Raw genomic sequence first — 288,358 nt, 5'->3', positions numbered from 1 at the left:
TAACAAAACAGACTTACTGTATAGCCCAGGGAACTAGGGAACTATATTCAATATCTTGTAATAACTATAATGGAAAAGAATCTGAAAAGAAAAATATATATGTAACTGAATCACTTTGCTGTACACCTGAAACTACTACAACACTGTAAATTAACTATACTTCAATAAAATAATTTATTATTTATAAAAGAAGTAGATGTGTTTCCTCCATGCTCTTTCCTCTTCTACACATTGGGTACAGGCCAAAATGAGAGGGTGGCAAGGCCCCAAGAGGGAAAGGAAGTACATTGACGCTCCCGAATCCCCATGTAAAGGAGAGCCACTCATCGACCAGTGGTACATATGTACTTTCTATTATGTTTGTGCCATTACATGGCTTTGGGGTCTTTTTCTTAGCAATTAGGCTACCCTAACACAGAAATTGGTATCTCAAAGTAGGGAGCTGCTGTTTGAAAAATGTGCTTATGAGAATTGCCTTGTTTGTTTGGTACCAGATAGCAAAGAAACAGATATAGCAGGTTGGAAAGCTAGAAATTCCTCTTATCCCATAGGCAAAATATTTGATAAAACTGTCTTCTGTGTTAATTTATAAGGTTAATCCAATACCTATAAGGTCTGTAGCTCTAGGGCAGGAGTTAGCAAACTAACATTCATGGGCCAAATTCAGCCTGCTGTCTGGCTGTGTAAATAACGTTTTATTGGAACACAGTCATGCCCATTCCTTCAAATATTGTCTATAGTTGCTTTTGCACTATAACGGAAATGTTGAGTAGTTGCAAATCCTAAAATATATACTACTTGGCCCTCTAGGAAGAATTTGTAAACCCATGATATCCTGGCGTTGATAGTGACAGTGATGGGACTTGGGTGACGATGGAGCTAAAGGATGGTAAGTGCCTGGGTCCCTGAATCACTATGTGAGGAGAGTCACCCCCACCCCCCACCCTGCAACTGGGACGTATACTGTTAAATGAATGAGCAATGATCTTCTGTATTTGAATCATTATGTGCTTTGGAAATATATTTGTTTCAGCAGTTTAGATTACCCTATCTGAGGCAGATTGATGGCAAAAATGGCTCCAAATCCTCACTCCTCCCTGGATCTCTTTTCTATATAACTTTGCAGTGCCTGCCCATCACGGGTGGGGTTTCCTGTCCCACCCCTTAACTCTGGGTTCAGCCATGGAATTTCCTATGGTCACTGGGTGTTAGCAAATACAGCACAATCAAATGCTTGAAAAAGCACTTGCACATTTTCACTTTCTCTCGCTTGTTCCTCTGACTCTGCCATGAGAAGAAGCTCAGACTAGCCTGATAGAGGGTGAGACACACAGAACGGAGCTGGGTTGGCACACTTGTCTCAGCCAAGGTCAGCAGAGCCACCCACCCAACTTATTAACTCATAAGCAAAAATAAGTGTTTATTGCTATAGGCCACCGAGATTTTTGTGGTTATTTGTTACACATCATTGTGGTAATGAAACTGAGCAGGGCCCTGTGGGGTCCTCCCGGGTACAAAAGCCCCTCCATGTCCCCCATTTCTTGTTTGTAGAAAAAGAGCTTTAGTTTCCTAGGCTTTCCCCAAATTCCAAACAGCAGACTGGAGCAATTACTAATTAGAGAAGTGATGGAATGCAGAAACAAAGGAAATCAGTCAAGCAAGAAAAGTAATGATAGCTTAAACAATAGTTCAGAGATAAAACTAAGTCACAGGACTCCTCAAGGGATATACATAACATCAGACATGTATCTTTGAGTTGTTCTGCAGAAACTAGACCCCCCACCCTAGTGGAGGATGGTGACTATGTGATGACCACAAGCATATAGGCCCCAGACTGGTTGGAACAAGAAGGTTGGTGATTGAGATTCCCAAAACATCACCTTGTTACCTTACCACTAACCAATCAGAAGAATGTCCATGAGCTGATCACACACCCTGTGACCCTTTAAAAACCCTTTGAAACCCTTGCCCAAAAGCCATCGGGGAGTTTGGGTCTTTTGAGCACTAGCTGTCTGTTCTCCTTGCTTGATGCCCTGCAAATAAACACTGTACTTTCTTTCACAACAGCCCAATGTAAGTAGACTGGTGCGTCGGTTGAGCAGATCCTAGCTCAGTTCGGTAACAGTAATAAATAACTGGATATCTACTAATACATACATATGTGTGGTGCTCAGTCTTGTTTATAAGCTGAGGTCCTTAGCCTATGTAAAACCTCTCCAAAATCTTATGAGACAGTTACCATGTTCTACCTTCCATATGAGAAAAAATATTCAAGAAGGTGAAGTGACTTGGCCAAGTTGCCCCAATGCCAGAGCTGGGGCTTTAGCCCTGATCTTTCCACTCCAGGGCCAGTGGTTTTTGTCACAAAGTCAAAGCAGCCTATCTAACATCCTCAAGCATCGTGAATCTAGTGTACTTAGGAGCCAGGCAGGCCACACAAACAGCACAAGGGACCATTCTCATTGGCAGAGAGCTGTCAGGGAGGGGTGGAGATTGAAGGAATTGAAAACCACACGGTCCATCTAACAAGGCTGCCACAGTTCAACTCAGGCCAATTGTTGCCACACAGAAGCGGGGCCCAGGTCGCCACATGGCTTGGTTTTTCAAGAGAAGCCAGAAGTCTAAAATATTATGTAAATCCTTCTATGTATGAACGTTAGCTCTATTTTTTAAAGTACAGGGCAGGCCAGATAAAATATGTGTGCAGTGCTTGGCCCAAGAGCTGCCAGCATGTGGCTGTGGCCTTATGTTTACACAGCATTTCACAGGTTAACAAGTAGTTTTACATCCATTATGTCATTTCTCCCTTACAAAGCCTTTATAACGACAAGAAAAATAGATATTATATGAACACTTTTAGAGATGTGGAAACTGAGGCTTGCAGAAAGTAAATAATTTGCCCAAGTTCACATAAACAATAAGTAAGAGTCAAGACTAGCGTCCACAGGCCTTCAGGTTTCTGTACCATTTTATTCCTCTTTCACATAAGACGCGCAGGATGACTGAAAGCTCTCCTGTGTCTGAGGCACAAGGGACAGACACGCAGAGGCTCGGTTATTTCAGGAAGGCATGGTCTTGTCAGGTCTCCAACGCTCTGTGCTGTGGGCAGATCTTCGTTTAAATTAGGGAACTGATTATAGTCACTCCCCCAAAGTGTTTACTTTCTCTGATTATTTTCTTCTTTGTCTCTGTAAGTGAACCATATCTACTTATTTAATTTATAAAACTCTGCCTGTGCATCAAATAGCCTTAGACTATAAAAACAAAGAAAAGTCATAATTAAGGTATTATAGAGTTTTAAATGCTAGCAGAAATAATGATAAAAGATATAGGCATCAAATCTATAAATTCAGCATAAAATTACATCAAGAAATAATTTCCTTCCAGTATCCAATCAAGGTAGCTCTGCAGACTGCAAAGGTAATATCCTACACAGCAAAGCATCTAATAAATAAATGGCCCTCCTCAAAACCACCATGTAATTTCTACACAGGAAGCAGTACTGTTTTTACTGATTTACTCTTTACCTGGTTTGTTTGGGTTTTTTAAAAAATTAATTTATTTTTGGCTGCGTTGGGTCTTCATTGCTGCACACAGGCTTTCTCTAGCTGCGGCGAGCAGGGGCTCATTCTTCCTTGCAGTGCACAGGCTTCTCATTGCGGTGGCTTCTCTTTGTTGCCAAGCACGGACTCCAGGCACACGGGCTTCAGTAGTTGTGGCACGTGGGCTCAGTAGTTGTGGCACATGGGCTTAGTTGCTCTGAGGCATGTGGGACCTTCCTGGACCAGGGCTAGTACCCGTGTCCCCTGCATTGGCAGGTGGATTCTTAACCACTGCGCCACTATGGAAGTCCCTCCTCTTTAACCAGTTTAACGATGTTTATATTTCAGAGGGAGGGAGAAGTGTAGGAGGCAGGGAAGATGAGATGTCTTTTCACAGTTCACAGCTGGCCAGGAGTGGCCACAAAGGCTTTAGAAAGTCAGGGCATTCCTGGAGTCATCTGGGTCTCTATTCTGAGGGCTCTGGTTTTTCAAATGGGCCTGAAAGTTTGAAGTGAAAGATAACGTAGGTACACGGAGACAGCAGCAGGGATGCACAAGGACAGCCATCCATACCGGGTAGGTATCCATCTTCAGGAGAAAGACCATTCACAGACAGTTCTATTTCCACAAGTGCTAATGAGACCTTTGACACAACAGCTTATAAACTTACAGCAGCCCACAGATTGCCCAGAAAAGCAAACACAGTTTAGTCAAGCAGAAAATGCGTTTGAGAAATCCCCTTGTTGAAATTTCAGTCTTTTTTCTTTGACATTGAAAAATATATTTGCTTTGGTCTAGCTCTGAAAAACAAAAAACAACCAACCCAAGGTCTTTTTATAGGAGCAAAATAAATAAAGATTCCTCTCTCATCCTGCCAAGCAAATAAAGTGACTACTCGATAAGCAGAAATTATACCTCAAGTCCTTAAATAATCATCCCCAATACAAGCTCTGTTAGCTACCACTGATTGCTTCTTTTTTCTAAGCAACTCACTCAGCAGAAAATATTTCCAAAACATCAGAGTGATAGAATTGAGTCCTGAGGAGACATGACAACTAGAGAAGTGAGCTGAGGAGAAAGACTAGGGGTGTGGGTTCTCCATCACGAGAGTCCCAGAGCGCTCTGCTTTAGAGTTGAAGCTTTTGAAAAGATTCTTTTAGCAGAGCTTTAACCTCTCCCATCAAAGCTATAGCCAGGGTGAATCTCCCCTTTGAAGCAGGCAGCATTTCCCAACTCGCTAAACGTTTGTAGTCTTCAGCCCAGATGCTTGTAGGCGGTTGCTTCCAGGGAGTTTGGGAGCTGCCTACAAGGGCACTTTGCTGAGCCAGGCAGTGCCTCGAGTCCCGGCTGGCTGAACACCCAGATAACGTGCAATGGGGAGACTGTAAGGTCAGCTTCCTCCCTCCACCAGATTTGGCACCAGATAAATCCATTAATATTTCCCCTTGAAAGAATCAGGACTTGTCAAATGCAGAGAGGGTGGAGCTTCCCTCGCATCCCACAATTGCTGTTATAGATATCTTTAGCGAGTGATCAAATACCAGTATTTAGGATTCCCACAATGGACTTTCTTGGTTAAAATATATATGCCAGATTTATTTTTCCATACAGACAACCCCTTCTGGGCTCTTGTCTATAATATTCTCTCTAATGAAAGATTACCAGGGTTTAAAATGAGAGTTTTATTAGAGCCTGCCTAAGTTATATCCAATCACAGCATTTTAGTTCAAATCCATTGTCCTTTTTACTTAATGTCAAACAGACTGAATCTCAGATAAGCGGCATTTGAACACCAAACAGTTGCCTCCTCCAAAATCACCTTCTTTTCACTATAGATTCATCTCTAATTATTCACTCCACAAACACCTGTCAAAGGTCACTCTGGGAAAACTGCTGTGCCAGGCCTGGGGACGTGACAGTGAGCAAAACACTGTTCGAACTCCCAACAGATATTACAGTCAAGTTGGGGAGATCCTGTGCAAACTGCTTTTTCAGATTCCAGAGAAAGTTGCCTTCTCTCTTCATCTTATGTGAGACTGAGTATCCTACTTCTCTTTCTTATTAAAAACTTCTGATTATGAAATGTAAATGTACTCCCTAAAAAGCTGAAAAATATTAAGAGGTAGGAAAGAGAAAAGTAAAATCACACATAATCCTCTCACTAAGGGATAACTGTTAAAACATCAGGGAGGCAACGTTCATGTATATAAATAATGCCATTTGCAGCAACATGGATGGACCTAGAGATTATCACACTAAGTGATGTAAGTCAGACAGAGAAAGACAAATATATGATATCACTTATATGTGGAATCTAAAAATATGACCCGAAGAATTTATCTACAAAACAGAAAGAGACTCACCACATAGAGAACAGACTTGTGGTTGCCAAGGCAGGAGGGTGGAGAGGGATGGATTGGGAGTTTGGGATTAGCAGATGCAAACTATTATATATAGAATGGATAGACAACAAGGTCCTACTGTATAGCACAGGGAACTATATTCAATATCCTGTGATAAACCATAATGGAAAAGAATATAAAAAAGAATGTAAATATATAACTGAGTCACTTTGCTGTACAGCAGAAATTAAACACAACATTGTAAATCAACTATACGCCAATAAAATTTGAAAAATAAAAAACATTAGGGAGCCATATATTTCCAGGCCTTTTTTAGTGTGTGTGTGTGTGTTTCTGCAATTATATACGCTATTTTGTTAGGTTTATTGATAAAAGAAAAGGTACAAGAGAGAACAAAGAAGAGAGGGAGAGAAACAGAGACAGATTTTTAAATTTTTATTTTATATTGGAGTATAGCTGATTTACAATGTGGTGTTAGTTTCAGGCATACAGCAAAGTGATTCAGTTATACATATACATATATCTATTCTTTTTCAGATTCTTTTCACACGTATGTTATTACAGAGTATCGAGTAGAGCTCCCTGTGCTATACAGTACGTCCTTGTTGATTATCTATTTTATGTATAGTAGTATATATATGTTAATTCCAACCTCCTAATTTATCCCCTCCCCTTTTTCCCCTTTGGTAACCATAAGTTTGTTTTCCAAGTTGAAACAGAGACAGATTGACGCAAAGAGAGACAAACAGAGAAAGGGGGAGAGACAGAAAGAAAGAGAGAGCAAGCTGGCAGTTTCCCTTAAATCAATGTAGGTCTCCTTCCTCGCCAGGAAGATTAACCAGTCTCAGGGCCCACGCCAGCTAATTAATGAGCCAAAAGCTTTTATCCTGCTTCTCTTTCCAAGCACACTATATCTATAAACTAACCCAATCCTGCATGTAAGCTCAAGTATAACCCTCCTGCCACTGAAAATTTGCCCTGGGCATATTAATAGTAAAAAGGGATACATTAGGAGTATAGGATTAACAGATACAAGCTACTATATGTAAAATAGATAAGCAACAAGGACTTACTGTATAGCACAGGGAAGTATATTCAATATCTCGTAATAACCTATAAGGGAAAATAATCTGAAAAAATACAAATACATGTAACTGAATCACTTTGCTGTACACCTGAAACAACACAATATTGTACATCAACTATATTTCAGTTAAGAAAAGTTAAAAGCATCACTGTTTCCTGACTACTGGTTTAAACAGTTTTTTTTTCAGTATTTAAAGAATATGGGTTTAGCAGTATATTGAATATTGGTAAAGTATTAATAATTTCTATCATGTATTTTTGATACCACTTTTTTTTTTTGCTTTCTTTATGCTTATATCTTGGTATCTGATTAAACTGTCACACTATCTCCTGTTTTGACATTAGAAGGGTTTATTTGGCAAAAAGGCAAAGAAAATGCTTATTCACAATCCAGCCGAAGATTCTGGCCAAACCCAAGGTCGTTACTGAAGAAAAGCAAACTAAATGTATTCAAAAGCACTAGAGCAAATGCTTTTTGGTTAAAGATACACCCAAGCCATATGTCAAAACCAAGACACAGAAGTCCACGGTCTTGTCCAGGCAAAACTGCCCTATGATAACTGAATTTGTATCTCTACATGGGGGATTGATGTCACATGGAGATGAATGACTGTGATTTCATTCTGGTTAGAAAAGGGGAGCAAAGTCTTTGACGATCCCCATCAAGGGGTCCCCTGCCGTCCGGGATGTCCTCCCAGAAAACATTCTTCGTGTTTCCAGCAGAGGGCTTGAAGACACCAAGTAATTACTCCCAAAGCACAAGAAACCACCACCGGGGGTCTCGGGAGCATGTGGGACCAGTGGAGCCGAGATGACAAAAGCACTTGGAAGCAGCCTAAGTGTCCGTCAACAGATGAATGGATAAAGAAGATGTGGCACATATATACAATGGAATATTACTCAGCCATAAAAAGAAACAAAATTGAGTTATTTGTCGTGAGGTGGATGGACCTACAGTCTGTCATATAGAGTAAGTCAGAAAGAGAAAAACAAATACCGTATGCTAACACATATATATGGAATCTAAGAAAAAAAAAAAAAGGTCATGAAGAACCCAGGAGCAAGACGGGAATAAAGACAGAGACCTACTAGAGCATGGACTTGAGGCTATGGGGAGGGGGAAGGGTAAGCTGGGACAAAGTGAGAGAGTGGCATGGACATATATACACTACCAAACGTAAAATAGATAGCTAGTGGGAAGCAGCCACCTAGCACAGAGAGATCAGCTCAGTGCTTTGTGACCACCTAGAGGGGTGGGATAGGGAGGGTGGGAGGGCTGGAGAAGTAAGAGGGAGGAGATATGGGAACATATGTATATGTATAGCTGATTCACTTTGTTATAAAGCAGAAACTAACACACCATTGTAAAGCAATTATACTCCAATAAAGATGTTAAAAACAAACAAACAAAGCACTTGGGAACAGCCACGCCTGGCAAACTGCCCCAACCCCAGGCACGCTGCAGTTGAGGTCCTAGCTCTCACAAAGCCCATCGCCTCCACAGAAAATGTGCTCACCCAGCCCACTTTTGCCTCATCATGAGGAAGGAAGCGTGGTCCAACTACTAGTTTTTCGGTTAAGCATTACCCAAGGTGAACGCACTGAGCCTTCGACGCACCTGTGGTCACACGCCATGCTCTGTGATCACATGAAAATCTTAATGTAACTCTCAAAAGGCAAACAGTGTCTGTCAGTGGGCTGTGTACACCTTAAAACATTACACTGGGAAGGCGGACAATTTTCTTTAACTGCTTCCTGATGACCAGCTCTTGGATCCCCCTTATCTCTGCCCTCTGAAGACAGCCTGCCAGGGAAGGCACTCCCGACCTGGCTTCCGGGCCAATGAACGGCATAAATCAGTCTGAGAGCAGTGATTGTAGGGAGGGGAGGAAAGTGACATCCCTCTCTGGTCCATCTCCACCACCCTCAGCCCCGTAATCTTATCTTCATCTCCAGATAACACAGGCCTTCCATCAGCTCCTGGAGGCCGGCCCTGGGAGGCTGGGAAGAAGAGAGGGTGCTCAGCCTCTGGTGGGTAGAAAGGGGGATAAGACCCCTTCCTTCCACCACCTACCTGTGCTCAGAACCCTGAAGCTTTCCCAGAACATCAGTGGCTGATGACAGGCTAAAATTTCTGAACTATAGGCATAAAACCTGATAGATTATTTCTGCTAAGTCCTAAGAAAGAGCAAGAAGGTCTGAGCAATTCAGCAGCCTCCTGCCCCCAAAGTTCCCGCTCAGCAGGGACTAGTCTGCATCTGCATCATGGCCTCTTTTTGGATGGGCTACTGTGGGCCACTCTCAGCCTGGGAAGGTCTCCCACAGCCAAGGGCAAAGGGAGGCCAGACAGCTTGACTCCCCAGAGGGAGAGCAGGGGAGGCATGTGAAGAGAACACAGCAAACAGTTGTACCAAAAGACCTCATGAAAAGACAAATTTTTATACTGACTCCGCACAGTTGCACTAAAATTCACAGCTGTTGCTGAATATCTGTCTGACAAGAACACGTTAAAGAAAAATATATGCTGGGAGGGCACGGTGCACAGCCAGTGGCTTTTAATCATATTTTAAACCAAGTTTACTTAAACCTCACAAATTTTAACTCTTGTACTGCAGCTGACAAGCATGATCACGTGATTTGCAGATGTAGCTATCGTACTTTTTAAAAGGGAAGCTCTTCTTTGGGATGAAAACAAATCACGCATGCTGGAAAGATCAAGCCCAGCTTCTTCACATCGGCCAGGCCTACAGACCAGTTCTCCGGGGTGAAGGATGTGGCTTTGGGAATTCTTTCTCTTACCCTTTTGTTTTGTTTCCTTTGGTGCTTTCGCTGCTCACCTCCGATGCTGCTGCAACAAACAAGTGAAAAAGCAGAATCGTGACAGCCACCCAACACCTGCGGCCCTCAGCGTGGGCCAGCCCCAGGTGGCTGCCTGTGACACCGGGGTCCAGGCAGTCTTTTCCACTCCCTCAGCTCCTGGCCAGAGGAGGAAGGGCCTTACCTGACATCGTTCGACCTGACCAAAGGCAAGCCTAACCCCGAGGATGTCCTGCTCCCAAGCTAAGTGACGAGAAGAGACGAGTAATGAATAATTTACTGGAACTCGAAGCGGATGGTAAGTGTGAGGCCAGGGTGAATAAAAGAAAGAAACACTGAACAATAGGCCATGTTTCATTCATCAGGACGCTCAGAGAGGGGATGTTATGTTCAACTGCTGGGAAACAGGGCCTCTGTTTCCACACACTAGTTTTGCACTGAAAGAAACCACACTTGGGTTCCAAAAACTTCCCAGGGGATGCTTGCTAGGGAAATGCCCTCTGGCGCCTGATCACCCAGGTTCCTGCCCCTGGCTTGACAAGCAAGTTGATTCGGAGGAGTCCATCCGCAAGTTCCTCCCTGTTATATTAGTTCCATTCCTAGGAAACTTCATTTTCAAAACAGTTTACTACTACAGGCACGATGACTCAACTAACGCCATTTGCTGATTCTTCTACCCATGTGTCCTTCATTCAGCACATATGTATGAAGCCTTTCCCTGTGCCAAGCTCTGTGCTAAGACCTGGAGTGTCACAGAACAGGCTTACAGGCTGTGGCTCGAAACACCTGTGCGTGTTGGTGAGCTGCAGGTAGTTATCTCCAGCCCACACTTCTCCCCAGAACTCGGAATTCACAGAGCCAAGACCACACTCAGCATCCCTCCTGGATGTCTCATGCCGTCTAACAGACATCTAATTGGAATTTGTCCAGATCCAGACTCTAAACCCACTCCTCCCACAACCTTGTCTATCTCCATTGAGGCACCTCCATTCTTTCTGTTACTCCAATTTCTCTTGGAGTCATCCATGCTTTAGGCATCAGTCTGTTTGGGAACTAGAAATCACAGCACTCTGTGTTTTTTTGTTTTTGGTTTTGGTTTTGTTTGGCCATGCCACGTGCCATGACGGGATCTTAGTTCCCCGACCAGGGATGGTCCTGCCCCCTGCAGTAGAAGCATGGAGTCTTAACCACTGGACCAGCAGGGAAGTCCCATCAGTTATTTTAACAGAGTTTAATATAAATCATTAAGCAGGTACTGGAGAACTGAAAAGGCACAAGGGCGGCATGAAGTAGCACAGAGGTCGGGGCGGGAAGCAGCCACCCGCCCTTGGCTGGGGGCACAGAGAGAAGGGTCAGGCTCACCTGAACCCACAGCCTGTGAGAAGGGGCCCACAGAGCCAGGCCTCCAAGGAGAGAGCCATAGGCAGCATGCGCGGGTACCTCTGGGGGGCCCCGTGAGGCTGGCTCTGGGAGCACGAGGAAAAGCGGGAAATTGGAACCAGCTATCGTTGCAGTGCTACAGACGGGAAGGGAAATCAACGCACAGGATAGACTCCTCCCTCCCCAGCCTTGTGTCACCCTCTGGCACCCCCTTCCAGCAAAGCTTAATGTGGAGCAAGCTGGCCAGGCTGAAAGGTGGTCTGCCGAGAAACTCGCACTAAGAACCAGCACAGTCCATCCACCTCTTTGGCTACTTAGCCTCCATCATCTTTTTTGAGTTTTTTTGTTTTGTTTTTAACATCTTTATTGGAGTATAATTGCTTTACAATGGTGTGTTAGTTTCTGCTTTATAACAAAGTGAATCAGCTATACATATACATATGTTCCCATATCTCCTCCCTCTTACTTCTCCAGCCCTCCCACCCTCCCTATCCCACCCCTCTAGGTGGTCACAAAGCACTGAGCTGATCTCTCTGTGCTAGGTGGCTGCTTCCCACTAGCTATCTATTTTACGTTTGGTAGTGTATATATGTCCATGCCACTCTCTCACTTTGTCCCAGCTTACCCTTTCCCCTCCCTGTGTCCTCAAGTCCATTCTCTACGTCTGCATCTTTATTCCTGTCCTGCCCCTAGGTTCTTCAGAACCATTTTTTTTAGATTCCATATATATATATGTGTGTCTGTGTGTGTGTGTGTGTGTGTGTGTGTGTGTGTGTGTGTTAGCATACGGTATTTGTTTTTGTCTTTCTGACTTACTTCACTCTGTATGACAGACTCTAGGTCCAGCCACCTCACTACAAATAACTCAATTTCATGAAACAACAGAAATTTATTCTCTCACAGTTCGGGAGGCCAGAACTCTGAAATCAAGTGTCAGTGGGGTTCAGACCACTGCAGACCCTTGAGGGAGAATCTGGATGCCCCGTGCCTCTCTCCTAGCTTCTGGGGGTTGCTGGCAATCCTTGGCATTCCTGCGTCTTGTAGATGCATCACCCCAATCTCTGCTTCATCTTCTCACTGCCTTCCTCTCTATGTCTCTGGATTCTTCTGTGTCTATTCCTCTTCTTATAAGGACACCAGTATTGGATTTAGGGCCCATCTTAAATCCAGTATGTCATCTCGAGATCCTTAATTTTACTACATCTACAAAGATTCTATTTCCAAATGAGTTCTCACTCACTGGTACTGGGGATTAAGACTTCAACCCATTACAGTGACCATATTAAGACAAATCAGACCTTGTCACCCTCTGCTCAAAATCCTCCAATGTTCCGTCCTACCCTGAGTAAAATCTGCACTCCTACACAACCTGCACACTCTGCTGCTCTGACCTCCCCTCCTACTTCTCTCACCTTCCTCCCCCCACAGCAGCTGCTCTGTCCCTCAGCCCTCCACTCACAAGCCAGCCTCAGGTCTCTATACGTGCTGCTCCTCCGTGTGGAACATTCTCCCCCCAGATATTCCCAGGGTTCTCTCTGTCTCTTACATCCTTCAGACCTTTATTCAAAAGTCACCTTCTCAGTAAGACTTTCACTAACCATGCTGCATAAAACGGAACCCCCCTCCTCATTTCCTACTTCATTTTTTTTGCCATAGTGCTTAGCAATACAACATACTATAAATTTTAAGGTTTTTCACTTTATGTCTCCTGCCATTAAAATGTAAGCTCCCTGAGGACAAGCTTTTTTTTTTTTTTTTTTTTTTGTCAATCTCATTCACTGCTATACCTGAAGCACTTAGAATAGTGCCTGGTACGTACAGGCCCTCAGTAATTATACTTGAAAATGCAGCATATATAATTGGAATTGCACAAAAGGGAGTATATCGAAATTCCTGTGTTCACAGGGCATGGTCCTAGAGTAGCACCAAAAATAGCAAGCGTATCGGTAGGTGAAAACATGTTTTCATTCCAGCAAATCACATTTTGGTGTATCTGATTCACCTTGTACTGATGATTTCTAATGATACCAAAACAGAATGCATAGTTGCCACCAATGGAGTAAAATAGCTTGAAACTTTTCTAAAATATAAGTAATAAAAACCAGTTTTGATTAACATAGACAGAGGAAAGGCTGAATACGTTCTATTCTCTCTATAGAAAATAATGTTACAAGATTTTTGTCATATAGAAAGGCAATCAAAGAGTATTCAGCAAAAAAAATTTTTTTAGAAAAAAAGCACTTTAGATGTGTGTCAGAAATTAATAAAAATTCATTTTTTCTGGATTATTTTACTTTTGCAGTCTCTGTTAGGTTTTTTTTTTTTTTTTTTTTTTTGGTGGTACACGGGCCTCTCACTGTTGTGGCCTCTCCCGTTGCGGAGCACAGGCTCCAGACGCACAGGCTCAGCGGCCATGGCTCACAGGCCTAGCCGCTCCGCAGCATGTGGGATCTTCCTGGACCAGGGCATGAACCCATGTCCCCTGCATTGGCAGGCGGACTCTCAACCACTGCGCCACCAGGGAAGTCCTCTGTAAGCTTTTTAAAATGACTTTTCATTGACTACTGTATTGAGATATAATTGCCAGGGAATAAACACATATTTAGAGTGTATAGTTTGACAAGTTTTGGCATTGTTATATGCCCATGAAGTTATCACCCACAAGTTAGTGAATCACATCACACATAAGATAGTGAATATAGCCATCAACCCTCAAAACTTTCCTTGGGACCCTTTATAAACCGTCCTTTCCTGATCTTTAATAGGTTGTGGTTTATTTTCATTCAATCTAAAATACTTCCTAATTTTCCTTTTGATTTCTTCTTTGACCCATTTAGAGGTATGCTTTTCAGTTTCCAAAGATATGGAAGTTTTCCAGAGATCTTTCTTTTGTTCGTTTCTTATTTAATTCCATTGTGACGAGAGAACATGCACTGAGCAACTTGAATCCTTTTAAATTTATTGAGACTGCTTTTCCTGCTGTAGAATATGGTCTCTTTTGGCTAATGGACTGTGAAAAGAATGTGAATTCTGCTGATGTTAGGTGGCATGCTCTCTAAATATCTGTTGAGTTGGTTGATGGTGTTGATCAGGTCTTCTAGAGTCTTACTGATTTTCTTATTTTCTCTACTTATTCTATTGATTATTGAGGGAGGGGTAATGAAATATCTAGCTATAACTGAAGATTTGTTTATTTCTCTTTGCAGTTATATTAGTTTCCATGTATTTTAAAGCTTTGTTATTAGGTACATAATACTTAGGATTTTTATGCCCTCTTGATGAACTGGCTCCTTCATCACTAGGAAATGATATTCCGTATTTCTGGTAATACTCTTTTTTTACTTTTTTTTTCTGGTAATACTCTTTACTCTGAAATCTACTTTGTCTGATATTAACACAGCCACTACAGCTTTATTCTGATAGAGATTAACGTGGTAAGCTTTTCCCATCCTTTTACATTTAACTTATTTTGTGTCTTTATATTTAAAGTGTGCTTATTGCAGGCAATGTATAATTAGTTCTTGCTTCTTTATTCAATTTTATAATCTCTGCCTTTTAATTGGAGTTTTAGACTATTTACATTTTATATGATGATTGATAAAGTTAGTTTTAAATCTGTCATATTGTTATTTGTTTTCTATCTGTCCCATCTGTTCTTAATACTTTCCCCCTATTTTCCTGGTTCCTTTTAGATTGTGTACTTTTTAAAATTCATTTTCTCTCCTGTGCTGGCTTATTAATTATAACTCTTTGTTATTTTAGTGGCTGCTTTGGGGGATTATATTATACATCTTTAATATATCATGGTGTACTTTCAAGTCATATTATATCACTTTATGTAGTGTATAAGAGCCTTACAATGGTGTTATTTCTAGTTCTTCCCTCTAGGCCTTTATAACGTATGTTTTCATGCATCCTACTTATATACATATGTTATAAAACTCACAGTTAATTGTTATTATTTTTGTTTAAACAGCCAATTATCTTTTTTTGGTTAGAGTTTCATTGAGATATAAATCACACACTACACAATTCACCCTTTGAAAGTGAACATTTTGATGGTTTTTAGTATATTCACAAAATTGTGCAATTATCACCACTAATTCCAGGACATTTTTATCACCCCCAAAGGAAACCCCATACCCTTTAGCCAATAACTCCTTTAGCCAAAGGAAACCCCATACCCTTTAGCCAATAATCTCCCATCCCTCCAAGCTCAAGGTAATCACTAATCTACTTTCCATCTCTATATTTGACTATTCTAGACATTTCATATAAGTGGAATAGATAATATGTGGTCTTTTGTGACTGGCTTCTTTCACTCACAATAATGTTTTCAAGGTTCATTCAAGTTGTAATATGTATCAATATTTTATTCATTTTTATTCCTGAATAATATTCCATTATATAAATATACCACCTTTTTTATCCAGTCATCAGTTGATGGACATTGGGTTGTTTCTACTTTGGGACTATTACGAATAATGTTGATGTAAACACTCTTATGTATGTCTTTGTGTGGACATGTTTTCATTTCACTTGGTTATGTACCTAGGAGTAAAATTTCTGGGTCATACAGTAACTCTATGTTTAACCATTGGTGGAACTGCCAGACTGCTTTCCAGAAGAGCTGCACTGTTTTACATACCTACCAGCAGTGGTCCAGTTTCCAGTGTATGAAAGTTCCAATTTCTCTACATCCTCATCAATACATGTTATTATTCATCTTTTTTTACAATAGCTACCCTAGTAATATTTAATTGTGGTTTTGATTTGCATTTGCCTGATGACAAATGATCAGTTATCTTTCAAATAGATTTAAATGTAAGATAAACTCATATATTTACCCATGTAATTATCACTTCCAATACTTTTCAATCCTTTTTGTAGATCCATATTTCCATCTAGTATCATTTTTCTTCTGCCTAACAGACTTCCTTTAATATTTCTTGTACTGGAAGCCTGTTAGTGATAAATTCATTCAGCATTTGTATGTCTGTAAAAGGCTTTATTTTGCCTTCATTCTTGAAAGATATCTTTGCTAGGTATAAAATCTTGTGTAAACAGTTTTCTTTTCTTTCAGTTCTTTAAACATGTCACTCTACTGTCTTGTGTTTTGCTTGTGCTTTTTTGTTGTTGTTGTTCTTGCTGGAGTTTTTTGGGTTTTGGTTTTTTTGGTTTTTTTGGTTTGGTTTGTTTTTTCTGATGAGAAACCTGCTGTCATTATTTTCCTTGTTCCTCTGACTATAACTTGTCTTTTTTTTTTTTTTTTTTTTTTTGCGGTACATGGGCCTCTCACTGCTGTGGCCTCTCCCGCCACAGAGCACAGGCTCCGGACGCGCAGGCTCAGCGGCCATGGCTCACAGGTCCAGCCGCTCCACAGCATGCGGGATCCTCCCAGACTGGGGCATGAACCCATGTCCCCTGCATCGGCAGGCGGACTCTCAACCTCTGCACCAGCAGGGAAGCCCTTAACTTGTCATTTTTCCTCTAAGTTGCTTTGAATATTTTCTCAACAATTTGATTATGGTGTGCTTTGGTGTAGTTTTCTCCAATGTTCTTGTGCTTGGGATTCACTACATTTCATGTAGTTTTAATGAGATTTGGAAAATTGGGGACCAATATTTTTCAAATAATTTTTCTTTGCCCACTTCCTTTTCAGGATCTCTAATTGCTCATGTGTAGTCCACTTGAAGATGTCCCTCAATATATGGATACTCTGTTCCATTTTCTTAAATTATTTTTCCCCGTTTGCTTCACTTTAAAATGGCTAAATATTGTTATGTCTTCAAGTTCACTACTCTTCTATGATGTCTAATCTGCCATCAATTCTCTCTAATGTATTGATATTTTTCACTGTAGGTATTGTAGTTTTCATCTCTAGAGATTTAATTTGTATTTTTTATAATTTTCATGTTTCTATTTACCTTAAACATATGTAATACAGTTATAATAGCTGTTCTTATGTCCTTGCCTACCAATTCTAACATCTGTGTGAGTTCTAGTTTGATTGTGATTTATCTTTCTCCTTATTATGGTCATACTTTCCTGCTTATTCGCATACCTGGTAACTTTTTTATTGGATGCCAGTCATGAATTTTTCTTGTTGGCTGTTGGGTATTTTGGTGGTGGTGTAGATATTTTTGTTTTTTTCCTGGGATGCAGTTAATTTACTAGGAAATAGCTTGATTCTTTTTCACCTTGTTTTTAAAAAAATTTTTAGGTGAGAGCAGACCAGTCTTTAGTCTAGAGCTAATCATTTCCTACTACTGAGGCAATTTACTTCTGAGTATTCTACCTTATGTTTCAAGAATCATGAAGGTTTCCAGTCTGGCTGGTGGGAAGAGGTACTATTCTTGACCTTGTACAAACACTAGGTACTGTTCCTTCTAATCCTTTCGTATGATTCTTTCTCCAGCCTTGTGTAGTTTCCTCACACACATGCATTGATTAGTGCTCTGTCAAATACTTAAGGGGAACTCTCTGCAGATCTCTGGAATTCTCTCTCTTTCTACAGCTCTTTCTTCTCTAGGACTCTGTTTATGAATTCTAGCTATCTTTTCCCCAGACTCTCAGCTTAACCTCCCAATTCAGGTAGTCTACCTGGTTCTACCTGGATTTCCCTTCTTTGCACTACAGCCTAGAAGCTATAAATGAAGTAAGGTAGGGAGATTGTAAGGTTTATTTCATTTGTTTCCCATTTCTTAGGGATCATTGTCCTTTGCTTCTTGATATCCAGTGTCTTGAAAAGTCATTGTTTTATATATTTTGTCCACTTTTTCTGATGGTGTTGTTGGTTGTATCAGTAAATGTGGTCCCTGTTACTCTATCTTAGCCAAAAATGGAAGCCTCTGTCAGTTCTTTAAGATTCTCAACTTGTCATGATTTCTTTTCTCATTCTAAATAAGTATTCACTTTTCTACTTAATTTTTATTTGTCATTTTGTATTCTTTTTCTTAAAGAGGGTCCCATACTCAGGTTCTTGAGGTAAACACCTGGGTTGGAATTCTGCCTGCAACACTGACTAGCACTGTGACCTTGACAAGCCTCTGTACTTTAGTTACCTCATCTATAAAACCAGGACAATAATTGAACCTACTTCAGGATGTTGAGTATCAAATAAGTTTTTACATATAAACCACTTATATGCAAAGAACCTAGAAGATAGAAACCACTCAATAAATGTTAGCTATTACTCTTGTTGTTATTTGAGTATCATCAATATATAGGTGGTACTATAATTTATGGAATCACCCATAGAGAGTGTGAAGGCTTAGGATGGAAGACCCCTATATAAGAGGTGAGAGCAGAGAAAGAATAGGTCACAAAAGAAACAGAGTAGTGGCCAGAGAATGGGATAACCAAAATAATATAGTGTCCTAGAAAACAAAGTAGGCAAACTTCCAAAGGAGGAAGAAGTTAATATGGTCTATGCCACTAAAGATGAAGATGAGGACTTAAAAATGACCCCTGGATTTGGTGATCTAGCAGTCATGACTAGTGTTGTAGAATACGGACATGAACAGGACCTACCGTATATGTTAACAATAAGTATTAAATGAGATAATTTGTGCTAATTCCTTAGCACAGTACTTGGCACATATTAAGCATTCAAAGAATATAAGATTTTTTATTACTATTATTACCAACATTATGTTTACTTTTTGTATCACTGGATCCAGGCCATGTCTCACCCTAGTATCAATATGTAAATGTTAGGGCAGACCCAGATTCTTTCTCTGGTACCACTGTTTCCATTTTCCTTGGCTAATCATCACCTATACCCCAAAGTGTGACTCTAGGAGTATTTCTATCACATATACACGTTACATGCACGCGCACTCACGTGCACACACACAAACACACACACACACACACACACATCACAGGCTATCCTACAAAAAAGGCTTGCTTTTTTCCAAGGGCAATCATTTCCCCCACCCTGACACTTTTCCTTATCTTATTAAAATAGTGTAGATTCACCAAAGATTAGCACCCTCTGTGGATTCAAAAGCCAAGGCTAATCCTGGCTGAATCCTGAGTTACATGCTCACATCCTTTTAGGGCTAGGAGAGGTGACTGGGTGTCTCTGGCTTCCATGTGAGAGGTAGAGCCCATCTCTCCATCAGGATTCCCTCCATGTAAGGAGGGGAATGGATTCTTAGCAGCCAAAGACCAGTGGCCAGTGTGCCCTATACCCAGCCAATTCCAGGGATCCAGAACAAACCAACCAAAACAAAAAGTTACTTGGTTCTAGCAGATCAAACACCTCGAATTATATTTCTAAACTTTTTTTTAACTTGGGGAGGCACCACTTCCATTTGGTTCTTTGTAAGCTCATATGGATTCCAAATGAAAAGTTGGTCCTGTGGTTCTGATTCACTGCTGTATGAATCACATTAATTCCATTTGCAAATTACACCTTTCAAGATGGGAAGTATAATTTGTATCAAGAGTCAACTGATTTAAACCCTAAACACACCTGTGTTCAAGATGAAAATTTGCTACCTGGGCTTCTCTGAACCTTGAACCTTAAGTCATTCTAGATGACTAAGTCTTCCAATACTTGAAAATTTATTTAAACAGAAAATTTTAGAATTTTAGTGATATGAGGCAAAAATCTTCCTAACCAAATATATTCCAACTTCCTAAACAAGGTGAAGTGAACATAATTTTATCTTCTCTTAGAGACTTGGGGTCATCCATAAAAATATCAGTATCAGTCTAGAGTAGATTTAAGATTCTAAGGGTTCTTTAACCCTACACTAAATGGGTCTAGATAGTTTTGAGTTCTTGGGACTCTTATAGTAGTTTTTCTGGCTCCTCTCTTGTTGACCCTAATTTCTTGCTGTTATCAGTTTACCTATCTATAGTAGCTTCTTCCACATTTAACTATCTGCTGCTTTTTATACCTGAGAGCTGAGACAGCTTGTGAGAATTACATACAAAGTTCGTGTAAATGGATTCGAAATGGGGTTCTGAGAGATTTCACATGTGAACGATCTAAACGTGCTCTGACACATTTTTTCAAGTAGGTAGGGTATAAATAAATAAAATTAATGGAACATCTTGTGACATCAACTCTGGAGTCTCAGATGTTTTGTTGGCTTATTTTGTTCTTCTTACTTTGTGATTCTTGGTCATGTCCTATATTGGTAAGAGTGACACGTGGTAGGTTTCCACAGTGGAGACTAGGCTTCAGGTGTGCTTCCTTCTCTCTCTCTAGTCACGGTCATCAGCTTGTTGGAAATATAACCAGTCACTTGGACAAGCAAATAATTGAAATACCTCCGGAAAAAGCTTGTCAATGTTTGTAGCTGGAGACAGAAAGGCCAGCCATGGTCAGAAGGTTACTTCACAATGATTTCCTCATTCCTTACAAAGAATTATAAAAGCATGAGGTCTTGCCCCAGCCCTAGGGTTCGAATGGAAGAAGAACCTTTGTTCCCCTAGGTTTGGCTTCGAGTGAGCCAGTTCCCCATGGGGGACATGGGGCTGCCAGACAGCACACTCTCATCCTGCAGAAATGGCTCCCAAGGGGGGCTTCTTTCACAGCACCTCTCTCTGCTGTGCACCATCCAGCCTCAGAATTTCTCGGTACCCAGAGAAACCCCTGCCCAACATGTCAGTATAATCCTGGGGAGCATTTTCAGTGGGTACATGAGCTTCCAACCATTTCATTCCTGAAACAGCAGAAATCTCAACTCTTTCCAGGAGTCTGCGCATTGGCTCAGAAAAGGGCCCTCCCTGCTGCTTCCATTCCCCCCAGATCCCCTGGCACAAGACAGCTAAGGCACCTGGTCATCCCTTAGCACCCTCCTCAGTCTATGGGGGAGTCCCCTGGAGAGGCAGGGACTCATGTCTCCGGAGCTACATCTCAAGTCCCCACCCTCTGCTCCCCAGACAGGCTGGCCCATGAGCTTCTTTCCAGCCTTTTCCCTCTGGGCAGCTTCTGGCTTACTTGACCTATTTTCCAAAAGCTCAAGACAGAGAACATAGAAAAGCACTGCCTCACTAGGGGCTGTGCTGTGTCCCAGTTACAGAGCCGAACTGCAAAGCAAATTACCACCTTTTAGCAGCCCCACACCTCACAGACTTAATGGTTGATTCTAATTAATGACCAGCTTGTGTTTCTTTCTTTTCTTTCCCTAGAGTAAGAGAAAAACAAAGTTCTTTTCTTTCAGTAGATTCTAGATTCTGTATTTATAAATATCATTAGAGGCTCTACGTTTTCTTAATGACAGGAAAAGTCAAGATTTCCTCTATTCACCCAACCAGGACAGAGCTATTTCTCCTTTCATTATTAGGAAGTTTTCTTCCCTCGCAATCTCCAGCTCAGTGCCCTGGGTCTTTAGGTACATGGTAGTTACTCAAGAAATATTCATTGGTTGAAAGAATGGATGGATGGATGGATAGAAAAACGTCTCTGCATCGTTATCCCCCAGGGTGCCTTCCCAGGTTGAGAGAGAGCCTCACAGAGCTTCCTGGCAGCTCTTTTTCTCAGGGGCCCACTAACAAAGGGGCCTCTCCTAAGCCTATTTGGAGATCATACAATAGAATTTAATAATGAAGACACCGTTATTTACTTCTTTGTTTTGCAGAGAGCTGGATGAAAACCTGGCTTCCCTGGGCGCTGGGTAGAATTTCTCCATGAATGGTTGGACAGTTTTGTGTTTCCAGCACAGCTCAGCTCTGTCAGGCACCTTGGCATCCACTTGGTCCTGGAACGGCTGTGCACAGCCGGGGGCCAGATAGGAGTTTAAGTGACTCCTCTGGGGCTCTGCTTTGTTATGAGGTTACTGGATTTTGTGGTCTTTTTAGAAACCTTGGCAGCTGCTAGCTCACTCTAGAAGCTATCCTTCCTCGGACATTGCAGGATGCCTCCCCCCCTTCTGGGAACTCTGCTAAGACAAGGGCCTGGGCTACTGATCCCTCAGAGTGTGGGAGGCCAGGGGCTCAGTTTTACAAAACCAGGCCAAACTTCACTAGCGTGACTCAGTGACTAACTCTCCTGATCTCCCAGTCCCTCCAGTCCATTTTTCCCTTTCCCGGAGCCAAGCCAGGCTTCTGAAGACACTTCCCCCTCTTCACAGATCCTCTAATTAACACTTCATCTTTCCTCTTTTTCTCTGCTCCAGTTCCATCCACAGCTTCCTAATCACTGCATTAAAAACCACAGGTCTGATCCCACTCCCGATACGGCGTACCCGAGAGGGCTTTGAGCCAAGAGGAGATGGGCTTGTGGTCACGAGAAGCAGAAGGAGCCTCCCTGGGATGAAAAGAGGCCATGTCTGTGGCTCGCAGTGTTTGGCTGGGAAAAGTGCCCTCACAATAGTTGCTGCTGGGATATTAATTAAAGTGACTCCCCACACACTGCTTATTAGTGGCAAGGGCAAAAAGACCAAAAGAGCAGCCAGAAGGAAGAAATTGTACAACACCTTGACCAGGTCCAAATTAACATCATCTATGCGGGGCAGATCACGCTGTGTGGCTCCAGATACCCTGGACAGGACTCACCTCACCTGAGATTGTCTAACCTCAGCCTAACCAGGATGAAACGCCAGACAAGCGCACAATGAGGAGCATGCTATCAAAACCAAATGGTGTGTGGTGCTCACTTTGGCAGTAACTATAGTAAAATTGGAACAGTATGAAGAATTGGTCGACCAACATTGGTATTAAATTATGTTATGGAGTATTGCCATTCTTAGGAAATACACACTGAAACATTTAGGGGTAAAGGGCCATGAAGCAGGTAACTTACTCTCAAATTGTTCAGAAAAACATTATATTATACTTATTATAATAGATATAGGGGGGCTTCCCTGGTGGTGCAGTGGTTGAGAGTCTGCCCTGCCAATGCAGGGGACACGGGTTTGTGACCCGGTCCAGGAAGATCCCACATGCCACGGAGCGGCTGGGCCCGTGAGCCATGGCCGCTGGGCCTGCACGTCCGGAGCCTGTGATCTGCAATGGGAGAGGCCACAACAGTGAGAGGCCCGCGTACCGCAAAAAAAAAAAAAAAAAAAAGATATAGAGATGTATATTATATATATGTTATATATAATTTTTTCTTAACCATTATATGTGTGTATGTGTGTTTTTTCTTATATATATATGGAGAGTGGAGAAACATGCAAATAATAAAGTAGAGAAAAATGATGACAATATAGGGGCTCTTGTACTATTTTTATTTTTGCAAGTTTTTTGTAAGTATGAAATTATTCCAAATAAAAAGCTCAAAAATATAGCTGCTGTTCTTCTGATTCTCACATATTCTTAGAGTCTGAACCTTCTGAACCAGAACAAAAAGGACATGAGGCAACATCTCTGTGAAGCCACTCAGGCTTGTAGACGCTCATGAGCTGGGAAGTATTTTGAATTTACCTATAATTCTGAAGCAAGTGTTCTACGATAGCAACCACTCTGGAGGACAGTGGGCCACTGTGAGGGAAAGGCATCAAAATGGACTCAGGAAGCCACAACCTCATGCCAAGTCCAGTTCAGAAAATAAACAACGCCCTGCTGTCATGATCAACAAAAACAGAGACTGATTTTAAATTTCATTTTGGGGGCAAAAAAGTAGAGATGAGCATAGCACAGAGATTAAGTGTGGCCTGGGTGTCCAGTGGACTAGCAGCTGACTCCTGAGGCAAGTTACTGTGCCCCGCTTTGCCATCGCAGCCTCAGTTTCCTTCTCTGGAGAGGCATAGTCCTCAAAGGGTCGCTATGTGGTATAAACGAGGCAGTGCTGGTAAAACGCCAGACATGTATGAAGTTCAGGCGCAGTCAGAACACAGCAACCGCTAGGTCGCATTATTATAAAGACAGGGGCCCATCCCCCAACTCTGTGAAGCTTCCAGATGCAGTCTAAAGTTACAAAGGCTCCACTGGGTCAGAGCTCAGGGCCATCTGGGGGCTGTGGTCCTGGAAACATGGATTCTGCAGGGCAGGAAGGGGTCCTCAGTGGGAGAAAGCCTAATCTAGAAAGCCCCCTGAGCCACGTGGTGTTTGCTCCGAGGGCCTTCCCGGGATTAAAGCCGTGGTTTGCTCAGGCCTCTGTCCACTGTCTGATGAGGACATGATACAGGCGTGCTTTATTCAATCAAAGGGCTGTGCATATTGGACGATTTTACCATCAAAGCCTAATCTCTGCTCGAAGAAGTTACTAATTCCTCCACTTAGGTCAAACTTCTTTGGCCTCCAAAAAATACTTTAAAAAGTGAAAAATGCCTTTAGAGAATGAACTCCCCTCTAAGAGATCTGGAAGGCATGAAGAAACCAGGGGCACAGAGGGGTGGGGTTGTGCCAGGGTGGAGAGGGCAATACCCCTCTTCCTGCAGCCCGCTCATCACCCAGTCTGGCTCTGTCACCCACCTTTCTGGAGGTGCCTGACGGCCTCTCTGTTACAATTTCAGACACACTTACTGAGCCACATGTAGATTCTGATTTGGGCCCTAAATGCTTCTTGCCCGGCCATTGTTTGCCTCTTGGGAGCTGGTTCCCTACGTTGCTAAAATTCTCTTCCCATTGCCTTCTGCCTAAATTCTACTCTCAGCACGTGGGACTTAGGATGGCCCATTGTCAACACAGTGCACCAAGGACAGGAGGATTTTTCAGCCAGTTCTTTAACTTGGTAAAGAACAGTCCACTCACACAGTACCTCTGACTTTTTCATGCCCCAGCCATCTACTGACACCACACCGGGTGCCAGGTCCTGGGCTCGGCACTAAGGTGTAGACGCGAATGAGCCATCATCCCTGCCCATCGGGAGCTTGGCATCCAGCCAGTCCAGTGAACACAGACGGCTCAGGCAGGGTAGCACTGCGGCTCCCACACCACTGTTCATCCACGCAGCTTCTGTGCCAGAATTCCTGAGCAGCTTATTGAAGACACGGCATCCAGGCCCCAGACCCCAGACCTACCAACTCAGTCTCTGGGGGTAAGGCCTTGAAATCAGCATTTTTAACAATGGAGTCTTAGACACTCCAATTCTGAAGGGCCAACAAAAGGCGCAAGCCCCTGGGGGATCTATCTCTACAGGGTTCCTAGGAGCCCACAGGACTGGAGGAGGATCAGTAAAATAGCACAACCCATGAGAACTCTTTAAGAAATGGGAAGCCTGGAACTTTGGGAACACAAGAGAGGGTGAAGGGGATTCACCCCACCCCAACACCGTACAGCTGGGAGACCTCTGGGTGCAGCATGGAAGGAAGTTACAGAGGCCAGTACACACTGGAATGGAGGAGCGGGAGAAGTCAAGTGGGCAACGGCGCCACCTCCTGGTGTCAAGAGAGGGGGAAGCAGCCAAGGTCGGTGCTCTGTGTCCTGCACGAGAGCATGCAAGCTGGGGCCCTCCTAACGCGTCAGAAAGAAACTGCAGGACGAAGAGAACGGACTTGAGGACACAGGGAGGGGGAAGGGTAAGCTGGGACGAAGTGAGAGTGGCATGGACATAGATACACTATCAAATGTAAAACAGACAGCTAGTGGGAAGCAGCCGCGTAGCACAGGGAGATCAGCTCAGTGCTTTGTATCCACCTAGAGGGGTGGGATAGAGAGGGTGGGAGGGAGACGCAAGAGGGAGGAGATATGGGAACATATGTATCTGTATAACTGATTCACTTTGTTATACAGCAGAAACTAACACACCACTGTAAAGCAATTACACCCCAATAAAGATGTTAAATTAAAAAAAAGAAAGAAAGCAACTGCAGGAGGTGGGGTGAACTGTCTGTACCTAAGCTGCCAACGTCTCTGTGAGTTGTCTACTCCGAGAGGAACCTTTCTGGGCATTTCTGAAGTGTCAGGCACCAGAGCTGCTGTGGGCTTCATGACCCAGAGTTCCACTAGAGCCTCCTCCCCCAAGGACTTTGTTACAGGGCCACACGCTGTGTGCTTCCAGATCTGCATCCCAAAAGCGCCATGGTGAGACAAGTCCAAATGCTCAGGTGAGCACATGTTACACCCAAGCCGAGCCATCTACACTGGCTCCAACATCAGCCTCATTGTACACACTTGGTTAATGAATTCTGTCCCTGGGCCAACTAGATCATCCTGGCTCTTGATAGCCAGATAGCCAGCCTCCAACGCCGCCAATTCAATGCTGCTTTTTTCCCGACCTTTACATTGGCTTCTGGAAACCCCACGCACTTCAGTCCACAGAATCCCAGCTCTGCCACGAACTCATTGTATGACTTTGGGAAAGTTATTTACCTTCTTTGAGCTTCAGCTGTTTCTTCTATTAAACTTGGATAATAACATGTATATCACAGTGTTGCTTAATAAATTTCAGCTCCTTTCCACTTCTCTATAGTTGAGTGTCCTCAGTAATAGACCCATGATTTGCCATTTGAAAAGACACATTTATAATCAGCCATTTTGTTCATATTTTCATACGTTGATCTCAGTTTCAACATTTAGTTAATAGAAGACACTGACACAGTATTGTGAAGAAATTATACTCCAATAAAGTTCTATTTTTTTAAAAAAAAAGAAAGAAAAGACTTTAGATACAGCAGGAAATCTTCCAATGATATTTTTCAACGGGTGGTAGGTTTTAAAGTGTCTCTAGGCCTTCCGGAATGGATGGTAGACAATCAGCCTGCCTCTTGCCTGAGAAATCAGACTAATTACTAGTGAGGCTTGGCTAATGGGGTCCTCCGGGAACTCCCTTCCTAAATGAGAAATCTCTAACTTTTCACAAAAACTCAATCTCATCTGTGCTGCTGATTCCTAATATTTCTAAATAAATGCTTGGCCTCTGGGCTTTTGTAGTCAAATAACCCAAATCAAACCAGGCTGCTGTGCCAGGAGAAAATTTTATTTTGTGTGAAAATGCTGGAAGAAATGCTTAGAATCAGTTTGGAATCACCATAGGCAAAGGCTAGCTGTAGCCCGTTCTGAGGCAAGTTTTGTGGACCTGGGCTAAGAAGTGAGTTTACCCCATTTGGGCTGAAATGGCTTGTTGAGATGCTCAAACAGTAAACACTGGCATGTTTCAGAGTCCCCAGTGTGCAAGAGGCTGACTAGTCCTCTGACCCCAAGTCAACTGCCACACATAGGCAGGTTCAGGGTTCTGTGTCTAAGGCAGAGGAGACAAAGTCCAGGAAAGCCAGTTACCTGCCCTGCATCAACCTAGAAAGGAGGCAAAAGAGCCTCAGAAGGTAGAGGAGTTTGAGGCATGAGGCACCTTAATAATGACAGGGCCATCCACCAGTGGGAGGTCATTTGAAGATAGCCAAACTTGAAGCAGAGATACATGAAAACGCTGAGAGGAGAGGGAGAAGCAAGTCAGAGTTCAGCAGAAGTCTGGAGAGGATTCCAAAAGTGACCCGGAGCTGAGAGGTGACCTACATAGCTGGCTGGAGGGACCTGCTCCAGGAGAATCTCCAGTGACGTTGGCGGGGATACTGGAATGGTCTACCTACGAGTCCTCCCTTTGTAGTTCTCCCTCATCAAGGACTCACAACAACAACTCTTGAAATACAGGGTCAGAATATTTATAATATTAAAATACATTAAATTACTTAGATGACCCCACGCTCTTCCTCTGTTAGTTTATTTTATTTTATTTTTCCTCTGTTATATTTTTACCAGCTCCTTTGGCGCTTTCCAGAAACTTTAAGAAGGGATGGTTGTCCACCCATAGCTGCTTGGGATATTCTGCATCTCCAATCTATCCTGACTATGGAATGGAAAACATCCTTCTTTTTGGCTTAATAAAGGTACCATCCCATTTTTTTTTTCAAAGAAAAAAATTGGTAGATTTCAAGAAGATAAAACAAAGAGGGACAGAAATAGTTTCAGGACATAGGTTTTCACTGTAATGCAAGTGTTTGGCCAAAGTGTCCAGTAAACCCCAGTTTCTTTCCCTCTCCTCCACTCCTTCACTTGGCCTAGAACAACCTGACCAAAATCATCTTTAAATCCTTCAGCATCTCCATTCCCCAGTTTCATTCTTAGCGTTATGTACTTCCCCTCTAGGAAATAAGCTTAGGCAGAGGCCTCAGTCACCAATGTAAGACTATAAAGGTCATTAAAGGTCTGTCCCTAGGGAGAGCAAGAAAGACTCTCATTTCTCAGTGACCATGGCTCTCAACCCATAGTATACATATGGACCACTTGGGGAACTTGTTAAAATGCATAATCCAGAAGCTTCTTTCAGATTCAGTCTGGGTGGGTCTCAGGAATCTGCATTTTTAAAATTCTAGTAGTTAAATCTTTCTGAGTAATTCTGATTCAGGTATAAAGAAGACACATCTGAAAGCCTGTTTTAGGGCTACATCAACATGACAGTGAACTTAGAGAACTGGTACCAACTCCTAAGAGAAGTAAAGGATCATTTCCCTCTACTTCTCTAGACCAAAAAAAAGTGATTCCCAGGATCTGGACCCTCAAAAGTCTCCCTGGTTCAATCCTCCCTCTCCTAGATGGCACTCTGTGACCTCCGTTACCCACAACAGCTGCTGCCTCCTTTTAAAGATCACAAAAGAGCGAGATTCCACAGCCTCCCAGGCAAAGTCATTCCAGTGTTTAATTGCCCTTCAGTTCAGTTCTTTACATTTAATCAATTGTCTCATTGCAAGACTTAACAACTCATGCTCTATTCTCTGTGGAGATGGAAAAACAACAAGCTACTGTACAATTTCTAACCCTTCATTGTATCCGAGTGTTGAAGCCAAAAGGGATTGCAGATATTATCTGACACGACCCTTTTATGCTACCTATGAGAATGCTTGTCCAAAGACGTGTATATATTCAGTGGGTTTTAGTTTCCATTGCCCACAGAACATCAAAAGGAAGCTGTCCAGGAAGTAAAGGTAGCTTTACTAGCTCCCAATACTCTGTATTTTCTATTCTATTCTGTTGCCCTAATTTGGGGATGGGAGAATCCTCTTAGCCTTCTCTGTTTCAGAATACACATATAAACTCCTTCATTATTCCTCCAAAAAATGTATATTCCATTCTTGTAATCATTTTAGCTGTTTGTCTTCAGATTTTCCTTTGCTCCAAATAGGGTTGCCTGATATAGCAAATAAAAACTGAGGATACCTAGTTAAATTTGAACTTCAGATAAACAACTAATAATTTTTAGTAAATATTCTCCATGCAATATTTGAGACATGCCTACACTTAAAAAAAATGTTGTTTATCTAAAATTCAGTTTTTGGGCTTCCCTGGTGGCACAGTGGTTGAGAGTCCGCCTGCCGATGCAGGGGACACGGGTTCGTGCCCCGGTCCGGGAAGATCCCACATGCCACGGAGCAGCTGGGCCCGTGAGCCATGGCCGCTGACCCTGCACATCCCGAGCCTGTGCTCTGCAACAGGAGAGGCCACAACAGTGAGAGGCCCGCGTACCGCAAAAATAAATAAATAAATAAAATTCAGTTTTTACAGGGAATCCTGTATTTGATCTGGCAACTCTCATTCAAACATTCTAGAAGTATATCAATTAAAACTAGACACAGAACTCTTCCTATCTTTAGCAATTCGTCATAGTCACTAAGGACACTCCCACCTCATGGTCTTTACATTTGAAGCTCCCTCTGCTAGAGTGTTCTGCCCCCAAATATCTGTGTGGTTTCATCCCCCACTTCAGATCACTGTTCAAATTTCTACTTATCAAAGAGGTATACTCCCTCGCCATCTTATAGAAACCTCAGCATCACTTTTCATCCTTCTTATTCTGATTGACTTTTATCACCTGCCATGTTTATCTGATTTATATAGTTTTTATCTTCTCCCTTAGAGTATGAACTCCGTGACAGCAGGCATTTGGCTTTATTCACTGCTATATCCCTAACATGTAGAACAGTGCCTCACATAAAATAGGTCTATATATTAGTTATTTAATGCTGCATTAAAAAGTACCCCAAAGTTTAGTGGCTTAAACGATGATCTCTTACTGTTTCTGAGGTCAGGAATTCAGGAGTTGCTTGGCTAAGTGATTCTAGCCAAGAGCCTCATGAAGTTGTGATCATGTTGGCTACAGCTACAGACATCTAAAGACTTGATTGGGGCTGGAGGATCCACTGCCAAGGCGGCTCACTCATGTGACTGGAAGATGACGTGGGCTCTTGGCAGGAGGGTTCAATCCCTTTCCATGCCAGCCTCTTCACAGGGCTACTATGGTGCCTGTGTGAGGTTGTCTTCAGTCATACACTGTCACTTCCTTCATATTCTACTGATCACATAGGCCACCTCTGATTCGATGTAGGAATAAACCTATATTACTTTTCTACTGCTGCATAACAAATTACCACAAAAGGAGCAGCTTAAAAGCACACAAATCTGTTATTTGTAAGTCAGAAGCCTATGCAGGACTCTTTAGGCTTTTTGCTTAGGATATCACAAAGCTGAAAACAGAAACATACACTCACAAAGAGAAAACAAATTCTAAAATTATAGACCTAAATCTAAACATAATAATTAAATGTAAGTGGTCTAAATATGCAGTTAAAAGATAGATATTATCAGAATGAATTTTTTAAATGTCCCAACTATATGCTGTACCCAAGAAACTAACTTCACATATGATGATATAGGTAAATTTAAAGTAAAAGGATGAAACAAGATATATCATGCACACATTTTCAAAAAAGAAAAAAACAAAAACAAAAACTGAGTGGTTATGTTAATTGTAGACAAAGCGGACTTCAGAACAAAGAAAATGACCAGGCACAAAGAAGGACATTCTATAATGATACAATGATCACTTCACCAAGAAGACATAACAATTCTAAGTGTGTATGCACCAAACAATAGAGCTTTAAACATAAAGCAAAAACGCAAGAACAGAAAAGAGAAATATCCACAATTATAGTTGGAGACTTGACACTCCTCAGTTATTGATTGAAGTAGTACACAGGAAATTTGCAAGGTTATAGAATTGCTGGTGTGAACAATTACCATTGGCAATTGAACAGCACCATCAGCCCCTGGCATCTAATTGATGTTCATAGAATTCTCAACCCAACAACAGCAGAATATGTATTTTTTTTCAAGTACACAAACACCATTCACCAAGACAGACCACATACTGGGTCATAAAAGAAACCTTAACAAATTTAAAAGAATTGAAATCTTACAATATATGTTCTTTGACAACAATGTCATTAAACTATAAGTCAACAACAGAAAGAAAAACCAGCAAAATCTCCAAACAGTAAACGCTTACTTTCGAAAAAAAATCTCAAGCCAATAATCTAAGCTTCCACCTTAATAAACTAGAAAAATAGGGAAAAATCACAAAATCAAAAGCTAGTTCTTTGAAAATAAGATTGATGGACATCTTCAAAGACTGAAAAGAAAACGAAAATAAAAAACACAAATTCCCAATATCAGGAATGAAAGGACATCATTATAGACTCAATATGCATTAGTAGGATAATGAGTAAATACTATGAACATCTCAATTTTTTTAATTAGATAAAATGAACCAATTTCTTAAAAAATCAAACTACCAAAACCCACCCTAAATGAAATAAATAACCTACATAATCTTAAAACTATTAAATCCATGGTTAAAATGTTCTGAAAAAGAAATTTCCATGCCCAGACTGTTTCACTGGTAAATTCCACCTAACACTTAAAGAAGAAATAGCACACATTCTACACAATGTTCTTCCAGAAAGCAGAAAAAGACGGAATAATTCCCAACTTATTTTATGACACTAGCACTACATTGATACAACAGTAGAAGCAAAGTATAGACTAATATACCTCATAAACATAGATGCAAAAATCTTCAGTGAAATATTAGCTAACCAAATTCAGCAATATAAAAAAATAATAGTATACCACCACCAAGTGGAGTTTATCCTAGAAATGCAAGGCTGGTTTCAATAATCAAAAATCAATCAATGTAATCCACTCCATCAACAGTCTAAAGGCCGCACCAATTGATGCAGAAAAGGAATGTGACAAAATTTTACATCCATTCATGATTAAAACTTTCAGCAGACTAGAAAGAGAAAGGAACTTCTGTTAAAGCAGTGATCCCCAAGCTTTCTGGCACCAGAGACCAGTTTCGTGGAAGACAATTTTTCCACGGATGGGGCGGGGGAGGGGTGATGGTTCAGGAGGTAATGCGAGCGATGGGGAGCGATGGGGAGCGGCAGATGAAGCTTTGCTCGCTCACCCGCTGCTCACCTCCTGCTGTGCGGCCTGGTTCTTAACAGGCCACCAACCAGTAGTGGTCTGTGGCCCAGGGACTGGGGACCCCTGTATTAAAGGACATCTACAGGACTTCCCTGGTAGCTCAGTTGTTGAGAATCCACCTGCCAATGCAGGGGACATGGGTTCGAGCCCTGGTCCGGGAAGATCCCACATGCCTCAGAGCAACAAAGCCCATTCGCCACAACTACTGAGCCTACCCTCTAGAGCCCATGAGCCACAACTACTGAGCCCGCGTGCCACAACTACTAAAGCCCACACTCCTAGAACCAGTGCTCCACAACAAGAGAAGCCACCGCAATGAGAAGCCCACGCACTGCAATGAAGACTAGCCCCTGCTCACTGCAACTAGAGAAAGCCCATGCACGGCAATGAAGACCTAACGCAGCCAAAAATAAAATTAAAATTAAAAAATAAAATTAAGGAGATCTACAAAAAACCTCTGCCTAACATCATACCTAGTGGTGAAAGGCTGAATACTCTCCCCTTAGATCAGGAACAAGGGAAAGATGTCTGCTCTTACCACTCCTATACAGTATCATACCTGACATCCTAGCTACTGCAATGAGGCTATAAAAAGTAATAAAAGGCTTACAAGTTAGAAAGGAAAAAACTGTCCCCATTCACAGACAGTATGATTGTCCTCAAGGAAGAATCTGAGAAAGTTACAAAAAGCTCCTAGAACTAATAAGTGAGTTTGATAAGGTCACAAGATACAAGACCAACACACAAAAATAATTCAACTTCTATATATTAGCAATGAACAATTAGAAACTCAATTTTTAAAAAAAATACTACTTACAAAATGAAATCTTTATCAAGTACAAATATAATATTCAGCCTTAGATTGTTTTTCAAACTCCTACTATACGAAAGCCTTTAAAAGTTCTAAAGTTCAAAAATAGACAAAACTAAGCCATGGTGTTAGAAGACAATAGGTCTTTGATGAGGAGAAAGGATGTAGCATTTGGGGCAGGGCACAGGGGGATTTCTGGTTTCTCTGGTAGTATTCCATTTCTTGACTTGGGTGATGATATTGTTTACTTTGTGACAATTCATTAAAGTAAACAACTATGAATTGTGTACTTTTCTGAATATGCATTCAACATCAACTTTTTAATAGTAATGATAAACATAAAAAGAAAGTATAGAGGACTATCATTTGTTGAAACATTTGTAAAACTGCATTTTGAAGTTACAATTTGCATTTGGCATTAACCAGAATGATCTGAGAAGTATGTTGATTTAATTTAACCTTACCTAATTTACAAAGATCATTAGATCTCCATAAAATCCTTTTGTTTCATAAAATTTTCCTCACCCTCACCCATATTTCCCTCACCATCATTACCTATCAAAGACAGCAACTGTTGTTACAATGGTAACGTTAATCGTCCTCACAAAACTTGACGATGCTTTCATTTGGGGGGTGGTCTTAGGGTCAGAGAGTTGGGATAACCATCTTCCACCTACACAATGTCCACCTTTTGTCTTGTTTGTTTCCAGCATCCCCAATTCTATTTCCCACTCTGTCCTCCCCCTGCCCCCAAACATAAGGACCTAAAGAATGTTTCCTTGAGATTATCTTTGGATGTTAATATATTCTTTAAAATTACAAAGGGTACAAAGTTAGTTACACAGGATGAAGAACTCCTGGAGATCTAATGTACAGCATGATGATTGCAGATAATAAAACTGTATTGTATACTTGAACTTTGCTAAGAGCGTAGATCTTAAATGTTCTCACCACACACACACAAAAACCGATAACTATGTGAGGTGATGAATGTGTTAATTAGCTTGATTGTGGTAATCATTTCACAATGTATACCTGCTTCAAAACATTACATTGTACAAAAAATATATATACATAATTTTCATTATATGTCAATTATACCTCAATAAAACTGGAAAATGATGTTTTTATGTGTATAAATTTTTAATTTACATAAATGGTTTGTGCTATAAATATTATTCTTTTTTCACCCAACACCACGGTTTCGAACAATCATCTCTCCAGCTATGTACGCTTATAGTTCATTATTTCTGACTGCTACAGAGCTTACTCAATGTGTATCTACTACTTCTGTGATGAATAATAAAAAAGCACTGTAAACCTCCTACCCATGTCCTATGCAAAAAGATTCTCTGTAATAAATATCCGGGGTTGGGATAGCTGGGTCATAAATGATGTATATTCATCTTTGCTAGGTACTGCCAGAATACCACACTCTAGTAGAATATCTCATTATGCTTTCAGTTTGTATTTCCCTGTTAGTGAGGTTGAGTATTTCCTTCACAGACATATTAGTCATTTAGGTTACTGGTTTTGTGAATTGCCTATTCATATCTTTTGCCCATTTTTCTACTAGGCTTCTAAGTACTTTTTACTGATTTAAATAAGTCTTCCCAAAAGCACAAAGTAAACAGTTGATAATTCTGACATCAAAATTAAGCATTTCTCTTCCATGAATAACACTATGGGCAAAACTCAAAGTAAACAGACAGTTAACCAAATGGAGGAAGATACTGCAGCATCTAAAACATCAAGGGAGTCTCCATTCTAACTTATTCAGTCCTCCCAATGAGCCCAGAAGTCAGTGCCCTTAAAACTCCCATTTTATAGGTGAGAAAACTGAGACCAGAGACACTGTATAACTTACCCATGATCAGAGAGCTAATCAGATGATTCTTCGATTCAAAGGTCTATGCTCTGGGACTCCTGGTTTCCGTTTCCACAAGCAAGGAGCTTGAGTAGCCACTTGGTCTTAAGAAGTAAAAAGCTGACAGGCTGAAAAGTCAACTCTCTTGGATCCATAAGAGAGGGGAGGACACAAGGCAAACTGCAGCCTCCAAGCCTGGAGAGACAGGCAAATACCGGGAGTTGTAGCTGCTGGAGCAGACTCACAAGCAGAAACAGCTGCGGGAGCCAGGGCTGGGGTAGGAAAACCTGAACTACAATCGATGGCTTGCTGGAGGCTCAGTGCAGACCACAACTCTGAGAGTTAAAACTCCATAAGGACCTGGTCATGGGGGGCCCACAATACTGTGAGATTTACCTCCAGGAGCTTGACCAGTTTCCCACAGTAAATATCAGAGAAAAATCCCTCATCTGTCTGTCAGGGGGAGGGGAAAAGCGCCACGCACTGCAACGCGTCAGAGCACTCTGAAATGCGCCAGAGCACTCTGTTCTCTTTAACAAGGCCTGAACTCGGCGGGGAAAGTAGTTATCAGGGCCTGAACTGCTGGGGTATTTTCAGAGTCTAAGTGACCAGGGGAAGGGAAATACCCAACTCCAGCCAGCTCTAAGCCATCCAGTACTTCAGGGGAGAGAAAAAATAACTGAGAAACAACCAAATACATCACGTCTGGCTATCAAGAAAAAATTACAAGATATACCAAAAGGTAAAAAAACACAACTTAGGGCTTCCCTGGCGGCGCAGTGGTTGAGTCCGCCTGCCGACGCAGGGGACACGGGTTCTTGCCCCGGTCCGGGAAGATTCCACATGCCGCGAAGCGGCTGGGCCCGTGAGCCATGGCCGCTGAGCCTGCGCGTCCGGAGCCTGTGCTCCGCAACGGGAGAGGCCACAACAGTGAGAGGCCCACCTACCGCCAAAACAACAACAACAACAACAACAACCTTAAAGAGACAGAGCAAGCATTTGAACCAGACATAGCAGGGATGTTGGAATTATCAGACCAGGAATTTAAAACAATCGTGATTAATATGCTAAGGCCTCTAATGGATAAAGTAGACAGCATGTAAGAACAGGTGGAGAGGGCTTCCCTGGTGGCACAGTGGTTGAGAGTCCGCCTGCCGATGCAGGGGACACGGGTTCGTGCCCCGGTCCGGGAAGATCCCATATGCCGTGGAGCAGCTGGGCCTGTGAGGCATGGCCGCTGAGCCTGTGCGTCCGGAGCCTGTGCTCCGCAAAGGGAGAGGCCACAACAGTGAGAGGCCCGCGTACCGCTAAAAAAAAAAAACAAAAAAAAAAACAGATGGAGAGTGTAGGTAGAGAGATGGAAATCCTAACAAAGCACCAAAAAGAAATGCTAGAGATAAAAAAACACTGGAACAGCAATGAAGTAGGCCTTTGATAGGCATACGAGTAGACTGGACACAGTTGAGGAAACAATCTCTGAGCTAGAGGATATAGCGAGAGAATCCTCAAAAACCAAAAAGCAAAGAGAACAAAGACTGAGAAGAAGAACAAACTATCCAAGGACTGTGGGACAACTACAAAAGGTGAAACATACACATAGGGGGAGTACAAGAGGGAGAAGGAGAGAAAGGAAGAGAAGAAATATCTGAAACAATAATGACTGAGAATTTCCCCAATTTAGTATCAGACACCAAACCACAAATCCAATAATCTTAAGAACACCAAGCAGGATAAATGTCAAGAACAAACAAAATAAACTACACCTGGGCATATCATCTTCAGAAACTATAGAAAATTAAAGATAAAGGGAAAATCCTGAAAGAAGCCAGAAGGAAGAAACCTTTACCTATACAGAGGAGCAAAGATAAGAATTACCTCTGACTCCTCCTCAGAAACCATTCAAGCAAGAAGAGAATGGAGTGGAAGACCTCAAGTGTTGAAAGAAAAAATCCATCAGCCTAGAATTCTGTACCCTGTCCAATCATCCTTCAAAAATGAAAAAATAAGGGCTTTCTCAGGCAAATAAAAATTGAAGAAATTTGTTGTCTAGTAGATCTGCCTTGCAAGAAATATTAAAAGAAGTTCTTTAGAGAGAAGGAAAATAATATAGGTTGGAAACTTAGATCTGCATAAAGAAAGGATGAACATCAAAGAAAGAATGAAGTAAAACTAAAATTTTTATTTTTCTTATTCTTAATTGATCTAACAGATAACAGTGTTCAAAATAATAATAGCAACAATGTGTATTAGATTTTATACACACACATGCTTTTGTATACTTATATATAAGTGAAATGAATGACAGCAATGGTACAAGGGACTGGAGGAAGGAATTAGTATTATTTTGTTATTATAAGGCACTCATACCACCCATAAAGTGGTATAGTGTTATATGAAAACGGACTTGGGTTAATTGTAAGTGTATATTGCAAACTCTAGGGCAACCATTTTTAAAAGTATTTTAAAAAAGAAGTATAACTGATACACTAAAAAAGAAAGAAAATGGAATCATATAAAATGCTCAATTAAAAGCACAAAAGGCAGGAAGAGTGGCAGACAAAAATAGGAACAAAGAACAAGGTCAACAAATAGAAAACAGTAACAAATATGGTAGATATTAATTCAATTATATCAGTAATCACTTTGAATGTCAATGGTCTAAATGCACCAACTGAAAGACAGAGATTGTCAGAGTGGGTCAAAAAGCAGAACCCACCTGTATGTTCTCTACAAGACACTCACCTTAAATATAAAGACCCATGTAGATTAAACATAAATGGATGAGGAATATGCCATGCTAACGCTAATGAAAAGAAAGCAAGAGTAGCTATACTAATTTCAGACAGAGCAGATTTCAAAGTAAGGAAAGTGATCAGGGATAAAGAAGGGCATTATATGGTGGTAAAGGGGTTAATTCTTTAAGAAGACGTAATAATTCTTAATGTGTATGTGCCTAACAACAGATCATCAAACAGGCAAAAACTAAGAGAACTGCAAGGAGAAATGGATGAATCCACTATCATAGCTGGAAACTTCAACACCCCTCTCTCAGAAATAGACAGATCCAGCAGACAGAAAATCAGTAAGGACACAGTTGAACTCAACAACACCAGTATCAACTGGCTACAGCTGACATCTACAGACTACTTCATCCAACAACAGCAGAAGACACAATTTCCTCAAGTTCTTATGGAACATTTACCAAGCTAGACCACATTCTGGGCCATAAAACACACTTAAACAAATTTAAAAGAGCAGAAATCCTATGAAGTTTCTCTCAGACCACAAGGAATTAAACTAGAAAGCAATAACAAAAAGATAACTGGAAAATCCCAAAATATGTGCAGATTAAATAATACATTTCTAAATAACACCTGGGTCAAAGAAATCTCGAGAAATTTTAAAATATTTTGAACTAAAGAAAATGAAAACACAACTTATCAAAATTTGTGGGATGCAGCAAAAGCAGTGCTCAGAGAGAAATTTATAGCATTGACTGCATTTATTAGAAAAGAAGAAAGATCTAAAATTAGTATTCTAAGTTTCCACCCTAGGAAACTAGAAAAAGAAGAGCAAATTAAGCCCAAAGTAAGCAGAAGAAAAGTCTATGCTTCTAACAGTTGCCTTCTATTTCCTCCTAGTAGATTGAGAACATCAGCCCTCTACTTGCCTATCTTGTATCTCTTGTTCCCTTTCTCCTCCTTCAAGGTCCATACTCCTCAAGAATATCAGTGTCTCCAATCCTAGGAAGTTTTTATAGATTTTTTTTTACTATACTACATTTATAGTTGTTTGTTTGTTTTTACTATACTACTAGCCATTTGTGGTTCATACTATAAATGCATTGCTAATTACTGTTTATAGGTAAATTAATGTTTCACCAACCACAGCATAACCCCCTTGAGTATATGTACATTTTAATTCTTTGTATTCCCAGGAACAACCAACATAGGGTCTTGAATTTAAGGCCCTCAATAAGTACCTGTTGCTTTAAAATAAATAAATACATAAAACACCTCTATATTCCTCTATCCTACTTCTTGTCATCAATTTCCACAGACAATAAAAGATAGAAATGTTTGATATTTCTTTTAGGCACACTGTCTGGTTTTCATTTGGTCCTTGTCATAAGTATTGGTGAGCTTTTTTTTTTAAAGTGGCTAATTTAGTAAACAGTTACAGCTGAAATATTTGAAAGATTTAATTCTGCCTTTGGCCTGACCATTCACTGGTTGAATCATCTTAGGACAGTTACTTCTGTTACTGTTTTTAGTTTTCTTACCAGTAAATGGTGGAAGATTGTCTGCATCAGGGTCTTTAGGACAGAATAACACAAGAACATAGAGCCTACATAAACATGGTGGATGGGTGAGTTAAAAAAGAGCATTGGGTCATTGTTAAACCCCTTAACTGATGAAACTCTGTCCTATAAATCTATATATGTGGACATATGTAGGTATATCTTTTATCATATATCTTTCTTTTTCAAAATAGTAAAATAAGTATAATGGTGGGGGACAGAGTATTATTGGAATTGGAAGCTAGCCAGTTAGATCTGGAGGCAAACGGAACTGAATCCAAGAAATTTAAAAAAAAAAACAAAAAACTTCAAGGTTGATGCTTAAACACAGTTAAGGGGGATTGAGAAAGGCCTCAAATTGGTTGTCAGTCAATAGGTCTAGAACAAAGATATCAAAGAGAGATGGACTGAACAGAATCACCTGCCTTAAAAAATACAGATTTACAGGAAGTTGCAAAGATAGTACAGAGATCACCCTATATCCTGCACCCAGTTTCCCCCAATGCTTACATCTTACATAACAATAGCATGATATCAATACTGGGAAACTAACATTGGTAAAATAGGTGTGGGTGTCACTTTATCACATGTGTGGATCTGTATAATCAAATACAGAACTACAATCAAATACAGATCTATTCGATCACCGTAAGATCTCCCTCTTGCTACTCTACAGTCCGAGTTTGCTTTTAAGGAAGATAACAGTAAATAGAGAGTGAATTAAAAGCCATGTCTGGGAGAACTTCCAGGGAAGCGGGTGTGGAGAAAGTATGTGGAAGAAGACCTACCTGTCGCTAAGCCAGACTCTCCAGTGCGTCATGGAATCTTGGTTGCGGACCTCCCACCTTTGCTGGTCGCTCCTGTGAGAGGCCAAACTCTTAAGTGGGAAGAGATCTGAATTTCCTGCTACATTGTCCCCAGATCTCCTGCACAACCTTCCTCATCTCCTGCCCTGCATCTCCGCCACCCTGGCCTAGTCACTCTCTGGCCTCCTATTCACTAAGAGACAAGTTGCACTCAATCCTCAAGTCCCTTAGTTAGGGACATCGACTTACCTAGTCTAACAAATACCACCACCTACCGTACAGTAACCAGACCCCACAATTACCTGCAAATGGAAGTATTCCTGAGACTCTGCCCTCTTTCACTGGGTCTTATCCTCATGGCCTCACAGGAGTCACCCCAGGTTTGCATCTCACGCTCCAGACAACTTCCTGTGAGAAAACTCCAAGTGTAGGTCATTGGAACCCCAGAACTATCCCAAATTCAATTCTACACTCTAACAAAAAGCTTCCCCCACTGTGCTCTCTGTTGTTGTGACTAGAATCATTACCCACTCGGTAATTTAATAACTTTAAAAAATAAGTAATTTAATTTTAATAAATAAGAGTTTAGAGGGCTCAGTAACTCAATTCCCGTGTCCCTCACCTCCAGTATCCAGTAGATTGGGCTTTTGAGAACCTTTTTGCAGTTCCTTAGTTTTCTCTCCATTTCCCTCAGATCCTGATTATTTCTCACACGGACCACTAAAATAATGACTCAACCCCTCCTTCACAGTGCCACAGCACTCTTCCCTTCAAATCTCAGAACGGAGCACATCACTCCTCTACAACACCTGGGATTGCTCATCGCTTTTAACGTGAAACTCTTTTTGGCATTTAAAGGCCTCCATTCCCCAGGTACAGTGTGTGCTCTACAGCTAACCTGCCTTTGCTTCTGCTGCACTTTACCAGCCCGGAAGGCCCCCATCGCTTTTACCTGTTTAATAAAATCCTATGCATCCTTCAAGGCCACTTTCAAAGCCATCTTCTTGGTTGAGCCTTCTTTGATCTCCCAGATGGAATGAACTCTTCTTGGCATTCCCATGGAACTTCATTCTAACAATTATTTAAGTCTGCCTAGAAATATGGTTCATACACATTTTTAACACTGTGGCCACCTTAATCATTTTTGACATTGCAAAATACTGAAGACAATAAGTTTGAGTTAAACTAGGGTTTGCGTTCCAGCTCCTTTACTGACTGTGTGATGTTGCACCAATTAGCCTCTCAGCCTAATTTCTTCATCAGTAAAATGGGGAAATAATGTCTGTCCAATAGGGTTGCTATAAGAATTAAACAGTATAATGTGGACAAAATGCCAAGCACAATGTCTTCTTACTCACAGTCATTAGCTCACTTCTCTGCTCTGTATACCTGACATCTAAGGCAAGGCTTTACGAACAGCAGGCTGTTAAAATGTTTCTTGAATAAAACTGATAATACTGATGGGAGAAAAGTGTATCAAAAGAGTCCAAGGGATTACAGCTAGAGCCACAAACTGGCCAAAAACTGAGATGAGATCAGGAAGAAAGTATTTTCAAAGAGATAAAAAGGGGGGGGAAGGATGAGCTTTAGGAAGTAAACTGATAAACAAGTATTCCTGTCGGGGGAGGAGGGCAGTGTGTGTGTGTGTGTGTGTGTGTGTGTGTGTGTGTGTGTGTGTGTGTCCTAGTGAACACCAATAGTAATAACACAATCAACCTCACCTTAGAGGCATTTGTTCAAATTGTGCTCATATTTTCAAATGTTCTCCCATCTATCTTGTCAAAAATGCTGACCACTGGGGACACTCCCACTCTTTATTCATCCATTTCAGATTATTTGCAACAGAGCAAGTGCTTTCACAAATGCTTTTCTCAATCACTAGTATAATTAGTTCACAGGCTTCGCTTTCCTCCCTCCAGCAACTCAGGGTCCTGATCTAGCGCTCGCTCTACTGCGCCATCTAGTGGAGTTGGTATGAAGAATTACGGGATAGGGCTTCCCCGGTGGCGCAGTGGTTGAGAGTCCTCCTGCCGATGCAGGGGACACGGGTTCGTGCCCCGGTCCGGGAAGATGCCACATGGCGCAGAGCAGCTGGCCCCGTGAGCCATGGCCGCTGAGCCTGCGCGTCTGGAGCCTGTGCTCCGCAATGGGAGAGGCCAAAACAGTGAGAGGCCCACGTATCGCAAAAAAAAAAAAAAAAAAAAAAAAAAGAATTACGGGATAGCTGAGATACGGGAAGGGTACTCCAATGTTAGGATAAAATACCTTTTTGTTGTAAAAATTTCCCCAACATACCAGACTAAATATCAGTGAGCTTACAAAACAGGGTTGGAAATGCCTAAAAACATGTGTGATAGGAATCAGACCTGCTAGCTACCATGAAGTCTTGTTTATTTCCCTCTATAAAATAAAATCAGTATCCCAAGCACCGAATAGGAGAAAAGACATAGAAGAACCAAGAGTTTAATTTCCCTCACACATCTGAAAGAACCTTACTGCTTAAATCACCTTATGGAGAAGTAAAATTATGTGATGAATTTTTTTAACAGCAGAGTTACTGTATGGTAATATCATAGATGAGAACCATATCATAGATGAGAATGGTAAAATAAACTTTTTATTTTACAGGTAATTAATAGTGGAAGATTAGGGAGAAATTAATTTGTTTGAAGCAGCTATTCCTTTAAATAAACAAGAACATTTAGGAGAAATTGCTTGCCTATAACATCCATTTTAAGGCAAGCAATCAGTATGTGTACACCTGGGTCTACAAGATGATGGAATCATCTCTACATAGTCATTCACCAGGGATATCCCCTTTGGAAAAACTAAAACCAAAGTGAAGGGCATTGATCTGAAGAAACGTAAAGGTCATTGAAAAAAATGACCCGAATGTCACATAAGAAAAGAGATAAAGTTTGGAGATAAAGTTATATAATTTTGATTCCTTTACAGTATCCATATGATACTCAGAAGCCTCAGATGACCGCTGCCCTGGCTGACACCTTGATTGCAGCCTTGTAAGAGACTCTGAGCCAGAGCCACCCAGCTAAGCTACTCCTGGATTTCTGATCCACGGAACTGTGACCTAACGAACACTGTTGTACTGCTTTAATCTTCGGGTAATTTGTTACACAGCAATAGATAACTAACAGTCGGAATCACTTAATCTGCCATTACTAGAATCCAGAAGTGTCTATATTCATTTAATCATGTGTTAGCTATTGTCTCCCCTGCACAGATGAGAAACCGAAGCGTGGCAGGCATTGAATTAGCTATCTAAAAGCCACTCAATCTGTTTTTCCCCTTATATTTCTCTAGCACTGGGGCTCAAAAGCCAAAACACTTACCTTCCCAGATTTCTTTGCATTTAGTAGTGGCCATCTGACAGTACTGACTAATGATATGTAAAAGTGTGCTGGGAAAGGACTTCCCTTGCTAAACAAAGGACAAAACCTTAGGAAGAAGCTTTTGTCCTATTTTCCTGCCTGGAAAACAAGGTTAGCAGTCATCTTGCTTTCATCCTCATAGTAGCCATGAGGTTGAATGATACACTCTAACAATGTAGGAAAGAAAAACAGGAAACCTAGATCCATAATGATTTCCTTGTGCAGATGCCCCTTTCTGGTCTGCCTACCTTCAAATTTCCTTTTACTTGAAACTAATAAACCCCTTCCTTCTTCAAGCCATTGCTTAGCCAGGTTTTTGTTGTTTGAAAAAGGGCATATTCCTAACTATACTGAGATAAAGAGAGGTAATTCAAACCCAGCTCTGTTGACTTTATGCCCTAGACTCAGATGGTAACATACCATCTGAATAAGAATAAAAACCAATTGGAAGTAGATTTTGATGCATACATGACCAGGTGTCCTGCAGACACGGATAAGTCCTGGACACTCTAGGGAGAGTTAGAAAATTGTGTTCTACGCCTCTACTTCATTGTCAATTTTCTACTTTCTCACCTCCAGAAGCTATACCTTGGCTTCTACCGCTACCATTTCATCAAAACTATGCTCATCAAGGATATCACTTAGTCCAAAATACAATGAATTCTTTTGTAGCTTATATGTCACTTAACCTCTCCACAGCACTTAATGTTTACTGCTTTCTCTCTCTTAAAATACCCTTCCTTCTAGGATTTCACTTTTTTTTTTTTTTCTTTTCTTCCTATCGGCCTCTCTTCCCCTTTTCAGTCTGGTCCTAATCATCATGTAGAAGATAATCCATTCTTTACCTGTATACTAGAAACCACACCGTATTGATTTTTTATAAGCCTTTTTACCTCTCTGTAAAAAATATATATACATAAGTGTATGATGTACATTTTACTTAACTCTTTTTTATGGTTTCTACTATGTATGGTTTCTACTATGTATGGCCATTGCCTTAAAATGTACCATGTAAATATAAACAGATATCAGAAAAAAACCCTGTTGATCTCAGGGGCCCTATAAAGTCATAGAACCTTTCTAATTGCTTTCATTTAGATGCTATGGCTTCTAACCCTACTGGGCTCTCAGTATGACTTCTGTGGTACCTCTCTTTATTTCTAGCCTATTCTCTCCTACCATATGTCTAAACATTTAACTCAAGCTCCCACATATACTAGGCCTGTTCCACTATCAACTCTTATCTGCTTCTCTGCACTAAGAGGTAATCAGATATGAATCCTCTTTGCTCTAGACTTTTTTCCTTTCTCTTGTCCCTTTTTCTTCCCCTCAAGCTTTTATTTGTGCTCTTGACTCTACTTCTCTAGCCTGCTCTTGGGTTTGGCTGCATCCATTTTGGTATTGCTGCATTTTACATTGATTTAACTCACACAAAGGCAGCTCTACATAAGGTCCCATTATGCCTTTTCTTGTGTTGCATCAGTTGAAGTTAGCTTCACTCCACTGCTAGTTGATTACTGTACACTAGGATGGTAGGTAATAGCTCTTCCATAGTTAATGTGCCTCATTACCAAGGGAGCTTGAAGTGCCATGAATAGAGAAGTGATCACGTTGCCATTCAGCTCATCCCTGATGAACTAAGCAATGCTTGATATCATCCAGCCAGATCATAACGTTAAAGAAAAGAACTACGTGGTGTGAATGGGACTGAGACAGTCACAAGTCTTCTGCTCTCCCACTAACCATCAAGTGTCAGGCATAACCACCAGTGAATGCACCTTGTCTTTGTGTTTTGATTCTAGTGGTTAAAACCATGTTGTTTTGTTTTGTTTGTTGTTGTTGTTCAACATGACCTCAAATGCAAGCCAACAACAGGAACCTGAGAGCTAGCAGTTACAATCCTGCAGATGTTACAGAAACCCTTGGGCCACACCTCCTCTAATACTGCTGTTACCTCCAAGCCTTCAGTGCTTTCAGTCAGCATCTTTTCTAAGTCACAGAAATCAATATCAAATTACATAAAACAGAAAAAATGGTTTGTGAACACAAATGGATTCCTAGTTGATAACTGGCTGGTGAGCTACAGGATGGAGGGGTAGGGGCAAAGACTGTCAATTCAAACAAGATACAGATCAATCAAAATAAACATTATCATAAAGCCTTCAGATTTCTTAAGTTTAGCTGGGGATTCTCAGAAAGCAGAAAGGACCACAGCAGTGTTCTTCAGATCTGCACATCCATTTCCTTCTCTAAAAACCCATTTCCTCTCCCTTCACCCATTTCCTGATTCTAAAAGAACACTTAGCAAAGGCTTTGCATTAGTTATGAGACAAAGACAGAAGAATCAGGAACTAGCTCTGTAAATAAGTGGTTAAAGGAAAACCAAACCCTTTATATTAACTCCACCTTACAGCAACTATGATGTTACGCTTTGATCTTTTCATCTATGCTCACTTACACATATTATTGTCAATATCTTTGAAAAAAAAGAAAAACATGTAAGAATTAAACATTTTAAGGACCTTTCACAAACCAAATGACAGTAGGTTTTTATTAACATATCTTACAATGTTGATTATTCCTAATTTTGTAATTTCTGCTTGCTTATAAAGATTGATTTAGCTTCTACAGTAATGTACTGTATTTAAATGATCATTCATACAAGGTATCACACCAGTACATTTTTTTGAATAATATACACACATCACTCTAACTTGGACCTGTTATTTTTAAAAGTGAGTTTATAAATGGGACTTATAAAAGTTATGGGGAAAAAATTAAAGTTCTAGTTTAGCAGCATGCATGTATGTAATTCAAGTACAATTTTCAACCAAGTGCTTTTTAAAATTTTACTGGTGACTAATTCACCAATATCAAAATAAACACTATCAAATACCCAAATTTTAATGTTAAGGCTAATATTTTCACTTCACATCCGTATGCACAACCATAAAACATTCCATTTTAAATATGTAGTAACCAAAGTCTGAGTACATTATACCATGTATATATAGCATCAGAGTTTCAAACTGTATAATTATTCAAGTTCATGAATCCTGTAACAGTATTTACTAGAGATGTAAATTAGCATTTTGTTCTTCAACCACACCTGAAGAACAAAAGTATCTGGTCTGGTATCCATAATGACGGATGCAAAAAATAAGACAGGCTGAACTTATGATACAGTATTTAAAAAAGTAGCAACGTGTTGGAAAGAACAGCTGTTTAATTAAACAGAATCATTCTAGTCTTTCAGAAAGTTAACTTAATATTTTGGAAATGTATATAAAAATAGCAAGCTACTTCCATATTGTATTTTTATTGTAGAGCTATAGGTAATTTTTTGACTTTTTGAACATATTTGAATATTTACTCTTCTGTTTTAATGCAAGGCCATCGTTTAATGTCCACTTTTATATCCTGTAATATCATGTCATTCAATAATTTTTAGAACACAGATCTGACTTTATTTTCATAGTTTATCATTAGATGTTTTTTAGTTTATTTTTACATGTAAAAATGTAATTTTATATAACAAGCCATGGAAGTCCAAAGTACCAGGAATTGCTTGATAGCACTATATATTAAATAATCATCAAATTATTGAATCATTTGGAAGAAAAATTTTGGTAGCAATATATCACATGCTTTTCTGTCATCTTCCCTCTGTAAGTACAGAGTGGGTTTTAGCTCAATCATTTTCATTCTTACTGACTTAAAAACCCTACAAACATAAATTGCTTTTCACAGCAGCTTCTAACAAGAATGCAGATGTACAGCTCATTCATGAGGATCATCACCACTGAGCTCTTTTTCTTCCCTTTTAGGAAACCGAGCAGAAATAGCAGTGGTAACACTGCACAGATACAATACAGATGAACCTCTTGAGCTGATAAGGAAAGTTCCAGAACTATGCTTCATTTGTGGGGAAGTCAGAGCATTTTTCCAATCCAATCATTTAAACAAAAACTTGGTTGGTAATAAAAGGTGGGCATGCAGAGAATCAAAATCTGCCATGTATATGTTCTTAAAACTTCTGATTTTATAATAAAATCTGTTTGTTACTACCTCAAGTGATTCATCCAAATGAAATGGCAAATTTTGATTTTTAGGGACTCCCCCAACCACACATGTCCCCCAAAATGTACTGTATTATATTAACAGCAGCTATCTACTTATTTTACAACTATTTCAATTATTTACCTGGGGAGAATATTTATGAAATTCCTGAGAATGAATTAAGTTTCAGCAAAGCCTTAAACTTTTAACAGATTCCTCACAATAAGAAAAAAATGTAAAGTTCTACTATTAGACCAAATTTTACTATACAGTATTTCACATAAATCATGTTTTACATTTTTTTCTAATTACATACAGCAAAAATCTCAAATCAACACAAGAATGGCAGAGGGAAAGGATGCATTACGTTTAGCAGATGCAAATTAAAATACACAGATATAAAGAAGCAGTAAAACTTTAAATAAATCACACCCACTCTAAATATCAATGAATAGCAGATATGCATTGTTGGGAGAATCATTTTTAAATGATTTTGTCAACAAGTTGTGCTTCTTATTAATTGTGGACTTAAACAAAAAAAGGACCACTAAAGAATGGTTTAACTTCTTACTTGTTATGCTCTCCATATACTTAAAAAAAAATTATTATACCATTAATGTGATTACCAAGCACCTAATTTTGGAAAGGCTTTATAATGTATGTTTTCTTTCTTTCCCTCAGCAAAAGCGTTAATCCCCCAAATTAAGTTAAAGCTTATTGTTGATAAATTCTTAATGAAAATGATATAATGCAATGCTAAGGTGGTGAGTCACAGCCCATTGTAATGTGGACCCCATCTTTTATTGATGTGATCAAAAGTATGAGAAATCCACTGTTGTTCAAGAACTTTGTATCTTTCTTTACAAATGTAGAGAGGCTTGCCTCGCCTAGAATAAAAAGGGAAAAAAAAGTATTAAAAGTAATATAATACAATGAAGATTTCACACACATTTTAAAAAATAGATTCTTTATGGCAAAAATCTCATATAGTAATTTGGTTTATTTCATATTTCTTTAACATGATGATGGGGAAAATATCCCCCAAAATAGAAATAGTTCTAAATTAATCACTGCCAGAAATAAAAAAAAAATTATTATTATAATTACAAAGTCAGGAATGGTACATTATTCTTACTGGCCAAACTTCAATAAAACATGTGGATATATCCATGCACATCTAACCTAAGATCTCGGTCTTCCTCTCCATGAGCATCCAAATACACAGAACCCCAGAGACAGAAGCGATGCCCTCGAATGATGATAATCACTGATGCATTGATCAAAAGGAAAATCCCTGTTCCAGCACCACAGTTCTGAGAATGCTAAAAAATTAAAAATATATGACTGAACTTCATAATCAAATGGACTTTATAAGAAAATCAAGAATGTCTTGTCTTCTAAATAATACAGAAATATTTAAACGTTTTAAAATCAGATTTCACCTAAGTTAAATTTATTAACTCATTCTTAATACTTTATTAACAATACATGAGGAGGAATCTGGATAAGGAATACCTAGGAAATCAATTAAGAGCTAACCTAAACCTAATTCAGAGGCTAGTGTCTACAACAGCATATATGACTGCTGTTTCACAGCACAACATCTAAACATATATACCATTAAAGGGCAGCGGGATTAGGGAGAGGAACTGAAGCTGCACTTAGGAAAAGTTTTACCCACTTAAATAAAACCCCAGGTGTTTTTTTGTTGTTGTCATTGTTTTTGTTTTTACCCTTCTAGTGGATAGACCTAGAGTCTGTCATACAGGGTAAGTCAGAAAGAAAAAGACAAATACCGTATGCTAACACATATATATGGAATTCAAGAAGAAAAAAAAAAGGTCATGAAGAACCTAGGGGTAAGACAGGAATAAAGACACAGACCTACTGGAGAACGGACTTGAGGATATGGGGAGGGGGAAGGGTGAGCTGTGACAGGGCGAGAGAGAGTCATGGACATGTACACACTAACAAACGTAAGGTAGATAGCTAGTGGGAAGCAGACGCATGGCACAGGGATATCTGCTCGGTGCTTTGTGACTGCCTGGAGGGGTGGGATAGGGAGGGTGGGAAGGAGGGAGACGCAAGAGGGAAGAGATATGGGAACATATGTATATGTATAACTGATTCACTTTGTTATAAAGCAGAAACTAACACACCATTGTAAAGCAATTATACCCCAATAAAGATGTTAAAAAATAAATAAATAAAACAACAACAACGAAAACAAGATCCTTATATGTATTGTGCATTTAATTCAAAGAGTAGTTAAATTTGAAGAGCTGGCTTGACCATATATACCACATTTCCATGTGATTTGAGTTTTCATAAATTTTATACTATTTACTCTTGCTTACCAATACACATTCACAGTAACTTTGTTGCTTGCAGCAAAGTCCTTTCAGGCATACAAAAGTACCACAAACAAGGCAAACGGCAGGATCTTTAGGAACCTTGGTGCAGACACTACAGGTTTTTCTGTGGTAGTACTGGAAAATGGTGTTATAATTTTCAGGCAACTGTAGTAGGTGTGGCAATTTCCATCTTGACTCTTGGATAAGCAAGGCCTAAAACATTATTCAAACATATTCATTAGTCCTATGTATTTAAGTCACTAACACAAAATATTTATTTTTTAAAAGGCCTTTTTTTTTTAAAGAAAAGAAAATCTGTCTCCAAGAATGTGGCTTATTTTCTTTATTAACACTCTTCCCATTTCCATTTTACAAATGACTAAAATAGTACTTCAACAATTACGATTCTCTATTTTAATGTAATTTTCAATTAAAACATGATGTGAGTTTTTAGACTAAGCACCTAAAACACTGAAATTTGTTATTACTTTAAAAGAAAAATATTAAATATAACTAAGCATGCATGGAAAATATATGTAGATGTACTTGTTTTTAAATATTCTTAATACATAATTTTAAACAGTTATACACATTTTTCAAAACCAAGTTTTTGACCTTTCTTAGATAAACAAACAATTCATTGGCTTTTTCTTTAGGGAAGATCATGGTTGTAATTCATATTTCTATTTCAATACTTTATAATCTTTCGTTCCTAGAAGATGAAAAATCTTACACCTCAAGCTGTTAAGATCTTTTGTATCCATAAGTGCTGGGGCTACAACTCTTTTCATAAATTTTCTCAGTAAGTGTGAAAAAAAAAACAAATTAGTTAAATTTCCCTACAGGGTATTTTGTTCATTTTTTGCAGCTATATAAAAATACTGGAAATAGCATTAATTTTTTTTCTAGATGCTACTTCATTAACACTTAAATCAGATAAAATGCAGTATGAATCTATTATCTTAAGAAACAGTATGGAGGCTGGCAATTCACATGGTGATCATCTCACATTACTTATAGCCATAATCCATCTAAATCAGTCTAATAAATAAGTATCCAGCTTAGTGTTTATCAATATGTTCATGGATAAAGCAGCCATGGAAGCGAGGATAAGGACAATATATGGGCTTACAATATGCTGTTTGCCAATACTCAGTGCCCAACTCCGGACTCCAAAGACTGCATATTCTGTAACGGGTTCATTATATATGGAACCCTTCCATCAGTGGAAGGAACAGCAATTTGTCCTCATTGAACTTGATACTTATCCAGATTAGGTTGTAAATTACCCAGTAGCACACACCACATGGTCTCTAATCAAAGAATTTTCTTCATAAAGAAAGATGTAACACAATAGGTGGATGTCTATGGAATTAACTGATCTTAACATATAGTCAATCATCTGAAAAAAATCACTGGTCTTTTAAATGATGAACTACTTTGCTGATGAATTTTTAGATGGTACCAACTAGAAGGAAACACCTATTGAATGAGGTATATGCTCCTACAGAATGAGGTATACGACCTAAAAAAGCAACTAGTACATAAGGGTGATTGACTGTTCTCTTACAGATGGAGTGCACAGGTTTGGGAACCAGAGGGTGGCATCTCTCATAATTAGACCTAAAAATTCGGTCTTTAATTTCTGTTTCCCTGCTATTCTGGATTCTTCTGTGGTTTCAGTACTATCGTAAGGAGGCTGTGTGCTATCTGCCAACAAGGGACATAATAATAGTTCCACTGAATTAAAAACGAAATGTCACCTGACCACTCTAGCTTCCCTAATACCACTCGGAAAAGAAAGGGAATGGCTTACAGTATTGTCTGGAGGGAGTGACCTCATCAAATAAAATAGAAATACCTCCGGTATCAGTATGTTTGAAACTCAGAGATACACCCCACCCCCACCCCTAGCGCGTTCAGGCTTGAAAGGTAAACATTTCACACAAAACTAGTACAGTCTTATATAAGCATGACAGGACAAATCACTGAGCTCAGACCTCTCAGAATAAAGTTTGGATCACATCTTTGTTCAAATAAATCCAACCAGTTGAGGTGCTGGTCAAAGAAGGTGAAAGAAGAAAGTCATATATTTGACTGTATATTAGCTACAGTTTTATGACTAATTTAAAATTTTCTTGCTTGTTGTGGCATATATTTTTGCAATATTTTTCATTCTCTTTTCCTTTCTCCTACTGCTGAATTCAGGGTGAGTAGGTGCTAATTAAAAATTTCCAGGCCGTTGGGGTGTAAGAACAATAAATCACAGAAGGAATGGACATCTCCCAGAGCCTCTGGATTCAGGGAAGCTTGATGATATAACTATAGGATGTGACTTCAGGTTAGGTATTTGGGAAATGGTGGCTGCCATCTGTGGTTGTAAAGGGAACAGTTACATCATTTTAAACAGGGGAAGAAATGAAACTCTGTGAATGAGAAGAAGGATGTCTATGTGCTGGGGAGGTAAGATGTGAAGGTAGCGGGCCACCAGTGTTCGTTTTTTCCAAGTTGTCTAGCAACCTCATCTGCCTTCCTACATTGACAGCATTATGACTTATTTTGGAAAATAACCTCTTTTCCTGCTCCATACAGATCTGATGGGGTTGCCCCATCACAAGATCCTGCCCCATCACAGGGGTATACATATGATGCAAATTAGGCCAGTCAGATTCTCCCTCCCAGGAATCTGAATTTGGAGCATATATATAGGGAAGGAAAGTAGCTGAGATGGAGTCATCTAGCAGTAGCGCTTCAGAGAAAACAGACCAGAGGTTTGCAACCAAACTGTTTGCAATCAAAGAATCTTAGCTGTTACAAGAAAGGAGAAGCAGTAATTCAGACTATCTTTCAAGGGAAGCTGTTGCACTATTCAGCTCCAATCACTGTTTATATTTATCTAAGTCTCTCTGTTCAAATTTAAAGTTGCTGGTTAAAAAGAAATCTGGTTGACAAATGGACAGAGTTGAGGTTAGAGATAGAACAGAGTGAAGGGACAAGTGTAGGGATGCAGGTCAGATAGGGGTGCATTCAAATAACATAAAAATTCTGCATAAGTATAAATAAATAAATATCTACTGTTCTGACTCTAAAACAAATAGTTATCACTCAATGTTACAAAAAGATGAAATATATTTAAATGGTAAGTTCTTATTTTCTATCAATATTCACAACAATAATCATTCATCTAAAAAGGTAGGCTTATTCTTACACTATCAAGTGATTTCGTTTCTATCTATTGCTTATCCCATGGCACATATGAAGACAAAATAATTTTAAGTATGCTCATCACTTTTTCTCCTGTCCTGGTTCTACAATAATACCCAACTCTTACTCCAAGACATTCCTCATAGGTTTTCAGACATCAAAATATAACTTCAGATTATAGCTATAATTGTGAATAAAGCAATTACTAGATAGGAAAATATTTTTATACATAGTACACAAGGTTCAATTAACTTCTTCAATTTTCCTTTCCTTTTAAAAAAAGTATAAAATGAGATAATATCTCTTTAAGGATTTCAATAGAAAATGAAAATGAACAAAAGCAGAGACATTTATTATTTATGCTTACCTTGCCTTTGTTATTCACTTCAATGTTTTAAGAATTAAGTCTAGTGACAACCTCCATCTGAAATACTAATTTTTCTATTGTTCCTTTGACATTAAATTAAAATTCTCGTTTTTCCTGAAATCGGTTCCCCTTTCATCAGTTCTATTTCTCCCAATGACATTAATCCACCATTTAATTGTTTCACAAATATTTATTAGGTGACTAGTCTATATCAGGCACTTTCCAGGAACTAGGGATTCAAGAATAAACAAGAAACAATTTTTGCCTTGTGGAGTCCCCATTCAGACACATTAAACAAACAGAAGTGATAAACATGGCAACTATTAGAAACAGTGGCAAAAGTACTATCATACATAATAGAGGGAGATGGACTCTCAGATAAAGCTTTATAGAAGAGGTAACATTTATCTTAGCAAAGCCTTCATGGGTGATTAACAGGAAAACAGTAGGAAGATTGCTTTAAATAAAAGTAACAGCAATAAGCAATAGCACAGATGTTTAAAAAATGCATAGCATACTTAAGAAATATTCTTTCGTGGTTTAAGCAAGGTGGTGGCTGGGAAGTGGTATGAAATGAAGTTAGAAAGGCAAGCAAGATGGTGAATGCCATGTAAAGAGTCCTGTCCATAGCCAATGGGACATCCATCGTTAGTGGTTTTTAAGCAGGAGCAGGTTCCTATCGGAACTATGTATACTAGTTACTACTCTTCTGATGACTTGAGTTCAAGATTTTAAAGTCATGTACACTTGGTCACCAAGGACTATATATTTTTCTCAAATGCGTCTCTTGCATTGGTTACATTCTGTCTAATTTCTGCTGGCTATCAAAACAATAATCCAGATTTTCTTCACCACTAAATAATCTCTGGTTTCCCTTTCTCCATGACATCAATTTTACTTACTAAAAAAGCCACAAAAATTACCTCCCTAAAACACTACTTTCATCATATCATTCCATTTCTCAAAAACTGTAATTCTACATAGAAGAAAGTCTGAGCACCAAACCATGGCACTAAGAGCCTCCCACCACTGCCTGCACCCCACCTTTCCAATTCCCTCATCTCCAACACAACACCTTTACCCATCGAGCTGTCAGCATAGAGTCAGCACATTTTATAAAGACATGATGTTTTAGATGTGCAAGTCCAAATCTTTAATTTTTATGTGACAGTCCTCTTTCCAATAAGCTTACAAGTTCCTTGTCTATTTTAAAATTCCTTTGTACCTTCCAAATCTAGTGCTATGACTATTTAAGGTATTCAATAAAAACCTGATGACCTAAAACACACTAAAAGTAACATACTATACCTTAGTTTTGTTAGCTGAAACATTTCTGCTTTTACACTCATAAATAAATATAAGCAAACCATTTTTTCAAAATAATTCATTTAATAAATACTGCCAAGACTAGATTACCTGAAATTTTAAATTCATTATTCTCTTACCTATTAGCATGTCACCACTATAGCAAGTGAGTATTACTCTTTTTACATACCTTTCCTTGTTCGGCATGTCTTTCAGTAAATGAATTTATCTCAAAACACCACTGAGATATAATATCAAATGCTGGAACTGGCCAATCCAGACAGGAGGCACTGATGAATGGATGTTCTGTTTGGTAAAATGTTGGCAGAAGTCCCAGGCAGCTGGAAAGAACTGAAAACTCTTCTTCTTCCTTTTAGATATGAAATAGAAAATTCTCAAGACATTTCATAATGAACATTTCCCATTACAGATATTTTAAGTGTCATTCTCATCAATTACTTGTGGATAGTAAGAAAACTTTCTTAACTGAGTCAACTAAATAAAGTGAGGGGAGTAAGAGGAGCAAAGAAGAGAGAAAAGGTTCCGAGCTGTTATATCCAATATTCCCAGAATGTTTCTCTTTGAAATTTAACTTCCAAGTGCCATAGCATCTGCTTCATTTATACATTTATTTTAAAAATAGTGCTTTCACACATCTGATGAATATAGCCTATAGCACCGAGCTACTCTATGAAAGCAAATGTTAATTTGGGGCAAAGGGAAAGTGACTTTTGGTTAAAAAGACATAGACTGTCAGTGTGGATAAAGAAGAACAATAGCGAAAACATGGAATTCACAACAGACAGTGCTAAATCATTTGCCTAGACCCTGAATGAGTGTGAAACAAAGTCAGTTTTAAAAAGAGGGTGGAGTTTTTGAAAACTTGAGAGCTCTAACTGCCAGGTAATCTGAAGCTCTACTCACTAATAACAGAACCAGTGGAATCAATGATCCTTTCATATCTTGAAAGTTGATTTTTAAAGGAGTTTGTTAGTCTTGTAAACACCAAAATATACCCCCTACCCCTCTTTATTTAACTGAAAATCCATTTAGGAGGCAAGTTAGTCTACTTTCCCCTGTCCACTGGATCAATTAATTCCTAACATCCTTCAAATTCCAGCTCCTCAGGTAAGCCTTTCCTGACCCCACTTAATGACACCTTAGACTACCTAGTTCCACCGAGATAAAATTAGTACGTCTATACTGTGTAAACACTTCAGTTCTTACATTTATACTTTCTACTTTAAAAATAAATTAGCCTGTCCTCTAAGACTGTGGGAGTAGTCCCTAGGAGTAGGGGCTCTGTCCTCCCGGTGCTTGGCACATAGCAGACATTCAACAAACATCTGTTTGCAAAACAACTAATTGTGTGGATTAAGTACAAACTTCTGAAATACGCTATAAAGAAGAAATAAAGGGGAACTCCCTGACGGTCCAGAGGTTAGGTCTCTGGCGCTTTCACTGCTGAGACCCAGGTTCAATCCCTGGTCGGGGTACTAAGATCTCCCAAGCTGTGCAGCACAGCCAAAATAAAAAAAGAAAGAAAGATGGAAAAGCAAAATGATATGCAGGCTGAAAAAGGTGCCAAGGTTTTAAATCACTAGAAATGAGGCCACAAATCCCCCATTTGTATAGATACATTAATAAGGCGTGTTAAAAACTAACTTTACTGAGGTATAATTTACATACCATAAAATTCACCCACTTTAAGTGAAGTCTGATGAATTTTGGAAAATGTATACTCATGCAACCACTGCTACAATAAAGTTGTAGAACAATTCCACCCCCTGAAAAAGTTCCTCGGTGCTCTTCTGCAATCAATTCCAGCCCCTGCTCCTGGCCCCGAACAACCACTTATCTGCTTTCTGCCAACTATAATCTGCCATTACAGTTTGGGGGTTTTAAAAAATTCCATATAAATGGAATCATACAGTATGTAGTCTTTTGTACCTGGCCTCTTTCACTTAGCGCAGTATATTTAGATTCATTCGTGTTATTGCGTGTATCAGCAGTCCATTCCTTTTTAATGCTGAGTAGTATTCCACTGAATGAATGCACCACATTTTGTTCATGCATTTGCTTGTTGATGGAATTCTGGGTTGTTGCCAGTTTTTAACTACTACAAATTAGTCTGCTATGAACATTCATATAAAAGTCTTTATGTGGACATAAGTTTTCATTTATTTTGGTAGACACCTATTTATTTGGGGGTTGTACTGTAAGTATGCTTAACTTTTTAAAGAAGCTGTCAAACTTCTTCCAAATTTGACTATACCATTTTGCATTCCCACCAGCAAATGACTGAAGAGTGTCAGGTACTCCAGATCCTCACCAACACTTGTAACATTAATTTGTACTCTAAACAATAATGATGTTGAACACCTTTTCATGTATTGTTGGTCATTCATATACATTCTGATGAGAAGTGTGCCCTATTCAAATTTTTTGCTCACTTTGTATCTTTTGCTTTTTTATTATTGAGTTCCTGATATATTCTGGATACAATAATTTCTCAATATATTTTTTGAGATATAATTTGTATACCATAAAATTCATCCTTTTAAAATGAACAATTTAGTGAGTTTTAGTAAATTCACAAAATTGTGCAACCATCACCCACTATCTAATTCCAGAATATTTCCATCACCCTATTTTCTTAATTTCATTTTCAAACTGCTCATTGCTAATGCACAGAAACACAACTGACTTTTTTTGTACATTTATCATGTATCCTACAATCCTGCTAAATTCGTTTATTAGCTCTAATAGCTTTTGAGAGATTCCTTACAATTTTCCACAAACAAGATCATCTAATTTGCAAACAGAGATTGTTTTCCCTCTTCCTTTCCAATCTGGATGACTTTTATTTCTTTTTCTTGCCTAACTGCTCTTTCTAGAACCTCCAATATAGTGCTTAAAAGACAGGACGAGGGCAGACATCCTTGCCTTATTTCTTATCTTTGTGGGCAAGCTTTCTATCTTTCACTTTTAAATATGATGTTAGCTATGGGTTTCTCATAGGTGCCCTTTATCAGACTTTCCCTTCTATGAATACTTTTTTTGGTGTTTTTTTTTTTTTTACCATGAAACGGTGTTAGATTTTGTCAAATGGCTACTGAGATGATCATATGCTTTTAAAAAATGTATTCTATTAATATGGTGAATTAAGTTTATTGATCTTTTATTGTCGTTGAGCCAATGTGCATTCCTAGGATAAACCCATTTGGTCATGATGTATTATCCTTTTTACTGGTAATATTTTATTAAGGCTTTTGCTTCTATGTTCATGAGAGATATGGGTTTGTAGTTTTCTTTTCTCATGATGCCTGGACTGGGTATTAGTAAAACTGGCCTCATAAAATGAGTATGCAGTGTCCCTTCTTCCTCTGTTTGCCAAGAGTTTATATAATATTGATAAAATTTCTTCCTTAAATTTTTCATAGAATTCATCATGATGTTATCGTTGTTGTTATAAAGTTGTTGATCTCATTTTCTGGCAGGATAATAATTGTAGACATTTAATAACTAAATCAATTTCCTTACTCAATATAGATCTATTCAAAATTTTCTATTTCTTCTTGAGTCAGTTTTAGTAATTTGTATCTTTCAAAGAATTTGTTCGTTTTATCGATGTTATCAAATTTGTTTGCAAATGTTATTCATAATATTCTCTTATGGTTCTGTAGGAACGTTTCCTCCTTCATTCCTGATATTGGTAATTTGTATCTTCTCTCTCTTTTTTTTTTTTTTCCATATCAATCTAGTGAGGAGTCTGGTTCCTGGTTAAAAACCTATGTGTGCTTCCCTGGTGGTGCAGTGGTTGAGAGTCCGCCTGCCGATGCAGCGAACACGGGTTCGTGCCCCGGTCTGGGAAGATCCCACATGCCGCGGAGCGGCTGGGCCCGTGAGCCATGGCCGCTGAGCCTGAGCGTCCGGAGCCTGTGCTCTGCAACGGGAGAGGCCACAACAGTGAGAGACCCGCGTACCACACACACAAAAAAACAACAAAAAACCTGTATGTGTTTTTTCAGGTCTAACCACAGATAATTACAAAGGTTTTACTTTGCAGGTCTCATGGTGAAAACTGTCCTCCCTCCACCAGACTTGGCACACAGTCAGTGCACTGCAGTCTCTGAAGGGATCTGCAATCATGGTCTCAGGCCCCCTGGCCAGTCATGCTCTTTCACACATTTACATTCCCAGGCCTGGCGCCTTTATTCCTAGGCCCCTCTATCTGAGGCCTTGGGCAGGGGTCACTTTGACACTTCTGCCAAGGCCAGCTTATGAAGGGAAAAAGCTGAAACTAAGAAACTTTTCCCCACTCTGACTCAGTACCCAGGACTTTTCCACTCCTATCCCTACCCCTTCACCCTCCTCTCCACCTCAGAGCTCATAACACTACAAGAACCTTCTGTCTGCGGCTCCCTTAACAGATTCCCACATCTGTGCTGATCCACCTGATCCTTAACCGGTACTTCATTCTATGAAGGTGATGGAACGGGGAATCAGCATTTTCTCTGATTTTAGCCTCTTGATTATACTATCACAGTAAGTGATTAAAGGTTTAACTCTTTCATTTGTGGCTTCCTGCTTTAATCAGCCACTCCAGTACCTAGCAGCTCAGTTCTTTCTCTCCCAGCTCAGCTGAGCTCCTGACATTTAGGTGTATCCATTTTATTGATCTTTGCAAAGAACCAGATTTTGAACTAATTGATTTTCTCTACTGTTTCTCCATTACTATCCACTGACTTCTGCTCTGATTTTTGTAATTTCCTTTCTTTTACTTGTTTTGGGTTTAATTTACTCTTATTCTAGTTTCATAAAGTAACAATTTAGATAAATGATTTTAGACCTGGGCTTCCCTGGTGGCGCAGTGGTTGAGAGTCCGCCTGCCGATGCAGGGGACACGGGTTCGTGCCCGGGTCCGGGAAGATCCCGCGTGCCGTGGAGCGGCTGGGCCCGTGAGCCATGGCCGCTGAGCCTGCGCATCCGGAGCCTGTGCTCCGCAATGGGAGAGGCCACAACAGTGAGAGGCCCACGTACCGCAAAAAAAAAAAAAAATGATTTTAGACCTTTCCTCTGTTTAAATATAAGCATTTGAAGCTGTATGTACCTCTCCAAGAACTATTTTAGGGGCATTTCACAATTTTGCTATGCTGTGTTTTCATTTTCACTCAGTTTACGTGTTTTCTGATTTCCATGTCATTTCTGCTTTGATACATAAGTTATTTAGAAGTGTGCTGCTTAATTCTCACACATTTGGGGATTTATATATTTCTTTCTTTTACTGACTTCTAATTTAATTCTGTGTGGTAAGAAAATATGTTTTGCGATTTCAATTCTTTTAAATTTATTGCTACTTGCTTTATGGTTTGGCATATGGTATACTCTGGTGAATGGGCCATGTGCACTTGTAAAAAATATGCATTCTGATATTGTTTGGTGGAGTATTCTATAGATGTCAATTATATCAAGCTGACTAAGAGTATGGTTCAGGTCTCATTTATCCCTGTTGATTTTCTATCTACTTGTTATTGATTACTAAGAAAAAACACTGACGTTTCCAGGTATAATTGTGGATTGTCTATTTCTTCTTTCAATTCTGTCAATTTCTGCTTTACGTAATTTGGGGTTTTGTTGTCTTGTGCATATATATTTACAGCTGTTATATCTTCCTGCTCTATTGAGAGAGGGCATTTATGTTCTAAGGTAAGGCACAAAAACAACTTGAGACAATGGGAACTACTAATGGTAGGAAAATAGTAATACTTTTTCATCTTCTTTATGACAGGATATCCAACAATGGATAAAAATGAACAAAGATCTACATAAATGTATTTTCCCCCCTGGGATTCACAGACTACTTCAGGATTACTTGGCCTCTCATGAAGCAGATGTTGAATCCAAAAAGTGGGTCACTAAAATGAAAGAAACCTGAGGAAAAATTTATAAAAGAAGAAAAAAATGAAAGAAAAGTTTCTCATTCCTCCCTATCATTTGACTTGGACAAAACAGATGAGAGTGGCAGATTATTCTACACAAAGAAAAAATGATGAGATACTTTTTTAAAGATCAGATACTAAATGATTTTCCCAGTCATTTTCATTTCCTAATTATTTTCAAAAGAAGCATGTAACAAGTAGGTCACAGTAAAGAAAACTAAATGGCTCTGCATAAGGAAAATGCTCAACCTTAGGAAAAATATAAATTGAAACAACCTTAAAAAAAAAAAACTCTACGTTGAGCTATTTTACCTAGACCAAAGATCTAGAGGCAAAGGTTAAATAGTATGATAACACACTAAGTAGACACAAGTACAGGGAAACCTTCACACATCACTGGTGTTAACATAATTGGTACAACTTCAATGAAAGGCACTCTGGCAATAACCATCAAAACTACAAAAGTATGCAAATGCTGAAACAGCAAATCACTTCTAAGGATTTTTGTGTGTGTGTGCATAAACTTTTTTTTTTTTTGGAGTATAACTGCTTTACAAAGTTGTGGTAGTTTCTGCTGTACAACGACGTGAATCAGCTATATGTATACATACATCCCCTCCCTCTTGGACTTCCCTCCCATCGCCCCCCCCCATCCCACCCATCTAGGTCATCACAGAGCACTGAACCGAGCTCCCTGTGCTATACAGCAGCTTCCCAATGTGGTACATATATACAATGGAATATTACTCAGCTACTTCTAAGAATTTATCCTATAATCAAAAATATGCAAAATAACTTGTGCATACTATCATTCATTGCAGTATCATTTGTAAATAGCAAAGGACTAGAAATAACCCAAATGTTTATTAATAGGGGACTAATTAAATACATCCTGGTACATCATACATGAAATATTCTGAAACTGTAAGACAAAATGAGGAAGGTCTTCATGTATTGAATATGAAATGATCTCCAAGATACACTCTTAAGGGAAAAAAAATGCAAGCTGAAGAACAATGTATAAAAAGAGGACTAAAAGAAAAAAAAAATACACCCTCCCCACACACACATATTTCTTGTATATGCATAAAATGTCTTTGGAATAATACAGAGGAAACTGATAGCAACTGGGCAGCAATCAAGTGGCTAGTGAAAGGGGTAAACAGAGATTTTTTTTCCATAGAATATCTTCTTGTACCTCTCGAATTTTAAAAAATGTGAATACATTAACTGTTCAAAAAATACTTTTTTTTCTATAAATTATTGCAGTGGTATATTTACACTATTTAAAATCTAGAAGTATAAAAAGATACTGTTTTTAAAAAAGTCTCTCCACCATTCTTTTTTCCCTTCTATCCAAACCTCAAACTCACTAACCCAACTCCTCGGTAAGAACTGACCATAATTCTTAACGTATTTTTCCAGAGTATCATACATACACACACACAAGCAAATATGAGTACCATTATTTTTCCTCTATTTTCATTTAATATAAGCACACTTTGCTTTGGGATACTTAAAATATTTTTGAGATTTTTCCACATTAGCACATAGAAAACTTTCTATTCTTTTTTCTTCTGCAGAGTATGCCATTGTATGAATAAACCACAATTTATTTAACCTGTTTCTCACTGATGGACACTTGAGATGTTTTCAATTTTGTCTGCTATTCTTGTATGTCTATTCGACTATCAACAAATCAATCATTATATTATTATACTTTAAGAAATATCTATAGAGTATTCATATTGAGATCAAGGAGAGTATAATATGCAATAAGATAGTGGCTTTTACAGACTTAAAACTAGAAGAAAATAACATGTTCGCCTCAAAAACTGATTTGTGTATGAAGCAGCAGCATAGCTCAGATAGTACAGATCCGGCATCTGGACTAAATGTGCCTGAATTCTGGCAGCTTTACTTACTAGCTGTGAATCTTGAGCAAGTCATTCATCTTTCTGTGCCTGTTTTCTTGTCTGTAAAGTGAAGATTATAACAGCTACCTCATAGTTTTGTGAAACTTAAATGAATTTAAATGCAAAGCACTTAAAACAATGCTTAGCATGTAGTCAGTGTACAATAAATGCTAGCTATCATTATTACTCGAAGAGAAACTACTTTTGACAGAAGAAAGACAAAAGAATTAAAGGAGGTATATTAGAGCAGTGGTTTTTCAACTTTGGAGGGTGGGTGGATAATCCACCTATAATAAACTGATAACTATTTTCTTCCAAGAAAAATACACAAACAGTTTACAAACAATGCTATGGAATTCAAAAACTACCTCCAGTCCCTCTGTTAATAATTCCAGAATTAGAGTATAAATAAGAGAAGATGCAATTAAGTTGGAGCAAAGATAAAGAGAACCACATGAGTTACTAAAATCAGCCCCAATATGGTACTAGAAATAGTGTTAGACTAAGATATTTAACTAAATAAGGAAAGTCTAATAGATTTGTGTGGAGAGCAGGCTTCTGTGTCAGAACATGTACCAGGTACCATTCTTGATGATGTCCCATGGATAACAAAATGTTTGTTTAAAAAGTGTATTATTGGGCTTCCCTGGTGGCACAGTGGTTGAGAATCTGCCTGCTAATGCTGGGGACACGGGTTTGAGCCCTGGTCTGGGAGGATCCCACATGCCGCGGAGCAACTAGGCCCGTGAGCCACAACTACTGAGCCTGCGCATCTGGAGCCTGTGCTCCGCAACAAGAGAGGCCGCGTTAGTGAGAAGCCCGCGCACGGCGATGAAGAGTGGCCCCCACTTGCCACAACTAGAGAAAGCCCTCACACGGAAACGAAGACCCAACACAGCAAAAATAAATAAATAAATTAGTAAACTCCTACCCCCAACATCAAAAAAAAAAAAAGCGTATTATTAAACTCAAGAGCGTCCTGGCTATTAGAAATAATCACTGAATTCATTAGCAAGGTGGCTAAATATAGAAGATTAACGTCCAAAAATTCCAACTGGATTTCTCCATTTTAGCAACATATTGGAAAATGTAATTTTAAATGATTCCATTTACAATAAAACAAACAGACATACACAGGAAACGTTAAAAGCATTCTCTTTGGGGTAGGGCACAAAAAAGGATACTGCCTATTACTTTCACTGCTCAAAATAGTACTGGACATGCATTAAGACAACAATAGAGAAATAAAGATTTGAAAGGAAGGGATGATACTGTCATTATTTTCAGATGATATGATACACAGAATACCTAAAAGAATCAACAGGCAAACTACTAGAATTAATAGAGAGTTCAGCAAGTGCTCAGTCACAAGAACATACAAAAATCAATAGTATTATTTTATACCAGCAAGGAGTAATCAGAGAATGTTACAGAAAACAAGATATCATTTAAATAGAAACTAAAACCATAAAGTCTCTAGATTAGCTTTATAAAAAATACCAGACTTTAAGATGACAATTTTAAAATTCTATGAAAATATTAAAAGAAGACCTGAATAAATGGACATAAAAACTATGTTCAATGCCTTAAAACGATAATTCAAAGCGGTTCTCATCTAACAGCTTGTAGGAGTTTGGAAAGATAGTTACGAATTGATATAACATTTATATATAAGAATAAAGGTGCATATATAGCTAACCAGCAAAAAATTTTAGAAAAAAGCATTTGGCAAAAAGATATTAGAAGGAAAAAAAAAAGTGAAACTCACCCTGCCAGATATAATGTCTATAATAAAACCATTGTTAAGAGTGTGCTACTAGTATAGGAACAAATAGGTCAGTAGTATACAACAAAGAACCCAGAAATACAGAAACACGTTAGCATAAGAAATTAGTATGAAAAAGCCAGGTTATTTTATAAATAGATTATTTTGTAAATAGTCTTAGGAAAACTGCCTCATCAAATGGAGAAAAAATTAGATCTTTACTTCATACCTTACTACAAAATAAACTTCAGATTAAATGAAAAATATAAATGTAAAGACAAAACTATAAAAATTAGAGAAGAAAATATAAAATAACTTTATAATCTCAGACTGGAGAAGGATTTTAAAAATAAGATTCCAAAAGCATAAGTCATAAATAAAAAAGTGATAGCTCTGACGACATTAAAATTAAATATTTCTGTTCCACAAAGGGCAATACAAAGTCTGTTAAAAGATATCTGCAGGGCTTCCCTGGTGACGCAGTGGTTGAGAGTCCGCCTGCTGATGCAGGGGACACGGGTTCGTGTCCCGGTCCGGGAAGATCCCACATGCCACGGAGCGGCTGGGCCCGTGAGCCATGGCCACTGAGCCTGCGTGTCCGGAGCCTGTGCTCCGCAACGGGAGAGGCCACAGCAGTGAGAGGCCTGCATACCGCAAAAAAAAAAAAAAAAAAAAAGATATCTGCAAAACTGACAAAGCAATAGCAAGATAGTGACAGAAACCCCAATTTTTTTTTAAATGCTCAAAGAATAGGAATAGGAAATACACAGAGGAAAATTTAAATGTCTAGAAAGTACATGGACTGATGATCAATTGCATTTATATTAGAGAAATGCAAAGTAAATTAACCATAAGCATATACTTTACCCCCATGTGACTGGCAAATATTAGAACACTGGATAATAAAAGTGCTAGCAAGTATAGGGTAGAAAACAAGAACCTTCACACAATGCAAATGGGAATGTGAACCTTGAGCAGCCATGTTAGAAGGCAAGGAGGCAGAATGTATCCCATACATACATAGGCAATCCCATAGCTAGCTAGGTATAGAATCCAGAGAAAGTTTAAAAGTATACAAAACATTAGGTCCATTGCAGCAGTTTATTTTTTTTCATGGTAGCAAAGATTTGAAGGCAGCCTAGATGTTCACCAATGAGGAGTAAGTAAAATATGGAATACACATATATTGGAATACCACTATGAAGAAATAAGAAAGAATTATCTCGAGCTACATGATTAGCTCTAAATGATATAACATTTAGCACGAAGAAAGTAAGAAAGATACAAGATTTATAGCACAATACCAGTTATACAAGTTAAACAAACACAAAATAACACTATATGCAGTTTATATTGACATACACATTACTTCTGAGAAGTAAGGGATAAGATATCATGTGGAGAACAAAGGGAGAATAATATTAGAGGCACTATACTTAGTACGCCAAAGCTGAGGAGTGTGATCAACTGAATTCCGTGCATCTGCACCTCCATCTTTCCTCTCAAAATTGAAAAGATAATTTCAGTTCAAGAAGTGAACAAGGGGAACAATATAAATACTATCAGATGAATGTGATAAATTCTACCTCTAACTGACTTACTAGCTTAGATGTGTCTTCATCCTTCAGTTTCCTCACTGTAAAGTGAAAACCTAGTTTATACGCTAGTTAAGAAACAGCCAGCCATTATAAACTGCTCTGTAAATATCTTTGAACAAATAAATGTTTAGTCCTTTCTCCCCCAAATGAAACAAAGGGCTATGAATGAACAATTCCTGAGTTAACTTCAAGAAATAAGGAAGAAAACATTAAGGGAAAACTGCTGAGTGAGTAGATTTGCAATTAGAATCAAAGGGAGCAAAAGAATAAATTTTAATAAAAATTTTTTGGATAAAAGTATGAGATATGAATGGGTGAAACAAAATACTCCAAATGAAAGAAAGTGACATAAAGAAAAACATGTCAAATCCACAAAAGTTAAAAGTAGGCATATATTATACCCATCTATAGCATACTATCATGATTAATAGAAACAAAAAAGCCAAAGTGAATAAAGTAGAAGAGCAAGCAAATATCTAACTGCATATTTATTTCTATATTATATATTCATTTACTTCTATAATTATATACATTTTTACGTATTACATATATACTTAAAAGCAAAAAAAGATTACACAGATGACAGAACTCTAAACAAAAAGAGCAAATTTCTATCTAAAGTTGTAATCTTACTTTTCTTACTTCAGGTGAATATATCTACTTAACTCAAATAATCCAACCAACCCCTCAAATTGAACATATGCAAAATATTTTCATCTCGGCCCACACAAAACTGCTCCATATTCCTCCTCCATCAACTGTACCATAACGGTTCAAATCTCCCAGGCTCAAAAACCAAGTACAGTATGCTTCCTTCTTCTCCCTTGACTCCTACATGTTCAACTAGCTGTCAAATCCTTACTATTTCATCTCCGAAATCTTTAATTGCTTCCTATCGTCTTCTATTTCTAATATTTCCTTTCCCAACTGGCTTTCCTGTTCCTAGTCCCTCTAATCCTCACAGCTCACAAAATGTCTTATATTGGAATGAGGTTTCATGCTGAAATAAAATTTGAATCATGTCACATTTTTGTCCAAAAACCTTTCAGTGGTCCAAATTCCTTTCATGTGAAATTCAAGATCCACCACAATTTCCGCTTATCCTGTCTTTCTGACACTATGTCACACCATTCCTTTTCATGTCTCCTAATAGATAAATTTCTTCCTTGGTCTAAGTATATTCCCAGTGCTCTACTATAGGCATCGCTGTACACCCAAGCCTTGGACTAATTTTCAGTGCTCAATACAAGAGCTTCTGCTTCCAGGTACTTCTCAATTTATGGGAGAAAAATACCCTCCAATAAAACAAATGACAAAATAAACCAAGAATACAAGAACACAAAGGTAACAAGAACACAAAAAACCACAGCCTTTGGTTTTTAAATGTGAAGAAAGCAAAGCTGACGAAGGAAGTAGTAAATTTTGCTTGATTAACCTTCTCTATGTTTCACATGCCAGAAGGAAACATGCTTTTAAGTTCAAATTTAAAAATAAATAACTATGAAAGAAACTATCTAATGGATGAATATTTTTAATTTGTTCAATATCTTAGAATTCTAAATAGAATGTTTTGGGGACAAATGTGCAGAGTTTATCTTGAATCACTTGATAAAAACCAAGCAATCCAAACTATTTAATGCAATGGTCAATTATTTAAGAGAGAAGGAACCATCAACAGCTTAATTCTGATATACCGCATGCAGGCTTCGAAGACCATACATATAAGTGACTTAACTCTCACATAGAATTCCCTGGAAATGAATGGCAGATAATGTCAGGGACATAATCCTATAAACACAGTTTGGTTTACTTACCTTCTGGTTTCCTACTCTGTCACTTTCTTGCCTACTGACACTGACCCACAGTTTTACAAAATAGATTAAACCAGTGATAATTCATTCATCCAAGTTTTAATTGGCTACAAATTAAATATTTTGCAATTCTAAAATTACATAAATGCCATCAGATATTCAAAGCAACCAGCTTGCTGGCCAACATAACATGACACCCTTTAAAAAGGCTAGTAAAAGCCAATGACAATTAGTGATAAATATATTAATATGAATACTATCTTCTGTTCAAGTACTGGGTGTTTATTACCACAGATCTAATCCAAAACTCCTCTAATGTCAAATATTAGTAATATTACCATAAAAATGGGTAGATGTTAACAAATACAAAAGTAACAATAATAGTAAATATTCTAAATATTAATTCCTTTGAGTTAGACTAACATATACTTGTATGACAGTTCTGGATATATAATAGATATAAGTATTATATGTCAGTATATATTTTTAAATTAGATAATTGTTTAAAAAAAGGCTCCCTACTCTCTACCACAAATTATACCTGGCAGCTAGGTAAATCTTCCCCAAAAAGGTGGTGCTGAAGAAGGCTGGTGATTCTGAGGAAATGTAAGCAGAAGTCCTGTAAGTATTTTTCCGTGGATTCAGGAGACCAAGCAATAGGGCTAATCTAAAGTTAAAAAAGAAAATCAGAACAATTCGTTCTATAATAGACATAACAAACAGTAATATTCATAATGGCAAGAAAATCTAAATTTTTAAATAACCACTACATCTGGTCATAGAGAACATACCGTTGCACACTCCTGCATTCCTTCTTCATGGTATAACTTTCCTTTAGATAGTTCCCTTATCACAAAGCTCAATAAGACTTCATAAGACTTCTCTGCATCACATGTATTCTGGAAAAAAATTAAAAATTAATTCCATTAGTCACTGAAAATTACAAAACTATTTACATTGGAAAGAATACCTTTTAATGAGTAGAGTATAATCATGATTTCATTACTTTTCAAGCATGTAAACTTCACTTTCTCAAAATCTGTGTACAACAGTACACCTCTGGATTCACAATGAATTTGGATAGGTGATGAAAGCTATTCCAATACTTCTTTAAAAGACAGCATATAAGTTACATAATATATGTGTAAATGAACGTATCTATATCATATCTTTTGTCCCAGTAATTCTCACTCCTGGAAATTCTTCCTAAGGAAATAATCTAAAGAGAAAAGAAGAACTTTATACCCATGACATTCACTGAAGCATTATAATAGTGAAAAATTAGAAATGACCAACAGAAGTGAAGCAATTATTGGACTTGTCTGGTTAAGAATCCACCTGCCAATGCAGTGGACATGGGCTTAAGCCCTGGTCTGGGAAGATCCCACATGCTGTGGAGCAACTAAGCCCATGCACCACAACTACTGAGTCTGCACTCTAGAGCCCACAAGCCACAACTACTGAAGCCCACGAGCCTAGAGGCCGTGCTCCGCAACAAGAGGAGCCACTGCGATGAGAAGCCCGCTCACCGCAACAAAGAGTAGCCCCCGCTCACCGCAACTAGAGAGAGCCCACACACAGCAACGAAGACCCAACACAGCCAAAAATAAATACATAAATAGATTTATTTTTTTTAAAAAGGTGAAGCAGTTACCTAAATTATGCAATACCAGAATATTTTATAGGCAGTAAATATGACAAATTTGATCTACAGAAAAAAATGTTTATAGAGTGGTGTGCAAAAAACTAATAGAAGTATATATATACTCGTTACAGTGATAAAATCATACATGCATGAAACATAACATGGACCCCAAATTTTTTTCTTTTATAGTTTTACTCAAATTCCTTGAATAGAATTTGTTAAAACACCTTAATGTAAAAATAAATAGGACCAGGCTTCCCTGGTGGCACAGTGGTTGAGAGTCTGCCTGCCAATGCAGCGGACACGGGTTCGTGCCCTGGTCCGGGAAGATCCCACATGCCGTGGAGTGGTTAGGCCCGTGAGCCATGGCCACTGAGCCTGCGCGTCTGGAGCCTGTGCTCCGCAACGGGAGAGGCCACAACAGTGAGAGGCCCGCGTACCGCAAAAAATAAAAATAAATAAAATAAATAGGACCATATGTTTATTACAGAAAACATTAAATAATCTACAAATTAATTAAGCTTAATGACTATACTTTTTATAAGAAAGGAAAAAAATGGCTATTTATAAATTTAAATTTATTTCAATAATGTTTTTGCACATAAAGAAATATACTTTTTATATTCACTGAGATATTAAAAGTTGTTGCGAATTATAGGGAAGTATAATCTTAAAGTAATAAGTTTGTTGTGATGTTTATTCATTAACTATATTTTTAATTTTTAAATTTGTTATATTATCTTTTATTATTTATTTATTCATTTGTTTGTTTACTTATTTATTTATGGCTGCGCTGGGTCTTCGTTGCTGCGTGTGGGCTTTCTCTAGTTGCAGCAAGTGGGGGCTACTCTTCGTTGCGGTGTGTGGGCTTCTCATCACGGTGGCTTCTCTTGTTGCAGAGCATGGGCTCTAGGTGCGTGGGCTTCAGTAGTTGTGGCTCGCGGGCTCAGTAGTTGTGGCTCGCGGGCTCTAGGGCACAGGCTCAGTAGTTGTGGCGCACGGGCTTAGTTGCTCCGCGGCATGTGGATCTCCCCAGACCAGGGCTCAAACCCATTTCCCCTGCACTGGCAGGAGGATTCTTAACCACTGCACCACCAGGGAAGTCCCTAACTATATTTTTAAAATAGTAAAATATAAGAACTGAGTAAACACTATGGGATATAAGTTTATCCTGAATTTTTAAGGCCCTAATAGTCAGGACCACAGAATTTGTTGTTTGATGATACTGTCTTTCTTTCTCACATGTTATTGTGCTCTCTTCAACTAGACTGTAAATTCCAAAATGTCAGGAACTATGCTTTATATCTTCTGTGTCTCCCTTTGCATAACAAAACTCTGAGCAATAATACCTGGTGGTTAATTGATGGAATTTATTTTGGTAATGGAGTTTTTGACCTTGGAACTTGCCTGGATGTCTCTCTTTTAATAATCAATTCTTTGCATTATTTTTAAATTACTCCTCTGCTTTCTGCCATATCATGCAGCCATGTAGTGTTATCATGTCCTGAATAAACTATAAAAAGTCCCTGACTCAGCAACTGCTATCCTTGTATCATGTGACACACCCCACCCCTGCCTAATTAATCAACAGGATGATCACTTGCCAAATATGACCTGCAGGTTACATATAATTTACAAGAATCAACATCCCACTGAATATCAAAACAGCAACATGTTATGTTTTTAGAATTGATTTAATCAGAGTACTTCTTGAATAGGCAATTCAAAAGAAAATATTACCACAATTTTGCTGCTTATTAATCAATGTGACATATTTAAAGTTGTGAAAATATACAAGACAGCCTAAAAGCCTAATTCAATATACTCTTTTGAGTAAAAGATTTATAGAGCATAACAACAGAAAAGTATTTCAAGTATAATACTTTCCAAATTATGGGGGAAATATCCTCCAATAAGAAACAAATGATACTCAAATCACCCAAGCAAGTTATTGAGCAATAATTATTTTTTAAATTATTATTATCAGATACATTTTAAGTATTTTTTTTTACTTAAAGGAGGTACTATATCAGATCAGAAAGTCAAATATAATGTAGTAGTCACTGTTTTGTATTGAGAACTCTTCCCATTAGAAGAGTATTAGATAAGAAAATAATTTTATTTCATACATAAGAAGTCTTAGAAAACCATATTTTATATAAGCAATATTTAAATACAGCAAAGAGTAGGCTCCTTGGTAAAGCTAAGAAGATAAGCTTTAAGAAGTAAAGCTTTTCTTTTTTTTTAAATAAATAAAGCTTAAGAAGAGGATTTCTGAGACCATGGATGAAAGACCCAGGATCATGATCAGAAGAATCCTGTGGGAGAAGTGGCAGAAGTATGTGAGTTAAATAAAGAAAAGAATTAAGAGTTGAGAGATGCAACAGATGCTGTTTTGGGTAGATGCTTTGTCTAAACTATAGTGCTTCTAGGGACTTCTCTGGTAGCACAGTGGTTAAGAATCCACCTGCTGATGCAGGGGACATGCGTTCGAGCCCTGGTCCGGGAAGATCCCACATGCCACGGAGCAGCTAAGCCCATGTGCCACAACTACTGAGCCTACGCTCTAGAGCCCACAAGCCACAGCTACTGAGCCCGTGTGCCACAACTACTGAAGCCCGCGCACCTAGAGCCTGTGCTCCGCAGCAAGAGAAGCCACCACAGTGAGAAGCCCGTGCACTGCAATGAAGAGTAGTCCCCACTCACCGCAACTAGAGAAAGCCTGCGTGCAGCAACGAAGACCCAACAAAGTCAAAAATAAACAAATAAATTTATTTAAAAAAAGAAAAAATTATAGTGCTTCTTAAACTTTTTGGGGTGACAGGCCCTTTGAGTATATGCTGGATCCTATGGTCCTACTCCCCAAAACAAAACAAAGGGAAAGGACCCCAGATTAAGAAATCCTGGTATCAAAACTCTTAACAGAAATTCCACTCACCGAAAGATCACAATTTATACTAACTATAATGATGATTTTTCCAAACTAAACCTCATTATCAAATTAACTCTAAAATCCCTTTGAAAATAACACAGTACCTATGTATTTTATTTTACCAGATTAGATCTGTTTTCATTGGAATTATCATACCTGAGGATAAGGAATTATAAGGATGAAATGAATGAGACTCAATGAAGAAAGAAAACAAGGAAGGGAGTGAGAGGAGGGAAGAACTAAAGGAAAGAAGAACTAAAGGAAGAAGGAAATTTTTTAAAGGAAGAATGAATGATACAGAATAATTACAGAAATCACAGTGATATTTCATTATTCATAAATATTATTTATTTATTTATTTATTTATTTATTTGCGGTCCGCGGGCCTCTCACTTTTGTGGCCTCTCCCGTTGCGGAGCACAGGCTCCGGACACGCAGGCTCAGCGGCCATGGCTCACGGGCCCAGCCGCTCTGCGCCATGTGGGATCTTCCTGGACCGGGGCACGAACCCGTGTTCCCTGCATCGGCAGGCGGACTCTCAACCACTGTGCCACCAGGGAAGCCCCCATAAATATTATTATTTACAATCCTATATACCTAGATGTTTAGATTTATGGTAGAAAAAGCTAATAATGTGGCAAACCAACCTGCAGAATATCATAATTTTTTGTTTTCATTCACTGAAGCAATTTATATGGCTATAAATTTCTAATTTATGTTCTGATAAGAATCTGCCTTATATTAAATGTTTTATTATTTTTAAAAATAGCTAACAACGATCAAATTGAGAAAGAAAACTGACAGAAGTTACCTAAATTACTTCATGTTCCTTCCATCATAGATTTACAATTGTCTAATTTTCTGTCAGTAGGTGTCATTTTAGTGAACAGTCAGATGAATAGATTTAGACCCAAACTATATCAGAAAATGTTTTAAATGTGTACTTTTTCATGGTTAGACAACTTACTAAAGAAACATTTAAACAATGACACAGCACAGAAACCTGTTACACCTGATTTGAATACAAACAATCCCAATATCAGATTAGAGTGTACTCAGAGAGACTAAAAGAATATTTAGAAAAAAGAAAGATAATTGCAGAAGGCAAAATTATCCACAAAACAACTAGAAACAAGGAGGAAAACAATCACTGAAGGAAAAGACAGAAATTCATTTTGTTATTTCAAATAACAGAATTTTAGAAATAGAGGGGCCTTATAAATCATATGTTCTTAATTTCTCATTTACCTATGACAAGGCTGAGGTTCAGAGAGTTTTTATGTCTTGAACAAAAAAGTAATATCTTTATTTAGTGGCAGGAACTTGGCCTAGTACTCAGGTTCAATGGCCAACAACCAGTATCCCTAAATTAAGATATAACAAACTTCATAACGATACTACATTAAAATTCTGTACACATAATCATGATTTGGGACTAAACTAGTGAAAAAAGTGAAGGTTATATTGAATACATTTCATGTATCAATATCTATAATTGGTTTTCTCTCCTTTAATACAAGTAGATATGATTTTAACAGAAACTTTTCAATGAGGTTTAAAACTTCTTTAAGAGTCTATAAACCAAAGAAAAGGTTCAATTTACACTATACTTATTATTTTTTCTTACCAACTTCCCCAAATAAACAGGGAAGTAATCTTCTTATTTCACCTATCTCTACGCCAAACTATTCACTCAGTTGGTTCCATAGTATACAGTTGGTTCCAAAGTATACTTTGGTATACATAGGATACTTTGGTTCCATAGTATCCCATTTGTTTTCAAGCCACTGAAAATACTTACATTTAACTAAACTTGCAGAATTTTTCTAAATTGTTCATATAATTTTAACTGAAAGAGAATGCCTTTAAATTTACTAAGAACTTATATATCTATATATTTTTAAACATGGGAAAAAAGTAGTTTTTAAAGAGGTATAACTAAGAAAAGGCCAGGATTTTTAAATCTAGAAGTGGTGAGTCAAAAGCGATCTTGGATTGTGATTGGGGATGAGGCAAGGAGAAGATGACAGATAAGTAAAACAGGTAAGTCTACATACATTTTATTACTTGCTAATTATGTTGATACAATTTTTATAACTTCTTTAAGTTTAAGGCTTGCAGCAAAAACAAAACTGTCCAGATACAAAGGGGAAAAGGTCAACATTTAGAGATAGATACAGAAGACCTCATTGGGCAAGGAAAACATTTTTAACTTTTATAGCCTGAAGGTGCTCCATTTCCAATTAAAATACTGTTAATAACTCATTTTGTGGACTTCCCTGATGGTGCAGCGGCTACGAATCCGTCTGCCAATGAAGGGGACACAGGTTCGAGCCCTGGTCCGGGAAGATCCCACATGCCGCAGAGCAACTAAGCCCGTGTGCCACAACTACTGAGCCTGCGCTCTAGAGCCCGAGAGCCACAACTACTGAGCCCACGAGCCACAACTACTGAAGCCTGTGCACCTAGAGCCTGTGCTCCACAACGAGAAGCCACTACAGTGAGAAGCCCACACACTGCAATGAAGAGTAGCCCCCGCTCGCCACAACGAAGACCCAACGCAACCAAAAGTAAATATATCTATTTTTTAAATTATTAAAAATAACTCGTTTTGCCTTTCAAACATCTAATCTCATTCATTCATATCACCAACTTAAATAAATTCACCTAACTACTAAATAACAAATTCAGACAAGACACTAACCTTTTTGAGAGCTCCCGTGTGTTTCCAGGCTGACCTATCTTCCTCATTGCATTTAACTGAAAGTGCCACAAGACCTTGCGTGTACAATAGGGTAAAAAGCACCTTCACAATGCAGGTGAAATGGTCTACAAGAGAAAGAGAAGATCATTATTTCTTTGGAACCTAGAAATTTTGTACTCAAGATAATTTCACAAATACATGACTTTCCTTGCATGTGTAACTGGTTTTTGTTCAACACTTAAGTAATAAAATAACAATATGATATTATATTTTCTGCCCAACAGATCTGAAATTATGAAATCAAATTCCCTTTATTCATCTAAACAATATGCCAATAAGAGGCTTTTAGCAGAATGAGAAGTATGCTCTGTTTCAACCTCAGAATAACTGTGTACCCTTGGCAAATCCCCTTACTGGGCATCATGTGCTTAATAAAAATGTCTGGGAGTCTGAGTGTTTAAAACCAACACTTCATCTGCTTCTAATTTGATATATATCTTATAAAAAATAATACAATACAATATAGAACTTCTAAAGTAAAAAAAAAAAATCCCAATATTTTAAGCACTCTAATTGAATTTTAAAACTCAATGAAAGCTATAACAGTGCAAAAACAGTAGTAACAATATGTAAAATGCCTTGCACATATTAGGTACTTAATAAATGGTAGCTTAGTCATCATAATTAACGTTTATATACAGCTAATAACTTAGAAAATTTCTTCAAATGTCTCCTTTCAATCCTCGTTAACAGGCTCAGTTGGACAATTGAGCTTCAAAAGATGTGCCTGTGACAACAAAGCTAATAAGCACCCACGTCTGAACTTGAATCCACACAGTTCAGTTATCCCTTCTATTATATTATGCTACTCCCCTAGTAAATAGTTGCCACCACTTAATCAGTTGCTAAATTCAGAAACTTGTAGACATCCTTGATACCTTCCTGTCTCTTTCTCCCTACATTAAAACAATCACCAAATCCTATCAATGTTTTTAAAATATCACTCAAGTCAGTTCCAACACCCCGGACCATGCTTCCATCGTTTCTTGCCTAGACCTATAAATTCCAGCCTAAATAGTTGTGTTGGGGGTTCCCAAGACCACTTCCGGATTTGATGATTCACTAGGAAGACTCACAAGACTCAGCATATAGTCCTATGATTTATTACAGCAAAAAAACAAAGTAAAAGAGCAAAAGGAACAGGCATATTGGGTTAAGTCCAGAGGAAACTTTCAAGAGTCCTCTCCCTGCAGAGTCACACAGCATGTGCTTAATTCCCCCAGCAATGTGTTGTGACAGTACATGTTAAATATACACCAGGGAAGCTCGTTAAGAAACTCTGCCCAACGGAGACTGCGGGTGGCAGAGCAGGGGAGCTTCAGAGCAGCAGAGGAGAGCACAGCAACAGGGGTGCAGAGGGCAAAGCGGAGAGATTCCCACACAGAGAATCGGTGCCGACCAGCACTCACCAGCCCGAGAGGCTTGTCTGCTCACCCGCCGGGGCGGGCGGGGCTGGGAGCTGAGGCTCTGACTTCCCGGAGCGCAGGGAGAGGACTGGCGGCGTGAACACAGCCAGAAGGGGTTAGTGCACCACGGCTAGCCGGGAGGGAGTCTGGGAAAAAGTCTGGACCTGACGAAAAGGCAAGAGACTTTTTCTTCCCTCTTAGTTTCCTGGTGCGCGAGGAGAGGGGATTAAGAGTGCTGCTTAAAGGAACTCCAGAGACGGGCGCGAGGCGTGGCTAACACCACGGACCCCAGAGATGGGCATGAGGCTAAGGCTGCTGCTGCCGCCACCAAGAAGCCTGTGTGTGAGCACAGGTCACTCTCCACACCTCCCTTACGGGGAGCCTGTGCAGCCCGACACTGCCAGGGTCCCAGGATCCAGGGACAACTTCCCCGGGAGAACGCATGGCGCGCCTCAGGCTGGCAACGTCATGCCGGCCTCTGCCGCCGCAGGGTCACCCTGCATCCGTACCCCTACCTCCCCCCGGCCTGAGTGAGCCAGAGCCCCCAGATAAGGGGATCCTTTAACCCCGTTCTGTCTGAGCGAAGAACAGATGCCCTCCAGTGACCTACACGCAGAGGCGGGGCCAAATCCAAAGCTGAGCCCCCGGGGGCTGTGAGAACAAAGAAGAGAAAGGGAAATCTCTCCCAGCAGCCTCAGGAGCAGCGGATTAAATCTCCACAATCAACTTGATGTACCCTGCATCTGTGGAATACCTGAATAGACAACGAATCTTCCCAAATTGAAGAGGTGGATTTTGAGAGCAAGATTTATTATTTTTTCCCCTTTTCCTCTTTTTGTGAGTGTGTATGTGTATGCTTCTGTGTGAGATTTTGTCTGTATAGCTTTGTTTTCACCATTTGTCCTAGGGTTCTATCTGTCCGTTTTTTGTTTAATTTTTTTCTTAATAATTATTTTTTTATTTTAATAACTTTATTTTCTTCTATCCTCTTTCTTTCTTTCTACTTTTTCTCCCTTTTATTCTGAGCCGTGTGGATGAAAGGCTCTTGGTGCTGCAGCCAGGAGTCAGTGCTGTGCCTCTGAGGTGGGAGAGCCAACTTCAGAACACTGGTCCACAAGAGACCTCCCAGCTCCACGTAATATCAAACGGCGAAAATCTCCCAGAGATCTCCATCTCAACACCAGCACCCAGCTTCACTCAATGAGCAGCAAGCAACAGTGCTAGACAACCCCACCCATTAGCAGAGAGGCTGCCTAAAATCATAATAAGTCCACAGACATCCCAAAACACAACACCAGACGTGGACCTGCCCACCAGAAAGACAAGATCCAGCCTCATCCACCAGAACACACGTACTAGTCCTCTCCACCAGGAAGCCTACACAACCCACTAAACCAACTTTAGCCACTGGGGACAGACACCAAAAACAATGGGAACTATGAACCTGCAGCCTGCAAAAAGGAGACCCCAAACACAGTAAGATAAGCAAAATGAGAAGACAGAAAAACACACAGCAGATGAAGGAGCAAGATAAAAACCCACCAGACCTAACAAATGAAGAGGAAATAGGCAGTCTACCTGAAAAAGAATTCAGAATAATGATAGTAAAGATATCCAAAATCTTGGAAATAGAATAGAGAAAATGCAAGAAACATTTAACAAGGACCTAGAAGAACTAAAGATGAAACAGGCAACAATGAACACAATAAATGAAATTAAAAATACTCTAGAAGGGATCAATAGCAGAATAACTGAGGCAGAAGAACAGATAAGTGACCTGGAAGATAAAATAGTGGAAATAACTACTGCAGAGCAGAATAAAGAAAAAAATATAAAAAGAATTGAGGACAGTCTCAGAGACCTCTGGGACAACATTAAACACACCAACATTCGAATTATAGGGATTCCAGAATTAGAAGAGAAAAAGAAAGGGACTGAGAAAATATTAGAAGAGATTATAGTTGAAAACTTCCCTAATATGGGAAAGGAAATAGTTAATCAAGTCCAGGAAGCACAGAGTCCCATACAGGATAAATCCAAGGAGAAACACGCCAAGACACATACTAATCAAACTGTCAAAAATTAAATAAAAAGAAAACATATTAAAAGCAGCAAGGGAAAAACAAATAACACACAAGGGAATCCCCATAAGGTTAACAGCTGATCTTTCAGCAGAAACTCTGCAAGCCAGAAGGGACTGGCAGGACATATTTAAAGTGGTGAAAGGGAAAAACCTACAACCAAGATTACTCTGCCCAGCAAGGATCTCATTCAGATTGGATGGAGAAATTAAAACCTTTACAGACAAGCAAAAGCTGAGAGAGTTCAGCACCACCAAACCAGCTTTATACAACAAATGCTAAAGGATCTTCTCTAGGCAAGAAACACAAGAGAAGGAAAAGACCTATAATAACAAACCCAAAACAATTAAGAAAATGGGAATAGGAACATACATATCGATAATTACCTTACATGTAAATGGATTAAATGCTCCCACCAAAAGACACAGACTGGCTGAATGGATACAAAAACAAGACCCATATATATGCTGTCTACAAGAGACCCACTTCAGACCTAGAGACACATACAGACCGAAAGTGAGGGGATGGAAAAAGATATTCCATGCAAATGGAAACCAAAACAAAGTTGGAGTAGCAATTCTCATATCAGACAAAATTGACTTTAAAATAAAGACTATTAGAAGAGACAAAGAAGGACACTACATAATGATCAGGGGATCAATCCAAGAAGAAGATATAACAACTGTAAATATTTATGCACCCAACATAGGAGCACCTCAATACATAAGGCAAATACTAACAGCCATAAAAGGGGAAATCAACACTAACACATTCATAGTAGGGGACTTTAACACCCCACTTTCACCAATGGACAGATCATCCAAAATGAAAATAAATAAGGAAACACAAGCTTTAAATGATACATTACACAAGATGCACTTAATTGATATTTATAGGACATTCCATCCAAAAATAACAGAATACAAATTTTTCTAAAGTGCTCATGGAACATTCTCCAGGATAGATCACATCTTGGGTCACAAATCAAGCCTTGGTAAATTTAAGAAAACTGAAATTGTATCAAGTAACTTTTCCGACCACAACGCTATGAGACTAGATATCAATTACAGGAAAAGATATGTAAAAAATACAAACACATGGAGGCTAAACAATACACTACTTAATAACGAAGTGGGGTTTCCCTGGTGGTGGAGTGGTTGAGAGTCAGCCTGCCAAGGCAGGAGACACGGGTTCATGCCACAGTCCGGGAAGATCCCACATGCCGCAGAGTGGCTGAGTCTGTGAGCCACGGTGGCTGAGCCTGCGCATCTGGAGCCTGTGCTCCACAACATGAGAGGCCAAAACAATGAGAGGCCCGTGTATCGCAAAAAAAAAAAAAAAAAAAAAAACAACGAAATGATCACTGAAGAAATCAAAGAGGAAATCAAAAATACCCAGAAACAAATGACAATGGAGACATGACGACCCAAAACCTATGGGATGCAGCAAAAGCAGTTCTAAGAGGGAAGTTTATAGCAATACAATCCTACCTTAAGAAACAGGAAACATCTCAAATAAACAACCTAACCTTACACCTAAAGCAATTAGAGAAAGGAGAACAAAAAAAATCCAAAGTTAGCAGAAGGAAAGAAATCATAAAGATCAGATCAGAAATCAATGAAAAAGAAATGAAGGAAATGATAGCAAAGATCAATAAAACTAAAAGCTGGTTCTTTGAGAAGATAAACAAAATTGATAAACCATTAGCCAGACTCATCAAGAAAAAAAGGGAGAAGACTCAAATCAATAGAATTAGAAATGAAAAAGGAGAAGTAACAACTGACACTGCAGAAATACAAAAGATCATGAGAGATTACTACAAGCAACTCTATGCCAATAAAATGGACAACCTGGAAGAAATGGACAAATTCTTAGAAATGCACCACCTGCCAAGACTGAATCAGGAAGAAATAGAAAATATGAACAGAGCAATCACAAGCACTGAAATTGAAACTGTGATTAAAAATCTTCCAATGAACAAAAGCCCAGGACCAGATGGCTTCACAGGCAAATTCTATCAAACATTTAGAGAAGAGCTAACACCTATCCTTCTCAATCTCTTCCAAAATATAGTAGAGGGAGGAACACTCCCAAACTCATTCTATGAGGCCACCATCACCCTGATACCAAAACCAGACAAAGATGTCACAAAGAAAGAAAACTACAGGCCAATATCACTAAAGAACATAGATGCAAAAATCCTCAACAAAATACTAGCAAACAGAATCCAACAGCACATTAAAAGGATCATACACCATGATCAAGTGGGGTTTATCCCAGGAATGCAAGGATTCTTCAATATACACAAATCAATCAATGTGATACACCATATTAACAATTTGAAGGATGAAAACCATATGATAATCGCAATAGATGCAGGAAAATCTTTCAACAAAATTCCACACCCATTTATGATAAAAATCTCCAGAAAGTAGGCACAGAGGGAACCTACCTCAACATAAGAAAGGCCATATATGACAAACCCACAGCCAATATCGTCCTCAATGGTGAAAAACTGAAAGCATTTCCACTAAGATCAGGAACAAGATAAGGTTGCCCACTCTCACCACTCTTATTCAACATAGTTCTGGACGTTTTAGCCACAGCAATCAGAGAAGAAAAGGAAATAAAAGGAATCCAAATCGGAAAAGAAGTACAGCTGTCACTGTTTGCAGATGACATGATACTATACATAGAGAATCCTACAGAAGCTACCAGTAAACTACTAGAGCTAATCAATGAATTTGGTACAGTAGCAGGATACAAAATTAATGCACAGAAATCTCTGGCATTCCTATACACTAATGATGAAAAATCTGAAAGTGCAATCAAGAAAACACTCCCATTTACCATTGCAACAAAAAGAATAAAATATCTAGGAATAAACCTACCTAAGGAGACAAAAGAACTGTATGCAGAAAATGATAAGACACTGATGAAAGAAATTAAAGATGATACAAATAGATGGAGAGATATACCATGTTCTTGGATTGGAAGAATCAACATTGTGAAAATGACTCTACTACCCAAAGCAATCTACAGATTCAATGCAATCCCTATCAAACTGCCAATAGCATTTTTCACAGAACTAGAACAAAAAATTTCACAATTTGTATGGAAACACAAAAGACCCTGAATAGCCAAAGCAATCTTGAGAACGAAAAACGGAGCTGGAGGAATCAGGCTCCATGACTTCAGACTATACTACAAAGCTACAGTAATCAAGACAGTATGGTACTGACACAAAAACAGAAATACAGATTAATGGAACAGGATAGAAAGCCCAGAGATAAACCAATGCACATATGGTCACCTTATCTTTGATAAAGGAGGCAGGAATGTACAGTGGAGAAAGGACAGCCCCTTCAATAAGTGGTGCTGGGAAAACTAAACAGGTACATGTAAAAGTATGAGATTAGATCACTCCCTAACACCATACACAAAAATAAGCTCAAAATGGATTAAAGACCTAAATGTAAGGCCAGAAACTATCAAACTCTTAGAGGAAAACATAGGCAGAACACTCTATGACATAAATCACAGCATGATCCTTTTTGACCCACCTCCTAGAGAAATGGAAATAAAAACAAAAATAAACAAATGGGAACTAATGAAACTTCAAAGCTTTTGCACAGCAAAGGAAACCATAAACAAGACGAAAAGACAACCCTCAGAATGGGAGAAAATATTTGCAAGTGAAGCAACTGACAAAGGATTCATCTCCAATATTTACAAGCAGCTCATGCAGCTCAATACCAAAAAAACAAACAACCCAATCCAAAAATGGGCAGAAGACCTAAACAGACATTTCTCCAGAGAAGATATACAGACTACCAACAAATACATGAAAGAATGCTCAACATCATTAATCATTAGAGAAACGCAAATCAAAACTACAATGAGATATCATCTCACACCAGTCAGAATGGCCGTCATCAAAAAATCTCGAAACAGAGAAACTGGTAAGAACAAAACAAAAAAAACCCGAAACAATAAATGCTGGAGAGGGTGTGGAGAAAAGGGAACCCTCTTGCACTGTTGGTGGGAATATGAATTGGTACAGCCACTATGGAGAACAGTATGCAGGTTCCTTAAAATACTACAAATAGAAATACCATACGACCCAGCAATCCCACTACTGGGCATATACCCTGAGAAAACCATAATTCAAAAAGGGTCATGTACCAAAACGTTCACTGCAGCTTTATTTACAATAGCCAGGACATGGAAACAACCTAAGTGTCCATCATCGGATGAATGGATAAAGAAGATGTGGCACATATATACAATGGAATATTACTCAGCCATAAAAAGAAACGAAATTGAGCTATTTGTAATGAGGTGGATGGACCTAGAGTCTGTCATACAGAGTGAAGTAAGTCAGAAAGAGAAAGACAAATACCATATGCTAACACATATATATGGAATTTAAGGGAAAAAAATGTCATGAAGAACTTAGGGGAAAGACAGGAATAAAGGCACAGACCTACTAGAGAATGGACTTGAGGATATGGGGAGGGGGAAGGGTAAGCTGGGAAAAAGTGAGAGAGTGGCATGGACATATATATACACTACCAAACGTAAAATAGCTAGCTAGTGGGAAGCAGCCACATGGCACAGGGAGATCAGCTTGGTGCTTTGGTATCACCTAGAGGGGTGGGATAGTGAGGGTGGGAGGGAGGGAGACGCAAGAGGGAAGAGATATGGGGATATATGTATATGTATAACTGATTCACTTTGTTATAAAGCAGAAACTAACACACCATTGTAAAGCAGTTATACTCCAATAAAGATGTAAAAAAAAAAAAAAAAAAGAAAAAAGAAGAAACTCTGCCCAAGATTTTTATTGGGAGCAGGTCACATAGGTACCCACTGCCTAGCACATTCCAAAGTTCTAGATTCCCAGAAAGAAAGCAGGTATGTTCAGCATAAACCACATTGTTTGTACAGTTTAGGCACAGAGAGCCATTCTTATCAGTGGGATGGTGGAAACTCTCCCAAAATCAAAGTTCCCAGATACCAGTCAAGGGCCAACCTTGGAAGCAGGCCTTTCAAAGGATAGCACTCAGGCCTTCTTTATTAACTCTTTTCTGCACAGTGGTTTATCAGCATTACCTGCCCCCTGCAATCTTTTTTGTCTGTTTATTACAGCAAGACTCACCTTTTTAAAAGAAGTATTTGGCATCCTTCTACTGGGTCTCTGTTCAAGTGGAAACACTCCCTCCTTGTAACCTGGCTAACTCTTAAATTAGTCAGATGACACCTTAAAAATCATGCCCTAAGGAAAATCTTGCCTAATTTTAAATTTGTGTGTTTGTGTGTGTGTGTAGTGTGCCTGTGCACACATGCATACACACACACATGCTTTCTCTTACTAATGTTTATGGGTTGGGGTGGGAACTTGATATAAGCTGAGCCAGTCAGAGTACCTATCTGGGATTTCTCTAACTGGAGGCAAAGGGAAGATGTAAAGATGTGAGTCTGGAAATATCAGAGGTCATGCTCCTAGTCTATGGCAGAGACTGTCTAAGGCAAGGCTGAATGAAGCAGATCCACAGAGAGAGGGATAGACCCAAGATGGCAAGAACCCTGCTAGCATCTGAAGCCATGGTTCTGGTCATCCCTACAGTTTGGTTCTGTGAGTCCATCAGTGCTCTTTCTTTGTGCTTATAAGCTAGTTCTAAATGGATTTCTAAATATCTTAACACCTAACGCATGCCAGGTTATAGACAATAAGGACTTGGAGTCTGGATAGTAAGAGAGACAGATGGCTGTATGTATGTACAGGGTGTGATGGGAGCAAACAGGAGGAGGAACTATAGACTAAGGGCAGGGAACAGAAAAAAATTCAAGCCTCCTGCCCCAACGAGGAGAGTTAGTCTTGAGTGATGAAGAGAAATAAGCCATAATAAGGAAGGCAAAGATGGAATGAGGCAAGGAAAGGGGGATTCCAGACAGAGGAAGCTGTTTGTACAAGGGTCACAAAAAGAGCCCAAGACTTACAAGAATTGTAAATTGTCCAATGTATCTAGACTTATAAGTAGCAATCTACGAGAGATGAAGCTAGAAAAGTAATCTTTATGCCGAAGACCAAAGGTTGCAAACTGAGGGTTATCTGTCTGAATGCAGCCTGGAGAGATGTTTGGTTTGTCTTTATCCTGTTTTGTCTTTAGTTACTGACATTTAAAACTCGGATATTTCTTGTAAAAGTCCAGATTTCCACTTTTAAAAAACAGGAAGATCTGACAATACTGGGTCCACATTCTTACATGACGACAGGTATCTGGAGCTGAACAGTAAGTGTCCTCTTCGGCCAAGCATGCATTCTCTAACTTGTCACAGTCCCCAACTCCCATTTATATCAAACCAAAGACATTATTGTTAAGAATGAGTTTAGGCTATGAAGCCAAATTGTCTAGATTTAAATTGACTCTTCTGACCTTAGGCAAGTTAGTTAAACACTCTGTTTCTATTTTTTCATCTGTTAAATGAGGGTAATATCACCTGCTTTAAAGGGATTAAGTTAAATGCTTAAAATAGTGATTGGCAATGGCAATCAGTAAATATCTGTTGTTATTAATATTACTATTTACGTTACTTATTTGATATCTATAAGCATTTGATTTATAGAATCTAGACTGGGCAATGAGAAGTAATTTTAAGCAGGATAGGGATAATATTAGATTTGAATTTTAAAATATTCACTGCTGCTTCTTAGGAGAAAGGGACTAAAACAAGACTAGAGGCAAGAACACCTATTAGCAGAGAGCAAAAGTACTCTAGCATATGTCAAATTAGATGGCCTGATGGAAAGAATGGGTCGAATTAGAGAAGTATTTAGATGACAGAAATTACAGCATTTGGTAGAGCTTTGGAGGTAGAAAATAATGGTAGACTCTCATTCTACAAAGAGTAACTAGTAGTAGTATTGACTAAAATGGAAAACAGAGGAAGAGAGCAAGTTTGGATGGGAAGAAAATGAATTAATGTTATATATGTTGAGTTTGAGGCATGTGTAGAAATCTGCAGCTCACCACGGAGCTGTAGACTGGAGCTGGAATATGTGGGAATCATCAAAGAATAGGTACAGATGATGCTATAGGAAAGAAGGTAAAATTGAGAAGGGGTCAGGAACCAAGCAACAACTCAAAGAATGGGAAGAGGAAGAGGTGAATGAAAAGGAGCCTTGAAAATGAGCAGAAAAAGAGATACAAGGAAAACCAAGAAAGGACGGTATCAAAATTAAAAATAGAGTATTTCATGACGATTAAATGTTTTAATAGAATGCTAAAAATTAGAGAATTTGTCTACTAAGCACAAAACAAAATGATTTTAACCAGTAAGTCATTTACATGACCTAGAAATACCACTCACATTTAGTTTCTTCTCATTATAAACTACATAAATTAATTTTTAATTAAAAAGAAATGATGCATTAAAAAATGACAATGACTTTTTAAGCATAATTTTAGCTTTTTGTTGTAGCAAACTACTAATTTTTTTTTGTTACTTTGCCTTGATTATCATCATTTTAAAAATATTTAAACTGGAAGTTTAAAGTCACAGATTAAGCTTAAGTTCTCACATTCACTCATTCATTTAAGAAATATTTATTTACTGAATACTTGCCATGTGTGAAATCAATGCATTTTAGGGACTTAGGGAAAAAACAAGGAATCACTCATTTGAGGTGTATACTAAGTCAACAGGTTGCTGTCTTCCAAGGTTACAACAGAGAGCAAATCCCTTCACATGTAATTATCAAAATTTAAAAAGGAGAAAAAGGAATTGGATATCTACTCTCAATCTGTTTTTTAAAAAAACCAAAAATCACAATCAACCTACCTGAGGGTAAACAAAGGAAGATCAATATTTATTTTAAATGCCTTAAAAGCACACAGACTTTAAACAATGGTACAGATTTTAAGTTTTATAGTGCTACTGCATGACAGGAAAAAGGAAGGGTGTAGGGAGACAAGGCACTTTCAAGGGCCCTATAATAAAAGCTTGCCCCTACGGATCACATATGATAAAGAGTCTGGTAAGGTAGAAATGTTGGCCTGAGGCTCTTTATTTATTTTTTTTTTTTTTAACATCTTTATTGAGGTATAATTGCTTTACAATAGTGTGTCAGCTTCTGCTTTATAACAAAGTGAATCAGCTATACATATACATATGCTCCCATGTGTCTTCCCTCTTGCGTCTCCCTCCCTCCCACTCTGAGGCTCTTTAAAATGTGAATTTCTCCTCAGAATCACAAATGAAAATTATTACTTCATATTCTAAATTGCTGTGAGGACTGAACTAGGTAGATGCCACATCTATCCCATCACACTATTTCAGAAGATGAAGTCATCATTTTGTTGTTAGCATGCAATTCAACATTGTTAAAAATTTGCAACATTATAACTCATGAAATTAAACAACTTTTTAAATAGATATCACATGTAAATCTTTATCCATATTTCTGATTTTTCATCAAAATAAAGATCCTAAAACAGGAATATAGTTCAAAGGATACTGATGCCAAGCTGAGACAACAGCTTGACTCTGGAATGATATAAACAAAATCTAAGTAAACCAGATTTTCTTCAGTGGGTAAGGCATGAAAACACAAGAAATTTTCAAAAATCAGACAATTAAATATTTAGTGAGTACGCACTCTATGCAACAGTATTTGTGCTGTGTTTTGCAAAAGTAATCCAGGGAATCTATAATCTCCTGCAGAGATACAGTTATTCAACATCCATTTATTTACTGGCTTGCCTACAAGTACCAGGCTTAGTGCAGGTGATAAACAAGAAGACAAAGAGGATTGAGATGTCTGCAAAAGTATCTTTTCCATAAACTGTTTTAGAGTTAAGGTGACATAAAATGCTCCAAGTTTCTTTTAGGACAAGATAGAGTACATATAAAATAATAAAACCCAAATGTGAAAAATCATACAAGTAAATAGGACATAATCTGAAGGCACTTTATTCTTTTCCTAAAATTACCATGAAAAATTAACAAAACAAAAAAGGTAGCCTACTGAATGGAAGAAGATATTTGCAAACAATGTATCCAATAAGAGGTTAATATCCAAAATATACAAAGAACTCACAGAACTCATACAACTGTGGAACAATAGTTAAAGTGTTTCTAATATAATATTAATTCTGTTAATATCATACTGGTATGATACTAACACTAATTAAAAATAATGGGTCATCACATTTTGAACAACTCTATGATACTACTATATCAAAATATGTATGTATGCATGTAGATAACGTAGAGGCATTAAGGCTGACAGTTTGCTCTATTTTTCACATTTTGTATCATTTTAATTTTTTAAAAACAAAGAGTGATTTCCCCATGTCTTTATCTTATTATTGACTAAAAATCTAAAAATAGACCTACAAGGGAAAAAAACTATTTCACTGTCATCTTCTTTAGATATATATGATTACAATGCTATTTACCTCAGAACATTTCCATCAGACTGAATGCTATACTTATGCCTATAATTTTTAGAATATTCATTATATATACAATATAATCTAAGAATCTAAATTATAAAGACATACCTTTGCGTAAGGGTTGTGGCATCATTAAGATCTGGATAAGCAAAAGGGATGTAACATCATGATAAAGAATTGGAACCTCAGGCTGTTGCTCCTCATTTCCCAGCCTAAAAGAAAAGTGCATACACTTTAGACAGTATTGTATCTTCCTTCTAATTCATTTTATATTTCACATATATGTCTATGGAACAGAAATCAACTTTCATAAGCAACTGAGAAATCTCAGAAGAAAAAGTTAGAGCCATATTTTTGGCCTAAAAATAAAACCTTTTAGGTTCACATATTTCCTTGACTCCGCCTAATATGAAAAAAATTACATAGAAAATTTATTAGGTCTTAGGATATATTAACTTATGATTAACTTTCTGATCTCTTAGATTACAGAAATCAAACAAAGCATTAAACGGAGCTTAAGAGAATTAGTTTCACTACAAATAGGGTGGCACTTAGGACACTTGCTATGACAAACTTCATACTAAAGAAGAAATATTCATGTTATAAAAAAACAATTCACAAATAAGTTACATTGAAAAGGCATGGTCAATATCTCTTGTTAAAAGTTGTTTCAACTTTATGACTAATATAAAATTCAAATAAAATCTTTTAACAGTTTCAAAGTTTCAAAGAAAAATAATAACCAAAGCAGAACTTAAAATACACTATAAAAGATAAAATAGTAAATCTAAGGAATGTATAGTACTATAAAACACATAGGATATATTATAAAGCAGCTCTTTTCACGCTAAAAGAATTTTTAAAACTCCTTTGGAAGCTTCAATTTTTGGTCATAGGTTTAATTTTTAATGTCAGAAAAAAGTTAATCTTAAGCTTCCAGAATTGGTTAAATTCTGAAGCTACACTTCAGACTAGACTTGGGATAAACAAGAATTGCTCAAATCTTTTATTAGGCTTCATCACTCAACAAATATACAGTGATTACTTAACTGTATGCCAGGCACTGGACACATATGTGAGTAAACCAACCTCTGCTGCTGTGAAGCTTAAATAACTGGCAGAGGGTGACAGCTCTTTGAATGGCTCTATTCTCTACAAATATCTCTTCAATATACTTGTCTTTCTCTCCAAAGGTAACCTTCCATTAATGCCATGAATCCTAGCATTTCTTGTCTCTTAAGTCTCTCTGGCATCTCTTCTTTACATGACCAAAGTTCTTAAAAAGAAAAAAATCGAGGGGACACCATTTCTTCACCTATTATTCAAATTCCCACAGAAATGGTTTTCCACTGATTACACGAGTGGTAGCTTTTGTACATCTGTAAATTAAATTGGGAGTAAATAAATAAATTAGGTGTATCGTTTAAAGAATTTTTAATGATGTGGGAATTTGGTTGGTGTTATTTTTAAAAAGCAGATTCTAAAACTGATACAATATGATTCAAACAGCTTTTTTTCCCATTTTTATTTATGTATTTATGTATGTATTTATTTACTACTGGAGTGTTAACTGCTTTACAATGCTGTGTTAGTTTCTGCTGTACAGTGAAGTGAATCAGCTCCATGTACACCCATATCCCCTCCCTCTTGGACCTCCCTCCCACCTCTCCCCCACATCCCACCCATCTAGGATGTCACAGAGCACTGAGGCGAGCTTCCTGTGCTTTACAGCATGTTCCACTAGCTATCTATTTTACACATGGCATTTCTGCGTGTGTGTGTGTATATATATACACACACACACAGAGAAAAAAAGAGACTGCAAAGAAATGTCTCTCATTTTTATGAGACATTATGTTTCATTTTTATGGTTCATGAGTTCATTAAATTGTAATAAACTATATATAGCAGGTAGGTTATGAGATTTTGGATTGTTTCATTTTCTTTCTCAACATTTTTGTACATTTTAAACATTGTACAATAACTACAATTTCATAATCAGGAAAAATTTACAAAAACAATAACCTGGAGCTTGTTGGCTACTAGATAATAAAAATCATCTCAGGACACAGGAATGGATCTTTCCTGGCACACAGTAAGCACATATTCTGAATGAATGAATGAATGAATGGATACACCCCACTGTAGAGAAGTCAACCACAGTTTCGGTGTTTTTTTAAAAATAAATTTATTTATTTATTTATTTTTGGCTGTGTGTTGGATCTTCATTGCTGCACACGGGCTTTCTCTAGGTGTGGCAAGCAGGGGCTACTTTGAAGTGTGCAGGCTTCTCACTGTGTTGGCTTCTCTTGTTGCAGAGCATGGGCTCTAGGCACGTGGGCTTCAGTAGCTGTGGCTCACGGGCTCTAGAGCGCAGGCTCAGTAGTTGTGGCGCATGGGCTTAGCTGCTCTGCGGCATGTGGGATTGTCCTGGACCAGGGCTCAAACCCGTGTCCCCTGCATTCTTTTTTTTTTTTTTGGCGGTATGCGGGCCTCTCACTGTTGTGGCCTCTCCTGTTGCGGAGCACAGGCTCCGGACACACAGGCTCAGCGGCCATGGCTCACGGGCCCAGCCGCTCCACGGCATGTGGGATCTTCCCGGACCGGGGCACGAACCCGTGTCCCCTGCATCAGCAGGCGGACTCTCAACCACTGCGCCACCAGGGAAGCCCCCCCTGCATTCTTAACCACTGTGTCACCAGGGAAGTCCCAACCACAGTTTTTTAATGTGGGGTTTAATATCATCATTGTGATAAGTATCTGTTAAATGCTTAATATTTTAAAATACATAATTATCTCTATCTCAAAGTTTTTAGGTAATCTTTAAAATCCAGATTATAAAAACTGTACACTACTATTAATTCCATGGATAATACGGGGAAATGGGTGGGTTAGACTTAATAGGCCTAATTTTCCCATTTTTTTTTAAACCAAAGTGACTATCAACACAGTGAAATTTAAAGAAAATAAGGAAATAATTTTCATGAGGATTAGACAAAAGTGTATATGAGAAACCTATATCATTAGACATAGAATTTTATGTTGTAAAAGGATTAAAAGTGAGAATACAGAAAAAGATATTTCCATTTTTAAAACTCTTATACAGAAATGAAACACAGATGACATAATCAACTGTAATATTACAAGTTAGCGAACTAATGAACCATAAAAATGAGAGCAAATAAGAAGGGGAAAAAAATCAACCAGATTTTCCAGAAATTCCTCAGATCTCTCCAAATCTTTCTGATTCTAAAGCCTAAGTTTTTAGCTATTACTCTATGCTTCCTTAGGTTTTGGATTCAGATCAGCTCTACTCCTTCACAGCTGTGTGCCCCTAAAGAACATGTTAATTAACTTTTCTAAGCCTCATGTTCCTCGTATGTAAAAATTGAGACAACAATGGTACCTAGTTTATACAGTTATGGTGATGATTAAATGAGATTATATATGCAAAGCACAAAAATGTGTAGCATGATGTAAACACTGGATAACTGTTCGCAGCATTTAGTACTATCCTACTAATCCTAGGGCTATAAAAGAACACAACCCAGCAATCAGTAATATGGAAAGCAGAGTACCTCTGTCTGGTCTTTAAAACTTCTAATTCACCAATACTACACTTAAGAAACCTCTTGTTTGCTGAGTATCCTTAGACTCAGAGTTAGGCATTCTAATACTTCATCTGCACACCATCCCTGTCCTTGAGTATGCAAGTCTAGCCAGGAAAGAAAATTACTAGCTACTATCGAGAAAAGTGATTTATTTTCCTTAGCCAGAACATACAAAATACTCACAGCTTACTAATTTTGTCTACAAACACAAACACACACACATACAATTTTTTTTTTTCTGAGAAGTAGCGGTATTTATTCATAGCCTCAAAGTATACCCCCACCAGATAATTAGTAATTACAAAGGATGAAATAATAACTTTACGGTGGAAAAACTTGGCAGATACCACATTAGCCAAATGATCAGAGTTATTAACATTAATAAGAAGACAAATCAATAGCATGTGCCTCCTGATGTGACACACGAAAAAGAACACAATATTACTTATGCGATATTTCTGCCAAAAGTTGATCACCTGAATCTAACCACAAGGAAATATTGGACAAAAATAAACTGAGGGGTTCTACAAAATAATTGGCCTGAGCTCTTAAAAAAAAAGTCAATGTCATGGAATACAAAGTCAGGAAAGATTTCACACTGAAGGAAATTAAAGAGACATGACACTAAACACAAACACGATCTTGAATTTTCTTTGCACTGCATTTGCATTTCCCAGGATATTACTGAAATAACTGGCAAAATCCGAATAGGTTCTGCATGAGGTAGGAGTCAATATTAATTATTTCTCATATAAATATCCAACTAACCCAGCTCCATTCACTATAAAGACTGTGCTTCCCCAACTGCTCCACAGTTCCATCTATGCTATAAATCCAATATCCACATATGTATGGATCTGGTTTGTTTTGTTTTATTTTAACAAGCAAATACAAATTTATTTCTCATCTCCCCTTGATTATACAAGTGGTAGCATAAAGTACAGATTTAGTGCTCCTGAATTTGTTTTTCTTTTAATATTGTATCTGAATGGAGCTCTTTCCATATCAGTAAGCAAAGCACTTTCTCAACTTTTCTTCCATCTCTCTCTCTCTCTCTCTCCTCTCTCTTCGCATACATGTCTTAATTTACTTATGTAGGGAAGGCAAAGCAGTAGGATATTTGATCACTATATGGCAAAAAATAAGACTGAATCTCTTCCTTATACCATACATTTTGAAACACTCCAAATAGATTAGAGTTCTAACTGTAAAAACTGAAGCCACAGAAATAGAAGAATCATATATCTGATAAAAGGTTAATATCCAAACTACATAAAGAACTCATACAACTCAATAGCAAAAAACAATCCAATTAAAAAATGGGCAGAGAATCTGAGTAGATACTTTACTAAAGACATACAGATGATGACCAAGTGCATGAAAAGGTGCTCAACATCACTAATCACCAGGGAAATGCAAATCAAAACAACGAGATACCACCTCACACCTGTCAGAATGGCTATCATCGAAATGAAAACAAACAAGTGCTGGTAAGGATGGGGAGAAAAGGAAAGAAACCCTGGTGCACTGCTGGTGGGATTGTAAATTGGTGAAGGCACTATGAAAAACAATATGGAGGTTCCTCAAAAAATTAAAAAAACAGAACTACTGTATGATCTATCAATTCCACTTCTGGGTGTTTATCTGAAGGAAAGGAGAACACTAACTCAGAAAGATACACGCACCCCCATGTTCACTGCAGCATTATTTACAATAGCCAAGACATGGAAACAACTTAAATGTCCATTAATGAGTGAATGGATAAAGAAATTGTGGCATATATATACCATGGAATATTATTCAGCCATAAAAAAGGAAATCCTGCCATTGGTGACAACATGGATGAACGCTGAGGGCGTTATGTTAAGTGAAGTAAGTCAGACAGAGAAAAACAAATACCATAAGATCTCACTTATATGTGGAATCTTAGAAACAAACAAAGAAACTCCTCATAGATACAAAAAACAGACTGGTGATTGCATAGACAGGGGTGGGGGATGGAGGATGGGGATGGGTGAAGATGTTCAAAAGGTACAAACTTCCAGTTATGTAATGTACATATAGGGATGTGATGAGCAGCATGGTGACTATAGTTAGTAACACTGTATTGTATATCTGAAAGTTGCTAAGAGAGTAAATCTTAAAAGTTCTCATCACAAGAAAAAATAAATGAATCAATCCTTTTATAACCAGAAAAAGACCTGAGTCAAAATGCATCAAGTTCCAGAATTAATTAAAAAAAAAAGATTAATAAATATGACTACATTAAAAATAAAATTTTGCATGGCAAAAAAAATCATACACACACAAAAAAGACATTAGACAATCTGGTGAAATATATTTGTAACTTATCACACAAAGGACTAATATCCACAATCCATAAACATATTTTTTAAATGAAGAAGAAAAAGACCAACAACTAGATTTAGGGAGTTCACAAAAAGAAATGCAAATGGACAGAAATGAAAGACATATATCTCTGAATTTACTTTATAATATAATATTTACTTTGGAAAAAATACGTTTTACATAATTAAAATTTAAAAATCAAGGTAAAAAAGGCAATCTTTTCAGAGTTAATAACATTCCATAGTTTGTTTTATTATTATTAAACAAAAATAGAATTATAACAATGATTTTGAAAATTTTGCTTTATTAATATATCTTTTTTTTGCCTTTTAAAAAACTTTTAATTTTATATTGGAGTATAGTTCAATGTTGTGTTAGTTTCAGGTGTACAGCAAAGTGATTCAGTTATACATATATCTATTCTTTTTCAGATTCTTTTCCCATATAGGTTATTACAGAATACTGAGTAGAGTTCCCTGTGCTATACAGTAGGTCCTTGTTGATTATCTATTTTATATACAGTAATGTGTATATGTTAATCCCAAACTTCTAATTTATCCTCCCCCCCTTTTTAAATGTATCTTATTGATCTTTCCAGCATATACAAACCTACATTCTATCCTACAGCTGGGCACTATTGCTTTAAATATTGAGGAGGAAAAAAGAAAACAATAAATCTATAAAATATATAGATAAATAAAATAAAATATATAGATAAATTAAAACTATAAATCAAGCTGATAGCATAACCACACAAGAAAAAGTTACTTCAAATGACTTAGAAATTAGTATTTTGTCTGTACATCCCTAGTGGTATATATTCTAAGGACAAAAAGAAATTATAATTAGTACTAGTATTGGTATTTAAAAAAAAGAATTGTAGTTATACTGTAGGTTATGCAAATAGTAATGCTGTCATTAATATCACTAGGAACCAAGATTTCCAGAATAAGAGAAAAAAGATGTAAATAACAAAAAAGTTAAGAAACAAAATATAACCTTACAATCTTACGTGTAAATTCCAAACACCAGTAAGAACTCAAGATCTTTCTCCTTAAAAAAATATTTCCTAATCCTGTCCACTGGAATGGCCTATAAGCAATAATAGCACAGTAGCTATGGATACCCCTTAGCACCCAGATTGTGATGTCTAAATACCACTTCCCATTAAAAGGAACTACATGGAGAAATGGCTGATTCCAGGTACAGAGTGGAAAATGTACAAAATAAACCCAGGTCAACTTACTGTGTCAGAAAGCAAAGGCATTATCAAAGACTACTTTGATCATGTTGAAGTACAATAGCCAACCTAAAGGGATTCTCACTAACCTAAAAGGAAGCAACTTGCATTGAAAAGAATGTCTGAAATGGGGCTTCGCTGGTGGCACAGTGGTTAAGAATCTGCCTGCCAATGCAGGGGACACGGGTTCGAGCCCTGGTCCGGGAAGATCCCACACTTAGTTGCTCCACACTTAGTTGTGGTGGAGCAACTAAGCCTGTGTGCCACAACTACTGAGCCTGCACTCTAGAGCCCATGAGCCACAACTACCGAGCCCACACACCACAGCTACTAAAGCCCGCGTGCCCTAGAGCCCATGCTTCGCAACAAGAGGAGCCACCGCGATGAGAAGCCTGTGCACTGCAACAAAGAGTAGCCCCTGCTCACCACAACTAGAGAAAGCCCGCGCACAGCAACGAAGACCCAACGCAGCCAAAAATAAAGAAAAAGAAAAAAAATTTTAAAAAAAGAATGTCTGAAATGGAGTGAAACGCATCAAGTATATAAAAATCCATGAGCTCATAATAACCACAACTTATCGGTCACCACTGGAAGTTGCTAGGGTATCAACTCATTTCTTTGAAGATTTATAAATAGGGAAGAATTAAGCATTCATCTTGCCAAACTATGTTTCAGGGTAACTAAACAGCTGATACTGGGAAAGTTTTTCTTTATAAAAACAACCTAGCTAATAAATCATAAGGAAAATTTTTGTGGTTTTTTAAAATCACTATTTCTCAGTACCTAATGAAATACTGGATTTAGGCAAGAATAATCACAGGTTTCAAAAATCATTAGGTGAAAGGCTATGGGGGAACTTTACAATGACGGGATCAGTCTACGGTTACCTGAACCCACTGATCAATTCTGACATAAAAAGAAAGACTACCAGCCATTTTGTGCCTCTATCTGAATGTTTTGTCTGCATAAAAACCAATGACATTCTTTAAAAGACTTTCTCACTTAGTAGGAATTTTTAGGCAATTTGTACAGAAAGTATAATAGTAAACTGTTTTCAATTTTTATTTCTGAGTTTCATAAGGAAAATTCACATATTTATAAAGAACTTCAATCCTATTTTTATACTTAACTATTTTTCAAAAACAGTTTTAGTTGATTTTAATCTTTCAATAATACTTACTGTGAATTCATCTCTTCTAGTAACTGTGTGAGCTTTCTCCAAGGATTATACTCAGAATCAATGCTGTAAAGCCGCATGTGCAAGGCTAATACATGGAACAGTTGATCTAAAAAAATTGAAGAAAAGGTAATTAGAAGGTTCACAAAATTTGTCCAGATCAATATTCAGGCAAAATTTCTAGCTAATTTATAAGGAAATGTTTCTTATCCTTATAATTATAATTCACCAAGTTTAAGTACCAACTACTTCATGCTCTCTTTTAAGGTAAACTCTGAAATATATATCCAAATAAATTGTACTAGAATTTGGACTGTCCTTACGCTCAATCTTAATACAGGAATGGTTTGTTTTCTTCTCCTGTCAGAGACCTACTTTTCCTTGGCTTTATGCTTCAGGCTTGGTAACTTGTACTTCTCACTATTGTGATCTCCTAACCAAAATTCACTATTATCTTCAATACCCTACTCTGAGTAATATGGACAATAACTTCCATATAAACCACTGTTAGGTGAATATCTTTCTTTACCTAATATTTTCTCCTAAATATTCATTAGATTTAATTGTGACTTCATCATCTTTTGATTCAACATGAAGAAAAAATAATGGGAATAAGATTATTTAAGAGGATTATTCTGGCTATTTTCATTTCTTCTACCTAAACCATGACAATAATCTACCAGTCTTAGCTTTCAACAAAATTCTGCTATGACATTTAGAAAGAAAATTTTGTTTAAAATTTTTTAATTATTTGGGGAAAAAAATCCTAAATTTTGCTTTCATATCACATGTGCATTTTCTGGTATAAATGACAAGGATCGGACTAAATTATTCTGCCACTAATTCTCAAAATATTTTAATTAAAATGAATCAAAATTCACTTTCTAGAATGTTAGATAATACCTTTTTTGACATGTGATTAAAACTAATTCTTAAAACCAGAAAGAAAAAAGCCAAATGACACAAACATATTGTTGTCACTCTCTAAATTAAAATATTCAAAACTAAACAATGTTTTGTTTCTCTGAGCAACTGACTTAGAAATTAACTATACTTTAGAATAACCTGAGATCCATCACTATGAGGAGGAGGAGTAATATTAGTGGTGGGAGTAGTTTGGGGAAGTTATTTGTAAGACATGAGAGCTATAAGATGAACAAAATAAATGTTCCACTCTGTGGGGCAGGGTAGAGGAAATGGGACTAACGCTCTGTACCTACAACTGTTTCAATCTGGTGTCTCTATAACAAACAGGAGAATCTAAATACCTGATCCTGCTTCACCTTCTGTCTATAAGTCAATGTATAGTCTAAATCCTCTTAAAATTTCTTCATCCTATTAATGGTTAACACTAGCTGAGTATTTATTAGTGCCAAGCACTGCTTAATAATCACTTTATATGGATTATCTCAATTTATTTTCACAAAAATTCTACCAGGTAGGTAATACTGTTATCCCCAGTTTTGAGACAAGTTTCCCAAATTTTCAGTTTTTCTAGTAATCTGGTTCCATTGGTAACACTAAGAACAAGAGACATTTTTAGCAGAGAAATAACATGATGAAAAATATATTGGTCATTTTAATTTTATTTCAATTCAATTACACATAAGAGACTTTTTTTATGAAGTATATAATTTATAACTTTTAAAAAAGTGTCTAAAACCTAAAAGTATTTTAAAAAAAATAAATTCCTCTAGCAGAAAATATTAAGATTAATGCAAGTTGAGAAGTTTTGCATTCTTCGTATATAGGTTTTAAGTGAATCAAAGGGCTCTCTTTAATATCTCCTTTCAAGATGGTCAATTAACTTGAAGTTTTGATTTAATCAAAAGCATAGTCATTGCAATTTTACTAACCTGTTTTGCACTGAAACCATGGCCAGCATAAAAGTAATGTTATAATCTGCCTACTTTCGAAGGCTTTACCATAATTAAAGAAATACAAATGCTGAAGAAAACTTTTTTATCTTCTTATATTCCCTCATTCTACACATAAGAAAATAGGTCCAGAGAAAGGAAGTACCTTGCCAGGTCACCCTAATATTTACTGGAAAAGCTAAGAACAGAATTCAAGATTTCCTACTTGTTAGTTATTTCTACCACTCCAGTTCTCCTTGGGGTTTTTATGATGAAAAGAAAAGTATAAAATTCCTTTTGTAACACACACACCCCTTTCCATTCCTATGAAAAGCTGAGATTGTAACCCTGCAGCATCTTCTAAAGCTATAAATACAATAAATAACAAGAGTCTTTGGTATTGGTTTTAACTAGAACTGAAGGATGATAACATATCTAATGAGGTACATCCACCTTTCAAAAACGATGCTGGAAACTGCAGATAACTTCAACAGGAAAAAGAATAGGCCAAATAACAATCAATACTTTTCACTATGTTTATATAATTCACTGTGTTTTAAAAATTTAGTCTGAGACCTATCAGTAAGAATGAACTCTAATATTTATTTAGCAACAAAAATATCTTTGAGGGAATTCCCTGGTGGTCCAGTAGTTAGGACACTGCGCTCTCACTGCCAAGGGCCCGGGTTTGATCCCTGGTTGGGGAACCAAGATCCTGCAAGACGCGTGGGATGGTCAAAAAAATAAAAAATGATAATAATAAAATAAATACCATTCTCTAATAAAGGAATCAGGGCTTTAAAAAAAATCTTGTATACTAAACACATACTGACAGTAGCAGACATAGGATGAAGAGAACCTTTGATCATATCAAAAAGTTAAAGACTAAAAAATAATAGAAAAATGTATTAAACACCAACTATGTTCATGACATTTTAAAAGCTGAAAAGCAATTATACCAAGAAAGCACATTATTAAAATTCTGAATAATAACAGCAAAAGGAATAGATAACTTTTTTTCGAATGACACATTTTAAAGTTCTAAAGTTTAGACCTACATTTATAAAAGGGTTTAGAAATGAGAAACACCATTAACTTATAGGTGTGCTGTGATTTCAATAAACAGGCACCACTGCCTAGCAGGACCCAGGAAGTCCTGGATTTGAATCCAAGCTCTGTACTAGCCATGTGTCCTTGGGCAAATTACCTTAGTTTTATTATCTGCAAAACGGGGATAATACCAACTTTCTGGGCTGTTTTAAGTGATAGTAGTTATGGTAATAGCATACATCTGTAGTATGTAGACAGTGTGTTTATATACATGTATATACATATATGGTTTCTAAGGATAAATTCCAAATAATAAATTTAATATTTATAAATGAGATAATACAGCTAAATTAGAGATTATGACTACATTAGACACATTAGGTCTCCACATAAAACTACCACTCTATACAAAATATTAACATATATTTTTAACCTCTTCTCTCTCCTCCCCTGAACTTTTGGTACCACTCTTCCTTGGTTCTCCCTCAGCTTCTTCTCAATTACTTGTAAGTGTTCTTCTTCCTCTACTGAACTCTAAAAGGTGGCATTCTCCATAAGAAAGGAAAAGGGATCCCTTTGAGCCCTCTTTCCCTCTCATTCTGCACACGCTACTTCACATAAGCTCAACTTCCACTTCTACCTGTAAGTTTACAATTCACAAATTTTTCTAGCACTTCAGATGTTTGACAGGCACCACAAAGATCAATATATCCAAAACTAAATTGATTATATAGCCCAGCCTAGCTCCAATATTCATTTCCTCTTATAATTCCATCTGAGTGAATGACATCACTGCCCATGCAAACATCCAAGGAAAAACTTGGGAGTCATCTCCCACATTCTTGCCCTCCATAGCCAGTTGGTTACCAATCCTATTGGTTCTGCCTCCTATGACCCCTCTTCTACTCTACTCCACCCCTACATCATTTCTCAATTAGATTACTCAACAATGTCCTCATTCAGTTCTATGTCTTTTGTTTCACCCCCTTCCAATTCCTGTAAACAATAAATCTATTCATATTATCTCATAAATGGTTGGTGAACCACTGAAAGAACAGGCATAGAAAGTGCTTCATGAGATAACCCCTATCTTCTTTTTCTGGTTTATTACTTAACCTTCTTTCCTCCCTTTACTTTATTTAGCAACTATTCACTCATGTGTCATATTGTCTCACTCTGCCTTTGCAAGATGTTCTCTCAGCCTAGAATAGCATCTTGTTGTTCTCCAGGCAAACCTGATTCATCTTTCAAGAGCCAGTTCAAGTGCTCCTCTGTAAATTTTTCTCTAATACCGCACCTGAGACAGATGTGATCATCCCTTGCTTTACACATTCTCTACACTTGAGTTACCTTTATTTTAGCACTTCTAATACAGCCCTGCAATTATTTTTCACATTTTCCTCTCCTATGAGATGGTGAAATCTCTCTGAAAAAGACAACTGTTTCTTTTCCTCTTTGTAATTCCCAGGCTAGCACAGTGCTTGACATTTAATAGGATTTTTTTTAAGCATGCTGAATACTGTATGAATATGTCAACAATCCTAGTTTTTTAAATCATATAATATAAGCCTAAAATTCATGATGGATTTATATTCTTCCTTTTCTGCTGTAATGACATATTGGCTTAGTAACCAAGAAAGAGGCCAATTAACTAGCCCTAATTTCACTGCCCCAAAGACAGTGACCTCTCAACTCTAACTACTAAAGGAGTGCTTGACTTACTTGCTCCCACTATCTTCTTCCCCATGTTGGTTGCCGTGACAAGTCATCTGGGACAATGAACTCTATTTTCTGCAATACCTAATCAAATTCTTTACAGCTGGGACAAGTCTAAGGTATTATAATGTACTTAATCACAAGAGAAACATATCATTACTAAAACAGAAAACACCATTGAAAGACTGATTTGTCGTTGAAAAAAACCAAAGATTTAAATATAAGAACTCTCAGCTGGAACAAAAAGGTAAGATTTAGCAACCTCTTCTACCTGTATCAATATTAAAGTAAGACTATTATACCAAAAAAATCTATAAAATAAAAACATAACTCCAACTTCATTGTAAAATTAAGAGTTTTACACGTATGGCTATGAATACCATACACACACACGAAACACCGTTATGCCAATTTTTATGACTTGGGGAGTATCCACTTAAGGAAATTGAACACAAAGTTGTTACATATGTTTTTGTTATATGTTTTTCATAACATATTTTTCAAAAATGCTTTTGAAACAGATGTTTACTGAGCTCAGTACCAGGTTGGAAATTCTGCATCTCTGTCAGTCATTTCTAAACATGTAAGAGTTCTAAACAGGCAGATTATTCCTTAGTATAACACTCATACTGGTTATTAAGACAGAAATACATATTAAAGGAAAGACTTATCCTAAAGACTTTTATAAACTGGTTCTGTCTAAAATTGTACCACTGTTAAAATTTACCTAAGGTAAACTTAACTGGGTCTGCATTTCCAGATCATTCAAAATTTTAGTTCTATCAGTGCAGTTATCACTGATTAAATACTTGTCAATGAAAAAAATTTCAACTAGCCAAATGACTCTCTAAATTACCATGAAAAAACATTTTCAATTTCTCTATAACTTATTAACAATCAAAGTAAGGAAATGGTTCTGACCCATTTATCCTAGGGTTAATATAATTGGTGTGGATATACACCTCTCACAGCAGAGTCAGCTTCCCCGGTTCCTCTACACAGTCCTGAGAAATTACCTGTGGAAAGATGGAGGGAACTCCCAAGTGAGAACCTGAAAACTTTTTTCAGCTCCTGCTGGAAAAAGGAGCTGCCCTGCCCTAAGCCAAGCAAGATCTCAGGACCCCTACGCCCTGACAGTGGAAATTATTATCTGTGGAACTTAGTTCCTAGAATAACCACACCATTAACACAGGAAGGCCTAGCTACCTGGGCCACAGGACCTGCAGAAAAACTTTAAAGAATAGCTGAAGCCACTCTTCTTAGCTCAAAATCTTAAACCACACCTCTAACCCAGGCCACCCCAAATTAACAGTGTATTTTGTTCCCAATAAATAAGCTATATCAGTCTTCAGGAATAAATCCCATTCTGTCCTTCTAACCCCATCTTTTAACAGGTCAAACTTAAGGTTTGTTAAGCGCCTTTTTCAAAAAAAGACTAGGCTGAAAATAAACTTTTATCTTGCTTCTGGTCTCCTCACCCACCCCCAATTTGATGATGGTAGTATTGAAGTAGTAGAAACAGTAATGTTGAGATTTACAGTCTATGAAGACTTGAACATACATTGTAAAACTGAGTTCTTACAACAATCCTCTGGTTGGATACTATGAAAAACAGAATCCATGAGATTAAATAAGCTTGCCATTAAACTATCTGCCCACTCATGAAGAGTTGAGTCTGAAGGCAATTTCTACATTTTTATATTAATTTATGTACTTTGACCACTATAATAATTAGTGGCCAAATTTTCTTCTTGTTATGGGGTAACAAAAAGAATAGAACAAAAGTTGTGATCCAACCTATTTGTAGAATTCATAGTTTTTTAAATCTGAAAAGACCTTACTAAGCCATGGATATCAGAATTTTACCACTGTTAAAGAATAAGATTAGACTACTTAATAGCAATTTTGTGATATTAAACAGTATCTTGATGAAGCCTTACTGCAGGGTGAAATTTTAACATCAAAATAATTTTCTCTAACTCTGAATTCTCCAAAAATTCATTCTTTGAGCAACTAAAACTACTTTGAGCTGCATGCTGCATGCACACATCTAAGCTGGATTGCTTTCTATGAATAACAAACACAGGGGGCAGTTTTCCACTGTGTGCATCATTTCTTGAAAAGATCATATATCATGTCAAAATTAAGTTAAAGCACCTCAAATGAAAATGTCAAAGCAAGGGTTTGCCTCAACCTTTCTTGACTAAAGTTTAATTTTTATCTCAATAAAATCATGAAATCCATTTGTGATATGAACTTTGGCTCCTTAGTTAAACTACAGTAATAAGCAGAAAGCTCAGACTCAAAGATATAGAAAGATGTTGATCTAACTAAAGATAAGTTTTTAAAAATTATCCTCCAATATTAATAATTTATCAATGACACCTCTTCCTCCCACCCCCACCCCAGCCACTGGTTTCAACAATTTCTGCTTGAGAAATACACTAAGAATATCATGGCAAAAAGTGCTGAAAGCCTGTGAACTTCACTGGCATCTATGGCATTCCATGTCTATTTTCAAATCACTTGAATGAAGAAACTGAGTAACTTTAATAAAACATTCTTAATAAAAAGTTATGCCTTCAATTTTTGCATCTGCTTTGTCCTACATATGTTGCTAACCAAGTTGGTGGTACTTATCAGTACATATACCAATTTGTAACAAAAACTCCAAATTCACTCATCTTTCAAAACCCTGTTCAAATGCCATGTCCGCCAAAAGCTTCACTGATTTTACAAGCTAGATATGATCCCAAACCTCCAAATTTTCTAGAACTTTATCCATACCCCACTTTAGAACTTAACACTTTCTATCTTACAATAAATTATCTAGAATCAGTCTTATCTGCTGAATACAAGGTCCTTAATGCCTGACCTTCCAGCGAATAAAGAAGAGGTCTACAGCTCGGACCTAGGAATCAGGAGCAGAGCTGCATGTGCAAGCTGATGAGATGGCTCACGCCAGGGGCAAGGGGGAACCAGCCAGCAAACTGGTGAAAAATAAAGGAGAACCAACTGGTATCCAAGGAAGAAGGAATGAGGACTTGAGAAAATGTCTGAAGGAGTGGCCCAAAACAAAAATAGAATTCACAGTGAAAGGCTGGCAAAAGAGAATAGGCAAGATAACAGGAAGGATAGCATGGGAGATCCTGGAAATATTCCAAGGCAATAGTGTGCAGTAGGATATCCTTGACTAAGCCCAGGGGTGAAAGTTTTTAAAGGTTCTGCATCTTTTGGGACACTTAAGGGCAAGAGATATGTCTTACATAACTGAATTTAATGTCACAGAACTGGGTTCAATTGCAAGCTTTGACATTTTCCAACTATATGACTTGGCAATGCAATCACTCTGAACTCCAGCTTCCTTTTCTAAGAAAAAGAGATAACACCTATTTAACATGGTCATTCTAAAGACTAAATAATTTATGTGAAAGTACTTTATAAACTTTAAAACTACAAACGTAAGGTATTATTAAAATACCATAGTATGCTGCTATGTGAATCAATTTTGCTCATTTTTACTGTGGAAAATTTCCCAGACATATATTTAGGAATGAACTTTTACTCTGATTGGATACTGGTCGGTTTATCTCAATACTTCAAAAATTTGTTTGAATATGGAAGTGCTGAATGGCATTATTCCACGACAATTTGATTTCTCAGTATAAATTTGGCCAGTAATATTTTCTGCTTTTATTGTTGTTAATAGGTCAATCTTGTGCCCTGCCCCACCCCCACTGTGTGTGTGTGTGTGTGTGTGTGTGTGTGTGTGTGTCCATCCATAATTATCTATCTGGCATTACGCAAGCCATTCAAGACAAAATTTATTAAATTTTTTCTCAACTAAACTTCAATTTCATCAGGAATTTGTGATGGAACATTACTCCAGAAGTGTAACTTCCATTATCATTCGCTTAATTAGTGGAGCATTTTCTCATTCTCTTTCACCAAAATATTATGAAAAAGAGAAAAGACATTTTTAAAATGATATATTTAAGAGGCTGTAGAAAGTAATGAATGGGAAAAGGAAAATACTGACTTATGAATAGGCTCTAGAGAAAAAGAGAAATTTTTGTTTACTAATACCATTAGAGTTCTACTGGAAAATGAAAAAAATGAGATATTTGATCTAAGATTCTATGAAACACCTTCAATATGCTCTTGCATTAAACTTAAATTAGGTCTGAGTTAGGCTTGAGTAAATAACAAATACATTAAGTTTATACACTTGCAAAATAGTGGGATTTCATAGAATATATAACATTCTGCATACATGATTTATAGAGCTCTTTTATAAATAATTAGGATAAATAATGTGTAAGTAACTGAACAATACAGCATATGAAAACTAAAATCAAAAAAATAATGTACAACCTAAATATATAAAATTTTTTATTTGTCAATCATACCTCAATAAAGCTGGGGGAAAAAAGAACTAACATAACTGATAAGGAAAAAAAGAAAATGAAAAACAGTATTAACTTATATTTAGGATAAGCTTCATTACAATCTCTTCTATACTGGCACATTGAAACCTCTTATTCACTAAAGGGGAAAATAAACAGAAACAAAAGTCTGGAAGTAACTATCAATTTAATAACTTAAATTAAAATTGAGGGTGATAACTGAAGTGGCTGCTGCTAGACTTTTATTACTATTTTTAGCATTCTGGTTAAGTTCATCATTTACAAGCCTCTGTATAAATTTAAATTTACCTTAGAGGGAGGAAAAAGTAGCTTTCTAGCATAAAATTAAAATTCCTTTACTAAACACTTTCTAACATAACACTTTCTGGAATATTATCAGCCAATGCCAAACAACAAATTAACAAGAAAGAATAATTTATCTAAGTGAAATTATAGTTTCTGCCAATTCAAACAGACTACAAGCTAAAACTCCTATTTATCAACAACTTCTATAAAACATACTATATCACTGGGTACAAATAGGGTTTAAGTACATACATCAAGGGGTCAGTAAATACTGAATACTCAGTAAAAAATTAATTCCAAAACCTTAAATTTCCAAGAACAAAGTGATAACACAAAATAAAATATCAAAATCTAGTACAACTAGTAAGAATTTTAAAAGTAACTTGGTTAAAGTTTCACATAAGTTCGTATCTTTATGTTAGAAATTTCAAGGTGTTTTTGATCAGTCCTTTGCTCTGAAATCATTCCAAAATTACATATATATCTTCTTAAAATAACACATATTTTTGAAAAACTAATATATATTGATAATTTTAAATAATTACTAATATTTTTAGCATTTAAGAAAATATATTCATTTTTCAAAAAATACATTATGTTTTAAACAATTTTTATTTCCCATATCAATCACATTAGGAAATATTTTAACTCCATTAATTTGGGACCAATAATTAACTGTACATGACATTAAATAATATTACCCCTAGTAGTCACATTAATTCTCTAAACAATGACTACACAGTGATAGCATCAAAACCATGCTCATGAAAAATCTACTTTAAGTTCCAAATGATACTTCTCAGAAATATACTCTTACAAAAAGTACTGAAGAATCATGCTCAGTTTACAATATAAAGCATATTCGTAAATAAAAGTAAACATCTACAATTTTAATACATTTGTGCACATCAAAATACAGTACAAATGCCTTCACTGATTAATAGCAGCTATTTATATAGAAATCTGTAGGTGACATGAATTGTCTTTATAAAAATTTTCTTAAGTCCAGACAACATAAAAATTCTTTAAAAGAATTTAAGTTTGAGAAAAATTTTTTATCATTGAGAATAATATACTGTTTTAATTTTGAACCAACGTAATTCTTATTAATTACTATGACATTTATTTACTGACTAATCATAGTATAGAAAGAGCTAAATGTTCATGATTCTTCTAAAATTAACCATTTAAAGCATATAATCACTATTAAAATTGATTATACAAAACATAAAAAGAATTCGAAAATACAACAAAAGACCACTTTGCCTATATATGCTTTCAAAATGAAATAATCAGAAATTTTTTAAAATTTAGCACTGCTTAAGACTTACTTAAACAAGACCTTTTACCAGCTGTGCTTGCACCACCTGAACATAAATTCCCTCCTCGATGAATTAATTCAAGTTCCAAATTGGTTCTGTAAGCAAAGCATTAAAAAATATCTCAGTCATTAGATTGAAGTAATACTTTTTGTTTTATTGATATGTCTGAATAAACCTAAAGTTCTTCAACTTTATTATTTGAAAAATTATAGTTTATGCAATATCAGTAATAATCATATTTTATCTGATATATAGAAAGTTAAAAGGGGAACAGTTTATCTATCCTTACTTATATGTTCATATTTATACCTGCAAAACTGCACACGTCACAGTGTAATTGTTGCAAAATCCTAGATGTTGGCAAATACTAAAAACTAGGCCTTAAGGAAAAAAACTGCAACACATTTCAAAAACCCGCATATGAATCTGATGAAAGAATCTGTACTCTGGCAGCCACTGATTAGATGGTTACTGGCATATAACACACAAGGGCATACCAATTTTTCTATCAGAGAAATGGTTATCACTCACTGGAGCTTAGATGGCATCTAGAAACCAATATTAAGAAACAAAATCACTAACATCAAAGTGGCTATAAACAACACATATAATTAAACAGCAGTCTCCTTTATAGACTTCTAAAATTACAGTTTTATTAAAATACATTGTATAACTATTAACACTGCTAAACAACAATATTGTTCATATAGATTTGAAATTATATTTAGCGATTATTACTTTACAGAGTAGCAATAATTAGTAAATTGACATTTCAAAAATCAAATTGATGCAGAATCTAAAGATTTACTCAAAAGCAGTAACAGTAAAATAGCCAATCAAGTTTGACAAAATAATAAATGAAAATTGAGTGTGTGTATTTTTATTTCAACAGTATTAATAAACTTAAACACACCTTTATTTGCCACAACTAAAACTGAATAAACTAGTTTATATCCAAGATATGTATATATGACACTAATAGTGAGATATCCCCCATCTTAAAAATAAATAAATAAAAGGCAACATTTCAAGCTTACACTTTGCAAGTGAATTCAGGAAAGAATAGAACCCTATTTTATTTAAAACAAAACATTTTGAGCTGGTTTTGCTTGTATTTTGAACACAGAATGTTTTGAAATGTTATTTTCATATATTTACTTATAAATGCAAACTGTTAAAAATATTAATATTTCTAAATCTGTATATTTGCCACCCATTTCTAAAGGAATGCTTTAATCCTCTCTACTCAGGAGGGAGAAAAAGCAATTTAACATTGATAATGTTCCTGCTCAGAGCTCCATCTGGTTGCTGCTGATAAGGGCATCTGTGTGACAAGGGAATTTTCCACCCTTCAGGTGATTTGCATTGCTCACTGAACTTCTAAAAACCTACCAGCAAGGAAGCAGGGACAAGGATTTCATATTAGTGGACAGAAAGCGAGCGGAGACCAGCATGTGTTCCTTCATCAAGGGAATATAAATGAGATCAATACATTTTGTTTTCACAAATCTTCTGTTGCCTAATCTGTAGAAAAAAATTAATGGCTATATTCTCTTATAAAAACTAAGATTTCCTAGATAGTACTTTTAAAAGAGCTAACCAGAAACGCGAATAATTCTTACAAATGAACGTCAGAACCAGAATGTCAACTTTTATTTCAGCATAATTTGCAAAAATATTCATTAAAATATAAATACAATAACAAGTCTATTTATTTAATCATCAAATAAGATACTTTAAAGGATGATAAACATGTTACCAGAAATTTGATTTTAAAGAATACTTGAAAGAAAACTACCAAATGTAATTCATTACTTCAGATTATGGTTGGAAGATCTCCTGTACAACATTCCTTCTGAGTTAAAAAAACAAATCTACCTATCCGAAGGGTTCGTATAATATCTAGGATTTAAAAAATCAATATGTCAGAAGCCCTAGTCATCAGCTTCTCCTTATTTAATTTATAACAAAATTGGCCCTTTAAGTCTTGCTAGAGAAAAGAACACACAAATGTGTCACATGCCCCATGTCTGCTTTTCCCTCACTGTTGAAAATCGTAACACAATATTCTGTTTCTGCCCTCCTGAATGGATGATATAAAAATTAAGACGTATTGGGAGCAGAAGTTTTCCAAGCCTTTTTGTTCTTGGAGAAAAGTAGACTCAACTTTCTATATTTTCTAACACAAACACATTCAAATTAGTTTGGACGGGGAATAAAAGAGAAGAGAAAATCTCTACATTTGAAAGAAAGATTGCTTAAAGCCTATCATGGTGGCCACTTAGATATACCCATATAAAAACTCCTCCAACTATGCTCCAGTTTCTTTTTGCTTGACCAAGTATGCCTTCTACCCCTTGTTTGGCACTAACTTATATTTTTAGAGCTATAATTTGAAAAACAAACGTGTATAAACACACACACACAGAGACTCAAACACATACTCGTATAGTGTGGGTTCAAGGCCTGAGCCTACCCCTACTAGATGACCAATTAATTTAATTTCTCAGAGAAGAAAAGATCTTCATCCATACCATGGCCTGGCCTATATTATCGAATACTCAGCTAAAGCTCTAACTCCTCCCAGAGTTAGGGAGAACTAACTCCCTTTTCTTGGAAAAGGAAAGAAGTGCTTCTACACACTTTCTATTTCAATTTGCTCATCTTCCCTTTTGAAGTTCTATAGCACTTTCTCAATATGATATATCTATTTAAAATATATGTATTTTTTAAATATTTATATTTTTATATATTTAGAAAAATTATATTGTTTTATACAGATTGATATATATTAGTTTTGTCTCTCCAACTAAACTGTAAATTCCTGAAGACCAGGGACCATTTCAGATGCAGCTTCTATATCCCTGATGGTACCTAGGAAAGTGTTCAAACAATTCCCAGGACCTGAACACCTCTTTGTTTTGATATGTAGCCCGTGATAAGATTCTCTAATCCCTGCAGTTTATTATCATTATCTTGTTGACCCTTCCTTTAGTTTTAAAAAGGATTCATTATTTGGTGTTTTAGCAAGCATTCTTCTTATTTCAAACATAATTAGTTTATAAAGTTTAAACTTATAATGCAACTAATGTATAAAGCAAGCTGCATTCACTCTACTGAACAGTTTACCCACTTATGACTTAAAGATGTCTCTCCATCTACGTCTCAGTTACTCACATTTCAACTTCTTTCCATTTCCATGTTTCTCACATATACAGGCTAAGTGCTACTTACTAATAACTCTAGGCTATATATAACTTGGGTCCAAAATCTTTGGAGAAATCAATTACTCAAATTAGTGTGATTCATTGTTTCAATAATGAAATAATGAATTGGCATTGAAGTGAAAAAAGCTTTCTTCTCCAAAATTAATTTTCCATAATCCATGTGAATGACTGATATTTGCAATAGAATGTTTTTTGGAAATACATTAAAACTTGAATATAGTAATTTTGATTAATTTTAATGCAACAAAAAGATCATTCCAACAATTTCTTCTTTGCTGCCCTCAGAAAATCCTCCAAGGCTTCACCTTGCAAATAAAATTAAAAACAAAGAGATACATATTGTCCTACCAAAAACTAAAAAATAGCTCAAAATCAATTATTAAAGGACACAGCTAGTTACCCACTAAAAATATTTTGTTTCTAAACATCAAAAAATTTAAGCTCCCCAAAGAGCAAACAAAATTACTTATCCAGCTGGGAAAAATTCAGTCCTGGGAAACTAGGGTTGTAGCCCATTCAAATTACTAATGTCAAATACAAATACATTTGCATGTTCTAAGGGACTATACATTTAAGAATCACAGCATTTAATTCAAAAGTTAAATAACTGAAATTAATTTTATTTCTAAATATTTTACTTACTTAACCATTTTAAATACTGCTAAATACTTCAATGACTACCTTTTAGGCATAAAAATGATCATAATCTGTAATCATAAGTATTTAATGAAACAAGGTTATATGCCAGGCAGAAGATAACTGTAAAGACCTGGTTTCCTACCTTGAAAAAGTTACATCTTATTCAAATAGAATACACATGCTTTTTTCCTTTAACTCATGTTTTTGTTAATTTTTGAGTCAATTTGTTTTTTGTGTTTCTTTTTAATGATTAAGTAAAACTTAGAGAAGGCATGCAATCTCACTGTGAGAACACTGCAATGGCCTGGGTAATTTTAACCAAGGATAAGGTTTTTAAAGGTTATATACTTTCACTTTTGGAATCATTATATTGTTGCTTTAGAGTTTACCACTAAGGATCAGAGAAGGATGGGAGAGCATATTTTCTCCACTTCTCTATATACACCCTTAGTAAATAACATTTGACATCTGTCCCTGCTTCTATATAAAAGAGAAAAACAAAAATATGTTGATTCAAAAAGTTTCCCATTATCACAGCAAGCTTTCTATAAATATTTCTATTAAAAATTATATATATATTCTATAAATTATTTATATATTTAAACAAAGAAATAGGAATCCAAAACGTCTACCAAACTAAATTTAAATCAAATTATTTGATTTATCATACTACAGCAAAATTCCATGTACAGATCATTCCCATTCAACCAGGATTTTCTTATAAGGTCAATCCTAATAAAATCAAAGGCATAAATGCACAAGTGACATAAATGTGAGTGTGTATATACATGCATTGAGTTGGTCTACATCCATGTCACTTTTCTACATTATTACCATAATATTGTACAGAACTTTATGAAACCTTGAAACCTGGCAAAATTAAATTATATTCAATTTAGTTTTCACATAAAGTATATTTTATTGCAAGTATGTAATTGGTAACTCTTCAGAAACAAAATGTTAAATTAACTGTTATATCTTCCCCCAAAGCATTCTAGATAAATAACAATAGCCTAGGAATACACAGACTAGATAGTTACTTCCCAACCCATTAGATCCTTTTACATCAATCCACGTCCAGCACTTGCATTCCTAGACCAAAAACTAATGTTTCCTTATCTTGAGGTCTAACTTGCTTGCTGCAATTTTCTTAAGTCTGGTTCCATTTTTCCTGGGTTCAAAAGAGTACATAGTTCATTCACTCTTTTGTTACCCTCTGTTCCAGGAATGGGGCAGAGAGAATGGTCATGATGAACTTCATGTATATATGACTTATAAAAGCTGAACTAAGGAGAGGAAAAAGGAGAACAGTAATTGAAAGAACACTATACCTCAGCTCAGGAAATCTGAGTTCTAGTCCTACTCTACCACTAATTTGTTGCATGACTTCAAGTCACGTTATTTCTCTAAATCTTACCTATTACAATACTACTTGAACAAAATACGAAGTATGCTTCTAGAGATATCCAGGGGTCTACAATATCAGATCTGGCAGAATGTGTTTACAATTGTGCCTGCTTCTCTCCTATTTTTTTTTCTTACAGTTCTCCATTTTCCTTCAATTAAGTTTTCTAAAATTCCTATTTGGAATTATTTCTTAGGTATTGAACACCTACTCAGTAGATTAGACTATTCCTACCTAATCTGAAAGATGAGAAGCATTTACCTCTGTTTTCTTGAGACCGGTAGCTACTCACAGAAGTTTAGAACATGCCTGATCTCGTTTCCTCTCCTTTATCTGATTTTCTAAACCACCTATAGTCTTCTAGGACATTACTAGATCTTGCATGAGCTTAAAACAAAGTAAGTTCTTCTTACTGTTCTTATTTTTTTTATAAATTAGAAGTATTTAACATATTACAATGTTTTAGTTCTTAGTATTATCACTTTTTTGACAGGGCTTAGACAGTGATTTCTTAACAACACCCTTCATATATAATACTCACATGCTTTGAGGTAGACATCTGTCCCAAATGTTAATAATATACTTTTCCTCATATATCCTATAATGCTTAATAATACCTAAACCAGTATTCCATTAAAATAAAAACTCCTCAGAAAAATGAAGGAAAACTCTACTTTTATAGACCTTTTAGGAGGTTCTAAAACTAGCCATAATTTCAACCAACATTAAAAATATGCAACTTTTTTCAAATAAATATGAATGAGAAATAAAATAAACTATTAACATTAAGTAAATATAAAAGTATATACTATGTATACCTACCTAGCAACAGAATACATAAAGAGAAAATCATTATCTGGTGAGCCTGGAGTCTTGCTATAGTCTCTATATTTCTTCTGAGTGGTATTTTTGATATCTTTCATTACAGATTCCATTTCTTTACTTAAGTTGGTTTCTGACTGTAAAAAACACAAACATACATATAAAGTTTACGTATATTCATTTTCTCTAATAACAGTCTAACACTACATTGTTTATCATATGAGCACACTAGGAAGTTAAGGTTTAAAAGTCAAAACAGATGTACATTAGCTATGCACTATAAATATATTGAGTGCACAAAGATAAAACAGATCAAGAGGTATTTTCTCTTATTTTAGGGACCTTTTATTCTAATTTTATATTGTGATCCAACCATGAATTAACCACACAAACTATATTCTAAACAAATGAGTATATGTCATTAAAATATCTTAGAACAGTTTCCATGCTTATAAAAAATCTTTCATTTAAGCTCATTTTTTCAAGATTAATATTGATATCCCTTACTTTAAGCATATTTTAATCACATAAAAATCTGGATTTCGAAAAGAAAAAAAATAACACATAGACTCAAAAATTAGTCTTCAATTCAGAAAAGGAGATGAATCTTTCTGATTAGCTTTAAACTATGAATTTCTGTTGAAAAAGTCAGATATTCATAGTTTTCATAAATTTACTGCATATACTGGGCATTGCTGTCACTCCTCTCAGGGACCATAACATAAATCTATAATGAAGGTGAAATATTTAAGAATTTAAATCAAATAAATCCTACTGGATGGGATAAAAGATGGGTTCACTTAGACCAAATCTCACAGTAAAATAGACTGACTTATGGTTCGATCATATATACAATATTTTATCTCTCTAATACACACACACATACACACAAATGTATGTGTAAGTCTTTAATTACACACACAGAAAGTTTGCATGTGTGTGTGTAAATACATCATCTTAATATACCTAATGGCATATTTTTAAATGATTAGATTATGCTTTACATTGCAAGATACATCTATATAATGCTGGACTTTGTTTTTAAATATTTCAACATAACCATATCTAAGCTTATAGGATATTTCATGATCTGGAAGATGTATATTAAAACTATAACAATTTAGACTAAGGAAAAGCATAGCCTTTAGTAATAATTTGTTCTGTTACTCTCATTTTTGTTTTTAATAACCACCAACATTAAAAACATTAAAATATGTTTTTAATGTTTTAATGTTGTTTTTAGAGTAAAACCTCTAAAAGCAATTTCTACTAAATATATAAGGTCCAGAGTAATTTAGAAGTAGAACAAAAATTAAAGCTGAAAAGCAGAGCTGAGTTAACCAGGATATTTCTGCCTTACACTGATGCTTACTGGGAAAGCTCCCGGACGTCCCTGCAGCTCCTCCACTTCCTTTATGAGATCTTGTATGCTTTTGTTACTAGGACGTTGCCAAAGGTTGTTTTCGACATTGCTTCCAGGATAACAAGGAAGAACACTGTTAGCAAACTGCCTGCAGAGAGGACATGTGAATTCTCCTTTGTCCACTGAGAAGCCCTGAAGAACCTGGTCATTCTAAAAGATGAAACAAACATACAGCTATATGATGCACACGTTTACAGAAAACAAAATTAACACCACTACATTTTATAGTAAATAAATGAACCATACAAAAAAGGACCTCTAATACATGTCATAAAAGCATAAAATCATTTAACTGTTGAAGATTATCAAATCACTTCTTACATCATGGCAATCATGCAACACTAGCCATCACCAATGAACTGCTTAAGTATCCTACTCTTCTCTCAGCATGAAACATTCAAATAATGATGCAATCAATCTGAAATGTGGATGTAAGATACAGAATAACTCAAAAAGCAGGCCACATTAAAGTGAATCACCTTCCTCTTCCCATGCCCCTGTTTTCTTCACCTATAAGTGACTACTGGGAAGATTCTCCCAGTGCTCATGTTATTTGATGTAGGATAGACAGCTTTTGAGAGCATTTAAGCCTAAAAAATTGTAATGTGTCTTCCAAGGTGTCTAATGGCCGAACACAATTGATTGGACTTGATGCAGTGGGTTTGTTTAGGTTTAACGGATAGGGGCAAGATTTAGTTAGAATACTCAGAACATAAGGGTGATAAGGAGGGGAATTAATTTAACATCCTCTCCTCCAGATGTTCCTGATAGGAGAAGGAAGAAATATGAGAATTTTTGAAACAGAGACACATAAAGCACATATGCCTAGGAGGAAACTCTTGCTCATGAGAGATTGTAATTCATGCTAACTAACCAGGATTTAAGGCAGGAATCCAGGCTGCTATATTTGTTCCTTTCTTTTGTCTGACACCACCCATATCTATTTTGCTCTTTCAGGCTACTGCTATTGTGTAGTCCTAACCAGTGTCTTACTCTTTTTTCCAGCGGTCTCTCTTATTCTGCCACTAACCTAATGCTTTATCTCAAAATATGTTTTTAATGTACTAATATATGTATGAATGCTACAATATGACCATTATTACTAATAAGACAAAAATAATGAGAAAAAAGGATACAAAGAAGAAAAAATGAATTTATTTGCCCATGGTTACAAAGGTAGTTAATGACAATGTCAGAATGAACTTAGGTTTCCCAACTCTTTAATTTAGTGTTCATTTCACTGTATCTTGGATTTCAAGTACTTTGGCCAAAAGAACTGAATTCTTTTTTTTTTTAACTCTGTGACACTTATTTTTTCAATTCCTTAAAAATCTAACACCATGTCTTATTAAATCCAATTCTATAAACAAATGCTAAGCTCCTAACGTGTCAAATGCTGCACCATGTGACACCAAAAAGAGTTAAGAGACATCTTCATTTAAGGTACTGACAATTTAAAAGCAAATAGAAACAAATTATAACAATAGTGTGATAAATGCAACAGAGAAGGCTTCCCAAAGAAGACTTGTGAAGTAAGTTTTAAAGATATACAAGAGGAGTGTACTAAGAGGTTGGGGCAAGGGTCCTGGCTGTTGAAGGACATTCTATGATAAGCTTCCCTGTAGCCATAATTTTAAAGAATGCTAGGTCCTCATCCTACCCTTGATGGAACTAGGTTCTTTCCTGAAGCATCACCAGAAGCCCTCTCAACTAGACACTGCTCATTTTCCCACATCTCTCAAACCTCAGTATCCTTCTCATCTCCAGTGCTGGCTCAAGATCATTACTCTTGCATTCCCAGTGTGGCTCATGCCATTTAGTGAGATCACCCCTTTTCCTTCCTTTTTACTGTCATTCATTGCCCTTAATATCTGAAGACTTTGGTACCTACATCAGTTTTCCTCATCACTCCAAGTCCTGCCATCCTCATACACAATTTCAATGTATGTAGACAACCAATCTTATACCTTAGTCCCTTAGCTCCTTGACCTCATCAACTCCAATGGCTTTGACCTCCACTCTACCCTAGCACCTCGTACCATGACCACACCCTTATCTTGTAATGACCAAAAATTGTCCATATCTGAAAATATTAAATTCAAACATCTTATATTCTGTCAACTCCTATCTCTTTTAGTCCCTCCCTTTTTCCTCAGTTTATACGGTCTTTCCTATCCTACCATACACCATGATATATCATTTTAAAAACTCTCAAGTCAACACTTCTCGTTCTCCCTCCATATGTCCTTCTATGATACACACCTAAACAAAATCTTCATACAAAATTAATCCAGTGTATGACTTCCAATTCGGCATTCAAACTGAGTGCTGTTAGAGAAAACTGAAGTAGCTTCTTGCTACAAACTGCTTCCCACCTCAACTTAGCCCTGAATACTTCCTGGCAATCTTTCTCCAACATCCTATGAAGCATTCTTTCACCCAATTCCAAAGTGGTTTTTCTAAACCGTCTCCTCACTCGTCAAGTCCCTTTACCTACCCCAGCTTTGCCCCCTCTACTCTAGGAACATAAAGCTACACCTCCTACTTCAGAAAGAGGAGGGTCATGGCAGTGAGACAGGAGGAAAGGGGGCAGGGCACAACCTTTAAAAGAATGACACAGCTGTTGAGGATACGACAAACTGGTTAGAACCAACTAGGTCCAAGATGGTGTAAGATTCGACTTCCAGTAGACCTTGAGCCTCATTATATGCTCACTGTAATACATTAGCATATGCTAAATGACACACCCACCAGTGCACCAGACAATTCCAAGGCTAACCATAAAAGGCCAAAAAGTGGGCGATGGTCCAATTCCTGGAAATCCCCACCCCTTCCCCAAAGTAGTTGGAATAATTCTCCCACTTGCTAGCCTATGAAATTCCCAGTCCATGAAAACTAACCACCCCTATACCCCAGGGTGCTCTCACCCTCTGAGAAGGACTGCATTCTGCCTATGGAATGTGTACTTCCCTGAATAAATCCCTTTCACTTTATTACGGCTGACTCTTGAATTCTTTCCTGAACAAAGCCAAGGACCCTCACTTGGCAGTCTGCCCCAGGGACATGCCCGAGACCTGGGACACTGACCATCCTCTCGTGCCTGCCCCATTCGCCTGCAAGAGCAACTCCTTCAGCTTGCTGCCTTCTCCCACCCCAAATATCTGATTAATAAATCCCATCAGTCCTTCCACCCACTTTCTTCCTTCTACTCCCTTTGCTAATATCTCTTAATAGTCTCCCAACCATATCATTGCCAGTATGATCTACCTAATGTGAGATACTTATTCCCAATCAAAATCTTTCAGTGATCACCAATACCTCTTACCTTAATTCTTTCCTCCCTCTTACGCTCCACATGCAATCTCTCACCAAGTCTAGAAAATCCTTCTCTAAATATATTTCAAGCAACCTAAGTGTCCATCGACAGATGAATGAAGAAGATGTGGCACATATATACAATGGAATATTACTCAGCCATAAAAAGAAACAAAACTGAGTTATTTGTAGTGAGGTGAATGGACCTAGAGACTGTCATACAGAGTGAAGTAAGTCAGAAAGAGAAAAACAAATACTGTATGCTAACACATATATATGGAATCTAAAAAAAAAAAAAAGGTTATGAAGAACCTAGGGGCAGGACGGGAATAAAGACGCAGACCTACTAGAGAATGGACTTGAGGACACGGGGAGGGGGAAGGGTAAGCTGTGACAAAGTGAGACAGTGGCATGGACACTACCAAATGTAAAATAGATAGCTAGTGGGAAGCGGCCGCATAGCACAGGGAGATCAGCTCTGTGCTTTGTGACCACCTAGAGGGGTGGGATAGGGAGGGTGGGAGGGAGATGCAAGAGGGAGGGGATATGGTGATATATGTATATGTATAGCTGATTCACTTTGTTATAAAACAGAAACTAACACAGCATTGTAAAGCGATTATACTCCAATAAAGATGTTAAAAAAAGAAATTCGAATCTCCATCTTCACTGCCATGACTAAGCCCAAGCCACCATCATCTCTTACCTCCTAAATAATATATGCTATCACCATATTCTTTCTTATTCTCCTGCAATCTCACACCTTAAAATCTACAGAACCACCACAATAACCTTTCTGAATGTCATCTCTCTGCTTAAGAGTCTTAAATGGCTTTAATGGCTCTCTGTACGCAATCTGTCTAAAGTACAAATTCCTTACATGGACCACAAGACCCTTTACAATATAACCCCTAATTACTTCTCCAGTCTTCTCTCTTATCACTCAAGCACCTTACTTCATCAAATTCTGGAACTTGCAGATGTCCCAATAAGACCCTGTGCATACCTCATAACTCTTAGCACCTATACCACAACTATTTGTTTATTTCTGTTTCACGCAATGCATAGTAAATTCCTCGAGGGAAGAAACTGTCTTACTCATTGGGATGTATCCCCAATGTCTATCACAGTGCCTGGAACACTGTAGGCACTGAATAAATATTTGTTGAATGACTGACTGAATACAGAAGTATGAAAAATGCATAATGTGCTTAAGGAACTATTAATTAGCTTATTAATGCTGAATTGATGGAAGACAAAGCTAAAGTAACATGCAAGCCCAGATCATGGAATGCCTTGAATGCCATTCAAGGAAGAGTGAACTTTATCCCAACAGGAAGAGATCAGTAAAGAATTTTTAAGCCAACAACATGCCACCAGATTTACATTTTAGAAAGATCAATATAATGAGTAAATCAGACTTGGAGTAAGGAAACTGATAAGCAATTGCAATAGTCAAGATGAAAGATGAAGGCATATGCAAAAAAGTAGAAGTGGGAATAATGTAGGCAGAATGTAGTCAAGTGAGATTTAGGAAATGGAATCAATAGAATTTGTTATGTGACTTAATGTGCGAGGTAAGGAGTAGGAAGGGAAAAAGAGAACTCTTCTGCTTCCGAGTCAGGAATCTGGGAATAGGGCAGGCCATGCTTTTAAGAAGCTGAGCTGAGAGAAAAAGAAAGACTGCAGCTACATGGGAATGCAAGATCAAGGGAAGGAATTTTGAATGCCAGAGACGTGAGCATCTTTATGAACTGAAATGAAGAGACAGAATGGGCAGAAGAACTGAAGACACAGAAGAAAAAGAGGTTACTTACTGATAGACCAAGGCCCCTGAGGTGATGGGGAGAAAGGAAAACTAGAGCATAAACAGAAAATTATTCTTGAACAGAAAAAGGAATACTACCCTCAAAAGTAAAAAAGAGGGGACTTCCCTGGTGGTGCAGTTGTTAAGAATCCACCTGCCAATGCAGGGGACACAGGTTCAAGCCCTGGTCCAGGAAGATCCCACATGCCGCAGAGCAACTAAGCCCATGCACCACGACTACTGAGCCTGTGCTCTAGAGCCCACGAGCCACAACTACTGAGCCCACGTGCCACAACTACTGAAGCCTGTGCACCCTAGAGACCATGCTCCGCAACAAGAGAAGCCACCGCAACGAGAAGCCGCGCACTGCAATTAAGAGTAGCCCCTGCTCGCCGCAACTAGAGAAAGCCCGCACACAGCAACGAAGACCCAATGCAGCCAAAAAAAAAATTAATTAATTAACTTTTTTTGAAAAGTGAAAAAGAAAGGATTGGCTGGGATGCAGTCACTTATTGAGGAACAGAAAAGCAAGGTAGGAAGCTAAGGTAGTATGTGACAGACAGCCACTGTTGTCTTGGTGCCACAGGAAGAGACAGATCTGATGAGAGGAAAGGCATCTTGGGATTTAGGCAAAGAGTCTGGGATAGAGGAGGCAAAGGTCTGGAATAGCTGCTAAGGAGACTAGGAGAGGAAACTGATCAAAGACAGGTAAATGAATCGGTAAGTAATATCTACAGTCCATGACCCCAATCTCAGCCACTATTCTAAGAAACCACAGATTTGTGGAGGTACCAGTTCACCTAGTTTTATGATTTTTCTAACAGTGCTAGCTGACTGGGTATAAAATCAAAGGAGGTGGATTAAATGACTGGTATTAAGAGCAGAATGGGCACAGTACAAAAAAGTGAGGCAAGGAAAGAGCTAGCGTACTAGGAAAATGCAAGGGGCTAAAGGACTAGAGATCTTGAGGTCAGAAGTAAAACACACTAATAAGAGTAAAAATAAGAGACTTTGAAGAATAATCACATAATGATATGGTAGGATATTAAAGCTTACTATTTTTGAGCTGGAGTAGCAAAGTCTAAAATTATAGCCGTGGAAGTTAGTTGCTAACGTGAAGTAAAAACATGAAATCCCGGGCTTCCCTGGTGGCACAGTGGTTGAGAATCTGCCTGCCAATGCAGGGGACACGGGTTCGAGCCCTGGTCTGGGAAGATCCCACGTGCCGCGTAGCAACTAGGCCCGTGAACCACTACTGAGCCTGCGCGTCTGGAGCCTGTGCTCTGCAACAAGAGAGGCCGCGAGAGTGAGAGGCCCACACACCGCGATGAAGAGTGGCCCCCGCTTGCCACAACTAGAGAAAGCCCTCGCACAGAAACGAAGACCCAACACGGCCAAAAATAAATAAATAAACAAATGTGGGGTTTAAAAAAAAAAAAAATGAAATCCCTAAAGTTGAAGAGGTCAACAACTGTGAGGCTGAACAGTCCGAATGGCAATCACAATCACCCAAGATGAATTAGGATGTATATACTGTAAAAATACTTAATACCTGGAAAGACACATACACCTTTAAAATGCTTCAATTGACTTACCCGTAATGATTCCATATAAGATTTATGACAATCTATATGTAACGTGTGGCCACAGGTTTGTACATAAACACCTCCTTCCCAGCCAATGGATACTGCCAAGAGACAAGAACTCTTAAAAAAGAAAGAAAAGGACAAAATACAATTAATTTTAAAGAAGTAAAAACATATCTAAACAAATCCACATAAACCTCTCAAAGATTTCATATTGTTATACTAATGTGAGCTTTGTATTTTTGTGATGTAAAGAAACACCTGACTTGACAGCCCTGAGGCAATATCTTTAAACTTGGAACAGAGTTTTAGCTTCCAGATAACTATACTCACAATGAAACAGAATAATTATTAATTAGCCTTTCTCTACCCCATAAGATATAATAGACTATACTGCTACTGAGTATTTTACCTGTTCGACATGGTACTTGATCTGTCTGTGATATCTAACCTTAACAACTGCCTCCTTAAAGCACCTACTTCCCTCTAGCTTCCACAATGCTACTCTCTTTTGGTTTTTCTCCAATCTCTTTAACCATTTGGTTTAGGCCTCCTTTTAAGACTTTTCTTTCTTCGTCTGCCCCTTCAAATGTTTAAATTCCTTAAGGTTCTGTTCTTAGTGCTATTTTCTTATTAAAACTATTCTCCCTGAGTGACTTAATCAGTAAATTCAACTACCCTCCACGCCTGAGTCTCTTGCCTGAGTGCCAGATAAAAATGTTCAGCTGCCAACCAGAAATCTCCAATTTGAGGTGCCTGAGATAACATAAAACCAATGTGTCAAAAACTCATTTTCTCTATGAATCTTTCTCTTCCTCTTGGTTTAAAAACTCCACATCTGTTTAGTCACCAAATCAGAAAGCTAAAAGTTATTGTACATCACCCCCTTTCCTTCACACCACAGAATTGGTTCCCAAACCATATGAAATCCATCTCCTAAATAATTCATGATTTTGGTCTGTCCTCGCAAGCCTGTGTCATCTGCTGTGGGGACACGGTTCTTAAATAAAGTTTCTTGTCTCCATGATGCATCCTGCACACATCTTTCTAAAGTACACAAATGTGGTTATGAGAATAACCCCAAAAAGTGACTAAACATTTACAAGGATTTAATATAATAAACAATAAAAAAGGGACCCAGATTATATAAGCAAACTACATACCCTTTAAAAATTTGTTTTAAAAGTTAATTGCTTTCATCTCTTTCTATTTTAAATTCTTCTCTGCTAATTCCTTCCCTTCTACCTATACACAGGCTTATTGGATTTTTCCTCCTAAAGTAATTTTCTTTGAATTTCATTTGGCCTCTGTCAAACAGCATTTCAGCCTGAACTTGAATTCACCCTCTAGAGTCTGCAGCAAATAGATGGCCAAGTCAGGGCAATATTACACACGAGGTCTAACATGACAGCATATGATGAAAGATTTGAGAGCCATCAAAACTGAGTGAACAATTAAATTTTATTTCTATGTTGGAAAAAAATTTATACATTATAATGTAAGATGACCAAATCATCTTTAAACAATAGTAAACAGAGTTCTAATATTAAATCAAGACTCTTCATGAGCATCTGAAAGTTAAAAATATTACACAGTGTAAAATGCCTTCCCAGACAATTCAAAGATGTGCAACAGCACAAATCAAATACTCACAGCAGGTGAGCTAGCTTCCACTGTTCCACGTCAGAAAAACAACAAGAGACCTGCTCATCTCTGTTTTATGTTTTGGAGCCATTTGAAGCAGAAGCAGATTTGGGTGTTAGATCTAAAATGAATGGTTGGTAGGCAGCTAATAAACAAGCTGCTCTCTTTGGCAATGTATTATAAAAATGTAATTAATCTTTCTTTTCAATGAAAGCAGTTAGCTTTTAAAACTGAAAATAGTAGGTCATTTGTCTATGTAACTGTTAGATGTCTTATTTTAATCTGCTAGAGTCAAAAAAAGCAGGAAATCATTTACTAATATGAGACCTATATTTTAGGAAGACCTATATTCAACAATGTGCTCACCACTGTGCTGTGTTTAACACTGAATCTTCACAACCTCAATATTTATTAAAACTTCATACAGTAAGTGGTCTTATCCCTTTTTATAAAAAGGGAGTGAAAAGCTGACCAAGATCACTCAGTTAAAAGTGGCAGAGACCAAGTTCAACCCTAAGTCTATCTGACTCCAAAGCTCAGGCTCCGTCCCTACTGTGTCATATCTCTCATATATAACACTTCCAATTTCACTAGTAAACAGACCATGTTACATGACTGAAATTCTACACACCAACTCTATAAAACGCATGCATTTGCTATGAAGAGAGCAGGATTTATGCAGTTTAATTCTATTATCAGTATCAGTGTCCACTGATAACTCTTCTGCTCTATATGGTCTGTCTGGTTACAAAACTGAAATACAGTAAGCATCCACAATACACAAGCATGTGCGAGTCCCTGAGGGGACTACAACCAATAGAATAAATGGCCCTAGACCTCCAGAGGTATACAGTCCAGGGAGCACACCATTTATAAACAAAATAACCATTATGAAAGCACACAAAAGTATTAATGTAGAAATAAAATCTCACAATCACTCACAAAAACAAAACAGAGATTCAGTCCAGTTCAGATATCAGTTCAGAGCTTTTTTACAAAAAAGACTTTTTTTCTAGAAATGAATCGCTATTCTGACTGTAAGAAAGAGATACCCTACTTTTTCTCTCCTTTATTAGATCTCCCCTTCAAAATTATTATGCTCTTAGGTCTGAGTTATATTTTGACTGAATAAGTTGAAGAAAAGATATAAAACTCTGGAGAGAAATAACCATCAATTTTGCAGACAAAAATACCATTTAATAAAAAAGGGTACTTACATCCTTAAAATAACGCTGTAATAATGAGAGCCTCACGTCATGAACTGCTGCACATGTATCCCAAGGGTAAATCTGCTCCTCTTCAGTGATAGGCAACTTTTTCGGCTCAATGTTGTCACGGCACTGCCCCAAAACTACATTAACAACAGAGATAAGAGCTCATTAAAAAACCAACATGTAGACTTTATAAAACCAAGAAAAGCGGAGTTATACCATAAGCTTCACTCAGTTTTTCACCATTACAATATTTTTAAAGACCTAAAAAAAAAGTGATATTCTAGTTTGCTTCTACAGAATAAATAAAGCTTTACAAATGGCAATACTTATTTTCTAAAATAATACCAAAATATGAGTATGAACCCTGGATGGTTTCCAAAATCTATCCAGAGAAAAAGCCTAGAAGTTATGACGCACCAGTACAAATAAACTTCATTTCTAAATATACTATTTTTCACCAAAAGGAAATAGATATCACTGGAGGAAAAGCTAAGTCCAGGCTTGGGGAGAAGTGCAAGGTGAGCCTGGAGTTGTGTGTAATAAAGAGTAAGGAGGTATTCAAACACTGAGGGGGCAGGTCATGAGGACCTAAAGGAGGTTTGACTAGCGAAATTTGAGAAAACTTGAGAATCAAAAAGAATGATGACAGTAACAGATAACACATTCATTGATTTGGGCAGGGAACATCAAGTAAAAGGGTATGATGTTAGACTCTCAATGTATCATCCTATAGAATACCAGCCAAGTGATTAAACTTGGTTAGCATCACCAATAATGGAACAAACCGCCACTATGAGCCTCCTAATGTGATGCAACGGAAGGGAACATCATCATAATAGTGCCCTTGCCAAAAATGTTTAACTCGAATCTAATAATAGGGAAACAATCATAAATCTAGAAAATGACACAGTCTGCAGAACTGACCCGAACTCTTCAAAATTTTTTAAAAGGTCCGGAGAAACTGTTCTGGAGAAGAGACTAACAAGAAATGGCACCCTAGAAAAAAATGCTCTGGAGAAATATGTAAGTCTTTTATTTCTCTTTGCTCCACACATACTCCTGTGGAAAAAGGATTACATCCATTAGGACTGGAGTGTCACAGTTATCACTACCTCAAAATACTTCGATATGGCAGAGGATAGAGAGCATTCAGACAAATCCTTCAATTTTTTTTTAATTGTTCTAACTATAGATTGGCAAACATATCAATCTGCAGGCTGTTTCAAGAACGAATGCTTTGGGCTCCCCTGGTGGTGCAGTGGTTGAGAGTCTGCCTGCCGATGCAGGGGACGCGGGTTCGTGCCCCGGTCCGGGAAGATCCCACATGCCGCAGAGCGGCTGGGCCAGTGAGCCATGGCCGCTGAGCCTGCACGTCTGGAGCCTGTGCTCCGCAACAGGAGAGACCGCAACAGTGAGAGGCCCGTGTACCACAAAAAAAAAAAAGAACGAATGCTTCTAAGCTCAAGAAATAAGGGCAAAGCTACCTGAATATGCCTTATATAATTAAAATATTTAAATTGACAATATTTATGAGCTTAAAATGCTTCTAGATTCTAGATCAATTAAATTGCCAAGAAAGCTGAACTCAGGTTTTGGCCACCTGGCATTGGTTATATTGCATCACACTTTAAAGAAAAAGATTGTGTAACACATTCTCTTAAAGGCTTCTTCCAACACTCATGTCCAGGAAAGTGAGATAAAACCAGATTAAGAATCTCTGCTAAACAGATCTAAATAGATCCTTGCTATAGATCTATAATTATTATGTAAACAAAAATATAGCTTTTAGTTAACAGAGATACTTATTAATTTACTGTAAATACTTCATCTCTAAAATGGTCCTACTAAAAAATTACTTTGATTTTACCTGAGGATGCTTGTAACAGTACAACCAATCCTGTAGGTCTGTCTTCAGAGGAGGGGCCACTCTGTCCACAAATAACACAATCATACACTGCCTCAGAAACTTGTGGTTCTGCTGTGGTGATCTCCATAGGAATATCACTCTCTGGAGAATCTGAGGGGAAAAAGTTGCAGCTCTTAATTCCTGAAAAGAAAAATCTCTCTTCGATGAAATTATGGGGAAAAAAAATCAAGCTAAAATAATTTTGAACTTCAATATCAACAAATGTATATAGTAATAAAACTATGGGGAAATTATCTGCTAAAATACTCAGGAAAAGACAAAAAATGCAAAGAATTGATATAATGAAAGACTTTAAATAATATATGGTTAAATACACTTCTGATGTTGTATCATTCACACATAAAATTAAATCTTAAAACACAGACGCAAAGATATTTGTATCCAAAAAATTCTTTTTCATACTATAATTTAAGGAAATAAGGGGGAGATCATTTGCTTTAATTTTCTTTGAGGCACCTCAGAGGGGAAATTTATAATAACATGGCAGCCCTTGGAAAGAAATGGCAATATTTATTAGGAGATAAAAGAGCAACGAACTATTTCTCCTTTCTTTTAATTGTAGTTATCATGATTATATCTTGGTGATAATAATTATCAATATATATTTATTTATGTAGGGAAAACATTTATATATGACCATATATATTAATAAAGGAGAACTATTATAGAAAATAACAGTAATCTTTTGGTGATATGTCATTAACAGCAAGAAATAAAATATTGAGTCAATAATCATTTCCAGATAAAAATTCTTAAATTCATGAAGATCAGTGACATCCATAGTGGCAAAGAAAGGGGTCGGAGTAGAGGGGACTAGGAAGATCAGGGAAGCAGAAATGATTTATGACATGTTTAAAAGATGGAAGCATATTTAAATAAATATGCTTAAAAATGACAGAAATCGAAAAAGAAAGATGTCAAGTTAGGATATGTTTTAATAAGAATTCATGCAGATAAACATATATCTGATATTTATTAAGACTGAGAGGAAAAGGGGAAGACACCTAAAACTTTGGATAATGCTCAAAATTAATGGAAATTTAAAAAGAAGCCAATGAAAAAATCAGAGAAAAAACATTCAACAATATTTGAACAGAATCAAAACCAGAAAGCTCAACGTCTATGAAAACAAGATTAATGGGTCAAAATGAAAAGAAGATTTCAAACGAAGTACCAGGGGCCATTAAGATTTGACATGTGATTACTTTGTTTTTTAGGGGAAAATTTTTAGTACAGAAAAGAGGGGATGTGTCTGACTGATCTCAAGTTTCAAAGACGGGATGTATCTGATCGCTCTCAAGTTCAAATACAGAAATACCTGATTAAAGTGACATGAAATAATTCAGTCTCACGTTAAGTGCCAAAGAACTAGAATTTCATTAATTCTATCTGACACACAAAGATATTTTTCCTTCTTTTATATCTTGGTACAATTAACTTGAAAACTTCAAGGAAATCCTAATACCAAAATGCGTTATCAAAGAGACTGCTAAGTTACCTTTTCTAGAGTTTTTAAAAGTAAGGCTTTACAATCTTCTACACGCACAGTATTTTTAATTCTAACTTTAATAATTACAGACACTAATGTCCCTTTTTTCCTTCAAGAAACTAAAAAGATTATAGTTTACTTCTTAAAAGAGGAAAATTACTGCTTTATAGAACTCATTAATCCTACAATGAATTAAAATATATTATTGGTAATTTATGATTGATTCTATCATTCCAGTACCCAATTTCAAATTTTTAGTTAAGATTTTAAAAGGACCTATGACCGGGGCTTCCCTGTTGGCACAGTGGTTGAGAATCTGCCTGCCAATGCAGGGGACACAGGTTCGAGCCCTAGTCTGGGAAGATCCCACATGCCGCAGAGCAACTAGGCCCGTGAGCCACAACTACTGAGCCTGCGCGCCTGGAGCCTGTGCTCCGCAAAAAGAGAGGCTGCGATAGTGAGAGGCCCGCGCACCGCGATGAAGAGTGGCCCCCACTTGCCGCAAGTAGAGAAAGCCCTCACACAGAAACGAAGACCCAACACAGCAATCAATCAATCAATCAATCAATAAATCAATCAATCAATCAATAAATAAATAAATAAATAAAAATAAAGGAACTATGACCAAATGTAATTACTGTTTCTCACCTATAGATAAAGACATGAAAAAATATCAAGAGCACCCTATTCTGAAGAAGTCAGGCTCAAAAGAATGCATATTAGATATAAATGGCTACATAAAGAACAAAAACAGGCAAAACTAATGTATAGGATTAGGAGTAAGGATACTGGCTACTCTTGGAAAAGACAGTGACAGAGAACAAGAAGAGGGTTTGTGGGATGCTGCTAATGTTCTGTTTCTCAATCTGGAGGCTGGTTACACAGTGATATTCAGTTTTTAAAAGCTCAAAGAGCTCTATACTCGTGACACATGCACACTTATATGTGTAATAGCTCTATACTCATGATAAATGAGCATTTCTATGTATATGCTATATTTCAATAAAAAGGTTTTATGCCCAACTAAATGAACAGCATAACTGGGTATATTCTGTAATAAGTATTAAAATAAAGATAGTTAATTCTGCCAAGTACATGTATACATCAACATCTGCACATATTTTCCACACAAAATAAAATCTAAAAGGATGTGTCCTACAAATTGACACAATGAAGAGATTACAATGATTTTCTCTAGGTAAACTAAATGGAGGCAGATGCAAAACTGAGAGACTAACAGTCAAAGATGATAAATGTAAGTGCTACCAGAGGCCATTCTAATAATGAAAGCATTCTTGCTACTAATAACCCTTTCAATTCTTAAAATTCTACTTTGACTTCCAATACAATTAAAATTTTAAATGTGTTTCGGTGTAAAATTGACTTTCCCTTTTAAAACAAAAGTGCCTGTTTTAAATTACCGTGATTAATATTATTACAATAAAGGCAAAAAAATTAATGAAGTGATAGTTACCTCACCTGTTTGGTTTAACATGAACAGACAAGAATCTATCTGAATTAAGTAGGTGATTCTTCTGAATGTTATTTCAATTTGCCAAGTTCTACTTACAATCACTCTGTTAGAATGACTGCAAAATGGCCCCAATTCTCCACTCCTCCCTGTATCTAAGATCTTTGCAAGGTTAACTCTGCAACTTCTCCCAAGAGGTAGAATTTATTCCCCAATCTTTGTATATGGGCTGCCTTGATTTGCTTTAGACAAAGAGAATTGTGGCAGAAATAACATGCCTTTCCAAGACTAGGCCTAAAGTGGTCTTGTATATTCTCTTTCAATAGCTCTCCCTCAAAATCTCTCCCCCAACATCTCTCTCCCTCTCCCTCTCGACCATACCACTTACGTGAGAGTAAGTCTGGGGAAGCCTGCTGGAGAAGGAGAGAGCCCACCTGGAACACAGCCAAGTTGTCCCACCAGCTCAGGCCAGTCCCAACTATCAGATCGTTCTTGGCACATGTTTTGTTTTTGTGTTTATGGAGTTTTGTGGATGAATAGAGAAAAGAATAGGAAAATGATGGAAGGATGATATATTTAGTGCCCTCAGAATCATGGGAAATACATTTTTGTTTGAAAACATTATGCCTCCCTGAGGAATAGTCAACTGCCATACATAATTACCACAGGGCAAAGTGTGGTCTGCAGCCCAGTGGTAGGCACAGAGAAGTTTCTTTATTGCATAAATTGATGCTTGGTTTTAAGAACACACAATACACTTTAATTTTTAACTACAACTATTTGCTAGTAACCTACCAGGTGAGTTACTATTTATAAACTAAGCACACTACTAGAGTTTACTGTTTTCTACTAAGAAGCCTGTGACAACTGCCACTATTGCAAAACTCCTGCTGTGCAGTATCATTAATTCTGGTAAAGATGTACAGTGCTGTCCTGAACTGATCGTCATTTTTATTACCGACATTCTTGCTTTCCTCTTCTTTTTTTTTACTTGGTACAGAGAGGAACTTCTCATTCCCTTTTTAAAAATAATACCATTTTAAAATAATTTTAGATTTGCAGAAAAGTTTTGAAGCTACTACAGAGTTCTCATATGCCTCACACCCAGTTTCCCCTTAAATCTTATATTAGCATGATATGACTGTCACAGTGAACTAATATTGATATATTATTGAGCAATTTTTATTGATATAATATTGATAGATTAAAGTCCATATTTTCTTCAGATTTTGTTAGTTTCTACCTAGTATCATTCTTCTTTTCCAGGATCCCATCCGGGATACCGTATTACATTTTGCTGTCATGTCTTTTCTAGGATCCCATCCGGGATACCGTATTACATTTTGCTGTCATGTCTTTTCCAGGATCCCATCCAGGATACCATATTACATTTAGTTGTCATGTCTCCTTAGGCTACTCTTAGCTGTGACGGTTTCTCGGACTTCCCTTGTTTTTGATGACCTTGACAGTTTTGAGGAATACTGGTCAGGTATTTTGTATAACATTCCTCAATTGTAATTTGTCTGATGTTTTTCTCAAGGTTAGTCTGAGGTTATGGTTTTGAGGGAGGAGGACCACTGAGGTAAAGTACCATTCTCATCAACATCCTATCAAGGGTGCATAATATCAGCATGATTTATTACTGTTGATATTGACCTTGATCATCTGCTTTAGGCAGTATTTGCCAACTTTCTCTCCTGTAAAGTTACTTTTTCCCCTTTTCCACACTGTACTTTTGAGAAGGAAGTCGCTAAGCACAGCCCACACTTAAATAGTACAGAGTTAGGGACTTTACTGGTGGTCCAGTGGGTAAGACTCCATGCTCCCAAGGCAGGGGGCCTGGGTTCGATCTCTGGTCAGGGAGCTAGATCCCGCATGCATGCGGCAACAAAGAGTCCAATGCCACAACTAAGAAGTCCGCATGCCGCAATTAAGAGCTGGCATGCTGCAGTGAAGGTCTTGCGTGCCACAACTAAGACCCAGAGCAGCCTAAATAAATAATTTTTTTTTTTTTTAAGAGTAGGGAGTTATGTTCCACCTCCTTGAGGGTGAAAATCTACATAAATTATTTGGAATTCTTCAGCATGGGAAATTTGTCTATTCTCCCTCATTCATTTATTTATTCAATCCTTTACTTACGGTAGTATGAACTCATAGGTATTCATTTTATACTTAGGGTTATAATCCAATACTACTTTATTTTCTTGTTCAAATTGGTCCAACTTGGCCTTTGGAAGTACTTTCAGTCGGCTTCTGAGTCCCTCTGACATACTGCCCCACCTCCCACCCACCAATGTGTGTGTGTGTGTGTGTTTAGTACTTCCTAACTGCCTAGAGCTATGAGATGCTCCAGGCTCATCTTGCATATTCCCTGCCCCAGTTCTAGAAGTAACCATTTCTCCAAGGAGATCTGCTTCCTTTTTATTTTAATTTTTCATATATTTTTGGAGAACTGTATTAGAAACCAAGATCTGGGGCACTGGGTGTGCTTGTTTCTACTGGAGTATCTTTACTTCTAGGCCCTCTCCACTGACACAGGAAGGAAAACTATGTCTGCATACTAACTTGTGTATATGCACGTACCCATAAATATTTATACATATGTAATTTCACCTGTATCTATATTAACCTAAATGTGAGTTCATACTGATGTCTCCAACTCTAATCCATTAAAACATGGACATTCTAGCATCTTCCCTTGCTTAGCTGTAACCTCCCTCTCCAACAGTGAGAAATCAAGTTCCAATCATCTGCCATCTATTTACAGGCATACCTCAGAGATATTGTGGGTTCGGGTCCAGACCATGACAATATAGCAAGTATGGCAATAAAGTGAGTCACATGAATATTTTTGGTTTCCTGGTGCATATAAAAGTTATATGTAGACTATATTGTAGTCTATGAAGTGTGCAATAGCATTATGTCTAAAAAAAACAACGTACACACCTTAATTAAAAAGTACTTTATTGGTAAAAAATGCTAACCATCATATGAGCCTTCAGCAAGTCTAATCTTTTTGCTGGCAGAAGGCCTTGTCTCAAGGCTGACAGCTGATGACTGAGCAGGGTGGTGGCTGCTACAGGCTGGGGTGGCTGTGGCAGTTTCTTAAAATAAGACACCAGTGAAGTCTGTCATATTGACTGACTCATCCTTTCATGAATGATTTCTCTGTAGCACGCAATACTGTTTGATAGTATTTTACCCAGAGTAGAACTTCTTTCATAATTGGAGTCAATCCTCTCAAACCCTACCACTGCTTTATCAACTAAGTGTATGTAATATTCTAAATCCTTTCTTGCCATTTCAACAATCTTCACAGCATCTTCACCAGGAGTAGATTCCACATCAAGAAAGCACCTTCTTTGCTCATTTGTAAGGAGCAACTCCTCATCTGTTCAAGTTTTATTGTGAGATTGCAGCAATTCAGTCACATCCTCAGACTCCACTTCTAATTCTAGTTCTCTTGCTATTTCCACCACATTGTAGTTACTTCCTCCACTGTAGTCTTGAACCCCTCAAAGTCATCCATGAGGGCTGGAATGAACCTATTCCAAACTCCTATGTATGTTGATATTTGACCTCTTCCCATGAATCATGAATGTTCTAAATGGCATCTGAATCCTTTACAGAAGTTTTCAATTTACTTTGCCCAGCTCCATCAGAGGAATCACTATCTATGGCACCTATAGCCTTGTGAAATGTATTTCTTGGGACTTCCCTGGTTGCACAGCAGTTAAGACTCCGTGCTCCCAATGCAGGGGGCCTGGATTTGATCCCTGATCAGGGAACTAGATCCCACATGCGTGCCACAATTAAGGAGCACACATGCCACAACTAAAGAAGCTAGCAAGCTGCAACTAAGGAGCCTGCCTGATGCAACTAAGACCCGGCACAACCAAATAAATAAATATATATTTTTTTAAAAAGACACTGCTTTAAAAAGAAAAAAAGAAACGTATTTCTTAAATAATAAGACTTGAAAGTCGAAATTACTCCTTGATCCATGGGCTGCAGAATGGATACTACAGGCTTGAAAAACAATATAATCTCATTCATCTTCATCAGAGCTCTTGGGTGACCAGGTGCATTGCCAGTGAGCAGTGATATTTTGACAGGAATATTTTTTTTCTGAGCAGTAGGTCTCAACAATGGACTTAAAATAGTCAGTAAGCCATGTTGTCAACAGATGTGCTGTCATTCAGACTTTGTTGTTCCACCTATAGATTAGATTTAGAATGACTCTTAAGGGCCCTAGGATTTTTGGAATGGTAAATGAGCACTGGCTTCAACTTAAAGTCACCAGCTGCATCAGCCTCTAACAGAAGAGTCAGCTTGTTCTTTGAAGCTATGAAGCTAGGCATTGACTTCTCTCTAGCTATGAAAATCCTGGATGGCATCTTCTTCCAATATGAGGCTATTTCACCTACACTGAGACTCTGTCATTTAGTGTAGCCACCTTCATTAATCATTTTAGCTAGATCCTCTGATTAATTTGTTGCAGCTTCTACATCAGCACTTGCTGCTTCGCCCTGCATTTTTGTGTTACAGAGATGGCTTCTTTTCTTAAACCTCATGAACAACCTCTGCTAGCTTCAAACTTTTCTTCTGCAGCTTCCTCACCTCTCTCAGCTTTCACAGAATTAAAAAGACTTAAGGGCTTGCTCTGGCTCAGGCTTTGGCTTACGGGAATGTTGTGGCTGGTTTGATCTTATATCCAGACCACTGAAACTTTCTCCATATCAGCAATAAGGCAGTTTTGCTTTCCTATCATTCGTGTGTTCACTGCAGTAGCACTTTTTTTTTTTTTTTTGCAGTACACGGGCCTCTCACTGTTGTGGCCTCTCCCATTGTGGAGCACAGGCTCCGGACGTGCAGGCCCAGCGGCCATGGCTCACGGGCCCAGCCGCTCCGTGGCATGTGGGATCTTCCTGGACCGGGGCACAAACCCGTGTCCCCTGCATCGGCAGGCGGACTCTCAACCACTGCGCCACCAGGGAAGCCCTGCAGTAGCGCTTTTAATTTCCTTCAAGAACTTTTCCTTTGCATTCACAACCTGGCTAACTGTTTGGCACAAGAGGCTTATCTAGGCTTTCGACATGCCTTCCTCACTAAGCTTAATCATTTCTAGCTTTTGATTATAAATGAGAGACGTGCAGTTCATCCTTTCACTTGAACACTTAGAGTCCACTGTAGGATTATTAATCGGCCTAATTTCAATATTGTTGCACCTCAGGGAATAGGGAGGCTCAAGGAAAGGAAGAGAGACGGGGATAGCTAGTCAGTGGAGCAGTCAGAACACACAAAACATTTACTGATTCAGATCACCATCTTATATGGGTGAATTTGTGGCACCCCAAAACAATTACAATAGTAACATCAAAGATCACTGATCACAGATCACCATAACAAATATTATAATAGTGAAAAAGTTTGAAATATTGTGAGAATTACCAAAATGTGACACAGAGACACAGAGTAAGCAAATGCTGTTGGAAAAATGGCACCAACAGACTTGCTCAACGCAGGGTTGCCACAAACTTTCAATCTGTAAAAAAACACAGTATCTACAAAGTGCAATAAAGCAAAGCACAATAAAATGAGGTATGCCTGTATGTAAGTGCTCAATTTCAGTATACATGTACAGTGGTTTCAGAACAGTTAACCCATTCACCATGGCAGAAACTTTATCAACTACAGTACAACGCTTATGTGCAGTTCCTTTTGCCTTCAGTCTTAAGCAATTCCACTCATTTCCAAGTTAAGCACCTTTTTCCCATCCCCTTCAATGAAGTTGTTTCATACATTTGTAATATACAGTTAGATTCTCTTGATACATTCTGTATTCCATCCTGAAACCTCCAACCTCCTAAATGACTTTTTAATTTGCATACTTAAGATTCACTCTGTTACAAAGTCCTATGGGTCTTGACAAAAGCATAGTGCTATGTACCTAACTTTATAGTATCATACAGAATAATTTCACTGCTCTAAAAAAATCCCCTATGCTTCACCTATTTAGCCCATTATCACTCCCAAACCCTGGCAACCACTGATTTGTTTACTGGCTCTATAGTCTTGCCTTTTCCAAAATGTCATGTAACTGGAAACATACAGTATGTAGCCTTTTCAGACAGGCTTCTTTCAGTAAGCATACACATTTACGATTCACCTACATCTTTGCACAGCTTGATACCGCATTCCCTTTTATTGTTGAACAGTATTCTATAGTATGGATGTACCAGAGTTTGTTTATCCCTTCATCTATTGAAGGACTTCTTCACTATTTCCAGTTTTGAGCAATTATGAATAAAGCTGCTATGAACATTCATACACAGATTTCTGTGTAGACATAAGTTTTTATACCAGTTGGGTAAATACCTCAGAACATGATGGCTGTATCATATGGTAAAACTAAGTTTAGCTTTATAGGAAAATGTTTCATTCCTAAACGAAAAAATTTCAGGAGAAAGAACTTTTTGTATCTTTAATTGACAATACATGGAAAAAAACCCTGAGTTAATGTCAGATTTACATCACTGTAACTGGTTCTTTAAAATTATTAGTTAATAGTATTAAAACTATATAAACACTTATCTCCATCTAGTGGCTACCAAAGAGTAGATATATAAAGTGAAATACCAATTTCAGAAACTTATGTTGACTGTTTACCACAGCACTGTTAGTTATAGCAAAATCAAAAACAAACTGAAAACAAAGTGAATATCCAATAATAGAGAGGTAGCTGAGTAAAGTACTTCATTATGGGCTATTATGAGCTTTCCCTCCCTCCCCTCAAATAAAGAAACGGAAGGAAAAGAAACAAATTAGAGCAGTGGTTCTCAACTCTGGCTGCACATTAAGAATCAGCTGGGAACTTTCAAAAGGTTCGTATGTCTGAGCCCCACTCCCAGAGACTCTTCTTTAGTCTATAGTGGATCCCAGGCACAGATATTATTTTAAGGGGGATACAATGATTCTAATGTGCAAAGTTGAGTACTACTGAATCAGAACTACTAGAGAGCACCTGGAGGTATTACTGAGGTAGAGAGCAGCAAAAAGTGATCCCATTTGGTAAAGCAAACAATGATCAAAATCAAGGAAGAAAGAAAGGGGGAGAGGGGAGAAGGAGGGGAAACCTGATATGAACATATAATTGTAGTATGTTTGTATATGATTATATAAATACAGAGGAAAGCACAAGAATATACCAAGCAAGCTGTAAGCATGGGTCATGGAAGGAGAAAAAAATAATATGGATTAAAAATATTTATATTAATCCCGTGTACATAACATTGCATACATATGCAAGCACATGTGTGCATAATGATATCTGGGATAAAAAGAGATCCCAGATACTAATTTGCAGGGATATTCATGATACATTGTTAAGTGTTTTAAAAAGGAAGCTGTACCCCAATGTTCATAGCAGCATTTATAACAGCCAAGATACAGAAGCAACCTAAGTGTCCACTGACAGATGAAATGGATAAAGAAGTATACATACACACACACACACAGAATAATATTCAGCCATAAAAAAATGAAATCTTGACATATGCAACAATATGGATGGATCTAGAAGGTACTGTGTTAAAGTGAAGTAAGTCAGAGAAAGACAAATAACTGTATGACCTCATAAGTGGAATGTAAAAAAACAAAACAAAATGAAACAGAATCATAGATACAGAGAACAAATGGGTGGTTGCCAGAGGGAAGGGGAGTGGGGAGTGGGAGGTAAAATAGCTGAAGGGGATTAAGAGGCACAAACCTTCAGTTATAAAATAAATAAGGCAGTGGGATGTTATATATAGCATAAGGAATCTGGTCAATAATATTGTAGTAACTTTGTATGGGGGCAGATGGTTACTAGACTTAAAATGATCATTTCATAATTTATGCAAATATCAAATTACTATGTAGTACACCTAAAACTAACATAATATTGTACACTAACTATATTTCAATTTTCTTAAAAAAGGAAGCATGGGACTGCCCTGGCAGTCCAGTGGTTAAGGCTCCGTGCTTCCAATGCAGGGGGCACAGGTTCGATCTCTGGTCGGAGAACTAAGATCCCACATGCCGCGCTGGGCAGGCCAAAAGTTAAAAAAAAAAAAAAAAAAAAAAAAAGGAAGCAAACTGTACAGTATTATATACAGTAAAATTTTATTTCAGGAAAAACAAATAGAAACAAAATGTATTCATGTGAAACAAGAAAGCCTGTTTATAATGGTTTATCCTGGAGGGGTGAGATTTAAATGGGAAGGTAGGAAGAGATGACAAGCTTTGCTTTCATACAGTTTTGTATGATATGTTAAGCATATTTTTCTTAATGTCTTGGATTGGTATCAGTGGGTCTTATTTATGGAACAAATAACCAAAACATAACATACATTTATGGGCTGTATTTTTTTTTTTTTTTGAAATATACCACATCACAGATGACTGACTTGAATGACAGATGCAGCACCATCCCTCAAAAATGAACAAATTTACAATCAGAGCAACCAACATAAAAAGTATTCTATCCATGAGATCTGCTTTCTAATTTAAGTGAAAAGAAATTCAATTAGTTTCTATTTAGTTGAGAGAATAAGAATTTCACAAGTTAACACAGCAAAATTTACATAATTTATAAAATAATAACAGATGCAACAGCCATAAATACATAGGACTAATGCACTATACGCATTCCAATGTCACAAGTAGATCGGTCCTACCTAAAACAGAGCAAGTCTACAGCTGTGCCTGATTCCAAGCAAATGTAAGAATATAAAAGAGGCTAATTTATGATAGAATCAAACCCTAAAGCAGCAAAAAGATGTGTCAGGGAATAAGAAGCAGTTAAAGATATAAACAGCATCCTTTTCCATAATAAGAGAAATGCTCATTAAAATTAGACCAGATACCACTTCTTTTCACCTACCAGATAAGCAAAAATACAAAAGTTTGACAACATATTCTAATGACAAGTACGCAGGGAAATTGATACTATGACACATTGTTGATGGGAATGCAAAATGGTACAACCCCGTAAGGGTAATTTGCCAATATCTAGCAAAATTACACGTGTTTACCCTTTGACCCAGCAATCCCACATCTAGAAATCTATCTTACAGATACATTATCAAAATACAAAAAGATACATGCACAAAGATATTCATTGCAGTACAACTTATATAACAAAAGACTGGATATTACCCAAATGTCCAATAATAGAAGACCATCTGAAGAAACTATGGGGGGGTGGTATTGTGGGGAATCTACTATACAGGTAGAAAAAAGAATAAAGAACATCTCTATACACTGCATGATGGGTTCTCCAGGATATAATGTTAAGTGAAAAAAGCAAGGTAGAAGAATTATACATAGTATGTTATCATTTACCTAAGAAGGGGACACTGGGGATGTAACTATTTTTATGTCTCAATATATATATATCCCCAACCCCCTTTCTTATGTAAATTATTAAAAAAATAAAAGGATAAACCTCAAATTAAACTGTACTATTAAATAGCAAAATAAACAGCTCCCTCCACAACTAACAACAATAAGAGGTCAACCAAATCCTGATCTATGCCAGCTCCTGCTTGGACTACCCCACTTTCCAAACGAAATCTTAAAGGATGGGTACTGTGGACAGCTACTATTTCTATCTACCTAGTATCTACTGTCCCATCTGCTAACAGCAGGACTCAATTTTTGCTTAGAGAATCATACCATCACCCCCACTTTTGATTCATATGACTGGAGTGGGGCTGACCTTATAACTAGGCTAGACTAATAGAGACACACCAAGGATTTTTGTTTCAGCTACTGGAAAAGAAGTATTCTTTTCATTCTGGTTTAAAAATAAATAAATAACACTTTCCAAACACATTGAATATCCCTTCTATCTTGTACCTTGTACCTCAATCAATCAATCATCAGTCTATTAATTCTTATTTTGCAACTATCCTCATAACTGTCCCTTTCTATCTCCAGGCTACCAACTTGGGGGAGTAGGGGACGGGAGGGACTTAACTCTGCTCAATTTGCTTCAAATATGAAGAAATAGTAAAGAGCTTGTTGATTAACAGCCCATACTCCACCATTTACTACTGTATAATCTCAGACAAATTTCTTAACCTAAATTTAGGCATCTTTATCTGGAATACTACCATCTATCTCATGGGTCTATCAGGACAGATAAGTCAATATACAGAATGTGTTTAGCATAGTTTTGGTTACACAGTTAACATACAAAAATATATATCATCATCATCATCATCATCATCATCCCCCAAAATTCATACCTTTAGACCCAGACCCAAAATACAGACAAGGTTTTGTATATACAATATTCATAATAATTTTTAAAAACTGTAAAACTTAAGTCCAATTATGATGGGATGATTAAATTATAGAATAAAAGTAGTAATAGCCAATGCTTATAAACACTTATTATGTGCCAAGCACTCTAAGTGTTTTAAATGTACTAATACATTCAATCTTCACAACAACCCTATGAGGTAGGCAGTACAATAATCCCTTTTTAACTATGTGGAAACCAATGTAGAGAGAAGTTCAGTAAACTACTCCAGGCAATGGAGTGGCTGCAATATGAACTTGGCAGTAAGGCTCCAGAGTCCATGATGATAACCACTACCTGCTACCTCTCCAACGAAGTAAAGCCTTTAAAAATCATAGTTACCAGGAGTTTTAATAATAATATAGGGATATGTTTATGCTAAAATGTTGAGCAAGAAGACATGAAACCAAATTGTACTACGCAGTATCATCTGTAATGTACGTGTCTTTTGGATGGTGGGATTAGGGATAAAATTCATCCTTCTTTATGTTTTTCTGTACCATATAACTTCTACGATTAAATGTAGTATATTTAAGATAAGAAAATAATTTCCAAAATAAATTTGCTCTATATTAAGCATCTAAACTCTCACTTGAAACAATTATGCTGGATTTCAGTCATATCTATCTGATAAGCCTTAATGAATCAAGGTCTAACATCCTGACTTCTATACCTAGATGGCTAGTAAAAACAAATAATGGGGTATAGTAATCAGGAGACAAAGATAGAAGGAATTGCAGAGGGAGTCTTTTCATATAGAAAATTTGATAACTACAAAAAGGCATTATCAACATATAAATAAGAGTACTAATCACAGAGTAGAAATCTGTTGCATTCAGAGAGAAAAGCGTTTGTCCTTAAATTTTTACCTAATGATGTAAAATATTTGATTAGAGGACTTGTAAAGTACTGTATGTTATAAATTCAAAATACTCTACATGTTATGTTACTAGACTAGAAATCTTGGGAGAACATCCCTCATACACAAAGATAAAGGCAAAATAAGAAAGAAGCAACTATAGAATGCTTACATTTACAACACAGATGGGAAATAATGCAAGAAGACAAAAGGTATCTGACAAATAAAGCAGAGGACTGGACTGAGATTAAATTGTGTCTGTATTATTGCTAAATAGTACCTCAGGTGTGGGCCCTGCTTTATGTGTTAATAATATTATAATACATAATATCAGATGTAAATGAGCAGAGTAATCAGAGGCAGTGAGACATATGACTCTGTAATTTTTATCTTGAGTGATGTATGAAAATGGGATCTCAAACAGGTTCTAGGGGTCAAACAGATCTCTTTGGGAAGGGAGTGAGTTATAAATAAAAGGAATATGCAAATCTGAATGGTCCAGAATCCCACTGGCATGGCCATAACCAACATAAATAAACCAAACGCTCATGAATCTATTATTACCTCACCTGTCACCACTGCAGCATGCAAGAACCGGGACTAGGAGAGAGCGGAGCCCATTATCCTGATGGCTTCTGGGAATTGCCTCTGTTTGCTAGCAATCATGTCTGCCTGATCCCTCAATTGTTGTTCCTGTGCCCTGGCTACTACCAAAAAAGATCAAACCTTCCAAAAAGTAGTAAGATTTAGGACAGTGAGTCAATAACTTTGCACACTACTGACATTCAAATATATGATTGTGAACATAACTGGTTCCTAAGCATTGCTTATCAAATTTTATACTTAGCCTGGGTGAGCAACATCTCCCACTCTCATTAGCAACTATTCCAAACCTCAGGTGGCATTCTTTTCACTCAGCAGAACTCACGTTTTACTTAGCCCTGAAAACTGAAGCAACTGAGTGATCACCTGAACTTCCCACTTCCCCTGTGCCTAATGGAACTCACCTCTATCTCCATCCACTCTTTCCCTCTTCCCTCCAGTCTCCTCAGGGAAGGAGGTGGCCATTCTCCTATTCAAGACAATACTACCTAACCTCCTCTGGATACTTTGCTTAATCAATTCCTTAGAAAACTGTTTTTGTTCTATCTCACTTGGGAGTGGGAGGCAACAGATAAAAACAATTTCTGAAAGCAGTATTAACTAAGCTTTTTTTCTTAGTTCCTAAGGTTGCCAACAAACAAACAAACCGAACTGTACATCAAACTGGTTACACTACCTCCCCCAAAAAGACTGCTCTCAAGTGACTTCAGAACACAGAGCTTTTGACTATACAGCCTTAGTAGAATTACCGAAGCACAAAATGATCTGTAAACAATTTTAAATTTTTTAAACTTAATTCAATGATTTCATTGTTTAACATAATATCTAGGTTGGTATTTGAAGCTATTTACTTTGAAAGAAAAAGTAATTTTCTTACATATGATGTATTGTGCTTGAGTAGGAGAATATTCTCAATCCTAGGACACGTATATTGAAGTATTTAGGAGTAAAGTGTCATGATGTCTATAACTTACTTCATTTAGTAGAGACAGACAGAGAGGGAAAGAACAAATAAAGAAAAATGTTAACTAGGGGAGGATTATAGTGGTACATGGGAATTTATAATACTATTCCTTTAGCTTTTCTGTATGTTTGAAATTTTTCATAAGAATAAACAGCATGTGTGAAATTAACTCATTTTGGTTTAAAAAAAAAGCATTTATATACATATATACTCAGAAAAAGATTTGTAAGGATACAGCCTAGGTTAGGAAATCTGATAGTAAAAATATAATATTATTTTCATATTTTTGATTATATGTGCTTTCTAAGTTTCTATAATAAAAATTTAATGTTTCTGTAATAACAGAAATTTTAACTTTATATATTATAATAACAAATATAAGTAAGTATCTAATCAAGATTGCAGACTGAGCACACAGGCTTTTGTCTCCATTCCTTCTAAAAAACCACTGAAATAAAAGTAGAGAAATACATAAAGAAATATTTCCCCAAGAATATAGAAAAAGGATGGAGTTGTGGAAGAGAGTTTCACCAACCAACAAATAAGAAATGTCAATAAAATTTCCAAAAGATTGGAGGAGATGGAGACATGCTGAAAATGAAAGAAAGTCATAAAAGCTGCAACCACTTATGTATTATGAGAAAGTTTACAGAAAGGAAGAATTGATCTCTCCGTTAGAAGAATGTCAACTCTGGGCTCAGAATCAGTCAGTGAGGCACAGGATAGGAGTCATAAGTATTAAGTGACTCTGAAAACAGAGTAATTAATCAAAAGTCTATATACAGAACTTCACTACTCAGCACCCCAATTCCCTCCCCAACTTTGACTGACAGAGCACTCAGATAATTTGACATTTACCTCACAGAGGAAAAACAGACTATCTTTCTCCAGAGGAACTGAACAAGTCAGTCGGAGAGCACTGGGGTTTCTAACTGAGTGTTAACATCTGGGGGCCCAAACAGAGTAGTCTGCAGTCCTCCCACCAAAATCTAAGTCTGACAGTCGACACACCTCATCCATACTCACGCTAAAGAGAATTACTAGCATCAAACCTACTTAGACCTCAGCAGGGTAAACCCAAATTAACTACCCAGACCACCTTTCCAGGAGAGTCAAGGATTATCAGGCAAATGAGGAAAACTAACAACATGAAAGACTAACTTAAATTTCTAATTCAGAAGGATAAAGGATAATTGAGAAAGAGAGACATTCAGAAAGATTTGAGAAAAAATTCTACAGACAAAGTAAGACCAAGATATTGAAGAGAAGAAACCTCTAAGCATGTAAAGCAAAAAGAATACATGATATAAAAAGACATAACTGATGAACCTAGTGGTAGGGCAGGAATAAAGATGCAGACGTTGAGAATGGACTTGAGAACACAGGGGGAAGGGGAGGTTGGGACGTAGTGAGAGAGTAGCATTGACATATATATACTACCAAATATAAAATAGATAGCTAGTGGGAGGCAGCCACATAGCACAGGGAGATCAGTTCAGGGCTTTGTGTCCACTTAGAGGGGTGGGATACGGAGGGTGGGAGGGAGACGCAAGAGGGACGGGATATGGGGATGTATGTATGCATATAGCTGATTCACTTTGCTGTACAGCAGAAACTAACACAACATTGCAAAGCAATTATACTCCAATAAAGATGTATAAAAAACAAGACATAAAAGATTAAAAGATCAATCCAAGAGATCCAATATCCAAGTAGTGAGAGTCCCACCAAAAGAGAATAAAGAAAATATAAGGAGAAAAGTATTATAATAGTTTTCTATTGCTGTTTCACAAATTACCAAAAATTCAGTGGCTTAAAACAACATTTATTATCTCACACAGTTTCTGAGGGTCAGGAACCTGGGAGCAGCTTAGCTGATGGTTCTGGCTCAGCATCTCTCATGAGATCGCTATCAAACTAACAGCTGGGCAGTATTCATCTGAAAACTTGAATGGGGCTGGCAGTTTCACATCCAAGTTCACTCACATGACTGTTGGCCAGAGGCCTCAGTCCCTAACCACATAGGCCTTTCCATAGGGCTGCTCACAACATGGCAGTTGGCTTTCCCCAGAATGAGCAATCCAAGAGAAAGAAAAGCCGTCAAGAGAGAAGCCATAGTATCTTTCATAACCTAATCTCAGAAATGACACACTATCACTTCTGCCATATCCCAGTGATCATGTCTACCAATTCTGGCACAATGTCAGAGAAGACTACACAGGGCATAGATACTAAGAGGTATGGATCATTGAGGATCATCTTGGAAGATGGCTATACCAGTTATCAAGAAAAATCATAGGAAAAAATTTCCTCAGAGCTTCTGATACATGAATCTTCAGACCGAAAAGGTCCATTAAGTACTAAGGAGAATGAAAAAAGATCCACCTAGATACATATCATAAAACTTCAGATCTCTAAAGATCAAACAATTATAAAAGTGTCACAGGAAAGGGGAAAAAATGCTCACCCACAAATGAATAAGAATCAAACTACCACCATACTTCTTATCAAATTAATGGCAAAAGACAAGGGAGTATTGCTTTAACAGTTGTAACAGAAAATGTGTATCAACGGGGAATTTTATGTTCATCCAAATTAACAATCAAGCATGAGAGCAAACCAGAGTTCCATCTGGAAATTTAAAGAATCAGAAAGTTTAGCTTCCAGCACAAGCATTATTGGGAATACACTTGAGGCTGCACTCCAATAAACAAGACTCCCAGAAAGACATAAGATGCAGGAAACCCCAGATAAACATGATAAGAGGAAAATCCTAAGGTAATGGCTGCAGAGCATGCCTACAGAGCAAATGGACCAGACTGGAATAGAATTCCATGCAAAGGACAGTATGATTGAGTGGGCAGAATAATAGGGATATCATAAAGGCATATTAGTTCGAAAAAAAGGCAGTTGGAAACTTCAGGAGAAACAAAAGACAATATAACAAAGTAATGGCTCAAACAGAAATGAATAAAGGATGGTATGGTTTTAGCAATTGCAAGACTGTGAGAAAAGAGGCTATATACTAAATACAATCTCCTTAAAGTGCACTAGGAGTCAGGCCAGTGGACTCAAAAAAAAAAAAAGTAAATGAATACTAGGTTATTTTTTAGCCCTGTATTCAACAACATTCAAACAGTTATCTTAACTGTTTTTCAACATATAGAATAAACCTTTGGATGGAAGACTTGACTGCAACTGCAAAACAAAATGTTGGCAACCTTAATTTAAAAGAAAAGAAGTAACTAATAAAATGCAGAGGGTAGAGATAAGGAAAAGAAAAATGAAAACTAAGGGTGGTTACTAGTTCATTTTATATGAAGAGATATGAAAAACTGGCTATAGATAGAACACTTAATAGAACACTTAATTGTAACACTTATTACAATTATCTTTAATCTGTAAAAACCAAAAAATATAAATAATTATTAATTTTTGGAAAGAAGGAAAAGAAAACACAATGGAAAAAGTGAAAGCAGTGTCAATGAACTAAATCCTCATATTTCTTATCAGAAAGTCAACTGAACCAAACGTAAAATAGATAGCTAGTGGGAAGCAGCCGCATAACACAGGGAGATCAGCTCGGTGCTTTATGACCACCTAGAGGGGTGGGATAGGGAGGGTGGGAGGGAGGGAGACGCAAGAGGGAAGAGATATGGAGACATATGTATATGTATAACTGATTCACTTTGTTATAAGGCAGAAACTAAAACACTATTGTAAAGCAATTATACTCCAATAAAGATGTTAAAAAAAAAAAGTCAACTGATAGCAAGTTAATCCAATAAGCAGAATTTAGTATACTTTACATCAAAGTTATGTCTTGAACATAAACTCTACTGTTGATGGTTTAGAACACATTATGCTAAATCTGGACTGACCCTCCTCTTCACACCTCTTGTGAACATTAGTTATATATTGAACAGTAGTTAATATATATATATAACTCTAGTTACATGTGCTTATGTGCATGAGACTGTATTTGCATGTCTGAATGCACATATGTGTATATATTTTAACTAAAGGCACAACTTCAGTGTATTTTCTTTCAGCATTTTTGTCTAAAAGTTAAAAGAGAGAGAGAGAGAAATCAATGAAATGCAAGTAATAGTCAGGGAAGGGAGTATCCTGGTTAACTGAAGCCTGAGATTAATTAAGATTTAATCTATTTTTCCTATGTGTGTAAAAGATTACTCATAGCAATCTACCATCACACAGGAAAATAGCATCCTCTCTCATTGTACAAATGCTAATGCTAACCCTAATGGAAGTGAGAAGTGCATCTGATTTTAAGAAACAGTGAAGGGGTGGGCAGCAGGAAGAGACACGGAAAGTATCTGAAAACTATTTTAAGGATCTTAGAATAATTTCTCAGGAAAAAATCAGAATAAGTAAATTCACAATGATGAACCTCACAAATCTAAAGGACAGTTTAACAGAAGAAAGCAGCAGGAGAATACTGTATTACTACCATCAGGAAGAACTTTCTAACAACTGTAGCTACTCAACAACAGAATGGACTGTCTATAATAAAGGTCTGATCTTCCATCACTCTATTGTTTAAATAAAGACCAGAAATCATCTGTTTGCAATGTTAAAAACTGGTGGATGATTGGACTAGATAATCCCTAAGGTAATTGTAACTGTAAGTATGAGAGTTCTAAACTAATAAATTTTGACTTACCAACATCCATTGCAGTTTCCATGAAGCTTTTCTGTCGTGAAGCAAATTCTGCAAGCAATTTCTGCTGCCTCTCTCTGGCCTTTTGTCGTCTAGATTAAACAGAAATAAAGTGATAAGTACCAGACGTGCTTAAGACATACCTACTATCTTTCAGGGGTATATAATGTACGAAAGGCCCCCCCGCACACAGTTAAGAACAACCAATTTTCTGTACTATGTATTAAATTTCAGGTAAAATTTTATTGTCCTTAAAAGGATTCTGCTGCTTTAAAATAGTTTGACAATCATTGGGCTTAAATAGGTAAAAATAAAAGCCACGATTTACTTTAAAATGTGAAATAATAATTAAAGTAGATAGAAAATTTGGATGTCCAACAACACAATTTCCTAAATATATCTCAGTTCATAGCAAGAGCAAGAAGAGTTTTAGCTAGGAATCCACAATTTAACCCCAGGTACAAATAACAGCAAACTCATTGCTAGAAGAAATTATTATGTTAAGCTATGAACAGAATCTAAAAGATAAGAATAGTCAGATTTAGGGGACCTCCCTGGTGGTCCAGTGGTTAAGAATCCACCTTCCAGTGCAGGGGACGCGGGTTCGATCCCTGGTTGGGGAACTAAGATCCCACATGCTGCGGGACCTTAGCATGTGGGAGCAACTGAGCCCACGCGTTCTGGAACCCACACGCCACAACTAGCGAGAAGCCCGCACACCACAACAAAAGATCCAATGTGCCGAAACTAAGACCTGATGCAGCAAAAATTAATTTATTAATTAATTATTTTTAAAAAGAATAGTCAGATTTACTGTTACCTTAAAAACAGGTCTCTTCCTAAAATAGAAATAGCAATAAGCCAGGAAGTTTTCCAGTTTCTACCAGGAAATATTCCAAGTTTGGTTTATTTTGTTTAAAGTAAAAGAATATGAAAGAGTCTCAAATACAAGATAAAGATAAAACTATATTCCAAATCTAAGCATAAATATTCCTTTGGATTAGTTCACTTTATTCTATTTATTAATTATCCCTTATCTACTTCCAAAGAGCATTTTAATTTGAGGCTAGTTGAAAAAGAAAAAAAATGACTATAACATAAGTATAAGAAAATAAAAGTAAACTAATAAAGACAGGAGATAGGCTTCCCTACATTTAAAGATGCTAGAAATACTAATAAGCATAAAATTCTACCCCCAGCAAGGTAAGGTTCATATAGTAATTCAAAACAAGAGAGGAGGGAGAGGAAGAAGAAAAAGGTTAAAAGGTAAGTTATACATTAACTCATTGGGAGAGACAAACTTTTTACTTGAACTAAACTCAAAAAGGGATTTATCATAGCCCATGATACAAAGGACATTAAAAACATAATGGATGAAAAAAAAACCCATAATGGATGGAGTATACTACAGCAGTTTCTTTTAGTGACCATTTATTATATCTATATACTACAAAAGAATTTTATTAAACTGAGACTCTACGTAGTAATTTCTATGGGAAACATAAAAGAATTCTGCTATTAATCTGAAATGATTCAAGGATATAGAATTTAGAAGAATGGAATGCTGATGGTAATTTTTAGATTATTCACACATCCACTCTGACCCATTTAGTGGAGACAATCACAAACATCTATAAAATCAAGTACTGTGGTCCAGCTTACCATAAAAAGTTACATATTTTTGCCAATAAAGTTCAAGAGATTTTTAACACTCCTTTTCTAACATTTATTTTAAATGTAAGTTAGGGCCCACTTAAGAAAACTCACTGTATTACCTATTTTATAAATATAACTCTTATTTTTTATATTATATTTTATATTTTAAGCCAATATATTATTATCCAGGTTGATCACTCACCCTACTCATCAAAGTGGACTCCCAATGACATTAGCCATTTCAAAAAATTAAAAACCACTCCTGGGCTTCCCTGGTGGTGCAGTGGTTGAGAGTCCGCCTGCCAATGCAGGGTACGCAGGTTCGTGACCCGGTCCAGGAAGATCCCACATGCCGCGAAGCAGCTGGGTCCGTGAGCCGTGGCCGCTGGGCCTGCGCATCCGGAGCCTGTGCTCCGCAACGGGAGAGGCCACAACAGTGAGAGGCCGGCGTACAGCAAAAAAAAAAAAAAAAACCACTCCTGCACTCTCTTTCCTTCCTGAACGTGGAAGGTGGCACAGTGGCCTAGGACAGGGTGTCAAGACCCAACGGCCCGGCACAGGAAGGCATTCGTGTGGGGGAAAGTTACAAGAAATTGGTTACATACAAGGGAAGTAATCAAAAATTAATACATATTAAGGATTATAGGGGCCAGGTTTCTCACTATGGGAGGAGAGAGTTACAATTATGAAAAGAAGGAAAAGAAGAATAAATCCTATGGTGCTGGATTAGAATTGGGATTATCAGGTTGAACTCACATAGTTTTTAATAACTCTCTCTCCCCTCCCTTTATCTGCCTCCCATACACACACATTTTTGCCCACTAAGAGGGTCTGTGAATGAGCTCATTAGAATGAGCACATGGACTGTAGTTTCTAAAGAAGATTCTTTACTAAAAGGAACTCTTTGGAGAAATGGCTAATACCAAACACAAGATGAACCTGGGCTATCTTCTTGGCCCAGAAAATAATTGAAAATGCTCAAAGAATGGTGGGGAGAAATCCAAAGAACACAGAAACCAGCTTGAAGGGACTCCCACTGGTCAAATCTAGAACAATTTGAGCATCAAAATGATTAATGAGCATGAAATTATAACCCATAAAATAAAATAGGAATCCATAACTCCAAACTGATATAAGTAAATAAATGAATAAACTGAAAGTTGATGGAGAACAGGATATTGCAACATCTCAAAGTATCTCCCCACAAATTACATATTAATTACAAAGGGGGAAAAAAAAAAGAGAGGAAAGTTACTAAGGGTAACTTGACAGTGAAGAAGTCTAACAGACACCCTCATAATCAAGTGATCAAAGTTAATCACCAGTAATTAAACAAATTAAAATCATGTGACACCTGATAGGATGCAGTCAAAAGAAAACAGCAACACTTCCTTTTTTTTTTTTTTGGCCAGGCCACCGCAACTTGCAGGATCTTAGTTCCCCAACCAGGGATTGAACCCGGGTCATGGCAGTGAAAGCCCGGAATACTAACCACTAGGCCACCAGGCAACTCCCCAGCAACACTTCCTTGATATTCCTCTCAAAGGTGCATCATCGGAATCCAATAGGAATCGGAATCCTCTCAATAGGAAAGGAGACAAGCCCAAGTTGAGGGACATTCTACAGTGTCTATTGCTCTATAATCTTCAAAAGTGCCAAGGTCAAGAAAATAAAGGAAAAACTGAGGAAACTATTCCATGCTGAAGGAGACCAAAGAGACATGACAACAAAATGCAATGAGTGATTCTGGACTGGATCTTTTTGCTCTGAGACACGTTACTGGGACAACTGTCAAAACTTGGGATCTAAGGATTTTATCGTACTAAATAAAATGTTGATTCCCTTATTTTGAAAGGTGTATTCTGATTAGGTAAGAAAACGACCTTATTCCTAAAAAACACACACTAAAGTATTCCAGGGTAAAGCAACTTACTCTGAAATGATCCAGGAAGTTCTTTGTATTATCCTTGAAACATTTCTGTAAGTTTGAGATTTCTTCAAAATAAAAAGGTTTTAAAAATTAAACCCATCCTCAAAGGACAAAAATTTGTCATCAAGGAAGAAATGGAAACAAACAAAAATGTGCCGTAGATGCTCAAAGACGTATGAGACCTCCAAAAATGTTTAATAATAATAGCACTGATAGAATATGTGTTTGGTCTCCTATACTACTCCTTTGTAAACTTATAATAAACTTATAAGTTTCAGTATGTTTCTTTAATTAAAACAATGAGCTACGCACTCTACAGCTCACCTTTAAATACATACATGTACATTTACATTTAGAATACATATGGCTGTCACCATATGTATTCTAAATGTAAATGATAACTCAAGCATGCTAAATGCACAAGCACTGACTATCTTTGATTCCATTTACCTTACAAACTAATCAGCTATGATTATAGCTGATAAACATCCAGGTGATTAGCCTCAGATGGCCAAAAGTGGGGATGGGGGGGTGGTAATATAAAATCTTCAACTGTACCATACATTAGTTTAAAGCATTAAAAATAAAAATTACCTTTCTTCTTTGTCCAGTGTTTTCTTCTCTGCAGCAGTGATCTTTTTGGGTGGTACAGGAGGGGTCACTTTTCTACATATCTCTTCAATGATGCGTTTGTTCATTCTGCTTTGCAATGCAGCTTTTAGTAAAATTCTTTCTACTGCAGTTATACCATCTCCATGACTATACTTAGGTATATCTGGTTGGATTAAAATTTCTATGTCATCAAGCCAGGGAGGATAGTAGGAGTTTTGTTTTCCTGAGAGTTTGTGGTGAAGTTTAATTAACAAAGACAATATGCTTTCTTTAATTTCCAAAATGGCTGTAGTTAACTGTGGAGCTGAACCAGGTGCAGACCATTTATTTGAAGTTTTAGGACGAACCACCTGATTTGCTTCACTGCTATTGCGATTGATGATCTCCTGAAACTTCTTTCTACGCTCTGCTACTAAGCTGAAAACTTGAGCTGTACCAGAATTCTACCATTCAAAAGAGAAAGAAAAAGAAAAATCAAGAGAAGTTATTCAAGTGTCAAGTTCAAAACCATATTAGTACTACATTTTCAAAAGGGAATGTTCAAAGTTTCATCCAAAGATTTATTTATTTAATAGATTTGCTCTTTAAGTAAATCTGTCTCTTCACTTCTCTCAAATATACTTAGTCCCCCTCAACCTGGAAACGATCGAGGAGAAAGGCAATTAGCCACAGTAACACCTGTTTTACAACCTCCTGGGCCTACCTACCAGGGAAAATAGACAAAGCTTGAGTAGTTTCTACAGCCATATTAAAGAGGAATCATAAACAAAGTCCTTCATCAGATTAAAAGAATAAAAGCTATTCTATCCAACATTCATCAAGAATACTATACTCTTTACCAACTTCTAGAAGACCATGATATCTTCCACTTAAGAAAATTATAAATTAATTTTTTACCAAATTAATGAATCTGAACTGCTAATTAATTTCATTTTTAAGGAACTTCAAAAGTTTGAAAATTAATTCTAACACAAATGCTTTAAGTTACTAAAGTGAAATATAAAGATGAAAAATCAAACTAATCTCTTTCATATTTAAATATCACTACAATTTGTTATTTGAACAGATTTTTTAAAACTATTTCTCTCAATAATTTATCTTCAAACTAGCCTTTTCTGCTAAAGCAGTCAAACTGCATTAGGGCTCTTAGAAATCATCTTTTAATTAAGATACAAGCTAGTTTAATGGATTTCATTAATTTTTTTTAAGCAAGCATAGAAAGGATACTTCAATCAGTTGAGCTTTTTATGAGCTAAATTATAACATACATTATTTTTTTTTTTAACATCCAAGCTGTTTTTCAATGTACTCTGTATCAGCATTAGAGGCAAAGGCTGCTGCTTATAGATTCCAATATTTTAATCAAAATTCTTTATGGTGTTCACAGCAAAAACATATTGTCAAAGACAAAGAAAGTTCCTATAAATGGACTCTTCAAGAAATGTCTGAGTCAATGTTCTTTACTTGCAAAAATCTGTATTGTAGGAATTAGAGGTATTTAAATTTAGTTACTTGCCCTGTCATATCAAGATTTTTCATTTCTGCTTTCTATAAATTAATTAAGCTACATGCAATGAGAGAGCTGACTTTCAAAATGCGTCCAAATACACAATATATGGAGTTTAAGATTTTTGTGGGCTTATTTTATCAAAGTTAATTAACTGCCATAGGAGAAAAAAAAAAAAGTTGTGAATGGGCATGCCACCAGCAACTAAAGATTAAATTTATTTTGATTTAGGGAACATTCACTTTTAAGATGTTAGTAACAATGCTAAATGTAAACAGACTGAAATGTGCCGCTTATAATTGGCCCAAAATACTAACACTACTAAGAAAAACCCACTATTAAATATGCAGTATTATTTTTTAAGTTCAATAATATGAATTTTCTTTAAAATTAAGCCGAAATTACTGCGTTTAAAAAACACACACACATTGAACATTTTTTAATCTAATCATATTAATTAAACACACACATATACACACAAATACTTCAGCATTTGTCCCCATTTCCAGTTAAAGCCATATTGCTAGTTAATGCAAATATTATATACTTCTACCTCTCTTTGAAGAACTTTAGGCCGACGTGAACTCTGGCAGATTAAAGGAAAAAGATGGGTGAGGCAAAAGTTGCTTAGATATATCAGAGGAAATAAAAGACAATTTAAAATTATCTACAACCACATTTATTTTTCTTTTGGATATGATAGGATGATCTAAATGACACAACCCAACATAATAAAGTCTTTCTTTTTTTTTGTTCTCTCTTTTACACTTACTTGTAAGGAACCCAAGCTATCAGAGCTGGTACTTGCAGGTGAGTCTCTCTTCACTTCTGGAGCAGTCTCTGGAACTCTCACTCTAACATAATTTATAAAGTGTCGCATATTTGATACTAAGTTACTACCAGGAAACCAACTGTCATGACAACGTTCTGGTCCACCTGCTGATGCCTAAAACATAAACATAATGAATATCAAACCTTGCCAATCTGGTCTAAGGTACAATGGAAATGTAACAAGCCCAAATAATAGTCTATTGCCTGTCATATTCCTGAATCCCTTATAGTCTCATTCACAAATCACAAAGTGCTAATAAAACCAATACAAACACAAAATTTTAGAACAAATTTCTCCGTACTAATATAGGTAAGTCCAATGGAAGTCAGCTAAACTTCTCCAGAAAAAAATACACTTTTCAATTTGGAAATACTTAGTACAGAATATTATTCATCAACCATTAGGAATAACTCATAATACAGTCAAATAATGCTAATTTGGACTAACTGTAGAAGAAAGTCTGAAAAATCAACCAAAAGTCTGACTTAGTCTTAGAGGAATCGTAATGACCTTTTAATATCTATTATGAAAGAATATATGTTGACTCAACTTAGAATATAAAGTACAGCCTAGTCTTTTTACTTGTCTGGTTTTTTCTTGTTTGTTTGTTTTTTTGCTGTTATTATGTTGTGTTGTATTCTGTCTTTTTGGAGGGAGGGGATGAGGAAAATATCAATTAATTATAAAATCAATTTGTAGTGACAATTACTTTTATGGAAGTGATACTTATAAAATCCTGAAACAGATTAACAACTTGTATTCTTAAGTAAACATTCTCCCTTAAAACAATACTTACTCCATTAACTTAAAACCTTTACAGAAACAATTTGCTATTCAAAATTAATCCCTAATCAAATTATTAGAATTTCTAGACTGAATTCCTAACATAACAATTATTTACCAGTAATCAATGCTATTAGTATAACACCAAAAGTGCACTAACCATGTTTCTTACATCTACATATTATGAATTACGAATTTCAAATTCAATAATTCTACAAATGGAGTTTAATGTATTAGTGAAACCTCTCAAAGAACATATGTACGTGAAAATTAAAAAGGGCCTTTTCCAATAGTTCTTAGGAAGATTTTCATCTGAGTACGATGAATCCATAAATACCTTTCAAGATGACATACAACCTTTTATTAAGGCATGTCATAACTTCAACATTTAAAAATACAAGAAACTACTTACCTCTTCATCTGATTCCTCTTCAGCTGAATTTTCAAGTCCTAATTCAATCAGATATAAAACCATGCAGAGTACATGTTCTGACAGATTTTGATGATCCATCAAAATCTTTAAAAAGGGAAAAGATGCCCTGTAATTACTTTTTTTCCACAAAACATATTTCACTTAAATATCAAAAAATATTTTAATGCTATAGATGAAAGTAACATAAAATACATATACACATATATACGTGTATGTATGCATATGTACATATATATACATATATATAGAAAATTCATAATCAGATACATGAATAAAGCCATACCTTGGTGAAAAGACAAAAATAAAACCCGTAAAACAGGTTCCTTCTCAAGATCACACAGTATTTTAGGCAATATCCAGAGATATTAGTTCACTGATTTCCTAAAGGTTAAGACATTAAATAATCCACTAAAACCATTATTATAAAAATACTAGTATCTAATAAAGTAATTTAACAAGACTATTTTACATTCTAAGTTGCTGACACTCTTCTCCTGATGACAAAGATATCAGATAAATAAGTTTGTTAAATAGGATAATTCATGCAAATGTGTTTGGCATAGCACCTGGCATATAACTGGGAGCAAAATAATTGTTTATGGAACATTAATATTCTTAAAATCTGTCTCTAAAATTAAAGCTCTGAACCTGAGTGTTTTGTGTTGTTGTGTAAATGTGTATGCAATGTGTGGTTTATATGAGTGAGAAAGGAAAAAGAAATGCAAGTGGTTAGGAGAGAGGCTTCTCTGAGGAAATACTGATAAATCTGACCTTATACACGGAATACACAATGCAAGCCTTACACATTTTATGCAGGACTTTGGGGCTAACCTACACCAATCACTCATTCAATATGATGCAACAAACTATTAACCAGAAGACACATAAAATACCATAAGAAAAAAACAGCCTGGCAACTATCATGTTGTCTTCATTATTTAAAAAAAAAAAGCCATCTGGTCAAACTATGGAAGGGGTAAGAGGAAGAGCTTCTGCGGGGAGTGGCATTGTCAGCTGCAGATGAGACTACAGAGAACAAAAAAAGAGGCCAGTCTAGGCTGAGCCTAGCAGAAACTGCCCAAACGGCAGAGGGAGCTTGGAAAGGACTTAGTCACTTAGGAGCTAATCTATTGTGACTAAAAAATAAAGACTTTCAGTTCACTGACTTTCTAATGCTTATTCTGACTACTGAGAAGGCTTTTCCATTCATATTTTGTGTGGCACAGTGGTGAGGAGAATAGACTTTCAAAATCTTTTAAAAACCTGTTTTTTAATACAAATTCTGTATATACTTAGCTATTTGACCTTGAGCAACATCTGGCCTTAAGTTTTCTCATCTTTAAAACTGGAATAGTAGTCCAGAATTATTGCAAGGATTACATGATCACTATCTGTAACTTGCTTCATACAGTATCTAGCAATTGGTGTTCAATAAATAGTAGATAGGTGGTATGGATAGTGGGAGGAGCAAGAACAGTAAGAGGGGACTGAAGGCTGGGAGGCAACAAAGGTCATGTTTTCTAATCCAGTACTTTACAGGGAGGAAACCAAGGCTCAGCCACACACTCAGCTAGCACAAGCAATACTAGAACAGTTTCAAACTCCCAAGGACTGCCTATCATTACTACTCTGCCTCCTCTTAATAAATAGAGCATTACTAGCTAAAATTAAATAAATTTTGGCTTGAAATCCTATGGCATTACATCTTACAGCTTCAAATGAGTAACTTAAGGGCTAAGAAAAGAAAAAACTTTATTAGGTACTACAAAAAAAAAATAAAAATGGTTTCTGGGGATTTTTATCAACATGTTCTATATTAAAGTTTTTTAATATTAAACATGGCAGGAGATGAAATGGTTTACTGACACTGATTTTTAGAAAGTTGACCTGCCAATGCAATGTCAATTAAAGGTTCTTCTATTATCATAAAAGTCATGAAAACTATTACAAAGTTGAGATTTTAAAAAATTTGTTCATAATAATCTTATAACAATATTGCCTTTCTATTTTTGATGAAATATTATTTTTACAGTAAGCAAATAAAAAGGTTGAAAAAATTTAACTTGAAAGGACACAAATCATTTGCAGTAGGCTTCTTTAATTTTTAAATCAAGAATTACTGACATTTATTATCTGTAAGATGTTACGGAAAAACCCAAAGAAACTTTTTGCCCAACCCAATATATGTACTTAGCTTCACTATCTGAACTAGTTATTTAATCTCTAAAACTTAAAAATCATATCTGAAAAATGAGAACAACAACAGAACTTTCACTCATAAGGAAGTTTCCTAGAATTAAACAAAGTAATGTATATAAGTGTATAAAGTATTTGAAACAAAATCTGGCACTAAGTAGACATTCAAAAAAAAATCTATTTGTAAAAAATCAAAACCACAAATATCTTTTTAGTAAGAAAAAATATTCTACTTTTTTTAATGAAAAAAGAACATTTTAAATCATTTTACTGAATAATTCTCTTAGAAATTAATGAAAATAAACCATTCAAGATGTTTTTTTGAGGCGCATGTCTAAAATTTTAACAGGAGTAATTTTTACAAGTAAAACAAAAAACTGGTCATGGGGTAGAGTTAAAAAGAATAGGGGGTACAGAAATCTAAAAGTTATATTTGTTTACACAGCAAACAAGAAAAAAACTAAAGTGTCTACTTAACTAAATTTAATTTAAATAATGCATATGTAGTCATTGTAAATTTGCCTAACAAATAGGCTTACTTTTTTAATTTGATTTTTAATTTTTCAAATTCTAATTAGAAAGAAGAAACAATAGTTTTTTTATATCTAACTGTATAATGTTTATCGTGTCTAGTTACTTTATAAATGTCTATAGTTATTTTACCTATATAACATGAGTATAGTTTGTCTTTCATTTCTTATCCAGGTTAGAACATAAATATGCCTGTTATATATATATACACATACTCCATGACATTATGTATACAATTTTTGAGTACACAACTAATGTTAGCCAAATAAGTAAGTCCATTCTGTGTGAGAAGACCCAAGGATAAAACAAATTCTAGGTAACAAAAAAGTAAAAGCATCACCTTTTGAGTTTCTAAGGTATTTAACGAAAGAAAATCCTTAATGGTGTCACTTAGGAGCCCATTCAAATCCCTCCATGTCACATTCCTGATCAGAGGAAGAAAGCCAAGAGAACAAGCCTAAACACAGGGTCACTGGCTCCTATGGCTGCCATGTTAGTTTTGTCATTTTAGTGGATTCTGGTGGTTGTTTGGTCCCTACTGTTCATTTCATTCTTCCTGTACTCACACAATATTTCACTTCTTGTGGCACAGAAACCATAAAAAAATTCCTATCTGAAACTGATAATATGAATAGTTTCCCCCAAAAAGTGGTATAGCTGTTATTTTCAACTTAGATTTGAAATTACATAAAGAATACAATTCATATATATGTGATTATGACATATCCTCACACATCTTAAACATATAAATACATTTTACTTTATAAATATTTTTATGTAAATATTATCCTTTAGCACTTTTATTTACAAATTATGGTAATAAATTCTAATCTGAGTCTTTCTATTTGAATTACTACTGTACCTTGTAAAGCAGAGTGAATAGCACAATGTGTAAAGTTTTACAGTGCAAAAGTCTCATGAGACCTTTATAGCTGGGATGGAGTGGCGTCCTTTTCTTATAGGGAGGCCAGGGATTTCCAGGGAATTTTCCACTCTGTTTTAAACTGTAAAAATAAAACAATACTAAAATTAGATGATAGACTCAAGATTAAAATGTAATTTAAATAGTGATTCCATAGCTTCATCACACACTATATATGTTACTTCAGCACTTTTTGGAATAGCCTTAGGTACAGATCATAACTTCCTCTACCTTTTTCTGGATGTATCATATTATTGATTCATTACCATTGAACTCACAGCTAACAGCACTATAACAGCCTGAACAAAGCTTATCTGACAACAAATTTTCTCTGTAAGGCACATCAAAGCCTTCCTGCTCTCCGGAACACTAAACAGCACTGTGGCACTACTCTTGGGGACCATTTTAAACAACAAAATCACCAAAGGACAAAAATGCAAAAACATAGCACTAAATTGACCATGAAAAGGACACGTTTACAGTATGAGCTGAAACAAGAGGGTAGAGTTTTGCTTTGTTCCACTTCAACCTAGGTGCCCTCTGCATATCCACCGAGATCTGTGACTAACCAAGGAATTGCTCTGAGTATTGATTTCGGGCATAAACACAAATTTTACCAAGTAGCCAAATTTGCAAAATAGAATTTGCAAGTAATGAGGATCAATTGTATATGACAGAATTAGCATTACAAATCAGTGAGAAAAGAATGGATTGTTCAATAAATAGTCCTGGAGCTGGTTTTCTGTAGGGGAAAAAAAAAAAATAAATCACTACTTCACTGTACATATAAAAATCAACTCCAGGTGGATTAAAAATCCAAATATAAAAGTAAAACTTTAGAACTGATAAACTTTAGGCAATCTAACAGAAAAATCATCGAAGAATAATCCATACACCAATCTCACACCAAGAATCATAAAGGGAAATTAATAAGTTTTTTTTAAAGGCTCAACCTCACCCAGTAATCCAGAGAATGCAAGTGAGTTATATATTCAGCACTTGAAGTTAAAATGACAGAATGAACATAAATATTTAATTTTACTTTCACTCAAAACTCCAATAAAAATATAGTAATGGTATTTCTTAAAGGATGAAAAGCACCAGGATGAAGAAAATCCAAAAAAAAAAAAAATGCAAACTTTTGTCAATTGGAAAGCAAATGGATACATGTTGACTCTAGTAAACCTAAGAAAGCCAAATCACAGGAAGGCAATGCGGACAGCTGAGAATCAACCCCAATTACACTGCAGAATCCTCAAAAGGCTCAGAAACTGGAAACATCTGGTTCTTCAATAACTGGAGTTGGGGAGATAGGAGGCTAAAATGAGGATTGGATGAAAACTGCTTCTCCCCCACCCGAACAGAATTCTGGCTAGAGAATTCATCTCTGGAGAAGGTAAAACGCAAGCACAGTTAAGGGTAGGAGGATAGGCGATTAAAATCATCGTATGCCTAGAAAGTCCAGGTGTCCTTTGAGAGCCACTGAGATTTCACCCTCTTTATGCAAATTCCTTCTTAGAAATCTTTGTCTCTGAAGTTTTCTTAAGCTATGGTATTGATCTAAAACAATAGAAGGAGGTATGGCCAAGACCAAACTGCTTGAGTCCCATTATTCTTGCATTTGGAACACTCTCTATGGCAGACTGTATTGTTGTTACCAACTGTTGGATCACTTCCTTAAAAGAGGAGGACATCCCTGCTCATTGCCATATGACATGAGGTGCCTCACTGCTGGTACATTACATATTTCCACCCCATCACCAGGCTTAACGTGAGCCAGTAGAATGTGAGAAAAATGACAGAGGAAAAAAAGAAAGTCATCATATGCATTTTGACTCAGAGCACTTAGGCTCTGACTCCATTCAGTTTACAAAATAATGGCAGCCAGACCATTACCTTCTAGGCAATATTTGAAAATACTTCTCTGAGGAATCTGACAAAACCAAAAAGGAAGTTCTAAAGAGACTAACATAAGGGCTTCTCAACAAACCTGCCGGCCCAAATCACACCATGTTAAAGCTCAGAATCTACAAAGATCCACCAAGGCATGGAGAGCTCTTCACCACAAGCAGCCAGAATTATCAGACATCCAAAGAATGCACGAACATAAAAGCTACAGACTGAACAGTAGAAAACTCAACTTAGAGGAAACAAATATCATGTAGGGAGGGGGAAAAATCTTAAAAATAATAAATTACAAGGAGAGGCAACATGGTTTCCTGTTACATGGGTTTGGAAGGGGAAAGTCAGTACAGCCCACATACCCCGTGTTAGCAGAATTTCCTGACATCTATATGAGGTGAGAACACCTAGAAACAGGAAAGAATGAATTCATAGTTTGGTCTCCCTATAGGAGATGATTTTTCCTGAATATCTTCTGAGACAAGGACAGGAAAAGTTGACCTTTTCAGCATTTCAAGATCCTTCTGCCTGTGGGTATGTTAGGAGCAAAGGCATATCCTCAAGATGCTGATGTGATTCCTCAACGTAATATCGATGAGAAAATGACCCAGACAAGATGAAGAAGAGGAGGAAATGGCAGCTTCTCAGGGACTGTTGACATTCCAGGATGTAGTCATAGAATTTTCTCAGGATAAGTGGGAATTTCTGGACAGCACTCAATGGGAATTGTACAGGGATGCGATGTTAGAGAACTATAAAAACCTGGTCTCCTTGGGTCCTGTCTCTAAGCCAGACCTGGTCACCTTTATGGAGCAAAAGAAGGGTCCCTGGGACGTGAAGGGAATGGAGACAATAGCCATACACCCAGGAACTGGGGACCCCACCCAGGTGGAGGATGGTGACTTCAGGCTGAGCATAAGATTCCTGTGGCACCACCCTGTTTCCTCACCACCAACCAACCAGAAGAAAGTCACACACCCTGCAGCCCTCAGCCCAAATTTTGCCTATAAAAACTTCTCCCTGAAAACCATGGGGGTATTTGGGGTTTTTTACAGCACAAGCCACCTGTTCTCTTTGCTTAGCCCTGCAATAAACCTTTCTCTGCTCAAAAAAAAAAAAAAAATTACCATCAACATACCAAAGAAATGAATTGCATCTATGATTCAAGAAGAGGATGCCATTAAGTTTGATTTAAAAAAAAAAAACTGGTTTCTATATAAAACTATAGTGGCTACATATAAGCATAATCTTCAAAGCAATCTCAATAGCCTATGATTAAATGTTTCAATTATTCTATTTCATTTAACATAGAAAAGCAATTTTTAGTTTTTATTTTATTTCTTTGTTTGCTTTAAGCACTAGGTCCCTAAATATGCAGCACCTAGATTAATAAAGTGTTCTGAAATAAAGGTTATATATTTGTTCAAGGCAGCAAGTAATACCATTCTGACTGCTCTTTTCAAAATCATTAATGAAATAATGCAAATGAAAAGCTACATGACAACAAAAAAAATTTTTAAGTGACTCAAACCAACAATTATTGACTAGCTTGAGACATAAATGACATATATAAACTCATACATCATACTTTAAAACACGGGCCAGCAGCCATTAACCTTCAAGATGGGAGATGGGAAGCAACAGAAATATCAGAAATTACAGTTCAAAGATTTGCTTTCCAGCTGAATTTAAAGTAACCACTATATAAAAATCACATTTGTCTTTTGGAAATGGTCTAGACAACAGTTCCAACACTGCCATTAACAAACGTATTTCACTGAACTTCTCTGGACCACAATGTCCCCATATGTAAAATATAACAATGAATTGAATAGATGGTTTTCCAACTGTTGGTTTGTTTTTTGTTCTTGTTGTTTTTTGTTTTTGTTTTTCTCATTTTAAAAGCTGAATTGCCCATTAAGGGGTATTTGGAAGGGAGTGAGGAAAACGGGATGAGCCACCTCCACTCTCTTAGGCCTTCTGTTGCTGTTGCCCAATCCCCTCTTCCAGTGATGGCTCCAAAGACATTTCTACAGAAGCTGGAGAGATCTTGAAGGGCTTTTCCAGCAATAAGATCCTAAAATTCTAAAGGTCTAAACATCACACAATGAAAATGGCTTATTTTCACTTAAACTCTCAGCACAAAAAAATTTTAAGAATCTTACTTTTCATTCATTTAGCAATTACTGATTATCTACAGAGTGCCCTGCATCAAGGTAGATTCTGAAGACATAATAGCAGGACTTCCCTGGTGGTGAAGTGGTTAAGAATCCACCTGCCAAAGCAGGGGATAAGGGTTTGAGCCCTAGTCCGGGAAGATCCCACATGCTGTGGAGAAACTAAGCCCATGCGCCACAACTACTGAGCCTATGCTCTAGAGCCCAAGAGCCACAACTACTGAGGCTGTGTGCCACAACTACTGAAGCCCACGCACTTAGAGTGCGTGCTCTGCAAAAAGAGAAGCCACTGCAATGAGAAGCCTGTACACTGCAACGAAGAGTAGCCCGCTTGCCACAAGAAGAAAACACCTGCACGCAGCAACAAAGACCCAGCACAGCCAAAATAAATAAATAAATAGAGAGGGACCTTCGAGATGGCGGAAGAGTAAGACGTGGAGATCACCTTCCTCCCTACAAACACATCAGAAATACATCTACATGTGGAACAGCTCCTACAGAACACCTACTGAACGCTGGCAAAAGACCTCAGAATTCCCCAAAGGCAAGAAACTCCCCACGTACCTGGGTAGGGAAAAAGAGAAAAGAAAAAAACAGAGACAAAAGAATAGGGACGGGGGCTTCCCTGGTGGCGCAGTGGTTGAGAGTCCGCCTGCCGATGCAGGGGACACGGGTTCGTGCCCCGGTCCGGGAAGATTCCACATGCTGCGGAGAGGCTAGGCCCGTGAGCCATGGCCGCTGAGCCTGCGCGTCCAGAGCATGTGCTCCACAATGGGAGAGGCCACAACAGTAAGAGGCCCGCGTAATGCAAAACAACAAAACAACAACAACAAAAAGAATAGGGACGGGACCTGCATCTAGGGGAGGGAGCTGTGAAGGAGGAAAAGTTTCCACACACTAGGAAGCTCCTTCACTGGCCGAGACGGGGAGTGCGTAGGCGGGGGAAGCGTCAGAGTCACAGAGGAGTGCAATAACAGAGGTGCAGAGGGCAAAGCAGAGAGATTCCCGCACAGAGGATCGGTGCCAACCAGCACTCACCAGCCTGAGAGGCTGGTCTGCTCACCAGCGGGGACAGGTTGGGGGCTGGGAGTTGAGGCTCCTGCTTCAGAGGTCAGATCCCAGGGAGAGGACTGGGGTTGGCTGTGTGAACACAGCATGAAGGGGGCTAGTGTGCCACAGCTAGCCAGGAGGGAGTCCAGGAAAAAGTCTGGACCTGCCTAAGAGGCAAGAGACCATTGTTTCGGGGTGCGTGAGGAGAGGGGATTCAGAGCACCACCTAAATGAGCTCCAGAGACGGATGCAAGCCACGGCTATTGGCGTGGACACAAGAGACGAGCATGAAACGCTAAGGCTGCTGCTGTAGCCACCAAGAAGCCTGAGGGCAAGCACAGGTCACTAACCACACCTCCCCTCCCGGGAGCCTGTGCAGCCCGCCACTGCCAGGGTCCCCAAGATCCAGCGATAACTTCTCCAGGAGAACACACTGTGCGCCTCAGGCTGTTGTAACATCACGCCTGCCTCTGCTGCCACAGGCTCACCCCGCATTCCGTACCACTCCCTCCCCGTGGCCTGAGTGAGCCAGAGCCCCCTAATCAGCTGCTATTTCAACCCCATCCTGTCAGGGTGGGGGAATAGACACCCTCAGGCAACCTACATGCAGAGACAAGGCCAAATCCAAAGCTGAACCCCAGGAGCTGTGCAAACAAAGAAGAGAAAGGAAAATTTCTCCCAGCAGCCTCGGGAGCAGCAGATTAAATCTCCACAATCAACTTCAAGTACCCTGCATCTGTGGAATACCTGGATAGACAACAAATCATCCCAAACTTGAGGTGGTGGAATTTGGGAGCAACTGTAGACTTGGGTTTGCTTTCTGCAGCTAATTTGGTTCTGATTTTATGTTTATCTTAATTTAGTATTTAGGGCTTATTATCACTGGTAGGTTTTTTTAATTGAGTTGGTTGCTCTCTTTTTTTATATATATATAGATAGATAGATATTGTTTCCTTTTTCTCTTTTTGTGAGTGTGTATGTGTATGCTTCTTTGTGTGATTTTGTTTGTATAGCTTTGCTTTTACCATTTGTCCTAGGGTTCTGTCTGCCCGTTATTTTTTTGTTTCTGTTTTTATTTTTTAGTATAGTTTTTAGTGCTTGATATCATTGGTGGATTTGTTTTTTGGTTTGGTTGCTCTCTTCTTTCTTTCTTTTTTTTAAAAATTACTCTTGTATTTTTTTAATTTTTAATCATATTTTTTTATTTTAATAATTTTATTATTTTTTCTTTCTTTCTTTTTTTTTCTCCCTTTTCTTCTGAGCCACGTGGCTGACAGGGTCTTGGTGCTCTGGCCGGGTGTCAGGTCTGAGCCTCTAAGGTGAGATAGCGCAGTTCAGGACACTGGACCACCAGAGACCTCCCGGCTCCACGTAAATTCAAATGGAGACAGCTCTCCCAGAGATCTCCATCTCAACGCTAAGACCAGCTCCACTTAATGATTAGCAAGCTACAGTGCTGGACACCCTATGCCAAACAGCTAGCAAGACAGAAACACAACCCCACCCATCAGCAGAGAGGTTGCCTAAAATTATAATAAGGTCAAAGACACCCCAAAACACACCACCAGACACAGTCCTGCCCACCAGAAAGACAAGATCCAGCCTCATCCACCAGAACACACGCACTAGTCCCCTCCACCAGGAAGCCTACACAACCCACTGAACCAACCTTAGCCACTGGGGGCAGCCACTAAAAACAATGGGAACTATGAACCTGTAGCCTGCAAAAAGGAGACCCCAAACACAGTAAGTTAAGCAAAATGAGAAGACACAGAAACACACAGCTGATGAAGGAGCAAGGTAAAAACCTATCAGACAAAACGAATGAAGAGGATATAGGCAGTCTACCTGAAAAAGAATTCAGAGTAATGATAGTAAAGATGATCCAAAATCTTGGAAACAGAATGGAGAAAATACAAGAAACGTTTAACAAGGACATAGAAGAACTAAAGAGCAAACAATGATGAACAACACAATAAATGAAATTTAAAATTCTCTAGAAGGAATCAACAGCAGAATAACTGAGGCAGAAGAATAGATAAGTGACCTGGAAGATAAAATAGTGGAAACAACTACTGCAGAGCAGAATAAAGAATGAAAAGTATTGAGAACAGTCTCAGAGACCTCTGGGACAACAATAAACGCACCAACATTCGAATTATAGGGGTCCCAGAAGTAGAAGAGAAAAATAAAGGGACTGAGAAAATATTTGAAGAGATTATAGTTGAAAACTTCCCTAATATGGGAAAGGAAATAGTCAATCAAGCACAGGAAGCACAGAGAGTCCCATACAGGATAAATCCAAGGAGAAACATGCCAAGACACATATTAATCAAACTATCAAAAATTAAATATAAAGAAAAAATACTAAAAGCAGCAAGGGAAAAACAACAAATAACATACAAGGGAATCCCCATAAGGTTAACAGCTGATCTTTCCGCAGAAATTCTGCAAGCCATAAGGGAGTGGAAGGACATATTTAAAGTGGTGAAAAGGAAAAACTTACAACCAAGATTACTCTACCCAGCAAGGATCTCATTCAGATTCGATGGAGAAATTAAAACCTTTGCAGACAAGCAAAAGCTAAGAGAATTCAGCACCACCAACCCAGTTTTACAACAAATGCTAAATGAACTTCTCTAGGCAGGAAACACAAGAGAAGAGAAAGACCTACAATAACAAAACCAAAACAATTAAGAAAATGGTAATACGAACATACATATCGATAACTACCTTAAATGTAAATGGATTAAATGCTCCCACCAAAAGACACACACAGACTGGCTGAAGGGATACAAAAACAAGACCTGTATATATGCTGTCTACAAGAGACCCACTTCAGACCCAGGGACACATACACACTGAAAGTGAGTGCATGGAAGAAGATATTCCATGCAAATGGAAATCAAAAGAAAGCTGCAGTAGCAATTCTCATATCAGACAAAATAGACTTTAAAATAAAGACTATTCCAAGAGACAAAGAAGGACTCTACATAATGATCAAGGGATCAATCCAAGAAGAAGATATAACAACTGTAAATATTTATGCCTCCAACATAGGAGCACCTCAATACATAAGGCAAATGCTAACAGCCATAAAAGGGGAAATTGACAGTAACACAATCATAGGGGACATTAACACCCCACTTTTACCAATGAACAGATCATCCAAAATGAAAATAAATAAGGAAACATAAGCTTTAAATAATATTTTAAACAAGATGGACATAATTGATATTTATAGGACATTCCATCCAAAAACAACAGAATACACTTTCTTCTCAAGTGCGCACAGAACATTCTCCAGGATAGACCATATCTTGGGTCACAAATCAAGCCTTGGTAAATTTAAGAAAATTGAAATCGTATCAAGTATCTTATCCAAACACAACACTATGAGACTAGATATCAATTACAGGAAAAAACCACAAACACATGGACAGTAAACAATACACTACTAAGTAACCAAGAAATCACTGAAGAAATCAAAGAGGAAATCAAAAAATACCTAGAAACAAATGACAATGAAAACATGACGACCCAAAACTGATGGGATGCAGCAAAAGCAGTCCTAAGAGCAAAGTTTATAGCAATACAATCCTACCTCAAGAAACAAGAAACATCTCAAATAAACAACCTAACCTTACACCTAAAGCAATCAGAGAAAGAACAACAAAAAAACCCCAAAAGTTAGCAGAAGGAAAGAAATCATAAAGATCAGATCAGAAATCAATGAAAAAGAAATAAAGGAAACAATAGCAAAGGCCAATAAAACTAAAAGCTGGTTCTTTGAGAAGATAAACAAAATTGATAAGCCATTAGCCAGACTCATCAAGAAAAAAAGGGAGAAGACGCAAATCAACAGAATTAGAAATGAAAAAGGAAAAGTAATAACTGACACTGCAAAAATACAAAAGATCATGAGAGATTACTACAAGCAACTCTATGCCAATAAAATGGACAACCTGGAAGAAATGGACAAATTCTTAGAAATGCACAACCTGCCAAGACTGAATCAGGAAGAAATAGAAAATATGAACAAACCAATCACAAGCACTGAAATTGAAACTGTGATTAAAAATCTTCTAACAAACAAAAGCCCAGGACCAGATGGCTTCCCAGGCGAATTCTATCACACATTTAGGGAAGAACTAACACCTATCCTTCTCAAACTCTTCCAAAATACAGCAAAGGGAGGAACACTCCCAAACTCATTCTACGAGGCCATCACCCTAATACCAATACCAGACAAAGATGTAACAAAAAAAGAAAACGACAGGCCAATATCACTGACGAACATAGATGCAAAAATCCTCAACAAAATACTAGCAAACAGAATCCAACAGCACACTAAAAGGATCATACAACATGATCAAGTGGGGTTTATCCCAGGAATGCAAGGATTCTTCAATATATGCAAATCAATCAATGTGATACACCAAATTAACAAATTGGAGGAGAAAAACCGTATGATCATCTCAATAGCTGCAGTAAAAGCTTTCGACAAAATTCAACACCCATTTACGATAAAGGCCCTCCAGAAAGTAGGCACAGAGGGAACTTACATCAACATAATAAAAGGCCATATATGACAAACCCACAGCCAACATCATTCTCAATGGTGAAAAACTGATACCATTTCCACTTAGACCAGGAACAAGACAAGGTTGCCCACTCTCACCACTATTACTTAACATAGTTTTGGAAGTTTTAGCCACAGCAATCAGAGAAGAAAAAGAAATAAAAGGAATCCAAATGGGAAAAGAAGAAGTAAAGCTGTCACTGTTTGCAGATGACATGATACTATACATAGAAAATCCTAAAGAGGCTACCAGAAAACTACTAGAGCTAATCAATGAATTTGGTAAAGTAGCAGGATACAAAATTAATGCACAGAAATCTCTTACATTCCTATACACTAATGATGAAAAATCTCAAAGAGATATTAAGGAAACACTCCCATTTACCACAGCAACAAAAAGAATAAAATACCTAGGAATAAACCTACCTAAGGAGAAAAAAGAACTGGATGCAGAAAACTATAATACACTGAGGAATGAAATTAAAGATGATAGAAATAGATGGAGAGATATACCATATTCTTGGATTGGAAGAATCAACTTTGTGAAAATGACTCTACTGCCCAAAGCAATCTACAGATTCAATGCAATCTCTATCAAACTGCCAATGGTATTTTTCACAGAACTAGAACAAAAAAATTCACAATTTGTATGGAAACACAAAAGACCCCGAATAGCCAAAGCAATCTTGAGAAAGAAAAACGGAGTTGGACGAATCAGGCTGCCAGACTTCAGACTATACTACAAAGCTGCAGTAATAAGGACAGTATGGTACTGGCACAAAAAAAGAAATATAGATCAATGGAACAGGACAGAAAGCCCAGAGATAAACCACACACATATGGTCACCTTATTTTTGATAAAGGAGGCCAAGAATGTACAATGGAGAAAAGACAGCCTCTTCAATAAGTGGTGCTGGGAAAACTGGACAGCTATACGTAAAAGAATGAAATTAGAACACTCCCTAATATGATACACAAAAATAAACTCAAAATGGATTAAAGACCTAAATGTAAGGCCAGAGACTATAAAACTCTTAGAGGAAAACATAGACAGAACACTCTATGACAAATTACAGCAAGATCCTTCTTGACCCTCCTCCTAGAGAAATGGAAATAAAAACAAAAATAAACAAATGGGACCTAATGAAACTTAAAATCTTTTGCACAGCAAAGGAAACCATAAACAAGATGTAAAGAAAACCCTCAGAATGGGAGAAAATATTTGCAAATCAAGCAACTGACAAAGGATTAATCTCTAAAATTTACAAGCAGCTCATGCAGCTCAATACTGAAAAAACAAACAACCCAATCCAAAAACGGGCAGAAGACCTAAATAGACATTTCTCCAAAGAAGATATACAGATTGCCAACACACACACGAAAGGATGCTCAACACCACTAATCATTAGAGAAATGCAAATTGAAACTACAATGAGGCATCACCTCACACCAGTCAGAATGGCCATCATCAACAAGTCTACAAACAATAAATGCTGGAGAGGGTGTGAAGAAAAGGGAACCCTCTTGCACTGTTGGTGGGAATGTAAATTGATACAGCCACTGTGGAGAACAGTATGGAGGGTCCTTAAAATACTAAAAATACGGCTTCCCTGGTGGCGCAGTGGTTGAGATTCTGCCTGCCGATGCAGGGGACACGGGTTTGTGCCCCGGTCCGGGAAGATCCCACATGCTGTGGAGTGGCTGGGCCCATGAGTCATGGCCGCTGAGCCTGCGCATCTGGAGCCTGTGCTCCACAACGGGAGAGGCCACAACGAGAGGCCCGCGTACAGCAAAAAAAAAAAAAACTAAAAATGGAACTACCATACGACCCAGCAATCCCACTACTGGGCATATACCCTGAGAAAACCATAATTCAAAGAGTCATGTACCACAATGTTCACTGCAGCTCAATTTACAATAGCCAGGACACGGAAGCAACCTAAGTGTCCATCGACAGATGAATGGGTAAAAAAGATGTGGCACATATATACAATGGAATATTACTCAGCCATAAAAAGAAACGAAATTGAGTTATTTGTACTGAGGTGGATGGACCTAGAATCTGTCATACAGAGTGAAGTAAGTCAGAAAGAGAAAAACAAATACCGTTTACTAACACATATATATGGAATCTAAAAAACAAAACAAGAAAACAAAATGTTTTTGAAGAACCTAGGGGGAAGACAGGAATAAAGACGCAGACGTAGAGAATGGACCTGAGGACACAGGGAGGGGGAAGGGTAAGCTCGGACAAAGTGAGAGAGTGGCATGGACATATATACACTACCAAATGTAAAACAGATAGCTAGTAGGAAGCAGCCACATAGCACAGGGAGATCAGCTCGGTGCTTTGTGTCCACCTAGAGGGGTGGGATAGGGAGGGTGGGAGGGAGATGCAAGAGGAGTGGATATGGGGATATATGTATACGTATAGCTGATTCACTTTGTTATAAAGCAGAAACACACCATTGTAAAGCAGTTATACTCCGACAAAGATGTTAAAAAATAAACAAGATTTTTTTAATGCTAAAAATAAAGACACAATACCTTTAATTTACCTAATTATTTTTCTCTATAATTTTTCAAAGCGCCTTTCTATTACCTTCTTGAAATAAAAAAGGATCACACTAAGTAAATCAGTTTTGCCACTTTTGTTCCTTAAAACTAAAATAAAATGCAAATGACCAATAGCCAATAAGCCCTACACTTTAGGCTTATTTCCCAGTTGTGTTATATTAAGAACGGAAACGGTCAATTATACAGTCATATAAGTGATATCACATAAAGGAAAAAGATATTATATTTCATATACAAAATAAATTTCAAAAAAATTTAAGTTTTACATAGAAACAAACACATTCTTCACGGATATATTTACCTTAAATATACAAAATGTATTAATATAATATTGCATATAAAATTTCAGAGATTATTTTATAAGAAAATGATTTTAATCTGAAGTTAAAGTGTATTTGTTATGTTATTATTCTTTTATTTAAATACACATTTCTTTAAACAAAGATTTTTAAACTGCCAAGAAACATCACAGCAATTCAGACATATTTCTAAGAAACTATACAGACATTGTACAGGAACTCAAAAGCCAAATGAGGAGAATGAGATTATGAGAAAAAATAGCAAAATAGGAAAGAGGAAAATTTAATAAAAATAGCTCTACAGATATGGTTTTCATTTTTCGGCATGAACTACTCAAATGTGTTTACTCAACAAATATATGCTGAATGTCTTTTTATATGCCAGCACTGAGATAGATTCTGAAGATATAAAAGAGACACAGAGACAAAAATATCTTCCCTCAAGGAACTAAGAATCTAGTAAAAACCTACAAAGCAAACAAATAGTTACAAAGCTACACGAAAAGCAAAAAAAGAGGTTGCTAAGAAAGCAGAGAAAGGAGAATCTCAGACTATGTTCCCACGGGTTTTAGAGAAAGGTAGAGAGAAATGCTGAACTAAGTTTTGTTTTTCGTTTTTGTCTTTCTTGGGGTGGGGTGAGGGGAGGGGAGAATATGCTAAACTTCTACACTATAAACTTTCTTCAGAGATATCTATGATGGTTCTTAAATTCAGCATATATCCATTACTGCAAAGTCTTGGCAAAAGAAGTTTCAATTACACCCAATATCTGTATTTACACTTTGATGGTTATACGAACAAATATTTTCTCAAGATCAAAGACATTTATATCATCTTAAACTTGTTTTCAAAATGTTTAAGCACAAATAAAAGGCGATATCCTATAATGTTCAGCAATAGATTAACTATTTAATGTTTAAAAATAGGAGGAAATAATACATTAAAAAATAGTCTACGACAATAATATATAAAACTGAATTCTCCATTAAAAAGATATCCTTCAAAATTTTTTGGCAATTATCAACGTTTTAACTACTTTGTTAAATATTTACAAATAAAATTCATTTTACTTTGGCTGTTTTCCCAGTTGTCAAGAACACAGCAATATTACCACATTTTTTGTACCTACCCATCATCTCTGACATCAGACAATTTTAGTCTCTTAACTTGTGCCTCCTCTACTGCTTTAAAAGTAGAACAACACAAAACCAAGCTTTGAATTCTCCTGGTCAAAGAGCAACTAAATAAGTTTGTTATTTTTTTACATTTATTTGTGATGTTTTATAAAATTTATTTTTATCAGATTAATGTCAGGTTCTTGGATCAAGATCTTGAGAACATAAATCTCAGCCAGATTATTTTTTTAATCTTAAAATATTTTCTCCTCTAAAGATTGAGTATATTTTAATGAGAACATATCACATTTGTGTTAAAACTGAAATTTTTCTCTATAAACACAAGATATCCATTATTTTACTGACTAACATAACGTACTTACAATGCTGTGTATCTGTCCATTGCAGACTGCACGTCTCTACGGTAAACTGTTCGAAGAATGACCATGACGGGGTCAAACTCATGATCCCAGACTTCAGCTATTATTCAAAAGAGAGTAGAAACAAAACACTGACTTCTTAGGAATAAAGTCAATCTCTAATGACTAATTACATTTAAGTATATCTTATATTTAAAAGATGGGAAAGTTTAATTTGATTATATATTTGCCTTAATAAGCTTGATGCAATGACCACTTTTCTAAATCAAAAAACATTATTTCGTCACTATAATGTTCTCTTAAGTTCAGCAAGAACTAGTGAGCAAGAAGCTTTATAATGTGATAACGCCTCACCATAAAAGTTTAGCTCACTTTTTTTTGTAAAGTGCCGATGAGAAAGTAAGAAACACAATGCATTAGCATTTTTGAAAGTATTCGAAGATAAAAATGTGAAAGCTGGATTAAAAAATTAATGAGCCATTGATTTTCAAGAGCTTAGTTTATAAACACTTTTTGGTTTATAAAACATTTGTTCTTTTGCTATAATTGATCTCCTTACCTTCTCCACAATTAGGAACCATTATCCCATGTGTGGTATATGTACAATTGGTGGTACACAAGATGATTTTAAGTATTAAGTGCACAAAGCTTATGTTAATAGCTATATAATTACATTAACGTGTACTAGAAAATTGCACATTGCAAATAAAACCTGTGATCTCACTAATAATCATGCTTAGGATGAGAATTCTTAACATTTCTTAACATTTGAACCTTAAGCATCTCTCTACACATCTACTATAATTTCAACTTTCTGGCATTAAAAAAAAAATGTTAACAACTGTCCCTATTTCGTGTAACAGGCCATCTTAAATTATCTTAAGTATGATTTAAGATCCTTAAGATAGGCCTTCAAAAAGCCACAGAACCTTTGTTATTAATTCTATTATCTGTTTTTGTCAGAATTATAAAACCACTGAAATGGAAGAAAACTTCAGTGATTAACTAACTGGTCCAGGAGGCTTCAGTGTTCCAAGAAGTTGGATTTCAACAGAGATTTACCAGGGGCCACTTTAGGAGCAAGGAGATGGTAAAACAGATGAGAAGCTATGTCCACTAACCACACTCACTTTAACAAGAGTAGGTTTGCTTTTACTGCTTTTGTATAACAGATTCACTTAAGGCTTAGTTCCCCCAAACTAAAGGCTTATCTTAAACACTTTTTTAAAAAGCTTAAAAAACACTCATCTATTCCAACTCACTCATTTTACAAATAAGAAGTTAAATCCAAAGATAAAACACTGACTTTCTCAATATCGCACAACTGACTAATACAACTCAGTACTGCATCTGAATATGACACCCAATTTCTTGATTCTAATCTTCGAATGTCCAGTGCTCTGTCTCAGTGTCTCAAACTTAACTGTGTGTGACAATCATCCTTTAGAGCTTGGTAAAAAAGCAGATTTCCAGAATTAATCCCCAGAGATCTGGATAAGAGCAGATTGGGGTTGAGGCATAGGAACCTGTATTTTAATAAGGACCGCGAATGGGTGACACAGATTATGCTCACATCACACTTTATTAATAAGCACTGCATTATACAAGCACATCACTCTACTTCTAAGCTCATCTAAGTTTTAGATACAAAGTGTTCTCTACAATAAAGAAATACTGTGCTTTCTCTTTAATGGAATACATTCCAACCAGAGACTCTGGATTATTCTTGCTACCTTTGTGAACTCTCTGAAAAAAATCACACATGATAAGGTTTATTTTCGTGTGTTTTACCAAACATGGTACATGCTATTTACAACTACAAAGTGGGCATCAGTTTTTCACTTAGACAGTGAGTGCTGAAGGGGGCAAGAAGCATGTAACTGCTACTTCCTTCAAAATTTTAATTTAGATTAATGAAAATGTGAAAGAGAAGAAGAAAAGACCATGAATCAGGATTCCACCTACTTCTGGCTTTTGTCAAGCATGTCATCTACAAATCCAGGGGGAAAACTTTAGAAAACCAACCACTTACAGAAAAGGTTTCTATGTATTTACACAGGTTCAAAATGTATGAGAATGTTATCAGTATTCCACATAGATTTTAACTGTTTCAAGTTAAAATTTGGGTACTGAGAACTATTTCAAAATCAAATTTAAAGGGCAAATACATTCAGAATGTTTGTAAGTATATATTTTGCTTCATAATTTCTGGTTCATTTACAGTTCATTCACTTACAAAAATAAACTGGAGTTCATATATAAAGTTCCTTTTATAATTTAGAGTCATCTAAGAAGTCTTATTGTAATATAAACCATAGGTTTGTAAATAAATGGAACCAGTATCACTGTACACCATAAAAGACAAACATACATCTATAAGAAAGTTGAGGGGAAAAACCAAAGCTGAACAAATAAAAGGCAAACATTTTGTTTCAATATACACAATGAACCTTCAGAAAACTGATATTTGAAAAAACACATTTATATAAACATACCTTTAGGAGTATACATGCCTTGTTGCATAGAACCTCCAGGTTCAAAAACAGGAGCCTTAAAATCAGCTACAGCTGATAAAACTGATTCAAAGCTATAGCTTCCTGGAATAATGCCACTTTTGGGATTTGGATTTTCTGGAATATGATGTATGTGTCAAGAAAAAAATTAATAACTAAAAGTCAGATACTTAATCTTACCAAGGTATTCTAGTTTCTAACTTCCTTTGCTAAAATATGCAGTAATTGGCTGTAATACATAAAGTCGGCCACAAGAGGGCTATATAATACAACAGTTCAATAATAACTTTTTATCAACTGTGAATTAAGATAGCTTAATCTAGAAGCCTACTAATAAATTACATGCTGAAGTAGCTCTGAAGTATATTTCCCCCAAAACAAATTAATACAGTTTCATGAAATGAAAAAATAACTTTTAAAATTAATCTCTATTTTCATCCTTTTGCAAATAAAGTTGTAATTTCCCTTAGAAAATCAAACACAGTATACTAAAAATCAGCCCAGATTTTTATGAGCAAAGATCATTTTTCCAAAAACACAAAATGTCATCCTCAAAATAAGAAGGAAAAAGATACTAAGCAAATTTTTTAAAAAGAAAACCACAAAGATTCTTTTCTCTTGGTTTCACATTAAAGCTACATAATTCTTCTAAAAATTCAAAGTTACAGAGAATGCTTTTGCTCTTTTGCAGCACTAATACACAGTATATAATGGCTGAATGAAATCATCAAACAGTATCAAATTGTTGGCTGCTTAAGAAAATCTTCAAGGTTATCAAATAGGCATTTCTAATAGGAGCTATTTCACAAAATTTAGCCAATTATTTCAAACATAATCATAATGTACAAATTAAATTTAGTCCAAAATTCACAAATAAATTTTATCACAAAATAACATGATGATCTTTGTCTAAAATTTTATAAACAATAAATCAAAAAATAATAAAGTGTCCATTGTATGCTCAGTCTTATACAGAGAACCATAAGTTTTTAAAGTTTGTAGACAACAGTCTTTGCCTTTAAAAACCTCTTGGTTTAAAACTGAATTCTAAGAAAAAAAATCCTCAGAATGTTTAAAGCTCTGGTAATAATAATGATAAGATATACCTCTAAATTTTAACCATGAATTCCAGCCTGGCTATAGAGATAAAGTAGACCTAGCTGCCTTTCACCAAGTGTCCAGCTCCCTTTCACTATTGCTGTCCTTAAAGGTCAGATCCTGGGGTGCCCAGAGCCACCAGTCCTGATGCCTAACCAAGGTCTAATAAGAGTACCCTGAGGGCTTCCCTGGTGGCGCAGTGGTTGAGAGTCCGCCTGCCGATGCAGGGGACACAGGTTCGTGCCCCAGTCCAGGAAGATCCCACATGCCATGGAGTGGCTGGGCCCGAGGGCCATGGCCGTTGAGCCTGCACGTCCGGAGCCTGTGCTCCACAACGGGAGAGGCCACAACAGTGAGAGGCCCGTGTACCGGAAAAAAAAAAAAAAAAAAGAGTACCCTGAGAGACGACAGAGGCAAAAAAATCTACCAGTGGTCTTGAACACAGAATTGAACAAACAGTTGGAGTTTTTCTCCATATTATTTTTCAACTTCAAAAAAAACCATTTTAATCAAAAAGTGATATATCTCTAATCCATGAATATTACTTACAACTTAGATCCTGCAACTAACAGAAAATTAAACTTTTAAAAGGATATGAGGTCCAGCAATGAACTATGTGTTCTGTCATTCATACACAGCTGGGCTACCATCTCTGCTCTGAGAATCTCATCATCAGACATTCCTAAAATTAAAAATAGAATTAATAAATCTGAATATCTATATATTATAAAGAAACAACTTACCACACAATTTATTAAGCGTAAATACCAAAAATGAGATGCTTCCAAATTTAAAGAGCAAAGAATACAATGCCCCAATATAACCTGCAGTTTAACTACCCTGATATTTGCAGTTCCCTTAAGGGGTTTTTTAAAGGATATTCTAAAAGGAGTGTCAACGGTAATACATCCTTTCCTTTTTTTCCATAAGCCAGTTACTACCACAAGGAGAGGGGAGGAAACGGAGGTTAATAGTTAATACGCAAGTATTTGTATTAGTGCTTTTTACCTAAATGCAAACGAAGACTCAAAAGAATCACAAGAAATGTAAGAGCGCCTTCTAACATGGATCTCTCATGCTCTGCATCAAGTACTGTGTTTTGATGTTGTGAAGCCATTGTCAACAAATCCACTACCTTAAATCTATTAAAAAAATATTTGAGACAGATTTTTTAAAGTTAAAACAAAATTAGTTTAAATTCCAAATACTTCCTAATACCTGTCTTAATAAAATTATGCTTACCTTTCAAAGACAGATGAAATAAAATAATCTGGATCAAGTCTAGATGCACAAACCTTTAAAAGACAAAAAATAAAACCCACAATCTTTATTTCTCAATATTCAGTTTTACTTCTTTTTTTCTTTTTCCAGCCACGCCACGCGGCTTGCAGGATCTTAGTCCCCCAACCAGGGATTGAACCAGGGCCACAGCAGGGAAAACACCAAGTCTTAACCACTGGACTGCCAGGGATTTCCCCAGTTTTACTTCTTGTGTTAATCATGTTTTTTATTTTCTGTATCTTCTGATGTTCTGGCATCTAGGGGGGCCCTACAGACCCGGAGAGAAACTACCCTTCTAAAGGCTAGCTAATTCTAAAAGATAGTAAACAGCTTACCTGGGAGCAAGTCTCTCATATGCAAGTCCCTCATGCCCTTTATTTAACTCACATACCAAGCCAATATTCCCACTGGCCCCCTGCCCAAGGCAGGTACCAGATAGCCTTTATGCCCCAGAGCCCACCAAAATTATTCAAACTAGCCAATCCTAAACTACTTCCCCTGCCCTGCCTTGTCGTTCCTATGGAAACCCCAATAAAGCTTCTGGTCTAGGATTTCCCCTCACTCCTCCTTCTGCCTCCTGACCAAAATCTAACACTTCCCCTCTGGTCCTGCGTAGTGTGGCATGCCCCCTTCCTTTGGAAATTATAAGTAATAAAATTCTTCTTTCAATAGCACTGACCTCTCCATGTCATCATTTAGTCACCTCTATAAATTAAAACCCCACAGGTACAAATGAGATACTTCTAAAGTACAACATCTGCACCATCAAGTTGGCTTACCTGTAATAGGTAAATGTCAGGATCAATCATGGAATTACAGAAATGAGACTGGACATAGGTCATGGCTTGTCCTTTGATTTGCAGACCATTTCTTACCCACATATTGCTATGGATTTCAGCAAGACTTGCCTAGTAAAACAAAAATTAAGTAAATTGGACAAAGAAGTCATCTAAAGTCAACCTTTATAAAATCATGTTACAATAAACAATCATTTCAAAATATTTTATAACTTAATCACAGCATAAGCCTGACATTCTGTCCAATGTTTAAGATATTCAATTCAAATATATAATTTTAAATTTTATGATGATCATTATATTTTATACAGTCCCTTCTTCTGGAGTTTATACATGAGTTAGTTTTCCATGATGACTCCTGGATACATTTATAACAATATTCACTGAAATCTTTAATGAGGAATCACTGACGATTACATTTAACTCTTTCCTCTTCAAAAAAAAAAATACATAATGCTTAAGGAAACACAGGAATAAGCATCAAACAAGCTAACTGTTCACTGTTCAACATCAATGAATATAATCTATGTCTTTAATTCACCCTAACTCAACCTTCAATCTAGTCATTTTCTAAAGTTTGGCAAGAGCAGATCAGATTAGAATAAATTTTCTTACTATATTAATATTTAATTCTTCATGTATTTATGTCCTGTATCAACTAAAACTAAGCACAGTCATAACTTCATCTCTTATTTGTTCCTAACTCCCAGAGGTAAAGTTCAATAATGGTTAACAAATCTAAAATTTCCAGGAAAAATAAACTGAAGTGCAAATCCCTCTAATGTATATAAAAGGTGGTCCACAAAATCAGTGTTAGAAATGAAAGAAACCACAGTGCATATGTAGGCTAAATCTTCTCTCTTTTCTCTCCTCTCACTTTATAGATGGGGAAACTAAGAATCAAGTAGGTAAATCACTCCAAACAACATAGATAATAAAATAGTGGTGGCACCAAGGCTAGAATTTGCTGGGTCTCCTGACTCCCAAAACAGTGCTGTAGTATGTTAAACCCCCCCATAAATAAATATAGTGAAAAGAATTCCTGGGGAAATTATAACTAAATGTAAATCTCATTTAAAAAAAAAAAAACAAAATATAATCTGGCAAAAATACAAAAAACTAAATTTTTTTAAAAATTTCAAACATTTTGGCTATAATAACAATGATAAAGGCATACAAATAAAATAAAGGAAGAATCACTTAACCAAGGAATTCAAAACCTTTTAAAAGCCTTAAAACATACCTGAATTTGGAGTGGATGAATCATTAGTTTCATTAACATTTCCTGATCTGGTAAAACAGAATCCAAATCTAGTTCTTGACATTTCACAGCCTAAAAATTATGATAAAAAATGTTACTAATTCAATACATAATTCGCAATATTCAAAAAACAAACAAAGTTGTTTAATGACACTCTTACCTTACTCAAAAACATAGCATAATAACGATGTAGTGGCAGATGAAAAGTGACTTGGTTAGGTGCTGGCTGGAAATAAACAAACAAAATCCACAAATCAAAGAATCCTTTACCGCATTCAAAGAAGGTTTTAAAATGCTAAAACCACACTTTCACCTTGATTTATTCCCCTATACTTTCTAATAAAAAAGTACAATTTTAAGGGCTTCCCTGGTGGCGCAGTGGTTGAGAGTCCACCTGCCGATGCAGGGGACACAGGTTCGTGCCCCGGTCTAGGAAGATCCCACATGCCGCGGAGCGGCTAGGCCTGTGACCCATGGTCGCTGAGCCTGCGCGTCCGGAGCCTGTGCTCCGCAACGGGAGAGGCCGCAACAGTGAGAGGCCCGCGTACCGCAAAAAAAAAAAAAAAAAAAGCACAATTTTAGAAGTTATAGCCTTAAAAACCCACTGTAGATAAAATTATTCCATTTTAAATGTAAGTTACTTAAAGACAGAAACTGTATACTCCTCAACGTTGAATCCTCTGAAGCATCTAGCCCAGAGCAAGGGACGGAATAGATTTCCCTTTACAGCAGGCCACTTGGGAATCTTCAAATGCATGCATACCAAACATGACGATAGTAACAAGAACAATAATTACAGCTAACATTCACCGAGCACTTACTATGTGCCGGTCACTGTGCTAATAAGCACTTTATTCAGACTTAATTTAATCCTAGGAGAACCCAACGGGGTAGAAACTGAATATTCCATTTTATAAATAGGGAAATTCAAGTTTAAAAAACTTAAGTAACTTCCTAAAGTTAACAAGTAGTGAACTGAAAAGCTAGCCTGAACTCCGCTGTTATATTCAGAACGGTAAGAGGCTCTGACTACAGCCCTAAACTGAGGTGCAGTTAAAAGGCTTACCTAGTTGGGTGAGATGCTCCCCATATCAGTGGTGAACACACAGTTTCTGTAGGAAAGCTTAGTACAGTGTATATCAAAGACCTTTGGTATCCTTGTGAATATTATAAAAACTGTATTTTAAATCTGTGACTCCCATGGGTCACGCTATCACTACAGGGAAAAAGTACAACACAGTTGTCCTTCTCAAACAGACAAGAAAAATTAAAAGGTATTATTTGTTTTTAATGCTTCTATAAGTTTTTAGTAAAGTTTTCTCCTGTTAAAAAGTTTTACCCCAAACACTCAAATACCAGTATAGAGTTATAAAGATGTGCAATATGTCCCCATCCCTGAAACAGTTTTTTCCAAAACCGATATGAGAAAAAGATCTTCCTCAACATGTGAATAAATGTCTAAAGGAAGTTGTTCTAATAAATAAACGTTTGGCTTCCATAAAAAGGAAGGAATTTCTGACACATGCTGCAATAGGGATGAACCTTCAAGACATTATGCTAAGTGAAATACGCCAGTCACAAAAATAGATATACTGGATGATTCCACTTATATGAGGTACTTACAGTACCTTATAGAGACACGAAGTATAATGATGTTGTCAGAGGCTGGGGGGAAGGGAAAATGGAGAGTTTATTTGGTATAGAGTTTCAGTTTTGCAAAACAAAAAGTTCTGGAGGTTGGGTGCACAACAATGTGAATATACTACTGAACTGTATACTTTAAAAAAGGTTAATAAGATAGTAAATTTTATTTTATGTGCGTTTTACCACAATCAAAAATAAAATAAGTTTGCCCTCCATTACTATAATCATTTTAGTAACATAAACTATACTAACTAGCTAAATCAGAATCTCCTTCCATTTCTTTTGAAGGCAGGCATCAAGAACAGTGGTTAAGAGCAGACTCTTAAAAGCTGGATTTGTAGGAGTTCAAATCCTGATTCTGCCACCTACAGCTGTAAAACTGTGAGCAAGTTACTTAACTTCTCTGTGTCTAAGTTGCCTGACCTGTAAAGTGGAGATAATAAGCAGCTGGATGGCTGTGAGGATCAAGTAAGAGAACATGGTACCCAACACACATTTCTATTAATTACTAAGCCATAGACTCTATCTTGTCTTTTAAGGCTTGAGCATATGCTAAACACACATTCTTCTACAGTGTTATATTCCATAATCCCCTCTTGTCCAACGTCACAAATTAGTCACTTGAAAAACTCTTCTTCCACTCCTTCCATATATACTGAGGTGGTCCTCAGATTCCATTCTCAGCTTTCTACTCTTCTCATTCTAGGTGACTTTATCCAGTTCATAGCTTCAATTGCCAACCCAAGATGACTCCCAAATCTCAGCAGAAATCTCACTCCTGAACTCCAAACCCTACATTCAAGCGTTTAAGTCCCGTGGGGACCACAAATACACTGTGTCCAAACCAAACTCAGCATCTCTGCCCTAAAACTCAGTCCTCCTCAATGTTTCTTCTCCAAATTCCCAGTAATACAAATCTGAAATGTAGACTCCTTCCTTCTCTCAAACCTCCTACCTTTCATAAGGCACCAAAGTGTGTCTGATTTTCTAAATACCTCTTAACTTTACTTCCTCCTCTCTTTCCACACTGCCCCTAACTAACCTTAGCTCAGGCCCTCAACCTTTAGTGCCTAGATTTCAGTGCTAGCCTTTGCTTCTATTCTTACCCTCTGTAAGAAACTTTCTGTGGTATCTGCCTAGTTCACTACCTTCCCCATTTCTCAGAATGTCCCTTCCTATACCACCTTCCAAATGCACACACACAGGGACTGGAGCCTGACAATCAAGGTACAGTAGCCACATCTGACTGGATCAGGGCAGGAGATACCTAACCCATCGTGGGCAATGAGGTTCTCTCTTCACTTGAAAACTGAACTAGATTTAAAGACATCTGCAGAGAGTCTTGCAGTATGGCTGAAACTGCAATATTAGGCAACTGTAGGAAGGTAATATTTAACCACATAGGCAAAAAAGCACAGAAAACCAATCTACAGAAAGGGAAGAAGAAATGAGGCAGAAAGGCCAAAGCAAAAGCAAGAGACAGGAGTTCCTGTTCAGCTTTCCACTCAGTTCCTGAAGTCCAGGTGCCATAAGATCCCTGAAAGATCTCTCTGTACTCATAATAAATCATTCCTCCTTTAAATTAGGCTGCCTCAAAAATGTTTTTTTCCTTGTATTCAAAAGAACCTTAATTAATACATCTATTTAAACCTTGATATATTGCCAGGAGGTGGTCTTACGAAAATATTAATTTAACCTTGTACTTCTCCATTCATCATCTTTTAATGGCACCCTATAGTTTTAACTTCCTTTAACCTTTTGACTCTTGAGAGACAGGACTTACCTCTCCAGCCCATCTCCTGTCATATAAACTCATGTACCATAGGTACTGCCTTTGTATATGCCTTTCCCTCTGCCTCAAATACTATATACATCCTTGCTCCCACTGGATTAACATACCTTTAAGACTTTGCTGAAGTGACATTTCTGCTAGGAAGCTTTTCCTGAGTCCCTCAGGGTAAATCAGATGCTCCACTCTATTCTCCTCCATAGCACCCTGGTCACAACTTTACAGAAGCCCTCTGATCAAATTAGCCATTTATTTGTCTTCCATTTCCTTAAATTAAGCACCATTTCATCCCTGTATCCCCAGTGTTTAGAACACAGTAAACATTTGATAAATATTTGCTGAATGAACACATGTTCTACTTCCATCTTACAAGAGACGACTCTAAACAAACCACTCTGCTATATACTCATATATGTTGCTATATACTCATAAATGTTGCTCTGCTACATACTCATAAATGATATTCAGTATTTGAGGATTCTTAAATGGCCTGTACTTTGGGAAAATTTATTCCATCCTGTGTCTCTAAGTGACTGACTGATTTGGCTTAATCCAGTTCAAAAAAATATTATTTGCTTATTCTGTGCTGGATTACTGCAATAACTTCTGACCTCCACTCTCAAGGCTGAAAGAAGAACAAATATTTATCACACATGAAATATGTCCTCTTAGTCAATCCTCATTGGCTAATATTATTATCTTAAATAAATAGATGAGAAGATGGACTCGGCAATGCTTTAAAAAAAACCAAAAACTGTCCAAGACCAAGATCACATAGTGTCCACTCAGGTATGCCTGACTCTAAAGCTCCTTCCACTGCCAAAGCCAGTACAGTTGAAATACGACCAGACAAGAAGTTGAGAGACATGGGATCTGGACCCAGAAATACCAGGAGTTTGCTATACAACTAGAGGCAAGTCATTTAATATCTCTGCATCTCCATTTTACATCTGAAAAAAAGGGAGTGACAATAACATCTTCCCTACTTCACAGGGTTGTTTTGAGAAACAAATATATCAAAGCACTTTAAGAAAGAAGAAACTTTTAAACATCGTGAAAGATATATTGGTTGATTCCTTAAATTCTATACTTATTGTCTTTTCTATTAAAAATCTATATAAATTTTTGCAACATTCGGGACTTCCCTGGTGGTCCAGTGGTTAAGACTCCACACTCACAATGCAGGGGGCCCAGGTTTGATTCCTGGTCAGGGAACTAGATCCCACATGACACAACTAAAGATCCCACATGTCACGACGAAGATCCCACATGATGCAACTAAGACCCAGTGCAGCCAAATAAATATTTTTTAAAATTTTGTTTACAACATTCAATATCTTCCTAAAATATTTCTGTGTAAAAAACAAATATACTGGGGCTTCCCTGGTGGCACAGTGGTTAAGAATCCACCTGCCAGGCTCCCTGACTTCAGACTATACTACAAAGCTACAGTAATCAAGACAGTATGGTACTGGCACAAAAACAGAAATATAGATCAACTGAACAGGATAGAAAGCCCAGAGATAAACCCACGCACATATGGTCACCTTATCTTTGATAAAGGAGGCAGGAATGTACAGTGGAGAAAGGACAGCCTCTTCAATAAGTGGTGCTGGGAAAACTGGACAGGTACATGTAAAAGTGTGAGATTAGATCACTCCCTAACACCATACACAAAAATAAGCTCAAAATGGATTAAAGACCTAAATGTAAAGCCAGAAACTATCAAACTCTTAGAGGAAAACATAGGCAGAACACTCTATGACATAAATCACAGCACGATCCTTTTTGACCCACCTCCTAGACAAATGGAAATAAAAACAAAAATAAACAAATGAGACCTAATGAAACTTCAAAGCTTTTGCACAGCAAAGGAAACCATAAACAAGACCAAAAGACAACCCTCAGAATGGGAGAAAATATTTGCAAATGAAGCAACTGACAAAGGATTCATCTCCAAAATTTACAACCAGCTCATGCAGCTCAATAACAAAAAAACAAACAACCCAATCCAAAAATGGGCAGAAGACCTAAATAGACATTTCTCCAAAGAAGATATACAGACTGCCAACAAACACATGAAAGAATGCTCAACATCATTAATCATTAGAGAAATGCAAATCAAAACTACAATGAGGGCTTCCCTGGTGGCGCAGTGGTTGAGAGTCCGCCTGCCGATGCAGGGGACGCGGGTTTGTGCCGTGAGCTGTGGTCACTGGGCCTGCACGTCCGGAGCCTGTGCTCCGCAACAGGAGAGGCCGCAACAGTGAGAGGCCCACGTACCGCAAAAAAGAAAAAAAAAAAATTACAATGAGATATCATCTCACACCAGTCAGAATGGCCATCATCAAAAAATCTAGAAACAATAAGTGCTGGAGAGGGTGTGGAAAAACGGGAACACTCTTGCACTGTTGGTGGGAATGTGAATTGGTACAGCCACTATGGAGAAGAGTATGCAGGTTCCTTAAAAACCTACAAATAGAACTACCATATGACCCAGCAATCCCACTACTGGGCATATACCCTAAGAAAACCATAATTCAGAAAGAGTCATGTACCACAATGTTCATTGCAGCTCTATTTACAATAGCCAGCAGATGGAAACAACCTAAGTGTCCATCATTGGATGAATGGATAAAGAAGATGTAGCACATATATACAATGGAATATTACTCAGCCATAAAAAGAAATGAAATTGAGCTATTTGTAATGAGGTGGATGGACCTAGCGTCTGTCATACAGAGTAAAGTAAGTCAGAAAGAGAAAGACAAATACCGTATGCTAACACATATATATGGAATTTAAGAAAAAAAAATGTCATGAAGAACCTAGGGGTAAGACAGGAATAAAGACACAGACCTACTAGAGCATGGACTTGAGGATATGGGGAGGGGGAAGGGTAAGCTGTGACAAAGCGAGAGAGTGGCATGGACATATATACACTACCAAACATAAAATAGATAGCTAGTGGGAAGCAGCCGCATAGCACAGGGAGATCAGCTTGGTGCTTTGTGACTACCTAGAGGGGTGGGATATGGAGGGTGGGAGGGAGGGAGACACAAGAGGGAAGAGATATGGGAACGTGTATATGTATAACTGATTCACTTTGTTATAAGGCAGAAACTAACACACCATTGTGAAGCAATTATACTCCAATAAAGATGTAAAAAAAAAAAAAAAAATCTGCCTGCCTATGCAGAGGACACGGGTTCAAGCCCTGGTCCGGGAAGATTCCCACATGCCGTGGAGCAACTAAGCCCGTGCACCACAACTACTGAGCCTGCGTTCTAGAGCCCACGAGCCACAACTACTGAGCCCACACACCAGAACTACAGAAGCCCATGCACCTAGAGCCCATGCTCCGCAATGAGAGAAGCCACCACAATGAGAAGCCCATGCAACACAATGAAGAGTAGCCCCCGCTCACCACAACCAGAGAAAGCCTGCGCGCAGCAATGAAGACCCAACACAATTAATTAATTAAAAAATATATGTGTGTGTATATATATACACACACACACTATTTCCTTGAATTAAGGTGATCCGTATACCTTACTTGATTCTAACTATCCGTAAATCCACCCCAAGTTCAACCGTGGATTAATTTCATGTCAAATATTACCTAACCCTCTGTGTGTAATGATAATTTTCCCCTAGTTCAATCTTCCTGTTGTCTTAGTGATGCCACCATTTCAACAATAACTCCTAAAGTTTCAAATACTAATGAGAATTGGACTGAGAGAAGCTCCAGCTGAAGCCCCAGCTGACGGACTAATCCTTGACAGGGTGAAGAAATAGTGAAGCAGGTTAAAAGCAGGATGGAGCTCTGTGGAGAATGGAGAATGTTTTCTTTAAAGACTGACTCATTACCATTTATATAAATAAAGCTTAAGCTTAAGTACCAACATTTAGACAAGATAAGAATCGGTGATTTGGTGGAGGCAGAATCAGAATCCAAATGGACACAATGGCCAGGTTGAAGGCTAAAGACAGGCACAAATATTGGAGGAGGAGTCATCAGGGATGGAAGATAAATTAGTTTGAGGCAGGAAGGATGAAAGTTAAAGACAGTAGGAGGCTCTTCCCTTCATAAATAATTCAGTCCTAAAGCCACTGGGGGGGGGGGAGGTGTTAAGAGGCAAAATAAACCAAAATAGGCATCTATAGGTGAGGAGCCTGAAAAGGGATATCAGAGCCCAGGGTGAGGAGGACAACTGTGTGTGCTGGGGCGGGGTGGGGGGAAATGTCAGTGGTTTTCCAGGGTGAAGAGCATCTACACAGAAGTGGGCTGTGGCCCGGCATACGGAGTCAGGGCATCCACACAGCAGGGCAGCCCAGTATACTATGTCAGAGCCAATCAGGGTGAGGAGAGTGGGGACTGACCAGGGATGAGAAGCCAGAACCTGATAGAGGTAAAGAGGGCAATGACACAGGGCGCCAGCCTGGAATAAGGAATCAAAATTCAAGCAAGGTGAGGAGATTACCCACGGGTGGAAAAGACCCAGTATGGGGCATCAGAGCCAAAGCAGGATGAGGAGGGCAGCCAGAATGAAGACATGCCTGGTGTGGGAATTCAAAGCACACAAAGGGCAAGAAGGATTCTTCACAGAAGGGTAGTCCAAGGTGGGGAGTTGGAGCCCAAGTGGGACGACGAGGGTGTCCATATGTAGGGCAGGGTGGGGGACAGAATGCAGGGAGAAGAGGGCATCCATGCAGGGGAAAGGGAGGTAACTGATATGAGAAATTGGTTCTATATAAGAGGATTGGTCAAAGAAATAAATATATTAAGGATAATGGAAGCCAGGTTTCTCACTGTTAGAGAAAACTAGAATAAGTCCTGTGCTATACTGGAATATAAAGTATCAGTTTGAACTCACAGCTTTCAATATATATAATAGAGAAATAAATATAGATGCAGATATGTACATCTATATACATAAATGCATACATATATTCTGAACCTCTGTTCACTGAGAAGGCCGGGGAGCAGTTAATACCTCGATAGCAGTGAGCCCACCAAGCATCCAGATCCCGCTTTCTCAATACTGTTCTCTACTAAAAGTAACAAAAGATCCTTAAAAAAATGACTGATTCCAGGGGTAGAATAGGGAAAATATAAGGTGAGCCTGAAATATCTTGTTGAGCCACTAAGAAGAGAAGCGCTCAAAGAATAACGGGACAAGTCAAAAGGACACAGAAACCTGCTTGAAGGGGCTCTCACTGGCCACATCTGAAACAATTTGAGCATCAAATAATAGTAGTGTTGGATTATAACCCAGTGAATAAAAGAAACTATGAATCTCCACAGCAGAAAATTAGTGAATGAACTAAAAATTAGATGAGAAAACAGATGTATTTAAATAGCTTTAAAGCAAGTCCTCACAAAATACTTTATTAATTACGATGAGAAAAAGGGTAACTTTATGGTGAAGAAGTCTGGCTGGTACCACCCTAATCAAATGAACAAAGAGATCACCAGTAATAGGACAAACAAAGATCATAAACCACTGAAGAGGGTGCAATGAAAAGACTGCAACATCACTTCTGTAATATTCCTGCAAAAGATGCATAATCTGAACCTACTCATAAGAAAACCCAAATTGAGGGGTGTTGTACAAAAATAACTGAGCTGTATTCTTCACAACGTTATTGCCCTGAAAGGCAAAGAATGAGAAATCATTCCAGGAGACTAGAGCCATGATAACTAAACGCAACATGTGACTCTAAATAGGATCCTTTTGCTATAAAGGGCAATCAATGGACAATTTGTAAAACATGAATGCGTTTTAAGATTTGCATAGTAATAGTACAATAAAGTTAATTCCCTAACTTTTATGGTTGTCTCTGTTTATATGAGAGAGAGAATGTCCTGGCTTATAGGAAATGGATACTAAAGTATTTGGGAGTTATGGGCATCAAGTTAACATCTTAACTCTCAAATAGTTCAAGAGAAAGTTCTTTGTACTCCACTTCCAACTTTTCAATAAGTTTATGATTGTGTAAAAGAAAAATTTTTTAAGGAAAAGAAATAAATAAAAGCCCCTCCCCTCCACGCCCCGGCCTAAGACACCAGGAGTTGCATCTGCCCAGAGTTCAGAAATCAGATAAGGAGTGCTCCTCCTTCCACATCTGGCAAATTTTTACCCTACTTCATAAGAGGAATAAAAAGGGCTTCTGATAGGAAACTTGGCTGACTAATTAACAGCAAGCCCTTATTTAATTCTTCTCAGTTCATTATCAGCAACAATCATCCTTACTCAGCCATAAAAGGAAACGAAACTGAGTTACTGTGGATGGACCTAGAGTCTGTCATATAGAGTGAAGTAAGTCAGAAAGAGGAAAACAAATACCATATGCTAACACATATAAATGGAGTCTAAAAAAAAAAAATGGTTCTGAAGAACCTAGGGGTAGGACAGGAATAAAGACACAGACATAGAGAATGGACTTGAGGACACAGGGAGGGGGAAGGGTAAGCTGGGACGAAGTGAGAGAGTGGCATGGACATATATACACTACCAAATGTAAAACAGATAGCTAGTGGGAAGCAGCCGTATAGCACAGGGAGATCAGCTCCGTGCTTTGTGACCACCTAGAGGGGTGGGATAGGGAGGGTGGGAGGGAGACACAAGAGGGAGGGGATATAGGGATATATGTATATGTATAGCCAATTTACTTTGTTATACAGCAGAAACTAACACACCATTGTAAAGCAATTATACTCCAATAAAGATGTTAAAAAAAAAATCATCTTTATTCATGCCCAGAGGAGAACACTGACCAATTAATAAAGTTGTGATACCCTTTCCATCAATCTCCCCTATTCTGTTCACATTTGCACTGTCACTTTTATCTCTCTGAATGAAGTCCTGAGAAATATACATTTAATAACATTAAAAAAATTATGCCCTTCTCTAGGAAATAAGCAAATACAGTTAATGCACTGTAGAATCTCCTAAGTGTCAAACAACTGGTCTCTTACTTCTCCTTTTTTAAAGCCTAGTGATTTTATGTTTATTCCAACACCTTTCCCTTATCCCATGAAAAGATAGTCATTATTTTCAATGTTAAATGAGATCTAACACTTTTCTTAAATGCTTTTACATATATCAAAAACATACATACCTCATCTACGAAGTTAATAGCATCAAACCAGTCTTGAAGAGCTTCAAGGCAGTATCTCACAACATTTCGGGTATATTCTTGAGTTTCCTAAAATAATAACTTATATAAATTTACAGTATATAAACACGTATATGTTCAACTTCGACATAAAAAGTTATGTGCATTGTATATATAATGGTAAAATATACATATTTTCAAAATAACCACATTTGTCATTTCAAGGAATCATCCTCTCACAAACTAATAGTAACAACTAGAGACAGTTATGAAAATGAACTAACCTGAAATGAGTCAAAGGTGAAATAAATTTATGTGATGTAAATTGGGTTCCACATGGCCGCTGAGCCTGCGCATCCGGAGCCTGTGCTCCACAACGGGAGAGGCCACGGCAGTGAGAGGCCCGCGTACCGCAAAAAAAAACAAAAAACTACAAGCCTCACATCCATATCTAAAAATAGCATCTCTAGGGACTTCCCTGGTGGTCCAGCAGTTAAGACTCTGTGCTTTCACTGCCAAGGGTGTGGATTTGATCCCTAGTGGGGAAACTAAGATCCTGCAAGCCAAGGGATGTGGCCCAAAATTAATTAGTTAATTAATTAATATAGCATCTCTTATAAAGTAGATATTATCATCCCTTTCTTTCAGAGATTTACTTCTCCTTCACCCAGCTCAGTCTCCATATCCTGTTAATTCTTCCTCAATACTGTCATGTAGGTTCACTTACATTTCCTCCTATTTCTGATATCATTCAGACAAAATATCACTTAACTAGTTTCCCTGCCAACAGTCTCACCCTGTTTTAATCTATCCTATATGAGATTTATCCTTCTCAAAATATTATTTTATACATTCTGTTCCCTATCTCTTACTGAAAAAAATGTAATGACACTTTAAGTTACCATAAATAATGTGTCATAACCAAACTAAAGTTGCAGATAATTCATGTATAAAGAAATATTTAAAACCAAATGTTTTCCTATTTAATCAAAGGTTTGAGTAAAGGGACACCACTATATCCTCTTTACACAAGTGTAAACTGATAAACTCTTCTGGAGAACAATTTGAAAAGTAGGTATATCAAGAGTCTTCAAAACGGTGACCAATTAATTCCATTCCTAAATACAGCATACTTAATAATCATGTTCAGATCATCTCTCCCACCTCCCCATCACTATCATACCCACCCCCAAAAATTCAGTATGCATGACTTACTAGTTTTATGACCTTGAGAAAATTACTTGAATTTTATGAGTTTCAGTCTCTCCATACGTAAAAATGGGCATAATACTACCTACCTCCTAGTACTGCTATGAAGAAGCAAATGAAATAATGTACATAAAATGCTCTATGCCACAGTCTAGCACTATATCTGACAAGTACTACTTAAGTGCTCCAAAGATTCATGGCCAGACTTAACTTCTGTCAAGCCTGCAGTAACGTATAGTTGCCACTAGATGGAGATTTTTACAGCTTATTTGTTCTGTTCAGAAAGCAAAAATTAGTAAAATTCTAGAAATGTGCCATCCCTTTATCCAAGCTATTTGTTATTAATCTAGTATAACTTGTTTAACTATCCCTTAGCATTTTCAAGAACCAAACAGCATACGGGGCAATCAGACAAAGAAAGTAAGCTATCAGGTGAAGTTCCTTTTTTCTATTGCTAATCCTTTAGTTTTATATTTTATAATTAGAGGACATAAACATAAAGCAATAGCTTTGTTTTACTTAAAATAATAGTCTTTCTTCTAGTTTACATTTCTAAAACCTGACAACATTGCTGCTAAAAAGCTCCAGACAGTCTTGCTTAAGAGACAATTATAGCAAAGTGATAAAGAGCACTGGTTCTGAAATCAGATGGATTTGTTTTCAAACTCAAGCTTCCACTTGCAGCTGTGTAAATGTGGGCAAATTATTTAACCTCTGAAAGAAAGGGATGATACTATCTACTTTATAAGAGATGTTATGAAGATTAGATACGAACATAATGTAAGCAATATAACGTGAAGAATAATGTCTGGCATAGTGTAGGCTCTCATCAAGAGAACGTCTTATCTAGGAACTAGATGCTCCTTTAGCTAAGAAACTACTCTCAGATATTACCAGAACAACATGAGCTCGTTTTCTCTCTGTTGTCTTCGCTTCTTAGATTAAGAAAACCATAACACATTGGAATCCTGGCCTTCAAAACTGAAAAATAATCTACTGCCTGAAAACAATGATTTCTCATTATCACATAAACATAGCCCTGGCCTTATAATCCAAAATCATCCTAACCACAGTTGTCAGAATAATCCTCCTAAAATACTGACCTTTTCATATCAACATCGTATCAGTCCTCCCTCCTACATCACCATCTGTTCTGTTGTTGGCTTATATGATGTTGCATTCTTCTGGTTTTTCTCCTCTCCCTCTCTGATGTCTAAATGTTCGTTTTTTCTTCAAGGTCCATTTCTCTTCTCCCCCTATTTGACGTGACCCCATCCCCTGGCAATAAATGCCATTTTTATTCCCAAGGGTCTAAAATTTATAACCCTAGTTCAGATTTCTCTTTTGAGCACAAAACTCATATATCCAACTGACTATTCACTATTTCCACTTGGATGTTTCAGAGGCATCTCAAACGTAACATATCTAAAACTAACTCTGATCTCTCTAAACCTTTTCTATTGATCCTTTTCACCTCTGTAAAATTATCTCCATACATAGTTACCCAAAAATCTATTTCACTCATCAATAACATACAATCCATCACCAAGGCTTTTGGTTCTACCTTCAAAATACATCTTCAATATCCAAAATGCACCTTGAATTTCAAACCTGGATTTCCTAGATTATTATCACAGCATCTTAATTGGTCTATTTGCTACTAGTCATGATGTTCCCCACGCTCCCCTCAATCCAGTCTTTCCAGAAAACAGAATGATCTTTTAAATGTAAATCTGATCCCATTAAACCCCTACTTTAAAATATTCACTGGCTTCTCCTTAAAATTAAATCTAAGACTCATTAACATGTTCTATAAAAACCTGCATTAATAATACAATCCCTGCCTATCTCTCCAACTCCATCTTGTTCTGTGGCTCCAGCCACAAACTCCTTAAAATGACTAATCACTTTCCTACTGGAGGTAGGTTACTCCATACTATCTCCCCTATTCCCACCACTAACCCCACTTTTATACTTCATATAGCTGGCTTTTTCATTCTTCAGAAAGGCCTTCCCCTGATCCTTAAACGTAACCAGCCTCCACACTCATTACTCTCATAGCAATCTGATATTTTCCTGTAGAACACTTACAAAACTTACAAAATAAACCTGTGTGCTTACTTGCTTAATGTCTATCTCTCCTATTAGACTGCTCCATGAGAGCAAAAACCACATCTATTTGGTTTGACACCAAAAACCCGAGCATCTAGATAGCATCTGGCATAGAACAGCATTCAATAGATACTTTTTTGAATGAATGGACAAACGACTCTCATATTAGATGACAGTTTTTTTGATAAATGCTACAATGGAGATTAAACGAGGTACTATAAAAACAGAGACTGGAATCATAAATATGAAAGAATTTAAATGAGCAGATTACATATCAGCTGAGTCTTATGAGTACAATTTTTGAAGAGCTCAACTAATTGTTCTTCATTCCAGTTAGAATCGCTGCCAAAGTCCTACTGCACATCAAACAAACCAAAATCTCTGACAGTGAGACTCACGCACATGTATTTTGCAAGCTTCCCAGATGATTCTCATATAAGAGAAGCACTGGACTAAGCAGAAAGAATGAGCTCATTTGTCAAAAAAGGGACTAACTTGAACAAAACCACTGGAATCAAGAAAGGAATTGCATGTTGAGGAATGGTAATCAATCCAATGAAGGCATGGAGGTAGAGGGCAGTATAGGAAGGTGAATTATGATAAACAAGTTGAGGGCAAATTGTGGAAGGTCTTAAATGCCTCTATAGGAAATATGGACATTATCCTGTAGACATAAGAACTTGAATGATTTTTAAGCAAAGGAGAGATAAGCACAGAGCTTAGCAGTAACTTTGGTATTAGGAAAAATTACAGTAGGAAGAATCTAGAGGCAGGAAAACCAATTAAGAAACAACCCAGATTTTAAAAATAAAAAGAAATAAATTAAGACAGTGGAAAGAAGTGGTAGAGAGACATTTCTGGTATGAGAGAAAATTCATGGTATCTGATTATAGCTTGAACACAGCTGGTACAGCAAGGGGAGGTTTCTATATTGGATAACTGCATCATTTAAAACACCATACCTAAAATGACATAAAGAACACAGCACAGACAAATGTTTTTAAATAGTTTAGGAACCTGAGAAAATTCATGTACCTATAAGGAGATCTACATGAATAACCAGAGCTGTTGTGAATTTCAATCTGGCCAGACTGTAACAGAGTTGTGAGGCATCTGCATTTAGAGAAAGCTGGAGTCATGAGAGAAAACAGAAATCCTCGGACACCAAGAGGGGAAAGTGGCAGGGGGTGGTGGTGGTGGGATGAACTGGGAGATTGGGATTGACATATATACAAGGATATGTATAAAATAGATAACTAATAAGAACCTGCTGTAAGAAAAAATAAATAAAATTCAAAAACAAAAAAAGAAAACAGAAACCCACTTAAAGTAACACATACATTTAAAGAATATATGTAAGAGAGTCTCATAATAACCCTGTGAGGAAGAGCAGGCTTTGCTGTCCCATTTCTATTTTGTTTCCTTTAGTTTTTTAAAAGAAAAGGAGAAAGACTGAGAAGTTCAAATAGTTTAAAATGAGTTGACCAAGTCACCTAAGTCAAAAGAGGCAGAGCCAAGACCACTCTAAAATCTTGTGCAACACGCTCATTGGTACAGGCTAGCAGGTTGGACTTCATGGGATCCATACAGCAAAATCTTAGTCAAGTCCTTAGTTTAGTAGGGTCAGGAGATAACAAACTGTCCAAGGATTCTGGAGACCCATCAAACGAATACTTTAAAATGCAAAGGTAAAATATATATTTGTACAGAAAGACATAAATGCATGCAATTATAAGCAAGCATTTCTTAACCAATTATAAGAATTTATGTTGTTGCTATGTACCTGTAGGTTCTTTTTATAAACAATTGTAAGTTGTATGAAATGTATACTGATTTTGTGCTTGGAATCTTAAAAGTGTAAACTTTATTGAGGACTATCCTCATCCCTTGAGAGACAAGAAACATTAGGCAACTAACTGATAATGGGTAAAATGAAACAATAAAGATGAGTGTGGAGACTTATAAAGCTCCAAAGACTATTCACAATAAGGGAAGGCTGGAATGATATTATAACTCATTTATATAAATGAATTCTAACCTGCCTAAGAATAACAATTAACTGTCTCAGGTCAACTTTCACAAAGGTGAATTCAGAATTAAACACTGCATATTATTACACACAAGTAAACAAATCAATGTTTTCACAAAAAATTTTCTTAAATAATTATTTTAAAGGTAAACACAGAAATTAACAAAACATACCCTAACTTTACAATGTGATAAGAGTCCCCACATTGGCTGTGCACAGGCCTCAAGTTCAGCAGCAAAGGCAGCATAGTAGGTCTGAGATTCAAATTCCACGTGCTCATTTAGTTCTCGCTTATTTAAGTTCATACCTTGCAAAAATTAAAACAGATATAAACCTTGCCAAATGGAAATACACACCCATGTTAAAAATCAAGTAAAATACTTCCAAGTACCAAACACATTTTAATGCACACAAATGGCATAATGACACAATATGTATAGAAATTAATAAATTATTAAAAATAAAATAATCTGGTCCTTTTGGAATTCTTTATAAACTACGTTTTCTTAGAAACATTTTGTGAACTGTCTCTTTCTTATATAATTGAATATATTAAATAAAGTCAAAACAATTTTAATTGATGCCGGTTGACATTTTTACAGAAGTATTGAGTCTTTCTTGGAGAATAGATTAGAAATTTCTAGATTAATGCTTTCAAATGCTTTTAAAAATTACACTCCTATTTCCTATGTAATAGTTTGACCTTCTTCATAACTCTGATATGTTTTCATGAACACTTTATCAAAATACTTACAAATATCAATTAATTAAAATGAGACATTTCACATGTAACTGAATGATGTGCTATGACCTCTTAATTAGTGTTTGACAGTTTAACATTAGGCATTTTGTAAACTAAAGAAAAAAAAATTAAGAAAAAATCTGAAATTGATACCTTGAAAGAAAGATACAAAGTTCATCCATGTCACTAACAAACCGTGGTCCTCCAAAAATCTCTTAGCCACACTTTGATGAGAAAGGATATTAATAAAATCACTGACAAGAGGCCAGTAAGTGTTATTCTTCAGTAATGCTTCTCCACAATTCACTACCACATGTAAACTGTTTTCTTCATCTAAAATAGACACACACACACACACAAAAAATTAGTTTAAAAAAATAGTTTTACCAATGATACAGATTATACATTTTAGAATCAGTCACCTAAATTCAAACCCCAGCCTGCCATTTAATAACTATATGGCTTTAGGTATATTACATAGCTCTGAATCAATTTCCTCATCTGTAAAACAGAAAAAGACACATATCTTAAGGGAATTAAATGAAATGTTAACGTAACACCTAGCACATCATTATAATAATTATTACCACGTCTAACATATTACATGATATTTAGTTACATGTTTATAAAACCTTATTATTTTCTTGATTTTAATGATATAATGCAATATTTTCAGTTCTAATCAATAAAATGTTTTTATCCCTAGATTAATCTCATTCTATCTTTTCAATAAAATCTGTATGACTTAAACAATATATATTTAATTGCTTTCTTCTATTCAAAGGACATGTAAAAACAATTTTTAACACGGTATTTCAAAAATGAAACAACAAAAGACACACATAAATTTCTTAAGCTTTAAAAAAAAATCCTCAAAGTTTAAATACATTGCTGGAAGGAGGAGATGGGGAGGATTAGGTTTGTACAAAAACTTTACTATTAGAAGTTATAGCATGTATGCATTAGCTCTGTTGACCTATTCCAGCTTAACTGATTCACTGGACAAACAAGCCCCCCATTCCCACTGTAAAACACACTAATACCCATAATACACAGAATGCTCAAAGCTTGTAGCCTATTCCCTAGTACACAAGCCCCAAGGTATAAGCTTATCCAGAGTCTGTTTTTGCTTCTGTTCATACTAATTGTTCTTTTTACTGTAATTATAAAATTTAAGTTACAAATACATAATCTGATAAAATATGAATGCATAAATAGAGGTATAACAAAAACTGGATCATAAGCTTTTGAAAGACAGTAAAAGTGCCTAAGAAAATCTTGGAGGAGAAAAATCACAAAAGTCTAGAAGGATTTTACACTCAGACTGCTTCATGAAAATCTTTATGTTCTTACTCTACTTTAAAGAAAATGAAAATCACAGATGCTGCTTTACAGATGTGGTATATACAAGAAGGACGAGGGAGAACTCCAGTAAAGAAAACCATACCTTACAACTGCTTTGCCCAAAATTAAAAGGTTGGAGAACAAACATACATTCCTGTGGTTTAAGTTAAAATCCACTGTTAAGATACGTATGTATCACTTTTTAACAATGCCTCACTTTAACCAACTTTTCAAATAACCACCTCGTAGTCAAACTCATCAGTGAAGAGGGCTTCTACTGCACTTCTTATTTCCATAAATTAAATTTAGGTTTCAGCCCATGAAATTACTTTACCCAACTCAAATTTAACAAGACATAAGAACAGGACCCACAACAGGTATAACTGAATGAGGAAGTGGGGGTAAGGGAGCTTTTATAAATTACCCACATCTGAGATTCAGAAACGCCCTCTCTGACAACTACTGCCACTGTGAGTTGGTGAGCAGCTGATACTGATGGGACAGTGCCTAGGGATGCCGGGATTTTTTAATTTTTTAAAACATTGAGAATCACTGTTCTATTTAATTGAAATCAGAGGATGAATAAGCAGAAAATAATTAATCAAAATCACTATTTTCCTGACACTGCTTTAAGTACTACTGTTCTTGCGAAAAATACCTTGGAATCTTTTATGAAATAACATGATTAGAGCTTCTATTTTTATCCAACTGATACTTTTCCAAATATAGATACAGAGAGAGCAATGATTCAGTGTTAAATGATATTCACTCATCCACAAATATTTACTGAGCTCCTACTGAGGGTCAGGTAATCTAGTAAGCTCTGAAAATAAAGCAGTAAAAAAATCAAGATTTATACATTCTCTCTCTCCACTGAGGTTAATATCTAAGAAGACAGAGTGTGGTAAGGTCTGTAATAGGAAAAGTACAAGAAGTCCTAAGAACATATATAAGCTGGTCTACAATTAAGGAAAAGAGTTTCCTGAGGAAGTGATGTTTAACTGAGATTTACAGAAGGAAGCAGAAATTGGGATTAACCAAATAAACTAGGGATGGAGAGGAAATGATGTTCTAAGTAGAGGAAGCACTATAAAAAAGGATGGAATTACTGGGACAAAGAATGCAGAGAATAGGTGGCACAAATGAGTCTAGATGGCCTCATAAATCAGCTTCAGGAGTCTGCAGTTCATGTGAAGAGAATGGCAAGCCACAGAGGGGGTTTTAAGAGAGAGGACATGACTAGATGTTTAGTGTTGAGACTGATTATATAGGAGGGTGCTGATGACTAGCAGTAGAAGGCCTAAAGATGGCAATGGCTTGAACTATGGTGTTGGCATGAAGATGCAGAGATGAAAAGAACTGGCTATTCTAAGATATTCAGAAGGATTTAAATGACAGACCTGGTGATGTTCACTACCTCTACAAAGAGTAAGAAGTCAAAAATTACTCCTAGGTTTTCAGGTTGGGCAACTCTGTAGATGGTTAGAGTGGTACCAACACACCGACTTGAGTGCTAATACACACATACATATATACACATACACACATATGCACAAATGCAATAGAAAAGAAGCAGGCTTGATAGAGACAGAATGGGTTTTTGGTGCTGACACTGAGTGTCTGAGGTGCTTGTAGACATCCAAAGGATATAGTTTAATAAACAATTTGATATGCAGGACAGAAGATCAATCTGGCATTATTAGCAACTACAGACATTCCTATAGTTATGCAACACATAGTTTGGTTTGTTTGTTTTTTTTAAACTTTATTCCTTTTTTTTTTTTTAAGTTAACCATTTTTTAAAAATTTATTTATTTTTGCTGTGTTGGGTCTTCATTGCTGTGTGGGCTTTCTGTAGTTGCAGTGAGCGGGGGCTACTCTTCGTTGCGGTGCACAGGCTTCTCTCTGCAGTGGCTTCTCTTGTTGCAGAGCATGGGCTCTAGGTGCGCAGGCTTCAGTAGTTGTGGCACAAGGGCTCGGCAGTTGTGGCTCACAGGCTCTAGAGTGCAGGCTCAGTAGTTGCGGCACACGGGCTTAGTTGCTCTGTGGCATGTGGGATCTTCCCTGACCAGGGCTCAAACCCGTGTCCCCTGCACTGGCAGACGGACTCTTAACCACTGCGCCACCAGGGAAGTCCCACAACACATGGTTTTAAGTTCCATTTTAAACAGACAGTTGCATAAGACAAACTGTAAAATTTCAGAGATATGGGAAGTTATAAGTTATATTTGGAATCACAAAGTAGTATGGTGCAGAAATGAATTCAACAAAGTAAAAGTATAAGGAAGGGAGCATGTACTACTAGAGGCTTTTTCCTATTAATCTTTAGCTGTGCTGTGGCCATGTGAATTCTCATTGTATCAGCTCCTACATTTACTAACAGTGTAGACAAAATTTTCAAATATTGTCTAATGGCAATGTATACAAAGGCTAGATAGGGGCTATTACAAAGTAAGAAGTATAAAGAACTTGCGTAATATCTGTAGCTAGTTCAATATATTTAAAGCTCATTCCAATACTCTTCATGTAAAAACAGGGAAAACATATGGTGCTTTTAGAAAACCAGTAAGTATGTAACATGAAATGTTATGCTACTTTTGAAAGAGGAAAAAAACAGAACAGGAACTAAAGATAGTTTTAGACTTGGCTTAGAAATAATGTAATTTATTGCTAGAAAAAATACATTTATATTTAAAGATCTTAGCAATGCTACTTATAGCTATTTAGCTTTTGGAAAATTCAATTCGTGTAAGAATTTCCAGGACAGACTAACTGCATAAGAAGGAAGTATGTGTAGAAAGCAACTAAGACCATGTAATACGATTTCAGAAAATATGGGAAAAGTGAGAAGCACAGAGACAGCAAGACCAAGTGCCAAGAAACACCAACACTGATAGAACAAGTAGAAAATAGTTTCATGCCACACAAAGAACAGAGAATCAACAGTGTAAAATGATAATGAAAATCAAGCAAGATAAGGTCCAAAGTGTTGCCGCTGGCTTCCTTATCATGTAGTCATAGAAAGGGTGACCATATAATTTATCATATAAACAGGGACACTTTTGAGAGTAAAAAGGACTGTATGAAAAATGATGTCAAAATAACAGGCAGGGCTTCCCTGGTGGCGCAGTGGTTGAGAGTCCGCCTGCCGATGCAGGGGACGCAGGTTCGTGCCGCGGTCTGGGAAGATGCCACATGCCACGGAGCGGCTGGGCCCATGAGCCATGGCTGCTAAGCCTGCACATCCGGAGCCTGTGCTCCGCAATGGGAGCAGCCACAACAGTGAGAGGCCCACGTACCACAAAAAAAATAAAAATAAAAAAAATAACAGGCATAACTTGGAGCTGTTCTGGGGAAAGTAGGACATGTGGCTACCGGAGTCATGGACAATTTTGGAGACAGCAACAGAATGACGGAAGCAGACACTAGATTGAGGTGGGTTAATGAGTGACCGGAAGATAAGGAAATGAACATAAAAACTCTCTCAGGAAAGATGCCTATAGCAAAAAGTGGGAGGCAGACTCATATACATCTTCCTCCCAAACATTCTCCTCTGAAATGCAAACCATATAAAAGAAGCATAGCTAAACCACTTAGTCAGGAAAATAGACTCAAGATTCTTTTCAAAAGAGTAAATACTTCTAACTTTTTTTAAGTTTTCCAGTTTATAAATTAAAAATACTGTACTTGTGAAAAGTCCTTTTCTAGTTATATAATTCTACACATAAGAACATCACTGATAGGGCTTCCCTGGTGGCGCAGTGGTTGAGAGTCTGCCTGCCGATGCAGGGGACGCGGGTTCGTGCCCCGGTCCGGGAAGATCCCACATGCCGCAGAGCAGCTGGGCCCATGAGCCATGGCCACTGAGCCTGCGCATCCGGAGCCTGTGCTCCACAATGGGAGAGGCCGCAACAGTGAGAGGCCCGCGTACCGCAAAAAAAAAAAAAAGAACATCACTGATATAGCTGAATGATGATAGACACTATTTCAAAAAAGAAAAGAGAAAGTAATAATACGTAGCCAAATCTCTAAGAAAGAAAAGGTCATCCTACACAAAGACAGAAATAGTACAATACAAAGCAGCTCTTAATTTTTCTTTTAAAAAGGTAAAGAGGTATACTGTTCAATGTAAATAATATATTATTCTCCCACTATACCTACAATGGGAAGGCAGAGTTACGCAGTGGGTCAGAGTATGGGTTAGACACCTAGCTTTACCACTTACAGCTATAAAACCATAGATCACTGACTTTTCAACTTCCTAAACCAGAAATGTCTCATCTATAAAATGGAAAAAACAACATCTCCTCTCCAGATTTACTGATAAATTAGATAATACATATAAAGTACTGAAAAAAAAAGCATGGTATACAGTAAGTGCTCAAAAGATGGTAGCCATCATCATTATTAGCAAGCTATTATCATATATAAGGCATCATGCCCTGCACTGAGTCCTGTATAAATTTTCAGGCTATGGTATTGCATCTGAGAATAGGCAGACTATCAGTATAAAGAGAAAATAGAAGCTGATATGCAAAAGGAGACAACAGTAGAAGGCAAGTCTCAAGTATAAGATCTCCCATCCACAGAGAATGGAAAGGTCCTAAGATTTAATTTGAGGCATTATTTGTTGTTACTTTTTAAGTTTAGCTCCAAGTGCCAACAAGTGAAGACACAGTCCTATTAATGTTGGCCTGGCTGTATTGTGGCTAAGAACAAAGATTTGACATCAGGAGATATAAAGTCCTTCTTGGCTCTGTCATCTACTAACTACATAATCTACAGCAAATGACTTAATTTCTTTAAACTTCAATTTATTCATCTTGAAAGTGGAAATAATAATAACGCCAATCTAGAGAGTTGTTCAGAAGCTTAATTGAGACAACATATAAATAGTATTAACACAGCGCCTAGTACAGAGCAAATACTCAAATAATATAAATTATTACAAGGAGGTGAAGTCAAGATGAAAGACCACAAAGAAATAAGAATGGGAGGAATTCCTAGAAATGTTATGGAAATTTGAGGAGGCATAAAGGAAGAAAATTAAAGATCACACTAAAGGAACATATAAAAGGCAAGATTTATTCCAACTTTTAAATTATAAAAGTATATGCATATAAAATGTCTAAAGCTGACAGTAACAAATTCATGATTAAAAAAACAGAAACATATCTAATTAATAAGAAAATGGTTAAATAATGGTCAAGTCGTATGATATTACTACCCGCAATCATGAAAGAACATGTTCTTGATGTGTACACTTGATAGCATATTTTAAAGTACATATTCTCATCTATAAATATACTCACATCACACAAAAAGACAGAAAATATCCCAAAATATTTGTTAATATTATTTGTGAATAACAAAACTATAGGTGATTTTAAAGTTTTTCTTTAAATTTTGCTGAAATTTTAAAAAATGTTTCTTTAACAAACGTATTATTTTATAATATTTTTAAAAGCTATTTTTAAGCATAAAGGAAGTTTTTAAGATTAGTTATACAAAGTATACTTATAAAACTAGTGAAAATAATTCTGAGTTTACCTTGTAGCTCACTTTTAATAAGGCAACTTTCCATCATGTATAACAGCACAGTGACCATAATATCCAGCAGCTGACATTCTTCTGTTACCTGTCTGGCTAGCTCCTCATTGCTGAACAACTGAACACTAATATGCACAATTCTGTTAGACATTGTGTCTGATTCATGACTTTTCTTCAGTGTTTTCATAATGAAAGCATAATGCTGAACAAAAGTTTTTGTAAAAGCAACCTGTAAAATGTTTTAAATAGGAAGAAAAAAAACACAGTTTAAGTTTTACAACACATTTTCCAACATATTATACTAGCATTTTTAAGTTATGATTAGCTTGTGATGATATCCAAGATAAATGGAAAAATAATTTCAGTGATGATGGTAGTCTTACATTTGTCCTTTTTTTGGAAAATTAGCAAAATACTTTGGTGGTTAAAAAAATGTTCAATATGTATTTTAAATTATTAAAGTTTTAAAGCAATTACAAAGATAGTCTAAAAATACAAATCTTCACTTTGCTCACAAATATACCAATTCACTAATGTCGAAGTATGTGTCTTTGTTCTGTGCTACCAACTTTAACAACAAAATCTAAAGCCTCACCTGAAAACCATCACAGAGTTGTTTATATAACTAAACAATAAGTGAGTCAATGTGACTACTCCAAAAGAAATAATATCTTTTCCTATTTGATCTGAAAGCCAACCACTATTCTGACTAAATATTGTCTTCTGTATACCATATACACTTCCTCTATTGTTTTCTTAAGCAGGTATAAAGACACAAAACAACAGCATTATTAAAGTGTCACTCCTAAAGAGGCTTTACTACCTAAACCATAAGAACTATAGCATGATTTACTGTCTTTTCAGACACTAGGTTATATAACTTTGCCATAACCATATGGTAGTAACAGGTGAGTCCACACCCTCTGAAACTAGAGACTTCACCTATGTACATGTGTACATGAGTCAATACCATTATGTCTGTAACAGTTATGGCCAGCAGCTACAAACTCCATGCTTTTCCCATGCCTAACCATACAATCTGAATTCAGTTGCCCCCATTAAACATTCTCATAGCACCTTGTACCTTTCTCCTTTAGAGAACTTACTACAATTTGTAACTACATATTTATTTGTGCAACTGTGTTTTTGTTTGTCCCCCAGCAATCCCTTTGGACCAAGTTTCATGCACAAAGGCAACCCTTAGGAATCCTGCTCTGTAATGGTGCTCTGACTCAGATCTACAATACTGTGCTTTTTGTGCAGGCCCTCTTTTGGCAACAGAGCTGAGAAATATATCAAAAAGATTTAATATTGAAAAGGCGAAGAAAGAGGAGCAAAGTTCAGAAAGGAAGGAAAAAATGTAGATACCTTATACTCTTGATCTGGAAGCATGTTGAGTAAGAAAGTCACCATCTTCTGGGGAAATTCATACTTTATGGTCCAAAACAATAGTTCTTCTAAGAAACTTTTATGCTTCAAAACATCCATTATGGATTGATCTACATAATAAAAATAAAATTTATCACCCTAATGATTTAAGTTGCTCATCTCACTAAACCTTACCATGATTAATAACCCATCAACCTCAAACTTCTGAACATACCTAAAAATTAAGGCTATCCTTTCAATAATTCAAATGATAATGCGAACAATATCAAGCTAAATTTCTACAATGTCCACAGTATATAAATAATAAAATACTTAATCCTTATAATTTAATATAAAGCAGTTACTAGAAAAATACGTAATTACTTGACCTTAAACATAAGCCATTTATCTAAAATTTCTACTAAGATTTAAAACAATTATCTTACAAGAACAATATTCATGGCACTTAATTTAAAATAGTAATAATAATTTTAACCTAAAAACATACTATTAAGGACATAAACTCCAAAGTTATCTAAATTTTTTATTTTTGAAAAAAATCTTTATGGATGAATAATTTATTTCTCTAAAATTATCCTTCATAAATGAAATATTAACTTCACTAGAGAAGATAATCACTAGTACATTGCTTACTCTAGTATACAGAAGCATTTACTTTCTTCTGGTAGGAACATACCGGGAAACACATAGAACATTAGATATGCTTACTTGTACTGGACTCAAGATGCCCTCTTCATGCATGGAGGAAACAGGAAATGCATGCCCCTTTTGAATAAAGGTATTCAAAGGGGGGGATAAAATTATTTACTGGAAAGTTTATTTTCTAAAGCCAAGTACCACTCCTTGAGGGTTAGGCTGTCTCTTGCTTATCTCTGCCTCCTTGCCATGCTTAATCAACAGAAAGGTCTCAACTGGTATATGATGAATTGAAATGTTTTAAATTTTTATTTTACATTGGAGTATAGTTGTTTAACAATGTTGTGTTAGTTTCAAGGTGTACAGCAAAGTGTGAACTGAATATTTTTAATACTTTGGCTATCTCTTTCTCTCACTTTCTCTAATTTTTTCCCCTCAAAATGAACTAGAAAATTCTATTAATCTTTATTGGAGCAAATTATCTTGGGATACTGCTCTGGATCATCAGCTCACATAAGGGCATCAAGAAGGTAAGGGCATCAAGTGTCAACTATCAATGGACTGTTTCAGTGACAGTGCTTAAGCAGAGACTAGAGTTAGATGAGATATTTGAAAAACCAGTATCACATGAACCAAAATACTCAGGTACAGCCCTAATTATATCACAGTTGAAGTAGTCTTGCAGGGTAAACCTGCAGAGTTTTTTCAATTAACCTTACCCCAATCCTACCCCAGTGTCACAGTTCTTCTATTATTGAGTAATGTGTTCATACCACATCTCCTCAGGTAACGGGTCTAAATGAGTAACAACTCAGTATTTAATCACTCTCTTGATTCTCTTGTAAAACACTGAGTTTAATAAGACTTGAATCAGCTTTAAAGTTAGATGTAACTTTAACCCCATGTTAGATTAATAATTAATAATCCATTATTTTCAGAATAATAATTTCATTAATCTAGAGACACTATGATTTAGATTACAGAGAGACCAAAGTATCTGCTAATCCCCTACCTAACTCCCTTTCAGTGGTGCCTTTAGTATAAACCGTATATAGTAGGAGTAAAAGTATAAATACAATTACACTACACATCCCTTTATTGGAAACAATAATTCTTTATTTTCCAAATCTCAGAATTTTCTACTTGTAAAACAGAAATCTCTTCCTCCTGAAATAGATCATTCCCAGGATATGGCAATGATTTAAAAAGAAACATAAACCAGTCCTGCAAGAAATGAGGTAAAATATATTCAAAGGCACAAGCTGACAGATTCAAAGCCAAAGAAGTAATAAAATTAGGGACCAAATGAATCAGGTGACAGGAATATAAGGATTACAATTAAAACTTAGAATATAATCCACAGCACACATTGCTGAAGCCAATTTAATTCTCAAAATTCACTTGGTACTAACATGACTGAAAATTTCACAGACTACCAAAAAAATAAAACCCTCACAGAGAAGAGCTTCTGAAAATAATTACAAAGTTGAACAAAACTAGCAGTATTTATCCTAAAATTCAGTTATAACTCTCTGCAAGCTTGTATTAGCCAAAGAAAAGCCTGAAGCTACCATAATTATTATATGTCAAGCATTAAAAAAGATACATTAACTTTGTTTTAAATAAATAAAACAATCTGAACGCACCAGAAAAGCTATGGCTTCTACTAAAATGCTGCAGTTATGTACAATCCAATTTTTCTAACTTCAGACATTTTAAAGAAGGGAGAAAAACCCACAATGTCTTCACTGTTATTCTTAAAATAAATGATATCAGTTTCCCAAGATATTTAAAGCATGTGTTATATGTATTACGTGTTATGTTATGGAAATGTGGTTAGAAATGCTTCCATTAGTTATGTATGATTATTTACCTTTAAAATCTTCATAAAATTGCCATGACCTTTACAACGCCTAAACAACTCAAGCCAAATTGTAAAAAGAGATTTTTGAAGAATCAGTATGTGGTACAAATGTATAACAGCATTTAATTTAGACAGCAGAGTCCAGCCTCTGCAACTCACAAGCTCAATAATCTTGGCCATGTTAGCTGAAGCCCTCTAGGCCTAGGCTTTTCACCCTTAAAATTGCAGTTTTGAGAATAGACAGTGATGTGTTTGTTAGCACAGTGCCTCTCCTCTTGCCTATCATTACATGTTTTATTTTCAGCTCACTTTCAAACTGTTGAATCAAATTCTTACAAAAACTAAACCACTCCCTGAACTTCAGACATTTTCAAAAGCAACAATTACTTTTTGAAAACAGAGGTTCTACTAATTCAAAAAGCCTCACTTTCAACTTTTTCAAAAAGCCACTTCTTCCACATACATACTTAAACCAAACATGATAACTGATCAAGTCTTAAATCTCTATACCACTTCTTACCAGTAGAGGAAGGAAGAGAAAACAATCAATCTCAAATGCAAAAGAATTCATATAATAGAAAATCAACTTCAACATAAAGGCTGCATAAAAAGTAACTTCAGCCAGAGTTTGACCAGGCTGAAGGAAAACAATGACCTCTTATGCCATAACAGGTATTTTCTGAACATCCCTGAAGCGTAAACTCAAGTATATGCCTAACAATCTCCTCCAACTCAGATGTGTCTCAAGAACTCAGGTAAACACACGGACAACTCTGGTAAGTCAAGGGGGCAGTTAGCCATATGGACTTCTAATTTCTTTCAGGCATTACAGGTTCTCTGCTGGGCCACGAAGAAAGGGAAGATGTGCATGTTGGCCAGCAAATCAAATTTCATGCCCTTTGCTAACAGTCTGTAAGTTAAAGGTGACAACATGAGTAACTAAGTAAAGACTTGCAGACTTACAAAATGAGCCTCAACGGAAACTGCCTGCTTGCTCCACCTTCCAAGCAGTCCTAAACTTTCCACAAGACACACTTAGCACCAGAAGTAAGAATCTTTTCATCAAAATAATATTTTAACCTCTGGAGACTTTCTAACAGACCATACTAACCCAGAAAATAGACTATGTTAAGATTTGGAAATCCATGGCAAAAATCCAGAGCACAGGCTGCCAACTAATAACAAGTACTCTAGAAAAGCTTTTAGGAAGGGTCAAGAAAATATAGTGATAAAGCATTTAAACTCTGGGATTTGAATTAAGGACCTACTTCTCATTAGCTGTTAAACCTAACATGCCTCCATTTCCTCATTCATAAAATAATAATAATAAAACCTGCTTCATATGGTTACTTGGAGAATTAAATGACACAATGCATGTGATGTGATTAGCACTATGTCTAGCATATATAAAAAGTTCAATAAATATTACTCATTACTACTCTATTCCCTCACTACAGGCATATCTACTTCTTCCTTTGCAACAATATGTATTGAGTCCTTTCTGAGCCCTTAATATGTGGTAAGTGCCATTCATTCTCATTCTCACTCTCTTTCACTCTTGTTACTTTTTCTCACACACACCCCCAAAATCTCCCTCTTGCTCATCCTTTAAATCAAATTAAAGCTTTACACCAAATATGCTGCATCCAAATCAAAGATTCAATGAAGAGACTATTTTTCTGGCTCAAATATGATGTTGCTCATTTTATAAAGAAAACAAATGAACAAAATCCCAACAGTAATGGTTTTACTTGCTTTCGAGGTCCCCCCACAATCACGCTCTAACAACACTTTCTCCATATTAGACAAATCTAATAACATTACTCTCCAAGTGCTCTTAATGATTAAGCATTTTTTTATACAAGGAAAAAACAAAATATAAATACCTTTGGTGTTACTGCTTAGTTTGACCCTCTTTCTCTTGCCCAGACCTTGACTCCCATCCTGATCCTCCTGGAGAAAAACAAAATTAGCATTATCTATAGTCCTATTCATGAATTTATACATTTTATGTAAATATAAATATGCTTATAAATTATGTTAAATATACAATACAGGCATGCTTACATATTATTAACCAACGATTTTATGTATTTGCTGTCATAAAATATATGTTAATGCTGCTAACTTTAAATTTCAAATTAGCATTATAATTAAAATATATCATGAAAATCCTTAGGATTAAAATATAAGAGTTCTTAAACTTAATCTGTGCTTCTAATGAAAGACTCTTAAATACCCCAAAATGCCAAAATAAAAATTTTCCTAACCTTATAAATATAATATCAAAGAAGCTAAAGGCAAGGAGGGAGCAGATTAGCATAGGAAGGGGAGAAGGAGAAGAGGGTTAAAACAATGAATAGAGAAAAGGCTTTGAAGAGTCTAACACAAACAAAATGAGTTCAAGAGATCAAGTTCTGAAAAATAAGCATAGAATATTAGAAGCTGGAGTTGACAGTCAAAAAAATAATATAAAAACAAATTAAAATGTGCTTAGGAAAAAAATCCAAGAAGAAAATACATGCATTTCTGCTCACATGTAATATATCCATTCCTGAAAAAAACCTCATATGAAAAACAACAAGGCAGACTTCCCTGGTGGTGCAGTGGTTAAGAATCTGCCTGCCAATGCAGGGGACATGGGTTTGAGCCATGTCCAGGAAGATCCCACATGCTGTGGAGCAACTAAGCCCACGAGCCACAACTACTGAGCCCACATGCCAAACCACTGAAGCCTGCGTGCCTAGAGCCCGTGCTCCGCAACAAGAGAAGCCACCGCAATGAGAAGCCTGTGCACCACAAATAAGAGTAGCCCCCACTCGCTGCAACTAGAGAAAGCCCGCACACAACAACGAAGACCCAAAGCAACCAAAACTTAATTAATTTTAAAGAGAGAATATGTAAATATAGAAAACACTTTAAAGATGTTAAAAAAAAAAAAAAAAGCTGGGTCTTCCTTGGTGGCACAGTGGTTAAGAATCCGCCTGCCAATGCAGGGGACACAGGTTCATGCCCTGGTCCGGGAAGATCCCACATGCCACGGAGCAACTAAGCCCATGCACCACAACTACTGAGCCTGCCCTCTAGAGCCCACGAGCCACAACTACTGAGCCTGTGTGCCACAACTACTGAAGTCCGTGCGCCTAGAGCCCATGCTCTGCAACAAGAGAAGCCACCGCAATGAGAAGCCTGCACACCGCAATGAAGAGTAGCCCCCGCTCGCCTCAACTAGAGAAAGCCCGCACACAGCAACGAAGACCCAACAGCCAGAAATAAATAAATAAAATTAAAAATTTTTTAATTAAAAAAAAAAGTCTTACAGGAAATAAAAGGGTGAGGGGCAGACCACTCACAACCTATTTTGTAACCTAGAAAGTTTGTAACTAAAGAAGTAACAGAAGCAATAATCAGTACCTGGGGAGATCATTAGGATGCCCAGGCAAACATCTTGGAGTGATTTGAGGCTGTCTCAGGGGATGTTAACAACCTACCACAACAAAAAGGTGGGAAGCTAGCTGGCTGAGACAACACAGAGGGAAGAGGAGCAGAGGAAGCAGCCTGCTACTAGAGAAACCAACAGTGAGGATAGCGATGTGCCTCTTAGGGAGGGAGCGATGGGTACAGATGCTCATTTCTGATTTACTTTGAATGTTGCTAAAAAGGTTCCTGCTGCCTTCATAGCTCATGGTTTTTTCCCCTCCAGCTAAAGGATATGATTCTACCCCACTATCCCAGCTCTCCTGAGCTAGGAAAGATTGCATAGGAATCCAAAACTTCCATGTTATACTGACACCTTTTTCCTATTATTTCCAAACATATATGAGCCAACTGGTATTATAAAGACATGTGGTAGCATTTTGGCACACAGTCTGTTGTGCTAACCAATTATGTTGGTGGCAGGTTAGAAGCATGGTACAAATTCCCAGACACTTGCTCAATTAAATCAAATCTCCAAAGCAGAAAAGCCTCAGCTTTAAGCTGCTGCTCTACCCACTGGTGTAGTCTCCTTGGCCTGCTCACCACAGACTTAACTCCAGGTTTCTGCCAAGTCCAGCATCAGTCCTCAGGACCAGTCTGGGGTTACCCAAAGACACTACTTAGCTCAGTCATTCAGCATTTACTAAGCACTTCAATATGCTCTCCCTGTTAATTCCTACCAAAGCCAGGCCTCTATGGTCTACCTTGCAGTAATACTGACAGTCAAACTACACTCTCCTCTTCCTCTGCCACCCTCACCTTGCTCTTAGAGAAACTCAACCAGTATGAAATTTGGAGCCATAAAAGACAGACATAAGAATGTAAAACTATGCCACAGGACCCAGAAGGTTCTAAAATTTGAGATTTTAGCTAACAGCCATTTATGAAACTGCTCTCCCAGCCCTGAGAGAAAAAAAAAAAAAAACTTTTAATGTTATATTCCAGGTTAGGTTTACTTCATAATTTCAAATACAAACTTCCTATGAAAAGAGTGTCCTTGATCAAGCAATAGTCATGGCAATACAAAGTTTTATAAATTTCCCAACCTTACACTTTAAAAGAACAAGTAAAATTAGCCAAGCAAAGGAAAGTCATTCCAAGAAGACACCATGAATAAAGGCACAATGACAAAAGTCTAGAAACAAAGATCAGCTTGACATCACCATAGATATCAAACTCAGCTAGGAAGGGAGTTTATCTCCATCTAAACTGGTGGGAAAATGTGTACTCTTGTACATCGCTTGAGAGAGTATATAATAAAACTATTGTCCTGAATGGCAATTTGTCAATACACATGTCAGAAGTCGTTAAAGTATATCTATCACTGGAACAGAAATTCCAGTTCTAGGAATTTATCCTGAAGAAATAATCAGACAAGTGAATAGGAACTATATGCATAGATACTCATCACAATGTTATTTATAATAGAAAAAAAAAATCTTTGGTTTCCAACAGCAGAGCAGGGGATTAGGTAAATAAATTATAGCACACATATATCCTATGAAGAAAAACAATACTAGAGGTCTAATATTCACTGTGACCAGATAGACGTTCAAAACCTATTACTATAAATGAGAAAAAAATGGCATGCTATGAAGAATAGCATATGGAGTATGAAACCATTTAAGTACTGATAATACACACAAATAAAATCTCTTAAAATATACCCCTTGCTACAGATGTTCAAAACTACCATTAGTAAGAACACCAGGTTACCGAACAGCATATATATAGCACGGAGCCATTAAAATATACAATATATAAAATCTGTTAGAATATATTTGTTTACAGTAAGTCACCTCTAAGTGATAGAGTAATAGGTAATTTCATCATCTTTTTGCTAATATTAATTTTCTATTTATTCAACGATGACAATGAATTATAGCTTTAAGCTAATAAATATGTTTTTAATACTAATTCTGATTGCCAGTCCTAACTACAACAATCTGCTCAAGATAATGGATTACTGTGTTATCTATTACAAGTCCCATTTTTTTTATTTTGAGAAAGAACAAAACTTTTAACAAACAGGAATAACTTCCAGTGGTGGGATATTCAGGCATTAAGGAAGATGAAAACAATTCCGTTATCATGACAAGACCCCACCCACCCCAAATTCATGATAGGGAGTTATAGTTCTTTCCCATTTATCCATGAGAAAACAGTACAGAACCCCTGGGAGAAAATGATGGTCCAGCGGACAAAAGAGGAAATAAATAACCTCAACCCAGACAGCATTTGTACAGCCCTCAGAAACACTTTCCAAACCTTAACTAGTTCCTGGGCACAGAAGTAGACAATATTGCTATGTGTGTTTCAGGCATAAAATACATATACAAATCCAAAATGAGAGAAGAAGACCCCCCCCAAAAAAAAATCAGATTCAAACTCCTACCCTGCAAAATTTACAGATGGTTTTTCAATCCAAATTAACCTTTCTTTCTTTCTTTGATGAATTTACTGGACAGATGAAAAAAAAATGTGAGCTCCATAAAAAGAAGTCAAGTAAATTCACAGCTGGTTAAAACAATACTCAGAGAATGTTAATACAGAATACACAAAGCTAAAAGGAACATTTAACATATAAGGTTATAAAAATAAAATCCAAAGGAGATCTTGAGAGACTAGAATGAAATGGAAACAACATTTATGTAAGCCACTGTAATATGAGACTGTTTGCTTTAAATCAATTCTACAAATACAAAGCTGAGAGGGAGCTCTCAAACTTGTCTGAGAGCTGAAGGGGTGGGTGGGGTGGGGGATCTGGGCATTTCATTTGACCACTGGGGCTCTCGCGACAGTCTAGCATAGCTGCTAAAAGGCTAACAAAAAACCTTGGGCCACAACATGCTTCATGACAAGATGTCCTTATGACTCTATACCAAATCAGATCATAGATTTTAAAAGGGAATAAACAGATGAAAGAGCTATGAGCAGCAGAGAATACTAAATAACTAAAGCTAAAAATTTAAAGGGGTGTCTTATGGGAGTAAAAATTAAAATATTTCTACAGGGGAAAACAAGAAGAAATGTGTGAAAATTGTAATATTTAACACAGTATTGAGAAGAGATTCCTAATAATTAGAGCTATCAGACAAAGGAACAAGTTGCTCATAAACTCAGTAAAGCTCCCAACCACTGGAAGTGTTTATGGAGAGGGTTACCAATTGTCAGGAATGTTGTAAAATCAATTCCTAAACTGGAAAAGAAATATATTAGATATTTCTAAGGCCTTCTCACCAAAAGTTTCTGTGATTCCCCACCCCACCCTTTACCTTTAATGTAATTTATGATAACTAACTAATTAAAACCAAATCTTATACCTCAAAATAAAACAGTATTTTTCTTTTACCTATTCATTTATGAAAAGCTACTCTGGCTTTCAATTTCAATAATCCTGCTTTTGCTGCAAGTTTTGACCAAATTAGTTTTAACTTTTCATTGCATTCTATCTTGAATAAAGGCAAGAATATTGAGAGCACATCTACATAGTAACTTATTTTATTTTGTTAAGTATTTATTTTTCAGTTATGTAAGAGTATGCAAAACAGAAGACTAGAGGTAAACAAACAAAATAAACAATGGTTATCTCTGGATAGCACAGCTGAAGGTAAATGTTTTTATTTTTTTATTCTGTTTTTCAATTTTTCCACAATGAACATTCATATTTTTATAGTTACACAGGGGGGAAAGTGTTTTAAATGATTTCATACAGAGATTAATGATCTGGTCATTGCACAGAGAAAAATGGACATTGCTACAGTAATGGCCACAGTGAATATAATCTTTCCTTGAAAAGTTATCTTGATCTAAGAGGTCCTATTTTCTCTAAGAAACTCTCTATTATACCCATGTACATATAATTCTAGAGATAATTTTCTTCTGAACTGAATTATGTGATGGTTATAAATAAATCTAAACAAAAAATGAATAAACACAAATTTACATTTAAAAATACTTAATGAAGTTATAATGTGCTCCTATTTTCTTTTCTTTTTGGTTCCATACAACACAAAGAACATTTTCTACTCTTATTACATATTAGCTACACAAAAAAAGAGTAAGAAATAGTAGTATGAAGAATGTCATGTGTATAAATAGCCCTGCTGAGTACATAATGTTCTCTTACTCTAGGGACAGCAGGGACAAATACCTGACACAACTTGTGTGAATAAAATTAAGTAGAGAGCAATAGTATACACATTCGAGTAAAACTTTACAAATAGGAAAAATCTTGCTGCTGTTAAGAGTTTCAAACCTGGTTCTTCATTTTTAAAACAAAGTGGTAGGACTAGATTACCCCTAGGATCTCTTCCAATTCTAACTTACAACATTTTTTAAATTGTTACAAGTCCCTCTCTATAGTAGTTTTTGAGATGTCACTGCCCTCTTCTCATCCTGTCTTCCTTTTTATACAATTTGTTAAATTTTAAGAATGAAATCACAAAAAGGGTTTGTTCAATAATCCCATGGGCCTGTAAGGTAAGGGTGTAGAAATTCCAATCCTTAAGACATATTCAGCTCTTCATTAAATTTCAAATATAAATACTAAAAGCAAACAATCATTTGTGCCTGCAGTTGCAAATGGCTTTAAAAGCTTTAACGAAATTTTTAAATGGCATAAAATAGGTATTTGTTCAAGAACATCTGTATCTGGATACTCTTCTTCTATCATACTCTTTCCATCTACCTTATCCTTTCATCTACTTTCTCCTTTATCTATTTCATCCTTTATTAAATTTAATTTGCTTGCATTTTCATCATTTATATATGTAAAAAGTGCTTTGAAAAGAAGTACAATACAAATTTAAGATATTAATGTCATTAGTTTTTTTAAATATCATTAGTTTTTAAGTGAGTGGGTGGAAATTCTTATATTTTCCCTCTAAATATATCACACTAAAACTCAATTAACTTAGTTCTTATTTATGATATCTAGGCACAAAAGGAAGCTTTTTCCATGTAGGTCACTGGTCCTATTAAAATAATGTTTCTCATTTAAAAAATAAAAGCAGAACAGAAGACCCCGAGATTAGCAGAAGAGTTACACTAATTTTATAATTTCAGTATAAATTAAATGCAAATTTATAATTTCAGTATAAATTAAATTCAATAATTTCAGTATTAATTAAATTCAAAACTATATTTTGTTCCTTAAACTGCAATGAATGCTGTAAAATTTTATTATATCTCCTTTTGTTTTACAAAGGTAAAGATCAACTTTTTTAAAACTCTTACAACTTCAAATATAAGCTTTCACTCTCTTGAGGTACAATAATAACTACTATACTTGAGGAAAACTTTGTGATCTTAGTTAAAACCCTACAGTAGCCATTTCTAGCTACAGTGGTATTTCATTACCATGTTATAGTTTTTCCCAACAGACAAGTACGACTGAAATAGATGGAAAAATACATACTCAATTATTGGTATGTCACGAGTCATTTCTAGGATATCAACAGAATCCAGGCAAAAGAATGGCAAATGGCACTTGTGGAAGTTTTGAAACGTGTTTACAAATTCTTTGACACTCCTCCCTTCAAGAGACAGGATCTACCTCCTTTGCCATTAAATCTGAGCCCATCTTAGCAACTCACAAGGAACAGGATGCAGTGGAAGTGATACTATGTAACTTCCAAGGCTAGCTCAGAAAAGGCTCCACAGCTTCTGCTCTTGAGCTACTCATCCTGGGAGAAGCCATAACTATATGAGAAGTCCCAACAACTTGAGACCACCATACTGGAAAAGCCACATGCAGGCTGAGCTCCCTGTGCACAGTCGGCATCAGCTGCCAGCTCTGTCCATCAGCCATCTTAAATCTCCATCTCAGCTGAGCCTTCAGATGACTGCAGTTGCAGCCAACAACTAACAGGAATCGCATGAGATAAGCAAGTGAGAACTGCCTGGCTGCCATTCCCAAATTCCTGAGTCAAAGAATTGTGAGCAAAACAAAAAATGGTAATTTTAAGCCACAAAGTTTAGGACAAATTTGCTGTATAGAAATAATAAGAAGAACAGTGGCTTATATACTTTACATAAAAAACTAAAGACCAGCAGGGAGGAGACCTAGCGACCATTTGCAACTCCACTACTAACTGGACAAAATTCACTTGCCTGGGTGAATCAGTTAATTCTTTGGAATTCAGCTTCCTCATCTATAAGAGAGTTAGGCAAGATGAACTTTAAGGTCTCCTTTAGCTCTAGCATTCATTAAATTTTTAAACCTGCAAATTGCCTCCTCCTGATTCCCATTTTTGTTTTGTTATATACAACTTTTCGATTTCTAACTCAAGATTTGACTTTGTAGTACATAAGTCAATAAAACATAAATGAATTTTTTGTATAAAAATTATGATCACAATCTTAAATAGAAAATTTCCTATCACTAAAACCCTTTTATGATCGGCCCTGGGTAATGGTCTTATCTTTGTACTTTTCCACACTTCTCATTTTAAATATGTGTGTGAGACTTTTATAATCAGAAAAATAAATCTAATAAAATTTAAGATATGCCTACCCTGTAATCTAGCAATTCCATATCTCAGAGAACTATTTGCACATCTGCACAAAAAGAAATATAAGCACTGTATCTTTAATTAAAAATTGGAAATTATAAAAATGATTGGATAAACTGTAGTTTATTCATATTTCAGAATACTGGCAAAACAACTACAATGTATTTGTGTGATATTTGGGTAAATTTTTAATTTAAATTTTAAAGATAAACTTCATCACTCTTAAACCATGCTTTAATAAACTATTTCCTCTGGAAAGATGAGCAGAAATGTCTATCATATGACCTATGATAGCTCAAAACTTCAGTATTTGAATCCCTTCTACATATAAAGCACTAGGACAGAAAACATTTATCAGGAGCCTAATTTGTATCTGGTTCATAATAGGTAATCCATATGTTATCCCATTTAATCCTAACATTAGAATTATCACCATTTTTTCATGAGGAAACTGATGTTCAGAAGTTTAAAACCTGGCAGAAAGCACAGCAATATTATGAGGCAATATTCAAACTCAGATCTGCCTAACTCTGAAACTCAAATTTCTCTTAAAGAAAAACCAAAATAGGGCTTCCCTGGTGGCGCAGTGGTTGGGAGTCCACCTGCCGATGCAGGGGACAGGGGTTCGTGCCCCGGTCCGGAAGGATCCCACATGCTGTGGAGCGGCCGGGCCCGTGAGCCATGGCCACTGAGCCTGCGTGTCCGGAGCCTGTACTCCACAATGGAAGAGGCCACAGCAGTGAGAGGCCCACGTACCGCAAAAAAAAAAAAAGAAAAAAAAGAAAAAACAAAATAGATATCCCTTCAATCCACTTCCAGCTAAACAACTCTACTTCAAATTCTTAAGATTTCAGATGTCCAAATGACCCCATTTTCAATCCAATTGGAAAATGTGATAAATATATAAACTATAAAAAGTAATTTTAAATAGACTAAAAGTTTAATTATAAAGTATGATTTAAAGATCAGAAAGTCTTACTGTTTTTAAATATATAAGTTAAATATAATTCACATACTCTAAAAGTGTTCTCAGCTACTATTATAAAAAGTGTTTTATGAGAAAACATACTGAAATGAAGTATTTTTTTAAATGAAGTATTTTGAAGTTGTCACCATCAAAAAGCATTTACTACGATATTTACACTGAGACATAACCATAATTAAGAAACAAATGATTATATAAATTATATTACACACAGAAGTTGCTGAAAGAAAGAATCTAAAAGAAGTGAACAGAAGAGAGGACCTAAAAAGAACAGAGTAAAAATAAAAGCAATGGTAATGACCAAAGAAAGGCCCTATTTCAAATCCTCTGATATCCCTCGAGAAATTATTTCTAGAAGAAATTCAAAAGCCATCCCCCAGCCCCTCCCCCCACTACGCACAGCCTGTGCTCCGCAGCGGGAGGCCACGGCAGTGAGAGGCCCGTGTACCGAAAAAAAAAAAAAAAAAAAGAAAAAGAAAGCAGAACAACCAATTTAAAATCGTATGTCTATCTATTACCTAATCACTTCCCTCTTCGACATGTGAAAAATTAGCATTCTTACCCCCATTACTCGCTTCCCCTAGCTTCAAAACAAAATTATTACTGTTTTAGTCAATAGTGTATATATTTTTGAAAGTCTATTTTAAATATCAGCAAGTTTTCCCCATTTGTCATTATGGCAGCAGTGTTCTTAGAAGTAACTCTTTAAAGCTAAAAAAAACAAAAAAGCAAAAATTATAGCTAACCATTTATACAATTTTTTAAATGATTTTATTTTAATTTATTTATTTAACAAACATACATATAGTGTTACAATATGCCAAGCACTACTGCTCTGAGTGCTTCCATATATTAACTCATTCAATCATCATCATAACCCCAGGCATTAAGTACTATTATTACCTCCATTTTACAGGTGAGGAAATTCAGGCATGGAGAAATTGGTACCTATCCAAAGTCACACTACTAATTGGTACAGAAGCCAGATTCAAACCCAGACACTCTACTTCCAGAGTAAAACTCAGAAGCAGTATACTAAACTACCTAGGGACTTCCCTGGTGGCCCAGTGGTAAAGAGTCCTCCTTCCAATGCAGGGGACACAGGTTTGATCCCTGGTTGGGGAACTAAGATCTCTCATGCCACGGGGCAATTAAGCCTGCATGCCACAACTACTGAGCCCACACACCGCAACTACAGAGCCTGCGCTCTCTAGGGCCCACACGCCAAAACTAGAGACAAGCCCAGGCCACAATGAAAGATCCTACATGCCACAACAAAGATCCCACGTGCCAGAACTAAGACCCAAGGCAACCAAATAAATATTTCAAATAAATAAATAAACTGCCTATCCAATTTGTTGAAAACTCTTTAAAATTGTTAGTCCAGGGACTTCCCTGGCGGTCCAGTGGTTGGTTAAGACTTCGCCTTCCGATGCAGGGGGTGTGGGTTCAATCCCTGGTTGGGGAACTAAGATCCTACACGCCTTGCGGCCAAAAACCAAAACATAAAACAGAAGCAATATTGTAACAAATTCAATAAAGACTTTAAAAATAAATAAATAAATAAAATTTTTTTAAAATAATAAATGAAATAAAATTGTTAGACCAAAATGAGACTCCACAAAATGTTGCATTTTGTGGGAGCCTTCTTAGAGGGGAAATATACTACTACAAAGTTTAAATTATAAGGCATTAGATCAATTATAAGACTTCCATAAAAGAAATCATGTTTTCAAAAGAAGGATATTTGGCTTAGTTCATATGATATTATCAAATCAAAATGGGTTTTCAAAGGAAAAACATGTAAATGTTTAACAACGATTTAGTTTTTAAAATGTCAATCATTAAATATATAAATCAATAAAAATATGAAATTTAGGTTTTATAGAAACCAAGATTATAAACAGATATAAGTCAAAAAACAATTATTTGCTTACAAATTGTATACTAACAAAATACAGGAATGTTATAAGGAATTTATTAGAAACATTTATTATTAATAAACACTATAAAAGTTGAAATTTCAAATTAACAATCTATTGCCCAGTACATTGCTTTTTTTGATAACCTTTGACATATAAGATATAACCTTATTATGAGATTAGAAAAGAAGCTACATTTCACATTCTTCTAGCAAATTATTCTAGACTTAGCTAAATTTTTTAACAACAATTTCATTGTGCATATGACAACTTGGATAAATTTGGGGATATTTTCATAGGAGAAATATCTCTATGTCTTTCTATCTCCCATTTCTAAACTGTGAAAAGAGAAATGAATTTACAAACAAGAAGTAAAAATCTAGTTGTAGTTCTCGTCCTGTCACTAAGTAACTGTGTGACCTTGACTAAGTTATTCCACTCTGGGGTTCAGCGTCCATGTCTATAAAATGAGGAATTCCAACTAGATAATACCCACAAATCTGTACGGTAGTTCTTAAACTTTTAAAATTCTACTTTTAAAAAGTTTCAAATGTTGAATCTCACCTCATCTGAAGAATCTAGTTGTCCCAATGTTCCTGTTGCACCTGCAAAACCTTTGGAAAGGAGAAAAAAGACTGCCCTTCATAATTGTTATATATTGCTTTACTTTAAAATTATTTTGAGACATAACAATATCAAAAAACTAAGTTTTGTTAAGACAACTCATTCTAACAGTTATTTTGGCAGAAATCAACATTTATCTTCAATAAATTTGAGCCTAACAGGCTTATACTTCAATAGGAAATCTCCAGTGAAAACCCAGATTTAATAATTACACATGGTATTTCAGAAGGATTGCTTTCTTTTACTTTTAAACCATGGTTTACTAAAATATTGAACTACTAAACTTTGGGGCTACTCTTAAATAGCAACTGCTACATTTTTCATGAGTTAGAACCAGAACCTCTGATAAACTAACCAAATTTCGCTTAAGAAAAATGAAATATCTTCTTTGATGACTCTATCCTTTCTTGCTTCCAAATTTTTACTACTTTCACTACTTTCTTACAAAGAATGACACAGCACTTAAATTTCTTCAATAATGAGTAATGTTTGAAGGGTTTTTTGTTTTAGTACAGAAAAGTTATCATTGTTCAAATTAAATATTTAAACAAACCTTGAACTGCCAGAGTGCTAGTGCCAGCAGATGGTTCTTGTATACCATATACAAGTTTATCCTCAGGATATGTAAGTCCAGAGCTCTTCAAAGCTATAAGGTATTTTTCATGACTTTTCCTTGCATAAGCATTTTCTCCAAGACCTAATATTTAAAATAAATTTAAAATCAGAAAAAATATTCCATTCAAAACATAAGTACAGCCATCTCAATAACTAATGTATACACATATAAAATAGATGAATATTCTAATGGAGGGGAAACCCTAGAATGAATAATATAAGATAGCTTCAGACAACATTTTTGTGCTCATGTTTGGCATTAACAATCTCAGAATGCACAGCATGTTTATAACAAATAATGAAATCCACTAACTGGGTATCTAGAATATGCCAGAGATTACATACAAAATACAGGGGGTGCAAAGATTAATAAGACATGATTCCTGCCTTCAAGGAACTTAAAATTACTATAAAGAAAGGCAGATAATACGGTAAATGACAATTACGTAGCAGACTTCACCATCTGGTTTAACAACCTGTGCTCTCATAATACCATGCAGCCAGACTTAACCCAAAGCAGTTTTTGGAAAGGCTTACTAGAGAAGATAATGCCTGAGTAGAATTTTCAAACAGTAACTGAGATTACTAATTTCTGTTTTACCAAGCATAAAATGTTTTTATAATCACATTTAAGGATAAAAGTATAATTTCTACAGAAGCAGCAGTTAAAACAAATTTATTCCAAAATTTTGAGAAGTTTAGGTCCTAGAATTAAACAATCCTAGGTCTTTCACTTTAGCATTTGAGCATATTAATGCCAATTTTGTCTTTTGTTTTTTAATATATTATGGAGAACAGAATAACAACAAAATAAAAATACTGACATTTGAAAGTTCTTTAAAAGGAAAAATTATTCTCTGTCTGAAAGCCAAGTTACCATGTCATTTGCCACCTCTTAAGCAGATTATATATCTTTAATTAAGGTTTCAATCTCTCTGATTATAAAAATATATAGTAAATGAGTTTCTTTAGTATTTGCTGAGCTTTTCTCAATTTCCTCTCTTTGCTAGCCTCAATAATTGCAACAGATTAGTTTTGCTTTTTAAATCTCTGCCCAATGTCTGTCTGGGATAGTTTAAAAAAAAACAAAAAACAGGGCTTCCCTGGTGGCGCAGTGGTTGAGAGTCCGCCTGCCGATACACAGGACACGGGTTCGTGCCCCGGTCCGGGAAGATACCACATGCCGCGGCGCAGCTAGGCCCGTGAGCCATGGCCGCTGAGCCTGTGCGTCCGGAGCCTGTGCTCCGCAATGGGAGAGGCCACAACAGTGAGAGGCCCGCGTACCGCAAAAAAAAAAAAAAAACAAACAAAAACCTTCAGCACAGATTAAACAGATAGGAATACATCTATCCTTCAATTCAAGTCCAAAACTAAAAACAACCAGTTAGTCTATAAAGAATAAAGGACTTCTAGGGGTCCTATGTAAGAAATGACTAAATGTCTCCTGAATAATAAAAGCCATGTATTATCTCAATAATAATAGATGAAATTTTTGTAATACTTTTAACTAACAAAATACACTTCATCAACCCCTCACAACAAGCCTGAGAAAAATGAACATATTATCACCATTTTTATAAGTGAGGAAACTGAGGCTTACAAAGATAACATAATAACCAGTGAGTAAGCAAGCAGTGATTAGAAATGAACCTAGACTACAAATTTTAAACTTCTGAATCAAACCTAATGTAATTTCCATCACTACAAGTTAGCTAAAGATTTTTGTTGTTTTGTTTTTTAATTTCAAGAAATAAGAATTTAAAAGAATTGTAGAACTAAAAGAAGACAATTACCATAAATCATTCTCAAGGAATACATTCTTACAATGATTAAGAACAACTTGCTGTTCTTTTTCCCAACAGTTGATAGTTTCTGTTTACAGAACCATTTTCTAGGCTGAAGAAATAACAGACCTTCAGGTATAATTCTGATCTCTCTCTAGCATCATCACCAAAACTCAAACACAAGTTACCATCATTTTATCCTAGGCTGCTGCACTTGAGCTTCTGTTCTTGCCCCTTCCCATCTATTCTTGGCAAAATAACAAGCCATCTTTTTAAAGCACATATCTGATCATGTCACTCTTCAGATTAAAATATACCCATGACTTCCCACTACATTCAGGATAAGATATAAAACCTTAAATAGCTAACAAGGGCCTACCTAATCTGGATCTAGCCTAATGTGGTAGCCTTATTTGGGCCACTATCCCCCTACATTCATTTCATTTCAACCACAATAGCCTTTTTTAGTCCCTTTTAAAAAAGTAAGCTCACTCTCACCCTAAATATTTCCACATGCTGGTCCCTCTGCATGGAATCTAGGAGGTGCCTAAGTGTTATGTTCTTTATAAATATTTATCATGTTTGGGGTTCAGTAAGCATCTTGAATCTATAAATCAATGTTTTTCATCCAATTTGGGGAATTTTAGTCATGATTTTTTCAAATTTTTTTTCTGCCCCATTCCCACTCTCCTGTCCTCCTGGGAGTCCAATTACATGTACATTAGGTCATCTGATTCTATCTAACAGGTCCCTGAGGCTCTGTTGTGTTTTCTCTCTGTTCTCTAGATTGAATAATGTATTAATCTGTCTTCAAATTCACTAAGTCTTTCTTCTATCCTCTCCAAACTGCTGCTAAGTCCATCCAGTGAACTTGTCAATTGCATTCTACAGTAATTGTCAGTTCTAGAATTTTTTTGTTATTGTTTACATTTCTTCACTAAGATTCCTGATCTCTTCACTCATTAACACCATATTTTCCTTTACTTATTTGAACATATTTTCCTTTAATTTCTTCAACATATTTATAATAGTTGCTTTAATGTCTTTATCTGCTAAATCTAATATCTAGGCCATTTCAAGGTCAATTTCTATTACTGTCCTTTTTCTTGGACATTCTAACGACATGTTATCAAAGATTCTGGATTCTGTTACCTTCCTTTGAAGAGTATTAATTTTAATTCTACAAGACATTCAATAAACAGTCTGATCACCTAGAACTCATAAATACTTGGTTTTATACTTTGTAAGGGGCAGATTTATAGAAAGCCTGAGATTCTTAAAAAAGCCCTGTAAATTGACAGGAATAATCTCCAAACTCTGTCAGGGTTCTAGGCTCCATTAAGGCTGATCTAGAGTAGAACCTACTCTCAGGTGTAGTCTTCTGGTGTGTCAACTTGATGCCTAGGGTATTGGTAAGGTCTCTCTAGTCTGGTTGCACTGATACTCCAATGTCTCCCAACACTGCCTAACCTTTATCTTTAAAAGCTGTTTTTAACCCCATAGCAGTAACCCCACAGCACTCTCTAATAAGCCTTAGGTAGTCTCATCCTGTACATGTGTATCTCAGTTCTCAGCCAAGCACTTCTAGGGGTCCCTCATACATCTACCCCACAAACTCTTGCTATTCTGCCCCAAAGATTCCAGTTTCCAACTGCTTCAGCTGCCCTAAACTGTGACCTCTGCCTCCTTAACTCAGCTGGACCACCACGCCCTGCTTCAATGCCAGCCCTCTATACTACAGTCAGGAAGTTATCCCCAGACAGAGATTCAGAGAATTGTGAGGCTCATCTCATGCTTTTCCTTTCTCCCAAAGGTTTACAGTCTTGTGCTGCCTGCTGTCTAATGTCTGAAAACAACTGCCTCACAATTTTTCCAGTTTTATGTTATTGACATAAGGGCTAGTCCAGTAGTCAGAAGCAGAAAACGTTCTCTACCCAGAATCTAATTCCACCCCATTACCACCCAACTCGCCACATCCTCTAGCTAAATGACTTTCTCTCAATGTTTTACTTCAAATGTCACTTCCTCAGTGAAGCTCTCCCACCTCCTCCATCAGTGAAATCAGGTCTCCCTTTTATACACACTTGTCCTATCCCTTCACAGTTATTTACTACAGTTTATACTTACACAATATTTTGGTTTGGAGACTTTGTTAATGTCATCTCACTCACTAGACCATAAGCTTTATAAGGGCAGAGATAGGAGTACCTGGCTTACTACGTACCTTCCCTACTCCAAGCTCTAATACCTAGCCCAAAGCCAAGCACACAGTGGGTGCTTAATGAGTACTCACTAAAGAAATAAATACATCAGATAAGACTATCTCTAAATAATACATGGTTAACAGTACACATAAAAACTTCACCACTCTAAAGAAAGAAGGTATACTTCAATTTTCAAAACATGCTGCTCATGAGCCAGCATAAAGAACACTATTTAAACTATTTATAAGATTTTTAAATAACTGATATATTTACCATACTATAAATTTGAACTAAAGGTTTAAAAACGAAATTATTTTATATAACAGTACAAATATACTTAATAATTCCAAGTTTAATAACTTAAATTCTACATCACTATAAAATCCTAGGGCACACGACACAAACGTTTAGAATAACAAAAATGAAGACACAAAAGTGGTTGCTGTTATTGTTTGGAAAAGGGGAAGTGGAATATAATTACGAATATGTCACACCAAATTTAGGAAACCTGGGTTCTAGTCTCAACTCTAAAATCAGGTAGTTGTGAGGTCTTAAACTGGTCATTTAATTTTTCTGGGGTTCAATTTCTTCATCCATAAACTAAGAAGTATTCTTAATAACTTCCAGCTTTAGCATTCTATTAAAAAAATCTACATTTTACTTTTAAGTTCTAAAATACACAACTTTTAAATTATTTTAGTAATATAAGTAAATTTTAACTTTCTTCTCTTCTAAATTTTACTCACCAGAAGTCAGATCTTTGTAGCTTTGTTGGTTTGTCAAAACCTGAGTAAGAACAGACCGCATTGCTCCTCCCATTTTAGTTAGATCTTCTAAAAAGGAAATTTGAGGTTCCAAAAGCTGAAGGACTTTGTTAAGGTCTTTTTCTGATGGTACATCAGCTGCTAAAAAAAATATAATCAACTTTAAAATATTTTGCTAAGAACAATATTTTATTCTTTAAAATTACGATGACTTAGATGAAAGTATTTTATAATCAAAAAGTTAATATAAGAACTCTCTTTAGAAAGCAGGAGCCCACCAAGCACCCAGCCTAGGATAGACTTGTTTAGGAAGTCAGTCCTCTGAGAAAAGACTGATGGGGAAAAGAGATGACTTCATAAGGTATTAAGCACTTAATTTGTGTAAGAAGCATTCAATTTAGGGTCCTAAACTTCCAGATATATATGTAATCATAAGATCATCTCAAAATTAAATAAACAGTGTTTAAGAAAAAAGTTAAGATCACTCTCTAAAATAAAACAGGACAAATGAAATATATCGAGATAGTATAAGAATATTAGGACAAAATTATGTCAGCTCTAAATTTAAACCTTTGTAGCAAATAACCCATCCATTATCATATTCCAAAAATACAGATTCATATTAGCTAGAGGTCAAAGCAACTAAAATGAAAAATATGGATTTTTTACTAAAACAATTTTAAAATACCAGGCAAGATATGCTGGTAGAGGGGGAGAGAAGAAACCTGGACAGCAACTAAAAAAGAATATTTAAGAGGAAAAGAAAAAAAGATGTTTTAGAGAAACTGAGGTCTAAAAGGAAGAAGTGAATAGAGAGATTTAGAGCTTAGCCATAACTGGTTAAAAGAAGAATACATATAACGAAGCTAACAGGGGGCCTGTGTGCCCAGGAAAGGGGTCATCAAGTTCATTCAATATTTATTCAGTATCTACTACATGACAGGCACTGAGAAGCAGAACTAAATAAGACATAGTTCCTACCCCCAAGGAACTCACAACCTAGTTCAAAGATAACCTGTGAATGAAATTCTAGATAACTCTGAGTCATGGAATCCAAGCCAAAAAACCTTACTTTTTCAGTAGAAAACCGATACCATATATTATTCTTCTTTATATTCTCCCCAATGACTTATGTAGTAACATAGTAGATATTTAATTAGCATTTGTTCTTGATTTCCAAGGGCTCAAACACAAGCTCTGACACTGGTCTAAGGATGGTAGGGTGAAATGGCAAATGGAATTCAAGGCAACTGTCAAACCACAAGATTATCTGAGCTTCCATATCTCAGATTAGATGATTTCAAGTCCTTTCTTTAATTTTAAACAGTGATCTCTGCAGAAAGTAATGCAGAGATTTTGCATACACAGAAGAAATTAATGCTGAGCACAAGTGGTAATATACAGAGGGAAACTTCATGAACCTAAGTTCATGAAACTCATCTTAAGACAAAAAAAGTACTTCCATTCATTCCTTTATGTTTTCAGATAATGGTAACATAATTATCAAAGCTATGTATGTATGTCATCTACCACTTAGAACTGCTAAATGTCACCAAGGAAAAAATAAATATAATACACTCGTATGAATTACTCTTTGATTAAACTAACTGTAAGCTTTATGGTTCTCATAATAAATGATTTCTACCTATTACTTTTCTAAAATAGGACACTTGTAGTACAAAATGTAAACATCCAAAAAATCTGTTAACTAGCATATGAGAAATAAAATGGAAGGCAATTTCAATAACCCAGCTGGTCTCCACTTCCTTCATTCCAAAGAGAAAGCAGTTTGGGACTAAATCAAAATAATATTTCTTTCTATATTTTAAGACATACTCTGAGAGGAACAGAAGTACTTGACAAAAGATTGTATATTTTGCTTAAAATGTAAAAGTGAAGAACTATAAGTATTCGCTCACAATGCAAATAACATGATAGTTCTAGAAATGATGAAGATACATATTTCTTCACACTTTTAGGATGGAAAATAGAAGATAAACATGTGTGCCATAGTTTCAAATTGGATTTAAGATTTATAGAATTAAATAATTTAAAAGCTCTAAAAGTAATGCAAATGCAGTCCCTTAAATGATAAAAATCCAAGTATCACTAAAAAGGTAAAAGACATCATAAAAAGTTAATAAATTTGTTTCATACCACTAATTGATATCTGTAATTCACAATGTCAGACTGAGAACTTTAATAAATGTTATCTAAATACAAATATTTAACTAATGCATATTAATCAAGATTGTGACTAAATCTTAAAAGGTAAGAAGAATATCTGTAATTTGCATGTTTCTTTTCTCTTTTCAATACTATTAGGATCCTTACGCCCATGCATTCTACCGGTAATATGGGAGTGAGCAATTTGACCCTCTCATAAGTTATTATATATGGAGGGGAATAAAAATGTATAGACCTCTACAAAAAAGAGGGGGAGAGAGGGGGAGAGAAAGATACTGGTGAAATTTTTATCTTCTAAAAATCTAAGTTAAAGTCAAACATTTCCAGGACTTCTTAATTATGCTCTATTATAACAGAATCACAAATAAAGTCACTTTAACCCCATAAAATAATTATTTCCTCATCTGCAAAAGGCCAAATAAGTTTGATCAGAAACATTTACGATCCCAGCAGCAGAGACTGCCAAACTGTGCCTACTACAAGTATCAATGAGGTTATATAATTGATATTTAGTGTGTTTTTATTTAGTCTCTGTATTTCATAGTCATCACATAAAAAATGTTAAGCAAAAAAATGGTATCTGAAAAAACTCACTTCATTATTAGTGCTAAACTTTGCTGAGAACTTAAAAAGAGTACTAATGAAAAATGGATTAAACATACCTGGTTCATTATAGCCTTCTCTTAAGTACTGAATAAGACAAAAAATAAATCTTGGAAGAACAAATTCAGACATCATCAGTAAGTCTTTGGGGACACAGGGAATATTTGAACTTGATTTAATTTGATGCCTTTTGCAAAACCTGTAATATGAAAAAGAAAAGAATTAATGGCGATGTCGAATCTGCTAAGAATCTATTACTTCTATTTACAATATCCATAAACAGAATGTGGGCCAATATCAAAGCCAATGTATTACTCTTTTATGATTTTTAAGGCACCAAGTTAAAAGAATATAGTTTTAATTGGTCTTTAAATAAAAGTTGGCACTTAGGAAGATTTCTTCCTAATAAAAGACCATTCTAGTTAGATTCCAATTAGAATACAAAAACAAAATCTCATTACAGAGTTTATATTTTTTAACTACAATTTATTACTTGCAAGTATTACTTTATTACTTTTACCCTTTATAAACCATTAAGTACAAACTGATCATTCCCAAGAATTTGCATTTTCTATTCCTTAACTGTTTCGAACTTATTGCATTAATGAATAGATAAGTAATATCAATACTTAAAGTTTATTTGAAAAGTTTATACACTTAAGTATGCACATTCCTTCTAATCTTATTTATACTTATTTTAAAGTATGGTTGGAATATTTGAGCAAAAATGAAATAAACTATCCTATGTTCACAATCCAAATAGTCACAAATAAGGTATTTTGTGACCAAACACAAAATAACCACACTAAACATACAACATACCTAGAAGAAACTTATTACGATGGGTGGAGAAACTATTTTAGCTGAAAAACGTAAGAGATCTGAATAGAGAAAAACTACATTCCCAAATGGAAAAAACTTTTATTTTTCTAAAAAATGTCACTTCCACCAAACTTAATGACATTAGATTTAAATCCCAATGGGACTAATCACAAACTAATTCTAAAGTTCAAATGGAAGAATATATATGTTAAAAATAAATAAATAAAACTTTAAAAAAAATTAATGACAATGACCTAGACTTTAAAACATAGTATAAAGCTAACATAATTTAAGATCTGTAGTAATCTCTCTATAATGACCTATATGGGAAGATAATCTAAAAAAGAGTAGATATATGTATATGTATAACTGATTCACTTTGCTGTACAGCAGAAACTAACACAGCATTGTAAATCAACTATACTCCAATAAAGATTTTTTTAAATTAAAGTAAAATCTGTGGTAATGTGATAACATCAATGGACCACAATGGAGTCTAGAAATAGACTATGTAATGACTATGTTAATCAATGTGGGGGGCGGGGGGGGGGTAGAAGACTTTCAATAAATTGCTATAGGACAATTGATTCCATGCAGGAGACAAATTTGATCCTTATCTTACACCATATACAAACTATTATATATTCCATACAGATCAAAAAACAAATGTGAAAAAAATTACTAGGAAGAAAATAAACTATTCCCCTATATTATCTCAAAGAACAGAAGTCTAATAAGTAAGATTTGAAACCAAAAGTCATAAAAGAAAGATAAAAATTGGCTACATAAATCAAAAGTTTCTATGCAGAAAACAATTATTGTATTACCAAAAAATATTTACAATAGATAAAACAGATGAAAGATTAATATCTATGATTTTTGACTCTAGAAAAATGGATTAAAAAAGAAAATAATTCAATAGAAAAATCAGCCAAAGTCATAAACAATTCACCAAAAAAGTGAATGGCTAAGAAACATATGAAAAGATGCTCAAGTTCTCTAATAATCAAATCAAAGAAATGAAGTTTATTAAAATAAAAAATGAATAAATAGAGAATCACCATTTTGTGATACCTACTAAAATAACTGACCCATGCAATGGAGCCATTAAAGGAAGGCTTGAGGGGAAATTTTCCACTTAGAGATCAGACTGTTACATCCTTATCAATCTCAGTTTAATTAGAAGTGAGAAAAAATCAGATGCTATGATGCTTGTGAAGTACAGAGCACCATTTACAAAGAGTTTTTACCAAACAAGTTGACCTTGAATGACACCAAGTCTCTAGAGCTAACTTCCATTTATAGGAAACATAAGAGATAAAGGAACAAGTTAAATGACACCACAAAAATAAATAAATAGACAAATCATGAATGTAGACCATTATACAGGACAACTGACTCCGTTTCTGCAAACTGTCAGTGGCAGGGAGAAAAAGGAGGTAGAAGGATCACTTATTAAAGAGGCCTGAGAAACCCAATAACTATGTGTTCACTGATTCTAACAAACCAACTTGAAACAGGCATTTTTTAGACAATAGGGGAAGTCCAATTAAGAACTGGGTACTAGTTCGTTAGATGATTTTATTAGGTAAGATAATGGCACTGTGATTACGTAAGAAAGTGTGGATATTTGATAATATTAAGGAATTATCTTGTGTAGGTATGATAACAACATTGTGGTTATCACTGAATAGGAAAGTCTTGTCTTTTACATGTATCTATATAAATATTTATGAATAAAATGCTACAATGTATGGGACTTGCTTCAGAATAACCTGGTTGGGTGAAGGAAGTAACTGGGAGTATACCAAGCCCAGCTTGAGTTGTTAATTGTAGAAACTGGGAGACTGATAAGGGGTTTTCTTATATTACACTCATTAAGCAGAATGTGGGGCAATATCAAAGCCAGAAAAATACCACTCCCTTCAGATTTTTAAGGCACCAAATCAAAAGAATATAGTTTTAATTGGTCCTTAAAAAACATCACCAAACGGGACTTCCCTGGTGGCGCAGTGGTTAAGAACCCGCCTGCCAATGCAGGTGACATAGGTTCGAGCCCTGGTCCAGGAAGATCCTACATGCCATGGAGCAACTAAGCCCATGTGCCACAACTACTGAGCCTGCACTCTAGAGCCCGCGAGCTACAACTACTGAGCCCATGTGCCACAACTACTGAAGCCCACGAGCCTAGAGCCCGTGCTCTGCAACAAGAGAAACCACCACAATGAGAAGCCCACGCCCCGCAACAAAGAGTAGCCCCTGCTCACTACACTAGAGAAGACCCAACACAGCCAAGAAAATAAATAAATAAATAGCACCAAAGGAGTTTTTTCCTAATAAAATGTCGTATCAGTTGGGTTATACTCACTGCTTTTATATCTGTCTGAAATCTTCTGTACTAAAAAATTAAAAATTTTTTGAAAGAAAGGAAATATTCATATTGTCACACATTGTTCTATTTCATTGTCACACAATGTTTGGGATTTGTTTGAAAATACTTTAGCAAAAGAGAAAAAAGGGCAAATGTGGCAAAAATCTTGATAAACATTGAGTCCAATGATGGGTATATGGAGGTTGAATGTTCTGCTGTCTCTACCTTTGTGCAGGGTTGAAATTTTTGGTAACACAAACATGTTTTTTCATCTTGCAGGTTAGGGAAAATTCACTTTACTAATTCATTGTTGGAAAGCATGTTCAGAAATTTGTTATCATACCCATGGAAGCGTAAATAGATCCAGTTTTGGGTGTCATTTTGACAATATCTACTAAAACTTAATGTGTTCATAACCCTAGCTTAGCATTTCTATTTCTAGTAATTTATTATACAGAAATAATCCTAAATTTGCAAGATATATCTACAGATATATTCACTGTACCACAGTTTGCAATGCAAAAAAGTTAGAAACAACTCAAGTGTTCAGTAACAGAATAAAGATTAACCAAATTAGAGTAGATCAATAAAATACTTTGCATTTATTAAAAAGAATGAGGGAGATCAACAAGTACTGAAATAGAATTATATCCAAAATAAGTGAGAAAAGAATTACATAGCATATATATATATATATATATATATATATATATACACACACACACACACACACATATATATACACACACACATATATTTTGGAGAAAGAATAGAAAAAAATATTAATATATGTAAGGAGAAAAATATTTAGAGAAATGTACACCAAATTTTGTGGAAATTAACTGAAAGCGGGTTATAGCATACTTTTACTTTCTACATTAATTCTACCTACAATGTTTGAATTTTGCATGGCAAATATATGTAAAACTGTGTAATCAAAACAAAATAATTTACTCCAAAAACAATAAGTTATGCCATTCATGTGACTTTAGTTCCACAGTTTGAACATTAACTCTTAACCTTTTTTGACTCATGGACACCTTTGAGAATCTAATGAAAGTTATAACTCTTTCTTTTTAAGAAAAATATACACAGACGGTCCAGTGGGTACGACTCTGCACTTCCAATGCAGGGGGCCCAGGTTCGATACCTGGTCAGGGAACTAGATCCTGCATGCATGCCACAACTAAGAAGTCCGCATGCCCCGAGTAAGAAGTCCGCATGCCTCAACTAAGAGTCTGCATGCCACAACTAAGAAGGCTGCATGCTGCAATGAAGATCCCAAGTGCCACCACCAAGACCTGGTGCAGAACGAATGAATGAATAAATAAATAAATTTTTAAAAAAAGAAAAATATACACAACCAAAAAAAAATAAAACCAAGTGTTCACATACTACTGAAGTCTATCTACTCTTTAGACAGAGCTTCCAAACATCATGAGGTCAATAGATTACAGTGTAGAGACATGGATTTCATCAGTCCTCAGGCTGACAGACCAGGAGGGTCTGGGCAGCCTCCTCAGTTGTATGTGTGTCCCATCCAAATATCATTTTCATATTTATCATATAATGAAAAAAATTAGAAAGTATTACACCTTAAAGTCCAAATCTCTATTTAAAAGGGAAATAGAAACTTAAGAACTTCTTTCAGATGGGGTACACAAAATCTAAGTAAAATCAAAGAAATGTTTAAAATCCTACTCTATTTTAAAAACCTTTAAAGATTAAAAAAAAAAGAATCGGCTCTGTGAAACCTGTGGTGATCTAAGATAATTTAACTGAAGTGCTTACAAGCATGAATGTGAAGGAAAGAAAAAGGATAAAAGGAATGCCAAAAGAGAAGAAAGGGAAAACATACTGGGGCACAAAGACTAAAGGATACAATGAAAAAGCAGGAAGAGAGAAAAGATTAGATAAAGGAGGGCACAGAAAGCTCTCTTAGACACTTTCTGTGTAGGAAAGAAATTAATTCAAAAAGAGCTACTGGACAGAGAGTGAAGAACATTTGAACAATGTGTAGTGGGTTCAAGGAGTGACAATTCAACCTGGAACTAAGCTGAAGGAGCAGCAAGAATGGTCTAGGGCTTCCCTGGTGGCGCAGTGGTTGAGAGTCCGCCTGCCGATGCAGGGGACACGGGTTCGGGCCCCGGTCCGGGAAGATCCCACATGCCACGGAGTGGCTGGGCCCGTGAGCCATGGCCGCTGAGCCTGCGCGTCCGGAGCCTGTGCTTCGCAATGGAAGGGGCCACAACAGTGAGAGGCCCGCGTACCCCCCCCAAAAGAAGGGTAGCCCCTACTCACTGCAACTAGAGAAAGCCCGTGCACAGCAACGAAGACCCAATGCAGCCAAAAATAAATAAATAAATTTAAAAAAAAAAAAAAAAAAAAAAGAATGGTCTAAGCAACCTAGGGACTGAGTTTACAAGAGTAACTATAAGATACTATAAGATCGACAAACAAAACTGGTTTTTGTATTTCACGCTGAGAAAATAGTGTGGGGAACTAAAGCATCTTACATATTACATAGCAAGTGCTCAATAAAGGCTTGGTGAAACAAAGATTTAATCTAATAGTAGAACTCCAAAAATGATTTCAAGGGCGTCCAATTAAAGGAAAAACAGAAACCCATTTAATAATCCCAGATTTTCAAATATGTTTTTAAGAACCACTATATGCCTGGCACTTAGGCCTTAGGAATAGAGGCCTTGCTCTCATGGAGGTAACTTTCTACTGGAGGAGGGGGGAGGGGGGAGGGAAAGAGGGCAGGGCAGAGGAGAAACAAAAATATAAATATGAAAAATACGCTCTACAAAAATAATATCACAGCATGATTTATAGAACGCAGCCATTAGGTGCCTTTAAATTCGGTTTGTCAGGGAAAGCCTTTCTGAAGAGGTGATATTTGGGCTACAGACCAAATGAAATGAAGAAGCTATGCTAGGCATGCAAAGCTCTGTGGGTAGAACATATTGTCAAGAGGTATGACAAATGCAACCGCATATAATCAGGTACTAAAGATCTCTCCCCAAGCGAACAGAAAAAGGGCTTTTTAGACAACTGGTATGGTTCCAAAGGAAAAATGGCAGGAAGTAATGTGTTTGCATTTGCAGTTCACAGGTCACAGATATTTTCTTCAAGGAATCCAATGGTTTTGAATGAGTAAGAAGGCTAAATATTTCTTAAAGAAACAGGATGTTATGGAAATAAATAGAATGGTCAAATAGAAGTATAGAAACAGTTGATAAAATAATCTCTCCAAATTTAATTTTACCTCAACTTTTTAAAAATTTTTCATTGACATATAACTGACAGAAGATTGCTCAAAAGGTAAGCCTGCAGCTCAATGAAGTGTCACAAACTGAACACACCCATGTAGGCACCAATCAGACCAAGCCACACAATATTACCAGCATTCCAGAAACCCTCCTTGTTGATTCCACTGATACCAAATTTAAATGACTAAAAGCAGAGTTCTTGTATGCTGAGAAAAAGAGAGCAGGCAGAATAGGACAGGTGGGAAAGGGATAGGATGAGAAGAACAGAGAAGGGAGGAAAGAAAAACGACCAGAGCATTCTGGTCATCCATTTCCAAATTACTGAGACTTGGTTGGGGGCAGAAAGGCAAGGAGAAGCCAACTCAAATAACTCAACCACACATTTCAAAAATTAGAGAATCATCTGAAATAAGCTCCCCTAAAAATTAGACTGTGGCATGTACATTACATTCCCAACTTAGCACAAATTACATACAAATACATGATTTTGCATACAATTTAAGGTAATTCATAGAGATCTCTGGAGAGTTATGCGTCCCAAATTAAAAGCCCCTGAAACAGTGGCTTCCCTGGTGGCGCAGTGGTTAAGAATCCACCTGCCAATGCAGGGGATGTGGGTTCGATCCCTGGCCTGGGAAGATCCCACATGCCGCGGAGCGACTAAGACCATGCACCACAACTACTGAGCCTGCACTCTACAACTCATGCTCTGCAATGAGAAGCCCATGCACCGCAACGAATAGTAGCCCCTGCTTGCCTCAACTAGAGAAAGCCCATGTGCAGCAACGAAGACCCAACACAGCCAAAAATAAAAACAAATAAATAAATTTATATTAAACAAAAAAAGCCTCTGAAATATTCTCTTCTCTTCATTTTACAGATAGGGAAGTATCAGAAACACTAAATGACACACCTAACCAATAAAATTGTTAAAAGACTCCTGAAGATCACAAAAGGCATATTGTAAAGATATACTGTATCTAACTAATCTATGTATTTAATATGACCTCAGAAAAAATATCAGTAAGGAACAAACAAGATGATTCTGAAGTTCCAACAGAAAATTAAGAATAGCTAAGAAAATTCTGTAAAATAAGTGTAATGAAAGTAGAATAGTTTTATCAGGTATTAACTTATTTTGAAGTTAAAATAATCAAAACAGTGTTGTTGGAACTTCCCTGGTGGTCCGGTGGGTAAGACTCCACGCTCCCAATGCAGGGGGCCCGGGGTTCAATCCCTGGTCAGGGAACTAGATCCCACATGCATGCTACAACTAAGAGTCCACATGCTGCAACTAAGAAGCCCACATGCCACAACTAAGAAGTCCGCATGCCACAACTAAGATCCCACGTGCCACAACTAAGACCTGGCACAGAATGAATGAATGAATAAATAAATAAATTTTTTTTTAAAAAAGAAAAAAGTGTTTAAAAAAAAGTCTTGTTATCTAGCTTTTAGGGAGCTTACATTCTAGAGAGTAGACATTAATGATAAATGCAATTAAATAAACTATAAAGTAAACCAAGTGGAAGTTGGGACAGAAATTCACCTATATGTGTACTTACACCATTTCTCTAGATATACATTTCTACATCTTTAATATGTATGGCTTAATTAAGGTACAGATTCATCTCATGTCTAAAATTGTTAGATTACATGAATAGTTAAGAAACAAAAGGAAACATTTTAAATTCCATCTATGTAAGTTTAATATTACTTATTGGGGCCTAAAGTACTAGAAAAGTAAAAGTAAAATATTTATGAAAACTAAAAGTTCTAAATTCAATTAGAGAAGGCATATAAGATCAGAAGATTTGAAAGCAAAATTAAAGATGTCAATGTATTTAACTTTTAAGATAATAAATAAATTATAAATTGAATGCTTGAAGGCAGAAAGAAAACAATGTGGTAATGGTACATGAAAAGATGTTATCAATGGACAGATTAATTACTGTGAGTCCACAAACAGAATCAAATATATGTGGAATTTAATTTATGACAAAGGCAGATTTCAAATCTATGAGGAAACATGGCTCATTCAGAGAAATGGTACTGAGATAAATGAATAACCAGCCAGTTTGGGGGTGGCAGGGGAGAATCTCCTCACACCTTACACCATGATAATAAATAAATAAGACCCATATCAAACTTCTACAGATGAAAAATACAACATTAGAAACAAAAAATATATACCTGATGGGATAACAGTAGATTAGACACAAGAAAGAAAAGATCAGTAGTTTACTGACAAAGCAATAAGAAACTATACAAAATAAAGCATGGAGACTGAGAAAAAGAACAGAGTCTTTGTGAGGTGTGGGATAATAACAAGCAATATTGCATTATATTGGAATCCCAAAAAGGGGAGAAGATGAGACAGAACAAACATGTGAAGAATGTTTTTTCCAAATTTTTTTGAAAAATTGAAATTTTTCCAAATTTGTTGAAAACCATAAAATCACACATGTAAGAACTTATCAAACCCCAAGCATAAGACACTTTTTTTTAAGCCATACCAAGTCATATCATAATCAAATTGCTGAAACCAGTGACAACAAGAAAATCTTCAAAGCAACCAGAAAACGATCCATTATGTACAGAGCAACCAAGATACAAAAGATAGCAGACTTTTCATCAGAAATCACACAATCCAGAACACAACAGAGAGACACATTTAAAGTGCTAAAAGAAAACAAATCTGCAAATCCAGAATTCTTAACACAAAATAACTTTCTAAACTGAGAAGAAATAAAAACTTTTCAGAAAAAATTTAGGAAAATTCATTGTCATCACACCTGCACAAAAAATGAAAGTAAGTCTAATAAGCAGCCCTATGATAAGCCCACATTTTGAGAAACTGACCCTCCTATTAACAGCCATGTGGGTGACCCATCTTAGAAGTGGATCCTCCCATCCCAAGAAGCCTTCAGAAGACTGTAACCCCCGCCAAGATCTTGACTACAACCTCTTAAGAGACACTATGCCATAACCACACACCTAAGCCACTTCAGAATCCTTGGCATACAGAAAGTATAAAATAATGTTTGTCATTTTAAGCTGCTCAGTTTGGGAGTGATTCGTTACACAGAAATAGATAACTACTAAAAATACTATCAACCAATTAGACCTAACAGAACACTACGCCCTACAACAGCTGGACGCTCATTCCACTGCTCATAAAATATCTCATTTCATTTTAGATTTTTAAGAAGGAAACATATTATCGAATCAGAATTATATAATTAACTTAAACATACAGATAGTATTTCCAAATAATCATTGTATACATTTATCAACATATACATTGACTACATTGCATAGGATTAGCACAAGACAAATATTTCCAACGCATATACCCACTCTCCATGCCCCTCCTGTTATTAAGAACTCAGTTGAGGCCTCCTAACATTCATACATTTAAGTCCTAATTCCCAGTGTGACTGTATTTGGAAACAGGACCTTTGAGAAGGTAATTAAATGAAATCACAGGGTGGGGCCGTAGTCCAATAGGACTGGTGTCCTTATAAGAAGAGAAAGAGACACCAGGTATACAGAGAGAAGGTGGTCATCTGCAGGCCAAGGAGAGAGGCCTCGGGAGAAACCAAACCCGCTAGCACCTTGATCCAGCCTCCAGAAATAAATTTCTGTTGTTTAAGCCCCCAAGGCTGTGGTAATATGTTATGGCAGTGAGTAGACTACTACACTCCCTCAATAAGACATGACTGCCTAAACACACAATGGATCCAGTCTTATCACTGGAACTGAAATTAGACCAGACCAGAGATTTACGGCAATACCGACAAGCAGAAAATATCAAAAAAAAGGATATATGGATCTTATCAACTTTGTGGAATTGAAGCATTTTAAACTGACATTACATAAAGTATGCTCTCAGACCACACATTAAACTGGAAATCAGTAACGGACATACCTAAAAAAGTTCCCCAAATTTGGAAATTAAATAACACACCTGTGAATAACACATGGACCAAAAATGAAAAAAAACTACATTGGGACAACTTTTTTGAACCTATCATATTTGCAAAGACCAAAAGTTTGATGATATATTGTCCTGACCAGGTAATAAAGTGACGGATATTCTGATTGTACTGTTGGAAAGAGTGCAAATTAACATACCAAATATGAGGACTACCAAAAGTATAAATGCACATCCATTTGACCCAATAATCCATGGGAGATTAGAGTCAGGACTGCCTAATTTCTAATCTGGAACTCTTTTCCACCATATCTATGAAGACATTTTCTCAAACCACAGTCAAAGAAAGAATTCTCATATGGTGTCCAGATAAAAGAGATAAGCTGGAAGATGTAGGCTAGCCAAAATAATGAAATATTGTAATTCCCTTAGCTTTCAATGGTTTGAAGAAACCATCAAAGAGAATATCAAAATCAGGGCTAATTCAAAAAATCTGACCCAACGACCGACATCTGGCCAGGGAGCACAGCCTTGGGACCCACCCAACCAGCGGTGATTAAGAACCCAGCCTGCGACCCCACCCAATCACAGAGTCCAAACAGCTACACCACCCAGCCAGGGAACCCTGTGTGTGACCCTGCACAACCAGAGGTGATTATGGAGCCTGGACAGTGGCCCCACTTGACCATGGATCCAAGCCAGCAGCCCCACCCACCCAGGGAGCCTAACCAGTAGATTCATCCAACTATGGAACCAAGCCAGCAGGCCACTCCAACCTCAAAGCATGGGCAGTGGCCCCACCTCACTAGACATGCTGAAAGCAAATGCTGCCTGCTAGTGTACACTACCAGTTGGCCCATTCAGAATCCCAAACTGGGCTGACTGGAGGTCTCTCCCTGACAAAGTGAACCTAAGAAGACCACTTCCTCAAATGCACAGATGCCAACACAAGGACAGAAGGATCACAAAGAAATCAACTAAACCTGAAACCACCAAAAAAAATTAATAAAGCTCCAATAACTGACCCTGAAGAAATGGAGATCTATGAATTGAACAACAAAGAGTTCAAAATAATACTCCTAAAGAAGTTTTGTGAACTATAAGAAAACACAGAGGGGCTTCCCTGGTGGTGCAGTGGTTGGGAGTCCGCCTGCCGATGCAGGGGACACGGGTTCGTGCCCCGGTCCGGGAGGATCCCACATGCCGCGGAGCGGCTGGGCCCGTGAGCCATGGCCGCTGAGCCTGCGCGTCCGGAGCCTGTGCTCCGCGGTGGGAGAGGCCACAACAGTGAGAGGCCCGCATACCGCAAAAAAAAAAAAAAAAAAAAAGAAAACACAGATAACTGAAAATAGGGTGAAAATACATGAATAAAACAAGTGTAAAAGATATGGAAACCACTTTAAAAAATAAACAGAAATCCTAGAGCTGACGAATATAATGACTGAACTAAAAAATTTAACACAAAACTTCAACAGGAGACTTCAACCAAGCAGAAGAAAGAATCAGTGAACTCAAAGACAAGTAAATTGAAATTATCCAGTCAGATAAGCAAAAAGAAAAAGAAATGAGAACGAATGAGGAAAGCCAAAAGGACTTACGGGAAAACAAAGAATCAGTACGTGGGGACTTCCTGGTGGTTGAGTTACAGGTAGGACTCTGCACTCACAGTGCAGGAGGCCCGGGCTCAATCCCTGGTTGGGGAACTAGATCCTGCATGCATGTAACAATTAAGATTTCACGTGCCACAACTAAGAAGTCCACATGCCACGCCTAAGAACCCACATGCTGCAACTAAAAATCCCACATGCCACAACGAATATCCTGTACACCGCAACTAAGACCTGGCACAGCCATAAATTAAAAAATAAATTAAAAAGTTTTTTAAAGAATCAATATATGGATTATGGGAATCACAAAAAGAGAAGAGAGAAGGGGATCAAAAGTTTCCTCAAAGATAAAATGGCTGAAAACTTCCCCAATTGGGGAAATAAATGGACATCAAGATTCCTGAGGCCCTGAAGTCCCTAAACAGGTTTAGTCCAAAAAGGGCTCATTGACACACATTATAACTAAGTTATCAAAAGTCAAAGACAGAGAGAGAAATTTGAAAGCTGCAAGAGGAAAGTGAATCATCACACAAGGGAGCCCCCATAAATCTACAAGTGGATTTCTCAACAGAAATCTCACAAGCCAGGAAAAAGTGGGCTGAAATATTCCCCCAGTTCCTTTTTTCTTTCTCAGGATTGGTTTGATTATTTGGGGTCTTTTGTGCTTCCATACAAACTGCAAAATTTTTTTGTTCTAATTCTGTGAAAAATGCCATTGGTAGTCTGATAGGGATTGCACTGAATCTGTAATTGCTTTGGGTAGTATAGTCATTTTCACAATATTGATTCTTCCAATCCAAGAACATGGTATATTTCTCTTTTTGTCATCTTTGATTTCTTTCATCAGTGTTTTATAGTTTTCTGAGTACAAGCCTTTCACCTCCTTAGGTAGGTTTATTCCTAGGTATTTTATTCTCTTTGTTGCAATGGTAAAAGGGATTGTTTCCTTAATTTCTCGTTCTGATCTTTCGTTGTTAGTGTATAGAAATGCAAGAGATTTCTGTGCATTAATTTTGTATCCTGCAACATTCCAAATTCATTGATTAGCTCTAGTAGTTTTCTGGTAGCACCTTTAGAATTTTCTATGTACAGTATCATGTCTTCTGAAAACAATAACAGTTTTACTTCTTCTTTTCCAATTTTATTCCTTTTATTTCTTTTTCTTCTCTGATTGCTGTGGCTAGGACTTCCAAAACTATGTTGAATAAGAGTGGTGAGAGTGGACATCCTTGTCTTGTTCCTCCTGATCTTGGTGGAAATGCTTTCAGCTCTTTACCACTGAGTATGATGTTTGCTGTGGGTTGGTCATATATGGCCTTTATTATGTTGAGGTAGGTTCCCTTTATGCTGATTTTCTGGAGAGTTTTTATCATAAATGGGTGTTGAATTTTGTCAAAAGCTTTTCCTACATCTATTGAGATGATCATATACTTTTTATTCCTTAATTTATTAACACGGTGTATCACAATGATTGATTTGGGTATACTGAAGAATCCTTGCATCCCTGGGATAAATCCCACTTGATCATGGTGTATGACCTTTTTAATATGTTGTTGGATTCTGTTTGCTAGTATTTTGTTCAGGATTTTTACATCTATGTTCATCAATGATATTGGTCTATAATTTTCTTTTTTTGTGATATCTTTTTCTGGTTTTGGTATCAGGGTGATGGTGGCTTCATAGAATGAATTTGGAAGTATTCCTCCCTCTGCAATTTTTTGGAAGAGTTTGAGAAGGTCTGGTGTTAGCCCTTCTCTAAAGGTTTGATAGAATTCGCCTATGAAGCCATCTAGTCCTGGACTTTTGTTTCTTGGAAGATTTTTAATTACAGTTCTACGTTCATTACTTGTGAGAGCACTACGTAACACCATACACAAAATTAAACCCCAAATGGATTAAAGACTTAATGTAAGACCAGACACTACAAAACTCTTAAAGGAAAACACAGAAAAAACACTCTTTGACATAAACCACAGCAAGATCTTTTTTGACCCACCTCCTAGAGTAATGAAAATAAAAACAAAAATAAACAAATGGGACCTAATGAAACTTAAAAGCTTTTGCACAGCAAAGGAAACCATAAACAAGATGAAAAGACAACCTTCAGAATGGAAAAAAATATTTGCAAATGAAACAACAGACAAAGGATTAATCTCCAAAATATACAAACAGCTCATACAGCTCAATACCAAAAAACCAAACAACCCAATTAGAAAATGGGCGGGGGTTCCCTGGTGGCGCAGTGGTTGAGAGTCCGCCTGCCGATGCACGGGATACAGGTTTGTGCCCGGGTCCGGGAAGATTCCACATGCCACGGAGCAGCTGGGCCTGTGAGACATGGCCGCTGAGCCTGCGCATCCAGAGCCTGTGCTCCGCAACGGGAGAGGCCATAATAGTGAGAGGCCCACATACCGCAAAAAAAAAAAAAAAAACAGCAAGGGAAAAACAAATAACATAGAAGGGAATCCCCATAAGGTTAACAACTAATATTTCCACAGAAACTCTGAAAGCCAGAAGCAAGTGCTGGACATATTCAAAGTGATGAAAGGGAAAAACCTACAACCAAGATTACTCTACCCAGCAAGGTTATCATTCAGATTCGATAACCTTTACAGATAAGCAAAAGCTACAGGAATTCAGCACCACCAAACCAGCTTTAAAACAAATGCTAAAGGAATTTCTCTAGGCAGGAAACACAAGAGAAGGAAAAGAACTACAATAACAAACCCAAAACAATTAAGAAAATGGTAATACAAACATACATATCGATAACTACCTTAAATGTAAATGGATTAAATGCTCCCACCTAAAGACACAGACTGGCTGAAGGGATACAAAAACAAGACCTGTATATATGCTGTATACAAGAGACCCACTTCAGACCTAGGGACACATACAGACTGAAAGTGAGGGGATAAAAGAAGATATTCCATGCAAATGGAAATCAAAAGAAAGCTGGAGTAGCAATTCTCATAACATACGAAATACACTTTAAAATAAAGACTATTACTAGAGACAAACAAGGACACTACATAATGATCAAGGGATCGATCCAAAAAGAAGATATAACAATTGTAAATATTTATGCACTCAACATACGAGCACCTCAATACATAAGGCAAATGCTAACAGCCATAAAAGGGGAAATCAACAGTAACACAATCATAGTAGGTGACTTAAACACCCTACTTCCACCAATGGACAGATCATACAAAATGAAAATAAATAAGGAAACAGAAGTTTTAAATGATACATTAAACAAGATGGACTTAATTGATATTTATAGGACATTCCATCCAGAAACAACAAAATACACTTTCTTCTCAAGTGCTCATGGAACATTTTCCAGGATAGATCATATCTTGTGGTGCAATTCAACCCTTGGTAAATTTAAGAAAATTGAAATCATATCAAGTATCTTTTCTTGACCACAACGCTATGAGACTAGATAATATTCACTGGAAAAAAATCTGTAAAAAATACAAACACGTGGATGCCACACAATACACTACTAAATAACCAAGAGATCACTGAAGAAATCAAAGAGGAAATCAAAAAATACCTAGAAACAAATGACAATGAAAACACAACGACCCAAAATTGATGGGATGGAGCAAAAGCAGTTCTAAGAGGGAAGTTTATAGCAATACAATCCTACCTCAAGAAACAAGAAACATCTCAAACAAACAACCTAACCTTACACCTAAAGCAATCAGAGAAAGAACAAAAAAAAAAAAACCAAAGTTAGCAGAAGGAAAGAAATCTTAAAGATCAGATCAGCAATCAATGAAAAAGAAATAAAGGAAACAATAGCAAAGATCAATAAAACTAAAAGCTGGTTCTTTGAGAAGATAAACAAAATTGATAAACCATTAGCCAGACTCATCAAGAAGAAAAGGGAGAAGACTCAAATCAATAGAATTAGAAATGAAAAAGGAGAAGTAACAACTGACACTACAGAAATACAAAGGATCATGAGACATTACTACAAGCAATTCTATGCCAATAAAGTAGACAACCTGGAAGAAATGGACAAATTCTTAGAAAAGCACAACCTTCTGAGACTGAACCAGGAAGAAACAGAAAATATAAACAGACCAATCACAAGCACTGAAATTGAGACTGTGATTAAAAATCTTCCAACAAACAAAAGCCCAGGACCAGATGGCTTCACAGGTGAATTCTATCAAACGTTTAGAGAAGAACTAACACCTATCCTTCTCAAACTCTTCCAAAATATAGCAGAGGGAGGAACACTCCCAAAAACATTCTACGAAGTCACCATCACCCTGACACCAAAACCAGACAAAGATGTCACAAAGAAAGGAAACAACAGGCCAATATCACTGATGAACATAGATGTAAAAATCCTCAACAAAATACTATCAAACAGAATCCAACAGCACACTAAAAGGATCATACACCATGATGAAGTGGGGTTTATCCTAGGAATGCAAGGATTCTTCAATATATGCAAATCAATCAATGTGATACACCATATTAACAAACTGAAGAATAAAAACCATATGATCATCTCAATAGATGCAGAAAAAGCTTTCAATTAAATTCAATACCCATTTATGATAAAAACCCTCCAGAAAGTAGGCACAGAGGGAACTTGCCTCAACGTAATAAAGCCCATACATGAAAAACCCACAGCCAACATCGTTCTCAATGGTGAAAAACTGAAACCATTTCCTCTAAGATCATGAAGAAGACAAGATTGTCCACTCTCACCACTATTATTTAACATAGTTTTGGAAGTTTTAACCACAGCAATCAGAGAAGAAAAAGCAAAACAAGGAATCCAAATCAGAAAAGAAGAAGTAAAGCTGTCACTGTTTGCAGATGACACAATACTATACATAGAGAAGCCTAAAGAGGCTACCAGAAAACTACTAGAGCTAATCAATGAATTTGGTAAAGCAGCAGGATACAAAATTAATGCACAGAAATCTCTTGCATTCCTATACACTAATGATGAAAAATCTGAAAGAGAAATTAAGGAAATGCTCCCATTTATCACAGCAACAAAAAGAATAAAATACCTAGGAGTAAACCTACCTAAGGAGAAAAAAGACCTGTATGCAGAAAACTATAAGGCACTGAAGAAAGAAATTAAAGATGATAGAAACAGATGGAGAGATATACCATGTTCTTGGATTAGAAGAATCAACACTGTGAAAATGACTATACTACCCAAAGCAATCTGCAGATTCAATGCAATACCCATCAAACTGCCAATGGCATTTTTCACAGAACTAGAACAAAAAAATTCACAATTTGTATGGAAACACAAAAGACCCCGAATAGCCAAAGCAACCTTGAGAAGGAAAAACGGACCTGGACGAATCAGGCTGCCAGACTTCAGACTATACTACAAAGATGCAGTAATCAACACAGTATGGTACTGGCACAAAAACAGAAATATAGATCAATGGAACAGGATAGAAAGCCCAGAGATAAACCCACACACATATGGTCACCTTATTTTTGATAAAGGAGGCAAGAGTATATAATGGAGAAAAGACAGCCTCTTCAATAAGTGGTGCTGGGAAAACTGGACATCTACAGGCATAAGAATGAAATTAGAACACTCCCTAACACCATACACAAAAATAAACTCAAAATGGATTAAAGACCTAAATGTAAGGCCAGACACTATGAAACTCTTAGAGGAAAACATAGGCAGAACACTCCATGACATAAATCACAGCAAGCTCCTTTTGCACCCACCTCCTAGAGAAATGGAAATAAAAACAAAAATAAACAAATGGGACCCAATGAACCTTAAAAGCTTTTGCACAGCAAAGGAAACCATGAACAAGATGAAAAGACAGCCCTCAGAATGGGAGAAAATATTTGCAAATGAAGCAACTGACAAAGGATTAATCTCCAAAATTTACAAGTAGCTTGTGCAGCTCAATATCAAAACAAACAACCCAACCAAAAATGGGCAGAAGACCTAAACAGACATTTCTCCAAAGAAGATATACAGATTGCCAACAAACACATGAAAGGATGCTCAACACCACTAATCTTTAGAGAAATGTAAATCAGAACTACAATGAGGTTATCACCTCACACCTGTCAGAATGGCCATCATCAAAAAACCTACAAACAATAAAGGCTGGAGAGGGTGTGGAGAAAAGGGAACCCTCTTGCACTGTTGGTGGGAATGTAAATTGATACAGCCACTATGGAGAACAGTATAGAGGGTCCTTAAAAAACTAAAACTAGAACTACCATACGACCCAGCAATCCCACTACTGGGCATATACCCTGAGAAAACCATAATTCAAAGAGTCATGTATCACAATGTTCATTGCAGCTCTATTTACAATAGCCAGGACATGGAAGCAACCTAAGTGTCCACTGACAACTAAATGAATAAAGAAGATGTGACACATACATACAATGGAATATTAGCCATAAAAAGAAATGAAATTGGGGCTTCCTTAGTGGCACAGTGGTTGAGAATCTGCCTGCTAATGCAGGGGACACGGGTTCGAGCCCTGATCTGGGAGGATCCCACATGCCGCAGAGCAACTAGGCCCGTGAGCCACAACTACTGAGCCTGCGCGTCTGGAGTCTATGCTCCTCAACAAGAGAGGCCATGATAGGGAGAGGCCCGCGCACCGCAATGAAGAGTGGCCCCTGCTTGCCACAGCTAGAGAAAGCCCTCGCACAGAAACGAAGACCCAACACAGCAAAAATAAATTTAAATAAAAAAGAAATGAAATTGAGTTATTTGTAGTGAGGTGGACCTAGAGTCTGTCAAACAGAGTGAAGTAAGTCAGAAAGAGGAAAACAAATACCGTATGCTAACACATATACATGGAATCTAAAAAAAAAAAAAATGGTTCTGAAGAATCTACGGGCAGGATACAAATAAAGATGCAGACATAGAGAATGGATTTGAGGACACAGAGAATGGGAAGCTGGGATGAAGTGAGAGAGTGGCATGGACATATATACACTACCAAATGTAAAACAGATAGCCAGTGGGAAGCAGCCGCATAGCACAGGGAGATCAGCTCGGTGCTTTGTGACCACCTACAGGGGTGGGATAGGGAGGGTGGGAGGGAGATGCAAGAGGGAGGAGATATGGGGATATATGTATATGCACAGCTGATTCACTTCGTTATACAGCAGAAACTAACACAACATTGTAAAGCAATTATACTCCAATAAAGATGTTGAAAAAAGAAAAAAATGACAATGAGGCATCACCTCACATCTGGTAGTATGGCTTTTATTCAAAAAGACATGAAAGAACTAGTATTGAAGAAGATGTGGAGAAGGGAGGACTCTTGTTCACTGTTAGTGGGAATGTAAATTGGTACAGCATTGTGGAAAACAGTATGAGGTTCCTCAAAAAATTAAAAATAGAACTAGCATATGATCCAGCAATCCTCACTTTTCAATCTATTTGAAGGAAATTAAATCACTATCTCAAAAAGCATCTGCATCCCCATGTCCACTGTAGCACTGTCACAACAGCCACGACATGGAAACAACTCAGTGTCAGCTAAAAGATGATGGATAAAGAAAATGTGATACACATACAATGGAAAAAATTATTCTGCCATAAAAGAGGGAAATCCTGCCATTTGTGACAATATGGATGAACTTAAGGGGCATTATGCTAAGTGAAATAAGTCAGAGAAAGACAAATATTGTATGATCTCACTTGTAAGTGCAATCTAAAAAAAGGTGAACTCAGAGAAACAGAGTAGAATGGTGGTTGTCAGGGGCTTGGGATGGGGGAAATGGATTGTTGGTCACAGTGTACAAACTTCCAGTTGTAAGATAAATAATCTCTGGCGATCTAATGTACAGCATGGTGACTACAGTTAACAATACTGTATTATAACTTGAAATTTGCTAAGAAAGTAGATCTTAGTTCTTACCACGAAAAAAAGGTAACCATATGAGGTGATGAATGTGTTAACTAAACCTTACTGTGGTAATCATTTTGTAACATATACATCATGTTACATGTATATAACAATCATCATGTTATATACTTTAAATGTATATAACTTTGTCAATTATACCTCAATAAAGCTAGAGAGGAAAATCTAGGTTGCATGGCCCTTCTAATTAAATGACAATGAGAAATTCTCTTGCTTTAAGAATCTATTATATATAGTATTTTAATACCAGCATTAAGGCTAACCCTTTCTAACCTCTTCCTAATCTCAATGTTTAATCCCTTAATACTCTCTAGAGCTTTTTTTGGTCTTAAGGAAAAAAAAAAAAAAAAAAACTTTCATCACCTTGAAGTTTCAGATTAACTTGAATTCATTTTCTATTAGAAATAAGGTAATATAAAATATCTATCAATAATCTATTTCTTAATGTAGATAGTGGTACATGAGTGTTCCTTCTACTAAAATTCTTTATACTGTATACATACATTTTATACATACTTTCCTGTGTATGTAAATTTGATAACATAAAAAACACTGACTTACTTATACAGATACTCAGAATCTGAGTTAAAACCCCTATTCAGTATTACTCCAAATAAACCTAAGGCAAGGCATCACTTCCCTCTTTCTCAATGAGAAGGGTTAACCTTAATTGCCAGTGTTAAATTTCAGTGTTATAAAAACCTAAACTTCTTTTCTTTTAGAGTACCTAACTGCAAGATGGATAATTGAGCAGATGATAAGAAATATAATTACCAAAACTATGGTAAAACATTAAGTTAATAATCTCAGAGATAAAGAAGAACACCTACCTTAAAGGATTTTTTCTATTACTGTTTAAAAAATAAACTATATCTCAGGGGATCTTTTGACCAGAATTATTTAATAGGTTCCTCTTTTTCTTTCTTCCTTACTTCGTCCTCTGCACATATATATACACACAAACAACACACATAAATTCATGCGGAGTTCAAAGAAACTAAGTTCCGTTATAGAGAAAAAAGAAAAAAGTATACTTACATTTTAAGAACCAGCACATCTTTGTAACCTACCTGACAAAAATACTGTGCTCGTAGCTTACAATAAACCCTGATCAATGATAGTGAGTCATTTGCTAGACAAAATGGAACGTCGTCAAAAATTGTCTGCCTCTTGCCCAGCTCCAGTCCTCTATGATCTCTGTTCACCAAAACTGTTCCCCTCTCCTGGGTTCCTTATCTCAGCTTCTGGCAGCAACATTTTCTCAGGGATCCATAAGTAGTTCCTCCCTCTCACCTTTCAAACCAGAATTCAAGTGACTAAGTGATTTTTAGTTATGCTTACACTAGTGTATGATAAGAAAAAAGAAAATATTAAAGCCAAACACACATCTCTTGAAAATTTACATTCTTTCATAGTATTTTGGTTTGGATGAGATCTCAAGTTACTTATTTAAGTTAATAGTTATTCACAGGCTTGCTTATAATTTTAATTAGTTGGTTTAAAGTAGGCATTTTTAGATCCACAAAAATCCACAGCTCTATTATAGAAGCCAACGTTTTTTTCTTAAAGGGCCAGATAGTAATATTTTAGGCTTTGAGAGTCATACAGTTTCTGTCAGTACTCAACTCTGCCTTTGTGAAGTGAAAGCAGCCATAAACAATATAACTAAATGAATGCGGTGTGTTCAAAAAAACTTTTTTACAAAAACAAGCAGCCAATTCCTGGGAAGTAGTTCACCAAGTCCATATACTAGAGGAATCCAAAGGATATATAGCCATGGAATAGAAAAATGCAAGTCTACCTATTCATTAATCAAATTAATCCATAATCCACTGATCTGTTAGTCAATGAGGCCAGTGCTCTTAGATTATGAAAGTATTTAAAATACAGTGATCTCAATCACTGCTTAAAAAGTCTAAGATACATCTCAACTACAAAATGAATGGCTGATAGTAAATGATCTCTAGGGTACATTCTAGCATTAAAATACAACATGTGCATTTAAAAACAGGCAGCCTGGGGACTTCCCTGGTGGTCCAGTGGGTGAGACTCTGCACTCCCAATGCAGGGGAACTGGGTTTGATCCCTGGTCAGGGAACTAGACCCCGCATGCATGCCGCAAATAAGAGTCTGCATGCCACAACTAAAAAATTCCCACATGCCACAACAAAGATCCCGAGGGCCGCAACTAAGACCTGGTGCAGCCAAAATAAACAAACAAATAAATATATAAATAAATATTTTTAAAAATAATAATAATATAAAAAAATAGGCAGTCTAGCCTCTTCAATAAGTGGTGCTGGGAAAACTGGACAACTACATGTAAAAGAATGAAATTAGAACACTCCCTAACACCATACACAAAAATAAACTCAAAATGGATTAAAGACCTAAATGTAAGACCAGACACTATCAAACTCTTAGAGGAAAACACAGGCAGAACACTCCATGACATAAATCACAGCAAGATCCTTTTTGACTCACCTCCTAGAGAAATGTAAATAAAACCAAAAATAAACAAATGGGACCTAATGAAACTTAAAAGCTTTTGCACAGCAAAGGAAACCATAAACAAGACAAAAAGACAACCCTCAGAATGGGAGAAAATATTTGCAAACCAAGCAACTGACAAAGGATTAATCTCGAAAATATACAAGCAGCTCATGCAGCTAACTATCAAAAAAACAAACAACCTAATCCAAAAATGGGCAGAAGACCTAAATAGACATTTCTCCAAAGAAGATATACAGATTGCCAAAAAACACATGAAAGAATGCTCAACATCACTAATCATTAGAGAAATGCAACTCAAAACTACAACGAGGTATCACCTCACACCGGTCAGAATGGCCATCAACAAAAAATCTACAAACAATAAATGCTGGAGAGGGTGTGGAGAAAAGGGAGCCCTCTTGCACTGTTGGTGGGAATGTAAATTAATAAGCCACTATGGAGAACAGTATAGAGGGTCCTTAAAAAACTAAAAATAGAACTACCATACGACCCAGCAATCCCACTACTGGGCATATACCCTGAGAAAACCATAATTCAAAAAGAGTCATGTATCACAATGTTCATTGCAGCTCTATTTACAATAGCCAGGACATGGAAGCAACCTAAGTGTCCATCGACAGATGAATGGATAAAGAAAATGTGGCACATATATACAATGTCATATTACTCAGACATAAAAAGAAATGGAATTGAGCTATTTGTAGTGAGGTGCATGGACCCAGAGACTGTCATACAGAGTGAAGTCAGAAAGAGAAAAACAAATACCATATGCTAACACATATGTATAGAATCTAAAAAAAATGGTTCTGAAGAACCTAGGGGCAGGACATGAATAGACACAGACATAGAGAATGGACTTGAGGACATGGGGAGGGGGAAGGGTAAGCTGGGATGAAGTGAGAGAGTGGCATGGACATATATACACTACCAAATGTAAGAGATAGCTAGTGGGAAGCAGCCGCCTAGCACAGGGAGATCAGTTCGGTGCTTTGTGACCACCTACAGGGGTGGGATAGGGAGGGTGGGAGGGAGACGCAAGAGGTAGGGGATATGGGGCTATATATATATGCATAGCTGATTCACTTTGTTATACAGCAGAAACTAAAACACCATTGTAAAGCAATTATACTCCAATAGATATTAAAAAATAATAATAAAAAAATTTTTAATTAAAAAAATAGGCAGTCTAAGGCCTAAAGAGATTAAAACACATTGCCCTCTAACTATAAATAATTACCAGGAAAAAAATAACTATGGAAGGCAAATTATAGGGAATAGGAGCACCTCTGAAAAGGTGTTTTTTAATTTATTTATTTGTTTGTTTGTTTTTGGCTGCATTGGGTCTTCATTGCTGCACTCAGATTTCTCTAGTTGCAGTGAGTGGGGGCTACTCTTCATTGCAGTGCACGGGCCTCTCATTGCGGTGGCTTCTCTTGTTGTGGAGCACAGGCTCTAGGTGCGTGGGCTTCAGTAGTTGTGGCACGCGGTCTCTAGAGCACAGGCTCAGTAGTTGTGGCACACAGGCTTAGTTGCTCTGCGGCATGTGGGATCTTCCTGGACCAGGGCTCAAACCCACATTCCCCGCATTGGCAGGAGGATTCTTAACCGCTGCGCCACCAGGGAAGTCCCTGAAAAGATGTTTTAACGCAGATGGTTAATCAGTAAGCAAAAGAGTGGTTCACATTTCAAACCAAGATTTATTCAACAGACTCCAACTCAAAAGACCTGGATCCCAGCTATGCCAATTACTATTCATTGAGTAAGACTCACTCTTACCCCAATTAATTACTCCCCCGTGAAATGAGGACAATAATATCTACCTCAGAAATTATCATGAGGAGGAGAAGGGTAAAAAAAATCTAATAAAAATAGAGAACAACAAAGCTGGTGTATGTTAATAAAACCATATCAAGAATTAAAATAAATGTGAAGTGTAAGCATGCCAATTAAAAGACAGAGATTATCGTAGTGATTTGCAAAAAGCAAAATCCAAATATATCGTCTATACAAGAAATGCACTTTCTTTGAGATATTACTGACATATAACATTATATTAGTTTCAGGAGTTCAGTATAACGATTAGGTATTTGTGTATATTGTGAAATGATCACCAATAAGCTACTTAACGAAATGCACTTTAAATATAAATATACAAAGATATATTTAAGTTAAAAGTAAAGGGAAGGAAAGATATATACCATGCAAATTCTATCTAACTTATGAACGTCAGACCAACCTTATAAATGACAAGCTCAAAGTGCCTAACTTAACTATTAAGAAATCTGACATTACATGTCTTCAGGAAAATCCAGCAGTGAACACAGATGAGGGTAAACGTCTAACAGGTTGTGGGCCCTCTTCTCTAAAAGCAAAAGGTACTCTTCCAAAGTTAGAGCAAAATCCAACAGATTTTCTGAGAGCACATATACAGAAAAAAGTCCACTTAGGTGACTGGTAAATATAGCTATGAGAATACCGCATATAATACTGTACTATAAATATGTGCATAATTAGAGATAAGCATCCCATTTAAAAACATATTCTCTAAAAAAGATGGGTAATATCATTTTTTCCTCAGTTTTTTACAAGCAAAGTACTATTTAACTCAAAAGTAAAAAAACATTATAATGATACTATTCTTTACTCTAAAAGTATACTTTAATAATAAGAGTTAATTAAATAAAACCTGTTATCAGAATAAAGGCTTTTTAAAATTTTGCATGTCAGTGTTTTTGTACCTCAGCCCAAGATAGAGTAACAAATACTGGATTTATCCCCTCATCCAAAAACAACCAGAAAAGCAGATAAAATACATAAATAGTGGTTTTTCAGACACTGAACATCAGGCAGTGAACGACAATGATCTCTAACAGATGGGAAGCAAATGAAATGAGCCCCTTCAAATGTCAAATCTTACTGCCTTGAGGGTTTCAAGGCCACAACCCGAGGAAGGAGAACCAAATGGAGCCAGGCAAGCTTCCTGAGTTAAGGGAGGAGGCAGAACTGAGAGTCTAGGAAAATCAATGCCACTAAAGTGAACAGGACAGAGTTCCAGACAGAAAAGAATTCCACAGAGAAATAATTCCAGAAATCTATACAGGGAATCCCTGAGTATTCACCAGAATATAGATCAGCACATAAATATGAGAAAACTACCCAAGGCCAGGAAAAAAAAAAATTTTTTTTTAATTGAAAAAATTAGAACACAGCATATGTTCACATATAGAACCTAGAACAGTCATTTCCATCAGCCAGCCTGCAAAAACTCATAATTCATGAGATATTAGGTACTTTCCTTGGTAATGGGGAAGGTGTTTCCTTGGTAATGGGAAATAATTAGACCTAGACTGAGCAATTCTCCTGACCCACCTAACAAACGATAAAGCAAAACTTGAAAGAATCAAACTGTTTCCAAAAAGTTAACTACATGCCAAAACAAAGTTCAAAAATATTCGTAAATAGAAAAAATATCAAGCACCTAAAAAGGTAAAATTCACAGTGACAGGCATCCAATGTCTGGAGTATAAAGAAGCAGAAAAAAACAATCTATGATGAGGAGAACAATCAATCAGAAATGATCCAAAATTAACACAGATGTTAGATTCGCAGAAATAAACATATATACACTACCATATGTTCAAAAGTTAAGTAAAGATATGGAAGATATTAAAAAGTTGAACTTCTAGGGATTAAACTACAATGTCTGAGATAAAAAATACAATGGATTGGATTAACAGATTTGACAGGGAAGAAGAAAAGATTAGTGAACCTAAAGACATAGAAAGAGAAACTAGCAAAAACAAAAGACAAGAAAAAAGCAGACTGCCAAAAATGAAAAGAACAGTAGTGAGCTATGCTTCAGGCAGCTTAATATGCATATAACTTGAGTCCCCAAAAGTAGAGGAAGGTAGAAAAACATATAAAGAAATAATGTTCAGGGACTTCCCTGGCAGTCCAGTGGTGAAGACTCCACGTTTCCACTGCAGGGGGCACAGTTTCGATCCCTGGTTGGGGAACTAAGGTCCCACATGCTGCGCAGCATGGCCAAATAAATAAATAAATAAAATAATGTTCAAATTTTTTTCCAAATTTGATTAAAATCATAAACCCAAAGTCCAAGAAGCTCAACAAGCCCAAGCACAAAAAACATGAACAAAAAAAAAGAAAACAAAAAAAACCCTACACTGAGACATCATAATCAAACTACTCAAAAGCAGGGATAAAGAGAAAACGTGAAAAGCAGCCACAGAAGAAGACAGGTCAGAGAAGACAAAAAAGAAAAAAAAAAGGATGACAGCAGATTTCTCCTTGGAAACAATGCAAGTAAGAAGACACTAGTGGGCTTCCCTGGTGGCGCAGTGGTTAAGAATCCGCTTGCCAATGCAGGGGACACAGGTTGGAGCCCTGGTCCAGGAAGATCCCACGTGCTGTGGAGCAACTAAGCCCGTGAGTCACAACTACTGAGCCCACGTGCCACAACTACTGAGCCTGTGAGCCGAGAGCCCATGCTCTGCAAAAAGAGGAAGCCACCGCCGTGAGAAGCCCGCAACCGCAATCAAGAGTAGCCCCCACTCGCCGCAACTAGAGAAAGCCTGCGTGCAGCAACGAAGACCCAATGCAGCCAAAAATAAATAAAAAATTTTTTTAAAAAGACACTAGTATATCATAAAGTACTAGAATCCTTAGAATCTTTCAAAAACAAAGGCAAAAATAAAGACATTTCCAGACATACCAAAAAAAAAAGAAAGAATCCATCACTAGCAAACCTGCACTATAAGATATATTAAAGGAAGTCACTGACGCATAAGGTGGAAACATGGACCTACACAAAGGAACAAAACACTGGAAATTGTAACTAGATGAGTATGATTGTTTTATTATCATTTAAATCATTATTAGAAATTAGAATAGATTTTTTAATTTTTTTTTTTTTTTTTTTTTTTTTGCGGTACACGGGCCTCTCACTGCTGTGGCCTCTCCCATTGCGGAGCACAGGCTCTGGACACGCAGGCTCAGCGGCCATGGCTCACGGGCCTAGCCACTCCGCAGCATGTGGGATCTTCCCGGACCAGGGCACGAACCCGTGTCCCCTGCATCGGCAGGCGGACTCTCAACCACTGTGCCACCAGGGAAGCCCAGAAATTGATTGTTTAAATAAAAATAACAACAATGTATTCATGAGTTTAGGATATATGTGGAAATAAAATGTATGACAACAGTAAGATAAAAACTGGGAGAGGAAAAACAGAAACAAACTATTAGAAGATTCTTATACTATACATAAAGTAGTATAATGTAACTGAAGGTAGACTGTGATAAGTTAAAGATACACTGTACACTATAAACCGTAAGGCAATCAATAAAATAACAATGACAAGCTAATCAACAAAGGAGATAAATGGAAACATAAAAAATAATTTAAAAGAAGGCAAAAAGGAGGAAAAAAGCAAACAAAGGGTAGATGGGATAAATAGGAAATAAACAGCAAGATGATACACTTAAATCTAACCATATCAATAAGCATATCAAATGTAGTCGAAATACCACTGTCAGAGATTATCATATTGGATAAAAAAAGATAGGCCCAACAAGATCAACTGCCTACAAGAAAAGGACTTTAAATAAAAAGACACAAATAGTTTAAAAGAAAAACATTCTTTGTTTTTTGGGTTTTGGTTTTTGAGTTTTTTTGGCGACGCCACACAGTTTGCGGCATCTTAGTCTCCTGACCAGGATCGAACCCATGTCCCTGCAGTGGAAGCTCAGAGTCCTAACCACTGGAGCACCAGGGAACTCCCAAGAAAAAATATTTTTAAAAATAGATACCGTCCGTGGAGAAACTGTCTTCCACAAAACTATCCCTAGTGCCAAAAAGGTTGGGGACCGGTGATACAGAGGACATATCACTGAAATTGAGAACCACAAGGGAAAAGAAACAGAAAAATCAATAAAATCAAAAGCTGGTTGCTTAAAAAGAGCAACAAAAGTGACACAGGAATGAAAAAGATGATATCATTATATATTCTACAGACACTAATAGAACAATAAAATATTACAATCAACCTTTTGCCCCTAAATTCAACAACTTAAATGAAATGGTCAAATTCCTTGAAAGATTGGAACTGCCAAAGCTCACACAAAAACATAACCTGAATAAGTAGTACATCATTAAAGGAATTGAATTTGTACTTAAAAACCTTCCAACAATAAATACTCCAAACTTAGATTGCTTCACTGCCAGTCTCTGCCCAACATTTAAGGGAGAAATATATTATATTCTACACAAAATCTTAAAAAAATTCAGAAGAGGTGGGAACCCTTCCAAACTCATTTTAGGAAACTAGCTTTACCCTAATACCAAAATAAGACAAAGATATTAAAAAAGAAAACTATAGTTCAATATCCCTCTTGAACATAGATACAAAAATCCTCATATCAAAAATCCTCATATAAAAAGGGTAATACATCATGACCAAGTAGAGTTTACCCCAGGATGCAAGACTGGTTCAATACTCAAAAAATTACTTAATGTAATTCACCATATGTACAGATTAAAAAGAAAAATCACATAATTACCTCAGTAGATGCAGAAAAAACATTTGACGAAATCCAGCAACCCACTGCTGATAATTGGGGGGAAAAAAAACAAAATCTCTCAGCAAACTAGGAATAGAAATTACTCAATTGGATAAATAGCATCTACAAAAAACCTACAGCTAATATCAGACTTAATGATAAAAGACTTATTTTCCCCTAGCATCAGGAACACGACAAGGATATACACATTCACCACTTCTGCTCAACACTCTACTGGAAGTTGTGCCCCATGCAATCAGGAAGGGAGGGAGGAAGTAGAGAGAGAGAGAGAGAAAGAGAGAAAGAAAGAGAGAAAAGAAAGAAAGAAAAAGAAAGAAAGAAAGGAAGGAAGGAAGGAAGGGGGAGAGAGAGAAAGAGAAAAAGAAAGAAAGAGAGAGAGGAGGGAGGGAGGAAGAAATACAGAGACAGAGAAAGAGAGGGAGGGAGGGAGAAAGGAAAGGCACTAAGATTTGAAAGGAAGAAGTAAAACAATCTTTATTCACAGTCAACATGCTCATCTACATAGAAAACCTAGTGGAATCCATCAAAAGCTACTAGACCAAATAAGTTTAGTGAGGTTGCAAGATGTAAGATCAATACAGAAACCTCAACTTGAATATGAATGTTCATAACAGCTAAATTTGTAATAGCCAAAAACTGGAAGCTACTCAAATGTTCATCACCAGATGAACAGATATACAAATTGTGTTATATCCTTACAGTGGAATATTACTTAGCAATAAAGGAATGAACTACTGACACAAAACAACATGAATGAATCTAAAATAGTTACACTGAGTGAAGGACACCAGATCAAATATATGTGTGTGTATATATATCCACACCAGACTGACTTAATTTGTCCTGCCTTTGAGGATGATTTGTATTATCAATAATAAAATGTTTTGGGTGCTCTGATAAACATGAAAACAAAGTAAGAAAAATGGAAATGGGAAAAGGTGTTTTCCTCCTATAATTGAAGCAATAATGCATTAATTTTTGAATAATTCAGGGTTAAAAGGTAAAAACAAGATGCTGAAGTTCTCACTGAGAAAGGCTAGAATTCCTATGCACTGTTATTTTCCTGATGACTATGTAAAAATGGTGCCCTGATTTAGGTTTTGGGAAACATTTTAAAAAAAAAAAAAAAAGCCACCATAAGAGAGTGTTATTTGGTGAACTATTTTTTTACATTTATAAATGTGGTGTTAGCATCACAAAATATAAATATACGCACATACACACACACACACACACACACATATTCCACTTACATAAAGCTCTAGAAATGCAAACTAATCTACAGCAACAGAATATAGATCAGTGGTTGCTGGGGGAAGAGGCAAAGAAAAAAGGCAGAAGGTAGGGATTACCTTGCAGGTGGTTGCTATGTTTACCATCTTGATTGTGGTGATAGTTTTACAAGTGTGTGTGTGTGTGTGTGTGTGTGTGTGTGTGTGTATACATACATATATATGTGTATATATATATATATATATATATATAGAAACTTAATGTACTTTAAATGTGTGCAACTTATTATAAATCAATTATGCCTCAATCAAGCTATTCCAAAAAATGCCTTCAAAATCATATGCAATTGCCTTGGTCAAGCATTCCAATCCAATGCTTGGATAAAAGGCTTTGCTTTTTAACAGTTCTATCACCAGTATAATGGAATATTAATATAGCATGCCAATGTTTCATAGTCCTGGGCAATCAATTACATAAAATTGGAATAATACCATTCTATTTATGTGTTTCTAGTCTCATTTAGTTAAAAGAAAAATTGAAGTAGGCAGGTCAAATACTGTCCCCATTTTACATGTGAGAAAAACTACAGCCTAGGAAAATTAAGTGATTTACCCAAGGACTAAAAGATAACAAATGTTGGGAAGTGAGACCAAAACATGGCCTCATAGACAGTTATGTTCTCACAAATTCTAAACTGAAAATTAGCAAGACCAACTTCAAAGGTCCCTGGTCAAAAAATGAGTGTTCTCTAGAGATGACTGATAAGCTACATGGAGTTCTGTGATAATGAAAATATCACTGTGAATAAATCAGAACTATAATATTCTTGCCAACCAGCATTCTAGGAAATTATTTCCACTATTACAGGTTAGATTTCCTGAGATTCTTTAAAGAATATATTCCAGGACTTCCCTGGTGGTGCAGTGGTTAAGAATCCGCCTGCCAGTGCAGGGAACATGGGTTCAAGCCCTGGTCCAGGAAAACTCCTCATGCCACGGAGCAACTAAGCCCATATGCCACAACTACTGAGCCTGCACTCTAGAGCCCAGGAGCCACAACTACTGAGCCCACATGCCATAACTACTGAAACCCGTGTGCCTACAGCCTGTGCTCCACAACAAAAGAAGCCACCGCAACGAGAAGCCCATGCACCGCAATGAACAGTAGCCCCCGCTTGCCGCAACTAGAGAAAAGCCCATGTGCAGCAACAAAGACCCAATGCAGCCAAAAACAAATAAATAAATAAATGTATTTTTTTTAAAGCTTAAAAAAAAAGAATATATTCCATTAAATTGTCCCCATCTCTCCCAATAAAATCACCTACAAGCAGGATTATCTCTACCTGAGCAATGGGCACAGCTTAAAATTCCCTTAAGAAATCAAAACCCCAAATCTAGGCTTCATGCAAGTTTGGGGTTCAAATTTACATTACTCATGTGGCACTGGAACTCCCCAAACTAAAAATTAATTTTTAAAACTGGCACTGGGCCAATGATGTCTGTGATGGTTTAGAAAACAGCTCGCAATCTCCTTCCAGGTAAAATTCAAATTTCTTGTAAATTTTTCCTTAAAGATTTTTTCTAGAAATGTAAATTAAAAACTTAATAGACAAACTGGACAGCAGATTAGACAGAACTGAAGAAGGAATTACCTAGAAGACAGATCTGAGGAAATCACCCCCAATTCAGGGAAAGAAAAAAAAAAGATAAATGGATAGAAAATGAGTGAGCTCTATTTAGAAAACAGAATGAGAAGATCCAACAAATACGTTATAGTAGCATAGTATCCAAAACAGAACATAAAGAATGGGAGAGAGTTGAAATTCAAAGAGACAATGGCTGAGAATTTTCAGAACTGATGAGAGACACAAATCCTCACCTAGAATCAGCTCAACAATGAAGCCACACCTAGACATATCAAACTGAAAGTACAGATCACCAAAAAGTAAACCTTAAAAGTAATTAACAAAGGCAGATTACTTACAAAAGAACAATTAGATGGAATATAACTTCTCAACAACAGAGACTGGAAGACAACAGAAAAGTACCTTCAAAGTGTAAGGGAAAACAAATGTCAACTAAAATTCTTAACCCAGTTAAAATATTATTTGAGAGTGAGGCTGAAAACTACTCTAGTACCTGATTACATCATGTTCTTTCAAGCCTGTGAAGCTTTATGTTTTCTGTTCCTTCTATCCATAATGTCCTCCTTTAACTCCCAATCTCCTTCCAAATCAAATTCAAGCTCTTTGTAAAGTTTTCTTCAGCTTTCACTAGTAGGTAGTATCAACAGAGGCCACAGAGGCTAAGAACACAAGATTCGGAATATGCACAGAAATCGGTGTGAATAACAGCTGTGTGACTTTGGTCATGTTGCCTCCCTGAGACTATATTTTACTTATGTAGATGATAATATCAACCCCTAAGGCTTGTTCAGAATGTTAAATTAGATATATGTAAATTCCTGACCTACAATAAAACTCATAAGAAAATGTACAGATTAGCTATTAGAAGAGACTTCAGAATATTGCTTGATCAATATTAAAAAAAAAAGCATTTGGAAATTTTTATAATATAAAATATTGAGAAAAAGCAATAAACAAGGAATTAGAAAAAGTAATTTTTTAAATGGTATTTATAGTAGAAACAAAAAGAAGGTATCAGGGAACAAATTTAACAAAAGATACACAATTTATGGAGGAAATTACTTTATTGATAGAGAAAACAATTTACACTACTCTCACGGTTAGGAAGATTTAATACTACAAAGATGACAACATGTGTATTCTACTGAAAAGAATTCCACTGCATGATTAAACAACAGTTTAATTGTTTCTATATTTTCTATATTTTCTCATTATTTCTATATTTTTCCTATTTCAAATAGTATTATAATGAATATCCTTGTAGAGACTCCTTCTGCAATGTCCTCAAATTTAGCATGATTCCAAAAAATAACTAACAGAATTTTCCACAGAACTTGACAAGCTGACCCTGAAATTCAAATGAAAAAGCTAGGGACCAAGTATAGCCAAGATTCTTTTGAAGAATTATAAGGGAAATCCTGCCATATTGAGATATATTCTAATGTTATAATAATTAAAGTAGTATGATATTGTTGCAAGAGACATATCAATACAACAGAGAGCTTAGGACATATACAGGAAACTGATACATGACAGAGATGGCACAAAAATCAATGAAGAAAAAAATGGCTGTTTAATAAACGGTGCTAGATGTTTACAGTACCCAAGACATGGAAGCAACCTAAACATACATTGACAGATGAATGGATAAAGAAGATGTGGTACATATATACAAATGGAATATAACTCAGCCATTAAAAAGAATGAAATAATGAAATAATTCCATTAGCAGCAACATGGATGGACCTGGAGATTATCATACTAAGTTAAGTAAGTCAGACAGAGAAAGACAAATATCATGTGATATCACTTATATACAGAACCTAAAAAAAAAAACATGGTACAGATGAACTTATTAACAAAACAGAAACAGACTCACAGACTTGGAGAATGAATTTATGGTTACCGGGGGAAAGGCTCGGGGGGAGGGCCAGACTGAGAGTTTAGGATTAAAATGTACACACTGCTATATTTAAAATAGATAACCAAGAAGGACCTACTGTAAAAAAAATTTTTTTAATTAAAAAAAATTTTTTTAATAAATAAACAGTGCTAGAATAACTGGATCCTCATATTGAAAAAGATAAAATTAGATCTCGATCTCACATTATATGTAAAAATAAATTCCAAATGGACTAAAGACCTAAAGATGAAATACAAAATGTTAAATCTTTCAGAAGAAAATTTATAAGCATTTTTTTAAACCAAGGTAAAGAGGATTGCTTTAAAAAGACAAATAGGACTTCCCTGGTGGCGGAGTGGTTAAGAATCCGCCTGCCAATGCAGGGTACATGGGTTCAATCCCTGGTCCGGGAAGATCCCACATGTCGCGGAGCAATTAAGCCTGTGCACCACAACTACTGAGCCTGCGCTCTAGAGTCCGTGAGCCACAACTACTGAGCCCACACACCACAACTACTGAGCCCGCGTGCTGCAACTACTGAAGCCTGCATCCCTAGAGCCCATGCTCTGCAACAAGAGAAGCCTGCACACCACTACGAAGAGTAGCCCCCACTCGCCACAACCAGAGAAAGCCCACATGCAGCAACGAAGACCCAACGCAGCCAAAAAATATATAAATATTTTTTAAAAACACAACTAATATAAACTACAGTAGTAAAACTAGATTTTTAATTTCAAGCTTTTTACAACACTATTATATATTACAAGGTGAAAAGACAAGCCACAGGCTAAAACAATGAAGTGAGGAATCCAAAGATCAGTATCTAGCACACATTAAGACTCAGTAAAATAAAATTTAAAAACCCAGTAGAAAACAGGCAAAGAATATGAACCAGCAGTTCACAAAAGAAGAAACTAAATGGCCTAAAAACAAATGAAAAGATGTTCAACTTTACCTAGCAGTCAGGAAATGCAAAATTTTTAAATATGTTTATAACCAACAGACTGGCAAAATATTATATATATAGAGAGAGAGAGACAGAGAGATACATATATATATATCACCAGTTTTGGTAAGTAGAAAAACAGGAACTCAAATTCCTGGTGGAAGTGTAATTGGGAGTAAACTGGATAAACCAACAGAAGGCAACTCTTAACTATCTAGTAATGCCAAAGAATAGAATGCACACTCTATGATCCAATGATTCCTCTCCTAAAAACATTCTGGTATATCTATACAAGGAGACACATGCAAAGATGTTCACTACAGCCCTTTTAGAAACAATGAAAAATGTAAAGCATCTAACTGTCCTTCAGCAAAGAAGTAGGTAAGCAAACTATGGTTTAATCATACTATAGAATGTTTAATAGTAGTTAGAAATGAATGAACTAGTCTATTTTAGCAACATGGCAAATAAAAAAGGCAAGCTGCAAAAGGATTCATATAATGTAAAATAATTTATGTAAAATTTTCACATAAATATTGTTTAAATGTAGTACATTTAAGTAAATGTAAAAAGTAAATATAAAAGTAAAACATAGGGCTTCCCTGGTGGTGCAGTGGTTGAGAGTCCGCCTGCCGATGCAGGGGATGCGGGTTCGTGCCCCGGTCTGGGAGGATCCCACATGCCGTGAAGCGGCTTGGCCCGTGAGCCATGGCCGCTGAGCCTGCACGTCCGGAGCCTGTGCTCCGCAACAGGAGCGGCCACAACAGTGAGAGGCCCGCGTACCGAAAAAAAAAAAAAAGTAAAACATGCATGGATATGACACAGGAATTTCAGGAGAATGGTTACCCCTAGGGAGGGAAAGAGGAAGGAAGGGAGAAGAGGATGATCTTTGCTTTTCTGACATGAAAAAAGCTCTAAGGAAAATATGACGAAAGGTTGACCTCTATTAATCTCAGTGGTGAGTACAAAGGTATTTGTTATATTATTTTTATACTTTTATGTATACTGAAAATGTTTCATAGTTGAAAATAGTTTTAAAGAATTTAATATGAAATAAAAATGATTAGAAAAAAATTACTATTTAACAACACTTCTAAATCGCTCTGTTGTAGTTAAACCTCATAACTATGAAGATGACTAGAAACTACACTTCCAGCTCAAGGAGAATCTTCTCCACTAAGTAGAATCTGTCTACATTATTTCTAGTAAATTAGCAATGACAAAAAGTACAACGAACACAGAAAAGAGAACACAGATTTCTTTAACTCTTCTTCCTCCAAGCTCTCAGAACAGGAGTGTTGTGCTCTTTTGTTTGAATTTGTGACTTGAGTTAGATGGATACTGCTGTAGAGAAAATTCCAGATTCATAGGAAAGAAAATTTCACAAGTAATGCATGTAAACACATAGATAACATACTAAAACTCTGAATATGTGCAAAGAGAATATAAATAAAAGAGATAAATATGGCACAGGTCTTCATCATCAAATCTTTATTGAAAGTTTGTTACTTGTAGCGATATAAACTAGAAATGAAAAAAAACTGTTAATTCAGAAAATCAAATCCTGCAGTATGGTTTCACACTGTACTTATGCTATAGAAGTGTTGTCCCTACACATGAGCTCCACAGTGAAGATAAAACTCACCACTGGACTTTGCAACATGAGACTTTGAGGACAAGAATACATACAGTGAGCTAAAAAAAATAACAAGAGAGGATGCCACTGCAAAGGAGATGATAAGGTTGGCAACATAGGTAGAGGCCACGCTGTGGAAAACACTGACGCCAGGCTAAGGACGCCAGACTCTAGCTTACAAAAAATGGGAAGCCTTTTTTTTTTTTTTTTTTTGGCTGCGCCAGGTCTCAGTTGCAGCCCGCGGACTGTTAGTTGCGGCATGCAGGATCTTTTTAGTTGCAGCATGGGGGCTTCTTAGTTGTGGCATGCTTGTGGGATCCAGTTCCCTGACCAGGGATCTAACCCGGGCCCCCTGCATTGGGAGCACAGAGACTTACCCACTGGACCACAAGGAAGCTATTTTAAGCAAAGTAGTCACATATGTAAAGCAGAATTTTATATGAGTGAAGGTTAGACTGAACTGTGAGATTATTACAGGCAGGAAAACAGTAAATTATCATGGAATAGGTTATGATGTGATGAAGGCTTGACCTAAGGTAACAGCAGAGAATGAAAAGAACAAATCTAAGAGAAAACAAAAGAACAGGTCTTGGTACCAAGCATGCAAGGAGAGGGAAAGGGAAGAATCAATAATGACACAAGGAGACACTATTAGATATCTACCCAAAATCCATTCCTCTGTTTTTCCCCAGACATGAGACAACAAAGACCAAATGTAAACAAACTAAGTGATGGAACAAAAGTTTATAAAAAGCCTGGGTCCCCAATAACACTAATAAGCTGCTGAACTAGTCCTGAGATGCAAAACAGTAAATCTCTTCAAGGTTTAAGCCACTAGTAGCTGGGATTTCTGACTGGGGGAAAAATGATACTAATTTTAAAAGAAACAAAGGGAATTCTCCAGCAGTCCAATGGTTAGGACTGTGCTTTCATGGCCAAAGGCCCAGGTTCAATCCCTTGTCAGGGAACTAAGATCCCACAAGCCTCACAGCACGGCCAAAAAAACTAAAATAAAAAATAAATAAATAGGAAAATAAAAAAGGAAAATCTACATGGAAGTATTTTAGAGAGCGATATAATTGATTCAATTTTAGACATGCTGACATTAAGGTAATGGGAGTGTATTCAAGTGGCCAAAAGTTCCCAAACTGGTATGACTCAAAATAACAGCTTCCTAGATTTAACCAATGAAACTTAGATTATTCAAAGTTACAGATTTCTTTACTACAGGATTTCTTTAAGATGTTACACATTTCAGACAGTCAAGAAGATACGACGTGAAGTGTTTCCCAAATTTGCTTGGCCACGGTACACCCCTCTGTAGTAGAAAATCTCTGTAAAACATGTCTAGAGAAATAGATAAAGTATAGCTGATCCTTGAAACTTTAAGAATAGCGTATTCTAGGGACTTCCCTGGTGGTCCAGTGGTAAAGAATCTGCCTTCCAATGTGGGGGACATGGGTTCGATCCCTGGTCCGGGAACTAGGCCCGCACACCACAACTACTGAGCTCGCGCACTGCAACAAGAGTGCCCGCATGCCACAAACTACAGAGCGCCACAACTAGAGAGAGAAAATCCACATGCCACAACTAGAGAGAAGCCCGCACGTCAACAAAGAGCCCGGGCCACAACGAAGGATCCCACGTGCCGCAGCTGAGACCAGACTCAGCCAAATTAATTAATTAATTAAAAATAATAGAGTATTCTACAAAGAACTCACTAATACATGAAAAGATAATACAATTAGAATATCACCATTTTGCAGCCCCTAATAAAATAATAGATCTAGACAATGATAATCGATAGCTGCAAAAATCTTTAACATGATAGGGAACTTCATGACAAATGGATTGGGCTGACAAACCTGAACCCACTGATCAACCTAACATTTACTAAAGAATAGACAAGGAGACATTCTGTGGCTCCAGCTATTATTCAACAGGAAGTATAAAACACCATGATAAAGTTTTCTTGCCCCCCTCCCCAAAAAAAGAGAACCTAAAATTTGATCAAGACTCTAGATCCAACTACTAGTATACAAGAAATAATGGGCAGAGGAACAAGTTACATATCACAGAGATGCAATCAGTAAAACCCAGAATGTCGGTTTCTTTAACTAATAAATTGCAAAGAAGGAAAAAAGAAGGGGGAGGGGGAGACTATAAATTAAGATTCTTAAGAGAAATAAAAACCAAATAGAACATTAGGACATTGTTTGCATCCTACTCCTAAATTAACCCTAAGAAATCATTTATGAGACAAGTGGGAAAATCTGAATACTCACTTGCTATTTGAAGATATTAAAAAATCATTGTGAGTATTTTAGGTACTATAATTGTGGTAGCAGTACTGTAATTCTTTTGTGATAAAATACATGTAACATAAAATTTATTATTTAACCATTTTTAAGTGGTATTAAGAACATTCACATTGTTGTGCAACCATCACCACCATCCAACTCAAGAACAGTTTTATCTTCCCAAACTGAAACTCTACCCATTAAACAATAACTCTCCATTCCCCCTTGCCCCCAGCCCCGGACAACCACCATTCTACTTTCTGTCTCTGTGAATGAGACTATTGCAGGTACTTCATATAAACAGAATCATACAACATTTGTCTTATTGTGTCAGGCTTATTTCACTTAGCATAAGGTTTTTAAGGTTCATCCATTTTGTAGCATGTGTCTGAATTTCATTTCTTGTAAAGGCTGAATAATATTCCATCTTATGAATATGCCACATTTTGTTTATCCATTCATCTGTCAGTGGACATTTGGGTTCAGTTTTATTTTTCAGGGTTTGTATCTCTTTACTGAGATACATACTTAAACATTTATAAACTGAATTATAAGATACCTGAGATTTGCTTCAAAATAGATAAAAAAGATATCACTTTTCACTTATCAGGTAAACAAAGATCAGAAAAACTGGTAACACCATATACATTGGCCAAGATGTGTGGAAACATGCTCATTCAAATACTGTTGGTGGGAGTGTAAATTAATCTCTTTGGAGGGCTCTATCAAAGTTTAAAATGCACATTTCCATTAACCAAGATATAATATAACTTCTGATAATTTATCCTCACAGATATACTCACACATACACAAAGAAATGTATACAAGAATACTGACTACAATAAAGCTTATATTAGGCCCAAGACTGGAAACAATTTACATGTCTATCAGTAGGGAACTGACTGAATAAATTACAGTAAAATACAAAAATACGAAAATGCAATAGAATACAATTTAACTTTAAAAAAGAAAATAAAATGGTTCTATGTGTACTAGTAAGAGACAGAATCCAATAAGTACGTTCACAGGAAAAAAGCAAGATTCAGAAGAGTATAACACTGTTCAACCAGACATTCACTGCTTTGATTTCTGGCATTGTCACACATCAAATAACCTAAAAACTTCCTACAACACAACATCTAGAAATGCTGAGTAAATTATAACTAAAATCTTTTAAATGTATAACTAAGCTCAAAAGTAAGGGAAATCTCTCACTGAGGTGTGGGATGGAGGAAAGAGGAACTTTTACTTTTTACTTTTCCACCTACTTTTATGTTATAACCAATAAGTATTACTTTTGAAATTAAAAAAGAAATCAGTCCTGAAGTACGCTGAAAAAAGATGCTATAAATTTAATAATCCATGCCACTCCCTGAATAACTAAAGCAATGTAATCTCAGGGCAAATTTTCAGGTATAACAGCTACTATTTTATCCAATTTAATTCAACATTTACTACTAAGTACAAGAGCCTTTGAAAAATAATAGCAAGATGAGGTTCCTATTTTTTAAGGAGTTTAGAATCCGTGAGGAAGAATAAGGAGGCAAAAGAAATCAATAATACACGATAGAACATGAAAATGGTCATCCTCTGCATCAAAATTTGAAAACTAAATGTTTAAAATTCCAATTTCTGGTTCGTAACATCAGAACCCCAAACCAGTCTGACATTAGTTTAGATTTTCCATTACTTTTTTTCTTTTTTTTCTCCATTATGTTTTTTGAACTCATCCATCCATTAATCATTTGTGACAATGACTGTACTTACATTAGTGGCAACATACAATTATTAATACAGTTTCTATAGGCTTTGTGATCTCTTCCCACAAATGAATTCTCAGTTGTTTTCTTCCTTTGATTCGTGTACCTGTTAATAGGCCACATTTATTATATCAGTACTACTAATCAAAAATAACTGAATTCCCTGGTGGCACAGTGGTTAAGAATCTGCCTGCCAATGCAGGGGACACGGGTTCAAGCCCTGGTCCGGGAAGATCCCACATGCCGCGGAGCAACTAAGCCCATGCGCCACAACTACTGAGCCTGTGCTCTAGAGCCCGCGAGCCACAACTACTGAGCCCGTGTGCCACAACTATTGAAATCCGCGCGCCTAGAGCCCATGCTCCGCAACGAGAAGCCACTACAATGAGAAGCCCGCACACTGCAACCAAGAGTAGCCCCCGCTCACTACAACTAGAGAAAGCCCGTGCGCAGCAACGAAGACCCAACACAGCCAAAAAATAAACTAATTAATTTAAAAAAAAAAAAAAAGGAATGCTACTTGTAGAGGCAATAGAGAGAAGTACTGAACTGTCAGGCTCTGGAGCCAGCATGCCTAGCCAGCTACCTGTGTAATCCTGAGCAAGTTTCTTAAAACTCTGTGCCCCACTTTCCTCTTCTGTACAATGGGGATAATAACAGTAACAATCTCAGAGTTATTGATTAAGTGAGTTAATGTAAAGCAGATTTTAATATTTGACCACTATTTTCCAAATAGATGAATAAAACTCCAAAATTTTAATAGCACTCTGTTGTTGAGACTGGTGTGAAAGAGAGTCACATGTTCTGCTTACTCCTAAGCCTTCTGGGGGGCAATCTGGAAATCCCACTTTGAGAATTTATCCCACTGATATTCTTGCACAGGTACGCAAAGAGAGGTATACCAGTTTTTTATTTCATACTGAAACCAAAATGTCCATCAAAAGTGATGACTAAATAAAGAATGGCAAATTTATGACATGAAACACTATGCAGCAGATTGTTTTTTTTAATAGAGTGAGTACACTGATTTACTGACATGGAAAGATCTCAAATAAGTGAAAAATTCAAGATGTATACAACAGTGCACATGATAGGTTACCTTTTGCAAAAAAAGAGGCTGAAATATCAAAATACATATTCATCCTTGTTTCTTTTTGCACTAAGAGGAACTAGTAACACTGTGAAGAAACTGAGCAGATGGGAGACAGGATGGGAGGGAAACTTCAAACTGTGTATCTTTTTATTTTATTTTTTTGCTTTTTTAGCTACACAAATATCTATTCAATTGTCAATTTTTACAGTATTTTTAAGTGTCAGGTATACACTTTAAGCTGGCAAATGTTAGCTGCAATTATTACTATTGTTGTTACTAGCAATAGCAGTATTATAAGTATTATTGTCATTAACAAGCTCAAAACAGCTCCTTTCTGAAGCTTTTTTCTTACTCCCTCTGCACAGAGCCTTCTCTGACTCCCAGACTATTTAAGGAATTTATCATTTTCTACTCTAGTGTAAGCGGCTTAAGGGGCAGGTCAATGTCTTGTTCATTTTTAATATCCTAGGAGCCTTGATTGTACCTAGTCGATACAAATATTCTGGAATAACAGTAACCTACAAGTACTCCAAAGAAAATAGTGACCATTTCTAACGGGATTAGACTCTATCATTAATTATAAGACCAGAAAACTGAAAAACTTGAATAACTGGATTTGCTAACATTCTTTCGGCTACTGACCAGCCAAAATCTCCTCTCTTTGACTAAGCTTTTCTTTCCCCGGGACTTCCCCAGACACTGACATCATGTCCCAAGCCAAGACACAACATGCACCAACTCTTTAACTCACTGCAATCTCTGAAATGTCTTTTGTCCTAAATCCCAACACCCTGGTACATCATTCCTATCGAAAAAGCATTTGAGTGTTTCCTTTTAGATAGAGGTTCACATATTAGTCAGGGCATAAAGTGCCCTTTTAACTGGAGAAGACCTAAACACATGATTCGTAATTCGCTCAGTGTTTTGTTTGTGCTGGTATGGAAGGTATTCTATAATTGACTGCTCGCTCGGTAGCTCAATTCTAGATGTCATTCCAGCACACCAAATACTCCACTGACAGCTCAACAGTCACTTTTCATACAGGCCCCTCCCCTTCCCTCCTCCCTCAACCCCCATCAGCTCAAGAGCTCCTTCCCTCATACTGACACACTGACAGTTCAGAAGTCCCTTTCCACAAGCTGTCCTCCCCTGCAGCTGCAAGACCACCTCCCCGAGTCGCATCATCCAGCGACCCAATTCGGTCCCCGATATCATCCCTCTCCCAGCCAATCCAAATCACATCATCAGTCTCTTCCCAAGAAACAGGCAGCTTTAAAGCCTTTCCCAGCAAGTACGCAATTGACAGCTCGACAACAGATTCCCCGAGTATCCTCTCCTCTTCTCTCCGCTCCTACCCCACGCACTGGCTCTTTTCTCTCAATCACTCATTCGCCCTGGCTTCCCCGAAAAGTCACAGCCTTGTTCCCTAAATACGCTCTCCGCTCTCCCCCTCCTCCCCATCCCCTTCGCCGCTGACAGCTCAGTCACTTCCATCCCCATGTGGCTGCAACCTCCTGCCCCACTCCTTTCCCTTGACAGCTCTGGGTCGGCTCCAAGCTCCCCTCCCCAAGGCCTCCCCAGACCTCGGCCTGGGCCTCCCGCGGTGCCCCCCGCCCCGGAGAACAGCTCCACTCACCCACTCTCCCGCATCACGTTGCTGTCCCCGCAGTCGCAGGCACCGCCGGCCTGGCTGCGGAACATGTTGAAGTCGTGTCCGGTGTGGTCACCCTGGTGGAAGCACTCGGCGCACAGCGACATGCAGGGAGAGATGCCGCACGTCCGGCAGCGGTAGGCCACGAAGTTGGCTGTCCAGACCAGGCCGCAGAGCGCCGCGGGGTCGTAGGCCCGCACCGCCGCGCAGAACTCGTCGTAGCCTCCGCCGCCCGCCAGAAGGCACTTACACCACTCCAGGGCCTCCTCCTCGGCCGGCCCCGGACCGCCCCCGCCGCCGGCCGCCGCCGCCTCCTCGCCGTCTGCAGCCGCAGCCAGCGGCCGCTCGGCGTTCAGCACCCGCTCCAGCAGCGCCTGCAGCTCCTCGGCACCTGCGCGGTTGTCCGGCCGGCTGAGGGCCGCCTTCAGGTGCGCGGCGGTGGCCGCCTTGTCGAGGGCCAGCCCGGGCGCGGGCATCTCGGCTTGGGGTGGCTGCGGACCCCCGACAGCCGCCGCCGCCGCCGCCGCCGCCGCCGCCATGATGAGAGCTCAGAATTTGGAGAGTCCAGGGCCGGCAGCTCCTCCTGGGAGGGTGGGGGAATTGGCTGCTGCGATTGCTCGGCCCTCCCAACTCTCGCGATATCCCGGGGCTGCCGCGCACCTCTGCCTGTGTCCCCGCCCCTGCACACGCCCCCTCGCGCTGGGGTGCCTGCTTCCCGACCCTCTCGCTTGGGACGGACCTCCTGTTTCTTCCTCCGACCTCTTGGCTCTCAACTACAATTGAGAGCCACTAAAATAAGGGACCTGACTTTAAAATTATTTAATATGGAAAATCTTTAATATGGACCATTTTTCCTCTATTTACCTGGGCTACAGGAATACATACAGCATCTTTGAGCTGTTTTTTAGGCATCTACATTTCGTTCTGAGATGTAGATCCCCACTGTTATCAAACCCTTAATTACGATTGAATTACTATTATTATTGAAAACCCCTCCTAATTTTTCGCCCTGTATCAGTTCTTACCCTCACAGCTATTACCAGTTTAATCTTCTAAAGTACATTTTTTAGAGGATTAAAATATATTCTTACTATCACTCTCCTGTTCAAAATCTTTAGTGGAAACAAAAGTCAAAAACTCCTTCAATCTTCTGTTAATGCCCATCACCAACCTATCTTTCTATCATTATCTCCTCGCGCTACTCTCTTTGCCATTTGAAAGAGACCAATGGGACTCTTCAGTGTTTTCTGAAAGATGCTTTATCCCTGTAGTCTTTATTGTTCCTAGTTCCACCCCTACTCCACCCCATACAGTCGCCCCACACTCCCGTTCTTGCAATGTCTGCCCATTTCATTTCCCTTCTTCAAAAATGGCTCTGAGTTGGTCCGTGGGTCGGTGGCCTAGAGCTTGGTTCTCGGCTTTCATGTTCGGAGGTGGGAGGGACACGGGACAGGCCCGCACACCTGACCTGCCCGGAGAGGATCCCCGCACCCAGTAGGAGAAGGAGGAGACTAAGCAGGGAAAAAGACTCATAGCTTCTGATGCGAGTCACGTGCTGGAAGCTGCCCTGGGGCAGATGGACGGGATCATTGCCGGCACTAACACAGGGGTGGATATTAGCAATGGTACCTGTGAGCCTGCACTGGCTTCCGCGGCTTCCTACATGAACCCCTTCCCGGTGCTCCATCTCGTCGAGGACTTGAGGCTGGCCCTGGAGATGCTGGAGCATTCTCAGGAGAGAGCATCCCTCCTGAGCCAGATCCCAGGCCCAACAGCTGCCTACGTAAAGGAGTAGTTCGAGAAGAGCTGGCTGCGGCTTTCCGGCTCACTTTACACCTGGCATGGGCGCCCATCCCTCCCTCCAGTCCTGCTAAGTACTACTGACTCAGGCTGCAGTGTTTACAGAAAACTTTATGAAGCTTCAAGAAAATGATAGGTCCATAATTCCTCAGTCTGAAATCCTTAATTCCTCAGTATGAAACCCTTGGGTCCACGTGCATTTTAGAACTCAGAGCTTATTAAACTTTAGAAAGGTGAGACAGTGCATGGGTACTGTACTGTATGTACCATCTCTAGCAGATACAGGGCAGGAAACACATGAACATTTCTTCAGCAAAACTTGTGAATATCTGCATGAAGTGGGATAAACAAAGACTACAAATAGATAATTTACAGTGACCATGTATTTTTACCTTGTATAGATGTGCCTGAATTTATGAAACCATTTCTCTAATATTGAATTGAAATTATTTTTAATCTTTCACTAATAATATGGCATTGCTGCGCACACACACACAAAAAAAAATGGCTCTGAACTTATTTGATGATACAACATTTTGCTTTCGCTCTAAAAACCTCATCCCCACTGCACTACTAATTGGCAAATTTCTTGAGGGCAAAAAATGAATCTTCTTCATCATTGCCCATAAGTGTTCAAATATTTGCCTGATTATTGTTAAATGGAATATAATTACAATAGATCATTTTTGTTGCATATTTATTATATGCCCCGTTCTTTATATATGCTATTTATTTTAACTCTCTCAATAATCATATGAAGTAAGGAAACTAAAACTTACAGAGGTGATTTATGTGTCCCCAAAACACACAGCTGGCAATCAAATGAGATGTGACTAGAACCCAGCTCCATCTGAATCCAAAGTCCTGCTCTTTCTACCACATCAATGCTTCCCAAACCTGCCTGATCCTAAGACTCACCTTAAGTTCTTACAAAAACAAATTCCAGAGCCCCACCCCAGACCCAAGGTATCAAAATCTCCAGAGGTTACACTGCCCTACCTAACAGAATCTGAACCTTGAAAAAGATTATCATTAATGATCTTTCCAGAACTAAAAATCTACAGCTTTTTAAGTTTCTATAGCTCACCTCCAGAGAGCTGGGTGTATTATTAAAAGTAACTTAGTAACACATTGCAGAGGACAACCAAGAATGAAAAAAACTGTAGGAGAAGCGATCCAAGGAAGTAGAATGAGTATTTCCAATCCATAACCAGTGATGTAAATGAACCTAACATAACAAAAACATACTATATCAATTGTCTAGATTCTCTACATTAGTAAAGCATTTCACAATCATCATTTAACAGTGATAAATAATTCAAATATTGCTCAATAAGTCTCTTTATGAATCACCAAATTATAAACCAAATAAAATCCAGGAGCATTTCAAACTAAGGTAAAACTAGTGTGTATTCACTAATCAGTGTCTGTGGGTTCAGGCAGTTGGGGAGGTGTGCTGGTATCTCTCCAGGATTGCTTTCCTGTGGAGAATAACAAGGGCGCCTGCTCTGCTTGACCACGATGATGCATGCTGCACATGCAGCCTTTTCAGCATTCCTTAGTGGTCTCTACACGCTCTGTGAAATTCCTACAAATTTCCACAAAATTCCACCACTTGTCACCAGTGCCTCTTTTCTTCTGTAACAAAAACAAACAAAAAAACTTCAAATGCCACCCCCTATTTCAGTTACCTAGACATTGCAGTGCACATACAGAAATCTGGACATTTGCCACATTTCCCACCAACTGTGTCCATGAGGATATCAGATATGTTCAAAATCAGAGAACCATTAAAAATAACTGGTAATAACAAGAATAGAAATAACCCAAGTGAAAAATGGGCCAAAAATGTGAATAGACACTTTACCAAAGAAGATATATAAGTGGCAAATAGACATAGAAAACATGTTCAGCATCATTAGTCATTAAGAAAATGAAAGTCAAGGAACTTCCCTGGTGGCGCAGTGGTTAAGAATCCGCCTGCCCATGCAGAGGACACGGGTTCCATCGCTGGTCCGGGATGATCCCACATGCTGCGGAGCAACTAAGTTTGTGTGCCACAACTACTGAGCCCACGTACCACAAGTGCTGAAGCCCGCATGCCTAGAGCCCATGCTCCACGAGAAGCCACCGTAATGAGAAGCCCACGCACCGCAACAAAGAGTAGCCCCTGCTCACCGCAACTAGAGAAAGCCCGTGCGCAGCAACAAAGACCCTACGCTGCCAAAAATAAATACATAAATTATTTTTTTAATGAAGAAAATGCAAGTCAAAACTATGAGACACCACTATACACACTAAAATGGCAATAATCAGAAAGAGAGACAGTAACAAATGTTGGCAAGGATATGGAGAAACAGAACCCCTCACACAACATTGACGGGAAGGTAAAATGGTACAGCCTCTTGGGAAAACAGTTTGCCAGCTATGTACTTAAAATGTTAAACATAAATTTACCGTAGAACTAAACAATTCCACCCCTAGGAATCTACCCAAGAGAATTTAAAACATATACCCACACAAAGACTTGTAGATGAATATTCAGAGCAGTATTATTCATAGTCAAAAACAAAAACTAGAAGTGATCCAAGGGTCTATCAATTTGTAAATGGATAAACAAAATGTGGCATATTCATATAATGCTATACTATTTAACAATAAAAAGAAATGAAGTACTGATGCATGCTACAACATGGGTGAATTTCAAAAATGTTATGTCAGTGAAAGAAGTCAGACACACAAAAAAGTGTATATTGTATTATTCCATTTATCCGAACTGTCCAGAAAAGGTACATTTATAGAGACACAAAATAAATTAGCAGTTGTTTGAAGCTGGGGGTTGAGAACAGGGAGTGCCTGCAAATGAGCACAGAGATCCTTTTAGGCTGATAGGAATGTTCTAAAGATGGAATGTGGTGATGGTTGCACAACTATGTAAATTTACTAAAAATCATTTATTTCTACTCTAAAAACAGGTGAATTTTATGGTATGAAATTATACTGTAATAAGACAGTTAATAATAATAATTAATATACTTGCTATTTGAGATGAGTGAAATCATCAAATATCTGTCTAGGTAGAAACTATATTACTGCTTTAGCTTTCAAAATCAACATGACAGGCTCTCAAATCTTAGCCTCTCCTAGGATGTCTGGGGCTTGTATCATTTGAATCCAGAAAGTCTGACATTTTTCTTTCAACTCATTAGTGTAATATAAAAACTCTTCTTCTAAATTACCTCTCAAGTCACCGTGCTGTGTCATGGGGAATTCCTTCAATGATCACATTTCCATGAGGGAAATCCAGATTGAAATTCAACTGCACCCATTTAAATACATTTAAAGGCTATACCTCACAAAATTACATTGAATCATTCTGTTACTCTATGGAAGACATTGAATAAATAATAATACAACATACTGCTGTTAAAGAAAGCCACAAAATACCATCTAAAACATTATGTGCATTTATGTACTGCATCTTAATTTATGTGAATAGGAATCTTGTGATATTTCTAAATTGGCTTTTCAAATTGAAATAAAGCACACACAGAAAAGGTAAAAGCTATAAATGATAAATAACATAATTGCTTCCAAAATTAGAGACCCTTATCAGAGAACTTATAAATGAATGTAAACTCTCCAAAGTTGGTGTTTTTTGTTTTTGCTTTTTGTTTTTGGCTGCATGGCATGTGGGATCTTAGTTCCCCACCAGGGATCAAACCCATGCCTCCTGCAGTGGAAGCACAGAGCCCTGACCACTGGGATGCCAGGGAATTCCCTCCAAAGTTGTTTTTGTATTTATCTGGACTCCCTTGGTTTCAAGAGACAAAAACCTGACTTAGCTTAAGCCAAAAAGAGGATCATATTAGATCATATAAACAACTAGGGGAAGGGAGAGGTGAACCTGGATGCATCTCCACCTTTGCTTTCAGTGAGCATTGGCTCCATTGTCCCCAGCTCCAGGTCACATCTCCACAACCTCACAACAGAGAAAAAGGGTCTGTTCTCTGCCAGATCCACTTAAAACCCTGGGGAAGAATTCTGACTGGCCCAGCTCAAGGCCCAGGCCACCTCTATCACCAGAAGGAAGAGGAGGAAATACCTGCTGGGAACATAAACATACAAGATACCTACAACTGTATTAACTGCTGAATTTCTGCCTGGCCTCCAAATACGCACCAAACCTATGTACACAGCAAGCTCACCAGTTCTAATGGCAACTGTTGAAATTCACACCATAAGAAACATTGTTCCTACTATGTACAAGGAATTCTGCCAGATGATCACATTTAAGATTCATGACAACCCTGAGAGGTAATTATTATTATCCCAAGTTTACAAGTAGCAATGATACCCTTCAATTCATGGCCTTCAAAACATAAGAAAGAACCCTGGAAGAGAATTCATTCATTGTTCCTATGTGTGCCTGTCTCTCTTTCTCCTCTCTTCCTCCCACTCTTTCTCCCTTTCCCTCCTCTCTCCCTCCCTCTCCTTCCTTCCTTCTTTCAAAACTGAGTCATTTAAGACCTTGCAACTATACTTACTGTGATTCTCTCATTTGTTTAATATTAAAACAAGGACATTTTTAGTAAGTTTCTCAACTCATGCTTTACAAATATTTGGGGGAAAAAAGCATGACAGTACCTAAAGGACTTGACCTATATTAGCTCCTCTACAGACTGGTCTGTGCAACTTTTCCAAGGTTATAAATGCTTAACAATGCTCTGGGAACTTTTTTATTATCATTTAGTACTGTTACAAGTTGTCCTAACCTAATTTTCTCCCCCCTCCCTTTTTTTTAAATAGAGGAAATTTTCCATCTGTGCATCTCTACTAAAGACTAGAAGATTTTCACCCACTGCCTTATTCATGCAACAAATTAATTAAACTAATATTTATTGAACCCCTACTAAGTTGCTCTCTGCAAGAGCTGAGGATAGCACTGTGAACAAAACAGACATGGTCCATGGCATGGTCTGGCATGGCACAACTCCAGGGGGCACCATTCACACAGAATACAATGCTCCTGACATGGAATTTACCGACTGATGGAAGCATATTATGAATTGTAACCTAATCTATAAATACATTATTACTGTTGCTACAATTATTACTTCTGATCTTGGAGTGAGAAAACATTTTTTTAATGGACACAAAAAGTACTAACCACAAAAGAAAAGGCTTACTAACAAAATGGTCACAATATTGTAACTTTCTGTTCATTAAACGACACCATTAAGAGTTAAAAAAAAGAAAAAAACAGGAAAAAAAAGAGTTATAGAGTTTCTGTTTGGGATGATGAAAAAGTTTGGAAACAGATAGTAGTGATGGTTGAATATTATGAACATAATTATTGCCACTGAATTTTACCCTAAGAATAGTAAAAATGGCAAATTTTGTTATATATATTTTACCATAATTTAAAAAAATTAATAATATACCAAAAACTATTGAATTGTACACTTTAAATTGGTGAATCGTATGGCGTGTAAATTATGTCTCAAGAAAGCTGTTAATAAAAAGTAAAAAGGCAAGCTAAAGAGTAGGAGAGAATATTTGCAACGTCTGACCCAAAAAGGATGTTCCTCTAGAATATATATTGAATTCCTACCAATCAAAAAGGAAATGAGGGCTTCCCTGGTGGCGCAGTGGTTGAGAATCTGCCTGCCAGTGCAGGGGACATGGGTTCGAGCCCTCGTCTGGGAAAATCCCACATGCCGCGGAGCAACTGGGCCCGTGAGCCACAATTACTGAGCCTGCGCGTCTGGAGCCTGTGCTCCGCAACAAGAGAGGCCGCGATAGTGAGAGGTCTGTGCACCGCGATGAAGAGTGGCCCCCGCTTGCCACAACTAGAGAAAGCCCTCACACAGAAACGAAGACCCAACACAGCCATAAATAAATAAATTAAATTTTTTAAAAAAGGAAAATAACTAAAAATTGAAAAAAAAAAAAAGGAAATGAATCATCCCAATAGAAAATTGGACAAGCAACTTCAATGGACATTTCATAAAAGAAGATATCCAGATGGCAAATAAACATGTGAAATTAGTAATCAGAAAATTGCTAACTAAAACCATATTGAGTGTACTATACATTCAACAGGATGGCTTAAATTTAAAAGACTAATAATACCAAATATTGGTGAAAATGTGGAGTACCTAAAACTATCAATTAGTGCCAGAAGGAGTGCAAAATGGTTCAGCCACTTTCGAAAAAAGTTCAGCAGTTTCTTATAAAGTTAAACACCTACTCTATGATCCTAAAATTACACTTAAGGGAAACAAAAAGATATATATCCAGAAAAAAAATTATACAAGAATATTCATAGTAATGTTATTTATATTAGCCAAAAAGTAGAAACAATCCAAATATCCATCAACAGATGAAGGTATAAACAAATTGTGGTATATTCATACAGTGGATACTGCTCAGCGATGAAGGGGAATGAATGACGTACATTAAGGGTGAAGCTCAAAAACCCTACACTAAGTGAAATAAAGCAAACACAAAAGAGTATGTTTGCATGATTCCATTTATATGAAGTTTTAAAATAGGCAAAAGTAAGCTATGATGATCAAAATCAGATCAGTGGTTGCCTGTGGGATGGCAGTAATTGACTGGTAGGAACAGAAGGGAAATTACTGTGATGAATGGAACTGTATCTTAATTGGGGTGTTGTTTACATGGTACATTTGTTATTCGCATTTCATCAAACTGTACATAAGATTTGTGCATTTTATGTAAACTATATCTTAATTTTAAAAACTGAAACTAAATATCCATAAACAGTAGAATAAATATAGTATATTCATATAATGAACCACTATACAATGAAAATGAGCAAACATGGATGAATCTTACAGACACAATGCTGAGCAAAAGAAATCTGACATAGTGAGTATGATTTCACTTGTATAAAATTTTTAAAAAGGCAAAATTAATCTATGATGTTAGAAGTCAGGAGAGTGATTACTTTCGAAGAGTGGGGCGGGGGAGTGATTGGAGGGGAACCTGAGGGGGATGTTTCTAGGTGTTGATAGTAATCAATCTCTTCTCTTCTATGTCTTCTTTTTTTTTTAAATAAGTAAATTTATTTATTTATTTATTTTTGGCTGGATTACATCTTTGTTGCTGCGCGCGGGCTTTCTCTAGTTGTGGCTAGCGGGGGCTTCTCTTCATTGCAGTGCGCGGGCTCCTCATTGCGGGGGCTTCTCTTGCTGCAGAGCACAGGCTCTATGCGTGCGGGCTTCAGTAGTTGTGGCACGTGGGCTCAGTAGTTGTGGCGCACGGGCTTAGTTACTCTGTGGCATGTGGGATCTTCCCAGACTAGGGCTCGAACCCGTGTCCCCTGCATTGGCAGGCGGATTCTTTTTTTTTTTTTTTTTTTTTTTTTGCGGTACACGGGCCTCTCACTGCTGCGGCCTCTCCCGTTGCGGAGCACAGGCTCCGGACGCGCAGGCTCAGCGGCCATGGCTCACGGGCCCAACCGCTCCGCGGCATGTGGGATCTTCCCGGACGGGGGCACGAACCCGTGTCCCCTGCATTGGCAGGCGGACTCCCAACCACTGCGCCACCAGGGAACCCGGCAGGCGGATTCTTAACCACTGCACCATGAGGGAAGCCCCTCTTCTATCTCTTGATGGTAGTTATACAGATTTGTTCACTATATTCACTTGTTCAGTGAGCTATTCATTTATAATTTGTGTTTATATATGTTATATGTCAACAAAGTTTTTTTAATTAGTACTACTGGTGAGGAAGATACATATTTTGCACTTAATAACTTATGAATAAGTAAATGAGTCTTCAGCACTGAATAAGAAACATTCCAGGGACTTCCCTGGCTGTCTAGTGGTTAAGACTCTGTGCTTCCACTGCAGGGGACACAGGTTCGATCTGTAGTCAGGGAACTAAAATCCTGCATGCTGCGTGGTGCAGCCAAAAAAAAAAAAAGAGAGAGAGAGAGAAAGAAACATCCCAAATTTGAAAGTTAAATGTGATTATGAATTTACTTAAATTGAAATATTAGGAAACATACTTTCTAATATTAGAAATATTAGAATAGTTCCTATTTAAATTTCAGTGAGCCTCTTTGCCTCTCTTTCACACATATAAAGGAGAGACTATAAAGGTCATTTCCTGACAACAACACAATATGATCAAGAGTCAGAGTGAAAATTCAAAAAGAGTTCCTATCTCCAATGTGCCCCTGCAGAACACATGCATAAATATACTTAGAACACATATTTTTGCCTGCTACAGAAAGCAGGTAGAATTCCCTAAAAAGAGAAAAAGGAAAGAATATTAAATTATTGAAGTAGTGTAGAAAGAGAAAGGGAAGCAACTAGGATATGTATAACAAAGCCTGAGATAAATATTCATAGAAGGATGTTTGGGTAATGATCAGGAGGCTTTCTACTATAAGAGTCCCTGAGGTTATGCCCCGGGCCCCTAGCACAATTGAACTGTGTTTGGACAATTCACACTACTTGTCCAATCACACTGACTTGGGCAGTTCATCAAATATGATTTGATAATGTAACTTGAGTTTCTTGAGAACCAGGAAGCATGTCTTTTTTTTTTTTTTTTTTAGGCTGTGCCATGTCTTAGCTGCGGCACTCGGGATCTTCCGCTGTGGCATGCATGCAGGATCTAGTTCCCCAACCAGGGATTGAACCCCAGCCCCCTGCATTGGGAGCGTGGAGTCTTACCCACTGGACCACCAGAGAAGTCCCAGGAAGCATGTCTTAATTAAATATTTTCCAGAACTTAACACAGTATCTTACAAATTCCAAACATTCAATATTTGAAAATTTACTAATCAATTCTCAAAATATGGAGTGCAGACTCTTGAGGGGACCGAGACCCTTGCAGGAAGTCAAGATTATATTCAGAATAGTAATAATACATTATTTGCTTTTTAAACTCTCATTATTTCAGGAGCATACAGTGGAATTTTCCAGATGCTACAGGATATATGATGATGTCATCATTCTGGCCATGAAATGTGTTCTTTGTATTCTTATGTTTTTTAGAATTCTCTGAGGTAGTAGGATTAGAATTTAAATGTGTATTTTCAGATATTAAGTTTTTCCTCAGTACTTCTATCATATTCTTGCTGGCTTTATTCAGTTATTTCTGCTATAGTCTCTGCAATCTCATTATCATGGACTAAATTGTTATTTTGAAATTATTAATTTATTGCACCTATGCAAACAAAAAAAACGTTAGTACTATTTGTTCTCATTTTTCACAATTTTTTAAACTTGAAAACATTTCTAAATTTTTTATTTTATCTAAAACTGTTGCTTTTAAGAAGTTAGAATTAATATTGTTTTCTAAAATAGAAGACTTAACATTTAAGAATGACTCTTTGGCTTAAAAGGGGGAGATTAAATCTACAAACATGGCTAGACCTGCTATTTTCCTCGTATTTGAGCAGATTCAGTGCCATATAATCATCAAACAGGATCTTCAATGTGAATGTTAGACAGTAAACACATTCTATGTTGAAACACTCTGAGTATTGAATAACTTTCTTGAACCTCATGGTGTATCCTGGAACAACTGCATTGACATTTGCACTGATGTTGCAAAAGCCAACGATGGACAAAACTGTAACTTAATATGAATCAAGGCAATGGCACTAAACTATCTAGTTGACATTACATTTGTCTCTGTTAAATATTTGCAGAAAAACAAGCCAGCTTCCATTTAAAATGGCCTCAATAAGGCAGCAAAAAACATTAATTTGATTACATTTTGATCCATGAGGATGCATCTTAAAATTCTCAATGACTTAGTGATTTCACATAAAGCACTTTTATTGCATACTGAAATATCCTCGTAGTCTCCAGGAAACAGCACATGTGCAATGCTGTAAGCTGAACCAGCAGCTTTAAAAAAAAAAAAATGTGGCAAAATATACATAACATGCAAATGAACTTATCTGCAAAACAGAAAGAGACTCACAGACACAGAAAACAAACTAATGGTTACTGAAGGGAAAGGGGGGTAGGGGAGGGATAAATTAGGAGGCTGGGATTAACATATACACACTACTATGTATAAAATAGATAACCAACAAGGACCTACTGTATAGCACAGGGAACTATACTCAATATTATGTAATAACCTATAAGGGAAAAGGATCTGAAAAAGAATAACTAAATAAATAATTTATATATATATATATATATATATGAATCTCTGTGCTGTACACCTAAAACTTACACAATATTATAAGTCAACTATATTTCAATTTCAAATTTTTTTTAAAAATTGTGGCAAAATACACATAACACTATTTTAATCACTTTAAGTGCATAATTAGGTGGTATTAAGTACATTTACAATGTTGAGCAACTATCACCACCCACCTCCAGAACTTTTTCATCAGCCCAAAAAAAACTTTGTACCTGTTAAACAATAACTCCCCATTTCCCTCTTTCCCTAGCCCCCCAGTACCTCTGTTCTACTTTCTGTCTCTATGAATTTGCCTATTCTAGATATTTCACAGAAGCAAAATCACACAATAGCTGACATTTTGTGTCTGGCTTTTTTTCATTTGGCATGTTTTCAAGGTTCATTCAAGTTGTAGCAAGTATCCAAATTTCACTCTTTCTTTTTTTTTTTTTTTTTTTTTTTTTTTTTAAATATTTTCTTTTATTTATTTATTGGCTGTGTTGGGTCTTCGTTGTGGTGTGTGGTCTTCTCGTTGCGGTGGCTTCTCTTGTTGTGGAGCACGGGCTCTAGGTGTGTGGGCTTCAGTAGTTGCGGCGCATGGGCTCAGTGACTCACAAGCTCTAGAGTGCAGGCTTAGTAGTTGTGGTGCACAGGCTTAGTTGCGCGGCACGTGGGATCTTCCCAGACCAGGGCTTGAACCCGTGTCCCCTGCATTGGTGGACGGATTCTTAACCGCTGTGCCACCAGGGAAGTCCTCACTCTTTCTTATGGCTAAATAATATTCCATTATATGTACACCACATTTTGTTTATCCATTCATCTATTATTCACACTTGTGTTGTTTCCACCTTCTGGCTATTGAGCATAATGCTAAAATGAACATTGGTGTATAAGTGTCTGTTTGGGTTCCTGCTTTCAATTCTTTGGGGTATATATCTAGAAGTGTGATTGCTGGATCTTATAATGACACTATGTTTAACTTTATGAGAAGTTAATTGGTGTCCACAGCAGCTGTACTGTTTTACAGTCCCACCAGCATTGCATAAGAAATCCAATTTGTCCATATCCTTGCCAACACTTGTTATTTTCTATTATTGATAATAGCCATCCTAACGTGTGTGTGAGCTTATTGTGGTTTTGATATATATTTCCCTAATGACAAATGATGTTGAACATCCTTTCACGTGCCTATTGGCCTATTATATACTTTCTTTGGAGAAATGTCTACTCACATCCTTTGCCCATTTTTGAATTGGCTTGTTTGTCATTTTGTTATTGCGTTGTAGGAATTCTTTACATGTTCTGGATAGTAATCACACAATTTTACTTGCAAATATGATTGACAGACTAACTATGGTTATTCAGACTTGGTATTTGACAGCTATTTTCTGAAATGGATGAAGTAAGCCTTTACTTTCATAGAAAACACCTGGAAGGATTTTTTGCCAATGAAAAGAATTTCAAGCAAAATTTAATATTTTGGAAAATTTGTATACACCACCATGAGCTTGACAGTGTTTCTAACACTTAAAAATTTTTTTCTGGGGAGATCAGTGGTGATATTAATAAATGTGATTTTTTGATATTGTATAAAAAAACATGTCAGAAGACTTGGAAAATTCAGTGAACCAATATTTTCCAAATGATTGATACATGTTACTAAATTGGGTGTGAGTAAAAAAATCTATTCAAAGTCCAAGAAAGACTAACGGATTGAAACTTACTAGTATAAGTTCCTCGATATGGCTAAGGTTTCCACAACTAAACCTCAAGAAGTTACCTCTTTCAAATTGTGTCACAACAAAGAGGAATATCTACAATCATCTGAATAGGCAATGAAAATACTCCTGGCTTCTCCAACTAAATATCTTTGTCAGGCTGAATTTTCTTCAAGTACTTCAACCAAAACAACCTATCACAGCAAATTGAATGCAAAAACAGATATGAGAATCCAACTGCATTCTATTAAGACAGACATTACAGAGATTATAAAACAAGGCTTCTCTTCTCACTAATATTTTTTGTTTTGAAAAACAGAGTTATTGGGGATTCCCTGGTGGTCCAGTGGTTAGGACTTCACACTTTCACTGCCAAGGGCCAGGGTCCAATCCCTGGTCAGAGAACTAAGAGCCCACATGCTGTGCAGTACAGCCAAAAAAAATTTTTTTTTACTTTCTCAGTATTAATTTCCAGTAATATAAATATATCAGTAAATAGATATATCAGCATATACAACCCATATAAACAAAATATTTTTTGAGATCCTTAATAATTTGAAAGAGTATAAAACTGTCCTGACACCCAAAAGTTTGAAAACTCTAAGAATAATGTATAAATAACAGGTTAGATATTGTCATAAACTTTTTTGTAAAATTAAGTTTATTAGTGTATAATTTACATGTAGTAAAATTTACCCTTTTTAGTTACATTCTATGAATTTTGGCAAATGAATACCCATATAATCACCAAAGTCCATCATCCTCAAAAGTTTCTTCATATCCCTTTTATAGTCAAGCCCTCCCAAAGCCAGTCTCTGGCATCCACTGATCTGCATTCACTTCTGATAGTTTTGCCTTTTCAGAGCATCATATACATGAAATTATACAATATGTAGCTTTTTGAGTTTGGCTTCTTTTACTTTTTTTTAAAGTTTTTATTTTATATTGGAGCATAGTTGATTAACAATGTTGTTTTAGTTTCAGGTGTACAGCAACGTGATTCATTTATACATATACATGTTATCTATTCTTTTTCAAATTCTTTTCCCATTTAGGTTATTACAGAGTATTGAGCAGAGTTCCCTGTGCTATACAGTAGGTACTTGTTGGTTTTCTGTTTTAAATATAGCAGTGTGTACATGTCAATCCTAAACTCCCAATCTATCCCTCCCTACCTCTCTCCCCTCAGCACCGCTCCACCCCCCCACCCTGTAACCATAAATTCATTCTCTAAGTCTGTGAGTCTGTTTCTGTTTTGTAAATATGTTCATTTGTATCATTTTGGCTTCTTTCACTGAATGTAATGCTTTTGAAATTCACCCACATTGTTGCATTTATCAGTAATTAATTTTCTTAACTGATGAGCAGTATTCTATGGTATGTATGGATGTACCACAAATTGTCCATTCAGGGATTTCCCTGGTGGTCCAGTGGCTAAGACTCTGCACTCCCAATGGAGGGGGCCCAGGTTCAATCCCTGATCAGGGAACTAGATCCCACGTGCTGCAACTAAGACCCAACGCAACCAAATATTTTTGAAAATTTATCCATTCACCAGTCGGTGAACATTTAGATTCATTTTTTTTCCTTTTTTTTTTTTTTTTTTGTGCTGTACGTGGGCCTCTCACTGCTGTGGCCTCTCCCGTTGCGGAGCACAGGCTCCGGACGCGCAGGCTCACAGGCTCAGCCGCTCCGCGGCATGTGGGATCCTTCTGGACCAGGGCACGAACCCGTGTCCCCTGCATCGGCAGGCGGACTCTCAACCACTGTGCCACCAGGGAAGACCCCTTTTTTCCAATTTTGAATTAAGCTGTTATAAACATCTATATACAGGTGTCTACGTGAACATGTGTCTTCATTTCTCTGAGGTAAATACCCACAAGTGAAATTCTGAGTCATGATAAGTGTATGTTTAACTTTATAAGAAACTGCCAAACTATTTTCCAAGGAAGTCATTTTGCATTCCTATACGCAATGTGTGAGAATTCCAGGTGTTCTGTATTTTCTCCAGCACTTGGTATTGTGAGTTTTCTCTTTTTCCTCCTATTTTATTTTAGCCACTCTAATAGATGGTAATAGTTGCTGCTAAACTTTTCAAAGATTTATCTTTGGTTTCCTCAAGTAAATTATTAACTGTCTAGCAGAAGGAGTTACACATCTATGTAGCTCCCAGTTACCATTAAAAAAGTGTCTATTACATAGAACCAATGGCAGATTTTACTATTCCATCAAATAAATTTTAAGCGAACGGGTCTCCTGTTGGTGTGGGGAAAGTATTTGCTTGTTAAGTCTTGTGGTATCCATTTAAATTACTCTTTAATCCTCTTTATCAATGTCCTGTACAAATCAATCTTGCTCCTATACTTTTTTAAAGTCAGCAATAGAAAAGCAGCTTTCTTCTACATCTCAAGTTCTTGTCACCACTATGGAGAGTTCAACGTCTGTGCAGATAATATACCGGACACTGATCTTCTCCCTCTACTCCCCTGCAGCCACCCATTCTCATGGACTCACCCTCAGCTTTGTCATTTCTTAGAACTGATTCACATATTAATGTATTTTGTACCCACATTTTAGTGACTAACTTTTTTTAAACATTCAAATTATTTTAAGTAAATTTAAAGAGATGTGCAAACATCACCAAAATCCAGTTTTAGAACATTTTCATCATCTTAAAAAAGATCCCTCGGGCTTCCCTCATGGCTCAGTGGTTAAGAATCCACCTGCCAATGCAGGAGACACAGGTCAGAGTCCTGGTCCAGGAAGATCCCACATGCAGTGGAGCAACGAAGCCCGTGTGCCACAACTACTGAACCTGCGCTCTAGAGCCCACAAGCCACAACTACTGAGCCCATGTGCCTAGAGCCTTTGCTCTACAACAAGACAAGAAAAGCCACCGCAATGAGAAGCACACGCACCGCAACGAAGAATAGCCCCTGCTCGCCGCAACTAAAGAAAGCCTGTGCACAGCAGCAAAGACCCAACACAGCCAAAAATAAAATAAAATAAAAATAAAAAAGATCCCTCATTCTCTTTCCAGTCAATCACTGTTCCTGTCTCCAGCCCCATGTGCTATTTACAAATATTAAACCTCAATATTCCCTTATTTGAACTCAACCTCTATTATTCTAGATCTCTTACTCCTTTTCTTCCATTAAAACTATTACTGGGCTTCTCTGGTGGCGCAGTGGTTGAGAGTCCACCTGCCGATGCAGGGGATGCGGGTTCGTGCCCCGGTCCGGGAAGATCCCACCTGCCGCGGAGCGGCTGGGCCCGTGAGCCATGGCCGCTGAGCCTGCGCGTCCGGAG

General features: G+C 36.9%; 1 protein-coding gene and 1 non-coding gene across 2 annotated transcripts; one reads left to right on the top strand and one right to left on the bottom strand.

Annotated features, from left to right (window-relative positions):
* Window positions 1-48,351: 48,351 nt before the first annotated feature.
* On the bottom strand, window positions 48,352-271,882 carry UBR3 (ubiquitin protein ligase E3 component n-recognin 3). The gene is made up of 39 exons (XM_065880145.1): window positions 271,329-271,882; window positions 228,194-228,333; window positions 225,327-225,485; window positions 220,531-220,674; window positions 219,918-219,967; window positions 208,341-208,407; window positions 203,934-204,064; window positions 202,566-202,794; window positions 195,825-196,004; window positions 195,103-195,236; window positions 189,583-189,669; window positions 179,185-179,250; window positions 179,007-179,096; window positions 177,746-177,874; window positions 176,928-176,980; window positions 176,694-176,827; window positions 176,283-176,367; window positions 174,570-174,712; window positions 172,078-172,174; window positions 157,933-158,074; window positions 154,323-154,427; window positions 153,068-153,241; window positions 150,771-151,231; window positions 146,594-146,682; window positions 126,116-126,265; window positions 124,252-124,385; window positions 121,400-121,510; window positions 114,632-114,832; window positions 113,260-113,396; window positions 107,176-107,261; window positions 96,514-96,619; window positions 88,242-88,345; window positions 75,126-75,250; window positions 68,636-68,743; window positions 68,386-68,511; window positions 55,003-55,182; window positions 49,940-50,149; window positions 48,765-48,904; window positions 48,352-48,469 (listed from the first exon to the last, which is right to left on the bottom strand). Exons 1-39 carry the CDS (start codon window positions 271,880-271,882, stop codon window positions 48,352-48,354), a joined length of 5,679 nt encoding a protein of 1,892 aa, XP_065736217.1.
* TRNAV-CAC (transfer RNA valine (anticodon CAC)) lies at window positions 183,600-183,672 on the top strand. The gene has a single exon. It is a non-coding gene; the product is annotated as a tRNA-Val (tRNA).
* Window positions 271,883-288,358: the final 16,476 nt, after the last annotated feature.

Source organism: Phocoena phocoena, chromosome 7 (genome assembly GCF_963924675.1).
Source record: "Phocoena phocoena chromosome 7, mPhoPho1.1, whole genome shotgun sequence".
Classification (NCBI taxonomy): Eukaryota; Metazoa; Chordata; class Mammalia; order Artiodactyla; family Phocoenidae; genus Phocoena; species Phocoena phocoena.
Note: the sequence above shows the minus strand (reverse complement) of the source record. Positions and strands in the feature narration are given on the sequence as shown.

Excerpts from the sequence above, each read along its gene's own strand:
- UBR3 (XM_065880145.1), bottom strand. The coding sequence starts at position 271,882 with ATGGCGGCGGCGGCGGCGGCGGCGGCGGCGGCTGTCGGGGGTCCGCAG. Across the intron at positions 151,232-153,067 it reads ATAGCTTGGGTTCCTTACAA|AATTCTGGTACAGCTCAAGT; the intron begins GTAAGTGTAAAA and ends TTTGAATGGTAG. Across the intron at positions 124,386-126,115 it reads ACTGTTACAAGCATCCTCAG|TTTTGGGGCAGTGCCGTGAC; the intron begins GTAAAATCAAAG and ends TTGTTAATGTAG.